Genomic DNA, 269,906 nt, shown 5'->3' on the forward strand with positions numbered 1-269,906 from the left:
AGGGGTGCAGGACCACCACCTGTCTTTATTTGCTCTGCCCTTTTCTTGGTTGCTGTTATAAACAAACAGATTATTCCAGGGTCTCTTGTCATAGACTAAAAGCAATATAAGTGATAAATATTACCATTCTGTAGCATATTCTTATATTTCACTTTTACTTTTTCCCATGTTCTAGTGGGTCCTGTTGTGGCTCTAATGTGAAAGAGGATATGATGTAATATAATATACTGTGGTATAATATAATATCACATGATATAATGTAATATCACGGATCACTTACGAGTTTAATTTGTCAGCAACTTTCTGCCAGCCCTCTCTCCTTGCTTTTGCAGCCTTTGCAGTGTTCCCCTGCGTTTTAATTAAACTCTGAAACTCCTGATATCCCTCAATAAAGAGTTCTTGCTCTGCTGCCGTGAGATACTGCGCGCGCTCCTTCGACATCTTCGCCGACCAATCACAGGGTTGCCGATCAATGTTTCTACTATCGATGCGTAGCCCCTTTTAAGCCACCCAGTGATCTCAGATTACTTCATCCAGCTATACTAATCGTCAACAACAGGTGCGTTCGGAGAACCGGATTAGCGAGCTCAAAGTTAGCGCGATGATTTGATCTTGGATGTGTCATTTGATCTTGGATGTAGTAAGCGAGGTACGAAGAACAGGCCCCAGGGCCCTGTTTCAGAAAGCCGGTTTAGAAAACTCAGAGTTAAAAATGATACTCAGGGTTGAGTAACCCCGAACTGTCCAACTCGGAATATTCGGTTTCAGAAAGGCTGATAACAATTAGTTCAATCAACGCGGAGTTGCTTTAACCCCAAATTAAGCGAGCGCATAAAGCCCTGATTAGTGGAGCACAGATTAAGCGAGTCACCATGGAGACGGAGGGAAAGAAGGCGCGGTCAATGTATTTTACAGCGCTTGAGGCCGAAATTCTGATGGCAGCATATGCCGATAACATGCAAATTTTGCGGAAAAAAAGTAACACAGCCTCAGCTGCAAAAGAAAGGGAGCATGCATGGCAATACATAGCCGACAGAGTCAATGTGAGTGTTAATTTAAACATTGATCTAGGGATTTCCACCCATTTAACACGTTATTTTATTATATTTCATTTTATTTTTATTTTATACATTTTATTTTGTGATGTGATGTGAGCGCAGGTGCAACCCAACAGGCCCCAAACGTTCCTGGCAGCAAGTAAAAATGAAATATTAAAATATAGTCCAAACAGGTAAGGTGTAATTGTATTATGAGCCATAGTGCTTGGTCTGTTTGTCCTATGTAAATCAATTGCAGTTAGAGGCTACATTAATTTTCTTTCTGTAAGCACTTGAAATTATCTGAGCACATTACAAGTACATATTTGCTTACTCTGTATGCTCAAATGTGACCCGTGCCAACAGAAAAAAAGCGGAGGCCCGAAAAACAGGTGGGGGCTGATGTTATTCAAATAAATCTATAATTTATTTGAATAACATCCTCAGGCCTTATATGAGCAATATAAGGCCTGAGGATGTTATTCAAATAAATTATAGATTTATTTGAATAACTGAAAAAAATGGTAACGTTCACACAGAAAATCATCAGGAAATGATAAAATGTCCAAACGCGCTCTAATCACTCTCTCCCGGCGGAGAGCTCTGCGGAGAATTTGGGCTTCAACATCTACTGGCTCTTCAAGGAAGGGGTACGCCATGTCTGACACTTCCTACAGTCAGGTTTCCGACAAAGAGGCGGAGAAAGTCAGGGTTAGTTGAAGTAAACCTGCTAGGGGGCAGGTTAGCTTCACGGAGTGTGTCGTCATAGTAACTCACTCAGAATTAATCTAAACTCGCTTTGTGAAACCGAAAACCCAGAGTTTTCGTTAACTCAGGGTATACTTACTCAGAGTTTGCACTAAACCGGCTTTCTGAAACAGGGCCCAGGTCTCAGACAGTTGGTTGTCTTATCTGAAAACTAAACAGCTGTTTATCGTAATCATGAAAATAACACTGAGATCAGTCTGACTGAACTCTGAAAATCACTGAGCGTTATTTCACAGAACCATAATTACATTAACTCAAACTGAACGACGCAGAGTTAATCAGTAGTATAAATATCATTAACTCCCAGACTAAGTGCGTATTTTGCTTGTTCCCGTTTCCATCAAAAATCTTTTGTAACACAACTAATTATCTTATCTCCCACCGCCCCTGAAGGCAGTCGCTTGTGGGGCTGTTGCCACGGTAACTGTCACATACTTAAACTAGCTAATGTGTGTTTTGGCTAAACGACAAGTTTTATTTGTACCTAAAGATGGCGTCAAGGAACATCGACCCTTTGTCGGTGGAGGAGCCTTCAGAAGGCGGAGAAGAGGAGAGGGAGGAAAAGGAGAGAGGAGCAGGAGGAGAGTTGAGCTGGGAGTCTCAGGTAAACCGAAACGGTTAGCTCAGTGGCTAACGTTAGCGTGATGCGTTCACATGCATGTGAGGTTTGTGCAAAGTTAGTATCAGAATCCTGCATCCTGCCTCTTGGTCTGAAGCACTTCACTAGAATAAAGTTATTTTAGAGCGTCTGATCCCGACAGTCTGACTGAGATGGAGCAGACATATTTATTCTGTAACTTTCAGTAATTCTGTAACAGTTATTACAAAGTTCAGGTAATAGTAAAGCACTATTAGTATTCCTAGAATCTAAGTACAGGGCAATACTGAGGTCGCTGCTTTTATCTTTGATGTAATGACGTTTTTATCGAGCTTAAGATTTCATTTACAAAAAATAATGAGAGCTAATAAAAACATGGGCAGATTAGTGAACAGCCTCAAGGCGCCACTGGATCAACCAAATGAAGAGGGTTGATTTATTAAACACTTTAAAACAAAAGTAGGATTCACCAGCGTGAGCGTCATAATAAAGGGTCTGTAAATATTTTTAAAAAATCTGTGCTGTCACTGTGGAGTGTTATGCGCAGATTAATGTTGTAAGATGAGTCTGAAAACTCTATTTGTAAAAGTGACACTGATGGGCAGAAATGTCTGCATGTGTATTGCAAAACCAGATAAAATGGCTTATCTTGCACTGGCCTGCCTTTATTTCATGTTTGACACTGATGCCTCTAAGCTGGTCAGGAAAGTTTCAGATCCCTTAAAAATCATCTGGGGACATAAGAAAGACCTTCACGGGACAGTAAGACCCAGAAACCCCAACCTAAATGGCTTTTTCACACTTCAGACACCATGTTCGACACTGCGCTGATGCTTAACGTGCTGCTATAGCTTGCTGCAGGTGATAGGGCAGCCACGGGTCATTGAGTGAGTCAGAGGGGAGGGCCAAACATGCCAACTGGCTTTGAACCATTCCGCCCTCATTTTAAACTAGGGAAATGCACCTCATCAACTCTATATTTTTATCTGCAGCACCAAATTTTACTGCAGCTTCTCTGTCTGGGTCTTGTGTGCGGTAAGATCCCACTTTCTCCTTCTGCTGCTCTTTCAGCTATTGCAAACCAAGCATTCATTTAAAAATGAAAAAACCTTAGACTTTGATCTCCTGTAGGCCAAAATGTAATGCTATCTGAAGCTGGTCCATAATTATACTGGGCTTCCACTGCATGGATATTCTTTGTACAGTAAATGTCAGTCATCTGTCTTTCTCCTCAATGGTCCTCTGCTGGTTCGCTGTGTAACACGCGGCGCTGTGTCTGCAGGTCCCAGTGAAGGTGTTGCGAGCTCACCGCGATGCTGTGACCACAGCTCGAGTCTGCTGCGACAATCACTGTGTCCTGAGCTGCTCCTCAGACTGCACCGCTGTCCTCTGGGTAAGCTGCTGTCATAGACGGCAGTTTTTATGAGTTTACGTGTTTGTTTTGATTTTAGGGTTGGTCTTCACTCGAGTTAAACTCGAGTACAGTTAAATGATTGTCATGTTCACGAAAACAGTGTGAGACGATTTGAGCTTTGTGGCTGGAAGGAGCCATCAGAAGATGGTACACTGTGGTCATATAGGCATGGAAATAGTCAGCAACAACACTCGGGTATGCTGTGGACTAAATTATGTTTAAATGATGCTAAGTTGACACCAGAGGGCCCAAAGTGTGCCAAAGTGAACATAACTCTACACTCTTAAACTACCAGCAGCCTGAAATGAGGACACGAGGCAGGGTGGCTCAATCCCACCATCTCAATGTCCCAACAAGAAATACAAAAGATCACAAAGTTCCAGTTTTTTTATTGTCTTATTTTGGTGAGCATGTGTGAACTGTAGCCTCAGCTTCCTGTTCTTAGCGGACAGGCGTGGCTCCCCGTTTGGTCTTCTGCTGCTTTAACCCATCTTCTTCAAGGTTGTGTGCTGAGAGATGCTCTTCTGCAAACCCTGATTTGAACTTTAGCAGGTCGTCTCGACCGCGTCTACATACCGAAATGCGTCAGCTGCTGCCATGTGATTGGCTGATTGTTTTCGATATTTGCACTAACAAGCCATTGAACAGGTGTACCTAACATAGTGGCCAGTGAGTGTTCAAAGTCAAAAACACTTCCTCAAAGGATACAGCTGTGACGTGTTGATTACAGTCCTCTGGTGAGCCTCCTCTCCCCTCCGTCCTCCAGACTGGAAGACTTCCTTCAACATGACGTACTGAGGCTGATTTAAGGCAGGAGACATGAGAAAAGCCTCGTATTTGTTTCCTTCCTCTGTGTTTTTTGTGTCCACATTAGTCTGTAGAAACTCAGAATCTGTGTTTGACTGAACAGCCTCTCTGTAGATCAGTTTTCTGATTAACTCATTCCACAGAAATTTTAGGAATAAATCATCAGAAGGTTGTTCCATATTCACGCTTCCTGGTTGACCTCTGACCTGTGTAGGATGTGGAGAGCTGTCAGCCTCTGAGGACGTTTGATGGAGTTCACAGTAAAGCCATCACTGAGTGTGCTCTGATCCCACACAGCAACAGGTGGGTTCCACATTAGCTTTAAAGTCAGCTAGATTATTATCCTGCAGCAGAGAGGAGATGATTTCTCTTTTGAATTTTGCAAACATTATGTCCTTGAAGCCAAAATCTTTCCACCTCTATTCCGTTTGTCTTGGTTAAAGCTGAGTTGTCGGGTCTTTTCGAGCAAGGCAGAAGTGATTCGGTGTAAAAGAAAGGGTGACACGAACTTCTGCCGACATTTACAGAAGTAGCGTTAGAAGTTGGCGGTGTATAGGTCAACATTAAAACATTTTTTTTCAGTTATTTGTGCAGCTGGCCTTTCAGTAGATTACTGTGATGTCTGAATATTTGGAACAATGAGTTCACGTGAACTCCCCGTCACTGTGGAACTGTAAGCTCCACCAGCTGGTGAAGTTTCGCCGCTACCAAGACTGTAAAGTCAAGTAGACTTGTAAAGTTGACTTTCTGAGATTTGCAAATCAAAAAGTAGCCATTCTTCACCTTTGCATAATCCCAGTGAGCAGCAAAAAACAATTTATATGATGATAAAGTCATTCAAATAAAATAAAAGCCCAGTCAACTATGAACCTGCAGGAACAGCACGCCACCAAGCACAGCACCAGGAAAAGGTTGTTGTTAAGAAAAGTTTTTCTTCATTTCTTTGAGGAAAAAACATCTTTGTGAATTAATTGATGACTTATTCATTGTCCATGGACCCGAAGGCTTCATGAAATCTCTCACGCTGATGACATAAACATGAAAAACATAAAGTTCACAAAAAACAACAATGCAGAAACTTCTATGTAGTAACCTGAGCGCACCTGTGAGTGAAACGTTTGCTCTGTGTGTGTCAGGATGGTCACAGTGTCCTGGGATAAGAAGATGGTGGCCTGGGACCTCGAGACCGGACTCACTCTGGTAACGTCTGCTATCATTCTACTGGGGTTTCAAACCAGCAACCTTCCTGTGATTCACAGCACGCATTTCTCTGCGCTGGGTTCAGAGCACATGTTTTTGCTCTTTCACACACGTGGAATAAATTTGGTCTTTTTGCTTTTCTGAGTTTGACTCATTTTTTATGATCTTTGTCACAGTGGAAATCGAGGCAGCCCGGCCTGCTGACCTCCTGCAGCTCCTCGTCTGACGGCCGGCTGGTCGTTTGCGCTGTAAATCCTCAGAATGGCGTTTCCATCTGCGACGCCGCCAGCGGACAGATGCTGCACCACGTCAGCGGTAGGACAGGTCACACGTTGCCCGGTCAGCAATAATACTCCTGTGAGCGTCAGTGAGGGTGTGTTTGCTTTGCCCATCAGATCTTCACCGCTCCTTCATCACTCGATGTCGGTTCGACCCTCAGAGCCAGCGAGTGGCCACCGTCTCTGTAGACCGCAGCATCAAACTGTGGGACCTGCGGGCGCAGAAAACCACCGTGTCCATTGACAGGTGAAGAATTTCAGTGAACTGTAAATGCTCTGAGCTCCTCTCACGCTGTGTGGCTTTTGTCTTCAGTGTGAGATGGTACAAAATTATTCTGGGGCCAAAACACTCTGAAGTCTCAGATATTTATCAGATTCACAAAAGTTTGATGACAATTTTCAGACCCTCAGAGGAGCCCCTGTGCACTTGTTCTTGTTTACATTCTCGCAATCAGTAACCATGGAAACGTCGTCTCAGCCTGCTGCTTCACCAGCAACGGGCACTTCCTGTGCACAGCGTCGTGGGACAAGACGTTGAAGCTGTGGGACCTGCAGGCGGGGGGGTTCCGATCTCACGGCGGGACGCCGCTGCAGGGAGGCCACGAAGGCAGCGTGAGTGCCTGCTGCCTCGCCGCTGCTGACGGTGAGACCTCTGAGCAAGGCACATTCCTGTTCAGGTGTCCGCTTCCTGTCTGCAGCTTCAGCTGACGTCCTCAGATTCTCCAGTAACATTTGTGCTGAACTATGAGCAAGAGGTGGAGTTTGATTTTTTTGAACACTTGCTAGATCCACGTATGGACAAAAGAGTTCTTTTAATATGTATTTTTAACTATTTAGTTATTTATGCATTAGGATGTTAGCTAATTTTTACGAATGAAAATGAACAAAGCTCATCGTGTCGTGTGCTGTAAGTATGTAAGTATTTTTTCTGCCCTCTAAAGGATCAGAGGTCAGGTGGTTTAGACCTCTGGTGGTTGCACGGCTTAAGATTTGTAAGAAATGTCAGCACCTTAGAGTCCGTCATGCTGTTTACTATGTTTAGAAAGCAAGCACTGCTCACTGACGAGCTGATGTGTTTTTCTGCACGTACTGGAACATTCTCAGTTCTTCCTCGTAATGTTTGCCTAATAAAATCACTTCCTGTTGTGTTTCCTCAGCGGACCTCCTGGTGTCCGCCTCCTACGACAGGACTGTTGCTCTCTGGGATTTGTCGTCTCTCTGTCAGACTCTCGTGCTGAAGGTGATTAAACTCAGCTGTGTGAAGACATCCTGATGTTTCTGGTTGTGTTCTTTTAGACACTTAACTCCTGATTTTGCTTTTTTCCCCATCAGGGCCACAGTGATTGGGTGACAGATGTGTCAGTGAGTGCTGACAGGAAGTTGGTGGCTTCTTCCTCCAAGGTTCACAAGTATTTTGACTCACAGTCCCGGCCAGAAGTTTTTAGGAAGTTTTTGCTCCTTGAGCTTTTCTTTCTTTCTTTTTTTGTCCTGTCTTTCTCCCCTCACCCTCACCGTGCTCACCATCTCTGAGCCTGGGTCTGCTGGAGGTTTCTTCCTGTGAAAATTGAGTTTTTCCTTCCCACTGTCACCAAAGTGCTTGTTCACAGGGGGGTTTCTCTGTTTTATTGTAGGGCCTGGATCTTACAATATCATCGGTACCCTGGATGTTTAATCTGTTTTCTGATAATTCACCAGAGAAATTTTAAAAAATCATTTTATGGAAATTTGGAAAGCAAACAGTGTTTAGTCTCCTGGAAGACCTGCACCTCACCTAAGACATCCTGTAACCAGGTACAGGACAAACAGACGTAGCCAGGATGCCAAGGCTGATAGTCTCAACATCAGTACTGAGAAAAGGCAGCAAATCAACATAACGCCACACAGGTCTGACTAATAGTGATGAACAGCTGGAACGTGCTGAAGGCTTCATTTATTTTGGCAGCCCAATCAGAGCAGATTTTGACGTCCACACGGATATTTAGCAGAGACGGACCATAGCGCGTCATCTGAAAACAACACAGATCATGCAGAAGACTTTCTGATGCCGGCACATTTCACAGAAAGACGTCAGAACAAGAAGACAAAGGTCTTTGGTGTCTTCAGTGGGTGAAGACATCAAAGGGTGTGTTTGTTTTGTATCCTGAGCTGGTCAGGTGTAAGCAGCATCATGGGCCCAGGACGGGTGGAGTCAAAGTTCCTTCCTATCTATCATGATGAAGAAGACTAGCTGCAGGGTCACATCACCATGTGGGACTGATGGAAAGATCTCCCGTTCACCTGCATTTGGACACCAGGACCATCTTCAAGCTGTGATTCCTTCTGTGTCAGTAATTATATAACAGAGTCACATTTGAATCCTCGTGACTGCAGCTCATGGCTGCAAAATTCAGTGCAATTCAACCCTCTGTCAGGATCAGAGGATGCTCTCCACTCAGTTTGTTGCTTCATTCCCTGTTCAGCTTTTTTTTGGCTTAAGATGAAGGTGTTTTTGGGTTTGAGGTTGAATTTGAAACTCTGTTAGACGATGACAACAATTTCACTGCGTCTGTCTCTGCAGGACGGGACTGTTCGACTGTGGGACATAGAGAACATGGAAGAAATCCCAGAGGTCATGAAGAAGAGGAACGCTCAGGGAGCGGGAATTCACATCCTCAAGGTCCGAGTCGTTCATGGATCCTGTGTCCTTATTTCTGTAACTGATTTAAATGTTTTAGACTCCCCACAGCTGCTGGTGGTCTGTGATGATGACACCGTGTGTGTTTGCAGTGTGAAGAGTGTGGAAAGCCGTTCCCATTGTCCAGACTGCTGACCTCAGAGCTGCTCACGCAGTGCGTCTTCTGTCGCCTCAAATCGCCACCCAGATACCGACCGCAGCCGCCACCACTTACATGACTTCCTGTGCGGGAGGAAATGTTGTACTAAGTTTTGCAAGGTCTATTTTTTAAACTGAAAATCTAATCTGATATTAAAATGATTTTGTGTATGAAACTCTGTAATCCTGGTTCTGATAATGCTGCTGTATAAATAAATGTGATGGCGCTTATGCATAAATTCTGTGAGAAGGTTCTGGAGTCACACATCTGTCTGCTTCCCAGGTGTTTGGTGGCTCATATAAGCTTTACATCACTTCCACTTTCCCACGCTGCCAAGCTCATGAATCCAGTCTGAGGTGTTTCTGTGTGGACTTCATATGTTCTGCTGCGTCTGTGGGTCCTTCCTAGTCTAAAGACATGCGTGTGATGATTCGAAGTTGCCCGTCTGTGTAAGCTCTCCAGGATGTACCCAGCTGACCCACGTAGGTGATTACACAGCATATCAATAAAGAGAGATCATTAGAAGGAAGCAAGTATGATTTATTGAAGTACAGAATTCATTTTGAGATATTTGTCAGTTAGACTCTGATGGCATTGAATCCCGGCGGGGATGGGGATTAGTGCAGGGACGCCAGAGTCTAGACACTGGTGGTGGAGATGAAGATGGAGGCTTGAATGGAGGAGGTGGGTTGCACAAAGGCATCTGCAAGTGAAATGGCAGATGTGCACTGAGATTTAAAGTACGTGTAAAGGTTGATTGGCCTGAAACATGATTGGACCAGACCAGTGATGTCACAATCAGCTTGACAGCATGGGAAAGTGGAAGTGATGTGATGCGTAGATTAGCCACCAAACACCTGGGTGTGTCGAACTCACCTGAAGTGACGCCTGAAATGCGTCTTTGAATTTCAGTAACTTGTAGGTTTTTTTAGATAAAAGCTGAGCATAGTGGTTTATGATGTCATCGAGCTTTAGTTACATGCACACGCACGCACGCACGCACGCACGCACACTACAGGCTGTTATGTGAACAGTGACCTTTGTATTGCAGACGTCTGTTTTAAACTGGATGCTGGAGAAAAGGACACGACTGATTCAGATTTCATGCACAAACATACTTTATAACATTTGAAACTATTCAATCTTTAAGTTTCTACAGAAATCCGTCAGGGTCTGCGATGACGTCTGCAGTGAGGCAGAGCTGCTGCCAGTCTTCGCCGCATCATTCGTTTCTGAGCGCGACTCCTCCGCTGTGTTACAAAGCACCAAAGGTGAGGTCACATCAATGACTTGATTTGCCACAAAAATGTGATTTTAGTCGAGTTGTGTGTTTCATAATTTGCGTTCGACGAGTCTGTTTTCTTTGCACTTTTTTCCACGTAGAAACTTTTCCACCTTTGACAAGCAGAAAAACTTATTTAGACTTTTTTCTTTACATTTGTTTGATGCGCAAACTGAAAGTTTGCCTGCTGTCACAAAGTTGTAAACATGATATTAAACATCAGTGTGTTTTCACTTGTGCTAATAAATCATAAATGTAACACTTTGCGATCTCTCCTGGACTCTGTGAATTTCCTTTTTGCGGTACGCTGAATGTGTCCGGTAGATTTGATGCTGAGATCTCGCTCTGGAGCGAAGTGTTGGACGGACTGATGTCGCCTCCACCAGAGCAGCTGCTGATCTTCCATCATGTGATCACAGAGGAGGTTTTTAATATGGCGATCCCATCACGTGGAGCGTCCATGCTGCGTCAGAAGGTGCTCTGCAGCAGACAGTGGCAGCCGCAGCCGGCCGGACACTCGTCCTGCCGCCGAAACCAGTCCATCATGTGACTGGTGTGTCCTCCGTGGCCGCAGCTCAGGCAGAAGTTGGAGGAGCCGCGGACGGCGACGTGACAGATGGCGCACTGGAAGGTGAGGCGCTTGCAGACAGCGCACTGCGTCCCACGAGCCTGACTGCGGCAGTGACAGCAGTACACGCCAAACTCTGCAGAGAGACGACAGAAGAAGAGCGTCAGCAACACCTGCGGACACAGAGCGGCATCACCTGTGTGAGGTTTGTCTTCCCAAACTGAAAGACTTCTAATCAAGTCTCAGAGCATTAAATACTTAGCTGTGTCTATTCTTTGTTTACTCTCTTCACATTCTTCTAATATTAAAGTTTTCATTTATAGAAAGAAACCTGAACACGTTTCTGATTGGTCAGATGCTGCAAACCCCGCCTCTTTCATGTGTTAGCTAGATAAACCCTGGGTTTACTCTTTGTGTGACTCCTTAGCTTGAATGATGATGTTAGGGTAACTGAAGCTGGGTAACAGAGACATGCTGGATAGTGCACAGCTAAGTGAATTCGAGGTGCAGTGTAAGTTAGTTTAGTCACACGAGTTATTTCATCGTTCTAACACATCAGCGACTTCTTCCCCAGAAGACGCACCGATGCCTTTGTGAGGTTCGGGCGGGCAGGAGGCGAACTTGAGCACTTCGGCTCTCTTGTCTCGCAGACCCCAGCGGTACAAGATTTCACCGTAGCACTTCTTAAAGTCATCAAACTGCAGCGTGTTGGCCGGGTCCAGAAGCCTGCACAGGGAGAGGAAGTGACATCAGACTGACAGCTGGGCAGATATGTTCAGGCGCAGCTGGAGGCGGAGCTACGTCACCTCTTGTTCATCTCGTGCTGCTCTCGCTCGCGTTCCCGCGGGTCTGTGTAGCCCTGGTTGACATAGCGGTAGTCGTCGGGAGAGGATTCGCCCCACGGGTTGGCGTGCTCAGAGTCTCGACCTGGAAGTTAAACAAAAACAGGAGACCGTGTTGGCGGAGATGAATCCAAACATTCCCAGAGGCGCCGTGTGTGAGGAGCCGAGGAGCTTCACCTGGGTTCCAGGTGGTCGTGGTGATGGAGTCAGAGGTGCTGGAGCAGGAGCCCGAGGTGACGGAGCTGGACGTGTAGCTGGGCTGAGATAGCCAAACACACACATTACATCACTTCCTGTAGCTGATTTTACTGAGTCTGCTGGTGTGGAACAGGTTCACTCAAACTAAGGTCAGGACGTCAAAGAGCTGAGTGGGCGCTTAAAGTTTTTATTTAAAAAATAAACTCTCATCCAAAACTAAAGCTAAAATAAATTCTTCTAAACAGGATTTCCCAAACCATCACAGTACCTTTGTCCATCTTTTATATACAGTAAACTCAGTTTAGCTCACTCTTTTCTAAACAGCAGCTCAGCTGTTTCCATTTCTGTCAATAAGCAGCCTTTAATCTGACTCACATAACGAGCGTGGTGCGGGGGAAACACGGCGGACCGTGACGTATGGTGCCCGAATAGGGTGTAAGAGTCTGGAGGCGGAGCCTGAGCTTTGAACACGCTGCACAGCATGGCCAGAGTCTGAACGTCACTTATCTGACTGTAGTGATCCAAGCTGAAACACAGAGAATCAACATGTGAGTTTATTTATTTTGAATTCAACGTTTTTATTCTTTTTTATTCTGTGAAAACTAAATTTCCTCAGCTGCTCTGTCACCCAAACCAAGAGCTCAACATGGCACAGGCGTGGCAATCAGGAGCCTCGGCTTTACTCTCAGTAACTCACAGAGTCTCCAGCAGGTGGCGTCCAAACGGGTGTCTGGCCCAGGGAGTCTCCATGTCCGGGTCGGAGTCTGGGCTCAGGTCCTGATTGGTCGCTGCAGACGCCAGAGCCCAAACCTGCACAGAGAGGCGGGTTTAGAGGAGGCGGACAGCACCTCTGGTTCTACTTCAGTACTTTCTCCTCTCTTTATGTGGGGAACCCTTCAGTCACAAACTAAACTCAGTTTTAAGTAAACTCAGTTTGCTTCCCCGTGCTGTTATTTTGTTACCTCGTCTCTAAAACCTTCCTGGCTCATTTTGTTTAGTTTTTACTTCTGCAGCATCAACGAAAGCATTTAAAATCTGATTCAAATGTAAGTTAGTTATAAAAAGGATGGAAGCGCCAACCTTCGCCACGTCTCTGCGTCCGACAGCAAGCGCCGCTGCTGCGTTCTTCTGACAGGTTTCCTGGATGTCGTTCATGTTCAGGCTGAAGAGAGAAAACAAACCTGTAACGATCAGCACGAAACACGAACGTGAAGAATGTATTTACATCACAAAAGCCGTCATCTCGATGTTGTGAAGGCTTCTGGTGAGAGTGGGTAAATCCATCTTTGGTATACAGTCTATGCTTTGGCTGCTCACAGGCTCTGCTGGTTTAAAGTTGGTTTTGACCCTTAGAAAATGTCTGTGTAATAGTCGGGCGATCTAAACCTCTGACAGTAAATTCCTGCAAAGGCTCATTTGATTGATTGTTGATTAGTTAATCTGACATTTTCAATAAATAAAATAACAGAAATAACTCAGAGATACAGTTTTCTATCATATGCAACTGAAAGGTATCAAATGCTCCTGTTTCAGAGGATTATTTTGGCGTTTACGCTCGGCTAAATCTGTTTAAATGAGTTTTCTGTGAATCAGCTGTGATGTGACTCGAGTGGGTGAGTGTTTGTTTTACAGCCTCGTGTCTCACATGTAGTTCTCTCCCAGAGTTTTGTGGACGGGCAGCAGGCAGGAGATCTCCTGGATGATGACTTTTCCGGCCAGTTTGATTGGACGGTTGCCGTAGTCCGTCCCCTCTCGCTTCGTCTTAAAGCGGCGGGATTTCTGACGGACAGAGAGAGACAGACAGACAGATAGCCAGCCGAGAAGACACAACAGAGCACCACCTGATTAAAAGTGGGCCGGAGGACAGGGTTCTTTAAGAGCCTGTTCACACTGCGAGACACTGACTGACCAAAGACTCCGAGCTTTGATTTTTCAGAGCTTTTGAGATAAAGTGATTGTTTGTTTTTAAAGGTACTTTTTTAACTTTGTCCAGGGAGCTCTTCTACCAGATCTGGATGAGGGCATCAATAAGCTCCTGTCTGTAGCTCTGTTAGGCAGCGTCAGATACACCGATCCACAACCCCTACCAAAGTTCTCGGTGGGATTTATGTCTGAGGAACATGAGAGCCGGTCGATGGCATCACTGCCGTCATCACAGAGGATCTCTGGCCACATGAGGTCAGGCACCAGGAGGAAATCAGGGTGCACGGGACCATCATGAGGTCTGACAATTTCAACCAAAGTACCAAGTCATGATGTCTCAAGCAGCATAACGCATAATCATCAGACTCACTGCTCCGTGTGACGCTGATGTTTGCTCGTCTGCACCTGGAGGATTTCTAGAGCTCCGTGTGCTCATCAAACAAAGCAGCAGATACTGGTCCTACAGCCCTGTGCAGCTCTCCTCCACCAGGCGACCCGTCTCCTGGTAGCTCCTCCACACTCTTTGCTGGGAGACATAGCAAACCTGTGCTATCTCATGCTACGAGCAGTGACGAGGATGGTTGTAAAAAGCTAAAGTAAAGAGAAATCGGTGAGGAGAGAGCGACAGTCTCATTGTGGTCTCGCCGGTGCACCTGTGGTCACTGTGATTTGAACCAAAGCAGGTCAAACGGATTCACAGTCGTATATTCTTCCTAACTGAAGTGTCCTCACTTTGTTATACTGCGATACCCGAGTCCTCCTTTGACTGTTTTGGATCACAGGAGACTTCAGAGGGGAATTCTTACACACCAGACTGTCAGGAGATCTTTTGGTGACCTCTAAAAAAGTCAGAAAACCAGAATCGAACTCGGGCCCCTGCACTCATCTTTCAGCACCTGTGTCACCTGTGACCTACACCAGCGCCCTTTTTCCTCTCTTAAACCAGGAAGTGAAACTCTTGACATTAAAAATCTCACCTGGAAGGTCAAAGACAGGCCGGATTAACCCAACAACATTCTTCTACCACCACGAAGATAAAGTGATGTCATAAACTTCACCTCGGCAGTTTTCCGAGCCTTTCCCTCAAAGATCCGCAGAGATGCAGGCGGTGTGTGTTTATGTGTTCACTCTGTTATTGATAAGAAGGCGATTAGTGCTGATTGATTGATCTCCATTTGATTGTCGTCCTCGGCAGCTCGCAGTGTGAACACGGTTAGCTTCCAGTTTAGTGACACACGATTATGCGGCCAAATTATTTTCAATAATAAGTTACAGCTCTGCGCTGAGACTTACCTGGACGTGTTAAATGTTAGTGAACATTCAAAGCTTCACACTTTGATGAGCAGACAGGAAGTCGGGCAGCAGGGTTATTGTAGCACGTTACATGATTTAAGTTCAGTTATGTGCTCAGAATTATCGGTCATGCTAACGCTGCAAATGAACCTAAAATCACTGCGCTACCTGAGTGAAGTTGCCCCCCCACCTTCTTCAAATCAAACAAAATTGATGTGCAAAACACTTTTTTCAATTTTGTTTGATCTGAAGAAGGTGGGGGGGGCAACTTCAATCACATTTCCAACCTTTGCTGTGAACCTTTGGAGTCGCTGCTCAGTACAAGAAGCAAGAGGAAGTCTGTCTTTTACTTTGAAATATAAAACAACTTAAATTCTTCGAGCACCAAAGCCATGCAGCATCCAATCCAAGTGCAGCAAAGTAACCCCAGCTGCTCAAACGCCACCGTTCCATCCTGATGTTAGCGCCTTTACATCAGCTTTGCCCAGAGAGCTTCTACCTCTGTGAGCCGCTGCTGAGGCCTGTGTCCAGAAACACATCTGCGTCCATGCCACAGTTTCACGGGTTCTTTCTTCACCCACGCTCCACCTCTGCACCGCCTTTATCAAACCCTCGCTGACAGACGAACAGCACTCTACTGCAAACTTACTATGACAGACATGTTTTGTTTTGTTTTTATTTAGCACTTTTAAAATGTACAAAACACTTTTTTCAAACCTTTGATTTCAAAACTTCTTCAGATTGTGACACTTGCAGTAAAATTCATTTCATTTTTTCACAGAGCGTAAATCATGACCATTTCAAAAACACACTTAAATCCGGAACACATAATTTAAGGTTGTTAAGGAAGCAGAATCAGGATGTGTTAGTCGAGGCGGCTGCAGCCAATCAGTGACATGCAAAAAAACCAAAGTTAAACCCGAACGCTGAAGAAAAGCCCAGAGCGAAGAGAGGAGAGGACGGAGGCGGAGATCAGAAAACAGGGATGGGTGCTCGGATGGAGGAGCTCAATACCGGCCAATCGTGGAGGGTTTGGACAGACCAGCGGCGGGAGGCAGAGATTGGGAGCTTCGGATTGGAGGAGAGTAAGGAGGAGGAGTGGCCCACAGCGGCACGGGGGAGGGGGGACGGGTGATTGGCCGGAGAGAAACAGGAACACAGAAATAAAAAAACAAAACAAACAGAAACTGATCAGAGAGGACGGGACAGGAAACAGCAGCAGCGTTCAGCTCGACAGAGGCGAGCGGCGAGGGTTCTACTTCCTGTCAGGGTCCAGACTCAGGAGTGTTTCAGCCTTCACACCTCACTTACACAGGAGTGTGTTTGGCAACACTTTATAACACAGCCCGTGACTGAGGCCGTGATTGTTTTAAAAACTAATTCTTTTAGAAATGACAACATCAACATTCCCTTCCATATCGAAGCCTATCAGATGTCACGCCCTGATTCGTCACATGACCTTTTCCCAGAAGAAAACAAATACACAGGCTTTGACTGCCAGTGGTTAATTCAGCACGGATAAACAGCTGCCGCTAAGCTAGCCAGAGCTTCCACCAGTTCACTGCAAGCCCCGCGGCCCCCGCTCAGCCCAAGCGCCAAAGATCTGTATGTTTATTTTAGCTCACTTAGCTTTTCAGCCATTTTTACACAAAGAAACAATTAAAAACACCAGTCGGATGTTATGGCTTACTGTTCAGCTGATAGCCACCAGCTTATTTTCCACTAATTAAGTTCTGAAGTGACCAGCACCGATTTTAATGGCCAACAGGGGGCGCTACTCTGGATGTAAAAAGACTTCAAAGCCATACAGACAACAGGAAACAGCCTTCGACTCCTCCGTGCTCTGATGATGATTTTATTGTCTGTAATACTGAGTAAAACATAAATTATTCATCAGGAGAGAGGATTACACAGGCCGTCAGCCAATCAGTGTGCACGGTGCGATCAATCACGAGCTGTTACCCAATCAGTGTGCGGTGTTCTTGGGTTGTCACTCAGATCCACCCGTCCTTCGTCAAACGCTCAGCTCGAGCCATCCAGAACAGGATTCACCAAACAACTGATGACATCACAGCGGGCGCGTCCATCTTTTATACGATGAACTCACCAATGTTCTTAATCGTGTGTGCAAAGCTGCACATGTGCAGTTTCACTTTTATAAGTGGTGCATATAAAAGGCTAAAGCAGGTCAGGTCTAAGAGGTCCTCTGGCAGAAACCCTGCTAGAAGCTGCTGCACAGTTAAACTCTGCAGGTCATGCGCCGACCGCCTATAAACAACAACGCCCAGCGTACGGGAAAGGTCATGTGATATTTGTTTCCATGCACGTTAGCTCATTCTTTATTCTGGGCTCATCTAAAAGTGAACTCTTTTCTGGATCCCTAAACTCAACATCTGCAACCTTAAAAATAAATCAGTATTTGATTTGTTGACTGTAGCAGCCAGAACAAAACCCCAGCTCAACCCAGAAGGCTCAACGTTAGAGGACTGGTATGATATTTCTGTAATGCAAACAATCCTCTATCTCAAAACAAACAACACATGTTCTGTTTTCTGTAATCAGCCTGCAGAGACAGGAATGCTGAGGTCACTGTAAACACATCAAAGCAGTGACAGCTGTGAAACTAACGGTGCTGAGACCGTTTTCAGAGTGGACGAATCCCGAATCTTAACACAGTTTTATGACTGAGATCCGGAGAGATTCCCGGGAAAACTAGAGGCTAAACTAAAGGAACCTGTGTGTGTGTGTGTGTGTGTGTGTGTGTGTGTGTGTGTGTGTGTGAGTGAGAGAGAGAGAGTGTCTCACCCGTTCTTTGTAGTAGAAGGAGGAGATGGAGACGGTGTCTTTATCCGAGCGAGTCGGGCTGCCGCTGTAAAGCCGCAGAGTGCTCTGAGACTCTGAACGCATCTTCATCGGAGTCAGGACCCCGCTGTGATAGGCCGACAGAGCAGACAGGGACCTGAACACACACACACACACACACACACACACACGCAGGTTCGTGTACTTTATCCGAGCTCCATCAAACAGAACCGCAACAGTTTATATACCACAGCTAGCATCCGCAGAACCCGCCGCTGTCAGTGTGTGGATGTTTCATTATCAGACTGATACAACGTAACAAAACACATAAATTTAAAAGGAAAATGTTTGGGTTATGTTAATTTAATGCACTTTTCCTTAATACATCATAAATACCTGGATAAAAACCAAACTGAGCACATCCGTGTCGGGTAAAAATCAAAAGTCACTGCTCAAAGCCTTCAGGATTAGGGGTGCAGGGACACTTTAAAGTTTGTCTCCATCTTTAGAACAAAACCTGAACACATCGCCATGAAAACAGGCGCTTACACAGGAGGAGATCTGACACCACTTTACACAAAGAATTTTCAAGATAAGTTGTAAACTTTGCGTCATCTGTTTCCTACAAATCTGATGTTTGTTTGTAAAATTTAAAGAAACTTTGACATGATGGTAAAAAAAAGGTGTGGTATCTTACCTGGGAGTGGGCTCTGTGGGCGGGACAGAGCGGTGCATTGTTGTCGGTCGGGTGAAGTAAACGAGACAGCCGGTGCCACAAAAGCGAGCTCCGGATGTCCGAGGAAACGGGATGTTGGCGTCCTGGAAGAAAGCAGAAATCTCCTGTGACTCCTGTGAGAGCGTCAGGCAGAAACGTCCTCCTCAAGGATTTATCAGAAGAGTTCAAACCCTTCAGCTGTCACATGAAGAGGACAACGTATCTGATCTATGCAGAAGAAAACTATCCTGCACAGAGTAGGTCCTACCTGGTGCAGGTGTTACCTGATAGGAGCCGTAGGTGTTGGTGACTCGAGGAAACGCCTGCAGGGACGGAGTGACGGGGTTGGATAGGACGAAGGGGCCGGAGGCCGGACTGTCCTCCTGCGTCTGAGACAGGAAACAGACAGAGCAGTGATTGGCTGAAATTTTGTTACAGTCACATGACTGTTTTCATATACCAACATAAACTTAAGTAAAAAATAAACAAAAACAAAACTAATTTGTACATAAAATTCAACAGAATATGCCTTATCCTTCTCAGTGTCACGAGGGGCAGCTGGAATCTATCCCAGCTACTGCAGGGCGAGAGGCGGGGTACAACCCGGACAGGTCGCCAGCCTGACGCAGGGCTAACACAGAGACAGACAACCATTCACATCACAGTCACACCTACAATCAATTCAGATTCACCAATTAACCAATCCCACTAACTGCAAGTCTTTGGACTGTGGGAGGAAGCCGGAGTACCAGAGAGAACCCACGCACACACAGGGAGACCCCGGAGTCAAACTAAGGACCTTCTTGCTGTGAGGCAACAGTGCTAACCACCGCATCGCCCTCACCAGAATACAGCAAACAAAGTGTCCCCACAAAACAGAGCCTACACCTGTGACTGGTTTATGCCTCCAACTAGGAGGCACAAACCAGAGCGAGGCAGGTGGTGGTGGAGCAGTGCCCCCAGGTGTGGACCATTTAAAGGTTCTGGTGTTGCTGGTGGAGGACTTCAGGGCGCAGTTTTAGACACAGACACGTGACGTTATTCTCACCATATCAGACTCCAGGCAGGAAACGAGCTGTCGGACACACGGCTCCAGGCAGTTCTGGTTCCTCTTCACCTTCTGCAGAGACGTGTCTCTGAGGATCTGAGCACAGGGAGACGCCTCAAACACAGACCTCACTGTCCTACAGCTTCAATCTTCAATCACAGTCAGTTTGATTTAAAAAATACAGAAGAAATCAGAGTGTGAGCTGTGTGCAGCCTCCATACACAGGTCTGGTTTACTGACAGTCTGCTGTGATGCGTTTGGGTACCTTCTGGATCTTGGTCTTCATGGCAGAGGGGATGGTCGTCGGGGAGACGAACTGGAAGGTGGGCGCGGCGTTGTTTGGATACTGAGCCGGAAACTTTACCACCAGGTGAACCTGATGGCTCCCGAAATGAGCCGACACCACGCAGCTGTGGTTCAACGCATCCATCTGCACAGAACAAACATCACCAATCAGTCTGATTTCAATGATCGTCCATCAGTGAGCTCAGCGTTGTGTTTAAAGTCACCACATTAAATCCAAACACCTGGTGTAAAGTAAGTAAACTCAGGAGCACTGCTCGCCCTCCTTTGAAACTTTTCCTCACTATCATTGGGCACCAGCTCACCTCCACGTTGACATTTCTAATCTGCAGGTTGACCAGAGAGAACTCCTGCTGCAGAGTCTGAGCGAGACCCGAACCTGCCGCCGAGTCCTGAAGACCTCCAGCAGACAGAGAGCTGTCCTGATCTGAGAGATGCATACAGGAAGGTCAGAGGTCAGACTCAGACTGGACCTGGATCAATGTTACACCTGTTTATAGTCAGAGTTTTCTAACATCCTCTGCTGCAGCCTTGCGTGTTCCTCTGAAACATTTCTTTTTGCATGCTTTCATATACTTTCACATAGAGACGTGGCCCACAGAGAACCATGTCCCGTCTGTGTTAGCAGTCAGTTAGTATGCTGTTCCCTCCAGGGTCAAAAGAAATCTTTTTCAGACTTTATTTAGAGTCAGTGAAACGTGTGAAGTCAGCTGGTTGTCTCACCCTGCAGGCTCTCCGAGGCGGGGCCCCCGCTCTGCTGGCCCTCCGACTCCTGAGACGACAGAGGCTTCTCCGACTCCGTGGTGAGGGACATCCCATCCATCAGGTCCTCCTGCACGTCACTGACACACAGCTACACAACAAAAAAACAGCACAAATATCAGCCAATCAAGTCTATGTGTGAGCTCGTCCTCATGACGCCGCGTGCTGACCTTCTGCAGCTGAGGATCCACCCTCCATATCCTCAGAGTCTGATCTCTGGACCAGGTGACCAGCTGGTAGTCCTTGGAGCCTGCACAGGAAACACCGACACAGCGTCACCGAAGAGGAGAGAAAACAGCCACAAACCTCCGCTCTGCTTTTCCACATCTCCGCGGCGAGTTTCACCTTCTTTTTGCGGCCGCCACTGGAACTCCAGCACCACGTCGTCGTGTCCCACGAAGGCGTGGACGGGGCTGTTGAGGTCGAGCGTGCTCCACAGTAAAAGGCTGTTCTCCCTCCTCAGCTGAGGAACCATCACCGTGACCAGACCATTGGAGAACGGCTGACAAGGCAAAAACACACTGAGCTGCTTTTTCCTCAGTTTTATAACTGAACGCAAATCCAGCGAGTCTGCATGTGACTGAAGGCTTCACAGCAAACTGCACAAATCCAGATTTGACCGTGGTTATAACCTGCTCGGGGCAGTTACTGAGGCGCTGCGCTTGTTAGCAGGGTGCTAAAAGTTCGCTTGGATCTGAGTGATGTAAATTTCCTCAGCACGTGAAGGCGCCGTGCCCCCCAATTTGTTGTGATCTGATGCTAAGGCAGCAGAAACTGTGACCCCAGGCGAACCAGGAAATATAAGCTGTCTGTGCATTTCCACATGAGCAGCACCCTGCTGGAGGGTGGAGGCCATGACATCATCATAAAAGTGGACACAGATCAGAGGATCTGAGAGTTTTTCCCCTCACACACGTCTACACATCCTGAAGTATTTTTAGAACCAGAGTGGCGCCCCCTGCTGACCATTAACATGAATGCAGGGTTAAGGCACTTCCATGTTTGCTTCACCTCTCAGACCCTAAAGCTTCATCCTTTTTATCCCACTACAGAAGCACAAACACGAGGCCCATCCCTGCTGTTGATCTGTGTTACTAAGGCTATGTTCACACTGCAGGCGAAAGCGCATCAAATCCGACTTTTTGACCCTATGCGACCCGTATCCGATCTTGGTATGACAGTGTGAACGGCACAAATCCGATATTTTCAAATCCGATCTGGGTCACTTTCGTATGTGGTACTGAATCCGATACATATCTGATGTTTTAGAAAGCGACTGCTGTTTGAACGGTCATGTCGCATTAAATCCGTCTTTTACGTCACTGACACAAGACAGACGCCAATCATCAGCGCCCGAGAAGACATCGCGAACGCTTCCTGGCCATCCAGTGTAGATGTTAGTGAAAGTGTTGGGAAGACAACGTGAACATTTTATTTGTACTGTATAATCTGCAGATTCTGACAGAAATCTGCAGATTATCCTTTGAAGCACCGCTCCTCTAAAACAGCAAAAAGGATCATTATTAGGTTATTTACATTATTATGTAAATAACAACATAACTTAAAGCAAAAATTGGGAAACGTAAAGTCCGAAGTCTTTATATTAAGGGCCATCAGTCAAACAATACTGTTTGCTCTGGGTCTAAACAGAGCGCGTTGTGTGTGACATCTTCTTTTGCGCATGCGGGCCGCTTTGAGCGTTCACACTAGAGCGCGTTTGCTGTCGCATTTTATTTGTAGTGTGAACAAGCAGACAAAAAAATCGGATTTGATCAAAAAATCGGAATTGAGCATTAAGACCTGCAGTGTGAACGTAGCCTAAGGTCTGAGTCCGACACTCACCGTGTACCTGGCCTTCCACACCGGGACCTGACACGATAGGATGTTCAGGTACTTCCTGGGCTGCCGGTAATCCCAAAACTGCACAAAACAGGAAAAGTTTTTGTTTCAGATGTTTTTCTGCTCATGTGCATTTAAAGAATTATTTAAACATGTCTGCGGTGGTTTTGTGTCTCTTTTTGGTGATTTGGGATCTTTCTGTGGTGGTTTTTTCATCCCTCTGTTTTGGTTTTAGGCCGATCATCTGGTTGGTTTTGCTTTTTCTGCCTCATGAGCCTGTCAGTAACACAATACTCTACCTGAGAGCTTTGAGTGCTCAGGTAGAATAGCGGTCACACTAACAGACGCGGTTCTGAATTCTGTTTTTCCAGCTAGGACGTGCGTGTGACAGAAACGTGAATCTGCTGTTTCTCGAGTGTTTCACATGCTTATTTGTGGCCTCTGGGTTTTCTCTGCTCTCACCCTCACTGAGTTGTCCTGGCTGGACGTGGCGAAGATGAACTCGCTGTCCGGATGCCAGTCGAGGCCGTGGATCTTGGACAGGTGAGCGGCCACGTATTCTGCCGCCGTGTTCGGCTTCTGCTCAGAGGAAACACACACCGTGAGACGACAGAGTGCGTTCACATGCACACGTCAGCCTGAAGCCAGTGAGTCAGGACGGGAGTGCTCACCCTTTTGTCCCAGATCCGAACGTCACCGTCGTGACTGGACGCCAGCAGATTCTGGTTCTTCTTGTTCCACTTCACCTGAGACGCCCCAGCTGGCAGGAGGGAGAACTAGTATGTAGTTAGAGAGTTAACCAAGCAAAGTTCATCCATCACTACAGCTGACTTTAACATTCAGTTGCTTTTTTTCCCACATGATATTGCACTTAAGAACAGTTATGGTGCATTCAAAGACACTCAGACATCTGGATGTCTCAAGTTTGCTGTCGTTCATCCAAAAGACAAAAAAAAGAAAGAGAGAGAGAAACAAAACAAAAGTAATAAAAATGTGTTTTCTGATTGGATTAAACTCAGTTAAACCAGCCTCTGCTCACAGCTGCATCAGCACATGACAATAATAACCAATGAAAGGCCGGAGATCAGTAAGAACAGCCGGTCGGTACAAAAGCACCAAAATGTAACAACAAAATGTGACAACTTAGTGATTAGTTTTTAATTACAAATGCTATCAGGATTGCATTATAGTATTATGTATTGCTCCTAGTGGTGGGGAGGTTGGTATACTCTATAATAAAGTCCGTACTACTCATAATACTTTATCATTCCAATGTAAAACCTCTAAAATACTTCAGACGTTGTTACTGTTTAAAATCATGTATGGTATAATGTCATGTAAGACTGTTCGGTGTGACTACCTTGGCTCGCAGTTTGTAAATGTTATCAGTCATTATGAACTGATATAAAAATGATATTTTCAAGGATCAGCACCGCCTCAGAAGTTGACGTGAAATCCTTCCAATATAAATGATAATAAAGCTGAGATGTTTTGCTGATGCAAAACTGAAAATGTTGGAGAACAGGCAGTGAGGATGGTAAAGAGAAAAACACGAATGAATTAATGAGCAAACAAAAACCTTGTTTGGTGTTTACATCGGTAAAGCCTGCGCTCTCTGCTGTGCCCTCTAGTTTGATCCTAATTATTTACCAGAGGTCATATCAGTATTTGTCCCACGCTTCACCAAGCTGACAGTGACGAGAACAGCCTTTAACCAGAAGACAAACATTTTTCAGCCCTCCCATTTCAAGCACTGTGTAAACAGGCTGAATACACCGTAAACAGCTTAAAAAGCCCGACTCCATCAGGAGATCAGGCTTCTGTGGACGCGTCCCCTTATAGCACATAAACCAGCCTAACGCTGACTGACTGTGAGGAGGTCAGTTAAACTCAAACTGAATGTGACAGCTGTGTGAGGTTCATGTGGACACTGATGGAGGACTTTGGAAACAGTCCGGCCCTTTAAATACTCACCGACCGCGGACAGCGCCAGCGTGGGTTTCCGAGTGTCTCTGTAGAGACAAAGAATCCAAAAATCACTCAGAAACACTGTCGGGATTTTTCAGACGATCACCACCTTCCTGTGAGCTCTTAGTCTAACTGATGATGTCAGGCTAAGAGAAGCCAGATAACAGCGAGATATCCTGGGTTTGTTAAACCAGCTTCGTAGTCCAGGTGACGAATCAGGATAAAGATAATAAGGATATAATTTTACCAGCGAACGTCGTCGTAATCACACCTGTTATATCAGGTTACATGATGTTAAAGTGGGAACGTGTGAATATTTTGTCTTAGGCAGATAATAATAAATAATAAACATGATACTGGAAGGTCTTCCTTTGCTCTGACCTGGTGTCCCAGATGTAGATGTAGGTGTCCACGGAGCTGGTGACCAGGAACTCGGGTTCAAACCAGGACCAGTCGAGATCGCTGCGGACACGAACACATCAGTGAGGCTGCGTTTACCCGCTGATGGGTGCGTTTGATTTGATCTGCTGTTACCTGATGACCCGGGTGTGCCCCTGCAGGGAGGTGTGAGCTTCCCCGCAGCCGTCCCTCCACGAGTACAGATCCACCCGCTGGTTACTCTGAGGACAACACGCACACACAGAAATACACAAACCCTCCACTTTCTTTACCTACACGACATTATTTCTGTTGCGATGATTTTATGATGAATTATTCTGGAGGTTTCACTCACAGAGGCGGCGAAAACGTGGGCCTCTGATCTGTGCGGGTTCCACTGGACCGTCCCCACGTCCCACTTACTCTGTCGCCCAATTTTCCGCGACTGTTCGGACGGCGACTCCAGGTTCACCAGGTACAGGAAGCGACGCCTGCGGCACGATTACGACGACAGAAGGTAAAATCATGTGAATTTAAAATCTTCAATCACAATAAAGATTTTTTTTTTTTTTTTTTTTTCTTAATTACAAAAATATGCTGCAAGAGAAATGAAGCATTTGTCACTGGCCGGGTAACATTGGACGATATCTTTACTTTGCTTTAAAGTTTTTTAAATGAAAGAAACAGGAACAACAGAAAAATATTATTTATTATTATCTTGTATCTCGTAATCTTAGATCATTTAAAATTAAATCTTTTATAACAGCTGACTTTGTCTCAGCATTAACTTCTTATTAATAATAATTTTTCATTATAATTAATTTTTGTAATTCTAACACAGGTTTTCCACATTTCTGACGCTTTAACCAAAGTTTGACTTTCTTGAAATTCTAAATAATGACATAAAAAAAAATTCATAGCTGCAAATTTCAATTTTTTCAGGTCATAAATCATAATAAAGTAGTTTTTTTTATATAAATATAGACCATTTTCACTTTTTTATCTTTATTAACTTGTCAATAATATAAGTATCCCGTCATTCTGATACTTACATATTATTAATATATTAATACTACACTTATGTTCCTTCCCTCAAACATTTATTCTAGCTCAGCGGACAGAGCTGCTCTGAAACTGAATAATGAATAATTACGAGCCTCTGATGTGACATTAAACACATTTCATCATTTGCTGTTTGAGGAAAAGGACTGTGGCGCCTTCGGGTGACCCAAACTTACCCGGACAGCACTGCGTGGGAGCCCAGGCAGTCCACGGACATGGCGGTGGCCTGAAAACACGAGACAAAAGCAGCAGTGACAGTTTTTTAGTGTAGCTACCGTCATGTAATTTTCACTGTGTCTATTTTACTGACAATCAAAATTCAAACACAATTAAAATCATCGAACTTCAGTTCAGAGAGATTTCCTCTCAGGCAGAGCAGATGTGCTGTTTCCTGTGTTAAATGTGAGATTAAAGAGAAGTCAGTAACCTTTGCTGCTGACACAACGAAGCTTTGAAGCTTTAAATTACCCGATGTGATCATTTATTATCAACTTCGTATCAGGTTCCGCCGATTCACAAAAAATGTATCGTTTCTGTTTATTTTACTTTTACATATACAGATATTCAAAAATCATCAAAACTATGAGGAGTCTGCGCTTTTAAAAGTGACCAGAACAACTATTCAATCACCAACTTAATTTTCATTCTAACTGATCCACATTCATTAATGTGGAGTTACTGCTTGTTTGTTGGATTGTATATATTTTTTGGCGAGTAATTCATTATTAAATTTAAAATCCTCCACACATTCGGTGCCACATACACAACTCCAACGATTAATCGATTAACAACATTGAACTGAATTGAGCTACAAACAAACACTAAGAAGAAGTCCGGGTGATTAAACCTGGACTGAGCTGCAGTTTTCTCTTTTACGAGACTTTAAACGCTCCTTGACCTGCGCGCGCAGGCGCTTCGTACAAACATGAAATTAAAAACATAAAAATAAATACAACTTTAAAAAAGAAAAACTTACCTGGGCGTCCCGAAACTCCACCACAACATTCTCACTGCTCCAGCGGGCCGCCATCTTTCTCCGTCTCCTACCGTCAACAAACACCACGTGACGCTAAAGTGACTTAACGCTGCGTTCAGGACAGTGGGAACAACAAACGCCGTTGAACAAGTAATAAAAGACGCGATCTTCAGACTGTTCTGTTAATTATAAAAAGTAAAGTTTTATTACGATTTTTTCCTTTATTTGCCTTTTATTTTATACTTTTGACATTTTTGTCTCTTAATAAACATGTACTATTGTTTTTTAAATATCTTGAAGTCTGATTGGACTGTTAAAGGACATAAAATATATATTTACTGTATATCAAATATGAGTTACATAAATATATCGATTAAAAATAATACATCAATTAAATAAGAAAACAAACTTTATTTCACTTTTTAAAAAACAACTTTAATGGTTAAGTTCAACTTTCCCACATGAGTGACGTGTTTTCGGCTTTACGTGTCACGAGTGTTTCCCCTCTCTTCTGATTGGTCGCTCCCGCTGCTGGTCATCAAACCAAGATGGCGACCACCCTGGTAGAGCATGTTGTCGCAGATGCTGGAGCGTTTTTAAAGAAAGCTCCTCTCCAGGTGAGTCTGTCCCTCCTGATCCAGGTGGACGGGGTTGTGAGGGTGTGGGTGACCCGGGAGAGGGGCTTCAGAGACCGGGAGGTGTCAGCGAGGCGAGCCGGGGGGAGAGGACTCAGCGTGGAGCTGGAGGCCAACAGGTCCCCGACAACAAACCGAGAAACAGGATCTTCTTCTGCTTTCATAGGGACAATAAATGATCCAGGGCCATAAAACTGAGTTTAATGTGCTAATCTGGTCCCGGGTCTGTAATGTAGTCCAGAGAAAGGAGAACTGGATCAACGGTGTTCAAAGCATCACCTGATGCTGTAGTTCAGGTGTAAACGTAGACGGAACGTGGACGGGTTTTTGGTCCGGATCTGGTCTCTGTTCTCAGATCATTAAAGGGAAAAAAAACCTTGTTTAGTAAAATAAATATTCACTGGAGCTTTAATAAAGATTTTAGCCTCAAGCGGATTAAAAAACTGAATTCTGGCTGCTGCCACGATAAAGATCAGGCTGAAGCTTCCTGATGTTCTCTCACTCTGTTGGTTTTATTTGGCAGGAAATCGGCAGGAACATCTACACCCTGAAAGATGTGGTGGAGGAGATCCGAGACAAACCCACCAGGAGGAGCCTGGCCTTCCTGCCGTACCAGCTCCACTTTAAGGAACCACATCCAGAGCACATCAGACACGGTGAGCGGGCGTCTGAATCCCATCCCTTTCCGAACCTCCGTAAAGGTGTGATTTAACGTCCTGGTGTCTGTTTTCAGTGACAGAGTTCTCCAAGAAGACCGGGGACTATCCGAGTCTCTCAGCCACTGACATCAAAGTCCTGGCTCTGACCTACCAGCTGGAGCTGGAGAACGTCGGCTCGCAGCACCTGAGGAAGGAGCCGGAGGTTAAGGTACCTGCAGCACACAGACTCGCTCCCCTGGCTCTCTGAATAAGAGAGCGCTCTTATTGTGAAAGGCTGAGACCAACAAAGTTTATGTGTGATTTTTGTGTGAACTCTCTCTGGACTGTACGTCTCTTCTGTTTGCTGTTTATTCCTAATGTGCTTAATATTTATGTATATTTTTACTCCTGTGCAGTTAGTGTCGCATATTCATTGCACCCATACCTTTGTTGTACAATGCCAATAAAGCGTTGTTCTATTCTATTCTTGACTCTGTACAGCAGACATGTAGAAGTTTAACTCCACACTGTGATAAACGCAGACTCCTCTGGTTATTTTCTGATCCAGGTGAACATTCAGAACACACAGCGCCACCCCGAGACTCCGATGAACGTCGCCGGGTTCCACTTTCCTTCCAAGGTGAGAGTCGGACACTCGTGTCAGCCGTCAGGCCGGCGTGCAGTCAGGAACATTTTCTCACTTTGTGTTTGTGTCTTCAGAAACCTGCAGACAGTCCGAATGTCCAACAGACGGAGACGGAAAAGAAGACGTCGAACGAGACTGACGGCGACGAGTTCAACAGCTTCCAGTTCTGGAGGGAGCCGCTGCCGGCCATCGACGACGAGCTGCTGGGTTTACTGGTGAGGAAAAAACAGAGCTCTCTTCGGTTCGATCGTAGATTGTTTTGAGACAGTAGCTTTAAAATAAGAAGTTTCTGTCGTTTAATTTTTGCATCTTTTGCTCATAATGTGAAATTATTTGAATCAGGAAACCGAATTTGCGAGATTTAAGAGAATCTGAATGTCACAGACAGTGTGACCAGAAATACCAGACTCCATTCAAAGTGTTTAAAAATGGTGTTTCCTTTCTTGTAAATCTCGAATTTCTTTATGCTGCCAGTTAAAATGTGTGAAAATCGGACGATCTACCTTCTGCTGACATTCGTCTGTGCTTATTTTTTAAAATACAGAATTTTTAGCTTTGTTCTGATGTTGTTTCGGAGCTCGTGTTCATTTCCTCAGACTTTTTCTATTCTTTTGTATTTTTGATGCGACAAACGTTAAAAGCGCGATTAGCTGAGATTTCATGCTGTGGTGAGAGGACGAGGAGCACCTGGACCTCACAGTCTCTCGCTGTAACAACTTCCTCAGAGGGTTTTAAATCCCTCTGCTGACTCTCACACAGACGTCTGTTTGCACAGATAGTTTCAATGCTCAGAACCTTTCCTCTGTGAATATGTGTTAAAGCGATCGTAGAAAACAGGCTTCTTGATTCTTGAAGTCAATAATCTTTAGAAACCGAGATGAGCTGAGCTGCCTTTGTTACAAACACATACACATTCACACATTCTCTCTGCCACCGATGAAACCAGCTCTATTATTCTGACTGTTGTAAGACCAAAGATTGCAAAGCAGAGTTTAAAGTAACATCCACAGAATAAAATCATGGAGGACGGACTTTGTGAGCTGTGCGAATGTCTGTCCCCTCCCACAGCCAGTGGCGTGGTTCCACCTCCGAGCACAGAAGTTTTGTGTCTTTACTGGCTTTTTTTTTCCTATGAAAAGATGTGGAACTGGTTTGGAACATCCGTGCAGTGGTTGTTAGTCCTCCACACTGAAGGGAGCCAGCTAAGGTGCTTTGGGGATCCGACCAGAATACCTCCTGCACCGCTGCAGGTTAACTGTTTCACAGGAAACCCAGGACAGAACCAGGACAGACTGGAGAGGTTGTAGCTTGCAGCTGGGTTGGAAATGCCTGAGAAAATGTCTGGAGAGAAGAACATCTGTTTTTCCCCGGCCATTAAGGATGGATGGACGGATGGATGGACGGACGGATGGATGGACGGATGATTGGAGGCCTGGACGGATGGATGGATGGATGGACGGACGGATGGATGGATGGACGGATGATTGGAGGGCTGGATGGACGGATGATTGGAGGCCTGGACGGACGGATGGATGGATGGATGATTGGAGGCCTGGACGGATGGATGGGTGGAGGGCTGGATGGATGGATGGACGGATGATTGGAGGCCTGGACGGACGGATGGATGGACAGATGATTGGAGGGCTGGACGGACGGATGGATGGACGGATGATTGGAGGGCTGGATGGATGGATGGACAGATGATTGAGGCCTGGGCGGATGGATGGACAGGCGACGGGCGGATGGATGGATGGATGATTGAGGCCTGGGCGGATGGATGGATGGATGGACAGATGATTGGAGGCCTGGGCGGATGGATGGGCAGACGGGCAGATGGATGGATGGATGATTGGAGGCCTGGACGGATGGATGGATGGATGATTGGAGGCCTGGACGGATGGATGGATGGATGATTGGAGGCCTGGACGGACGGATGGATGGAGGGCTGGATGGATGGATGGACGGATGATTGGAGGCCTGGACGGACGGATGGATGGACGGATGATTGGAGGGCTGGATGGATGGATGGACGGATGATTGGAGGCCTGGACGGATGGATGGATGGATGGACGGATGATTGGAGGCCTGGACGGATGGATGGATGGATGGATGGACAGATGATTGGAGGCCTGGACGGATGATTGGAGGCCTGGAAGGATGGATGGATGGACGGATGATTGGAGGCCTGGACGGATGGATGGATGGACGGATGATTGGAGGCCTGGACGGATGGATGGATGGACGGATGATTGGAGGCCTGGACGGATGGATGGAGTTGGGTGCCGTGCTGTTAGAAAAGAGCTTGTATCTCCAGGTTGTGCACGTAAACACAGCATGTCTGCTATCGCTGCTGCTCTGTCAGGGTCCAACGGAGGGTTTAAAATCAAGCGGCGGACAAAAACAAACGGACACGCGGACGACTTCGGACGGCAACCAGTTCAGCAGCTTCCTGTTCTGGAGGGATCCGCTCCTGACCTTCAACGATGAGCTGCTGGGTTTACTGGTGAGTTTAAAGGGAAGAATGTTTTCATGCTGGGAGTTTCGTAGAGCAGCTTTGCATGATTCACAGTTCAAAATAATCCTTTGTGTTACTCTGAGCCTCGGTTCAGCCCCTCAGTGAGCGCTCGTAGCAGACTGTGACAGGCTCGTGTCACCAGCTGCAGTTTGCAGGAGACCTCATTCATATTTAAATATTTGAAGGAGCCTCCATGAGGCTTTGTGAGGGCTGCAGGTGTCTTTGTGTTTGCATGGTTTCACACACCGGTCAGACTCCAGTGCATCAGTGCATTACCCTTTTATTTCTGTTGTTTTGTGTTGCAGCCTCTGAACATCATGTGCATGCCCACCACCTCCTGCATCCTGCAGCACATTTCAAGAGAAAAAGTAGTGCAAGTGTGATCTGATGTCTTATTCTTGTAATGTGTAAATAGTGAATCGTGTGGAAAACGCTGCTGATGTTGACGATAAACGGGGTTTCCTCCTAAACATCAGTGATTTAAAGGTCTCTCTCTGTAGGAAAGGATGCATGTGAGAGGAAGCAAGGAGACAAAGGAGGAATTTTACCTCTCTCATTGAGTCATAACTTCTGTCACCTGTCACACTGCAGTGATGATGATGATGATGTTTGTTTACAGAAAGAGGGCAACGAATCACCACAGACAGAGAAGAGGGCGGAGCAAAGGGCGTCGGGGGGCCAATCGGACGAGGAGGACAAAGAGAACGAGCCTGATGACGAAGATGACGAGGAGAACGATGACGACGATGACGATGGAGGAGGATGGATCACTCCCGGTAACATCAAACAAGTGAAGATGGATTCTGCTGATTGGACGGCTCCAGCTGACATCAGAGTCGGCTGTCTGACCACCGACTTCGCCATGCAGGTAACGGATGCAGGAGATGGTGCATTCGCTGTTTTTCACCTTCTGTCTAAAACTTTCTGTGAATCGTTTCAGTAAACCGCTGCGTGAATAAATGTTCTCCTGCTTTCCGCTGAACTTCAAAAACCTTTCCCTGTTTTTCCCAGAACGTTCTCATTCAGATCGGACTTCACGTTCTCTCTGTGAACGGGATGCTGATCAAACAGGCGAGGAACTACATCCTGAGATGTCACGCTTGCTTCAAGTGAGTCCGAACAAATTTAACAGCTTGAATACGTTCCAATGAAAAATACAAAAGAATATGAAATTGAAAAGATTTACATTTATATCAAGAATAGAATAAATGTGCTGAATAACTTAAAATGTTAGGGCTGCTTAATTCAATGAGTATAAAAGTACAATAAAAATAAATTAATACATAAATAAATAAAATGGACAAAAGTCAATGAAAGAAATAAAAAAAATAAATTAAATGTATTAAATTACAGAAGCTCCTTGAATAAAAATCCCTAGAGCTGCTTGAGTAGATTAAAATAAAAATAATAAAACACAATAAAAATGATGCTTACATAGATTGGTAAGAAAATAAATATGAAAAAAAGGTTAAAAAATTATAGAAAAAATACAGTAAAGGTGCTCCAGAGATACAGATGTAAATAAGCTTTAGTAAGGGTAAAAATCTGAATATAATCCATTAAAGTGGCTCTACACCAGGGGTGGGGATGTCCAGGCCTCGCGGGCCGGTGTCCTGCAGGTTTTAGATCTCACCCTGGGTCAACACACCTGAATCAAATGACTAGTTCATTACCAGGTTTCTGGAGAACTGCAAGACATGTTGAGGAGGTCATTTAGCCATTTGAATCAGCTGTGTTGGATCAAGGACACATCTAAAACCTGCAGGACACCGGCCCTCAAGGCCTGGAGTTCGCCCACGCCTGCTTTAAAGAGAAGCACAGATGTTAAAGTGGATCAGAATGATGGAGCGTGGAGTGCAGGGTTGGAACAAACTTAACATGAGAGGACAGATGTTCCTCAGCTGGACAGATGTGTTCTTTAGATCTTTAGTTTTCAGAATGTTAGTGACCTGTCCTGTTCTTAGAGGCTGTATAAAGTGAGGGGCTTTCACAGTTGGGCCGCCCGTGCAGGAGCATTGACCTGTTAAATGTTTCGATTCCAGGACGACGAGCGACATGAACAAAGCTTTCTGTCCTCACTGCGGGAACAGAACCCTGAAGAAGCTGGCGGTGACGGTGAACGAGGACGGCAGCATGCAGATGCATTTCTCCAAAAATCCCAAAGTGTTGAATCCCAGAGGGCTCCGGGTGAGACGCAGCGTTTTATCACGTCTAAAATGACTCTGTGTTCGCACTGCAGCGCAAATCATTTTTCAGACCTTTGACCACTTCAGTTCTGCCTGAGTCGGGTCTTAAAATGTTCTAAACCTGACCACTGCCGTCTTGTGTTTCAGCACACGCTGCCTCTGCCTCAGGGGGGGAAACACTCCACCAACCCCCACCTGGTGGAGGACCAGCGCTTCCCCCAGCAGAGGCTCTCCCAGAAGGCTCGCCAGAAGACCGACGTCTTCAACCCGGACTACGTGGCCGGAACATCGCCGTTCTGCGAGAACGACATCTACAGCCGAGCCGCCAACCTGCAGATCAGAGACAGCCAGTGTGGCGGCGGCAGGAGGCGGGCCAACCCCAACGCCACCCGCAGGAAGTTTGTCAAGAAGAAGTAAAGATGGCGAGCACGCGTTGTGTTTAAATTAAAGGACCGTACCGTCATTTCCCAAATTGTCCATCAGCTCGCGTGCGACAGATTAACTCATCAGGTCTTCTGGTGCGTTCATGGACAGTCAGACATCTAAGGCACAAGGATTAACTACAGCTCTAAACACGGCGTTCACAGCAGAAGAGACGGGCGTGACAGCCAGAGGAAGTCGATAACACTCGGCGACACACAGGCGAATTAACTAAGAATACCAGCTCCAGATTATTACAGATTACATATCATCCCTTATGGAACGAGCCAGAATAATAAATACATTAAAAGTGTGTGAAATTTCACATCAGTGTCTGTTTCTGCTCATTATCTCCACCATGGAGGCAGGAGCGTTGCTATTTCTCGGTCTGCAGGGCGACGATGTGATACAGAGATTCTGCTACAGATCAGGATTTCTGTGAGTGAAGAAGGAAAAAATATTCCTGCAAAGGCAAAAAAAAAAATCAGACCTGGAAGCTGAGCTCTGCTCTTAAACACTCGCCGCTGGAGAGGTTTCTCCTCCAGTCGATTGGATAAATGGCGGCAGAGGTGGCTGAACATCTGTAAGAGCAAACGGCAGTAGTGAACGGACCAATCACGGTCCCTCTGGGTTACGCAGATACAGCGTGCACATACATTTCTGTGCAGGTGCACATCAGGTTCAGAAGGGTTTAAACAACGACGAAGGTGTAAATCCTACTTCCTTCAAATTTTACCAGATGTAATATTCTTACTAAAATATTTCTTTTTAGTTTAGAGAGCAGTGAAGCCTCTCACAGCGAGTCTGCTTTAACTACGTTACAGTTTACAGGTCAGTTTTTATGGCTGAACTTCAGTATTTTACATCTTTATGATAAAAACATCATCATCAGTATCTAGAAACATTTTTAACTGTCCTGTAACGTCGAGGTCCCGTACTAAAAAACACAAACTGACTTCTCTGCAGTTTTCACACTTTGTAAAGCCGGGCCGAACGTGACCCTTCACTGGGCTGCCTCTGGGCCCGAGGGCCACATGTTTGACATAAACTTTATTGATTACCATTTCGTGCTTTGACCTGTGGTTAAACAGTGAGTAACATCACCGTGTGCCGCATAGTGCTGGAACTTTTACGTCTATCTTCTTGGTGCACCTTGCGAGTCATTGAAGTTGTGCCAGAAATGCTGTGTTTCTATGGTAACAGACAGCATTACATCATTGAATTGTCCCGTCGCTGTCTGACAGTAAAATTACAGAAAAAACACCGATTCAAACACGACGCAGAGGGAGAACATATATGATCACTGGAAGGTTTAAATTTTTTAAACCTTTATTTAAACAGGAAAATAAGACCTGAGGTCTCCGGTCCAAACACTAGTCCTACTCGGGTGGCTGTTAGTTGGTAGAAGTAGCGGCCTACAAGGTGCTCACCTGTAGATCTTTGAAGGTGGAAGATCCTTGAGTTTATCTTCAGATATTCCAGACAGGTGGAGATGAGCTCAGAGACTCACCGTGACTGTGCAGAAACTGCAGTACGCTCCTTTAAACATGAGACTGACTCGTCAATATAATTGATCTTTATTGATTTCCAATAAATCTTTGAATCAAGGTGAAAGATTTAAGTGTCCAGACAGTTTTTAACAAACCCACCATGTAAATCAGACACAGCTGATGGACTACAACTCCCAGCTGCCTCAGCAGAAAAAGCTCAAAGATGAGGCCGGAGTGGAAGTGCAGAGTCCGTTTCTGCCCTTCACGACTTTCCTATCAATAAACCAAACTTATGCTTTTCTCAGATTTCTGACACGGTAACAGGAAAACACAAACACTCAGTTTTTCCTTCTTAAAGAACGAGCATGAGCTGAAGATCTCCCAGAGACGGGTTAAAATCAGGTGGACTCCTTTATCGATGGAAAAAGAAGCAAATTAAGAACATTTGCTTGTTTTCCTTCTATGTTAGTGAGTAAACCTTTAAATAAGAGAAGAAATGTCCCCATTAAAGCCCTTTTCTCACATATATAAAAATATTTTAATGCTTTAGTTGTGGCAGACGTCCGTCACAGGATACAGTTTACATAGTGAGCGTTTCCTCGCTTTCACTCCAAAGAAAACTCCTCGTCCTGCTTTGGCTCTTTGGATTTTGTCTTCGTTAGTTCGGATCCGGATTTTGAGTCTCTGACATCGGATGGGGTCAGCGCCGAGTCTGGATCTGCTGTCGGTTCTTTGGGCTCCGTGTCAAAGGTCAGGCTGCTCAATTCAGCCGTAATGTCGACCTCTGGCAACGGTGGCACCGGCGTCTCCCTCTGAGGAAGCAGGAAGTCCAGAGGCTCGAGGACTGCGGCGAGGTCGATGGAGCCCAGACGGCCGTACTTATGCAGCTGGGTGGGAGGAACACCTGCGGAGAGACAACCGATTCGATTCAGACCAAACTCTGCTGCTCAGCACTTCTTAAGCTATTTTAGCCATTACAGTGAATAACTTTGAGATAAGAGCCCAGGGCAAAAAAAGAAAAAAAGAGTCTAAAGATTTTTTTCTCTTTTAAATTAATTTTGTGTTTTTCTTTTCATTGACTAATTGGACCAAAAGTTTAACTTTACTACACAAAAAAAGCTTGTGTGGTGATTTTGTGGTTTTATTAGTGCCTCCTACAGGCTGCAGCCGTCATTACTCCGAATTCAGACCATGATTTCACGCCCATCTTTTATATACAGTCTACAATGTACGTTCATGCAGTTTCCAGCCAGAGACCGAATGTGGGCAACAAGAACAACAACGTAAGGACAACAGTTTAAACCGAGTCCACATTATTGGAATAACGACTTCACTTCCAGGCCCGTCGTTAAACTTCTTCAGCATTACCGCGTCAATTTTAAACCGAAGAATCGAACAAAGTGGAACCCAGATGTTGCTGCGAGTCCTCACCCAGGATGAGAGCGAGCTGAGCCGGTGGAAACAGGACCTGCAGGCAGCGGTTCAGGAAGGGCAGCAGGTCTTCCGCGTACGCACAGCAGAACTGAACAAACAGCTCCTTCTCCCGGCTGCTGAAGGCCGTCTCCTCCGCCCGGTGAAACACCAGAATCTGACGGGTCACCTGACAAAAAACAAGACCGTCAGCAGCTGTTAATCCAGCGTCAGTCTGACTTTAACCCAGATTACACCAAAGATCCAGCTGCTCACCATCTTTAGAGCTTCCTCCAGGCATTTGGTGACATCCTCCACCACTCCGATGGGGCAGCAGAGGCGGAGGTCGTTGAAGGCCATCAGGATGCTGTTGAGGAAGCAGGCGAGCGGCTGGAAGTCGAGCAGGGACATGGGGGGCTGCAGGGTGCCGGGCTGCGGGGTGGGCGCTACAACGGGGATGGTCCCTGCCAGCACTGAGGGCAGGGCGATGAGCGTGTACAGGTTCATGTCCTCCTGGAATTTTTCCACCGCCTCCTGCACGGCTCCGCGGAACGTGTCCGCCGCCACCCGCTGGAACATGGGCGCCAGCTGCCCACGGAAGTCCGCCCCCACCCTGCTGAAGGACAAACCGAAGTACATGCACTGACCCAGCAGGGAGTCCAGGCGGCTGCCCACACCCCGCTGCAGGTCCCTCTCTAAGGTCTCCAGGAACTCCGCCACCTTGTGCACCACCCAGCCGTGGAAGATGGCGCCCTCGTTCACTGCCATGAGCCCTCCTGCGGGGGGCACCAGCGGGTCCTCGTCAGAGAAGATGGCTCTGTACTGGGTGATGATGTCAAACAGGTGCACCCTGCAGGCCTCGATGGTCTTGGTGATGTGGAAGTAAGCGTCGTTTTCAGGGATGGCGGCGAGGATGGAGTGCAGCCACGTGCTGCGAGCCTGCAGGAACTTCACCCGCAGCTCCGCCTCCGTGAACACGTCCATACGCCGCAGGTAACCAATGACGCGGAGGCACACAGGAAGCTGGGAGTTGCTGCGGAGCTGCTGCAACAGCTGGTTGAGCATCAGCTGAGCCGACTGACGCACTTCACGCACAATACTCTGAAGATGGAGAAGGTCAAAGGTTAGAGGAGCCGAAACAGACGTTCTCCACAGTGACCTTTTCTGTTTTATATCTCAGCAAAGAGAAAGTTTCTCAACTGTTTTTCTCCAGTTTTTGTCAATTGAGAGTTTAAACTAGCGATTTCCAGCCTGTACCTGAACCTGAGCCCCATCAACACACCTCCCATAGTCACATTTTAGCCTTTTCACCTTCTTTGAAATCCTGCTTAATTCCACCTGGCCAACACCTGGAAGCCTGCTGAGGGGCAACACCCAGAGCTTGTTAGCTGTGCACGTAACAAAGAAAAGAAAACTGAGTATTCAGAGAGGTCTGAAGCTTGAGCTGTTTATTTCTCTGATTTCCACACGTTTAATTCTTTATTTGAACATTTTTTCTCCAACATCACATGACAGAAAATCAAAGCCATAACAGTTCATTTTCACTCAGGCAGCGTGACTAACAGGCTGAAATGAAAAAAACAAACAGACACAACCGCTTTTTGGTCTCTGTCAGCCCGGTCTGGACTCACCTGGATGACGGGCAGCGACGAGTGTTTCTTCTCCAGCCTCTTCACGTACGCCGCCAGCTCCAGAGCCTCTTCGTAGTAGCCGTTGCGGACGCAGGTGTCCATGAGCTGAGGGATCTCCAGAATCTCCAGGATCTCCGTGTGGCGGTTCAGAGTGAGGCTGTTCATCCGGCGGCTCGCTCCGATCTCCTCCGCCTCCTTCATGAAGCGCCTGAAAACAAGATCAGCCCCCAAAGCTCAGAGAGACGGCACAACAGCAAAAACTCAACTATGTGTAACACGTTTGTGTTGTGTGTAACACACAATTTATAGCTTTAAGAAGCTTTTATTATCTTTCATTAATGTTCCCAGTCTTTAGTTTTGTTCTGGTTGTGACTAAAGTCTGACTGACTGTTTTTTATTCTGAAAATAGGCTGACGAGCCAGCTCCAAGGAAATTAATCTGCTGCTGATTCATTCGCAGTTAATTCACCTTCTGTGAAATATTCCTAAGAAAATAACAAAGTTATTCATTTTGATTCTTTTTATTTTTCTGTATTTAAATATTTTGAATTTAAATGGAAGTTGTGATCCTACAGTGTGCTACAATAATCTATCGATTAATCAGTTGACATTAAATTAATCTGCATCTCTCTCCGTGATCGGTTCATCCTGTGTGCTTTTTAAAAACATCTGATGTTTTTATTAACCTAACAGTAAATGATGACACTTCAGGTGTTTTATAGATCCCGTGTTAATCGATTAAACCAGTAACAGGTTGCTCCTGCTGACATGCCCTCCACAGGGAGCCACCGACCTGCACTTCTCTCCGAAGCGGGGCAGCTTGTCCAGCAGCCGGGACACGCTGCTCTCCACCCGGCCGAAGTCCCGGTAGATGTGCTCGGTGCAGTCGGCGGTGCGGATGAAGGTCTGGTAGTTGGAGAAGGCCAGCTCCCGGGTCTGCTGCAGGATCTGAGCCCGCTCCTCCGCCAGCCTCTCCGGCTCCCGGCCCAGCTTCTCCACCCCGAAGGAGCTGAGCTCCGACAGATAGGCCGCGAAGTCCGGGTTGTCCCTCCGGCTGTCCGGGAAGCTGTCCTTAAAGATGGACGCCAGGATGCTCTCATCCTCCACGTCCACCGCCGCCATGTTTACCGCTGCAGGTTCACGGAGTCCCGGTTCATAAACTGACAGATTTTCTGGTTGTAAACAACCGGAACATCCAGCGCTGACGAACACTTCCCGGTTCTTCTTCTTCTTCTTCTTCTTCTTCTTCTGACACGTGGCAAAAAAGCTTAAAGGTGAAATACTGCCACCTGCCGGTGTTGTGCCAAAAATGATTTCCGAAGTTTCTTTGATTTTGTTTTGTTTTGAATGTATACTATAATGGGTATATATGAAATACATAGAATATCTGTGTGACTCTGATTTATTGAGTTATTATATCTATTTTGTCCTTTTTGGTCACTTAAATAATGTTTCTATAACTGTGACGTTACATTTGTTAAAATGTGTCTTGGCCACATCTCTCTGAAAAAAGACATTTCTATTGCTAAAATCTGATAACTCAGCTATTATCAAGGCAGCTTCTGGATTGAGATAGGATTTCTTTTTCTTTTCTTTTTTTTTTTGAGGAAAGTGAATGACTCAATCATGAGAGATGTCTGACACATTTTTCACAGATTACAGGCCAACAAATAATATATGACTGTTTAAATGTTTTGTCAAATATCACCAACACCAATATGAATATTTACTAGGATATTGATTTACCTGTACAATAATATGATAGTAGTATTCTAAGTACATTACAGTACAGTAAATATATATGATACTATATAGAATAGAATAGAATAGAATAGAATAGAATAGAATAGAATAGAATAGCCTTTATTGTCATTGTACAGGGTACAACGAAATTGGAGTGCCACTCCCTTGGTGCAAAAATACAATAATAAATATAAATGTAGAATATAAAAGGTACATTAAAACAAACAATAGTAAGTACAATATATACAGGATAGCACAATATATACAGGATAGCAGCATTAATATAATGACAGTAAGAATAGCAGCATAATAATAATTGACGGTGACAGTATGGTGTAGCTAAGCAGTTTCAATTGTTTTTATGCTTATTTACTACGGTGATAGCTCTGGGAAAGAAGCTATCCCTGAATCTGTTTGTTCTGGTTTTATGTGACCTGTACCGTCGGCCTGACGGTAATAGTTCAAACACTTGATTGCTGGGGTGAGAATGGTCCTTGATGATATTGCCAGCTCTGCTGAGGTACCGAGAGTTTGCAATGACCTCCAGGCTGGGCAGAGAGCAGTCAGTGATCTTCTGGGCTGTGTTGATGACCCTCTGCAGTGCTTTCCTGTCTGCAACTGAGCACCCTGCATACCATGTTGTTATGCTGTACGTTAGGATGCTCTCTATGGTGGCTCTGTAGAATGTCACCAGCAGCCTCTCCTCCAGGTTGTTCCTCCTGAGCACTCTCAGAAAGTGGAGACGCTGCTGGGCCTTTTTTACCACCGCCGTGGTATTTGCAGTCCAGGAGAGATCATCAGAGATCTGCACGCCCAGAAACCTCATGGAGTGCACCCTAATAATAGAAAAATTACACAGACTCGTTAACCTCTCAGTGAACCTCTGCACCAAAGCCTACTGAGGCTAAAAATAACGTAAATTAATTTAAACGAATTACGTTATTACAAGTAATGAATTCATTTCCTGATTCATTTTGTTTTATTTTAGTTTTTTAAATACACAATGTCATTTTAGCTTTCATTTTCTTACAAAGACTGGTTTTTACTTTTCTTTCAGTGAGCTTAAAAGAAAATTCACATTTTGCGTGTAGTTGGTTTTACTCATCTTGCCCCTTTTAGTTTTATTATTAAAAATGATTTAGATCTGCTGTAAGATTTCTAAAACTCTCTCATTTATAAGAACATAAGAGGCAAATTTATAGGGGGCGGGTAACCAGCTTTATAAGAAACTAAAAACCAAATTTACAATAGAAAACGCACAGATATGTGAGGGGAAAAATACTTAATCACAAGAATATAAAAGATGCATTTAGGGGAAAAATTATGAGGAAAAACAAATCTAAATTTAGCAGAAAACATTTGAGAAAAATGGAAAAGTTTGGCAAACGTAACAAAAATAAAAACAATTATCAGAGAAACCTCTCAAATCTGGAGAAATGGAAATGCTAATTTAAGATAAATACCGTTAAGTTAACGGCGCTACTGAAAAGTTCAACCTAGTCTAGTGATTGTTTTCTACAGTCATTGGTTCGAAGCGTATTTGTTAATAAAGTTGTTTGGGAAAAAAAGGGTAATGACCCCTACAGGTGGAGATGGGAGAAATGCCCCTAGATCTTAGGAGGAAGCAAGTATCGGTGAATTACTGGGTTCATCTTGGTGGTCATGGTGACGCACATCCCACAAAGGAGGTACTTTTGGAATGCTGGGAGTATGGAAGGAGTCAGAAGGATCATTTTGGAAAGGTGGGGAATCAGTGGGCTAAGGAGTGTCATGTGTATGACCTTAAAATCTGTCCTGCAGTAGTGTTCCCTGTGGTTCCTCCATGGTTATTGGAGACCCCTCCTGTGGACTGGTATTTGCTGGATCTGAAGAGAAAATTGAAAGGAAGAGTCGATCTTGTTTCAGCATTTCATTTTCACAGCTTGACTGAATACCCTGAGTGTATTCATGTGTTCACGGATGGTGCTAAAAGTCCAGATACTGGAATTACAGGGTTTGGGATTCTGGGAGTAAGGGCAGGCACTTGTATCATTTTAAGAAGGAGGTGGCAGGGTGTAGGTTGTATAGGGGTAATAGGAGAGAAGAGGTGGTCATTACCAGGCTTAGACTGGGACATTGTGCATTAAATAAAACACTACAGGTGATAGGAGAACATGAGACGGAGCTTTGTGGAGTGTGCCAGGAGGAGGAGGAGACGGTAGAGCATGTAATACTGCGGTGCAAGGGTTATGATGTGGAGAGGGAAGTTCTGCAGAATAGATTGAAGGAGTGGGGAATTGGGGAATTTAATCTGAAGAGTGTGTTGGAGGGTAGTAGGGCACAGGTGAGGGAACTGGTGGGGCTTCTGAAGGTTATAGGTGTTTATGGAAGAGTGTAAGGGTTTTTTTGTTTGTTTGTTTGTTTTTGAATACAGATTGTAAGCTCACTGTCGGACCCATACTCCGGAACAGTAGGAGGCGGTAATGCTCCTTTACGTTGGTTGCCAACCGCCGTTAAACACAAAGAAGAAGAAGAAGAAATGTAATGACGTCAGCGGAAGTGAGGTGTGTGATTCAGTTGCTAAGCTGCAGCCGAGCAGTAAACGGACCGTCAACAAGTTGCTGTCGCCGTCTCACTGGATCAACTTTAAGCCGTCCGCCGGTGACCGACAGACGGAGGTAAGCTGCCCAACGCCAGACTGCGTGTGCTCGGTCAAAGTTCCGGCGGGGAGCCGCTGCTCCTGACGTCGATGCTCTGCCTCAGTGTTCGGCTAACGTTAGCCTGGAGCTCGGTACGGCAGGTGTTTAGGTCAGCACCTGCCACAGAGTCAGAGTTAACGGGTTAAAGTGGGGAGCAGACAGACCTCCTCTGGTGTTTTAGTCTGAACATGAGCTCGTCTGTGGATTAATGAGCTTAATGAAGAACCTTAATGAGATTACCTGAAGTTAGCTGAAGCTCCAGGAGAGCAGAGCAAACATTTGAGCTCATCAGACCTCCTGACCACAACAGCACTGCTCAGTTTGTTTACCAGTGTTTTCATATACGTTATGATCTGAGAAAAATGCGCCAGTTTTCTTAAAGCAGAACAGAAATGTTCGTTTCAGTCTGCAGACAGTAACAGATGAAGGTTCTTACAGATTTTAAATATTATTTTTGTGTTAGAAAAATAGATATTGTCTGAGCAAAGCTTACAGAGATACAGACAGGAATACACGTTTGGATGAAGATGACAAATATCGTATTTATCCCATATTTGGGAGACTTCTGTTATAGCAGGAAATGAATATCAGACACCAACCGATATCACCTGATAACACCAAACAAGATTTATTCTGTTTGTTTGTTCATTTGTAAAATCTTGTGTTTGCGGGTGAAGAGTTATGTTATTAAAGTGCATGTTATTAAAAAGAAAAAGCTTGAAGGAGTTTTTTTTATTAGACTGAAAGAAAATAGTTTATTGAGGTAAAACTGAGCATTTCTGTTACGTTTGACCTAAAGCTGTCATTTTGTTAGCATGCACAGATCTATCAGCTGATCACTGTTATTAGCTGATATCTGCATCTGATCCTCTACAAACAAACTAGCTCTCTGTGTGTGAGATTTCAGTTTCATACATCTGTCCGGTTCTGATTGAACTTAAAATCGTTCAGAGATGGAGATGAAGACAGTTTAGTTAAACGGTCATAAAATACTTTCAGCCAGAGATACCAGTGTAACCAGTTTAATGGAGACACATGTCTGGCACATCATACAAACAGCTTCAGTTTTACTGCTAAAATGCCGCACAGTTCAGTACTGACTTAAAAGGAAATTAAAGTGTCTGTGCAGTTAGCCAGCACTTTTGAGTTTTGAGAACAAAAACTAGAAAATGATGCATTAGCTTATAATGCGCCTTTGGAAGCAAAATCTCTGATTAGATCTGTGAAAAATGGCTGATTAACCGACTCCAACACCAGCTGTAGTTTCCCAGGAAGACAACAAAGACAGTGGACAACACTGAGTCCTGACAGCTGGACATCAGCTGTTATTGTTTGATAAAGATGGATGTTGTGAGGAAGTAAAACTGTATAAGAAGAAGGTAAAAATTGTGCGGTTTGCTTTGAGGTTGTTGATGATGTATCTGCACCGTGGCTTTATGGATCTAGAGAAAGCAGATGATAGAGTGCCACGAGATGAACTGTGGTACTGCATGAGGAAGTCGGGAGTAGCAGAGAAGGATGTGAGGGCGGTGCAGGACGTGTATGAGGACGGAGAGAGACAGTGGTGAGGTGTGTGGTAGGAATGACAGATGGGTTCCTTCTTGTTTGCTGTGGTGATGGGGACAGGCTGATAGACGAGGCCAGGCAGGAGTCTCTGTGGATCGTGATGTTTGCAGATGACACTGTGAGCTGCAGTGGGAGCAGGTGGAGGGAATGCTCTGAAGACAAGAGGAATGAAAGTCAGTAGGAGGAAAATAGCTGAACCGAAGAGGATAACGTGCCACTCATCTCTCTCTCATTCACACAATGAGAGAGGGACGAGTGGAAAGGTTAACATGCAAGGACCAGAGGTAGTGCCGAATTAATAATTGTTTCTGAGACGTGAGATGTGGGAATTTATGGATTTAAAATTTATTGCTCAGGCAGTCTCAGAAAAGGCAGAAGTGTGGCAGTTTTTTTATAAAGCTAGGTCTTTAACTGTTGTTGACTTCTACCCTGACTTCCTCTTTGGCTCAGCCATTATAATGAAATCATTCTGGTAGTTGATTTTAATTGGGATCGGTTTTCTCCTGTGTCTGATTATTTTAAGGCACACTGTTTTTAAATCTAACACAAATTATTAAAGCCCCACACACCTTATTCCCCAGATAAGCCGTCTTTGATTAATGTGCCACATAATTTCTCCACAGCAGTTTTACCAGCGACTTGACTGATTGCTGCGTGGTTGGTGCTGCGAGGAACAGTTTCATGCTCTGAGCATCATCACAAACAGGAAATTAAAGCTTTTACGTGAGCAAGCCTTTCTTCACGACTTAATGAATTTTAATTGGGTCCGTATTACATTGATGGACGGTGTTAACTTAGCTTGTAAATATTACTCTGAGAGTTTTATCTACCTTGTGGACAAACATGCTGCTTTTTGCCAGGTCAGAGTGAAAGGGGGCAGGACAGGAAACAGCCCTGGGCAGCTTCGAGAAAGTCCGACTCTGATGCCAATGGTTAAGGTTTGGCAGCTGCGTAATAGCTTCACTGCCTCCATTAGGAAATCCAAATGTGATTACTTTCTGATCTTAACCACTGACAGTCTCAGAGACCCTGGGACGTTTTGGCGGAGTATAAATTCTCTCTCTGACAGCTTTGAAGAGCATTAACATTAAAAAGTCACCGGTGCAGACAATCTGTCTCTGTTCTTCTTGTGTCTGCTTGCAAACATCGTAGATGAGCCAGCGTCTTATATTTTTAATCTTTCCATACAACTGAACACCAGAGATGTGGAAGTGTGCCTTTGTACTGCCCTCCTGAAAGGTGATGATTCTTGGATGGTAATAATATAAACCAATCTGCAAACTCTGTATTTTAGCTGAGATTCTTTAATGGCTAAGGAATAATCAACCTTAGAGCTATCAGAATGAAAACAATATTTTATCTCTCCAGTACTGTAACTTAAAGGTTTGGTAAATGGACTGGTTCTTATATGCGCTTTTCTACTCTGTCTGAGCACTCAAAGTGCTTTATACAACTAATTCATTCACCCAATCACACAAACACTTCTTCTAAGCTCTTAAGTGCTCTATCTAACATTCATACACATTCACACTCTGATGAATGCATAGGAGAGCAACATGGGGTTAGTATCTTGCCCAAGGATATTTGGCATGCAGACTGGAGCAGCCTGGGATCGAACCACCGACCTTCTGGTTAGTGGCTGACCTGCTCTGCCACCTGGCTGTAGCTCAGGAACTTAAAGTTCTCAATGATATCTACGAGGCCCTGGAAGCAAAGAAATACTGCGCCCCTCTTTTTATTGATCTATTGAAAGCCTCCGGCACTGTTGACCATGGGGTTTTATGTCAGAGGTTATTGGAAATGGGCCTTTCAGACCAAGCTAAGTACCTTTCTCAGCATAAGCAGTGTGTGCAGTTTAATGGTCTCTCTTCCACTTTTTAAAATGTGACTGATGGAGTGCAACAGGGTTCTGTCTTGCGACCTGCATTATTTACTATTTATGTCAGTGATGTGGGACAAAATCTAAATGCAACTGCCCATTTTTACGCAGATGATTATTTATGGTAATAATCTGGTACCCTGGTATCTACATGGTTTTCGAACATTTGCAGTTAGCTTTTGATCGTACACAGTCACAGCTGTTTCCGCTAAGGCTGTCTTTGAAATGTATTAAAAAAAAACACGGTTGTGTTCTTCTCAGAGGGTTCAGACTCTTACAGACATCGAGTACCTGTTGAAGCTAGGCTGAAGCTGGAGTTTTGTTTTTCTTAGAAATGGATCGTTGGACTTTGTTTATCACGGCATTAAGATTTATCACCGGCTGTAAACCTTTAGCACACCACTGTACTTTATATTCACTGGTTGATTAGTCCTCATTTGCCTCACGCAGGATCGTTCATTGATAGCATTTTGTCTGTAAATTCATTTCTGGTTTACTCGTCTCCTATTTGTCAGATTACATGTAATCTGACAAATAGTTTAGTCATAGTCTGTGGTCTCAGGGCTTCTTTACATTCACTGTTCAGACCTCGGAGAGAAGGTATTCTCCTTTTCTGTCCCGTCCTCGTGGATTACATGACAGAAGGATTTCAGGCTCTGTTGATTTTGCTCGTAGACGCATAAATGGGTTTGTGAAATCATCACTGGGAATCTTGTTTTTATATTTTGACTGTGTAGACACTTGGTAAAATATTCAATATTTTATTGTTTAAATTTTATTGTTGTTATTTTATTGTGCCTGTTTGGAACGGGTCTCTGTTGTAAATGAGGCATTGAGTCTCAGGACTTTTTGTATAAATAAAGGTAAAATGAACAAGCACTTGGTGACAGTGGTGAGGAAAAACTTATTGTCACAGGAAGGAACCTCGGGAAGAACCACGCTCGGGGAGGGGCAGCTATCTGCCGTGTCCGGTTGGGAGTGAGGGGAGGAAAAGAAAACACTCAGTGCATCATGGGAATCCACTACCCTGTCAGGACTCTTGCTGCAGCATTTTGGATTAACTGAAGGCTTTTCAGGCAGTTTTTAGGACATCCTGATAATAAAGAATTACAGTAGTCCAGCCTGGAAGTAATACATGCATGAACTAGTTTTTCAGCATCACTCTGAGACAGGATATTTCTAATTTTAGAGATGTTGCACAAATGGAAGAAAGCAGTCTTACATATTTGTTTAAACTGACTCCAAGCTTCCTCACAGTGTTACTGGAGGCCAAGGTAATGCCATCCAGAGTAAGAATCTGGTTAGATACCATATTTCTAGGAAATTAAAGGTCATCCAGGTTTTCCAGTTTAAATACTTGGGGTCAACCATCCAAAACAAAGGACGGTGCACAAGAGACATGATGAAGAGTGCAGGCTTGGTGGAGTGGGTGGACACTAGTTTCAGGGTGATTTGTGACAGAAGAATGGCAGCCAGCGTAAAAGGGAAGGTTTACAGGGTGGTAGTGAGACCTGTGTAATGTGTGGTTTGGAGGCCGAGCTGAAGACGTTGGTATCTACACTGGGAGTAGAAATGAGTCCATCAGAGTGAGAGCTCAGCGTCAGAGAGCCGAGGCTGAGACGGTTTTATATATCTTATCTCTTCTATGACTTATTTATCACTGTGTTGTGTTCCTGCGGGTGTTTGACGCTCAGTGCAAACACTAAATGAGGAGCTGATGTCCGTCTCATGAATTAACCTCAGCCGGGGTCCAGTCATCAAACACAGCAGCCAATCTCCCAGTATGACCAGTATGGCTGCCTCCAGCACCACCAAGATCGCATGGCGCCTTCGTGAGTATTAAAGCTACTCAGACAGTCATCACACCCTTCCTGTCCAGCAGCCCAGCCTGACCTGAATTTGTCCCTCCTTTGTTGCCGTACAGAGGAGTTCGAGGCTCACTCCAGCTCCATTTCCTGTCTGGCTCTGGGGAAAAGCTCGGGCCGCCTGCTGGCCACAGGAGGAGAGGACTGCAGGGTCAACATCTGGGCCGTCAGCAAGGCCAACTGCATCATGGTGAGACCTCCTCAATGCAAAATGCTTATTGAATAAAAGATGAAGCTCATTTAGGAAATTATTGTTTCCATTAGTGTTCAGGGGGACAATAAAGCAGGAGATGAAGGTGGGCTTATTTTGTGATTGACAGGTGGCGTGTTGTCCCTCAGCAGCTTCACTAACATCCTTCTTTAATATACAGTCTGTGTTTTGAGTCCTGTGTGTGAGAAAGGAGGTGCAGTTTTTAGGTGATGATGTCTGTTTTGACTGTGTTTCCTCTCAGAGTCTGACTGGTCACAAGAACCCAGTGGAGTGTATCCATTTCAACGTGTCGGAGGAGCAGGTCGTCGCCGGGTCGCAGTCTGGTTCAATACGAGTCTGGGACCTGGAGGCTGCCAAGAGTGAGACTCTGTTTGTTCTGTGGCTACGAGGCTTTAGTCAAAGCATCACCGCCTCTAAACTGTCTGTGTGTGGCATAATTTATCTGCACAGGTGCTTTAGATCAGCAGTGGACAGCATGCAAGGTTCACACTGACTAAGAGAGAAGTGAAGTAAGAGAAGGCTCGAACCAGTCGATTAGAAATATGACACACAAAGAACTGAAATGTGTTAAAATCAACGACTTTGCTTTTTTTATGAGTGTGGTGAGTTTTTTATAAATTTCTGAGTGTAAAGTTTGAGCTCTGCTGCCTGAAGGACAGAGACAGGACATCCGTCATACCACATAAGTACACCTGTCTGATTGAGTATATGTTGTTATTATTAGTATTTTTCCATCTACTCTTATTTTGTATAAATTGATACAGCTTTAGTGTTCGGTCTCAGGCTCTAACAGAGGATGTTGTACCCCGCAGTCAGAATAATCGTCCGTCCGGTCATGCAGAGGCGTTTTAATGCACCTGAAGCCGGTTCTTTTAGAAAACATGGCACAGTTAGAAAGAGATGCAAAGAGGTGACCCTGCTGCTTCCTGTGCTCAGTTTTAAGGACTCTGATGGGACACAAAGCCAACATCACCAGCCTGGGCTTCCATCCCTTTGGAGACTTCCTGGCCTCCAGCTCCATGGACACAAACATTAAGGTAGGCGTGTTTTCCTGTGTGAGAACATCTTTGAAGTCATAATCCACTTTAATGAAATGTCTCTTCTTTTCTGTTGCTGCTGTCAGCTGTGGGACGTGCGGAGGAAAGGATACGTGTTCAGGTATAAGGTAAGTTTGTGCTCAGGATAACAGGCCGGCTTCTGATATCCTGCTCGAATCCAGGTGCACATTTCTAACAGGTGGACAGTGGCTGCAGGTGGATTTGGGTAAACACACCTGTGGTGACCTAATAAAGTGTCATCTGGACGTTTGCTTCAGTGGAATCTGATCTTTTATGCAAACGAGTTAACCTCATCTGACCTGGAAACAGCACCGTGTGAAAAGTTAAATCCTGATTATTTTCAGGTTTATGACAGATTTTTGATGTTTTCCAGACTTTTAAGCCCCGCTCTACATTCTGATGTTTGATTTCCACAGTTGTACCATCAAATACAAAACAAACACACACACAGAAACTTGGTCAGTGTGAGCCAAAGCCGAGGACGCCCAGAATGATTCGGATTAAACTGTGTCAGTCGGAGCTTTTATGGAGCGTCTTACAGTAGACGGCTTATTGCATTTAAAAGAACTGAGAGACTTCAGTTCAATCTTATTTATACAGCGCCAAATCACAACATCAGTCACCTCAATGCACTTTATATTGTAAGTTAAAGACCCTACAATAATACATACCAACAATCATATGACCCCCTATGAGCAAGCACTTTGGCGACAGTGGGAAGGAAAAACTCCAGAGCCAGGCTCAGGGCTTCTACTTTCCTTCAAAATAAGTTTCACATGAGTCTTGATAGCAAAAATCTGACCTCTGCTGGTGTTCGTCTTACAGGGTCACACTCAAGCCGTGAGGAGTTTGGCCTTCAGTCCTGATGGGAAGTGGTTAGCTTCAGCGAGTGACGACTGCACCGTCAAGGTACCACCTGATCTGACCTACAGGCTTCTTTTTTTTTTTTGTTCTGCGTTTCACCTTTAATGTAATAAAATATATTTTAAGGATTGTTTAGGATTGTTTTTCCTGGTACTTACATGTTGTGGGAACTCTGACTCTTTAACAGTAGATGCTGAGAAACCTTCAGAGTAACTATAACCTGCAGGAGTTACAAGATGCTGTGAATATAAACTGTGAAGCAGAACATCAGCAGCAGGATATTGTTATGTAAATTGGTTGGATGACGTTAACATGTTCCAGCTGGTCCTGTAGTCACGTGTGTCACTCTCTGTCCTAACTCATCACCACAAACACCTGAGGCGCTGCTCAGAGATCAGACTTTCATTAGTTAAATGTCTAATAATGAGACAGGCCAGGAAAAAAGAAGAAAAAAATCTTCCCATAAAATAAAACGAGCGATGGAATTTTTTAAAAATAAAGTAATAAGCCGTACGTGTGACGACTCGTTAGGCTAACATTTCATCGATGGTTAGAATGAAATTTCATTTCATTTGCAGCGGTCTGATGTTCGGGTGATTGAGAGCATCTTGGGAATTTAAAAGTGTGAACATGATGTGTTTATTCTGTAAATGCTGTGAAAGCATCAAACTGGCAGCATCCTGTAATAAAATGGCTGATTCTGATTGGCTGAAGGAGGTGAGCTCTGCTCTCTTCCTGTTCGATGTCCTTAGCTCTGTCCTCTTGTCTCCATCAGCTGTGGGACCTGGCTCAGGGGAAAACCATCACGGAATTCAAATCTCACACCGCCCCCGTCAACATCATCCAGTTTCACCCCAACGAGTACCTGCTGGCCTCCGGAAGCTCCGACAGGTACACCGCCGCAGGCCGAGCGCTTACAGACGCAGCAGCTTGGAGCTGAAGGAGCGACTCATGAGTGAAATCAGTGTTAGTGACAGTTTGTGGCTTGTCAGGTTTTTCTGTTTGTGCATCAGCAAAATGACACAATCCCCTCGTGTCATGAAGCTCAGAGGCTGAGCGAGGATGTCCGCTCTCTGTGCCGCCAATATTTTATTTTGGTGCTGAGTTTGATTGTTTGTCGTATTTTTTTTTTTTTTTAAATTTAACATTTCTTTTAAATTCTTAAATTCTTTTACTTTTTTTCACATACATGTCCTGTGTCCTCTACAGTTCCTCTACATCTGCCACTAAATCATACATTTATAACTAAAAGTAAATAGGAAATATAATATAAATATAATAAAATGGAAATATTAACTCATCTTTTCTCCAACACGACCAGCAAGAAAACTCGTCCAAGTCCAATCAGTATTTAATCATTTCTTTATTTTTGCATATGAAGTATAAATAAGTATTCCAACATTAATCGCTTAAATTGATTATTATGTTTAATTTAAGGACACCGACCTGGTGTTAGAGACACAGTTTATAAGTTACACCAGCAAGCAAAACTCCAAACATCGGGATCTTTGTTTGTGGCCTGATTGTCTGATTGTCATGTGATTGTGATGGATCCACGGTTAACGCTTTGAATATGTCACTTCAAAGAAATGAGACATTTTGTAGGTTTTGGGCCTGTTTTAGGGACAGAACAGGGAGCAGCGTCATTTTTATCTCAAACAGTTTATTAATCGGATAAATCTTACTCTCATTTATGAGAATAAGAAGTGACTCAAACACATATTTTTATAATGAATTGAAGAAAGCATCTTTATATTTAATGGTTTTAAATATATTGTTTTCTTTGTCTTTTTCTATAAAGCTTGTAGTTAGAGCTCGGTTAGGTGACCATAACCATCCCTCAGGTAGGGCTGCTCAATTAATCGAATTTTAATCATGATTACGATCTGGGCTTTCAACGATAATTAAAAATGACTGAGCCGATTATTAGCTCCTCCTCTCGCGCTGCTCCGTGTGGCAAATCGAGCGCACCTCTCTGCGTTTCGAACACCGTCACAACAATTAAGAGGACCCAAGGGAAGCTCGGAAAGCTAAGCAGAAGTTATTTGGAGAGGAGAGGATAATGGCTGCTGAAGAAAGAATGCCGCTGGTTGAAAAGAGAGGTAAAAGGACTTCAGTGGTGTGGAAACATTACGGGTTTGCAGAGTCAGACGTGGATCAAGTAGATATAGTGTGTAAACTTTGTAGCTGCACCACAGAGCAACACTACAAATTTATTCAATCATTTAAAGACCGCTCACAAAGTGACATACGATCAAACAATGAAGGAACATAGAGAAAAACTCTCGACAACATCTGCTTCATCCTCACAGACCTCCATTCACGCTACCCTGTACAACGCGACTAAATATCCCAGCAGCTCCCAGAGACACAAGGAGATAACAAACGCGGTAACGTTTTCCTCGCCAAAGACCACTGCTCAATTAACACAGTGAACAACCAGTATTGTGCAGGATTTTGAAGTTCACTAAACATAGATGTTTACATTTTTCATTTATTTTTTATATTGCAAACATTTCCACTGTAATCAGTATTTGCACACTATTTTATATTATTTTTTGACATCTTTAAAGCCATTATTCAATACATTGTTATTGTTAAATAAATATCATCAAATAATCGAGATCTCAATTTCAGTGAAAATAATCGTGATTATCATTTTTGCCATAATCGAGCAGCCCTACCCTCAGGTTCCTGGGGACTTCCCATGATGCACTGAGAGGGGCACTTTTCCCCTCTGTTGTTTGTGTTTTGCCCCGCCTCCCTTCGTTCCTCTTTTCCCTTTCCCCTCATTTACTGACTTGTCACGGCTGATCTTGGATCTGTTGGATGTCTCTTCCTGTTTCTTAGCCGTGTTGTAGCGTCTTCACCTGACAGTATAAAACACCTACAGGTGTCTCTAATGAACTGCAGCTGTATGAACCCTGCGTGTGTTTGCAGGACCATCAAACTGTGGGATTTGGAGAAGTTTACGATGATTGGCTCGTTGGAGGGCGACACGACTCCAGTCAGGTGAGTTTTTCCCGTTGTAGCAGGGTGTTACTGGAATGTGACTTCCAACGTCTGACCCCTGTCCCTGTGGTTTCAGGTGTATATGTTTCAGCCCAGATGGCTCCTGCCTGTACAGCGGCGCCACGGACTCGCTGCGGGTCTTCGGCTGGGAGCCGGACCGCTGCTTCGACGCGGTGTCGGTGGGCTGGGGGAAGGTTTCTGACGTCGCCATCTGCAACCAGCAGCTGGTGTGTAGCTCCACCCACCACTCAGTAACAGTACTGTGCAGAAGTTTTAGGTAATCTTAATCTTCCTCCTTTTCCACATGTCAGATCGGCGTGTCTCACCAGCTGTCGAACGTGTCGTCCTACGTGGTCGATCTGAAGAGGGTAAAGAAGAGCGGTGGCGCCGTGATCCAGGGGATCATCCAAGACAACCAGCCACTCACAGAGCCGAAGGACGCCAAAGGAGCGGCACTGCGAAAGAACTACGAGAGACCCACGACCACCTGCAGATCGCAGAGGTACAACACGCTGAGAGAGAGAGAGAGAGAGACAGACAGACAGACTCTATTTTGTTTTAATTTTGTTTTTTATTTGTGCTTACGCTCGGCCTCTGGACGGCGACTGTGAGCACGACTGCTCTGAGTACAGTCAAAGCAAAGAGTCTTTGTGAGCTTACACAACAAAACCTGCAAAGGTTAAAATCGTATTTGACTTCAGCGGAAAGTTTCACTTCCAGATTCTTTATTAAAAGTAAATAAAGTAAAAAATGTGCAGTTTTTCTTCTAAGAAAAAACAAACAAATGTTTGTGATGTCATCAGGTTGAAGCACCGTTCAGAGTCTGACAGGCGGAGCCCCGAAGGCGAGAGGCGGAGCCCTAGCGAGGACGAGGCGGATGAGAAGCTGTCGTCTGCTGAGATCCACAACGCTGAGGACTACAAGGCCATCTTCCAGCCAAAGAACGCCATCTGTAGGTGGACCCGGAGCATCGCAGCTCAGATGTTGAATAAAGAATACAGTTATACACACATATAACAAGATCTGTAAATTATTGCTATTAAAAAGGACCCTGAGTTCATCTTTAATCAACACTGCACCAACAAACTCTGTGTTTAGTTTCCCTCAAAGCTTCCATTTCCTCACCTGTTGATCCACCTGCAGCATCGCCATCAGTTCTGCTCTGGCTGATTTTGAGAATCAGGCCATATTTGAAAAGTCAGAGGAGTGAACATTACTCGCTGTAAGAGCCAAACAGCACAGGTCCTCCACAGGATGGGAGGATCTGATTGGTTCTTTGTGCCTTTTTCAAATATTCATACTAACGAGGACAAAGACACGAAGCACCTCTCGTCATTTCTTTTAATGCCTTTTGTTTTCATGTCGGTCACATTTTATTTTACAGACTGAGCTCCTTGTTCTCCTCTCTTCCAGCTCGCACTCCTCCTAAGATGTCGGAGCCTTTTCCCGCTCCTCTAGAGGACGGTGAGTCCAGCACAGCTTCATGTTTCTGTGAGACATCAGGAGACGACGTGCCTGCGCTCCAACTCTCTGACATTTCAGTTTATAGATGAAACACGAACAATAAGTCATGTGTTCAACAGTGAGCACTAGTCAAGTGAAAAACACATGACAGAGGTGTTGTTTCAGCTCCTGTTTTTTTGGTTACTGTGTCGTTTCCTGATGATCTCTTCTTCTCCTCAGAGTCCATTTTGGCGATCAGCCGGCAGCTGAAGGACATGAAGTCTCCTTTTCCTGATAAACAGCAGGTCAGTGAACGCAGCAGCTGCAGCCGTGTGTCTGTGTGGAAACATGGACGCATTAGGACAGAGGACTATAAATGGAACGAACCTATCAGAACTCAAATACCTGCTGTTTACATCAAAGTAGTCCTCCAACTGCTCTTACTGCACAGCAAGATGTTTTCTCTTTTTTTTAGTTAAAGATTTTTCTTTGTCTTCAGAAAACCAGTTTAATTCAAAACCATGTAAAACCTTTAAAAACAGTGTGACTTTAGACTGAGTAGCTGTGAGAAAGACGCCGTCTGTGCCGGCAGGTGAGGAGAGGAAGCTTCAGTAACGTTGGCTCTGTTTCTGTTACCTCTCTTCTAAACTAATTCTAGAGATTTTAAGTCGCTCTGCACTAAACAACTAAAACGATGTGAGAGAAATAATTTTGTAATAATTTATTATTTCTGTCATTATTAACAGTTTTTCCAAAAATCAAATGCCCATAAAAACAGCTGAGATCAGAGAATAAAGGCTGTGACTCCTTGTGTCTGTTGTTTTAAAGGGTCCTCCGCTGGCCGCCTCCACTCCCGTGGTGAGGGTGGAGCCTACGGTCATTTCCGCTGTGAAGCGTCCGTCTCCTCCAGCTGCGGGCACGGCATCCTCCAGTCACCCCGCCTCCACCCACGCTCCCACCCAGCCCCCCGTCACCACGGCCAAATCCAAACCGCAGCTTAAAATCATCTCGAGCGCCAGGAACGAGCCCATCGGGCTGAACGTGGCCGACTTCCTGCCCGTGAGTGCACGCGTCAGTGTTTTTAGATTCTTGCGACAGCTTTGCTGAGCTTTAATGATGCAAATAAATCTGAACGTGTGTGGTCGGTCAGTCTTCACCCAACCACAGATCTGGAGCCCTGAGTGACGAGGAGGCCCTGACCCAGATGAAGAAGGGTCACGAGACTATGTGCGTGATGCTGAGCAGCCGACTGAAGAACCTGCAGACTGTCCGAGGGGTGTGGACCCGAGACGGCATCAAGGTGAGACCGACACACCGGTACCAGCAGCGTGTGTGTGTGTGAAGGTCATGACCTTTTGGCGGTCTTCCGCCCGGATACAGCTGCGCAGCTCATTCATGCAGGACGTTCTTTTATTGTTTTGTTTTCAGTTCGTTTGTGTCAATAAAATTATTTCCAAACTGCTTTTTGTTTGTGTGCAGATCGCTCTTGACACCGCCGTCTCCATGAGTGATCCGTCCATAGTCGTGGACATCCTGAACATCATCAACCCCCAGCCGTGAGTCTCACACACACGCACTCTCACACATACACACAAACCTGTTTTTACATCTTTGTGAGAACCCTTAGCCACACCTTGACTTGGCCGCTCCTCAGGGATGAGAATTTCACACATCTATCCAGTCAAGTTAAATGACTAATTACTGTAGAGTTATGTGCCGCTTGTTTAATTAAAGACACAAAAAAGATCCGCTTATTCTGGAACAATAGGCCATTTTGTCCCCACAAGTATAGTAGCATGCCAATTTTCTGTCCTCACAAAGATGTCTAAACATGTACACACACATGTACATACACACACTTCTCATTTTATACACAAGTACAAACCTTTATTTACACTGGAATTCAAAAACAAAACCTTTCTTTGTTAGTTTATCCCAACAAATCTAAAAACCGTGAAATAAGCTGAAGATTGGTGACGTTCTACTCATCGTTCGCTCATTAAAATCTAGTTTGACCTTTTTTTCAGTCTGTTCTGTTTCTAATAACTGAAAACTTATCGGATGAAGGTTTTATTGTGTATTTTATTTGGATCTGTCTTCTAAGTTTCATTTTGAAGATTTGGACCTGCAGTTGTTTGGGGGTTGCTGACCTTTATGAACGTATAAAACCAGATGTTGTGCTGCTGTTCCAGATCTCTGTGGAAGCTGGACGTGTGCATGACCGTCCTTCCTCAGCTCGACAAACTGCTGCAGAGCAAGTACGAGAGGTGAGCGGCGCCGATGTAAAGTTTCTGTTGTTCAGAGACGGCGTGCGAGCGTTCAGCAGCAGAGGGTTCATTTTAAAACAACGTCAGCATCTTTGCGGGCATTTTTATCCAAGTGTGACGGGTGACTTCGTACATGTGGTTTCACCGTTACAATGAGAGAACTGAGTTCTGATGATGCCTCAGATGAACTGCCGGGAGGCATTTTAAGATGGCAGCTTGGGTTGCATCAGAGATGATTTCGTCTTCTCAAAGTGAATTTATTGCCAACCTGAGGTCACCCAGAGTACTTTGATTGTCAGGAGGTGGAGCAGATCTCCGCTTCCTCCCGTCCTGAACCTGAATCTGCCCCGATGCTTCCGTCAGTGTGTCGGTATGTTGTGTAATTCGATCATCCAATCAGCTTCCTTCTCTGTGCGTTTCCTCAGCTACATACAGACCGGCTGCACGTCTCTGAAACTCGTCATGAAGCACTTCTGGACGCTGATCTCGGACACTCTGAAGGCCACGCCGTCCGTCGGGGTCGACATCACACGAGAGGAGCGGTGAGTCTCACATCTGTCCAACAGCTGCTTGACTGATTTACCAGCACCATCAATCAATCAATCTGCTGATTACTCAGATTACTCTGAGGAGGAAATGCCCCAAACCTCGGCTGACTCCACCTCTTGTTCTGTGTGGGACGTTTTTAACACACCTGTTCGAACCCAGAAACTTGATTCCTGCAGTAATCGCTCCTCAGCCGGCTGCTTTTCCCTTCCATGTCTAATCTTTGCAGTCTGTGCATCTGTAGGAGTCACAGCTGTATTTTAGTGACTGTAGTAGGTTTGTTTGTCCAGCAGGTGTCACCTGTGTGCTGTGGGCGAGGACGCAGACCCTCGCCCACAGCACACAGGCTGCTGAGGTTAAATGACCTGAGATGAGCTTCAGAGGTGGGGCAGCACTCATTCTGTGTGCCTCACTGCATTTGTTGTGAATAAAGGATGCTTCAGTGTCTCCTCCTCCAAAGGAGGTACAAAAAGGAAACATTAAACCACCTTTGATTTAGTATTCAGACGACAGGAACCTTTGATAACGACTGTGTTGAGACTGTTCTTCCCATTCTATGCAAGGCCACCTGGGTTGGCTGGAAGACTGTTTACTTAGCCTGGCAGGGCGAAGGACACTGTCTCAGCTGAACTCTGGACACACACACACACGCACACAGACATATATACACATGCAGATGTACACTCATCCCCCCTCCAAACGCCTTCGACGCTTATTCCCTTCCGATGCTGACGGTGGATCATGGAGACCAGCGCTTATGCTGCAGACCCGGATGTACTGTCTACATTGGATGTCTCTCACCCTTTACCCACCCCTGTTGCTTGTCATGTGTTTCTTTGGTGTATTAAGAGTTTTTTTTCATGTGCAGAGGTGTTTTTTTCTGTTCTCAAACTGATCTCCCTGTTGGAGCTCAGTCTGGCGGGAGTTATTTTTTTCTCCTTATCTTTCCTCATGTTGTGCTTTTCCATGTTGTACCCCTCTGACCTGTCTTCCCCATGTGATGTTTGTGTAATGTATGTATGGTCGGACGGCGCTGGCACGGCTGGCAGCCTTAACCCAATTTCCCTCGGGATGAATAATGTATGATCAATCAATCAATTCATAAAAAATGAATTTAACTGTAACCAGCGACAGTCAGTTTTTCTTATAAAGGTTTGTACAGAGATAATGCATGTAAATCAGACCAGACACTGGAGCAAAGATGTCCCATAATTCATAGCAACACATCATCATCATCGATGGTGGTTCATTGGATCACTGAAAGTAAACTGTTTTAATTCGACAGACTCGCCGACGTCTTTGTCCTCTGCATTTGAGCCTCTGATGTTTTTGTGCTTCCAGACACCAGAAGTGCCGAGTGTGCTGCAAGCAGCTGAAGAACCTGAGCAACATCGTGAAGAACAAGGCGACGCAGGTCGGTCGTCATGGCAGCACCTTCAAAGAGCTGCAGCTGCTCATGGCGCCGCTCGACGACTCGCCCTGAGGGCGGCGCCATGGATCAGCTGACTCGCAAGACCCCGCACTTTGTGTGTCCTTCTTTTGTCACGACTCTCTCCTGAGGCCTCCGTCACAGAAGAAGAAATGTTTTAATGCTGAAGACGTTAAGTGACACTCAGAGGAAGACGAGAAATTAAACCGCCGCTACTGTACGAGCGGGTCGGGACTCGAATCAGGGAGGAGTCTCGTTCTCGTATCGGAGGCGCTGGCGGGAATGTGCCTTCAGAGGTTTGGATGTTTAAAGAGTGCTCACAGGTTCGCACCACGCGAGAAAGGCGGAGTAAAGATCAGCCGACAGAGACTAACCGCTCTGAAGCTCGAACGTTTGAATCTGCCATGTTCAATCCCGTAAACCAGCGACGCTTTTAAAAACGCCTGAGGGCCAAAACCAAACTCCAGCTCGGACTCTGTGCACACGTTTTCACTTTTCTACCGTTCACTCTCTCCACTGTGTTCATGTACAGCTCTGTTTATTTAAATAAAGACAAAATAAAGTTAGAATAAAGTCGACTTTGCTTTTGTGTGAATATCACTTCAGAGGATCAGCCAGCAGGAAACGGCTCGTTTAAACTACTCTTCACATTACTGTACTCTTCAGAGTGACTCATGAATGCACCAGAAGCTCTGATGTCTCACATTTTCTGCAGACCTCAAATGCAACGTGCATTTCTACATCAGTTTAGAGCCAAGCGTGTGAAAGTCGCGTCAGGCGATCTGCTCACAGATTTAAGTCTGTAAAGAATTAGACATTTGCACAGGAAGCTTGTGGAAAGACATGATCGAGCATTATGTGCATTTCTAAAACATAAGACCATTTTATGACTCATTTTTTCTCCACATTTGAAGATCTTTTCCAGAGTGTGAAGTCAAGTAATGAGTGTTTGGACAGTTTTTGTTCTTTTGCTTATTGTATTCGACTACAATTTATTCAAAATAGTAAATATGTGACTGAAACATTACAGCATGGCACAGGGTTGAAAACACAAACACTGTGTGCTTCACAATCTGAAGCACACAGCCGAGGCAGTGTGACGTGTGGGCGGTGTCACTGGTGTTTATTACTGGGACAGAAACAGCCAGATTTACATGATCATTGACTGGACAACCCAAAACGTTCTGTGAAAGTAACCCAAGACCCAGAATATTCGACAGTCGAGTCGATCAGCTGACCCTAAATCAGCTGAGCATGCTTTTCACTTCCTGAACACAAGCTGAGGGTTGGTGATAGACCCAGAGTCAGCTGAAGCAAAGGAGGGAAGGTTCGCATGGTTGAGTTCAGTTATCTCTGGCTCTCTTCCAATGAGAGGACCATTGTTGTGATTTGGTGCTATATAAATAAAACTGAATTGAATTATTAAAACGAGTCTGTAGGTTCCCGATCACTCAGGGTTTTCCTGTCTCACGTCTAAAAAACTTTTTCAGATCTAAAAGCTGGACGATGGCGTCTCTATAAATAAAGCAGCTGACACTAGAGATTAAACACCTGGGTCTCATGTCCGCCTGAAATAATTTCCAAGCGCCAGCTATCAGCCACCAGATCCCTCAAACCAGACCCGCACCTTAGTCCAAGTGTCTCTAATGAGTCACATGACAACTCTCAGGACCACCTCCAAGGGGACAACCCCAGTAGAGCTCAAACATGTGGGACTCCCAGTTAGCTGTTAGGAGTGAAAAAGTCTTTTGGGTGAGAGCCGAAACGTCCTGAAGCACCTCAAAGTTCATTAGCCAAACTCTGACAGCCCTGGCAAATCTACACATCCTAAACAAATCTCTGTACCTGCAAGCCGCTTTGCAGCCCACCTTCTCCTATTCAGCCGGCCTGAGGAACTGTGCAGGTGTCACCAACAGGTGACATCAAGTTGGAGCCAATTACTGCAGGTAGAAACGATCATTCACCTTTTGTCTAAAGCCATCCTGACTGATGCGATCCTTAAATGTGATTGGTTCTTCTCTCAAGTCAGTGTTGCCTTTAAGCTGTGTGGGAACATTGGAGACAAAGACAGGAAATGAGGTGCAATCCACTCACTCAGCTCAGTTTGTCCAGTTACTTTTGACTCTGTGAAAGTGGCGCTAGGAAAAAAAAAAAAAAGTGGTTAATTCAGTCATTTTATCAACGCCCTTTAGATTAAATCCACTCACATCTTGATCGTGTCGTTTTCAAATCTACAGTGATGGCGTGTCAAATATTTGTGTCCACACGACGCCAACGTGTGCGTTTGTTCTGGAGCGTTTATTAAAAAGTAAATACAAAAAAACCCCAAAACAAAACAGCAAGCAGAGAGTTTGATCATCAGGTCAACAACACACAGCAGCTCATCGCGTTTCTAAGCATTCCTGTTTACTACAGCTACAGCTAACAGTTCACTTCGCCTCAGCAACAGCACCAAGTCAACAGCTACACGTGTCCTATCTCAGGTCAAAGGTCACCAGTGGTTTCCTGGAGGTTTTTGTTTTCTCCAAACGGGTGAAGAGATGACAGCAGAAGCGCACAGAGAAGAAAGGAGTTTAGATACGATTCGAGTCTTTTTGTTCTTCTAGCTGAAGGAAGTTTGAAATAAACGGAACGTCCACAGGAGCAGAAGACTGAGAATCAACCTACAGATTTCCTCGTATTGCTCACGTCCTATTGGACAGCTTAGGATCAGTGGAGTACCCTGATTGGATAAAGGAGGAAAGCCTTCAGAAACTACAGATGGGAACACAACACACGTGAAAAAAAACTTAAATTTATCCCAACTTTATGAAAAAAAAATGTACACTTTAAGGTTTCAGCCTCAAAATCCTCCATCGAACACGGTGCAGAGAAAAAAGATTAAAAACAGATGGAGACAAAATAATATTTAAAAAAAAAAAAATTTAAATTTGGATCACAAAAAAACAAAAACGGAAAAATTCATGTGCCCGCATTCTCCAAAAGAAAAACAATTAAAGCATGTCAAACATAAATATACAAACACATTATGCATTTATGCATCATCAACCACTTTTGGGTTAGAAAATAATTAAAAGTTTAAAGTGCAACAAAGAAACAATGAGAAATACTGATTGGAGAGCAGATACTGATTTCAGGGTTAATAAGGATTTTAGTTGAGTCCCGACGGAGGAGCGCGAGTCCCGTCAGCTCATATCAGACGTCACTGCAGTCCAGACGTTTGGCCATCGTCTCATGAGAGTCTGTTCAGATTTAAGACCGTCCTGTCCTATAAAGTTCCCATCGGTCTTTGCTCGTTTTTGCCGCTCCTGTCGTTGGCTGAGGAGGAAATAAATCCAGGAAGAGCAGCAGGGAGGCGGCAGAGGCCTCGGGGTGCTGGCTGACACCCCGCCGCCCGTCCTGCAGCGACATCGTGGCGTCCGTCAGGCTGTCAGCTTCAGTCGTCCTGCAGAGAAACAAGAGCGTCAGCCAGCAGTCATGTGACCCTTTAACTCACCATGTCCACACTACTGACAATAAATGTGAAAACATGTCATTTCTCTTCATTTCGCTCCTTTCTAGAGCTGATCTTTTACACAAAGTTCTTAAACTTTGATATGAAGCGATTTCGTCTGACCTCTGAGCCAGCAGTTTACAAAGCATCCCGACAGCTCCTACAGACTGTCCACTAACGCCTCTGCATGGACCACAAATCAAACCGACACCTGTGCTGCCCTTACTAACCTCTGCTCAGAAGAAAACAAACTGCACTGGGTTTAAATATTTCTTTTCTTGTGCACTGCTGACATTTTTTAAACCGCTTCCTTGTGAGCTCCCAGTTTTTACCCCTGAATTTAGTCTGGAAACTTTCTAGATGAGAATTATAACTGGTGCTCGGAGCAGAGTCTCCATCTATGCCAGACAGGTCTTCAAGTCAAAGAGTGCAACAGCTAAGAAGCATTCAGGTGTGTTTTTTAAAGATGCGTTGTGCGTCCTGAAGCTGTCACTAAAGGCTGTGACGTCCTGACGCATTTGAACACCGTCAGACGTGATGTTTGCTCAGCACCCACACCACTTCCCAGATTTGGCTTCCTCCAACTTCTACATAAAACATACAATTAAAGTTAAAGAGTTAAATCTGGCCAATTTCATGCTTTTTACAGCCATGGTTCAAGAACGTCATGATAACAGTTCCCGTTCTAACCAAAAACACAGAAACATGGAGGATTTTACCCAACAGTCATCGGGTCGCTGCTAATACAGGAAACAGCAGCACCTTTGCTATCGTTACCTGAAAATAAACTCTGAGGCCATGTCTTCATAAACATTTGTTCAATTAGCTTCTGGTAATCAATACGACCTCTCACCGAGCATTTCTGTCAAAAGTGGTCCCAGAAAAACCAGCAGGAGCCAGTCTAGATGATCTACAGAGGCTGAAACCTCAGACTGTGAGCCTGACTGCAGTGTGAACGAGCAACAACCAGAAGTGTTCCTATCAAACTGACACAAACAGTGTTTTCAGATTTATCAGTGCAGACATGGAAGTAAGTAAGCAATCCCACAATCCTCTGCTCATCAGCGAGGACGCTCAGCCAGGCCACAGAGCAGCAAGGGGGGAGGGACGGGATTTATCCGGACACCAGCGCACTCAAACACCCACCAACAGTCGGAAGTCACGACACCGTAACAGAGACAGAGAGGCGGCTCGTTTGGTTTTAGCTGCTGCAGATTCAGAAATATGAGTAAATAAAAAAAGCTTCAGGTGTTTTTATCAGTTTCATCTGAGAGCAGCACAGAGAGGAGCAGGATTAGAGACTGGATCACACTGCTGGCCTCGCTCCATTAAGGACTAAATGGTTTATAAAAATAACCTTCCAGCTGTTTCCGAAGCCTCTGAGTGCTTTTACGTCTCCATAATGGCTTTTTGTAACCAGACCTGACTGAAACTGGAGATCATCACATGGGCTTTATCATCCATCCTTCTGGACACTAAAGACAACTTTATTTTAAAAAGTAAACAGCTGATAAGACCTGAAAGGAGCAACTGAGGCCATAAACTCACCAGGAAAGTATTAACTGGGACATAAATCATACATTTTAAAATAACTGCACTTCTTTTTCAAACTGAGCAGTCGCCCCCTGCAGGTCATCAGAAAGGATGCAGGTTTAAGCTGCTTTTGCACTCAGTGCCTTCATCGTTTATCTTCTTTATTATTCCCAGATGTTAATATAAGAATCATTTCTCATCTTTAATTTATCCAACTCGTCCTGCACCTCTCTGTCCTGGGATGAGATGAAACCTCAAACGTGTAAATTTCTGGTGGCTTGAACTCCAAAGAAGCCGATGATTGATAATACAAGACTCCAGCAGCCGAACACACACACACACACACACACACACACACACACACACACACACACACACACACACACACACACACACACACACACACACACACACACACACACACACACACACACACACACACACACACACACACACACACACACACACACACACACACACAGAGAGAAGCTCTGTGGTTAGAGGTGAGGAGCATTAGATGGATGGTGGAGGAGACGGGGAGGGGGTACCATGCCATGCTGAGAGCTTCCATGCCAAGCTGTCCACCAATCAATCAGAATACACCCCCACCTACCTGCCCACCGTCCCCCACCAATGGGCTGGCTCTGTCTACCTGTCTGTCTGCAAACCAACCAATCAGACCACAGAATGAGGACACAGAAGAAGAAGGAGGAGGACAGACTGACAGCGGGCGTTCCTGGAAAATTCCTCCTCCACTCTTACAGCTCAGACCTGCGATGTTCAGGAGTCATCATCATTATTATTATTTACGCTGCCGCTGTTCCCACGCTCAGGCACCAGCGCCCTACATTTCCCACAATGCACTGCAGAAAAATGGCATGAAGGTTGCTGAGTGTTACAACAAAACATTTTTTCTACTCTTGGCACTGTGTGATGTCATAAAGAAGATATCCTCATATGGTCATCTCAGACAGAAGCCCCACCCACTTGCTTTTCAAACCATCAGTTACAAAAAAAAAAAAAAAAAAAAAAAAAATATATGGATCCAATCAGTAGAAAGTTGGCTCAAAAAGGGAGGGGCTAAACAGCCTTCTTCAGGCCAAGGGGATGAGAGCTGCACCAAGGCTCAGTGTAAGACAAATAAGGATTATTTTGAACTGTGAATCATGCAAAGCTGCTCTGGGGGACTTCAGGAAGAAGCAGGGTTCAGTTTAATCAGGTGACAGGATGCAGCCGTCCTCACAGAGCCGAGCTGCTGCTAAAACTACAACACTGAGCTAAGAGCTGAAATAATTTTAATAGCAACAATCCCAATTAATCATGTGACCTCTGAGCACCGTGTACCTGTGGAGAGCTGCGACTGGGACCTCCTGCGGGAGCTGCTGGGAGTTCTGGAGGCGGAGGAGAGGGTGGAGCCGGCGCTGCTGGCCCGAGAGATGGGGAGAGGGACCGGGGTCACCGGGGGGGAGTCCAGCTAGAGAGAGGTCAAAGGTAACTTTTGTTAATTGTCTCATAAAACCAATTATTTCTACTCCACATCACAACATTAACCCTGCTTTTATTCAACAGCTGATCATGAATAAACCAAAGAAGAAGAAACACGTCTTTACCTCAACGCTGTCGTGGGTGGGCGAGGATGACGTGGATGAGTTCTCGTGTTTCCTGGAGGACGAGGAGCTCAGCTCGACGCTGCGAACCCTCTGAGCGAACTTCAGCGAGCAGACTGACTCGCTCATGTTGCTGGGCAACGGAGAGACCTGACGAGGATAAACAGGAAACCGTCATCTTTATCAAAGCCGTGTGGGGTTGTTCAGGTTGCTGCTGTTATTGGCCAGCTCCTGGACTCACCTGCACCATCATCAGGGTCTTGCTGTCTCCGCTCAGCGAGTCCTGCAGCAGGTACGTGAGGCGGGAGTTTCTGAACGGGACGTGGGAGTGTTTGCTCCGCAGCGCGTTGATGACATCGCCGAGCGCCGACAGGGATTTGTTGATGCACTGAGCTTCTCTGAGCCGACTGCCCTCCGCCCCCGACTTACCGATCCGCTCCGAGCCCGCCAGGTCCACGAGGTTCAGCTTCCCTAAACCGGAGCACAGCAGAGTGAGCATCGCACAGAATCTAACCTGGATGTTTGTCCAGAGGGCAAACGGATGAAATCTGGACCCTTTATTGAAAGTTTTTGGGAATACAGCTGACTTGTAAAGATAATCTTTGAAATGAGATGACATTTTTGGGAGAGGAAGAGTAAAGTTTATGTGGAAATGATTTTTTTTTTTTTTTTTTTTTTTAAAGATGAAATATTTGGTAAATCAGGTTTTTCTTCTTAGAAAGAGGAGACTTTGATTTAGAAATTGTTATTAAAGGTGGTGACGGCTGATCTGATCCACACTCTGGTACCTTCTAAGGGCTGTTTGAGGGTTTGGTGTCCTGGTAATACCATGCATCAACACATGTCCTCACACAGATGCCTTAACAAACGTGTGTGTGTGTGTGTGTGTGTGTGTGTGTGTGTGTGTGTGTGTGTGTGTGTGTGTGTGTGTGTGTGTGTGTGTACCTTGCGTGCGGTTGCCAGTGGCTGTGTTGAATCCAGAGACCGTGATGATGAGCAGAGCATGTGACCGCGAGCTGTGCTCGTTCAGGTTGGTGCAGGCTGTCGCTCTGTTGACGTGACCCAACTCAAACACCTGCAGACAGGTAAACAGACTAACCATGAGCCGCTGGGAGCTCAACATGTCATTCCTGCTCAAGATGAATTTTAGATCCACATGTTTGGAAACAGTAAGAAAAACAAAAATCCACAAAAGTTCATTATTGTTTTTTGTTTTTTTACATTTGGTTTTGCTGTAAAACAAACACAAGCTGTCATCCATCGTCACAGGAGGGCAAATGATCATCAGGCATTTTACACAAGGACAAGCAGGAAGTCCTCACCTTGTTGATGTCCTCGGGACTCTGCACGGTGATCTCGGTCAGTCCGGGGACGTAGAGTTGGCCGCTGCCATCGGGATTCATCTTTATGTCGAGCTTGTCAGACGGATTCTCCCCGAGCAGGTCCCTGAAGGCAACACAGTCGTTTGAGTGCCTGCAAGCTTCGACTCAGGGCCGCAGTGCAACAACGAAGGATTAAAACAGAACTTAGGGGTCCTCAGAGGTCTGAAGAGCATGAAACAAATCTTTAACCTTTCACCAACTGCAGCTCGTGAAGCCTTTCTTCCATTTCTGCGTTTTTCTATCGATCTGTTTCGTGTTGTTCAGTCTGATAATCTGAGTTTAATCTGACCTTCAGAGCTCTGAATGTTTCTGCCAAGAAAACTTTTCGCCAGATGTCGAGCTCTGACTCTCTGCACAGATGTTTTGTTACACAACAGCTGGACAGATGGAGACGAACAGATTTTACATGATCCAGCTTTACATAACTGCTCTGCAGCTGCTCCCATACGAGGAGACGGGAGTAAAACCTGCGACAGACCTCCACACTTCAAACCCTGAAACACATCCTCGCGTTTCCTCATCGCTGTAAACACAAACACTGTAGTTTACATTTAAATAAAGTCATCATCAGTCTTCAGGGTCAGAGGCCCTCAGACAGCTCTCTTCGTTTCCTCACCGCAGCGTCTCGTTGTAGATTTCCACCATGCTGACGGTGATTTTGTAGTCCCAGTCTGGAGCTTTTTCCGTCACCTCGGAGAACAGCAGCCGCAGAGCACGCTGGTTGATGCCGGGATTATCAGCGACACCCTGAAGGCCCACAGGCAGAGGAGGCGGAGTTTACAGGTGTATTCAGTGACATCTCGTTTAAATTTTACTGACATTTGAATTTGTGTCTTGTTATTGGACCAAAAACTGAGCTTTTCTGAGCGGATAAATGTAAAAAGCCCCGTCCTACCTCCATGGTGTAGGTTTTCCCGGAGCCGGTCTGCCCGTAGGCGAAGATGCAGACGTTATAGCCATCAATACAGGAAGTGATCAGAGCCTGAACCTCCTGAAACACCTGATGAGCCAATCAGAGAGGTAACTGGCAGGTTAGACGCACAAGCTACTGGTTTTAGACACCTTTATTCACAATGACCACAAAAATCATGACCGATGGGGTATCTGCTCACAAGCTGGCACTTTTAAGACGAGCCTCTGACCTGGAGGTCGTTTTGGGCTTCAAAATAATGAAGTTCAACAATCTAAACATCATGCAACTTCCTGTTCCGAGGACGCTCACCTCTTCCTGCGTGGCGTGAGGGGGGAAGACTTTATCCAGCTCAAAGGTCATGACCTTGCCCTTGTTAGAGAGGTAGAGGATGGCGTCGTCGTCCGAGTCGAAGCTCAGCATGGTTTTGGCATCGGCGGAGTCCTGCTCCTCCTGACTGACCGGCCGGACGCGACAGAACACACGGATGTTACCTTGGAGACCAAACACAGCAGCACGTGGGATTTAGAACATTTTGTTCTGACCAAACAGATGAGATCATTTCCTGCATCTGCACAGGTGCTCAAACATCAGCCAGGTGAGATTATCGGTCTCTACCAGAGCAGCTTTCCATGAATCATGGCTCAAAGTAATCCTTTATCCTCCGTGGAGTTCATTCTGCGTCTGAAACAAGCCGATTTAGAGCTCTGCCCTCTTTATGCCAACTTTATTCTGATTGGCTGCCCCTCCTGTACCTGTGTTTGATGTTTGGAGTAGCCTGATGCTTAAGTTTTTGGTATGAGCTCATCAATAAGACATGACAGGAAACGAGAAAAAACTGGTTCTCACCTCCTTCAAAATAAAATGCAGCTATATGGTCCATGTTGCAGATTAATATGTGCTTCTTTAAAGCTCTTTAATATGCATTTTTGTTTTACTAAAGTAATAAAATCTGTGATCAGGTGTGTGAGCGAGCAGATGAGAACGGGAGCTTTGAAACGTTTTAAATGCACAAAGACGTCGGACAGAAAACACGAAGCTTGTTTCAGACCTTTGAGTCGAACCAGCTCGTTGTGGCATTTCTTCCTCAGGTTCATCTCTCGCTTGTATTTACGCAGCAGCTCCTGGTTGGTGCTGCTCACCTCACTGATCACCTGGCAGATCTGACACACACACACACACACACACACACACACACACACACACACACACACACACACTTTATATTTTCACAATCGCATAAAAAAGTGAAAATGAAATGACTGCAAAATCATTTGCATGAATTAACACAGTTTTTTTTCCCCCATTTAAAGGGCATCTTGACTCCACCCATCTCTGAGCGTAACCATGACGGCGGGGCTCTGACTCACCTCCTGTTTGGCCTCCGTGATTGCTTTGTCCAGCATGAAGGGGAAGTCCTGTACCTGCCTCTTCAGACAGTTGTAGTCCGAGGTGAGAGTCCTGAGGGCCGGCTGCAGGCTCAGCAGGTTCATACGCACACCTGTAAACAACAACAACGACGACGACAAATGAAGCTAACGAGGAAGCGTCAAGACCTGCAGTTCCTCCAACATCCAGCAGAGGCAGCAGTGAGTCAGTCCCCATAGACTCCCATGTTAAAACTTTACAGCAGAAAGAAACGTGTTTACAGCCTGATACACAAACTGTCTGATCTCTGCAGATGATTTCCTCCTTTATAACACTTGGTCACTCGCCTGCATGAAAGTTTGCATTATTAGGGGCGTGGCCTCTGTGACTGACAGGTGGATGCTAACACAGGCGACTGTAGCGGCTAGCTTTCTGCTAGATTTCACCTCAGCTGAACTGGACCTCTGCACCGTGTTTGTGCTGTTGGAGCATTTTTAACGTCATCAGGTGACCAATAACATGGCTGCTGTGAGGTCACTGCACTAACAGACTCTCCAAAATGTCTGTGTGATTTTATTTGGATGTTACCAAGAACAGAGGGTACCTGCGTCTCTGTGATGGATACATACAACATGGGAATGGTCACCGAGTCATATACACAGTCTGCGGTTCAGACCAACAGGAAACTGCATCTGACCTGCGAGGTTCTCGTGGACGGCCTTCATCTCGCTCTCGGCTCGGATGAACGCCTCCTCGATGACACGGTTCTTCTCCTCCTCCAGGTTCTGCATCTCTGCCTCCAGCTGACCCTGAGCTCGCTCCATCTCTCCTTCATAAACCAGGATCTGGAGGGCGGATGCACACAGGTGGAGGCCGGTGTCAGAATACACACCCCAGCACATCGTCAAGTTTCTGCCTGTGCGTTCATCTGTATGACGAGCCTCACAGAAAACGTTTAAATATCCCCGATTCAAGTTTGACTTGTATCCATAACGTTAAACATTATGTGAAATGTTGATACTAATTAATGACATTTTGACCAATGAGAATAAAGCTGCAGATAATATCAACTCAAAACTCAAATCTACAGTGGACATTTTCACTAATAACAAATTCATTTTTACTAGTGAAAAATAAACTGTAGGCATCTTTAATTAGGATTGGACTAAACTGAGTTGTTGATGTTACTTAGAAACTCAAATTTTAAATATAATTTCACATTTACAAATATCTTTAAGTACAGCTAAAATTATTGGATTCACAAGAACTCAGAATTTAATTTTACATTTCAAACAGTGAATTTCTTGGAGGATAACTTTCATTAGCAGACTGTTTTCATGTTTAATTAAAGTTATATTCAGAATAACATTACATCAGCTATACCGGATACACCTGATCACAAAGCTAACAAGACCAAGGAAACACTTCAGACTTTGGTGACGCTTCAAATGCAGCGAGGAGAAAAAACCTTCAGGATTACCAGCAAATATCAGTTAGCCAAGCAGCAGTTAGTAAATATTTTTACACACTGTCAAAGCGAACAGCTAATACAAAAGCTAGTGTCACATCACACAGGTGTACCACACAGGTGTATCAGGAACATACAGGAAGGCTTCTTCACACTGCTGACTAACGGGGTTTAACGTGTTTCCACGATTTGAAAAACTAAATTAAACACCCAGCAGCTCATCGCCAGGTTAGTTGTTACCTGTAGCTGGGCTAACAGTTTCTTTATGCTAAACTAGAACAACCAAAATAAAAAAAACTTTAAATCTTAGTGTGAACACGGTCTGCAATAACCAGGGGAGACGACAGGGAGCACTGGGACAGTTACTGGGACTGTTTAAATATCACACACTGGATGATCACACAGGGTCTGAGGCTCTGAAGCGTCCCAGTTAAACCAGTTCAAACCACTGATTTTAGAAACTCTCATAAGCTGCCACACACCCGTTCCCTTTGTCTTCATATTCAAATTTTTATGCAATTAAACGAGATCTTTATGTTTCCATCACATCGTTGCACAGCTGTTTTGCCCTCTTGTACTTCATGAAAAGGCCTCATGTAATCATTTTTTAATAAAACTTATCGTGTCTTTGCAACAAATGATGGCGTCAGTGGCCGACGTGTCTGGTTTATCTGGCAGCTTCAGAGCCGGCGCTCTCAGTCAGGGGCGGTCGCTCGCTGTGACCTCTGTTCTCTGAATATTAACAATGTCACGGGGTAGGCGGGGAAAAGGACTGGGTGGCCAACCTTCGATAACCTGCGGACCACCTCGCTGTTGCGCCGGCCGACGGCCTTGGACAGGAGGCCGCACAGACGGCCTCGATCAGCAAGCAGCTGCAAACGGATGCATGCGGAGAGGAAAAGGTGAAGCGTAGGGGTTAACGTGGAAACTGGCTGATGTGAGGTCTGCTCACAGGAGAACCTCATCACCTGCCTCACCACACCACAGGTGAAGAAAACGTCTGGTTCACATCAAAATGATTTATTCTGACCCAACATCGTGTATTTTGGGGAATTTCGTAGTTTAAAAAAAAAGCACTGAACAAACTTCAGCTCGTCTCCTCCTTCACGTTCATAGAGCTGCTGGTGACAGCAAAGAGGAAGACGAGGAGGAAAAGCTGGCTTCTGCAGGTTGGGTCATGCAGCACTTCTGGAGCCTCACTGAGGTTCTTAGGTGTCTGTGACTCTGACGGTAACCGGACGAGCTGACGTTCGACTGCAGGTGAACTTACCTGCGTCCTGAGCTGAGCGCAGGTCCTCTGCGACTCATGCAGCTGCGTCTCGAGCTCTCGCAGCAGCTGCCTCTGTGCAGAAAGCTGCTCCTGCAGGGCGTTGTTCTTCACCTGCATTTCAGCCACAGCTTTCTGAGAGTCTGCCGACTCCACCTCCACCGTCTGCGTCACATACTGAGGATCACACCAAACAATTAGAGCCGATTAGATTTAGTTTCCACCCGAGACGATGCTTCATTCTCATGGTACAGTTACTCAGTTACTTCAGATCTAATGGAACTCATGAAAAACTGAAAGCATGAATCTAATGCATTCTCATTTAACCTGACCGGCATCCTCACTTTGACTCTGGGGGGCGTGGCTGCCTGTCTGGCGAGCTCCTCCTCGCACTCCTGCAGCCGGAGGGTGAGTTTCTGTTCAGCCTCCCCCTGCCTCCGCCTCGACTCCTCCAGCTGCCTGCGGCTGTCGTCCAGCTGCCGGGTGGAGTCGTCCAGCTGCCGTTGGAGGGCCTCCGTCCTGGAGCTTTTCTCCAGCAGCTCTCTCTCCAACTCAGCCAGCCGCCGCTCCCTCTGACGGGCCTGGGTCTCCCAGCGGGACACCTCCCTCCGCAGGGCCTCCACATCCTGCAGCACACAGCAAGGAGTTTAAACTCGTCAGCACACCTGGAGCAGGCTGCTGAGTGAGCCTGCGCACATGCACGTTACCTGGCTGTGGGGGCAGTGGCTGCAGCTGCAGGTCTCTGCGGCAGCGTCGAGCTTCTGAAGCTTTGAGCTCCTGCATGACTTCAGCTCCTGCTTCAGACGCTCATTCTCCACCACCAGCAGCTCCAGCTGCTTCTCCAGGTCTGTCGCCCCCTAAAGGACACAAAGACACACAAACCCCTTAATGTCTGTTAATCAGAGTGTAACAACATTTAACACACCTGCACATTAGGGTCCTCACAAAAGCCGGCCCAGCAAAATTTGAAATGATGTAAAATGTGAAAAAGAAAGCTGTGTGTTTGTGTTTGTTGCCACTGTTTTTGGGCAAAATCAAACTGGTGCTGTTTAGTAGGAAGTTGGTTTGATGTTTGCATGTCTGCAGCACTGTAGAGTCTTCAGGAGGGATGCATTAACCTGGCAATCAATAAAACTGATTTAAAACAAGTGAAAAACATTTTTTCCTGTACGTGATACCGACCTTCCTCTAAAGCTGACCACTTATGGAGTTGTTTTATTAGGAAAGTGTTTCTCTCATTAAGCTTCACGTCTGTTTACTGAGACGTATGAAGTAAATATTCTCCTGAATCTTAGAGAGCTTTAAAATAAATAAATCAGGAGGGGAAATTTCCCAAATATCGATAACATCATGACCACACGACCGAGTGCTGTCTCACTTTACCTGGCTGGACAATGAGGACATTTGTTCTGCAAAGCAGGAACATTTTTTCCAAAGTTACGATGTTGTTGCATAAAGTCGAACATTTTTGTTGCAAAACTGGGACATTTTTATTGAAAATGAAGTCAGTTTTTGTCAAACAGGAGCAACAGGAAAACTGCCTCCAGTCCTCCTTTTGGAACAACCTTCAGACAAGCTTCAGGATTTTAGTCAGGTTAAAGTTTAAGATATGGGTCCTAGGACTATAGCATGCAAGTGTCCCCACAAAAACACAAAGACGTGTGTGTGTGTGTGTGTGTGTGTGTGTGTGTGTGTGTGTGTGTGTGTGTGTGTGTGTGTGTGTGTGTGTGTGTGTGTGTGTTTGAGGGATGTGGTCCAGCAGGGTCTCACCAGTTCAGAGCGAAGTCTCTCCACCTCCTGGGTCTGATCCAACAGCTTCTCCTCCAGCTCCTCCACCTGCAAATGCCAAAGAACATCATTAAAAAGTAAAAATCTAACTTTTAACACAGTTTTTATATTTTGCACGTTAAACATGTCCATTTCAAAATGCACAGGCTCAGCTGCAGATCGGATTCGGATTAGCCTTCAGTCTCTGCTGAATGTCACGACACGGATTCGATCGTCGGGATCTTTCTGTAACGTGTCGCTGAGCATGAAGCTGCAGATCGGACCGGCAGCTTCGTTTTGTTGATGTAATAAATCTGTCAACGTTTCTGACTCACTTTACGTTTGATGCCAACATGCAGACGTCAGCCGGACAGCTAAGAAAAGACCTGGAAATATTCAGTTACACACCTTCGAGTGTTCAGAGTCTGAACACACAGAAACACACAGCTTTGGATTTACTGTCCTGAGGATAATCTCATCTCTGATCGGAATAAACTCGAACTTAAAGATCCTTCACCTGAATATTCATGTTGTTACGTTTTGTTCAGTATTGCAGCAGATTCAGTAACAGCTGTCTGTAAATCCACTAAATGCTGCAAACAGGAGCTTCTAAACAAATATCGGAGCTCAGCCTGCAGACCGTCGTGTTACTCACCGACTACAAGCTAGCTGATATCGTATGTTTGTGTCCCCCTAAAGCATTGTGGGAAGTGTCAGGCGGGTTTCCTGCAGACGTACCTGTGTGCGCAGCCGAGTAACGAGCTGCTCTTCCTCTGGACAGCTGAGACGATCCGCACCGGGCTGCACCACCCTCACACCTACAAACACACAGACGTGTTTACATCACTGCAGAGGACTGCAGGCCCTGCCATCTTGGAATAAAATTAAAGATCAGTCGCATCGAATGGAATTGTCCCTTTACAAAGACTGACCCTTGGGCGTCTCTGACGTCTGCTCTTCCTGTAGCGTCTCAGCGCCTCCACCCGTCTTCTCTTTGACACTCTGCTGCAGCTGCTGCACCAGCAGGTGGCGGGCTACTTCTTCAGAGTGAAGTCGAGCCTGAAACTCGCAAACTTTGTCCTGTAGGGTCTGAAAACACATGAGAAGCACAAATCAATCAGTGGCATCAGTTTTCCAGGCTGTGCAACTCATTCTTAACTTTAACACGTTTCTAGAAGCTCGCAACAATGTCTACATGGTCACTACAACCTCTTCCTGTCAGAGACGAAAAGGGAAACGCTACAGAAAAGTACAAAAGAAGAAGAATCTACAGTGAGCAACAAAGACAGTGAAGGTTTTTACGTTGGCAGGAGTCCACCAGCACGACCAGGTGACCCTCTGCAGATGAAGACAGCATGAAAAACAAAAATGGAGGGAATGATGGACGGACAATAAACGAGGAAAACCAGGAATCTGACAGGTGGAAGAGAAAGAATGAAAGTGAACATCTTTTATATAGTCTAGGCCTCCAAGCTTCATTCGTCAGTCTGTTGCAAACGTTGGTGTGAACGTGTCGCCAACGTCACCTGACGGAGCGACAACATTCAGAGAGCGTCAGCAGTCGTGTCACAGATGTGACGAGCAGGACGACAGAAAGCGTCCCCGAGGCGTAAACAGACAGAGGCTCCGTCAGCTGATCATTGTCACTTTATGCTGATGTCAGCTGAGAGTCAGCGCCGTTGCTGCAGACATGCCGCCGTGCAGCATGAAGTGAGCGTGCTCAGTCGTACCTCAGTTTGTAATTTTAAGGTCGTTTTACGTCTCCTGATTAGTCGATCGTCTGTGCTGGTCGTTTACCTGGATAATCAGCTGCTGGCTGGTCGTGCTCGTTTCGCTGAGCTCGGCGGTCAGAGAGGGGCGCTGCGAGAAGGCGGTACTGGGCAGAGAAAGGAAGGAGCCGTCGTCTTCACCATCACTCATCAGGAAGTCCACTGAGCTCGCTACGGAGACACGGGAGACACAGCCTAGTTATATGACGTCACGTGTTACTCAGCATCATTTCCATTTAGTAATGGACTGTTTTTAAAGTTAAAATTAAAAGTGCATCGTCCAAAAGAAGAAGACATCGATCCTCCGACTGAACTTGGAAAAATTTGACAATGGCTCGATTGTTAAAGTTCACGTGTTAAAACTTAAACCTCGTTGTGAAATTAAACTATGGTCCCACCTTAATAAGCTCAGAAGAAAGCACCTTCTGAGTGGGTGTAAGGTAATCTATAAGCAGATTGTAAGTGATCAGTGATTATTGAGGTCACAGCGAGAAACAAGCTGAGCTCCTCTCCCTCAGCTCCCGTTCTCCTCCCGAGTAAACCTGCAGCTCCATGGAAACCAGTCCAACCAGATAACTACTGATAACAGCCGCTGACACATTAACCTGCTCATACAGGTGTGTGTGTGTGAGTGTGCGCAAGTTTGTCTAAGTGTGTGAGGCCTCAAATCTTATCAACCTGAGAACAATCCGCTCTCTGTCGAGCAAATCTGAGCGCACACACACACACACACACACACACACACGTTTTCATATGTTAGTGAGGACATCTGATTGACAGAATGCTTTCCTAACCTTAACCATCAAAAACAAATGCCTAACGCTAACCCTCAGCCTAAACCTAACCATAACCTAGTTGTAGCCCTGACGCTAAAACCACATTTTGAGTCTCAAAAATGCCTTCAAACTTGTGAGGACAGGCACTTCGTCCTCACGAGTGACTGTTGGTCCCCACAAAGATGTTTAAACAGGTACACACACACACACACACACACACACACACACACACACACACACACACACACACACACACACACACACACACACACACACACACACACACACACACACACACACACACACACACACACACACACACACACACACACACACACACACACACAAACCTGTTTTTACATCTTTGTGAGAACCCTTCATCACACCTTGGCTTGGCTGCTCTAGCTGGTCAAGTTAAATGACTAATTACAGTAGCTCCTAAAGTTATGTGCCGCTTATTTTTATGAAAGACACAAAAGAGATCCACTTATTCTGCAACACCTCGAACAATAGGCCCGTGGTGTGTTAACCAAATGTTTGCGAGGAAGTAAAGCCGAATACCTCTAAAAGAAAAAAAAAAAAAAGCCTGTCAGGTGAAACTATTGTTCTAAGCTACAGGAGCTCACTGCAAAGCAAAGCAACGTTTAAAAGCACCTTCATCTGACAATATAATGGCACTCATCACTCACATGACTCCTGTTGGCAGACATGAAAACAAGTGTGCCATGAAACTGTATTACTGTATTATAATATTGGGCACTGACGGTCAGTGTGACGCCCAATATTACAATAGAAACTAAAGTCTCGAGCTATTCGTCTCTTTTTCCCCTCATTTTGTTTGAATTGTTTTTCTTATTTGTGCTTTTGCTCCAGGTGAACAAAAGGCCCATAAAACGGTTTGAATCTTATTTTCTGTAAGTGATAGTCAGCTATTCACCGACCTTCAGACATCGTTCGAGTGTTTTCTTGTGCGAGTTTCACATTCAGAGCTGCATCGTGGACTCAAATTGAGCAGAAAACCTGCTTTAAACCAAATAATGATGGATTAGAAAACAGGATTATACTTGGCTCACACAGAAGTACTGCGCGTTTGCTTTTCCTGCATCACTGTAAGTGTTTACACATGGAAAGGGAAAAAAAAAAAAAATGCTGAAACCTCAGCTCACAGGTCCAACACGCTGCTGACGTGTTAGAAATTACAGGTCTGACGGTCCACATTCCTCCGGCCTCCAGTTACACTTTCATATTTCATCACCTGGTTGCAATTTTGAGTATGACCCAGTTTGACAGGGAAATACTGCAGCGTCACCGCCTTCACCTGCATTTCACCTCAATATCCCGACCTCAACCTCTATAAAGCCTTTAAGCAAAGAAGATCCCACAGACCAGTTTTGTTCTGGCTAAATGTTCAAAAGAAAATTTTAATGAAGACCATGAAGAGGACATTGCACAATAACCATATCCACGTCAGTATCCACCCTGAATTTCACAGACGGTGGCTCATCACCACTTTGTTTAAAGCCTTTGTTGTTTGGCAACAGACAACCTGCATTTCCACCACAGGAGGAACCCACAGTCTACATGAAACTCCAGGGAGAGAGTTTCACCACCGGAGATTCCTTTCCTTGGGTGGGACTTCCAGAGAGAAAAACTGCAGGTTTATCCTTTAATAGATGACAAACTGTGAAGTTCATGACTCGTTAAAGTAAAAATGCACAAAAAAACCCCAAAGTATGATGTGCTTTACATGATATCTCCCATGTCTTCATAGCCAGCCTTAAAAACTAACAACAGAAATCCATCCATCCACTTTTACACTTCCAGGGGCAGAGATGCCCAGACCTCCCTCCCCTCTGCCACCTCCTCCTCCAGCTTTTCCAGCAGGGACACTGAAGCGTTCCCAGAACAGCCAAGATATGGATCTGCCCCGAGGTCTCCTGCCAGTTAAACACCCCATCTGGGAGGCACTCAGGAAACATCCCGTCAGAAGAACCAACTGAACTGTAGGAGTAACATTTCTAAGGGAGAACCCAGACACCGAAGTAATTTATGAAGAGTCTCAAAGATAGTTCAAAGTTTTAAAAGTGAAAGCACTGCACAAACCATGAAACACCCAGGAGAAAACTCTAGAAGCCACTTGTGTTGCTGCTCGTTTGCCAATTAACCTTCAGTAAATGCTACCTGAGCTCCTGGTTCTCAGTCTCAATGAGCTCAGATGTACACGTCCTCAAATATGTGATGTATTCTGTGGGCGGAATATTTCTTCATTTAAGCTTCCCCAAGCAAAAGACCCCAATATCAAATGATCAACTCATTACACTCAAGTCTGAAGTCAGGAAATCACAAAGCGAACAGACGCATGAAGCGCCTGGATGTGTCGACTCAGCAGGGATACAAATCAAAAGGGTGCAGAAAAATTCAGCAGAATGCAGGAAATCAAGAGTTTGATGCTTGAAATTTCCTGCAGACGAACTTCCAGCAAAAGAAAACCCTAAAAGAGAGTGGCTCCTTTTGTTATTCTGCAAGTTAATTTTTCACCTAAAACATTCAAACCATGTGAATATTCTCTTCTCTCTATAATAATATATATATAAAATTATGAGGCAAAAAAGCCGATCACGTCTCTGGTTTCTTTAAACATTTTTCAAACATCCTTTCTAACATTTCAAAATCTGGTGAACTTTTATTTTAAGCAGTTCAGTAATGAGTTAAAAGTCATTCACCAAACTTTCCTGCAGCAGCGTGAAAGACGTGATGAAACTTGCGAGCAGGTAGAATGAAAAGTTTTAAGCTGATATTAATTTTAATCCAGAGGACATTTAAGTTTTTATGCAGCAGGAATGTGAAGCAGCTTACCTCAGCTTTTTCCACCTGCTCGTCCGGTTTCACTCACAATAAACTGAAACTTGAAGTTTCAGACACAAGTTTTACCGACATTATGAAAATAACTGCAGGTTTGCCCTTTACTGTAATCGCCTAAACCCTCGCGCAAACACACTTAAAGCCCTGAGCCTCTTTAAACACACGGCTGTGGCTGAGAGGCCAGAATGAAAGTCTGACGAGTGAACAGGAGAAACAATAGCTGCAGTGTTTGTTAACCTGATCCGGCTCTCCGGGGACTCGCGCTGAGAAATGAGCAGCTGAGAAAAACACAGCGAGCCGCAGTCAGTAAAGCAAACGTGATGGTTTCAGCTCACCTGTCCGTCCCCACTGACAGTCCCAGGTTTCCTCTGACCGCCGAGCTTCATTCATACACACAGGTATGACTCACCTCTCCTCCACACACACACAGAAAATATGCAGCCACGCTGGTGTTTCTTTCCTGAGGTAGGCGGCTGACTCACCATCCAATGAGAGGTCTTTCTTCCAGAGATCCTGCAGGCAGGGGGCGTGGCCGAGGTCCCAGGTCTTTCGTGTGCCGAACATGACCGCCGGGTTGACCAGAGCGCTGGACCGCTGGACCGGCTGGAAGCACAGAGGGACAAACAGAAAGGTTAAAAACAAGAAGACGTGAAGATACAAAGAACTGCTTCTGCTGATGAAGTTTATTCTTTATGGATGGAGTACACTACAGCGCCCTTTGGTGGCTGGTTGCGATAAGCCCCACCCCCTTTTCTTTGACCCAACAGGTTATGAGCCAAACACTTTCACATAACGTTTAGTTGCCACTTGAGCCATCAGAGCCTCTCCATCAAACACTCCATCGTTCCTGCTTTAGTAGATACGAACGATTGTGTGAAACAGCTTCACAAATATTTGCTGATATCAAATATTATTTAATATTACACACATTAAAACGAGACGTCTTGATGCAGGAGCAATCATGCAGGCAAGGAAGTCACAAAACTGTGAAACTGAAACTGAAGAAGTCGTTTGGATGAGTGACGAAACGTTTCTATGTCCAGATGAACAGAATCAACGTTTTGGGATTAAAACCAGACGTTTCAAGAAACAGCAGCAGGTAGGCGGACTTCATCCGTCTGTTTATGTGTGAGAGCCAAACAGACAGCAGCTGCAGGTTGGCTGTAGTACCTGGTTGCAACAACAGGTGGAGACTCTCACTGTGTCACCAATCACCACCCACCTGAGTCTTCACCAGCGTGGTGTAACTCAGGCCTTTGATCCACAGATGCAGTGGGAATCACACATGGACATATTTGGGCTCACAAGTGGCACCAACCACTGAAAAGTTGTGGAAAACTCCAAAGTAACCAAACTAACCCAATACTGAAACCTGCCGCCATCGCACAGCCACCTCCATGTATGCTTGCTGTTACCACACAGGTAGCTGCTGCAGTATTCTCCTGAACAGTAGGTGCCGCCACTCAGAGAAACCTCTATATCAGTGCTGATATAGGACGGGGATTCATCAGGAACAGGAAGTAAAGAAATTGCAGGGAGTTTTTTCCACAAAGTCTCATCTTTTCAAGCTGTTGCAACACTGATCTGTGAGTCTCTGAACTATAACAATCATTAAATTGCAGTTAAAACCAACAATCGTGCACTCGTGTCTTCAATCCAGCCACAGCGACAAGAATCAAGAATCTGCACGACGAGCAGAAAAGGCAGATGTGACGTCAGCTTACTTCAGCTTTGCCGGATAGCAGCGGATCCGGACGTCAGTACAGGATGAACACCAGAAAAGACTAATGAACACGTGCAGTGGGTCATGACCACTAAAGCAGAAACAAACCTGGGAGCTCAAAACACAACCGGCAACTTTCAGGGAGCCGAGCAGGAAACGTCTTTGAGTGAATCCTTCCTGGAAATATCAGCGATGCCGACAGGCGGCAACACCTCTGCAGACGAGCACACACCTGGCTGACTCGTTTAGGTAACATCCTGAGGCCTTAAGCTAAGTTGCTTACATTAGCATTCTCAGTTCAGACCTCGACATCACAGCCCGTCGGTCTCCCGTCCCGTCTCACCTGCAGCACTCCACCAATCAGCCGACAGCCTCCCTCTCTAACAGCCTCCGGTCCACAGCGAGCTCTTCTCTCTGACGGCTGGACGTAGCGCTGTCGGTCCAGCCAGCTCTTGTTGATCAGCATTCCCACCCAGCCCAGCATGCTGCCGCTCCGCACAGCTGGTCCCACTCACCCATTCACTCTGCACCAGCGACCGGCCGCAGACTCGGGTGGGACAGGTGGTCAGAGCTTCCTGCTGCACGGCAGTCAGTTAACCCACCTACAGCCTCACCGCCACATCACCTGCAGGATTACGAGCAGCTGATCCCAGAACAGCTGATCGGGAGTCTCTGTGGTCAGGATGAGCCGAGTGTGAGCGTAATCTGTTAATCCTGAGAGCAGATGGCTTCGTTAACCCTCGAGTGACCGCAACTCACACACCGTTAGCACCAATCACACCTCAGCTCGTTTACGTGAAACTTCTTCACCCCTTCACCTCATAAACCGGTTCTGTGATCATTACCTGATTATATTTAACTGCAGGATTCTCAAAGTTCTACATGAACATTTTAGCAGAGCTTTAGAGATTCTTTTTCATCCTGAGATCATCACAAATGCATATGAAAGGAAAAGTTTAAAGGTACTGACGTCCAAGAAAACAAACTAAGCCAGATTCAGCATCGAGCGGAGGACATTATCTGCTGGTGGGTGATTTACAACGAATGAAGAGATGACGAACATTTAACAGGAGAAACTTCATCCACTCAATGGACTCGAGTCCACTTAAACTACAAATTACCTGCCGTCTCCGGCACAGACTGTACAGGACCCCTTGCTGTAGTCTCGAGTCCACAGGTCCTCTAACCCTGCTCAGTAATCCGTTCATAGCCCAAGGTCACCGTGATGGATTAATTCTACCACGGGGAAGGTTAGATGCACCTGGGTATCACTAACAGATACATATTACAAATATGTACAATATTAAAAAATAATATTTTGGCAGCGGCTAACATACTTTCTTGGAAAGCAAAAGGGTGCTGGATCGATTCCAACCTGACACAAATCCCATCTCCGGAAGATCATCAGAGTAAAACTGCTAAAAATATTTTTAAGTTACAGATACAGATATGCGGGCTTACAGTGGAGATTATCCGCTTTAATTTGAGGGGATTGAACAAAGGAAAGCTGGGCAGCACTCCCTAAAACCTGCACAGGTGGGCTTCATTGCTTTTGTTATTTCTTCATCATTTGAGCAGGTAAACAGTATGAAGGGGATTTGAATTGTGGCATTTAGAATTGTAATGGTTCTCTGAACCCACAACATGCAATCAAAGGAGACGTGAACGTTAGCAGGGCCACAGCTGATTGTCACAGAGAGGCTCAGCAACATGAAGAGGCCTGAAAGTCCAGAGAAAACAGAGGCTGATGACCACAGGATCCTTTCTAAGGTAAATCGAGCCAAGTGAAGACAGAGGAGAGAGAGGTGATCACAAACCAGAAATCAACGTCAAGAATAGAAAAGCTACAAAACGCTGGAAAAGAACATGGAAACCATCTGGGCGGGAGCATGTTTTTGGACACATGAAGTTAAACTGCAGTGGAGAACACTGTGACCGTACACATGAACGCTTCTAATAACATGGCGGAGCGGCCGAGAACCACAAAACACAACAAGGACAGCAGGAGATGCTCGGAGAGGAAATGCGGTCGATAAACGAGCACTTAGCAGGCCGAGAGCGTTTTACTCATCCCGGTGTGCAGCTGACCAATCCCGAGCCGGCCACAGCTCCTGACAGCAGCCAGGCCGACGCTTTCCTGCTCACAGAGAGGAGTGGAGCACGTACAGACAGATGTTCCAGCTGCCTGATGTGCGGAGCCAGAAACCTTTCACACGATCCGGCCTCACGTCGACGTTCCTTTGATATTTCAAACCTACACATTAGGAAGGAATTACATGGCTGGAGCTGCTGACTCATGCAATGTATGGTGAAAGTGCAGATTAGCACACACACACACACACACGCACACACACACACACACACACACACACACACACACACACACACACACACACACACACACACACACACACACACACACACACACACACACACACACACACACACACACACACACACACACACACACACACACACTTTATTAATGCTGACAGCTGCTGACACATTTCTCCCTGCAGAGTGTCCACACAGCAGAGCTCACGTTCACCACGCACGCACGCACCTAATATTAACCTTACTTTAACCACAATGTGCTAATATAACCTTAAGCTAATGCCACTTTAACCCTAACATAAGGTTATTTCAAGCAAGGCACCATCTCCTCTTCTCTTGCTCTTGGCGAAGGCGGTCGCACTTTTCTCCTCCTCCTCTCCCTTAGTTTCCCTGCTTAGCCTCTTGTGTCCTTGTCTAGTCTCGTGTTTTTTGTATTACTTTTCCCTGGAACACTCTCTCACAGTCTGTTCTCTAAAACCTAAAAGAGAATTATGGATTTGATCAACTGGTCTCTGAATGCGATTGACACCCCTTCAACGAGAAGTCTGGGCTCGGGTGAGCCTGAGTGCTAAAGATATCTACCTATTCGGAACCATGATAACAGGGTTCTTGCTGATCGGAGCTGGCTTGGCCCTGGCTTATCGAAGAATTAAGGAAGCGGAACCGGCTGTTCAAACCCCCACAAGGCTGCCCGCTGGGATTGAAACGATGGGACGAGGCGTGAGTTTCTCGAAATGGGTCATTGAGTGCAGCACGGATAAGATCTTGGAGAACCGCACGGCTGCCGTGAACACTCAGAACAAGACCTCTGAGTGTAAACTGATTACATCTGGAGGGGCTCGCTCGGAACACCACCTCTGGGCGCAAATTGATCACATCTTGGGAAGCGCACCGCGGTCGTGAGTTCTCAGAATCGGCTCTTTGACCACAAGAATGACAACATCACGTAAAGTAAGTTTGGATAACATCATGGAGAAGCTCGCGGCTCTCCAACGGGAGATTGAGAGACCAGTGTCGGACTGTTAGAACAGCTTTGAAATTCATATGAGTTGTTCGCACTAAAGTAAAAACCATCATTTCATGGGGAGACCCCTTCGGCGCCAGCTGCGGTCTCAAGGCTGGAGCTGAACAACAACACCCTGATAACGACTGTGTTTAGACTGTTCTTCCCTTTCTATGCAAGGCCACCTGGGTTGGCTGGAAGACTGTTTACTTAGCCTGGCAGGGCGAAGGACACTGTCTCAGCTGAACTCTGGACACACACACGCACACACACGCAGACAGACATATATACACATGCAGATGTACACTCATCCCCCCTCCAAACGCCTTCGACGCTTATTCCCTTCCGATGCTGACGGTGGATCATGGAGACCAGCGCATAGGCTGCAGGCCCGGATGTACTGTCTACATCGGCTGTCTCTCACCCTTTACCCACCCCTGTTGCTTGTCATGTGTTTCTTTGGTGTATTAAGAGTTTTTTTCATGTGCTATGTGCAGAGGTGTTTTTTCTGTTTTCAAACTGATCTCCCTGTTGGAGCTCAGTCTGGGGGGAGTTATTTTTTTCTCCTTATCTTTCCTCATGTTGTGCTTTTCCATGTTGTACCTCTCTGACCTGTCTTCCCCATGTGATGTTTGTAATGTATGTATGGTCGGAAGGGTAAGACGGCGCTGGCATGGCTGGCAGCCTTAACCCAATTTCCCCCGGGATGAATAAAGTACAATCAATCAATCAATCAATCAATCAATCAATCAATCAAAATGTCAATGTTCCCTCATCGTCAGTAAACGAGTACAGACATTTAAACAAACTCTGGGTTCTCTTGTTTTTTGGACAGTCGTGGATTTTAACAAAGCGTGTCGGCTGATAACTCACGTTCACTTTTGGCTCTAAAATACAAATTCACAGTGAACTGAATTAGACTGAAAATAAAAATCCTTAATCTAAGATTCAGACGTGATTTTAAAATTCTTGGATTTTTTTCTCTGAAATAAAGTTTGTAATTAAACTGGACAAAAGCAGAAAGAAAATCTTCACATTTCTCAGCTTTTACACTGATCCTGTCATAACTGTGACAAAAACAAACCTGTAATTTAACTCAAAAAAAAAATCTGAGCAGTTACTTTTTATCCTCTTATTCTGCAAACTTTTACATTCTTAGAAAGAAATGAGCATGAAGGAGAAGGATGGCATCATCGGCTTCTCTTCAGTGTCGCAGTAACAAAATGAGCATCCTGCTCAGTTTACCTCCTGGAGAGACTTTAAGAGCCGCCTCCTCCAAACTGGGTCAAATCTTTGTGTTTCCCTCCCTGTGCTCAGACCTCATCATTATCATTATCGCTACCCCACAAACACACATTCTACACAGGAAGTACATCTTTCATTTTTCAAACCTGAAGCTGAGGCAGCTAAAAGGGAACCCGACATTTAAGGGCACCACGTTAACCCCTGCTGTGTTCACTGTGGTTAGCTGTGTGGTGACTTTTACACTGCTGATGGGGACGTCCTTTCAGTCTGTTCTCCGTCGGCTCCACACACTCATTTTTAGAGCCAGTCTGCCCTACAGAGCAATACTGCAGGGTCAAAGTTCAGACTATAACCTCTCAAATAAACCTATCATTTCCTACAACTGGAAAAAAAACCCAAAACAAAACAAAACGTCTTTGATGCCCTGAAATAATTTTTTATGTCTCACAAAGAGGATGGCACGATAAAGACATCTGTATCCAACCTGCTTTGTTTTGGCATCTAAACGTAGCCCTTTGAGTCCCTGTTCATCTGCATCTGTGAGATCTTGGACAGAAAAGAGCAGAACAAACAATAAGAGCGTTTATCTGTTCCAGGCGCAGCAGGCTGAGGAACAGCAGGAAACATCTGGATGGTTGTTCTCTATAAGCGCAGCTACACTCCGAGGCAGACTCCCTCCACAACCTTACCCTCCGACAAGCTGCTGTTTCAGCTCACAGGTGTCTAAATGTGATTAAATAAAGCTTCATTCAAACAACAGGCAGATAAATCAGTGACACCATCATCAGGACACTCGCTCAGACCTGCTCCGTCCCACAGACGCTTCACGTTTTTGACCCACTTATTTTTACAAACTGCTCAAGTCATTATGAAGAGGCTAAAAATACCTTGCAGTGGCTCCGCCTACACCTGCTGCAAGGACAATGCGTGAAAGCAGACATGCGCTTCAATTAGGACAATCCACGGGTCCCTCGGTATACTCTCCATGGACAGGAAGAGGTTTACGGTGAGATAAAACGGCATGAAAGAGAGGATGAGGAGGAGGAGGAGGAGGAGAGGAACCAGAATGAGGATGAAGCTTTGTGCCACCGACGGCTCGTATTCAGGTCATGAAACATGAGCGTCTGCTCTGCATCAGGTTACAGCCAGACCTCCATGTCTGCTCAACATGTCCGCCTCCCCTGCAGCGCCTCCATCCCTCCCCACCTCCCCCTCTGCACCATCCGCCCGGCTCTTACCTCCCTGCGGCCTCTCCGTCCACATCATCATCGCCGCATCGCCCAGACTGCTGCAGCTTCACGCCGACACACAGCAGCAGGATCAGAGTCAAAGACACCCACCAACCCCCCTAAACACACACACACACACACACTCACTGCTTCCTCCCTCCGTTTCCTTAGCAACAGCACAGCAGCATCACACCTCCTGTAGCCCCTCCTCCTCCTCACTCCATCCCAGCAGCGGATGAATATTTCAGCCTCCACTGAAGCGAGAGCGGCTGCTCCTCCCCCACCTCAAATATTCAGCACTGTGTGTACTCGTATTACTCAGATTGTGGGGACGTGAAGTTTACAGTTAAGATGCGAGGACTCCACAATGCACACGGTTAGCTTTACGTGAGGGGAAGGTGATGGTTTCAGCTAAAGAAAAAAAATCATGCTTTTAAGTTTCTTTTATTAAATGTATTAGATGAAGTTTGTCTAACTGATGTCAAATGAGGGTTGTTTTTTTTTTAAGTCATTCTCATCTTAAACTGTAAAATCTTTAGTTATTTTTTATTCCACTAACACATTACACACCCTGTTTGTGCCTTTCTGCACCTTAATTGTAACCAACTGGCATAAAGTATAATCTTTGGGGAACTTTTTTTATTTTAATTTTTGCAGAATATGTTATACAAACTTCTGGGAAAATGAAGCTTGTCCTGTCCTGCAGGACGAGCTCAGATTATACCATCAAAGGATGATGATGAATGTTTGGTTACATAACTGATGTGACCGACGCGCTCGACCCTGAACGCCGTCTCCCTATAAGGAGCCAGAGGATTTCAGACATTTATATCATGTGATTGAATGTCCTGTGACAAACATCAGATTTAACTGGAACCAGCAAACATGAAGCCTCTGAACATCAAAACCTGCATCAACAGGAGCCGCCGGGACCCGTCAGAGTGTTAGAGTTATGGGAAAAACATTTAAAAAGTGACCATATCTGAACAACACTCGTGCCCGCCTGTCCCCGCACATACAGACTACACAAATATGTCTCCTGGGGTTGATTATTACCTGAAGTAAACCAGGGGGACTAAAATAAACGCACACAGAGGTAAATGCATGTTCACAAGCAGTTCAAATGACATATTTGCTCCATGTTCTCTAGCGCCTCCGGAGGGTGGGACAGTGAAATCTGAGATCATCCTCTGGCTCAGACTCCACATCTGTCCAGCTGTCAGACTGGTACACACGTCCCGAGCTCATCATTCACGTCCATCTACACAAGTGCAATCAGTTTGCATGACCAGCAGGTGGGGCTGTTTCTGACAGCCGACACATAATTGTTAACTCATACAGGAGCACATACAGGTTCATCACCTGTGAAGTATTTCACACCAGCTTACCTGAGTGTAAAACAAGCGCACTTATAGTTTTAATAGCAGCAAACCGCACAACACCACAAATCTGACAATAAGACCCAAACATGCGTCACATCAGTCCATCACAAAATAAACTCAGCAGTAAAAGTTAGCTCTGCTATCATTTTATCGCTATTTCCACAATCAAATAATACCTGTGTTGATATCAGAGCTCCACCAAGTCTGAGTCACTGACCGCGTAAACCCTGCTGAGCTGACCTCTCGTCTCAGACAGGTGATTTTTAAGCCAATCAGAGAGCAGATTTACCTTTGCCTAACAACAGAACTCCCCATAAAGTTTAATATTTACAACATTTAGTGACATTTTACTGCTGCACTCAGATATGATAACATTTACTGTGCAGCTGTAAACATTCCTCAGTCCGTCAGCAAGTTCAGATAAAAACTGCTGAATCACAGCTTTATGATTATTGAACAACAAAGGGTTGCCTTGTCCTCCCCCGAGGACACGGAAAATAAAATTACCCCACTGTAAGTGAAAGTCCTGCTCTTTAAGCGTTACCCCACAGAAATCACGCAAGTCCCGTCTGTGAATACGTGTCAGCGCCTTCAGTTTGTGTCCGCGTGCAACGAGTCGCTCATTAACGAAAACTGAAGTCTTCACCGAGCAGTCGGCCGGGAGTGTAACTCATACTTTAGGAGCGTTAGTGTAAGAGTTGTATAATCCCTCCATGGACGGGTTTGACCCATGTCTGTTTTACTGTTTGCAGGATTAATCAGGAAATGCAAAGATGAGCGAGACCCGACGCTTCAAAGAAAGGACTCAAGCATCCTGTGCTTCACGTTCTCCTCAGTGGGTTTCAAATGTTTAACCTCTAACTGGGCTGACTGGTTAGAAGTGGCTGGCTTTTCAAAAATAAGAGCAGCTTGTTCACTAATAAAATCAGTCACTCATGGAGTCGTTCTGTCAGGCTTCTAAATAAATAAATAAATGAATCAGCAAACCGACTTTGCTCTGTGGAAACTTCTGGACAGCAGCAGGATTCAAAGCAGCTCGATAAAAATCACCAAAGTAGATTTCACAAATACTGAAACGTCGAGAACAAAAACACTCCGAGCTCTCATAACTGCCGCTGTGATTTGGGACCATTATGGTTACAGTTTTAACAACATTTACTTCTTTGATTTAAAAATAATGACAATCATGTTTATGCGCCATCTTCCTGCAGTAGAAATTCAAATTCTGTTTCTACTGTTGGTTCATTTTTTTCCCCTCATTCAGATTATAGACTGATCACATTTTCATGGAAACAAAATCATAATTTTAAAAAGATTTACTTGTTTAAACGCAGTATTATATTCTATTAGATAACTAATTTGACCAAATTAAAGGTGTAAAAGCTTCAGGCTACAAATGGTCCAGTTCACCTGATGGTCCAGCTGAAGTGAGGCCAACGGAAATAAAGTAAAAATATTTCTACATGCAAACAAATCAGTCTATAACTAGATAAAATAAAGTACTTTAGTTCAAAAACTCATCATGTGACAGTTTTGCAAAGGTCTTAATGCTCATTTTTGTGAAGTCTCTCAGGCTGTACGTCACCTGTTTGATAAATGAATAAATGAACTTTACACTCGGAGGTGATTATCAGGGTGAAATCAGGGTGTAAATCCTTAATAAGTGCAAACTCACACTCACCTAAAATGTAACTAAAAGTTCGTATTTCCTTATAAAATTAGAAGTGTGTCCCCGGTTTCCCAAACTTGTTTTTAAAGTTTTTGTGTTTTAATATTTTCAGGAATTAAAACCGCACACCGTCTGAACCCGACCTCTTCCTCACCTGGACTTGCTTCCTGCTGTTAGGGAGGTTGTGTATGGCCCCTCGCCTCCTCTTCCCCTCAGCTCTGCGGATCATTGATCCATCCACTCGATCCCGGGTCCCGGACACCCCCCAGCACCCGTCGCCTGCGCTCCCATCCTTCAGATGACCTTCCCGTCCCGCGGCCTCGGTGGACCGGCTTTGCTCCGGTTTGTTCCGGTTCTTAATCAGGTTGTGGAGCGTCAGAACCGCCAGGGTGCACAGGACATACATGACCCCCTCGCCCCCACCCCTCAGACTCTAGGGTGCTTCGGGTGGGTGCTTGGTTTCATCGCAGGGTTGTTCCAGCCCAGGTGGGAGCTCACAGGTGTCTCGTTTGAGTCCCGCTGAGGTTGACGATCCTCGCTCTAAATGTTTCCTCTAAAAAGGATCAGCTGTTTAAATCCTGCTGTGTTTGTTCACCTCTGTCCCGAACCCCGCCCCGTCAACATCACATCAGATGATAAAAGCTTCTGAACCTTGTCCCGTCCTCCTCACTGCTGTCACGCCAACGGTTATCAAGACGGGTAACCAGAGCCTGCAGCCGCCAGTTTCAGTTTCTCACTGAAACTCAAGACTGTGCAAACGCCTCCTGCTCTGAAGCGAGGCTGCAGAGGCATGCAGCAAAAACAAAAATCCCCACATAAGAGAAAAGTGATTCGAAGTGCAACACGGACACAGAGCAAGATGCAAAGTTTCAGCAGAGTTTTCCCTGGAGTGATATTCTGACCTTGAGGTCGACTGCAAGAAAAAAAACCCAAAGTTTGTTCTGCAGACCTGCAGGAAAAGCACGAATCCAGCTCCTGCGTGGAGTCAGAGAACTTCTCCTCACAGAGTTTGTGGATGAGCAGCAGGTGCAGGAAACTGTTTCCTCTGTGAATGGAACAGTTTAGCACTGTGGCAGGTCGGGTCTTCCCCTCCATCAGACTGAGTGGATCAGAGAAAGAGCTCGAGGGGCCTCCTCTCCTCCCTCCCTCTGTCCCGGGACCATCTGTTGTTATTGCTGCAGGATAAAACTGCAGAGGATCGCCGGTGACGTAACAGCACGACACTAAACGATGGATTTATGTTAATATCTTCAGGATGAGCTACGTGCCGGTTTTCACGTTTAATAACAGTCAGGATTACTTCCAGTTCTTTGATCATTGATCCGTTTGTAGTCACTGCTTAAACTGATCACATCTCTGTAACTTTCACTTTACTGGAGCACTTTTATTCAATAAAGAGACCGTAGAAATACAGTAGAGTACAGTAAACATGACTGCAGCACACTGGTCATAAAAATCTGTAAAGGCTGATTTTTAGAGTGAAGAAAAGCCTTTTATTTTGGAAAGTGCTGTCCCAACTATAATTTTAGATGAGAGAAGACTTTTATTTTGACAGCAGTGATGTTCTAGTTGGTAGAATAGTCCAGAAAAATTTAGACTTCAGTCTTTTCAAAATTTAAGTATAATTTTAGATCAGAACAAGCGTTTATTTTGGTGACAGGGACAATCTGATTGACATTACAGTCTCATTGTGAATGTGCAGATTGGAAAATCATTAAAGGCTTTTATTGTGGAAACAGTGACCTGCTCATTGTGCCTCATCTACTTTCCCAGAGGCTTTTATTTTGGTAAAGTGAAGGGTTTTAGGTCAGAGTGACCTCTTTCTTTCATGTCGTAGGGATCTCGACCACCTCTCCTAAATAGGTGACATATGTGACAGAGCCGGGCATGCTGGGACTTTGACCCAGTGGGAGCTGACGGTCTGAATCACAGCCACTCCATCCTGACGCTCGCCTCTGATTGGTTGCAGACCTTGCTGCATATAGCAGCGATCCGTCCTGCAGCTCACTGTAAACAGAGCTGGGACCGTTTCTGGAAACGTTCCTGCAAGAACAAAAGGGGGACGTTTCCGGTCCACCGACCCCTTTCAGGACGCTAACGAGGTGAGGGCGGGGCTGTGGTCCAAACTCAGGGTCACACGTTAGAAAAATCTCACGAGGAAGGTCCAGGGGTCATCGAAGAGTTTCCAGAGATCTCAGAGATTTTTAACAGTTCCTGCAGAAGTTCAATGAGCCAAGGAAGACTTTAGTTTTAATTTGTAAAGGTCCAAACGTGCTCCTCAGGGACGCAGCGGTTTATTCTACAGCTGATGGTAAACAATAAAGAATGAGGACAGAAGGGGGTCGACTGTTAACGAGGGAGCATGGGAAAACATGCACTCTTAAATTCCGTCCTCACATTTATTTGTAAATTTAGATCAATCCCACTCAGATTTAAGACATTTTTATCGGCTTCGTTACTTTCACGACTGTTTTCTTGTAAATTCAGTTTTTTCCCCGATCAGTAGTTTTATTTTAAACTCACAGCAGCTCCAAAACAATTTTCTAGCAAGTGTTAGTTAGAAAATCAGTGGATTTTCTTCCTTGTACATTTGTAGTTTTAATCTCAGACTTTAAAAAACAAAAACAAAAAACACTGAACTGATTTATTATTTTACCCACAAGGGCTCTAATGCAGAATCTAATATCTGCTCTGTTTTAATTCAATTCAGTTTTATTTACACAGCGCCAAATCACAACAACAGTCGCCTCAAGGTGCTTTATACTGTGAGGTAGACCCTACAATAATACATACAGAGAAAAGCCCAACAATCATATGACCCCCTATGAGCAAGCACTTTGGTGACAGTGGGAAGGAAAAACTCCCTTTTAACAGGAAGAAACCTCCGGCAGAACCAGGCTCAGGGAGGGGCATGGCCATCTGCTGTGATTGGTTGAGGTGAGAGAAGACAGGATAAAGACATGCTGTGGAAGAGAGACAGCCTTTCATAGACTTTGATCGACTACGGCTGCTTCAAAGTGGCACGACGACAGTCATCCATGCTGGCTTCCTGACCTGAGCTGTTTGGCGCCTCCTTCCACCAATCACTGAGCTCCGCAGTAAATCAGAATAAATTGCCACTCCGTCAGCAGACAACTGTAACACCTGCTTGAAAGCCAGTTTTTATTCTCTAGCTTTAAACCAGGCTGACTGCTGTTATTGGTATCTTCTTTTATGTTTTTTTATTGTGATTAAATTGTGCTCAGACTGGGACTGTGTGTTAGAGATGAGCGGATTTTCCTTTAGCCGTTTTCTCTAAACTTCAGTCAGAGCCCGAGGAAGAAAACGATGTGTTGCAGAAACAAGAGAAAACTACAGAACGAGATCCCAGCCTGAAACCACTTCCTGTTCTCGAGGTGACCTGAACGCGGCATCAAATAATAACTGATCAAATCAGAGGTATAAAGGCTTCCAGAGAAAGCGGGCTGTGGCAAGTTAATGACCTCAACACGGAGAGGAGTGTCAGTTATCAGATCAGACTTGCCTTTATTATTAGGAATAAACACACACACACACACACACACACACACACACACACACACACACACACACACACACACACACACACACACACACACACACACACACACACACACACACACACACACACACACACACACACACACACACACACACACACACACACACACACACACACGATGGAAAATGTTTACACACCAAACTGCTGCAACATGATCAGCTGATTAGATAAATGTGGATAAATAACCCGGTGTTTCATTCTCACACCCTCCCTCCACATGAACCTCAGACTTCATGTTTATATCAAGTAAATCACAGAGGAATGTTTACAGATAACAAGGTCAGACTGAGAGGATTCACATGTGTTGTTACTGTGTTTGTCCTGTGGGGGGCAGTGCAGGCATGTGTTCATGTCTCAGGTGTGTTGGTGACTGTAAGAGGCTCAGACCTGCTGCAGATTACCGGAAACCTGCTGCTTTTATTTGAGGAGCTTTTTCCTTTGGAGGGTCATCTGCCCGTCACAGACTTTTAAATTCAGCTTAAAATAATAACGTTTGTTTGGTTTTTGTTTTTGGGGACATTTAGTTTGATATTTTCTTGAAGACATCAGATGAAACCTCACAGTTAGTATTTAAAAGAAGACATTTTTGTGACAACTTTGAAGCACATCTGTCCAGAAATCTCACAGTAGCCCCCACAAACACAGCTGAACCAATCACATCAATCCTTCAGCAAAGTTTTTTTAATAAATGGTTTATGGGCTGCAAACCAGTTCAACACACCCAGGATATTTTTCCTTATCAGGCCGGAGAAGTCTGACCCAGAAATATCAGTTTAGCTCTGAGAGGCGGACTTTCCACAAACAGATTCACTGACGAAGTCTCAGGATTAGAAATTATGAAGAGAATAAACACCCTGCACAGCTGCTGCAGACTGAGAGGACGGAGCTGCATGAAGGAGAAAAAGACGATATAAACAGTTTATTTACAGAAAAGACGGAAAGCAAACCAAAAGAAAACCTGACTCTGAAGATAACGGCCTTCCCGCCATCACAGCTCTGTCATTAAGCAGTGGGAGGATCTGAATGCTGAGCAGTTACATATGGTCTCAAATTAACCTTAGATGTGTGCAGGACGCTCTGCTTTGCTCCTTTTTAAAGATCTTACAGGGAACAAAAGCAGGACCAAAGCGACCTTAAACACAACGTACTCCAGAGCAGGTTGGTCTGCAGCGGCGGTGATCGCGGCAGTAAGAGGGGTTAACCCCGAAGTTACCAGGATGAGCCTCGGTTCAGGATGGAGACCCGGAGCTGGTAACGGTTCTGTTATTGTCACCGAGCGCGTGCGCTCTCATTTATAATTTAGTCATGTATCAGGAACAAAAACAGCACATCAGACACGTTTCAGTAAAACCAGAGAAACCAGCACATGAACTGCACTTGTAGGCCGATTTCTACTCTGTAGTCCTGACTTCCTGTCTCCCTCCACCCTCCGTCTTCTTCCCACCTTTTTACTCTTTTCACCACTGCAGCAGCACTTAGAGGGGGGAGGAGGGCGGCTGGGCTTGGTGGTTTACGCCTTCTTCTGCTCTGAGCTATTTCAGGAGGAAATTACAGAGAGATCAGCCGGGTGGAAACACACTGTTAGAGTCTGAGTAACAGAGCCGTGACATCAACCAGCTGAAAAAAAGGAAAACAGGAGAGGGAAGGAAAGAGCTGACGGAGAAGGAAACAACTCAGCAACGAGGAGGAGGAGTTTCTCCTCAGCTCCAAACCTCAGACTAAACTCCATGTTTCCTGCTTCAAACACTTCAACCCTCAGAGACGCAGAGCAGCAGGTTTTTATGACAGTAAAGGAAACGTTGGTGTGATTTTTGTTCTGCAGTAAGTTCAGCACATTTTAATAAAGCTTCACATTTTCAGACTGTCTTTGGTTTGTTCTTGTCACAATCTCATCTTCATCATCAGTGTGATGGATCCATCAGTCTGAATTAACTGCAGCAGTTCAACATCTGTGACGAAGAGGAGCACAGAGCAGTGCTGGTGTCCCAGATGTTTGATTTGTTTTCTGATTAACTTGTTAAAGTGCATTCTGGGTAAGCTGGAGGCTCTTATCAGCATGTGGGACAGCTGTCAGCTCAGCGCACGCGCCAGGATCGTCCTCCAGCTGAGATTGTGTGTGTAATTTAACTCTCCTGAACGCTGCTGTACACGCTCTGCAGAACGACATGGACGGATCACGCTGATCAAACCACCCTAGGTCCTGGATCAGAGAGAGGGACTCATGAACCTGCACAGTCCCAGCTCCTGGTTTAGTTTCACTTCATTCTTTTCATTCTTTCAGACTCATGAGACATTTTATATTATGTTGAGAGTCCCCACAATGCCTTAAAACGAGTTTGTGTTCATGCACAAACACTCGGGCTGCTTGAACTGATTCTGGTATGTAAACAGTGTGTGTGTGTGTGTGTGTGTGGGGGGCGTCACTGAACTGAACTACTCTTTCTGGATTTGAACCTGTTTTTAAAAACGAGTTGATCTCAGTCATGTTTTCTTCTCCATAGGACAGAAATCAAACAGCACAGACCCTCCTCAGTCCACTCACACCGGCAGACCACCTGAAATATTTAACATGAAACAATAGACTTTGGAACGATGTTCAGACTCGCGGCACAAACGGTTCGTAACAGAATCACAGCTGAAGCAGCTGAAACGACAGCCGGCAGCTCTCGCCTCTGTGAGACTCGTCAGGCCTGCGTTTGACACTTTCTGATTTCTGAGGATGGATGAAGGTAGGCCGGGAACAGGACCAGGATACGTGGCGTCGGCTCCTTTCTCACCGGAGCCCCTATTCCTGATTTTTATTTTGATTATCAGAGAAAGATAAAGCCGGATACAACAGGCAGGAGCATGTAGACCCACGACAGAGAGGTTTCTGTTATTTTGTCCATCACTTTTAGGCTAAATAAGAGAAACTGCTCTGAGACCACTTTAACTAGGACTGGATTTTTAAAAAAAAAAAAAAAAAAAAAATCTATTTTAGCTTGAATAACGCAATATTGATAAATGAAATCCTGAATACAGTTTAAATATAAATGTATTTTGCCAGAAACGCCAGAATCTCAGTTTAAGCTCACAAAACTATTTCAACAGCTGCCAAACAGCTAAAACAGCAAATGAGAGCAGAAAGACGTGAACGCAGTGCGTGGATCGTTCACCCGACGGCACGAACTAGAATATTTCTGACTGAGTAATAACTGAATCAAATCGATTATAGAAACCAGTGACGATGCCCAGCTCCATCTTTAACTGGTCTAAGGGTGGAAACCGATCGTTTCTTATTGCATCGCGTCTGTGATGGTTCAGTTTCATCTCATCAGGCCTGAAACTTAAGCTGCCATTACAAAACAAAACTATTCAAATCTCCCAGTGTAACTAACACACACACCACCTGCTGCCCTTTAAAGTCCGAACACCAGCAAAACAAATCATCACACTTAAAAAATAAAACCATGTCTGTGAAAACATCTGGATCAAATATGTGTGTGTGTGTGTGTGTGTGTGTGTGTGTGTGTGTGTGTGTGTGTGTGTGTGTGTGTGTGTGTGTGTGTGTGTGTGTGTGTGTGTGTGTGTGTGTGTTTCCTGTCATTGTTTTCAGTCAATAAATCCGTGCTGGTTTCAGCAGCTCTGCAGGGCCAACATGAAGCCACTCGCTTTCTGTTTAATTGGAATCCCACTGAGCAGGAAATGAAGTCCCCAGACCCAATCACACACACAGCAGAGATGCCCCGAGGCATTATGGGAGATCTGACTCAGCTGCTCCGCCTGCTGGACTCAGCCCGGCTACAGGCGTCTGGTTTTAATCACACGCGTTACATAACACATAACACAGTCCCAGCTGACACACACACACACACACACACATCTGTATACACATCTTTGTGATGACTGCCACTGACATAATTCTCAGGCCTCGTGGCCAAATTAATCTCCTTAGGGGGACCCGGTGTCCAAAAACACCCAAAGTACTGCAGAGTGAAGCCATGACTTCATTTACTGAGCGAGACGTTAGCAACATTTTCAACTGTGAATAACAAACAACTACAAACTCAAAGACTGAAAGAAAGCACAAATAAATGTCTTTCAAATTCTCAGTTTTTCAAAATAAACTGTTTAAACTTTGCAGTATAAAAACTCAGTGTGCACTTTGCAAACCACCAGTAGAGCGGCTGTGGCTCAGGATGTCAAACAGATCATCGACCAATCAGAAGGCTGGTGGATGATCCAGTCTGCATGTTAAAGCATTGACGGGCAGGACATAGGGCTGTTCGATATGACGATATATATCGGATGACGATATGAAAACATCTATCGTTTCATTTTATACACTATCGTTTGTTTCATGGTGTCGCAAAATAAACTGTTTACAGAACATTGTTTCGTGGTTGTGATGGTCACTGTAGCGGCTATGTTCATTTCTTAAAGTTCGCTCTTTCTCTTAGATTTAAAATAACCACACTACAGATGGACGCGACTGTTTTTATGCGTTGTCGTTAGCAACAACGACGGTAAAACCATCGTGTGGCTCCGGAGTCCGCTTGTTTATTTTCCACATAAACCTTTCACAATAAAGCTCAAGATCCTGTTGAGACTTTTCAAAATAAACTGAAATGATAGAAAAATACATTATTCTCAAACATCAAATATCAGAATATGCATCAAATAAATGACCTCAAATAAAAACATGACGCAACTATAAATGGCGCTTACAGTCAACATCACCACAGTCACCACCATGCAGGCACAGAGAATCCCAGCATGGCCAGTGAAGACAAGGCAGAACCAGTTAGCTCCAAACAGAAGGACCAGTCAAAGCAGAACGAGGACCTCATTCCTAAACGTGGGCTGCCTCTGTAGCATGGACATGGTTTGGTTATTAAACGTCTGACACGGAGCAGAAAACTGTACTCTGTAAATTATGCCGCAAACCGGCCCCCACCTCAGACTCAAACACGACAAACCTCTGCTACCACCAACCCAAAAGTCACGTGACAGAGTAAGGAGAGAGTTTACTGATGAGAAGCAACAAAGAGCCGTCAGGTGCTCCAAATAAACCTTAGACTCAAACGTTAAAACGGGCTTTTCCCTGCAGCACGCCGTGTAATAAATACTCAAAGAAAATGGTGGCTATTACAACTCATGTCTAAAAATGCATCGCTTCATGCATCGGTCAAAACACTCGACTCCAGGTACATGACGCCCAGCTGAAAACACTTCACACAAGTCGAGCTGCCCGAGATTCACGGAATTTACCAAAAATCTAAAACTTGTGCGATATCAGGATAAGAAATGTTTATATCGGGATATGAGATTTTGGTCATATCGCACAGCAAGACACCCCAACGCATACATCAGAGTATGAAGGTATGTGCACCCGCAAGTACCATAGGTAAAAAGTACTATACAAGAACCACTTCATTTACCTGTTAGCCTCAGAAGCTCAAATGAATTATAATAATTGCATTAAATTAAGAAAAATTCAAGTTTAACCTTCTCCATTTCGATCCAAGTTATGAAAGTTTTAATGATGGAGTCACATAAAGTTTGAAATGACAAGAAAAAAAAAAAAACCCCAACAACAACTAAAATCTTTGAATCTGGGCTCCATCTTGCCCCCCAAAAAAGTCCTCAAAATGTCTTAAATTTATTAAAGTACCCACTACGACACACAAACAAGAGCGCTCACACACACACACACACACACACACACACACACACACACACACACACACACACACACACACACACACACCCCATCTCTCATGCTGGGTTCAGTCTCTCAGTGTGAAGTCAAGATGACATAATAACCATCATCATCGTCATTGTTATCTTCATCATGCTTGAAAAGACGTTACACGTTAAGCACCACACCCTCCCTGGAGGCCCGCGGCCGTCTCACAGCAGCGTCACGTCTGACGAGTAAATCGACTCCATGAACAAGTCAAACAGCAGTAAATTAAATTTCCTCACACAACAGAAAAGATCGTGCTGCCTTCACGACTCCTCTATGATCTCCGGCATCAGAAATTAGATTTAGAATCAAACCGAAGCAGTGACAGCAGAAACCAACTGAAAGAGACCAAACAGGAACAAACGTGAGCTGTCATTGAAGTCATCTTCCTGATAAAGCAGATGTGCTAACAGCTGCTGAGATGAGGCGTTCGCTGGTATCCGGTTTAACTGAGCATCACGCCATCTCTGACTCCAGCTGTTCAGCTTTACAGAAACCAGCTTCAGCCGCTCGGCTCATTAAAGGTTAACCGGCTGTTTGCTGAGTTCAGAGTCTGAAGTGTAAAATCACTGCTGACCTGCCAACATGTTCACTGATACATCCGCAGCTCTCGCCTTTATCGCACTACCCCAAAAAGACGACATCCTGCCACCTCCTCTGTGCCCTCAATGACGAGTTTTGACACCTCTGTGTATATCAATAAAGTTGTGGTTTGATGATCAGAATAGTTTCCAGGTTTTTTGATGGGTAGCCCCACGTTCACAGCTCACCGTCCCCAACTTCTGATGCACGCCCAATCATTTCGTCCTATAAGCAGCCTGAAACATGACAGACACCACCGAGATAAGAAAAGAGCTTCAACTTCTAGTACACTTTCAAGGGGTAAAGAGTTCATATAACCACAAGCTGTGAGACTGGGCGAGTTCAGGTTGAAAACATAGTAACAAAGTAAAACATAAAAACAGATTTAAGAAGGAAAATGAAGCGCTCTTTTTTTTTGGCTGTGACGGGCGCTGTTAAAGGATCCACGCAGAGACGGTCGCTCTGAAACGTGGAAGTTGGGCTGATGCAGGAAGTCGGTGTAAACACACGTGAGCCTGCACAGGCCGTCCTGGGAACAGTGCAGTAAATAAGGTGTAACTCCCTGTTACCTGGAAGGTACAAAACACAACAAAGCTTTGTGGTCATTCTTGCCTGAATTGTGGCAGCGCAGTGACGCAGCACACCTGGCGAAGCTTTCACAATTTACCTTTTGTAGGCCACGCTTCGGTCGTAGCCAGCTGGATAAAAGCGGTGCTGTGTTCACGCCGCGGCCTACGAACGAGTCACGTCAGACGTGACAGGAATGGAACACAAAGAAAAGAAAAACAGTTTTCAGAAGAACGCGTGCTGAAAGACGGCCAACAACAAAAGCGTTTTATTTTTGTTCCTTTTCCTGCTTTTATGTGAAATATTTGGGGCTGTTGGTGAAATTAAAAGAGACCAGTCGGTGCCGAGCTCCTGCGGTGACACTGTGTGGGTTTCCTGCTTCTCCTGCTCTCATGTTAAAGGACATTTCCTCAGTTATCACAGGAGAAACTGGCTGAGCTCCATCAAAGAGAGAAAGAAGCTCCAAACTCTGGAAACCTGGAAGTTTAAGGGTTAAAGAGAGACTCTGTCCACGTCAGTGAAGTGTGATGAGGCTTCCTCGGAGAGGAGACTGTATTTATAGAAAGTTTTGTGCTGTGGCGGTCAGCGTGTGCAGACACACCCTGCAGGCCGACCTCCTCCATCACTGCTGCAGGAACAGGAAGCGTCTGAGTCCAGAGGGAAAACTTCAGCAGCTCCTCGTGCAGCTCTCTTCAGGCCTCACATGCTCGCCATCTGCTCGCTCAGTCGCCGTTTCACACACTTTTAGACACACACACACACACACACACACACACACACACACACACACACACACACACACACACACACACACACACACACACACACACACACACACACACACACACACACACACACACACACTTTCCTTTTTTCTTCCTCTCAGCTGAAAAGTTTCCATCATCTTTCCTGAGCCGAGCCTCTCGGCCCGATTCAAACCGTCGCGACGGCAAATGTTTGACTTCAGGTTTAAACAGTTTATTCAGCTGAAAGAAACCCACAAAAGACAAGGCAGCAAGACCAACACGCTGCAGCGACTCCTGCAACCAATGCAACCACGGCAACCAAAGCAACAACAGCAACGACTGCGGAGAGCGGTAACAGTCAGCTGACTCAGTGTTTACAGGTGCTCAGATGTGAAAACGTGACACATTTATTGGTTCCGCTTTCTAAGATTTAACTGTGAACATCAATGATGAAGATCCAGAATATTTTTCATTGATGCGTCTCAGCAGAATCAATAATCGATCATTTTTAACCGAAGTCAGAAGATTCATGCTCTCCAAAAACAAATGTAAATAAATCACCGTCCCACCCCAGGCTGACGTGATGATCCTAAACGTGAGGACTTACAGTCTGCTGTTCTCCTCAGAAGTTCTTTAAACGTGTCACTATATTTAAAAATTGACTAAAGGATGTTGTTGTTCTGAATTTTGACCATTTTGCTCGTTCTTGCTCCAGTTATTGATGGATATCAGATAAAAGGAGGCTAATTTATTCCCTCTGTCTGTAAACTGGCTGTTTCTCCTGCTGCTGTTTAAATGCTACTTTCAGTAAATGAACTCCTGGCTGTTCCTCCTCCTCTCTGCAGAGCTGCTGCTCAAGGACAAATATTCATTTTTATTTTTCTGCTCCGATTATCGTTTCAACTGAGTTCAGGTATTAAGTTTGAAAATAAGTTTAAGATCTTTGAAGCAGAAAATCCAGATATTTGTTCTCCTGCATCTCTCAGGCTTCAGCGTTTGTACACTCAGACTAAACCTGCGATCTGCTCGCTGATCAAAGCTAACAGCAGCGGCAGACGATTAATCGATGAGTCGGAAATCGTCTGTGTCGTTTCCACGAGCATGTATCTGCTGCCACTCTGAGAATAAACTCTAAAAACAAACCGGACGTGAAGCACAAGTTTTCTCTGATGTGGACAAAGTGTCTGAGAACACGTGCGTGAAAATATTTCACTTTTCTGACTTTTTACTGAAACTCCGATGAGCTGAAAACTTGTTCTTCCAGCAGTAAAGCAGCGATCTGCTGCTTTCTGCTCCTGTGAGGTAAAGAAGCTGCTGCTGAGAGAAACTTGATCATCTGTTGTTTGTGTCAGCTGATGGTGAAGCTGAGCTCTGAGGACTTTCAGTAAATGATCAGCGGGATTGCGTAAACGCAGATTTCGGACCTCTGTGCTGCAGGTCAAACTGAACCCCTGCCATCGATCAGGGCATGAACTGATGGCGCGGTATTGACAGCCGGCGGGCCTGTCGTCATCATCACCATGGAAACAAACACGTGGAGAGCCGGCCAGGTGAGGCCGCGGGGCTTTTGTCCGCGTAAAAACCGCTGAGAAAGAAAAGAGCTTTGAAGCGGTGGAAACTGCTGGACGGCCGCATGAAAAGAGGCAGAGAGCCGCGGGGAGGCGGGCCAGAGCCGGGCCGAGCCGGGCCAGACCCGTGTCATGTGGAGGACAGCACCCAGAACCCAGACTATGAAGAGCTGACAGCCCGACGGAAGGAAAAGTTTAGAGGAAGCAGACTTCTCCTTACCTCCCGGTCCCGAGCAGCGTCTCCTCTCCCTCCTTCTCCTCCCCCACCTCTTCCTCGCAGTGAAGTCCTCCGCAGACTCGGGCAGACTCTCCAGCAGCCAGACGCGGATTCAAAGTGAAACCTGCGGATCTCCGAGGCCCCGAATCCGTGTGCGCCTCCTGCTCTGCGCCGCTGGAAACTCCGGACTGCCTGCTTGACGCTGCTGCCTTCACGGACTGTGGGATATGCGGTGACTCTGTGGTTGTGTGTGAGACTGAGCGCGCATGGGCGGAGTGGAAAAAAATGGCACTTTTATAGACGGAGGGCGGGTCTGACTGTGAGACTGTCAGTGAAAAACATCAGGCTAAGATCTGGCACACACACGTCATCAGCTCAGATTAGCTCTTTAAAATTAAAATAGATTTTTCTTTATTTCATGATTATTATTTTTTGGCTTCTCAGCTGAGGTTCATTATCACACTGTGAGGGTGATGTTTGACACAGCTGAGAGGTTTTCTAAAACATCAGCATAACCTGCACATATAACTGTATTATGTCAGTATGCATCACTGCAAAGAGTCAAATAGGTGACATTATGTCAGTAATATGACTGATACAGACAAACAAAGTGGCCAGTCACGTTAACCCGCTACAGCTGAAACTATTTACATAACAGAAGATTTCATCTTGGTGTTTTTGGGCAAATGTGACATATTTTTACATAAAACCTACAAAGAGAGCGCGAGACATGTTTTCACTTCTTCAGACTTGATTGTGAGATAAAACCACAACAATAAGACTTCACACTTTATATAAATGCATCCATTTATGCGCTATTTGCAGATGCAGGTGGGCGGCACAGAAGAAAATACAGGTGTTTCCACACAGGTGTAGGGGTGTGGCTTAAGGCGGACTTTGGACCTCTTTTCCGGTAAAACAGTGCCACCTTCCTGAATACATCACGGTAAATGTACACACCAGCATAATGTTTGGACACACCTTCTCATTGAATGGTTTTTCCTTATTTTTACTTCCCTCAAAATGTAGACACAAACTGAAGACATCAAATACACGAAGCAAGATATATGGATCATGTAGCAGAGAAAAAAATGATAACTAACTCTAAATGTGTTTTAGATTTTAGATTCCTTTAAGTAGCTGCCCTTTGCTTTGTTGACAGCGCCGCAAACCCTCGGCCTTCTCTCAGTGAGCGTCACCTGACATGGTTCCACTTCACAGGTGTGCCTGTCAGGGTTCATCTGTGGAGTTTCTTGCAGAAAGTTTAATGGCTCTGTGCTTTTAACATGTTTTAGTTGATATGCATTTTATGCTATTCCTGTGTATTAGTGACACTGACCTGTTAGCATACTTGGTACTTTGTTATGGTCCTATAATATTTAATACTATTTAATTTTTATAATATTTTTGTCTTATTTTCTGTCTTTTATGTGAAGCACTTTGGCATACCGTTGGTTTTTAAACGTGCTCTATAAATAAAGTTGTATTGTGTTCTTAATGGGGTTGGGACCATCAGTTGTGTTGTGCAGCAGTCAGGTTGATTCACAGCTGACAGACCTATTTGACAACTGTTAAAATTCATATTATGGCAAGAACCAATCAGCTAAGTAAAGAGAAACAACAGTCCATCATTACTAGAAGAACTGAAGGTCAGTCAGTCAGTCCAGAAAATTGCTAAAACTTTGAATGTGTTCCCAAAAACCATCAAGCGTTACGAGGAAACTTGTTCACATGAGGACCGCGCCAGGAAGGGAAAACCAGGAGTCACCTCTGCTGCTGAGGATAAATATGATTTAATATATAATTCTAAATGCAAAAAAGTCAAATTTAGAAAGTGTTCCTAACTTCTTCCTCTGAAAAAAGTGTGTGTGAGACAGTGATCTTCATCCTTCATCTTGGTGAAAGAAACAGATTTACAGATTCTCGAGGGGGTTTTTCCTTCCCACGGTCGCCAACTGCTTGCTCATAGGAGGATGTTTGAGTTTGGGAGTTTTCTCTGTATTATTGTAGCATCTTAACCTTACAATATAAAGCACCTTGAGGTGATTGTTGTTGTGATGTGATGATGTGTAAATAAAATCGAACTGAACTGAACTGAACTGGCACCATGTTACCCATTAAAAAAAAGATGCAGGAACCTGCCCTGCAATGGTGCGCTGCATAGTGCTGCTCCTCTGGCTCAGTGCTGCCATGGGGTTTATGAGGAGGCCAGGTTTACCTTCATGCAGAAATCCCCAAATCAATATGAAGGAGAGCAGGTGAACATTTATTCTGAATATCTGGATGTGTCACTTCCTGTTCATGCAGGTAAAAAGAAAGGACCTGAGGTCACGCAGAGCTTCATTTTTAAGCCTCGGAGAAAGAAACGCATCGTGTGTGTGCACTGAAACAAGCAGCTGGTCCTCAGACTGTCAGCACAGCAGAAACCTGTCATTACCAAGGTAAGCCACAGCTATCCATGAGGCAGAGCGAGCAGCAAACTGACCCACGTGTTCTCTTGATCCAGCAGCAGTTTATCTAACAGCCCAAACAGGCACAGGGAGAAGATGCAAACAGCAGTGTGACGCCTCCTCCTGAATATTCTGTTTTATCAGACTAACCTTTAAAATGTTGTCAGCGGCTATTTCAGTCGCCGCTTTGTGTAAAAAATCTTTCAGCTCAGTGGAGAAGCATCTGTCAGCAGGCACATCTGTTCCTGAGCTGCAGGTTTCTTCAAGATTCACAGGAAAACTGATGAACACATGAAAATGCTCTCCAATGCACCTCCCACCAGTTTCATCCAGTAACTGGAAGCTGCCCAGTCTGTTCTGCTGCTGCTGCATTTCATTTTACTGGTGGTGGAAGTTTCATCATATCCCACAGACGTCTGTGTGGCTTCAGACTTTCTGGTGATTTTCCACCTCAGGCTTCGTGGAAGAAGATGGCGACGTGGAAGCTGGAGGCCTGTGGGTCTGTTATAGGGCTGAGTCTCAAACACTGCAGCCAATCAGAATGTGCGAGGATGACCCGCAGGTCTCTGCTGTGAGAAAAATTCTCTGAGGTTATGAAACCATTAGTCAGTTAGAGCTGAACATGTGAAGCGCATGTGTTTGGGCTGAGAGTCATTTCCACTTCCTGTCATCGTCTCCTCACTGATATCCATCAGGAAGCTTCAAAAATCACTTAGAAATAATTGCAGAGATCCAGCAAGTGGTCTAAAATCTTTGGATTTCTGACTTTAAAAGTGTCACACGTGTAAAAAGGTTGATCGTTTTATTTTAATCAAAGCACAATTAAACCTTTGAACTCAGAGTTTTCTGCCTAAAGAAGCCAAAAGACCTGCACACAGGAAGCTTTTTAATGTTTTTATTGTTCTTGCATTTTGTTCACTTTGGTTTGAGGACGCTTCTAGAGCGTGTTTGTTTGCTTCAGTTTAATTTTTGAGTTTCAGCTTCAGCTTCTTCATGTTTGATCAAACTAACAGAAACTAAAACTAACATGTTAGATTTTACTTTAAGTTTATTTTTCAAGTGTAGTTTATATTTTATTCAGTTAAGAGAGTTTATGTTTACCCAGGGACCCTGAAGGCAGCAATTCTTACACTCACACGAACACGTGAAACACATCAAGGCCTCAAATAGCTAAGCAGTTTAAAGACAGCAGCCTGTTTCAAAGGTAAACTGAAGGGTTTCATTGTTTTTCCGTCAGTGCTGAAAACGAGGAAACGCAGAGATCGTTAACTGACTCAAGATCACAAACCGAAAACCCCAAAATACCTTCCTGTTTTCCAAAAGAACAGTTTGCATCCATACAGTGTTTATAAGAGACAGACAGCCTCTAACTGACGACCTAGACCTGTACTGTTTGCAACAGCCAGCAGGGGGCGGCACCACTGGCTGTAAAAACAAATCTAACTGTGCAGAAGTTCAATTGTTTTATTTATTTAGCTCCAAATCACAACAGCACTCGCCTCAAGGTGCCTAAATGTAAGGTGAGGTAAAGATCCTACAATAACACAGAAAACCCCAACAATCACATGACCCCTCTATGAGCAAGCACTTGGTGACAGTGGGAAGCAAAAACTCCCCTTTAACAGGAAGAATCCTGGTAATCATCTGCTGTGGCTGGTCAGGAGTGAGAGGAGGACGTCTATGAGACAAGGAGCCTCCTGCTCACCTGAGCTCAGTGAACACTTGTTGCACAGTAGCATCCTATCACGGTACCACAGTGGAATGCACTGAGCTCCTGAGAGCGACTCTTTCTTTCTCAAATGTTTGTAGAAGCTATCTGCATTTCTACGCCTGTGGCCATGGAAGTGATGGAACACGTCCGGATGGTTGAGTGACAGATAAAGAGTGAGAGCTTTAAAGGACCAACACTTGGAAGCAAAGTCCATGCTGATATTAAGCAGTCCGACTTGGTGTTGTGAGGTTCATTTCCAGTCTTTGTAATGACCATTTTCAGAGGAATGCTTTTGTTTGCTTAAACCTCTTAATCCCAATCTATGAATCATTCAAGCATAAAAAGGCTCCTAACTGAAGGGCAATGAACCTGTTTAAGCTTCAGGCTCTTTGTTACGAGCCGCCTGTCACAGAAACACATCACTGATAGCTGAGTCTATGAAAAATACCAAAGACAACAGATTCTGATCTACCATGCAAAATCATCTGGGAAGCCTCTGATTGGCAGCAGCTTCATTTTCAGCATAACAATGCAGTAAAAGTACACCTGGTCTATCAGTCATGGATCGGCCTCCCCAGAGTCGGACCTCAGTGTTACTGAAGCAGTGTGGGATCATCCTGACAGAGAACAGAACGAAAGGCTGAAACATCCAAAGAAGAGCTTTGAACATCCTTCAAGAAGCCTTGAGAATAAGGAGCTACACCAAATATTCACTTTCAAGCTCACTGGAGTCGTGCGATTTTGCCTTTATTCCCATGTGTGTTTGCACGTTTTCCTACAAAATATGAAGAAATGAAATGTGCAGCAATCAGCTCAGCTGAAACACAGACACTCCTTAAAATCATTTTATTTACAAACTGGTTTTTACTTCTTACAGTGATGTCGTTGCTTCAGTAGAAATACAATAAAACCTGAATTCTGAGCCAAAGCAGCAGTGTCACGTTTCTTCTTCTACTCTCGGTAATCAGCAGTAATCACGAAGCTTCCTGTGCTGCATTGTTTCTGTTTTCCCGCCTTTTTCACGGCTCGGGCCGACACAGTTTCCTGCACTTCCTGAAGCTTTTCCTGTCCTGTATAAACACTGCAGCATCTCTGTGGCCGGGAGCTTGTGCCCCCCGGCTCTTTACTTTATCAGAAAGCTCAGCAGCGCCCTCTAGCAGCTACAGCTAAAATGACTGTAGGCTTATTGTATTAAAGCTTGCCTCACGATTTCATTTTTTAATTGCTTATTTTATATTTTTTATGTGCGGTTTTTGTTATGAACAGAAGCTTGTTTCAGTACATTTTTGACATCCATAAATTCAAAATTTCAGGTTCGGTATCCCCAAATATTGTCTTACCTAGTCAAACTTTTTGGTCAAATTTTGGTTCATGCATGGCAAAAAATCTTTTTTTCTGTGATAGAAACAAGCTTCCAGAGTTAAAATCAAATAGTGAAACATTTGTTCTAACTATGATATTTTTACTGTGTTATAGGGAAAGCAACATGTTCAGACATTAAAATACATGCTGCACTTTTGTGCTCCAAACTGACCCGCTAACCCTGAACCGTCATCCTGGTGACCCTGAATGACCTGGAAGCTGCCGGCTAAAATCATTGGATGTCCTCAGAGCTCAGCTGATGTCAGACGGCATTATCGAGCAGCTCTCGGTGGAAAATCAATCAGCGGCTGTCAGATCTCTCACACGCCACAAATGCATGTTCAGTCTGTTTTTACATAAAGAAGACGCAGCTCACATCTTTCTTCTTCTTCTTCCGGCTGCTCCCTGTAGTTCCCAACACATGCCTCTAAAATCAGCTGAGGGAGGGCCCCAGAAAGTCAGTGGTTAAGAATCTGCAGGACAGAAACCGGGGATTCTGGGAAAATGAGTTTCTTTAATCATTTCTGTTACAGACACGCTCCTTGACCACGTTTACGTGGTGAAACAGCGCCTCTCTGGGTTCTAATGGGTGGTACATGTAAGTCAGTTCGTGTGGCCAAAGACGGTACTGCAGCCAGACAGTAACCTCCGTGAGATCAAAGTTCTCTGAAACTCTGAGACCTGAAAAAAAAAACTGGATTAAGGTGGGAGGAAGGAAGAAAAGAAGAAAGTATCCTTTCCGTCCTTGCTTTATTTCCTGCTTCCTCTCCTTTACATCATTCTTCTCCTTCCTTCCTGTCATGTGACAGAAGAAGAAGCATGTCCTACACCTGAGAGTGTCCTGTTTCCTCCTTGGAGCAGGTGAAGGGCAGCAGCTTCCTGTCAGCTCACTCCTTTGATGGCTCCTCTTCCTTCTCCTTCATCTCCTCCTTCTCCTCTGCCTCCTCCTCCACCTCTCCCTCTCCTGCCTTCATCTCCACGGTGAGAAGCTCCTCCCCTTTGTGCCGCGGCGTCATCCTGATGACGACTGAGCTGTCAGCCGTCTCTGCCACCGTTTCCTCTCCGTCTTCCGGAGCCGGACTCAGGGGTACCGGAGAACGGCGGTGCATTGGAGAAGGGGGCGGGATCGGAGAAATGGAGGGAGGAGCCTGAAGAACAAAGAAGGAAAGGACAGGAAGAAAGATGGAGGGCAAAATGACTTTCCTTTGCTGCTGGTCTCTAAGGGCGTCTCCAAAACACACAGGAAAAATCCAAATCCTGAAAAACCCACGATTTATTTTTGATCCCTTTTATCTTCCTTTCCTTCTTTCCTTTCCAACTTCCATTCTCCTGTCCTTCCACCCTTCCTCCCTTCTGTTCTTCCTTCCATCTTTTCTTTCTTCCTACTCACTCTTACTTTCTTCTTTTTGCCTTCCATCCTTCCTCACTTTCTTCCTTCCTAACCACTCCTTCCTCCTTTCCTTTCACCCTTTCTCTCCTTCTCCCTCAATTCCTTCATTCCTTTATTTCCCCTTTCCTTCTTTCCTTCACAAACGTCCTTCCTCCCTCAATTCCTTCCTTCCTTCTTTTCTTCAAAAACACCCTTCCTCCCTTGTTGCCTTCCACCCTTCTTCTCTTCCTTCTTTCCTTCCTTTCTTTTCTTTCCACCTTTCCTCTCTTCATGTCTTTCTTCTTTCCTTTCTTCCTTGCAGTGTTACTTCCTTCCTCACCTCCTCCTTGCTTTCTTCTATCATTTCTTTTTTTTTTCTTAACTTCCTTACCTCCCCCCACTCTTCCTTCCGTCCCTCCTAGTTTGTCCTCTCTCCCAGGTGCTTTGATCCTCTACGGCACTCCATGGCTAACATTAGTTAACATTAGCTGACATGAGCTAATGTTAGCTACCTCTACCTAAGAAATGGAGTCTGCTAATTTCAGAAAACTCTATGTGGGCACAAAAATAAAAGCTGATCCAGGTTCTGAAAGCATTTAACGTTATCAAGTAACTTAAGGTCAAGCAGTTTTAGTGATTGAGGTGAATGTTTCCTGAAAACAAACGAGCAAATTAGCTTTTATATGAACATTTCTATCAAGGGATGATGTTCTAAACCCGTTTCTCACCAATCAGCACGCATTAGGACATGAATCGTTTCATTTCAGTTTAGACACATTACTGATATTCCTAATATGGCAGTGGACGCAATAGCCCCTCCCACCTGCTGATCAAACCTTCTGTCAGTGAAGAAGACCCAATGAGAATAAAGCTGGTTTAAAGGGGAGGAGTTAAACAGCTCATTTCAGACAGAGGATAACGTGAGGGCCTCCACAACAGCGCAGCATCAGATGAAGGTGGCTGATTATAAACTGTGAATCATTCAAAGCTGCTCTGGTGGAGTCACTGAATAAAGCACTGAAAAGAACCTTTCAGTCTCCTCACTTTATTTTTTTATCTATCTATCCTTTTCCTTCCTTCCTTCCCTGCAGCTGCACAGAGGTTATGTGGTGATGCTGGCGTACCTGTGCCTCTCCCACCTCAGACGGTCTGTATGCTTTCTTCAGCTTGGTGAAGGTTCCCTCGATGCCCGCCTGCTCCGTCACCTTCAGGGCGGCCTTGAACATTTCTGGCGTGTCCGGTCGCGGCGGGATGACTGTCTTTGCACCTTTAGTCCCCTCCTTCTCCTCCGGCTTCTTGTCCTTTGTCAGCATCTTCCTGCACAAAGACAAACACAGGGCGGTAGTCCAGACAAGCTCAGAAACTGAAAACCTCGCTCCTACATCTCCAAACCTCCACAATCCGACCTCCAGCAGCTCTGCCGGCTGCCGCGGCTCCGGACGGTCTGCTTCAGCGCCGTGGCCTGACTGAGCAGATAAAGGAAGGTGGATCACGGCAATGAGCTGACCCGATTCTCAAACACAAACTAGAGCGAGCGCTGTGAGCTGATTAGAGGTGAGTCTAATCCTGTCCTGGACAGAGAGATCAGACAAACGAGAGGACGGCGAGCTGAGGAAGCAGCAGAAACAATCAGCCTCCTATTAACTGATGGTTGTTATTAGCAAGTGGGGCTGCTTTGCTGACATCCTGGATCCGCCTCCAGCCGGACTCTGGCTGGTTAAAGTACAAATCTGTGCTCAGATATTCATCTGTAAACTGTGGTAACATAAGTGTGTCGCTACAGACTCTGCAAGGTCATGAATGCAGTGAATCAATATTTATTAATAATAATGTTCCTACTGTGACAGGACAACAGGACCTAATCCTTCCAGCTCAGTGTGAGAGTCTTTACTGCTGTTTATAAAACAGAGATGGTGGGACGCAAACACCAACCTTGCTGTCTCTCCACCCGACGGCTGTGGTGTGGACAACGTGTTCCAGGTTAGCAGGTTCTGTAATAGTTCTCCACCTTAACTTCCCAATAAACCCTGACAATATACTTTAAAAAATGCCAAGAAGGTTTCTTGGGGTTACGATGGCAGCCATAAACCAGAAGGTTCTAGCTGAAGTCTGCTGCCGCGAGAGTAAAGATGCTGACTCAAAGACGAGCTGGTTGTGTTTAAATGTCGTAATTCGGTGTGAAAGGACTCGGATCCGGATTAAAATAATTAAACCGTGTTCCGCTCTAACCGGGTCTCTGTCTTACTTGGCCTTCTTGCGCAGCAGTTTTTCGGACTCGGGGTAATGCACCAGGATCTCTGCCAGGTCCTTCTTATCCAGGATGAACAGGTTGGCGAATCCGTGGGCCTTCACGTTGGCTGTGCGCCGGTTTCCTCCGCCTCCTGCCAGCAGACTGACCAATCAGAGACCACAGAGAATTTTTCAAAACATCCTTTATTATGATTATTGCTCATAAAAAACTAAACTACTGACATGATTTCACTTTTTTGAAACGTTTAACACCCTATTGGGTAAATTTAATTCTCCCTCTGCGGTATGAAAGCTTGTCTGTATTTTCATCATTTTAATTTTAAGTTTAACAAAACATAATCACAGTATGATGATATATCTATAATATATTTCAGTCTGGAGCGCTGCCCAGGCTCACATCCTGAGAACGATTGAGCGTCTTTATTTGCAGCCGCCACATGCAGCTTTTTAATTGTTTAACAGGATGACGGGAAGCAGCTCTGACCTGATCTCTCCAAACACCGAGCCGGCTCTGATGGTGACGAACACCGTCTGCAGGTCGGGACCGCCCACCACCTGAACCTCGCCCTGCTTGATGATGTACATCTCCCTGCCGATCTCCCCCTGAAACACACACACACACACTGTCTGTATCACCATCAGCTCAGTAACACCTCCGCCGGCTCGACAGGTGTGTTCTTACCTTTTTACAAACAAAGTCTCCGGGCAGGTACACGACAGACTTGAGCCTCGTTAGCATGTCAAACACCATCTGCCTGTCACAGCCCTGAGACACACACACACACACCCACACATATTTATGCATTCATGTGTATAAAAAAATGTTTTTTATGTAAACGGTAAATTTATTTTTTCTTCGCCGTTTCTGACCTGAAACAGGGCGACTTTACTGACGATGGCGTAGTTAACGTCCACGGCGATGTCCAACCTCATCTTAGTAGGAAGCTGGATCAGAAGCTCCTGCTCATCTGCACACGGGACACCACAATGCTCAGTGCTACTTTGAACTCAACACGAGGCGTTCAGGGACCAGGTCCCTGAACTGGGACCAGGTCTCAGACAGCTTCTCTCAGACATTTCTTACCCAGCATGCCCTGGCTCTTCCAGGTGTAGTCGTACCAGGTCTTGATGCGGTTCTGGACCTCGCGAGGGATGTTGTAGGAGGTCATGTACTTAACTGTGCTGTCCATACAGGCACGGTAGTAGTTCTCCCCAGCAGTCGCCGCTCCAACTACATCCCTCATCTGACACATCGCACCAAAAACCAAAGGGGGCGGAACCACGTCAGGTCATGGATGGCCAAAAAGAAGCAGAGCTGTAAACGGGGGTTTTACCGACCTGACCGATCATGATGGAGAAAGCAAAGACGCCAACAAAGTAATTAATGAGCTGGAAGCAGATTTCAAAGACGGTGGTGGGGTCGGGCAGTCCTCCAATGGTGATCAGCGTCTTCACGGCAAAGTAGTAACAGCGGATGTACCTGCGGGAGTGAAAACAGTCCATCGATTCATGAAGAGCTTCAGCTTTAGTTTAGCGGAAATGCAGTTTTAGGATATTTTGATCTGATTTGAAGGCGTCACCCAGAATTTCAAACTTCTACTGGGTTTTCTTTCCTTCAAGGATTTCAGGAAAATGCAACATAAAGCTGACGAATCTGTGATATTTAACATTTAATTATATGGGTAAATGCAATCAATAACCCAGCCACAGCTGTGAGGCCAAACTAACCGTCACCTGTGGATCAGAGACACAGTATAACATTTACATCAGAAACTGTCATTTCCTGTGTTGGGTCTGTTCCCACAAACCCCGCTAGTTCTAGAGACTTATTCATCATGAAAGAAAACAAGACAGTCGATCGATCGATTACTTGCGCAAGGGAGGCCTCATCTGTGTCCAGCACGAAAATGACCCCAAATCCGGCCTCCTCTCGCTGCCTTTTATTGAGAGACAGTTCACACAAAACACAGCAAAGCAACGCCCACATGGTTCTAAGGCATTGTATGTATATGTGTGAACCTAAAATCAGCCACAATCATCCCAGTGCCGAAGAAGTCTCCCATCTCCAGCCTGAATGATTACCGCCCTGTGGCCCTCACACCGGTAATCATGAAATGCTTTGAGAGACTAGTCCTTCAGCACATCAAGGATTACCTCCCCCCAGAATTCGACCCCCACCAGTTTGCATACCGTGCAAACAGATCCACAGAAGACGCCATCGCCACAGCCCTCCACGCTGTGCTGAGTCACCTAGAGCAGCGGCAGAGCTACGTCCGAATGCTCTTTGTGGACTACAGCTCAGCCTTTAATACAATCATCCCGGACATCCTCATCAACAAACTGGTCACTCTTGGCCTCCCTCCTCTCACATGTGCCTGGATAAAGGATTTCCTCACAAACCGGCCCCAGACTGTGAGACTCGGCCGTCATCTCTCCTCCACTCGCACACTGAGCACCGGCTCCCCACAGGGCTGTGTGCTGAGCCCCCTCCTGTATTCTCTCTACACCCACGACTGCAGTCCGACCCACAACAACACTCTCATCATCAAGTTTGCTGATGACACCACGGTAGTCGGACTCATCTCGAAGGGAGACGAGGCAGACTACAGAGAGGAAGTCCTGAAGTTGGCAGCATGGTGTTCAGAAAACAACCTGGCACTGAACACCAAGAAAACCAAAGAGCTCATTGTTGACTTCAGGAGACACAAGACCGACTTGGCCCCCCTTTACATCAACGGGGAGTGTGTGGAGAGGGTCCACACTTTCCGGTTCCTTGGTGTCCTCATCTCTGCTGACATCTCCTGGACGGAAAACATCTCAGCGGTCATCAAGAAGGCCCAACAGCGGCTGCACTTCCTGAGGGTCCTCAGGAAGTACAAGCTGAACTCCAACCTGCTGCTGACCTTCTACCGCTCGTCCATTGAGAGCCTGCTAACCTACTGCATCACGGTATGGTACGGCAGCTGCACCAAGGCAGATAGAGTGAGGCTTCAGAGTGTGGTCAAGACAGCACAAAAGATCATCGGCTGCCCTCTCCCCTCCCTGATGGACATTTATTCCTCCCGCTGCCTCAGCAGAGCAGCAAACATTATCAAGGACAGCTCCCACCCTGGCTTCAACATGTTCAGCCTGCTTCCCTCAGGGAAGCGCTACAGGTGCATCAGCACAAAAACCCACAGACTCAAAAACAGTTTCTTCCCCAAAGCCATAACCACCCTGAACTCACACATGCACCGATAACACAGCCCCCCACTTCCCACTTCCTCTATGGACCACCACTATTTATACCAATTCCATGTGCAATAACTCAACTGTACATACATAACACTATTTATTACATATTACTTACGGCTTGTAAATTGTACATTTTATATATATATACACATCTTCTTCCCTATGTTAATACTGTCCATATGTATATAGCGCTGCAGAACTGTACCCCCCCCAGCATGTTTACACTGAGTAGGAGATGCTCTGTATCTCATTGTACAACTGTATAGTGACAATAAAGGCATTCTATTCTATTCTATTCTATTCTAATCTTTATATGTAAGTAGGAATGTGTGTGTGTGTGTGTGTGTGTGTGTGTGAGAGACCTCCTGCTGACCAAAGGGTCATAAAAGCAGGAAGCTTACAACACAAGAAACAGATCTTTCAGATAGGATGTATCTACAATAAAACCTCCCCCAACACAAAGTGGTTAGAGGTGCTCAGGATCAAAGGAATGGCTTTGATAATACTGCTTGAACTAAGACTGTACAAATTTAAGAAACACAATGGCAACATTCAACAATTAGACCTAACATCCTGTCAATTACAGAGTGAATAAAAGGTTTTGTTACAACAAGTCGGTGACCCTGATGTTAGTAAACCTGTCCACTGATGTCTGAGCTACAACTAAAACCAAACCAGATACAGTCGAAATGAAGCACGATCACACTGCAGCAGTTTCACAGATGACGTAACTGCCATACGGTCTCTTAATTTTGCCCTGTTGAAGAGCAAACAGTTATGGCTCTTTTATATTCAGATTTCTTCTTTCTTCCTCATTCTGACATCCAGAAACAGACCGAATCAATCTCACATCGTTAAGATTGAATCCTTCTTATTGCAAAAATATAAATCTGAATTCTTACGCGTTGCCTTTTCCGTTATAGACCCACTTGGTGGATCCCAGTCCTTCATAATCGGAGCCCCAGTAGAAGAGGCAGGCGTTGATGTGCAGGGAGTACAGCAGGTACATTGAGGTTCGGATCACCCTGACGTACAGAAACAAAAATAACATCAAAAATACAAGGACAGCAACAGGACAGAGATCTCCTGAAATCAATTATTATTTAACCTGGGCGTTCCTCAAGGATCGAATCTGGAGCCACTACGAATGCATTTAGCCTTTTTGCAAATGGTACACTGTTTTTGTTCCTCTGGGTAAAAACCTTTTTGGACTTTTTTGGTGCCTAAATGACAAAACTTTCTCCCATCAGAATAAAACTAAAATGATGAGCATTCTTATCAGCTGAAAAAAACTGCACCATGTCCCTGAACCTACTTCTGTCCCTGCTACTGGAAACTTTCATAATTTATGATTCTTTCTAAAGTAAAAGAATAAAATTGTTTTTTGGTTGTGTATTTTATATTTTTATGCTGTTAAATGTAATATTTTGCTGTTTTTATGTTGCTGTTTTCATATTTTTACATTTTCTATTATCTCTGAGGCAAATATTTCTTGAGGAAGTAAAAAAAAAACATTTTTCATGATCGGAGAAAAGACGTTTAATGAGGTTTGTGACATTAACTCATCACTTGTCATTTTGGATGTGTGAAGCTGTGTGAAGAGTCATATAGATCTAGAGACAAGACTGGCAACCGGTAATGAATATAGAATGTGTTTCCCTGACTGGTTTGTGAATAGTGTTTCCTGGTTATTGCTCACAGTAGGACTGCATGTGTCTGATTGTACACATCGATAGATACACTTAGCATTATGGGCTTAGAGGAAAACCTTCTCCATTTCTTGCACTTTTTCAAGTTTCACTGCAGCTAAGTATTCAGTTAGTGAGTGTTTGCAGACAATTCAGAGTCTTCCATCAAATAACAGACGACCACAGCAATCCTATGGATGGTTTTGGTGCATCGCACTCTTTGGGACCGATGACATCCAGCAACACCCAGCAACCGCTCACCAGCCACTCAGGGAATATGCTTTTCGGTAACCACCACAGACTGCTGAATGGACAGCCTGTGTGACTGAGACCTAAATGACTGATAAACCTGCTGAAGGTAAACGAGACAAACTACACTCTCAGCAATGAAGTGAAACACTTCCAGGGCGACCGTCGTGCCTGTTACATGGAGAAATTGAGGGCTTATGTTTACTTACTGCCTCCGGGTTTGTTTGATGCTGTGATGACGATTTCATTATGTCATCAACAACGCCTCAAATTACACGGGACAAGATATGAAGACCTACAAATTTTGGGTGCGTCTAAGTGTTTTGTGCCAGGATGGGTTCAAACATCAAACACAGGAACGATAACAGGTGGACACCGGTCACTGCTGAGGTCTTTAAAACATTTTCTTTACATTTTCACCTTCACTCCAACCTGAACAGTGATCCTGAGTGATGTTATGTCCAGACAGTGTGGAGTGTGGCTGGAGACCTTCTCACCTGTAGATGTACGCTTTCTTCATCACAGATTCCATTCTGTCGTTGAACTCGGAGAAAACCATGTACTGAGAGAGGAAAACAGAGGTCAGCTGTTCATCCTGACCACACAGATCAGCTGTGAACGAAGCACAAAAAGCTTCTGACCTTTAGCAGGCGAGGGAACCTCAGCAGAGAGTTGACTCCAGTGAAATAGTAAAATACCTCCAAAGGAAACAGGCTGATGATGTCCATCTGCAAAGCACACAGCAAACACTCACCGGGGGAAACCAAAGGGTTAAAGCCATTCTAGAGATCTGAATCCAACGAGCTCAGAGGACCTGAATATAAAGTACGGAGACAGCTGAGGCTGTGCTGAGTTTAAAAAACTGTGTGCAGAATGTAAAGACACAAAAATATCAAAGATGCAGACTCGTTTGTTTTGTTAGGATTCATGAATCTACAGGATGTTAACATCTTTTTTCCAGCAGCGTACACATCTTTTAACATCCACATTATGACCATTACCAGATACATCAGCCATCACTAAAGGCCACATTTAATAAACGGGTTTATATTTATACATCTTATAAACCCACCGGTCCTGTTTTTAAGACTTGTCTATTGGCATCTTAGATTTTTGAAGCCAGACCTCATAAATGTGCTTTATCACTTTTTTCCCTTTAATGTGACCATGATTCACAAAATAAAGATCAGGTTTAATGTACTAATATTTAAAACTGGAGACTGAGACTATAAACTGTTTTTAATGAGGTCAGAGTTCAGGTGAGCAGCAGGCTCATTTTCTCAGAGATGTCTTTACATTCAGACTTCTTTCTACAAGCAGAGTAGTCGCCCCCTGCTGGACTTTAGAAAGAATGCAGGCTTCCACACAGAGTTAAGATTTTTATATACAACAGCAGATCCTAAACTTCAGATGACTGCAGCAGTTTTAGAAATATGAAAATCTTTCCTATCCCAGCCAAACCTTTAGTGACAGCCGTGTTTCTTTCTGATTATTTTTGATCCCATCATTTTAGTTTTTCGTGCTATTTGAAAAAGAGAGAGTTCTGGATTGAGAAAAGGTCACAAAGGGAGAATAACGTTTGTTATTTGATGTGATTTGGTTTGTTTTTTAAAAAGGGAATATTCATGTAAAATTTAAACTAAATTACAACATTATTTTTTAAAATTATTCATTGTATTTTCTGACTTCCTGTGGCCCGCCTGCAGTACCTTCACCATCCACCAGGTGGCCCTGCCCCAAAGTTCTCACCTTAAATCTCTCCGTGGTCATGTAGTGCTCCCTCATGTCCTTCTTGTTGCACTGCAGAAAAGAAGTTCCAGGTGAAACATGGTGTTTGTGAAAGTTTACGAGATAAAATCAAAGTTATTTGTCGTTTCATTTCTGCTGACCACGATGTCTCCTCCGCGGACGAACTGCAGCCTGGGCTGGAAGACGAGGATATCAATGATGTAGATGAGGTCGCAGGTGTAGTCGGCCAGCAGCCACAGGTGGATGTTTTCAGAGGTTTGGTAAGGAAACGCCCAGCGGACGGGGATCAACCATACGTTCCAGTTCCACGCCGCCACCACGAAGAACAGCCAGATGACGTAGATCAGGTCTGTGGGGCAGAAATCCACAGTCAAACGTCTCTCTGACCTTCGTACATGACGGAAAAAGACGAACCCAAAAAAACCCCTGCTAGCAGAGCGTTGACTCTCGTTTAACTTCATGTTCTTACTGCAGCGCCACCTGTTTGTGGTGACCTGAACTTCAGATAACCAAGAACCTGATCCTTGTGTAATGCACCGTAAATTCGTCCCCCGAGGTGACAGTCTGACCCGGGGAGATGACCTCACCTGACGTGTTGTGTTTCATCTCAAACCAGCTCAAAAACGTTTTGGCCAGCAGCGTGATCTTTGCTCAGCAGATTTCACTTCCTCTGACTTCGTCCACGTCCCAAAAATAAGAGTCAAGTTCAATCAAGTTTTGATCCAACCTTTTACAGAGGAAGTTCTTCATATTTAACATGAGCAAAGACGTTTAGGTGACTTCAGCTCAGTGACTTTACAGACTGCTAATAAGTGCCGGCTTTATGGAGGATAACCTTAAAACCTTACGGTCAGTGCGTCAAGTGTGACATCATCACATCCCTGTGACCCCTGATACAGGCACTTACTGTGTTCTGGACTCTCTGCACCTTCTGAGAGGTGTCTCAACTCACAAAAACCTCCACAGGATACAGACGAGACTGCACAGCTTATGTTTTACACTTTGCTCCAGAAGATGCCCTGATGCTGCTGCAGCATCGCCCTCTCAGTCGTCTGGGACCCTCTGAGCTCCGCACTGATCTATCTCTGAAAAGATGTTAAAGACTGAGCTGCACCTGCTGGGCCAGAGTTTGAAGATCCAGAGGTGCACGACAAGGCAAAAGGACACCAAAGCAAGGTACGCACTGCCGTCCACAGGGGAAACAATCTACTTCTTCGTTTCTTGGCTCCTCCCTTTAGGGGTCACCACACCAGCTCTGTCACACCAACCCCCTGCAGTCTTCCTTCACTAAATCCATGAACCTCCACTGAGGTCTTCCTAGCAGCTCTGTCTTCATCCTCCACCCTCCCTCCTCTGCACATGTCCAAACCATCTGAGCCTCTCTGAGCTGTCCCTCTGATGGACGCTCGCTCCCAATGAACATCTGAACATCTTCAGCTCGGCCTCCCATGTTTGTGTCAGTGCCAACGAATCACAGCAGGTCTCACTACCATCCTGTAAACCTTCCCTTTCACTCTTGCTTCTCTGCTTCTGTCACAAATCATCCCTGAAACTCGTCTCCACCCAACTCAAGAAGCTGAAGCAGTGGGTGAATATGGCTGTCCTGAAAAGTGCGGTGACGGAGAACTCGATTTCTCACCAGTGAACGGGTCGATGCTCGAGGGGAAGCGGAACTCCAGGATGGCTCGGAGCCAGCCAGGCATCGGGGGAAGTTTGGGCAGATTGGGAATTTTGACCTCATATCCCAGAAGCTCAAATTTAAACTCCTTCTCCTCCTCCTTTTCTTCTTCTCCTCCTCCTGCTTCTGCGGTGTCTTTCTTCTCCTCTCCTGGGGGAGGCGGGGGAGGAGGGGGAGGCGGAGCTTTGCTTGGAGCTGTAGGGATCAGAGAGGAAGTGTGAGAACGTCATTTTGATGGTTTTACACTGATGCAGCTGAAAATCATTCAGTATTTAATGCAAACAGTTTAATCTCATCATTTATTCAAACCCTTCATGCACGAATATTGTTAAACTCATATAATCACTGACCAAACCACTGCAGCAGCGTTTTGATGCAGGATTTGGATTTGATTCTATTTTATTAAAGCTTCTGACTCGACCTGACTCGTGAAACCGGTTTCTACGTACAGGCTGCGGGACTTTCTTCCTCCGATTCGTCCGGGTCGATCAGCCGTTCTTTCTGCCGTTCCGTCCGACCTTTGAACAGCCTGACGAGCTCGTTGAGGCGGTCCTGGACCACCACGCTGCCGACGCTGGCCGCCGACAGCGGACGAGTCCTGCAAGAGGAAGAACGGGAAGGTAAACATGGTGGACAGACAGATGGAAGCAGGGAGCTCACTGTGAGTCTGTGGGGTTTCTCTCACTCGTCGTCTGCAGTCAGGTGGTCTCCCTGAGTGGTCCACGCTTTCAAACCAACCCTCAGCAGCTCGGGATCGTCCTCGTCTGCAGACACATCACCTGCAACACTACAGACATCAACACGGACACGTGGAGAGGAAACAATAAGATGTTTCAGCCTCCATTAAGTCCAGATTCAGTATGTCAGAACACATTAAAGCTGTCAGAGACTGATGCTCTTACTGAGGTTAAAGGAAGTCCCTCCATCCAGAACACATCAGCCCAATAAAAAATGCCTCTAAAACGTTAGTCAGCTCAACAAATCAACAACAGCAACAATCACAATACTGAAGCGAGCTCAATCAAATCAAGAAACTGTGAATCATTTTCAACATTTCAGGGAGAGGGTTGGTGTTTCAAGGCCCAAAGAGAACCCAAAGCTTTTGCGGAGTTCAAACACAGACTTCCTTTTATCTTCATCAGACAGGGACCAGATCGGAGTCCTGGACAGAAATTTGTTTAATTTCATTTATAGTGGTTGTCTGCTCTTCCTCCAGAGAGCCAATCGGGATTAACATTTCAAATATTAGTGGGCGTGGCCTCTGCGACTGAGAGGGGGATGGTGAACCCTGAACTGGACCTCTGCACCGTGTTTGTGCTGTTGGAGCCTTTCGCAAAATAAGTGCATGAATTTTACTCCTTAGACTTTATGTCATAGAGTAGGGTGACCATATTTTGATTTACAAATAAGAGGACACTTGGCTCAGTCATGAAGAACTTGCTTAAAGAAACATATTTAACATATTTAAACGATGCCTTCTCTGTGCGGCTAATGAATTGTGAAATAAAATATGTCATATAGGATTTTACAAGTCAACAAGTGCAAAAAAAATAACTTAAAAGCCTCTGGAATTAAATAATGGTAGAGAAATAATGCCTCATCAGCATAAGAAAAATTACCAGTCCTGGGTCGGTATGAGGGAAATTTCTTTTGCAGTTCATCTGAAAAGATGCACTTGCGTTTTGGGATCTTTTAAACATCATTAGGCGCATTGCTGCACGCTGTGAGCCCAGAACAACTTACAAGCACTCACAAAGCAACAGTTCGGGTATGACGTCACACACATGGGTCCTCTGTTGGACTATAGGAAAACCCGGACATTTTTATCAATCTCGAAAATCCCCCTGGACAGAACGTGAAAAGTGGACATGTCCGGGGAAAAGAGGACGGTTGGTCAGCCTATCATAGAGGATTAAAACGGCAACAATTTTTGCCAGTGGGATTAAATGGGTTAATGACATCATGTGACCAATAATATGGCTGCTTTGAGGTCACAGTACTATTGTAGTGAGAGAAATTGACCAAAAGCGCAGGTGTCCATATGATGCTCGCATACCGTCTGTGGAGCGAGACAATCTTAAAGATGTGTTTATCGTGGTACGACAGAACATCACATTGGCCACTGAATCAGCTGATGGTTGTCTAACTTATGTAGTAGAAACAGAAAAAAGCTCTTTAAACTGTTGTTAACTGGTCTCAGTGATCAATGACAATAAAGTCAAGACTCTCCACCGACCCATCCAGATAGTAGCCTTAAAATAACTGCCCAAATAACCACCCAAGACATTACTCACACGGCTGCTGGCGGCGAGACTAGCTTCTAATTTCGACCAGATTGAAATAATTAATGAAGATGACTTGTCAAACACAGTTTCAGATTCACAAAGCTTTTATTCTAGCTCTGTACACACACATAAAGAAACAGCTGATCAGCTCACCTACATTTACACTTTCAGAGTCTCTAAAGCTAATCTTCAGTTGTGGAAACACACGACAAAGTGATTCTAATTTAATTCTTTGAGTTAAAAACTGCTGTGTGTATTGACCAGTAGTGTTTGTCACTACTGGTCAGTTACAAATATCCTTTGCTCCCATTGGTGCCTGCTTTCATTAAAGTTGCGAGAATATTGACTTAGGACCCGCCCACTGCATGTTAATTCCATCTCTTGTTGCTACATGTCGAGGAATTTCATTGATATCTGAAGATTTCTGGTTATCTTTGAGATCAGCAGATACAAAATTACCACCTACTGGCCAATCGGATCTCTGGAAAAGCAGGTCTCCATTCCTGTAAAATTCCTTGGATGTTTGTGTGCTGAAGGTTTCAAAGACCATCTGTTTTTAGACTTAAATACTACGATAGTGTTTCCCCCTCACACACTGTAACATCTGTGTTTAGTTAAATATGTGTTTAATGAGCCTGCTGCTGTCCATGTTTCTGATAGAAGCTCTGCCTCTTTCAGGTGAACATGTTCACAGGTAGATAAACCCTGGGTTAACTTATGGAGCTGAAGACCACCTTCAGGTGACCACTGACCCTGACAATGATAACATGGGTATGTCAAACTTCCTTTGGCATGCAGGCCTCTGAACACGAAGATATGAATCAGTTTAAACAGTTTCAGAAAGGATGGAGTTAAAGAAAGATTTAAGGAAACCATTGATTTTAATTCAGTGCTGTGTTTTTAATCATATTTGGAGCTGTTAGATGTTTTGCTCAGCAACTTTTAGCAGGACAAGAACAACCATGAAAGGATGCAGAGTTGGACATGAAGACAGGATAACACAGACATTAAACATGGATGCTTTCATACATTTACAAGTCTTAGCGTGGTAACAGCGCCCCCTCAAGGCCGTGAGCAGCAGCATACATGTCGTATGTTACCTGAGCTCTGGGGCTGTGAGATTGTTGGGTTCTGGTTCTGGGGTGGTGATAATCTGGGGGATGTTCAGACCTTTCCCTTCCATCACATCCATCGCCCCCACCTTCAGCTCTGAAGCTTCAGCCAAACGTTTACTGCAGTTTTCTGAGGACCAGAAAATAAATGCAGTTGGACCTCAGGCGACGTGTTCCTGTGACACGAATAAACTCGCCCTCAACTGAACCGCATTTTAGGTCGACATGTTAAACTGCTCTTTCCAAAGCACCAGCGCAACTTTAAACTTTTGCTTTCAGTTATTTGTAGATGACAAAATGCTGATTGTTGCCCCTGGAAGTTTAGTTTATGTTAAAACCCAAAGAGCGTCACATGAAAACAGACTGGACACATCCAGAGAACAAAACAAAAAGAACTGATGAGGTTTTACAGTAAGAAAAATGTGTATTTAAATAAATATATACATTTTTATACGTTTACGGGCCAAGTATGTTCTCCAGTTTACAGATGTGTGGTGTTTACAAAAGTTATTCAGCATTAAATATGTAAAACTGTCTGGAAATAACCCCAAATCGACAGAAGCCCCCTTGCATTTAATGTTACCAGCTCGATAAATGGCCTCTCTTACTCTAACAGGTCACAGAAAATATGATGCAGATAAAGTCACATGGTTTCTCTTCAATCTTACATGAGAGTCACAGGGCTGAAGTCCAGTTTTGATTTCCTGTGTCCACATAAATGGAGCAAAAACTGATTCATGCTTGCTTAAATATTTCAGCCTCGACAGGAAATCTGCTTCACGCTGCTTCGTGAAAATCCATCACCAGGGGCAACAACGTGGCAGATAAAGAACTCTCCAGTAACAAATCCCATCACACAGACTATCGCGAGGTAAACATGGAGATTCTGTTGCCCAGTTTTGTTGGCGATTCAGCTCTAAAAGACTGATTAAAACACAGCAAAGGGACAAGCACACAGCCTACAGCAGCTCAGACATCCACCTCCTCCTGATTACCTGCGGCGCGCTTAGCTGGCAGCTGATGGTGAAGCACAGCGGAGCTGCAGAGCATGATGGGAGTGAGGATGAGGAGGAAATGGAACGTTCGGAGGCACTGGAAGTGTGTTTGTTTGGTGTGGCACTTCAAAGGTTTTGGTCTACACAGAATTATATGTCTATGAGGTGTCTCTAAGAGTCTGCTGGAGGGGGGTGGGGGTTACGGCTGCTAAGGATCCTGGGAGTTGGAGTTAAGGCCTCTGAAGCGGCTGTATATGCTCATACAGCACTGCTGCGCCTGCTTGGTGAGCTGCGACAGCTCCTGGGTCAGCTGGGCGAGCTCTGGTGGCGGCGCCGGCACGGACAGCGTGGGAGGGGTGAGGTTATGGTCACGCATCAGCTTTGTGCAACTCTCCAGACACTCGGCAGCATGAGGGAATCGAAGCAGAAAGCTCTTTATCGGAGAGCAAATGTCAGGAACTAGACAGAGAAACAGCAGTGAGAAGGTGAGAACTCCTTAAACTAGACCAGTGAAGGTAACGAAGGGCAAAGAAATCCATGAAGAAAGAAGTCGGAACAAGAGAAACGAGAAGACTGAACAGATAAAACCTGATTTTTCAGTCTCACCTCCACATCCACCTTCTCCTGCTTCTGCTGTGCTGGTCTGAGAAGTAAGAAGAAAACAATCATTAAAAACAAGATATGAATGTCAGTCTGGCCCGCAGTCACAGGAACATGAAATATGGTTGAAATTTCCTTAGAAAGCCAGTAAGTGATTCTCAAGTAGAGATGCTCTTTTCCAACTGTTTCCAAGGAACCACAGGAAGTGGATTTATCACCGAAATCCACACGAGCTAATGACCTTTAACACCAACAGACTGATCTCCACGACAGCTTAGCTACCTCGGTCCTCTGATGAAGACCACTCAATACACTGAAAGCTCAGGATAAAGTCAAGCAGCTGGAACTCCTTTCTGACATTTTGGGTGAAATATCTGAGATAATCAAAAGAAATTAATCAGAGATTAACTCCTTCGAAGTACGTATAATTCAAGTTGTAGATTGCTGGTTTAGGAAGTGAGAACATACCAAAAAATTAAGAACAATAAATAACAGTGCCTGTGGTATCTGGCACCAGGTCAGCAGATCTTTCAAGTCCAGAACTTTTTCTAATATGTCCTCCAATAATAAGTTCTCCAAGTTCCTGGATTGTCTCTTAGACTTTCACCAGGTTCTTCCTCTTGCTCTCCGGAAAGAAGCCACAAAGATTCAGAACCACTCTGACCCGGTCTTCTGTACATTCCTCCTTGTTCTCAGGTCTTGCTAACTACAGGAACCTTCACATTTTTCACCAACTGCAGTCTAAGGAAAGATAACTACACCTCCCTCTGTGCTCTTCCATCTTCAAGCTCATGGAGGGACACCGATTCATTCCCAAACCGGTCGAGAGACAATCTCTCCAGCTTGTGTTGGTTCCACCTCACATGGGGTCTCCTCCTGGTTCGACATGCAGCAGGCGTGCAGGAGACATCCTGGGCAAATGATGAACCACTGCAAGTGGCTCCTTTTCAGTGTGTAGGAGTGGTGGCTCTACTCTAAATGAGTTCCTTCCCTTCCTCTAAAGGACAGTCCAGACACCCTTCAGGAGAAGCTCTTTCCCACAGGCTGTGTCCTCGACCTCATTCTTTGGGTCACTACCTCCCGACCAAAGGTGAGGGTAGGAAACTAGATCAAACAGCCCTTCTGTCAATCTACCGCTCATCCGTCAACATATTTGAACTCCTCCGCTTGGATCACCCAACTACCATCTACTAAAGCAGAATCCAGGAGACCATCACCTGATCCGTGGTAGTGGGTGGAGTTTCTGGAGGCAGTGGCTCAGGTTGTTGGGAGACTGGTTCTGCATCTGTTGAAGGAGTGGCTTCCTCTGGTGCTTCGGATTCGGTGGGTGGAGTTGGGGGCTTGTGGGTTTCGTTTGGAGCAGGCTCCACCTTTTCCACTTGAGTTGTTGCTTTGATGTCATCTTCAGCCGGGCAGACATCTACCATGCACCTGATGAAGAGGAGCAGCCGTCATTAACACCATAGAATAGCGAACCAGACCTCCACAAAAGCTGCAGAGCTGATCCTTCTGCACTGACAAGCAACAATTCACAGCAACGTTCATGTCAGAGTTTACAGTGTGAGGTGAATGTCTCAGTGAGTTTCCTATGAGAAGCATGTGGACACAGGAAAACTTGCAATTGCAATGTAAGTGGCTTCTGTTTGAGGTATAATCTGCTGTGGAAGGATCTCATAGGGAAATACTGACATTTGTACCCTTGGGTCCTGTTTTTCTAAATTATGAGAAAAAATGTGCAACTGGTCCAACATTCAGACATAAGGCTGTACCCTGAACCCCAGGGGGCAAATATCTGAGGTGAGATCTTTTCTCATTTTTGCCGTTCACTGGATAACGTTGTTATTATGGGTGAGCGTGTACTTTTCAGAGGACACAAATCGCATTTAAACACATCAAATTCTTTCTAGAAATGGTGAGCCAGTTTAGTTTGGTTTATTTTGTTAATAGTTGTCGGTTATATTAGAAATAACAGGACGCTGTCAACAATATTTGAGAACATCAATATAATCGATTACAATACCTGCCCTGTTCAAACAGCATTGCTAATGAAGATAACACTGGGCCGTGCCTGGACCTGTTAGTATTTTTTTGTTCTAAGTAATCAAGGTAATTGATTATACAAAAGGAAAAATGTGCCCTCTGGGCTGTGTCTTGGACTGAATCTTTAACTATAGTTCAACCATAATGAAGACACCAGAAGCAGCTGAAACGTAGCTGGCTGACAATTATTCTGTGTGGTTATACCGCCTATAAAAAAATCCAACCTACCTTTTGAGATCAGCCCTGATTCACAGAAGAAAAGTAGGCAAGACGCAGCAGAAAATAAAGATAAATGTAATCACTGGAAAAACTGAAAGAAGCAACAAAGCTTCTACAGAAGTAGCACATAGTAAACGTCTGGGCATAGAAACTATTTGAACCAAAGTCCTGCCCTGATTTCTGGATAACCGTAAACTCTGTATACATACAACAAAGGAAACATCTAACAACAGAAAGTTAGACGGTAACAGCCCATCTACTATTAGTGCCGACTGTTGTTTGAGACCAAAGAGAGCTTTACCAGGAGACTCCATCATGCCAGTTTGCTGAAGTCAGGCCTTTGTCAGGGTAACGAAACAAGCTTTACTGGTCACATACATAATCATACAGAGTACAACATGCAGTGAAATGTATCGTGTCGGAGATACACCCTGGAATGGCATAGCCGCGCCATTCCAGGGGATTCCTTTGGCATGAGGGGCCTAGCCAGGACCCTTACTGGATACTGGGAGGGAATCAAACTTGTAATTTCTGCTCCAAGGGTGTGTGGTCTTACCACTACACTATCCAGCTGCCAAAAAATTGCCCATTGTCCACTTGCCGAAACTCAGGACCCAGGGACCTTGAGATCTTCAGTCTAATGCTCTCCCAACTGAGTTATTTCAGCTGGCTGAGGCTGACTTTCACCGTTAACGACAGGAATCAGCTGATTCTTCTTAGGTTAAATCTGTGGTGTGAAGTTGTGTTGTTCAAAGCCTGGCCTGCTGTGCATTTTAGGGCCGAGCTGTTATGACAGCTGGCTACGCTGGTGCAGATTGGGTTTGAACTTTTTATAAATATGTATTTATGTACAGGTGTCACTAATGAGACACATTTAAAATGTTTTAACAGAAGAACTGTATGGCCAAAACACATGTAGGAAATTAAACAATGTGTAGGCTGGATGTCATCAGTGACCCATCTTAGGCAGTTCTGGATTTTGTTTTAACTATATGGCAAATTTTTAAAAAGTCTCTAACATTTATCTTGGGTATACAGTTTAATTCAATTCAATTTTATTTCTATAGCACCAAATCACAACAACAGTTGCCTCAAGGCGCTTAAAGCTTTAGTTTAACAACCGAATGACTACTTGAAGATTTGAAATAACCATTCCTCTTTAGGAGGGCTTATTCATTGGAGCTAGAAAGGAGCCAAATAAAACCTGGTAGTGAAATAGCCAACCAACTCCTGCAAATACACTGGACTCTTTAGTAGCCAGGCAACATTTGTGTTATGGAAAAATAAACGAGCTGTGAACCAAGTTTGAGGAAGAGGCTATGGGAGAACTGACTGCGGGGCCCTCTGGTTTTATCCATCAGGATATTCTCCAAGTGACAAAACTGATTTCAGCTCCTAGTGGAGCGAGTCAAGTTCGAACAAACACCTTCTGTTAAAAAGAAGAGATACCAGTGAGGAACAGGGCAGGACTTCAGTTTGCTCTAAAAAGCCGTAAAAAGTTTAAAGCTTCATAAATCTGATAATGCCACCAGGTACATCAGCCTCTTAGTGCACGCTTGTGTGCAGGAAATATGTGCAAACTATTTGTGTATCTTTTAGTTTCTTACTCTACAAGCAGACCAAATTCTATGACCAAACTTACTGATCAGATTTAGTCTCTTCCTCAACAGTGGTCTTCATTGTATCTTCCTCTGTCACTTTATTTTCCTCGGGACTCTGATTCTCTGTGCTGTCTTCACTGTCCTCCTGCAGGTTTTGTAACCTGAACAGCGTGCAGCAAATTTTAAATAAGATGAAGAGTCCTGATCAGACACTTGAGACAGCTGAGCTCATCTTTCAACCATTCTGAAGCTAAAGGCGGTAGCGACAGAGCTAAGCAGAGAGCAGCGAAGGTGAACATGAAGCCTGCTGTTAAACTAAAGAGGCTAAAGCTTTACCAGCAGAAACTGTCCACAAACTACACTAATGTTATCCATGGACACATGCATATGCACACAGCAAACCTTTGGAGGCCTCATGTTGAAAATGTTGACAAAATATTTCATAACTCTACAAGAACAGAAACAAGTTGCACAGAGCGACAGCAACGATCTCAAATCAATTTTCTATCAATTTAAAGAAAAACAGGCTGAATCCATCAATAATGCTTCCTATTCCAACAGCCTGTTCTTTGAATGGGACCTGAATGTATAGTATTTTTACGATTTCATGTTCTTCTAATTATTTTATATGCTCTCATAATTACAACATATGGAAGTCTAATTTTTCGAGGTTTTATTTTTTTTTTACATTTAATGACCAGTCGACTGGTTTGAGGAACCTGACTGATGTGGAAGGTCAGTGTTCAGGGATGGATGTTACAGATGGCGTGACATAAAAACAGCTGTTATGAATGACACTTGTGGTGTATAAACCGACATCAGGGGTCTGTAGCTTTCAATCCATGAGCTAGCATGAGATACAAAATGAATGCGATATACACAAAAGATGTTCTGCACTGTTATCTTTCTACATACTGTATGACCTGTATGTCCTGTACAGTGACATTGATGCATGTGTGTATACTGAATGATGATAGCAAAGTGTACTTGGAACTATACACCTTCGCTTTGTGTTGTTACATGACTTACTGTTGGCTAAGGTCAGTACAGTATAACTTTACATGTAGTACTACTTAGTGTTAGCAGTTGTTTTTAACTTAGATGTAGCCAACTAGCCAATAAGCATTTACACTCCAGCGATTTTTTCAAGAAGTAACTTCAGGATACTACGGTTAGCTAGCTAGCTAACTTAGCTATGTAAGCTATCTACAGAAATATGGTGATAGCTTGTGATGTTATTTGATAAAGTAACTTAGAAAAACCTAATTTATCTGCACAAACAGCCCTGGGAGTGAGGTGTGTGAGGTAGCTTACAAATCTTTAAGACTAACAAGTAAGCTAGTGTTTGCTTACATTAGCTTTAGCTTTCAATCAAAGAGCACCCATCAATAAAATGCTCTGCTGACGATAATCCTCATTTCCCCAAACTTCAATTTGGCTGGACAGCATTCATTAGATGAAAAAGATTTTTTTCTAGTTATTGTTAGCTAATGTTACAAGCTAATGTGGCATCCTTTGATTTTAGTGCAATCAAAGATGAGAGAAACCAGCCTGTTGTTAAAGGCAGCAAAGAGAGCTGGGAAATGTCTCTTTTCATGAAAACTTACATGTTGCTGATAGGAGTTCAGCAGTAGCATGTAAGTTATTTAACACCCTGTTCAACCCAACACTTGAAATATAAAGTGCTATGTGGATTGTGTTTGAGATAAGAAAATTGTTTCACCTGTCCCACCACTTTCAGGTGATATAAAAGCTGCAGTAGCCTAAGCTAGGAGCACAACAGCAGCATGTAAGACAGCAGTGTTGTTATTTGGGCTTCACGAAAGGAAACTTACTCTGGATCATCTTCGTTTTCTTCTTCCAGGATATTGGGCAGCCTGTTCAAAGCAAATAGGAGCAACTCGAGGTTTCAGGTCACGTTGGACTGTTTTCTGTTTACCATACTACTGCTCAGATGTTTGCGATACTACAAGGATCTTTTCCTGATAAATCCCAAAAAGCTCATAGGTTAGAGCACTTTGCCATGGCGCTGCTTATGCGTGATGTTTTGAATTGATGTGACTTACTGTTCATTGGACTCTGGTAGCGTTTCTATTACAATCTTAGCTGAATGCTCCACCTCGAGCTGGCGGACTGCCTCCTCTGCTGCCTTCCTGGCCATCTCCTCGGCCACACGAGCCGCCTCCAGACGCTCCTGCTGCAGCCTTTAACAAGATCAATCAATAGTCATGCATGGAAGAAATTATGTGACACTTAAATAACAAAGACATCTTGCTAAAATTGCTCCCCAAGAACGCCCAAGAGACATCATCATCCTTATTGCACATATGAGACAAAAGACTGAGGCTAACCTTTCCTCCATGTGAGCTAGGACTGCCTCTCCAGCCTCCTTTTTGATGCTGTCAATCAGTGGACTCAACTCATCCACCTGCAATTCTGCATCTTCAGTCTGCAACCAGCCATGATTTTAGTTACGTAGCAACAGTTCACTCGAGCAGTCATCAGTCACCTAATGAACTCTGGTAGCACCATCATAACATTTACACAAGGCCTTCGTTAGTATTACCTTATCCTTCCACATGGTACCGAGACTGGACTCTGATTCTGAAAACATTGGCAGACATAAATCGGTCCATGGTGCAAAAAAAGTTGGGGACCGCTGCCATATATCACACTATTTACCACAGTGTTTACAGTTCTACTGCCGTTTCATGTTTGCCATGGTACTGGAATACTGGTATCCTGGCTCTGCAAAACATACTATGGTACAACCAGTACTACAGTGGTATTTGAAGTGCTGTAGTACCTAGAGTGCTTACTAAATAACTTATTCTGGTAGTACCAGTTTCCCATTGAAAGTGTTTATTCAAAAATGACCATGGTAACATTTAGATGGCCACAGTACCAGCACTGGTATTAACACTTATCCTTCCAAATGCCACTGGGGATATTGGACCCTTGTTCTTAAGGACAAAAGTATATACACCATCTACAATCTTTACTGCAGTGGTAATAGAAGTGCTGCCGTTACTTTGGTGCTACCATGGTGGAGTGCCCTGTAGTTACTGTGGAACCATAATACCAAACATGGTACCATATAAATAGACACAGTGCCTACCCTGGTATTACCATGTTGATTTTCCCATGGCACTGGGATACTGATATCCTGAAGGACATCTACTGGTAACTGAAGTGCTGTCATGCCTTTCTGGGACTACGACTGCAGGGCTGCTACCATACCACTCTTCCACATGGGTTAGTACCATGTTAGTACCATGTTACCTGTGGCACTACAGGTAGTTACTGTAGAACTACAATTTGATTTAAAATACTTATATTCATAGTGAGTATATTATGCTCGTGTAGCTCAGAGCTGTGTGTTACAAACATGTGGTCAGGTCAGGCTCACCTCCTTTTTTGATGGCTTCACATCCTCTTTGTTCTCCAGTTGTGGCTCTTCTTTCACTTCCTTCACCTCCGGCTTTGTTTCCTTGACTTCTTCCTGTTCAATGTCCTCCAGCACCAGGTCTGTGTTCTTCTGTATGATACTGACTGAATGGCACATGACAGGAAGTACAGGGCTGAAGACTTTCACTATATTTATGTGTTTAGAAGTCTCCAAGAAGGTGCAGTAAAAGCTGGAGTATTCATTTAAAAGGTTGTAATAAGAAACATACTTCAATCTAGTAATCCTAACAGTTGGCTAGCATGAAATGGACTGTGTTTGGGGTAATTCAGGTAATTCATACTGAGTAACTGCATTTTCATTTGTTTTAGATGTGCGGGTTTAATTATCAGAACGTCTGGATTTTCAAACTGCTCCTTTTGGTCCATATCGTGAAGTATTTAAGCACCTGCTACTCAACTGGCATGTATGAAATAAATATTTTAATTGAAGAATTTAGAAATAAATGTGCTTTGAGTCCTAAAAACAGCTAAAGTTGCTAGAAACGATTAGATTTTTTGAACAGTTGATAACTGATTGATTGGTTGATTGATAGGTCTATTGCCCTTTTCAGGTTTATAACAACAACACAACAGACACTTTTTTTTTCCAAACAACGTCTTTATTGTAATAAATATTAAGCAAAAGGCTTCCTTTGTAGTTGTCTGCAATGATTTAGCAAAAACCTTCAAAGGGGACCAGTTGTGCTTTACCTCACTTTCTGGCTGGTATCATTTTAATACAAATAAACATATTTATGTTTATTTGTATTCAAAATTTCAAAGACTAAGCTGAAGTCACTGGCTACAGGAACAGCACGCTGATGACTTAAGACAGTACAGCTCAAAAACACAAGGTGCTGCCCCTCGGTAGGCTTCCATAAGTCAGGCAATCAGAAGCCAGTGGGCTTTTAGAAATGGGTGCCTTGAAGAGACGGGAGCTAAAGCAGCTTGTTTCACACAGGAAACTACATAAAGGGACAATATACGATAAAGAAGAATTATTTTCAACTGAGAATCTTGCCAAGTTACTTTGGTTAAGTTCCAGGATTAAAATAAAGAGCTGGAAATGAGAACAACTGGTCCCCTTTACCAAGTAAGCAGTCGACGTGGACTACCAGCAATCCAGAGTTCCCAGTATGAAGGAGCACCAATGGCTTGGACTTTAAACAGAGCATAGCAATAAAGACTTCCTAATCATAACTGGTGTTTATTGAAGGGGACATATTCTGCTTTTTGTTTATTTTCCTTCAAATATCTCATGTTCAGATGGTGAAGGTTCATTTTAAACATGGGCAAAGTTTCTAATAAAAAAAGGCTCAGGCATCCGTGAACACTCAATTTCACACAGTTTTTTCTACTCTTTGATCTGAATGATGTCATAGAGTGAGAATAACCCTAATATGGTCATCTCAGACACGGAGACCCCACCCACCTTATAAAGGGCAGCTTATCATAAGAAAGGGGGAGGGGCTAAAATAATATGTTAGACAAAGAATGAACAACGACCCGGTGTGAGACAAAGAATTATTTTGGACTTTGAATCATACAAAGCTACTCTGTTAGAGTCAAACAATTAAAACAGGGAGCAGAAGCAGAATGAGTCCCCTTGAATAAAATCATACAATTGTGCCCCTTTTCTAAGTTTAAGTTACGCATGATGGCTGTGCAAAACCTGAAAGCAGTGCAGCTATGTGAGCACTACAGGACTGAATCTTGCCGTAGCTGTGCGCAAACAGCTCTGAGTGTCCGTCAGTCAGTTAAAGTGTCTGCTGCTGTCAGTGTCAGTGTGAGTGACTCTGTCCCGCTCTTCCTTCTCCTTTTATTTTAAGGGGCTCTGTCCGCCTTTCCCCCCTGAAACAGAAGGAGAAGAGCAGCCCAGTTAGAGTCTGCCTCATCACTGACACCAACCCCTGACCTACAACTAACCAATCAATCAATTCGCCAGTGCACGTGTCACAAAGTAATATAAGTGGGGTCTTCTAAAAAATAGATGTAGTAAGAAAATTACTTTTTAATTGGCTTAAGTCTGTGGCTTGGTTTAGGATGTTTGTCATCGAAAAGTTTGGTTGTAACGATGAAATGCGAGAAATTTCCCACCTCACTTCCTTTAAATCAGCAGATGTTTTTATATACAACTTTAGTATATTTAATGAAGGCATCCAACCAACCAAATTCATTTTACACCCACTCCAAGAGTCACAATGTAAGGACAAAGCAGGTTTTCATTCAGCATGATTTCTATAACCAACTTTCAGCCAATTTCAGAAAGTCTATATTGGGGATCTTCATGTGTGAGAGGTGGCTGCTCAAAACAAGCTACACTATATAAAAAGTCTCCTTTTCACCTGCACTTATATCGGCCTCATCGAGCTGTGTTTCCTGTCGTATTGTTCCCTTTGGGATGGGTGGATGCAAATTATCTCTATCTCAGTATTTTCTGTCCAAGCTGCTCGTCGTAGAATTAGCCACTAATAAACTCACAACTGAGTGTGATGCGACTCTGATGCTGGTTTGTTGTTGTACTTACTGGTCTGCACCTCGTCATTTCCTGCATCCTGTATGAAGGAAACAGATGACATCTTCAGGTCACCTGACCTAACTGGGGTTTTATGGCATGTTTGCGAAAGCTGAGCGACGTATGGCAGCAACTCACCGACTTCTGCACGGGCTGAGGCAACATGCGACCAATCCCATTGACGATCCAGCCCATCATGCTGGAAGAACAACAAGAAGACTTTAGATCGAATCAATCACACAATGCGCCTTAAAGCAGGATTAACGCACACCACAAGCACCAATGTCACATGATGCATTTCAGTGTGCGTTAGGTAACTTTTAGGAAAACTACGGTCAACATCTCCACTGAGTCACGGAGGGATGGTTTGTTTGGTTTTCAGGACCAAACCTGACCCTGAACTGCTTTTCTTCTGTCTGGACTTAGCTAACGCTAGCTTCCCTGCTAACAAGGACAGAATGCTATGCTATTTCAACATAAACATGTTTCCACCTACTTTGGTGGCTCCTCTGCTTCCTTGGTGGACCTGTGAGGACAAAAGTAGAAGAGACCTGAGCTTCCACGTTTGAAAAATCAAGCCGCTGCAAAGCTGCCTTGAACCTGCATTCTTCCTAATGACCAGCAGAGGGCGACTCCTCTGGTATGATTTTATAGAAGGCTGTGAGAAAATGTACTTCCTGCTCACCTGATCGCTGAGCTAAGTAACACCTTCCTGGTGAGTTTATGGTCTCAGTCACTAGTTTTAAATCTTACTGAATCAAACATGATGTTCATTTTGTAAATTATAGTCCAATTTAGAGTAAAATAGATAATTCCGCAGGGCCTGATTCCCATTTAAAGATTCTAAAACAGGATACGATACAGCGACAAAGGTTTGACTCACTTCTCGGTCTCTGGGGCTGGTTTGGGGACAGGTGGAGGAGCTGGAGGCGGAGCTTCAGCTGTTTAAAAGGGGGAGGAACAAATCAGATTAGCATAATTTTACGAAACAGCACCACTGAATCCTAAAGTTTTACATGTCCAAGAAAAGGCATCTGGTAGAAAGAGGCTAAATAGAATTAAAGATGTTGGATGTTTAATGTGATGAGAGGACGTCAGTGTTAGCTTAAGCTGCTGTTAGCAACTGCATTTATATTGAAAAATCAGAAAACTGTCATCAGTTCGTAAAGATTATCTTGCTGAATAATATTGAAACATGTATTTCAAAAAAATGCTCAAAAAAGCCTGCAGTAAAATGATTTTATTGGTTTTTGTGAAGGTTATCTACTACTATGCTGACCTCTGTGTTGGTCTATAACTTTTGAGGGAACTCCAACAATCCCGGCAGACATGATGCTGTCTCTTGCAACAAATAAAGTCCATTCGTATATTTCCTTCTAACTGACAAAAGGGTTATATCAAATTTTAAACACAACCTTTGATTTGTTTGAAAGTCCACCAGGTTAGTCCAGGGAACCTTCAAAAAGTATATAACATCACCAACACTGGCACAACCTTTTCTTTTGGAGCTATTTTTCAACCAGTACTAAATGTCACCAAAGCACAGCCAGTCAATGGTGATTAAATGTCCAAATGTTTGTTTTGGAAAGAATATATATTCCCGATGATTCAGTTGAGCTGAACCAAGCAAAGCGGCTCAAATCAAACATTTACCACCACAACATGAAAGACCATCTCTCTGAGTTAAATAGGTCTATGATGAGGATTTGTGGCTGAATAAGAAGTAAAGATACCTTTAGCTGGAGCTGGAGCTTCAGCTTTCTCGTTTCCTTCTGTTTTTGAGCGAACATGGATCTCTGGCTGAGGAACCACCTTCTCGATGCCGTGTTTGATCCAGTCTATCATGCTGTGAGTAGGAATACAGGCAGATTGAAATATCGCACGAACAGTTGGTTCCTGTGAGATGGCTGAGTTTTGTTTCTTTGTCTTGTTTGTCTCATTTTCTCCTCTATCTCAAGTTTTACTTCTTGTTTTGCTTAATTATCTTCACCTGAGTCTCATTTCCCCACCCATTGCTCACCTCTAACATCTAATGTATAAATAGTCCTGTCCGCCCCTGCGTCTTAATAAAACACAGACGTGCTTCTAAGCAAATTAAGCAGCTTATTTAAGGACAGACGTTGCTGTTGCTGTTCTGGTGTAAGAAATTTCTTTTCTCTGATGGTAAATTATGAATGAAAGATAATGTTGTAAAACAGGACGCTGACCTCGGTGGCTTGTTTTCAGTTTTGTCGTCTCGGTCCGGTTTCACCTCCACCACAGTAACCGGAGGCTCTGCAGCTGAAATACAAGGAAACTGATGATTGACTGAGCAGCAGCTAAAATCCAACCTGTGTCTGCAAACATATTCAGGTCTGTTCTCACCTGGAGCAGGTGCTGCCTGACGGACCTGAGGAGAAACAAACATGTGACCAAGGCAGGAAAATTTTGGTAAAAGCTAAAAATGTAGTCATGGAGAAGGAAACACTGCAGACCTTAATCTGTAATCAATGATTTTTCAATGTTTAAGATTACTTTGAGCTTTCCACACACTTGGGGTTTTCTTGGCTTTCCACGGCTTCACGCTCTGTTCAGGAATTCTTTAAATGATTGTGGTGGATGTTGGACTTTAGCACATGTTTTTTTAAAAAGAACTAATAATGAACTAAACACTCCAGAGTCAGATGTGTTTTGTTTAAAATAAAACTGAAATCAGAGCTGTAAATTAACTTTAATAAGTTTAGCTGACGGTCAATGGCTGGGTTTGGTCAGATACTTAAAACAAACACTATTTACAACAACAGTGAGACCTTCAAAATAAAATGCTTAGGTGCAATTAAGGACTGGCCGGGAGTAACTTGGCCGAGATATGAACAGATCCAGCTTTCCGATGAAGCTGCTGGAGTCCATCAGTCAGTGCTGGCGTACCTCTGCTGGCTGCTCAGCTGCAGGCGGCTCTTTGCTCTTCAACTCAGGCTGAGGAACGACTTTCTCCAAACCCTGAGATATCCAAGCAATCATCCCTTTTCTAAGGAAGAAACATGCATTAATAACTGTGAGTGGGATTTTACAGGACACTAGGGGGCGCTGCGTAAGATCCAGCGAAGCTTAATGAAGGATTAAACAGCAGCTCGCTATCTGGCCTCTCATCTATTGGTGCTTTTCGTAAAGAATCTCGATTTCTGGCATCCAGCCTGTTGATAAGCTGCTCACTATTTGGCATTCTGCTCATTGATAGGCTTTTAAAGCTGTTCACTATTTGGCAATATGCCTGCTGATCGGCTTATGAATCAGATCAGTATTTAGTTTTTATTATGGTGGTTACTCACTCGTCTTCGGGTTTACTGTCAGGGCAGAAAGTACAAAGTCCATTACTTTCAGTCTAACAGGTTCTGACGTTCCCGGCTTCTACACAAATATCACGAGACTGAACACAGAACTGTTTCACACACAGGTGTTTACCTGGCTGGTTCAACTTCCTCCTGTGAGTAGGCAGGTTGAGAGAAAAGAGAAGGAAACACTATCAGAACAATAAAAGAGCTGGACCTGAAAGAGCTGCTAGATCCAGCTGCAGCAGATGTTCAAATCAATCAGACCGAGACTCGTAAAAACATCACCGTTTTCTGAATCACAAACTAACTTCTCAAACTGGCGCCGAGCAGGTATGGGGTTAAGATGAAGCTTTCAGGAAGGACTACAGGTATAATCCTGGGAAACTGTTAAGGTGAGCTTGTTAGCCAATTATAAAGACAGTGAGCATTCAGGGTCAGGTCAGGACTGGACACTAGAAGAGTCGATCATGCCTGGAGAATATAAGTCAGCAGAAGAAACGGGCAAAGAGATCAGTTTCTGACTGTAAGTGGTCTCTTTGTGTCTCTGCTTCTGTTTATTTTTTGTTTTTTCGTGACTCCTATTATTAAAAAAGGAACAGTTAATGTTCTGGAAGGTTCACAGCACAGGCAGCTCAAATCATCACAATACTCAGTATTTGATTTGTTGAATAATAAATCATTAAATTTTTTAGCTGCTGGTTTTGTTTCAGTATCCTCAGTCAAAACAAAACACCAGTGTACGCGTCAGGTCATCCACCCTTCTGAAGTCCCCCTGTTTTATTTTCTCCCATGTGGACCAAAGTGTATTTTAACAGAAAAACTGTAATACATCTATGAATGTATGGTGGTGCGATCAAAACAAACACACAGTCAAATGTTTTAGTGGCATGATTACATATATAGTTGATGCAAGGATACAAATATGCAGACAAATTAGTGTGAGTGAAAAAGACCTTTCTGCTCTAAGTGAAACACTGCCATCACTCTGGGTGCCGACATTTTCCCGTAGTTTCTGGATCCTGACTCCTTCTTGAACAATCCAACCAATTCAAACTTACAGCTGAGTCTAGAGAAACAATACAACTGAGATTTCACACCTACTGAAATTTAGCTACCACGGCAGTAATTAACAGTAATTACATTGTTTTAATTACAATCCTCTTGTCCAACGTACAGAATCAGTCATTTGGATCGGGATGAAGACCTGAAACGGACAGGGTAGAGCTTCGTTCAGTTGAGACGACCAACAAGAGACGGGGAGGAGGCGCGTGCTTCTATGTCAACAAAAGGTAACTGTACCACTGTTGTGGTTCGTGAGAAGATCTCTACTCCTGACATCGAGTTGTTAACAGTCCGTTAACTAGTTATTTTAGACCAGTTGCACTTACACCACTAGTGATGAAAATCCATGAAAAGATTTTAAAAAGTATCATTATGTCCTCCATTAATGGTTAACTTGATCCTTTGCATTTCGCTTATCAGCCAAGTAAAAGTGTGGATGACATTAAACTCTTTATATTAAACACGGTCTGTATGCACCTCGAAAACCCAGTTCTCACGCAAGACTTCTGTTTGCTGATTTCTCCTCTGCTTTTAACAAGATGCAGCCTCATATTTGTGCGAGAGCGAGAGACTGTCGAGGTCCTCGTTAATGGACAAATGTCCAGTAGGATCTTGTCAAGCTCTGGTTCACCTCAGGGCTTTGTTCTGGCACATCTTCTTTTTATTATGTACACCGACATCTGCAGGACGTCTTATGAGAACAGACTTATAGTTACGTTATCTGATAGCACTGTGATCTTGTTTTACCTGAATTTGTGAAGTGGTGTGATGATAACTATGTGGACTTAAATGTGTCAATAACAAAGAAAATGATTATGTGGTTGATGATTTTTAGACATTTCTCCTTGTATTCTAGTTTTTATCTTACTTTTAATGTATTTATTTATTTATTGACCTCATTGTTGTCGATCTCTGCCTTGACATGCAACAGTGTTTGTGACTAGTGGCTGTGTGGGTAAGCTGCGATCAATTTTACGTTATTTGGGGATTAATAAATCTGAAAAACTGACTAAGGGCTAAAATCAGGATTGCCACCTTGTAAACCAACAGAGATTTCATCTGGTGTGTACGAAAACCTAACAGACTTCTTTTTTCAAAAAATGTAGCTTGAGTCTGACTGCGTCAGATCCCGGGGTCGTTATCAGGACCTCACCTTGGCAGTGGAGTTTGCTCGGCTCATTTTGGGTGAGACTGCAGGTTGAGGCAACGCGCCGCTGATCCACGTCAACATGCCGCTCTGAGACCCAGCTGTCGGGCTGAGGATGTAAACGTTTAAAATCAGGCTTTTTATTCATTCTCAGGTAACAAAGCAAAGATTTTTTTCCCTCCTAAAGTAACACTGAACTGAAATATAATCAGGGCTCAAAATCAAAAATGCTACTGAAACTATGCAGCTTGTTTAAAGGCTGAAAAACATAAAGAGATATTTAATCTTTAGTGTGTAAACGGAAAATGTCCCTGGTTACTTCCCTTACCAAAGTCGTACTAAAACATTTCTTTAACAGATTTGTGAGCGCTGTGTACCACATAAAAACTGTTCGAGGTCAGTAAGCATAACCAGAATTCATGCATAAGGTGCACCGGATTACAAGGCACACTGTCGATTTTTGAGAAAATTAAAAATCCTTATAGTGCGAAAAATACGGTAACTCTTAATAAAGTCTGACAGCTGAATGAAACAGGAATTTTAGAGCTTTTAGTACTAATTAGTAAATCGGTATAATATTAGGTTTTAGGATTAATCAAACCTTTAAGTTAGGTTTTTACTGAAAAATAATAATAAAAATAAAAACAATTAAAAAAAACATTTTATAAAATGTCATAAATATCCAGGTATTTTTTCTATAGAAATATTAAGAAAATTCAGAGGAAAATCAGTTTTTCAGTTATCTTTGAAGCACTAGATTAGCATTAGATTTCAGCTAATTTAGCAGCAGTTTAGGCTAATGTAGCTATCAGCCATAGCTTGAACTGGGAGCTCCGAGTTGTATATTCATCAGTTGTACTATAATGTTTGTTATAATACTGTTAATGTGTACTTTTCCAAAACAAATCTCATTTTGAAAAATATTTTTCCTTATAAATAAAACCAATGTGTGTAGGGATTTCTTGGAAATACAGTTGTAACTTGTGTATAAATAACAACTCATTTTTATGGAACCAGGAGGAAAGGTTTCAGGAAATAAGGTGGAAAATATGAGCTGCACTGCTGGCTCCTTTTGTATAGTTTAGGTTCAACATTGTGTTTAAGTTTAAACATTGTGTCTTGTGTGGTATATTTGTAGCTTATAACTTACCCATTCTCCGCTCCTGTCTGAGGTTCCTGCATTGGTTTTTCAGCTTTTGGTGCTGTCAGTCAAACATTGATATATGTTTAATATTTAAAAAAAACAAAGATGCCGACTGAGCTGCACACAGTTAAATGATTTGCATGTGAATGATCTTACTTTCACTTTTGACTTCATCTTGAAACTTCACTTTCTTCTCCTGTTTAACACACAAAAGAAAGTCATCTCATATATATCTAACTAAAATAATGCATAAAAAGTAACAGTGCAAATACTGTTTCTGGATAAAATTATTAGTATCATGATGGACATTTAGCACAGACACTTCAACACCATAGTTTACAGAATCATGATAGTCCATAGCTCCAAGCTGAATCAAGATTATAAAAAAAAATATTTGATTTTGATGATATGATTGATTAAAGTTTCACATTCACAAATCAACTGACGGGTTTCAACATTTCCATAGTAACGGTAACCTCCGTCAATCACCAACATTGTTGTTTCAGTTTAATATTATGGGTAGAGCAGATCCTTTCTGTGACATTGTTAATAACATGTGTTTTTGTTAAAGTGTCGTTGATACCACACAGACTTGTGGTTTCCAAAACAGCACAAAAATTTGAGTTATTAAGGCAGAATTCTGAGATACTCAGTAAGTTGAAATTTTAAGATGCATACCCATTCTGCCTCACAATGCTCCGTAAACATGACACAATAAAACATTTTTTAGTTGGGCAAAGCTTACAGCAGCTGGAGGCGGAGCAGCTGCAGGGGGTGGGGCAGGAGCAGGGGGCGGGGCAGCATCCTTCTGTTCTTCTGGTTTTTTGGGCTCAGGCGGCTGGGGAACAACTTTGACCACCCAGCTCAACATCCTCAAAGAAGAAGAACAGACACTGTCAGCCATTACAGTGTGAACCTATTTCTAAATATTATCGTCTTCTTCCCGTCAGGGCAGGCTCTGTGTTTACAATCACTACGGAAATGCCTGTGGATATGAGGACACATGGAAACCAAACATAATTAGCTGTATCTCTGCTAAGTTTACAACTGACCCGCTTCCCGCTGCACTTAATGGCGTTTAGATCATGTCTGGCTGAGTGTCAGTCTGAATTAGATCAGACCGATGCTGACCCTAATCCTCCACAGGAGGCCTGGCAGCACAAACGGCTCTTCACTGCACCCATACATTCATTTAAACTGGTCTCCAGTTTGGCACTTTCACTTTCTAATTGGGGTATGTGCCAAATAGCCAGTTGTAAAGCTGACTAATTTGTTAGTCAGTGTCCTAGGAATGTGTTTCATTAAAACCCATCAAAAATTAGCAAGCTGGGAAAATGTTCTCTTATCTAAATGTTTCCGGTTCTAAAAAAGGAAAGCCAACATGGAAAAATGTGAACATGTTATATTTATATTCTAAAACACTAAATTTGATAGTGAAATACAACAACATTACCATAAATTTAACACTGAAATATATTGTGTTTAGGTTATTAGAAAGTCTCTGTGTGGCTTGTTTTCAACCACAGAACAAAGTTGACGCATTAGCTGGTAAAGCTGCATGATTTTGTGATAAAATGCAACGTTAGCATTATGCAATGTGTTTTTAGGGTACAGATGTTACCATTTTAGGGCTGTCCCACAAAAACCACCAACTGACTCCTGACGACCTGGCATCAGGATTAAGGTGCAGCAATGTGAAAGTTTGCTGTGTGCATTGAAATAATGAACTCATCTGAAAGTCTGAAGTGTCTTTGTTTTTCTGGACTTTAAAGGTTGGTCGACTAAAAATGTCTTTTTCTGTGTTTAGTTGGACTAAGTCACACTAAAGAATCAGCTGTTTATTTTTTTTTATATTTATATTTAGTTTTAATATATTTAGCTAGGTTAGCTAGCCTGGTTTCATATGCTACAATTAGCATCTTGATTTCCGTTGCAAAGCTAATCAAGCCAGGTTGTATTAGCAGATAACATCACAGACTTACCATGTTTTTTTAAATATAAGCAAGTCTAGCTTTAAAAAGTAAAACTCAAGGATTCATCTGTCCGTGACTTCATGGTGTCTTTGGCTCTCTCGCTTTTTGTTTTCGTTTATAAAATAACTTGAAAAGCTAGTTGGCTCTTTCACCAGGTGAGCGAATCAGCTGGTTTAGGAAAGCAGTGGAGCTTTTCGAATTGACTGGTTGTTCTTTTTAGACTTTCAGATAACTGCCAAAAAAGAGAGCTTCCTAACTGATCGAACCCTCAGGTCAAACCAGAATTATCAAAATAAATCTGGACCATGGTTTACACCAGTAAAGTAACTAAGTATATTTTTTAAGTTACTTTAATTTTATGCTTCTTTATGCATCATCACCTCTTTATTTATGAGGTAAATATTCTGCCTTTTATTGCCGTAAACTACACTCCCTATCTGACAGCTAAAGCAGGTTTAAAGACGTATATTTATGTAATTAATGATGCGTTACACAGAAAACTATAAACTTATCCAACTAACCATATAAAAAGACATTATTATATTTCAGGAGTGTAATATTTAAAAACAGAACACCTACACATTGAATTGATGCATAAATTATATTTTTACTTTTGCACTTTATATTTTTGGTTAATTAATACTTTCACATAAGTATAGTTTTAATATAGGCTGATTTTTTTGTATTTTAAAATTATTGTAGTGCCACTTTTTACTAAAAGATTGGATTTTTGTTTCCACACACTGCAGCTCGTTATTTGTGTTAAGTCAGTTTTAACTCTGTCATCCCAAATTACAAATTGCTCTCAAAGGATTTCGGAGTCACCAACACCCCCTACCTTCAGTTCAGGTAAAGAAAAACTCACAGAAGACCACCTCTGGTGAGTTTACAGCAGACATGACTTAGATCACAGTTTCAAACCATTTTGACTTCATGCGCTCAAAGTTACTTAAATATGCCCTGATTCGTTGGTTCAGGAAGATCAAATTGATCTATAACTATAAACAAATTTAAACAGTAAAAATCACCAGGTACTACCATTCGAAACCAGGGCATGCACCTGAACTGTAAGCGAAACACGGCAACTAATCTACTTTATTTCATTGTTTTCAAAGCTACGCAGCATCCATGGAGGTGTCAGTGGTCAACGTGTTGGGCGTCTCTTGTCTTACCTGAGTTGCTCAGTTGGGGTCCAGCAGCATCCCACAGAGCTGCGGGGAAGAAGCCGTATAGACCTGCAGGGATCTGAACACTGTGGGAGGATTACGTAGGAACTCTGCTAACAAGATTACTAAGCCGATGAAAGGCAGAGCGGGGCGAGACATGGAATCAGGTTACACTTTCAGAAACTGAACCATGAAGGGAACCACAGTCCTCAAACCAAACCACAATGGTTTCTCAATAAAGTTTAGATCTATCCAGCAATCGGACACCAAATAACTAACGAAAAAAAACAATCTTCCGATGGGAAACCTTGGGTACCATCGACATAAACATTATCCCCGACCAAGAACATCCCCTCTGTGCAAATGGCAACAGCCCACCCCCCCAGTCAGTCACTCTTTGCGATCTGCGTCGCCCTCAGTTTCACACACGGAGCAGACCCGGCTCTCGTTTCTCAGCTCTCATATCTCTGACGACATTGAGTTTCTGATTGTGTTATCAGAGCCACATAGACAGTCCTTATTTTCTTTTTCTGCCCCTCAGAGTTCAGCTCGTCCCTTCGAGGGCAGCTTGAACTCAGCTCGCATTCCTCTGGATGTGAACCTCCTCACCTCCCAGCAAGAAAACACCCTTCATCAGGCCTCTTCACTTTTACAGAACAGCTTTCAAAGGAGGAATCACAGAGCAACAAAGCGCCCAAGGTGTTGATTGGACTGGGGATGAGAATTGTAGAATTGGAGGAATTGGAGACTTCACTGACTCAAGCAGTGGACTTCAGGTTTCTCACGGTCTTCTTCTTGAGTAAGGGGAAATACCAGTGTGACACTGACAGATTGTACTGGTCTGTAGTGGTGAAACTGAGCGTAAAGCTTCCTCTGGGCTTAGAGGGCTGAGGAGGGGCAGACCTGCTACTCCTCTATATCGAAAGCTGGCTTGACCATCTGACTGGGACACGTCCTGAATGACTCCTAGTTGAGGTGTTTTGGGCAAAGAACAGACAAGGGGCAGAAAATTAAAAAGCTTTCTTAAAAGAATCTTTTTAGGTTCTGTTTTTAATGATTTATTTCTCTGTTATTAAAATTCCACCTGCTGCATATGACTGAATCTACGTCAGGGAAAAAGCTTCTGGGTCTAATGGTGACTAACACGTCGAGTTCAGTACCATCACTGTCGCTGACTTGTTGTATTAAAGCTGTTAATAACTCTTATTTACAGGTTTGATTCCACAGCTCGGAGGCCTCATTTGTTCTCAGAGCCATGGACGTTTCACAGCCTTTTTTTGTCTCTGGTTTGGATAAAGGTGGTTTGGTAAGGGCCTGGTTTTGGTTCTGGAGCTTGTTTACAGCTCTGGGCTGCAGCACACTGTGGCGACTCCATGTTAAAGCTGTTAATGTGGCCCTGAGGATTAGCTGCTAACGAGGTTAAGTCCAGTGTCAGCAAAACAGAGGATCGGATGAGGCACTGCAGATACCTGAGCGCCATCTCAGAGAGCACCTTAAATAAGGGTCGGACATTTTTCTCTCCTTCCTTCCTCCTTCGCTGCTTCTTTTGCTTTTCCAGTCTCCATTCTGTTTTTAATGTAATCTTCTCTTCTGTCCTTCCCTTGTCTCCTTTCCTGCACCCTGCAGATGTTTGACCTTCAGTTCTGCTGCATCATAAAAATTTCATCCTGTTTGCTTCATTTTTCTTTGTGTTGTGTCATGAAGTGTAATAACAGTCACACAATGAGCCTTTATGCTCTGCAGTGGACTCGGGTGAACTGGCCTTTGCTGCCCTCTTGTGGATGATCTGCGTCGCCCTCAGTTTCACACACGGAGCAGACCCGGCTCTCGTTTCTCAGCTCTCATATCTCTGACGACATTGAGTTTCTGATTGTGTTATCAGAGCCACACAGACAGTCCTTATTTTCTTTTTCTGCCCCTCAGAGTTCAGCTCGTCCCTTCGAGGGCAGCTTGAACTCAGCTCGCATTCCTCTGGATTACACCACTGTGTAAACCTCCTCACCTCCCAGCAAGAAAACACCCTTCATCAGGCCTCTTCACTTTTACAGAACAGCTTTCAAAGGAGGAATCACATATTTACATTTTTCTAGAACAAGTAATAGTCAGAGACGTTGTTTACCCAAACAAAATATAGCTGCAGCCAAAAAAGGGAGTTTTACACCAGCACAGATTACTGTAGATAAAACACATGCAGCCGTATGAAACCTTTAAAGAAAGAAATCTTCTGCACAACTTATTCAGAGAAGCTAATCTCACTCATGACCCCATACTGCACACCTCGTTTTTATAGCCCCAATACACAGAAGCCAAACCCTGTACCATGAATCCAGTCCAGCATTCCCAGGATATCTTTTTCTTATCTGACTTGTCACATCCCAACAACTTTGTCAGGATCATCAGGGTGGTTCAGTAAATCATCCCAGGGTTTCCCAATCGAGCACTGACTCATGGCTATGAGTCTGGATTTTATCCAGCAGCTATGGAGAAAGCCGAGGATGGTGTCATCACGGTGCAGGTTAACCTGTCGGTGTTTTTTCTGCCTGTGCTGTGCACTAAATTACAAGCCATACAGATTTCAACAGAATGGGATAAGCTAAAAGGATCGACCACAGACTGTGAAACTCCTTACAGCATGAAGCTCTCTGCGGGCAGTTCTTTGTGTTTGTTTTCTCTTTTATTAACTTTTCTCACATAAATGCTTTTTATAAAAGAGAAGCGGATAAAAAGATAAAACTTTAGCTTCTTTTTCAGGTTTTACTGTAGTGTCATTATCAAAGTCTACAATCAAGAGTTTACAAGGTGCAAGCCACTGATTACACTCAAGAACAGGAAGTCGAAAAAATCCGACACAGCTCTGAAAAAACCCATTTGTTTGTTGGAGGAAACCAAGATGAACTTTTACCAGGATGATGAGAAGAGAAAAGTACGCAGAAGGAGAGAAACACCTCATGATCTAGAAGCATCCATATCATGTGTCTAACATGGTGGAGGTACTGTTATGGCATGAGCGTGTATGGCTGCAGTGGAAGTGGGTCACTGAAGAGCTGTGAAGTCCACGGGCCTGTAGTCTCTGCTCAGACTCAGACAAATGCTGCAGAGATGATCAGACAGAGCTTCATATGCAAACTGACAGTGACCCAAAGAAAACTGCAAAAACAACCCAAGAATTTCTCAAAGGAAAGAAATGCAGGGCAAAAAAAAATGATGTTAGTTTGTCCAATTAGATTTGAGACTCTGAGGGATAAAAATGTAATTTCTCAACAATAATTCCTTTTATTTTGTCTGCACTCCTGCATCAGATATTTTCAATTTCAATTTTATTTACACAGCGCCAAATCACAACAACAGTCTCCTCAAGGTGCTTTATACTGTAAGGTAGACCCTACAATAATACATACAGAGAAAAACCCAACAATCATATGACCCCCTATGAGCAAGCACTTTGGCGACAGTGGGAAGGAAAAACTCCCTTTTAACAGGAAGAAACCTCTGACAGAACCAGGCTCAGGGAGGGGCGGGGCCATCTGCTGTGACCGGATAAAGTCATGCTGTGGAAAAGAGACAGAGATTAATAACAAGTACGATTCAGCAGAGAGGTCTATTAACACATATTGAGTGAAGAAGAAACACCCAGTGCATCATGGGAATCCCCCAGCACCTTAGATCTATTGCAGCATAATTCAGGTGACCCTGAATCCTCCCTGAATCCTGGTCACCTTTTCCAGCTGTTAACTGTTCTTCAGGAGGGTTTCCTGCTGATCCTGCTCCAGCTGTGACCGTCTGTGGTAACAGTGAATGTGCCTGTTTCTGTTCATGCAGGGAGGATTAAAACTGTTGGCATCAGAAAGGCTGACTCATGGATGACTGCTGAATGAGTGTGATGGCTCGCTCAGCATCACCATAGCAGCTCGTTTAGACAATCTAACCTGTCAATGTCTCAACTTTAATTTCTCCGGCCACCATCACCCCCTCCCTCCACAGGGAGGTCACTTCCTGCTGGGACACACCTGAGACCACGTGGGGATTCTCCACCTGAAATTCCTTTAACATAATGACCCTGTTACGATCAATAAAACCCCGTCACTGTCCCGCTCCACCCCGCCGCACCTGCTTTATCACATACTGTCTGGATAAATATTAGCAGGGCTAAACCACGCTGTGTCTCACTCGGGCCGTAGAAACTGTCAGTGAACCTGTCGCTAAACTTCAGAAGAGGACAGAAAGCCGGGAAGTGTCACTGCTGAAGACTGATCATCACAAACAGACACACAGCAGTCTCTTAATTCTGTTCTGACACCACACTGTAAAAATTACTCATAATTAAAAGTGTGCAAGTATAAATTGATTTTGTTTTTTTTTTTAAGGCAACCCATTCTGCTCAGTTTGAGTTCAGTATTTTTATTGTGGGACTGCATCAGAGCAGCTTTGCATAATAAAACAATTTAAAAAAAAAGATTTTTAAAAAATCTTAAGTTCCTTAATTCATCATCTCCATGAAACAAGCTGTTTTAGCTCCTGTCTCTCCAAGGTCCATCAATCAGAAGATAGATGGACCCTGGAGGTTTTAGAAGCATGCACATGAGTTGGAGGTCACTACTGGACCTTGAGCTGTGCTCTTCTTGTTCCTCCTTGCACAAAGAAGAAGATACCTGTGCTGCTGGGCTGAGGACTTTCTGCCCAGAGACACAGCAAACCTACTTCTGATGACACTTGGATGTGGATGTACCATCACAGAGGAGCAGGACTACCTGCACAGCCTGAGTGGGCTGGCTGGTAGCCCTCTGCCTCCTAGCAGATGCACCTTCGGTATGAATTTCAAAATCCTATGTCACCTTGTTCTCAAGTTATTGCATTCAGAAGATTTTTAGAAAACCTGACCTCCGACCTTGAGGTCAAGGTCACTGAAATTCAAACTCGTCTGAGATTTTTAGCAGATGCATCTATGGTATCAATTTGAAAATCCTAGGCGACATCCTTCTCGAGTTATCACATTCTCAAACTTGGGTCCACATCTTCTGCCCACCAGCCCGACAGGGTGACGACAGAGATAAAAAGCTAAAGTCGGTGACCTCGTGGGGACCCCGCTCTGCCACGACTCTTAAAAAAGCCTGAAAAAGACCGACTGACTCTGTGGTTATATAACCAGCTTTCCTGTTTGGACCATCGGTTGATATAAAACTAGCAGCCTAACTTCACCTGGCTGATCACGGAGCAGAAACCTTTCTGTATCGGCCTCTTTCACTTTACTTTGTTTCATGAACTTCACTCACAGCCGATGCAGGAAGGAGTTAAATCATGAGCTCAGATTGAATTAAGAAAAAATTCATATCCAACTTTTAAAGCCTCCCACCAGCCAGCCAGCCAATCAAAATCAAGTGTTTTCTCGGCCCCTCGAGAGGCGATTCGAGCCTCGCTGAGGAATTTCTGCCCATGTGTTCAGCCTGATGTGTAAAACTCAGTGAGTCATGCAGGCAGTCAGAAGGCAGAGTGTGTGTGTGTGTGTGTGTGTGCGTGTGAGTCAGCCTGTATTTAAACGCCACACCCAGCCTCGTCCTGGCTCATAACGGAGCTGCTGCTGTGTCTCTAAAGGTAAGAACTCATCAGAGTGAGCGGAGATATCGGAGAGCTTTAGCAGCAGGAAGGATTTACGACTTTTCTTCTTTTTTCTACTTCAAAGAGTCAAAAAAGGACGAATCAGGTTTGTTTCCTTACTTAGCAATGACTGGAGGCTTTTATTTTGAAGGCTGGAGGATGGAGAAGTAGTTTCACTTACTTTTAAAGTATTTTTTAACCAAACATTCAGAAACAAAACCATCAATTCAAGTGTGTGTTTATATGTTTTTAAGCAGCATGAGCAGTTTTTACAAACGCTTCCTCTAAAATTTGCCAAAATAAGAGTCAAAATGAGTGAAATGAGCAAACCTAAAGCCACCGGTGAACATGCTGCACAGAGAAGCTGCAAACAACAGTGATTTTAAAAAGCTGAAGTGCTTTGTTGATGTAAAATGTCTACGGGGTTATAAAGCTCAAAGTCCGCTGCAGAAGGCGGCGTTCTGTCGTACAGGGAGCCGAGCTGCCGCCTCACAGCGATAAACGAGGACTGGCTGCAGTTTGCTGCAGTTTTCATGTCGCCTTTCATGCTTCAAGCTGCTCAACTTATGTTAGCAACTAAAGCGACTGTGTGGGCTCATTTCTTCAACAGGTAGTTTTAGGTTTTTCCAGATGTTTGGAGGTAAAAACAGCTTCACAGGGAAACATCAGGAGCTCATCCCCACACTGCTCTGTATCTATGACAGATATACCCCCAGGCTCAGGGAGGCTGCCCCTCTCTGGTTCTGCCAGAGGTTTCTTCCCTTTAAAAGGAAGTTCTTCCTTCCCGCTGTCACCAAGAGCTTGCTCAAAGGGGATCGTCTGATTGTTGGAGTTTCTTTGTATTATTTTAGGGTTATTACCTTAAAGCTCCTTGAGCTGCTCAGAGAAAGATATTTTACAACAATATAGACCTGTGAAATATTTAAAAATCGGAGCTGTATCTGTTGTATCTAAGGTGAAAACAGCATTTCTCCCAGGACATTTACTTTTTCTACAGCCCCAAAGAGCCCCAATCATTTTGGACCAGCTCAAGAGCAGCCCCTATGGGACAGGCTTTCCAGACAGTGGGAGCTCCTGAAGACTAAATTAAGCTGGCCAATCAGCACAGACTTGACTTTTCAGGCCGGGTAACCTCAAAGACGCAGGAGTGAAAAATGTGTAAAATGAGATGGACTTTAAACATGACAGCAGTCCTTCATACAGTACAGTAAAGATACTACAGCATCAGAGAGAAACCCCCACCAATCAGAGAGGAAGAAACCTCCAACATAACCAGGCTGATGAAAAGGTAACCATCTTCAACGACTGACTGGGGGTGAGGGGGGGGGAAGAGGAAACCATGAATAACAAACAAGAAAAAGCTAACTGAGGGACAGAAAAGACCAAAATCTAGAGAAGACAAATAAGGAGACGTGCCCAGTGCATCACTGGAAGTCCCCCTGAGCCTATAGCACCACTAAGCAGAGGTTCAGGGTCATCAGGGTCAGCTGATCCAGCTCTAACTATAAACTTTATCAAAAAGGAAAGCTTAAAACTAGAGGCATTGTCTTCTCTATCCAAACTGGGAGCTGGTTTCCAGTTGAAGGCTCTCCCAGTCTGAGAGCAAAGTGCTCTGTTGGGGTGATAGGTCACTATGAGGTCATTAAGATAAAATGGGGCCTGATTATTTAAGACCTTGTATGTGAGGAGCAGGATTTTGAATTCTGGATTTAACAGGAAGCCAATGAAGGGAAGCCAATACAGGAGAAATCTGCTCTCTCTTTCTAGTCCCTGTCAGGACTCTTGCTGCAGCATTTTGGATCAGCTGAAGGCTTTTCAGGGAGTTTTTAGGACATCCTGATAATAATGATTTATCAACTATTTTTGGATGTTGAGTTGAAGGAGACCCTGGAAATATAATTATGAATCTGTAAACAACCATAATATTGTTTCTTCATGTAAAGATGCTTTTGCCATGTTTGAAAAATAGTTTAAAAGCATCACAAATAAACGACAGACTGTGAAAGAAACTTTACACCCACACCAGAGCCTGGGCCATTAGACACCAGCAGAAACAGAAAACACTACGAGTATTACAAATAATACAAAAACCCCCAAATTTCAATGCACTGATGGGTAAAACACTGCCCCCTGGTGGTGAAGGGTTTAGTTACATACGGCGACGATATCTACAAAAAGTACCTTTAATAAATACATTTTTGTGTGAAGTGATCAAAAAACAACTTTGAAGTTTATACATTCGGATTATTTTTGGTGTCTTTTAGACACTGCTACAGAAAACTGGGAAAGTAGAAATTAGTGGAATAGCTGTTAGAGCTTAAAACTTTATTATACAATCATTTATCAAATTGTTGTAAATTAATTTCTCTTCAACTATTAATCTGCTCTGTTTCCTGAGGAGGTTAATCGGGACGTGTTCTCTCTGTGCTCCGTGGTATATTTCGATATGTGGAATTCCTTTTTGAACGGCAGCAAACAGACGACGGGACGAGCCGAGACTTCAGGACTGTTTGTAGCAGTTGCAGGATGAGATGCTGGCAGAGTTTGTAAGAGAGTCAAAGGTGGAGGAAACTCTGCAGTAATCACTTTACAGCTTCAGCTTCACCGTGTTACACAACACACTTGACATTCCTGCAGATCTGTTTGATTCATGCTCCTTATCTGCACACACGCCCTCCGCTGGCACGTCCCGCTCAATAAATCAAACACCCCTCCAGCGTATGAGCGTTTACAGCCTGCTGGAGTCTGAAGGCCATTGTTGGTCTGTTTTTAGACAGTCAGAGGAGGAAACCCAGCGTTTCCACTCAAAGGTTAAAGAGGACATATCACAGCTCCAGAGACTCCACCAGAGAAGCTCGACATTATTCACACTTCAGAAATAATCATTTATATCAAAACTGGATTTTTAAGCTGCCAGCAGTCTGCAGACTTTCTGATAATGGACCTGCTCTCAATGCCTTTTTCTTAACTATCAATTAACCGATAATTAACCGATAACAGAAACTGTACGACTGTAGAAAATGATGTAAACTCACCTTTAAGCTGCTTGAACTGTGTGTTGCAGGTGAATCCATCATGGCGCTGGTGTCTGAGTTTCTGGGTCAGCTGACGCTGTCGTACAGCGGGGTGAGTCACCTGCTGATAACACAGCAATCACCATAAATGGCTTTATCAGGTTATTCCTCCTATTACTGATGAACCCAACTGTGCCCTAATTAGAGCAGCATTACATCACACTACTGGTACTGTACCATAACACAGGTCACAGGTACTGGAGGCATTTCTGTTAGTCAATGTTTTCTGCACACCTGAAAAAATCCAAACAATAACAAAGCAGTGAAGTGACATATTTCCACCAGCTCAGATTTGTTAAATTAACGCAAGAACAATGAAGTCAACAATAAACAGTGAACAAGAGTCGTTCTCCACCCAGAGTTCATCTCTACAATCAGAAAGCAGATAAACTGATGACTGATCAGTGCTTCATTCAGATGCTGACAGACGAATTACTCCATCCTCAGAAAGCTCAGAAAGCTGCCTGATGGAGAACTCCTGCCGTACCCCTGCGTGGGTCTCTAACGGTCTGATGGGCATTACGAGGATAAATCACAGCAGATGTTTTTGGCACCTCGTCCGGTGCTTTCTGTTCAGCAGCTAACAGGAGCTAAAGGTCGGTCTCTGTCCTCTGTAGGAACCAGAGCCCAAATACCCCACCGTGGTGCCGGCCCGAGACTTCGACCCGGCCCGTGATGCTGCCAGGATTGACACGGCCATTAAAACCAAAGGTGAGCGAGTCCAGGAAAACTCCCTCCCCGATATTTCCCTCCCAGGCCCACCGGTCAGGAAGTTTCCACTGAGTTATGTAACTGTGATCCCACCGCTCCTCTCTGCGAGTTTAACTGTGTGAACAGGAAACACAGTGTCCACAACTCGGCAGCAACAGAGTTTTCTGATGATGTTTCAGCATCTTTACCGGTTTTTAGCAATTAACGGTTTACAAAAAGGGGAAAAGATATCGGTATAGCCAACAGTCAGGGGTTCAGGGCTTTCCTCAAGCGGATACTAGCTACTGTTTTACTGGTATTGTAGTGGGCCTAATGGAGAGTTCACGATAACCAACCATGAGAAGAAAAAAAGTAGGCACTTTAAAGCATGACTTTAAAGTTGCACATTTTATATAACTTTTTATTTAAAAGCTTTTTAAAAAAGTGTTTTGTTTTTTTTAAAAAAAAGTTATTTAAATAAAAAACTTTCTTTTCAAACGTTTTTTTTTTTTTTTTTTAGCTAGCTTAATGCTAGCTTTCCTGCTAAAATAAATCAACTTAAAGCTATCTCAGGAAAATGGTGTCTAGAATAGATCAGCGACTAATTCAACCACACTGATCTGGTAACTTAGCTGCTCATTTTCAAATTAGTTTATCAGCTAACGTTAGCTAGCTTGCCAAATTTATTCAGCAGCTAACATGACCCATAAATGCTAATTTGTGCAAATTCGTGCACAATGTGAAACAGTAGTGATTTCAGCGATCAGTAAATGTGTACAGGTAGAAAGCAAGATGCATAATGCATAACATTTAGCTTCTACAGTAAAATCCAACATGCCTATAGCTATAACTGAGCCATACATCATGTATCAGACACAGGTAGCCTCATCACGTCCAAGTCAGCTTCGGAGTCATTACACTGTCAGACACAGTCTCATTAACAGGTCTCGTTAATAACAAATGTGTTCTGAGGTTAATCAAAGATTCTTTATTGTGATATTTACAAAACCAGCAAAAAGGTTGAGCAACAACAACAAAAAAAACCTGATGGAAAGAGGAAGTAAGAACACAAGGACATAAAGTCTGAACAAATAAAAGCTCAGAGCACTGTAAGACTGAACAGCACCAAGCACTCTGAATCACAGGGTTTCACATCTGTTCACATCTGTCCTCTTCAAACCACAACAACATAATTTCATCTGCCTGGAAAGTGACTCACTCAGACCGCTGCAGAGGACTTGCTGAGCGAGGCTCGGCCTCAATTTTCCAGCTTCCTTTGTGAGAGCTGCTGGAAAAGCAGGATGTCCCTCAGCAGAGAGATTTCCACCATCAGAACAAAAGAAACTGCTGCAGATAATCAGAGGAACAGTTTCTCAGGGTCAAAGTCACTGGTAATGATGAAGGATACCTGAACCCCTGGCCCCGTCAGAATATGTGATGTCTAATTCTTTAAAAAATAAAAGACATGTATGCAATCAACAGGTGAAAGTTGTTTTGATGTCTGTATATGGTATTTGGTAGTTGAGTGTGAAAACAGTAACTTAATTTGTTTGATAAATTTTCAGGTGTGGACGAACAGACCATCATCGACATCCTGACGAGACGGAGCTGCGAGCAGCGCAGAGAGATCGCCTTTGAATACGAACGATTCGCCAAGAAGGTCAGAGATGTTTCTCTGTTAACGAACAAAAGTGAACTTTTAACGTATACGTTACTTTCATTATTTCAATCAATATACAGAAACTAATCAGGGCCATCAGTTAATCACGTTTTAATTTAAATTTTGGCTTCCAGTGATTATTAAAACCCAGATAATTGAAGTCAAATGATTCCTGCGTTGCATTTTGTTCTTTGTGAGTGAAAATTTTACATAATCATTGACCAAATAACTTTTGGTCAATGTTTTCAAGGGTAGTCTTATAGAACAATTAAGAGAGGAGGCATCCCCCCCCTCTGTCCCCTTCTGGCTGCCTCTGCCTCAATTTTATCCCACAACTTATGCTGGGCATACGCTGTGCGATTTTTTCAGTTGCGTTATTCAGCTTCTGCTCAAACTGTACGATTGACTCGCAGGGGTTAGAAGTTCGCAGGTCACGATGCAGGTCTCACACTATACGGCCCGATGCTCTGATGCGACCTGAGTACTCACACTGTGCCTCCATAAAATGAAGGTTATAACAGAAAATCTGTCACTCGCTCTCCCTCTCTGTCTTTCACTCACACAGACACCACCACCATCAACTTTGCTAAATTGCTAATGAAAAACATTGATCAGGCAGCTGTGATTGAGCAGTGGTGTAGATCCAACTATTTTCACGGTTGTTGTGGTCGTGATAATTTTGTGAGGCCACATCGAAAAGGCTCGGATGAGCTTTCCAAAGTTCTACAAGTGCCTCCATCGCTTGTGTCCAGATCACACGCTGCACCGCCGTGCTGCTCCGTCTTTTTCACCGACGTTTATGTGTTTGCACGTGCGCGGTGTGAGCGGCTGCGGTGACACCCTCACGATGGTCGTGAGGAAATCCTCACGACCAAGCGATTGATGATCGGGAGCTGGTCGTGAGGTGTTAATCGCTTCTCGTTACCCCACGTATACTACACGATGAACGACGCACGATGAAGGCCAAACTCAGGCCGTTCACCAAAACGGTCGCACGACTCAAAAATCAGCTCAAAATGGGCCAAAAATCGCACAGTGTAAGCCCAGCATTTAGACATTCACATTACTCACACTCTCATTACACATACATATAGGACCTTGGGGGTGGGCACGCTACACGGAATCCAAAAGACCATCAGGGTGTACACCTCACCCCTGGCGTCTTTGCCCACCTATCAATTTTAAATACACGTAGACATTGAGGGCTAGCAGGAGGGGCTATGCGCTTACCTGCTGCTCTCTGGCAGGTAGCTCCATGCCCTCCTGGGTTTTAAATGCACCTTAGAACACACATGCATCAACACTACATATGAGCGGGTGGAGGGAGGTTTGGAGTCTTCTCACACCCCCGTTCTCTGCGGCCTGCTGGAGTGGGGGGGCTGGGAGGAGGAGTTGGCCGTCCAACTGGGGTCTGGAATGTGGGGCCTCCCTGCTGCTGCGGAGTCAGGGCGGTCTGCTTCTCCCCACCGCAGGGAAAAGGGTAACACCACCTGGGTCTGGGTGCAGCTTCCCCCTCCAGGGGCAAGGGTACCTAGACCCGGTTCTTAGAGTACGCTTGGGGAGTGTGATTGTGTGTACAGCGTCTCTTTATGTCTGTCTCCACGTTGGTTGAGTGTTGAGTAATTGCTTATGAGAGCATGAGGGTGGGAATGGATGTTTGTATCTGTGTGTGCCTGTTTGTCTGTGTCTATATGTCAGGTTGGGTATCAGACGCCACCTCTCTGGGGACATCTCAGGCCCTCCAAGGTTTGGAGGCCTATCTCCCCCCACCACTTCCCCTGCTGGCCATTCTGCTTTTACAACGTCCTGATACCTGTACAGACTGTCTCTCAACATGAGAAAAGATACCTGCAGCCCATCTTTTTTCCACTTACGCTCAGCCTTCCTGCACTCTCGTTTGGCTGAGCGAGTGGCCTTATTTATCCATGATTGTGGTTTCGAGCTCATAGTTTTAAAAGGAGCAACCTCATCAAGGACAGTTTTGCATTTATCATAAAAATTAAATGTCATTTCCTCAATACCAAAGCCACAGGGAGATCTTAAAACTTTTTTTAAAAGCAATAGAAAATTGTTCTGTTGCAGATGGGTTAAAAACACGACAATGGCGTGTTGGAATAAGAGGTGTAAAATGGCAGAGAGATAAAAGTATATTAAACACAACAGGACAGTGATCAGAAAAAACAGCGTCACATATTTTCATGTTTAGGACCGGTGTCGTGTCAAATTATGTATCCCCGACAGAATTTGTTTCCCCTGCGTTGGGACCTGGGCACAGCATCGGACGGGATTACTTAAATAAACAAATGACATTTTCAGTGGTCATTATTTGTATCCCTCTGTAACTGTACAGAACTGTACTGAGCTATAACCTCCAAAATTTCAGGAGCAATAAGTCTTTGGACAGGAGGAACAAACTGTGGCAGGATCAGTCTGATATTATTTGTATCCCACTGTAACTTTACTGTATAAAGAGCTAACATCTCCAAAATTTCTGGAGTAGTTAGTCGTTATAAGAAGTGTTTATGAACTAAAAATCACGAATGTGGGACACTGTTTGTCCATGATTTCAAAAGGCCAGTGCAAAAAAAAGAAGAAGAAAAAAAAAGAATAATTTAAAAATAATCACCAAAACGTTTCTGGTAATTTCCCTAAATATGAAAAATAAATGTAAAAACGTGTTGTTTTTTTCCCCACGGTAACTTTTAAATGTAAATTAAACAATAAATCATTCAAAATAAATTGAAGCCTGATTGATTGATAATAACAACAATCTTGGATAATAACTTATAGAAAGAAAAATAAAGAAATAAAAGAAACATCAAAAAGAAATTTGCTAAACATGATCTAGACATTATCGCACAGATCCATCAGCTGGATGATGTAATTAACATTCATCTTAATGTAAAAACAAATCACAAATTTATAATTACGTAAATTATCTTCAGGGTTTTTCATGAACTGACAAACTTTTGGTGGACAACAAAAGTCACCAACACAGAGATCATTTTTTAAATCTTGTTTTAATAAATGGGATATTGTTACTATCGTAAATAAAATGGAGATTTCTGTAATGACAGGAAAATAACTGTACACAGACCAAACATGCATAAATCTGAAGTCCACAGAGAACGGTCCATTTTGAGCCTGATGTAAACCCAAAGGATGTGAAGCAGTCATGGTGGTAATCCAGCCAACAGCTAACATCATACTGCTTCAAATCATGAGTCAAAAACAGAACTTTTACTCTGAAGGTCGATGGAAAAATGAGGGAAACTGACAAACAGAAAAGGCAGTGAGAAATACAACAGATCCTGAACTTTTTGCTTTTGTACAAATGATCATTTCTAAAGTGATTTTTAACCCTGTGTCTGTGGTTGTGTCAGGATCTGGTCAGTGCCCTGAAGGGGGCGCTATCCGGTTCTCTGGAGGCTCTGATTTTGGGTCTGATGAAGAGCACCGCTCAGTATGACGCCTCGGAGCTCAAAGCCTCCATGAAGGTCAGTGTCACGCTAAAGACCAAATAAACATGGCTCGCCGGGTATCTGAACGTTCCAGAAAAGACTCACTCTGATAGCTGAGAGCTACTGTTGGATGAACATACAGAACAACATGTTTCACCCAGTTTGGGTTTTTTTCATGCAGGGACTGGGGACCGACGAGGAGACCTTAATCGAGATCGTCTGCTCCAGGAACAATGAAGAACTAGCTGACATCAAGAGGGTTTACAAAGAAAGTGAGTCACGTTTCAGGAACAAATCAACCTGAAAATACTGAAAATACTAAATAAATATATAACAGAGGTTTTCATGAGCTAAAGGCACAACAGCATTTCAAAAGTTTGAAAATGTGATTTTGGCTTTTTCTGCAGTGTTTAAGAAGGACTTAGAGAAAGACGTAGCAGGAGACACGTCGGGAAACTTCGCTAAACTGCTGCTGGCTCTGGTTCAGGTAGGAGCGCAACTCACCGCGAGCTTCAACCATGTTTCATTTATCGTCACAAAGCAGGAAATATAAGAACTCTGACAGGTTCACATAAACTCCTAAAAATGATGTTTCACTGAAAATCTATTAAGAAATAAAAATGAAACATTGGGTAGAAATCTGTGTTTAACTGCAACATTTTTGACTTTAGTGGATTTGGTAAAAATATTTCAGAGAACTAAATATTTTCTAAGAAGAGTTACGAAAAATATTCAGACAGATACGAAAAAAACCTACAAAAATTACTTTCACGATATTTAATAATAAGTTGTTAGACTTTGTCATACAGTGTCAGTTACACTGGTTTCTCACCAACACTCTGAAAACACGAACACTTTTCTAGGATATTTAAGATAAGATAAGATGGCCTTTATTAGTCCCACAGGTGGGAAATTTGTTTTGTTATAGCAAAAGTGCAAAGTTATGTAGCAGAAATTAGAAAACACTGGAATGCAATAAAATAAAATAAAATAAAATAAAATAAAATACTATATACAATAGAATAAAATAGAAATACTATTTTATTCTATACTATACTATACTATACTATACTACTATATACAACTGAGTAGGAAAATACAAAAACACAACTTCGTCAGAAGAAGAATTGCACATATAGCAGTCTTATTGCACATGTGTGGGTTTGTGTGTTTGATCAGCTGCAAAAGTCTTTATTGTGGAGTCTGACAGCAGTGGGGAGGAAAGACCTGCGAAATCTCTCCATCCCACACCGTGGGTGCCGCAGTCTCCCACTGAAGGAGCTGCTCAGTGCCTTCACAGTCTCATGCATGGGGTGGGAGATGTTGTCCATCAGGGATGACAGCTTAGCCACCATTCTCCTGTCACTCACCACCTCCACTGGGTCCAGAGGGCATCCTAGAACAGAGCTGGCCCTTCGGATCAGCCTGTTCAGTCTCTTCCTGTCCCCAGCAGAGATGCTGCCTCCCCAGCAGACCACACCATAAAAAATGGCTGAGGCCACCACAGAGTCATAGAAGGTCTTCAGGAGTGGGCCCTCCACTCCAAACGACCTGAGTCTCCGCAGCAGGTACAGTCTGCTCTGCCCTTTCCTGTAGAGGGCGTCTGAGTTATGAGTCCAGTCCAGTTTGTTGTTCAGATGAACACCAAGGTACCTGTAGCTGTCCACAGCCTTGATGTCCATACCTTGGATGTTCAGTGGTTGCAGTGGAGGATGTTTCAGTGATGAGGCTGACTATTGCAGAGTCATCAGAGAACTTCTGCAGGAAGCACTGGGTGGAGTTGTGGGAGAAGTCTGCAGTGTAGATGGTGAAGAGGAACGGAGCCAGAACCGTTCCCTGTGGGGCCCCCGTACTGCAGACGACCCTGTCCGACACACAGCCCTGAGTCCTCACATACTGTGGTCGGTCGGTGAGGTAGTCCAAAATCCAGGTAGTGAGGTGATGGTCCACTCCAGAGTTCTCCAGCTTGTCCTTCAGAACCGAGGAAAGAATGGTGTTAAAGGCACTGGAGAAATCAAAGAACGTGATTCTCACAGTGCTCCCAGCGGTCTCCAGGTGAGCGAGGGAACGATGTAGGAGATGAATGACGGCATCATCCGCTCCAATGCCAGGCTGGTAGGCAAACTGAAGTGGGTCCAGTGATGAGCTCACAAGGCGCGAAGCTGAGCCAGGACCAGCCGCTCAGGGTCTTCATCAGGTGGGATGTCAGAGCCACCGGCCTGTAGCTGTTGAGGTCCTTGGGGCGTGAAGTCTTTGGCACTGGAACAACACAGGAAGTTTTCCAGAGCTGTGGGACTCTTCCCAGCCTCAGGCTCAGGTTGAAGAGGTGCTCCATCACCCCACACAGTTGGTCCGCGCAGGACCTGACGACCCTCGAGCTGATGCCATCTGGACCCGCTGCCTTCTTGGCTTTAATCCTCCTCAGTTCCCTCCGAACCTGGGTGGTTGAGAGAGACAGGCTGGAGCCTTGTGTTGAGTGTGTATTGGATGCTGTTGTTGGGGGTGGGGAGGAGTGAGCAGGGTGAATAGAGGAGGTGTGAAGTGGTTTATTTATAGTTTTGATGTTTGGATAAGAAAATTAGCTTTGATTTATTTTAGTCTACACAAAAATCTGTTTTTATTTAATCTGTTTTTTTCACAGACAAGACGAGATGAACCTTCGAATGTCGTCGACTATGAGAAGATTGATGAGGATGCCAGAGTAGGTCAAAATATACTTTTTTTTTGTCTTTAAAGGTACTTTTTGTAAATTCACGTGACTTTAAGTGCAAAAGAAAGTGACCGTTATTGAACAGTAGAAGAGTAATCATTGTTACAGCGAGGCCGTGAAATAAGCAGGGGTGGAAATGGGAAAGGACCAAAAATAATAATGAAACGTTAAAGCAACGTGTCTGAAAACATGTCAGTGCCCCCTGGTGGTGAAAGTTAAAGCTTGCAGCACATGATTACAAAAAGTACCTTTAAAAACTTGAAACGAGGTTTGGTGTCCTCTGAGGGGATAATCTATCCAGAGGTATAACTGTTAGTTTTCTACATGTGTTTTTGCCATTTTTTTATGTAAACCTGACCATTTTTTTCACAATTTCTTCATTTAACCGTCCTCCTGTGTGAACCTCTCAGGCTCTGTATGAAGCCGGAGTGAAGAGGAAGGGAACCGACGTGGTGACCTGGATCGAAATCATGTCTCAGAGGAGCGTCCCCCACCTGCAGAAAGGTGAACTGCATACTCAAAACTGACGCAACAAAGCTTTATTTATACAGACAGCACATTACAGTGCTAATGTAAAACTAACTCAGTGATTAACTGAGAGCAATAAAAACAAAACTAAGAGGCAAACGAGACCAACAATAGGCCAGAAAACACGAGAACTATAAATATAAGCAGAACAGATCAAATGAAATACCAAACAACAGGAAATGTAATAAAACCTACAAAATAAGATCCATGAAACAAGCAAATGTAAAAACAATAGGGAATTATATTCGTATACTTAAAAGAAACCAGCACTGTGAAAAAGCATAGCTTGTGTTTGAAGGAAAGTCTTACGTATTGTCCCTTTAATGTGTGTGTTGTGTGTCAGTGTTTGAGCGGTATAAGAGCTACAGCCCCTACGACATGAAGGAGAGCATCAGGAAGGAGGTGAAGGGAGATCTGGAGAAGTCGTTCCTCACTCTGGGTACGTCGAAGAAACATCTTCATTGAATATTCAAGTCACAGATTTAGACCCGGTTTAACGGGGAAACCGAGGACGAGCGCAAGTGTCTGTTTCATTTTCAGCCACACATTAAAAGAAATAGACGCCATCAGAACAAAGTAAGACTGAAATTCTACTTCACGGTAACAGGATGCATTAAGCAGGTGTGTATCGTTTGTCCACAGTGGAGTGCTTTGAAAACAGGCAGCTGTACTTCGCCAACAGACTCAATGAAGCCATGAAGGTGAGTTTTCCATGTTTTTGTCCAACGTTTCCACCTGGAACGAAACATAACACCTCCTCCTTCTCCGTCTGTTTTCTCTCAGAGTAAAGGAGCGAAGGAGAAGGTGGTGACCAGGATCATCGTTTCTCGCTGTGAAGTCGACCTGATCAAGATCAGAACAGAGTTCAAGAAGCACTTCAAGAGGTCGCTGTACCAGACCATCACTGTGAGTCCTGCAATATCCCACACACAAGGAGGACATCGAACACACCATAGAGAGGGCATTTTGTTTATTACCTTTGAAATGGATAATTTTGTGTGTGCGTTTGTGTTTAGGAGCACACTAAAGGAGACTACCAGAAAGCTCTGCTCAGTCTGTGCGGAGGAGACGACTGAAACTACATTTCCCAGAGGGCTGCAGGGGCTTAAACCGTCAGATGAAATCCTTCACTGTTCTGAGATTAAACATGTTTGTCTCCGTGATCGACATCAGTTTGTGGAATAAAAAAAACGAGAAAAGAAATAATTTGTCTTTTTGTTGTTTGAGTGAAAGAACACCAGGGGGCAGCAGAGGCATGTTTAACACTGAGCAGGCCTGCAGTACAGGAAACCACGAAAAACTGTGTTTGTAGGTTCAAAGTCAGATTTAAACACACACAGATGGCCTCGTTTACAAGAATCACATTAAGAATAAAATCTAAAGAAATCAAAGTTTAAATAAAAATGCCAAAAATAAAACACCATACCGTGTACATTGTAACATACCTATAATAGATCCATATTTTGTAATATATCTATATTATGGCTAAAGCACTTTCTGGATGGATGCAAACTGCATTTCATTGCCTTGTACTTGTGACATGTGCAATGACAATAAAGTTGAATTCTATTCTATTCTAAATAAAAAACAAAAAATTCATTTTTCTAATAAAAATGAGAAAAAAATCATTTCGTTTTAAATCCATCTCTCAGTTCTCATATCAATTTATGGATTAAACAGTTCTTATACTCTGACATGCAGCCTCTCTGATTTTTTAACACTGAAATAAAGACATCAGAAAATTAGTATGTCATTTAAATTTTTTTAAATATTCCATTTTACTCTTTTTCTGGAAAAGGGACCAAAGTGTATGACCTTTATTCTGGAGCCACATTTATCAGATCTGATTTATGCAGTTATTCATATTCAGGTTTTATAGACAATAAAATTACAGTCACTGCTTTTCGTCTTCATGTAAATCAGCGCCGGCTCGTTCGTGGTTGTCTGCCGTGTGGAGAGACTTGATGTGCAGCAGGTTTAAGTTAACCAGTGAGCCATAAACATCCTGAATGATCCTTTAACTCACAGTGAAGGATAACTCTGAGCTGTTTTCACTGTTATTTTGCGGTTTTGTCCACGAACACGTTGGTTTGGATTCTGTCAGACTGCCGCTCTGAAAATGAAATCTGAAGCCGGCTCTCCTGACGATTGATCAGTGTTTGTAGGATCAAAGTCGGTATTTGATGTCAAAATATTGGTTATTAATTAGTCCCCGGCAGACTGACGTAGACACATATTTGTGGTGTGTGTTTGTACGGCTCTGCTGCTCCTGCGGCTTGTTTTTCCTTTAATCGTTCGTAGGTTTTCTGTTGTTTGTTTGCTGCTAATTTTTTAATTAAAGATGCTGATTTTACCTCAAGCAACACTTGCCGATTTGCATTTGTAGAGCTGAGGAAAAAAAGCTTTTGCTGTGTAGAGAGAGGAAGAAGAGGTGGAAGATAGAGAGAGCAGAGAGCTGAGATAAAGATTTGAATCTCAATGTTCACTGTGATTAAATGTGACCTGAACTAAGAAGTCAAACAGTTCAACTTCAAACTTCTTTAAGGAATATAATTTACCATCTAAGCAAGAATGATATTCTTTTTTGTTTTTGCACCTATGGCTGCAGTTCCTCTAATGTCCACTGGAAGCTCCAGCAGTGAGTCAGTGTCCATAGACCCCAATGTTAAAATGTCATGTCGGACATTTTTTCAGAGCCTCTGGCGTCTCACGTTCATGCACATGGAGTCACTTTCTTTAATAGTTGCATGACCTTTTTCTAACCAGCAGGTGACGCTGGTGTGAGAATGATCAAATTTAAGTGAATAGGAAACTGCTTGCAGAGGCTACGCTTGAAGCCACTGAGGTGTTCGATGGCGGCGTTGACGCGATGCCACCGTTATGAATGAAACTATTGAGAAAGTCCAATAACTCCAGCCGTACTTATCTGGTCTGTTTAAGGCATTTATTGCTCACCATCAGTTGCATTTGTTGTTCGACAGTTTCTCTTAGCGCCCAACATCATCTAACACACAGGTGTCGAACTCCAGGCCTCGAGGGCCGGTGTCCTGCAGGTTTTGGATGTGACCTTGATCCAACACAGCTGATTCAAATGGCTAAATTACCTCCTCAACATGTCTTGTAGTTCTCCAGAGGCCTGGTAATGAACTACTCATTTGATTCAGGTGTGTTCAGCCAGGGTGTTATCTAAAACCTGCAGGACACCGGCCCTCGAGGCCTGGACTTCGACACCCCTGATCTAACATGACTCACAACTGTCACAAACTGTTGGCTCCTTCTAACCAACAACACTTGACACTAATGAAATCTGCCTACCTTAAATATCAGTGTTTACAAACACTAAAAGTGACCCCTAGTGCCACGCATAAGGTAATAAATGCAAAAATGACTCTTAGGCTGCTTTTAATTAAGGCACACCTTTCCCTCCCACAGGTAAATGTGGAGGAAAAGGTGGTTTATGGATTCTTGGGCAGCACCTGGCTGAGAATCTTAAGGTTTTAACGCTTCAGTACCACAGTGGGAGTTGTTGAACGCTCACTGGTTCGTCACAGTCAGGAGTTGCTAACACAGATTCTCCAACCTGTGAACAGCCACGAGCTACAGTAACAGTTCACAGGTGTCGACTTCCACTCTTAGATCGCCTCTTCGTTCAAACGTGGATGAAAGTCGTGGGGAGATTTTGTGATAATGAAGTCGGCAGCAGCTCTCCAGACTGAGTGTCGCTCTGCTGACCTCTGCAAGCATTATTTGTTTAAAGCCCGGCTAATCCTCGATTGTCACGCTCCTCTAATCCCATCGCTGGCCTTCCTTCTGAATCCCACCGCCTCCCCCCTTTTTCCTCACACGCAGACTTCAGAAATCACCACGACCGCCACTCCAACATGAACCAAATGTCAGCCTCAAATTATAGCTGCCGCTCTACCATAGGTCACAGCTCCTCAAATGTATGTGGAGGACTGAGGAGGGGAAACTTGCAGAGGAGGCGGGGTTAATAAAAAACAAACAGCCTGTGCTGAGATTAAAGAAAGATGGTGACCATGTTTAACCACTTCTCTTTCTACCTCTGACCTTTAATTTTGGTCCAGAGTGAAAAATTAAAAGTAAAAACTCTTAGACCAACCCACCTTCTACCTCTACTGTCCAACAGCGGCTTTCCTGTGGCAATGGTTGGGTTAACGGGTAAACTAGAAACAGGAGGCAGAACTGAAGGATCAGCAAACAGGAAAACAAGGAAACTAAAAGTAAAAATCAGTGTAAGGGAACTCTGGCTAAAATCATGGATATTCTGTCCACTTTCACTCTCCTTCTCTTAAACAAGAAGTGGTTATTCATTGTTGGTAACCTAAACTGCAACAGGAAAAGTTAGCCTTAATGTGCAGATTTGTAGTGAATGAGTGCGATGTGGAGGACAACCTGTTTGTGACAAGATCATCAGACAAGATCAAATATACAAAGCAGAGACAGAGAGTGAAAGTGGACATCTTTGGTCTTTCAACATGAAACTCAAAACTCTATCTATTATCTGTTTATAACCCAGTGATGTCATGTTCTGTACTGACACTAGATGGCGTTAAACATCTCGAGTCAGTACAGTGGACGCTATCCTTACACATGTGGCGTTTCATGTGCAAAACTTTGACGACATTTTACTGGTGAGTGTTTTCGATGTGTGCAGCTGGTTTTAATCTTTAATGTTTCTTTTACTCATCTTTCCCTTTTAACAGGAAACTGTACTCAGTGTTTTGCCGGGTTAACTCACTGCACCATCTTGCGGTACAAATTGGTATTACATGAAAGTACAGCCCCCGCTTTGATTCAAGCCGATATCTCGTAAACACATTCAAAGATGATGTGAAGTCATGAGGTCATAGTCACTGTTCCTTCATGTTCTAATTATATAATTAGATAATTGTTCAGATGACTTTCTTCAGATAATTCAGAAAGAAAAACGTATTTTTTAAAAAGTGAGTTTAATTTTCTATTTGAATTTATTTTGTTTAAATATTTATTTTTGATATTTTTCTTGTATGTCTGTGGAAGCAGCTGAATGAATAACGTTTGAATGACTGATGATTTGAGGTGTTTCCAATCATCTGTTTTTCAGTCATAACCTTGATTCATGAGGAGGCGCTCTCTGATGGGGGGGGGTTTACCTCTGACCCCCCTCGGTCGTGGTCCCGCCGCAGGTTTGGTTTTAATGGTGGCGTTGCTCTCGGCTGTTTCGTCTCAGACCGGTCTCTCCTGGATTTTTTTTTAATGTCACTGAGCAACCAAAATGTTCCCAGATTAGAAAAAAAAGGTGGACACCTGAGTCGTTCTTCCAGCTGTGAACGTGGAAAATTTACAGGAAGAAGCAATTACAGAAGATTTGAGAGATAAAAAGACAAACGATTCATGCATAATGCAGAGCAGCAGATTTCACTAAAACCATTTAGTGTCTTTTCAGCTCGAATCAAAGCTTCAAGTCCTGAATTCTGATGAGCGCACCAGGCGGCCGCGATCTGGAAAATGAACAATTAAGAAGCGCGTCGCTAATTAAGCGCAGAGATCAAGCGCCTTTCTCTCCCCGCCCTCAAGGAGCTTCTTCCACCGGGCCCCCTTTGATCAAAGCGAGGCCCCGAGCGGCGATCGAGCCCCGCGACGGCGCGTTTGTCCCGCCGGCTAAACGCGGATTAACACTCAGAAGAGAGAGGAGCAAAAACCGACAGAGGCAGAAAACACAACAAATATTTCCTGCTGAAGGATCCATGAAAGCCGCGGCTTGTTGAATCATCATGAGTGAAAACAAAGAGGCCCGCTGCTCTCTGCAACTCTGCTCTCCGAAGCCAAATGCAAATGGAGCAGCTGTAAAAGTTTGATTCGCGCATGTTTAATGTTCCTCATTCCTTTTCTTCTGCTCTTGTTCTTGGGGAACATGCAAAGTTTATCAGCAGGGCCTGCGTCCCGGCTTTCATGTCGGGCCTCGGCACGTCGACGGCGCCGCTGACAGAGATTGAGGAGTCAGGTAGGAGCAGAGTTCGCCTGCAGGGCCGCGTGACGCCCGTGTCTGCTAATCGGCGCTGACGTGCTCCTGATGGCAGCCCTTCATTAGAAGCTCCTTTAAAGGAGCTCCGACCTTCTGCGGGACCCGGCGCCCGCCTGTGTCGGCCTTTGATTCCCGCGCCTCCGCCGCTTTCAGCTCGTCATAATGACAGCGCCGCTGACAGCTCCTCGTCACGCGCCTCTTGTCGTCTTTTGTGGGAAGTTTTGCAACAATTAGCATAAATATTTGATCTCCTTCCGCCCTGATGCTGCTGTTGCCGCTGCTGAAATGGGATCCGGCTGAAAGGCTGCCGGAAAACGGCAAACCTTTGTAAAGTGTACTTTTCTCCCCGTTAACATACAAAGATGAAGCGAGGGAGGCAAACAGCCAAACATATGTACCCTTTGTGGAATCTTTTATTGAACATATTTGGGAGCAAAGAGAGCAGAGTTTGATTACGAGGCAAATGCAAATCTCCCCACACTTGTACGCGTTATGTATTTCACACCAACTTATTTACATTCTAGATGGAAAGCAATCGGCTGGAAGTTTACCGAGGGAATCGCGGCTCCCCTGCCGACAGAGAGTCAAGAAACTTTCAGGTAAGTAGTGCAGAAAACTCACAGAGCAACTTTTCTGTCAGTCGTTGGCGGCGAGATAACGAAGGCAGGAACGTGATAAGGCCACATTATGTTGTGCCAATTAATTTCTATGTCTGCGAGCGCCCGCAGCCACCAGCAGCAAAATTAAATATATACTCACATGTGATTTCAAAGGGGGTGGAAACCCGGTGCCCACTGTGGAAGACTTTACTTAAGCTGGAGGAAGAGCATCATTAAAATTAAAGGCAGGCACAGAATTTCACCAGTCGCCGCCGCCGGCTACCGCTCAGCACTTCAAAACAAACCGCGCGGCCCGCCGACTCCAGTCAAACGCTCTTCGTTCACTATTTGATGCCGTCTGTTGGATCGGAGCTGATTATCTCCCCAGTGAAACATTCACAGAAAGAAAACGAGAAGAAAAAGGCGAAAACTCGACAGAAACACGCAGCCTGAGATACGACCGGAGGCCTCGATTTGTTCGGACTAATCCAGTTTATCGAGGCTCATCGTGTGACCCAGAGAAATCCCACGAGTACAGAAACCAGAACGTCGGGTCCGCCATGAGGCAGGACCAATACTCCAAAATCATAGACTGGATATAAAAGATGGCTGTAGCCTCTAGGAATTGGCATTTCAACCAAATACACAGAGTGATATACACTGTGAGCGCTTCTGTGTATTTTGAAAGATTACCTCACTATTAGCAGGGCTTTGTTAGCAGCTACAGCCACCTGTCAGTCACAGGCCATGCCCCTAAACATGCCTAAAACAATATGCCTTAAAATAGTTTAAACTGCTGTGTTATTAACTGCCCCCTACACGTAAACATGTTCATGATATAACGTTATAACATGAGAGTCTATGGGGACTGACTCACTGCTGGAGCCTCTGGTGGGCATTAGAGGAACTGCAGATTTTACAAACTATTTTGATCTAACAAATAGATCTATTTATATTTCTAAATCATGACCATCCCTAGTAGCCACTGTGACATAAACCAATGGTTTGAGACATCCTGCTTTAAGAACCCAGCACGAGCATTTTTCCATCTTGGCTTTTTGATGTGATGAGTGATTATTGGTGATTACAACCAGAGACACCGCCCCCTACTGGACATTAAAAGAATGCAGGTTTACGACACTTATACATTGGAAATCACACAGTAACTTCAGCACTGTTGATTGTTTCTGGTCTTCTTTAATGTTTCATTATTAAAACCTTTGAACAGAAGCGGTGGTAACGATCAGTCCCGAAGGCCTCCGTGTGTCTGTGGGCCTTCTTCTTCATGGATTATGAAACACGGTGTTGCCATTAGTTTCTGCAATGTGTGTCTATCTGACAAATGCAGAATGTAAAGTCAAACAAAGGCATCATCATCACAGCATGATGGCCGACAGGAGTGTCACCATGCGGCCACTTTAAAGAAGAAACAGGTAATGATGTGATTCAGAGCTGAGGTTTGATCTGACTCACTGACGCAGTTTTCCTCATCTATCATCACAGTTCTCACTTTTTTTGTATATACTTTGTATGTCCAGCCCATCTCCACAGAAGATGGCGATTCTCTCCCACGTGCTCGCTCTTCGTCTTCCGTCTCTGTGAAACAGCTTTTCACTCCAAGAACCTCATCGTCATCTGTCACCGAACTTCCTAACAAAGCCGTCATGTAAATGGACTCAGTCAGCTGTGTCCTCCATCTCTGATCCTCCTCTCCAATATATATATATCATCAGCATAATAACCCTCATCCACCCTCACCCGCCCCTGGGTGACCACAGGACTCCACCCACCTTCAGGCACTGGCAGCACCACTGGGATTTATTACCAAAGGCACGGAGGGGATCCAGCACAGGCTTCATTACAGGATGTCACTAACCCACGTCAACGACGTAAGATTCTGACATCTCGACCAGCTCTGCTTCTTTGATTTAAGATGAGTTTATTTGGTGTTGAGGAAAAAGGTCAGAGGACTCGCAGCAGCACCTCCGTGATTTCTTACCAAATTTAAATTTCACAGTACAAAGAAAAAAAAAACAGGGTATACTAAACTATTCCGTTAAAAAACAGCATGTAAATAACGGAACTAACCACAGTGTTTACCAGACTTTATTTCGGGGTGCTTTTAGCTCTATAATCTTGATGGTTTATGAGACTCTCCTGGTCTCGTCGCCTGCTGGGACTCCATCTCGTCCCTGGCGCTCTTCAGGCTGAGCCAGGCCCCAATGAGTTATTATTACATCCTGAGAATATGCAAATTGAGGCAGAGCGACGGTGTGTATTTTTGATGGAAGAATACAAATCACTGCAGACATGACACTTTTTTAATTTTCCTGATGAATGTAATGCTTCAGAAAGAGGAAGGATTGATGACGGGGCGTAATGAACTCTTTAGCACGTGGAAGCTCGCAGGCTTTTCATTACAGCGTCCTGAGCGAAGCCGCTCGGGATCCACGGATCTGTCCTGACCGGCTCAACGATGAACCTCGGGTCCAGGTCCTGGTCCGCACGGGGAGAAGAGTCTGCTTATACACACACGTGATCGGGTTTTTACGAGCTCCATCAGTACGCGGGGACAGAAAAGGCGATGTATGTATCTTTGTGTAAACTGTTGCCTCTTCTTCCTTATCTCCCTCCCTCTCACTCTATCCCAGCATCCTCCTCTGTCACGCCAACCCTCTGCATGTCCTCCTTCACTACATCCATGAATCTTCTCAGAGGTCTTCTTCTTTTTCTCCTGCCTGGCAGCTCCATCTTCATCATCCTTTTTTTTTTAATCTACTCTCCCTCCTCTGCACATGCCCAAACCATCTCAGCCTCGCCTCCATAACTTTGACTCCCAAACCGACTGTGTGACACTCAGAAAAGCAAAGATTATAAACTGTATTTGAATCAGAGAAATTGTAGTTCACCTAAATAGGAATAATATCTTGGGTTTTAATATGAATATTTTAACAACAAATATCCTTTTACAGCTCATAAAAACACAAACAGACAAATAAATATTCTCTAAAGCATTTAACACTTAAATACTGACAAATGAGACCCACACAGCATTTTCCACATCCTGACATAACGATCAGAATAATTAGTGAAGTTGATATTTGTCTACTTTTTCTTTAAAGGTATAGTGTGCACATTCTTTGCTACTAGATGTCAGTAGATTACAGTAACTGAGCTCTGTTTTCTATCCCTCCCAATTCAAGCATAATCCTACAGTGGCGCCTGTAGTACAAACATGTTTCAGTCAGCCAAGAGACATCGAAAACATTTAGACTGCACCCCAAAATGGCCGCGGCCAGTCAGTGTGTTTCTGCTACTGTTTAGACCCCAGAGTTTTTCCCCATCTATGTCAGTCTGCTGTTGACCTCAGCTGCCAATGCCGGTGAGGAGTATTCACTTGGCTGTAAAACTGTGTGAAAGGAGTGCGATATGAGTCGATGTGTCAGTGAAGCTTGTTGAGGATATGCTGAACTGCTGGTAAGCTCTGCTGTTAGCCTCTGTTAGTGAAACTTTCTTTTTATTGGATGTAACTTTGTTGGACTCTGATGCTTGTATGTAATCAAACTGCTGTTTATGAGAGGCAAAGTTAGCCTAACGTTAGCTAGGATAAGGTTAATTTACTTTTTTGGGGGGGGCATAACAGTAATAATAATGATGTGCAATAAACATTCACTCATTCTTTTATTTTTGCTCATATCTTTCTTGCACTTTAAAAAAATAGAATTACTGTGTTTTGTTGTGTTTAGCTGTGCCCACGTGGGACAGTTCCCAATTCTGTTGTACTACTGTAGCAGGCATCACTGTGCAATGACAATAAACAGTTATCTTATCTTTATAAACAGCTTTTGTTGTTGTTTATTTAGCTCTTGTAGGCTGTTCAGAGACTCGAGGGTCACATATCTGTAAAAAATAAGTAATTGTGATATTATTGGGAATAAATGATCATGTTTATGCATCTTTCCATGTATTAGAGTCCTGACTGCAGTTTATGAGATGCGGCTTGAGGTGAGGAGGAATAGGATTATATTTTATCAAGGTCATTTTCGTTTCTTTGGTGAAGGGGACCACTTCTTCAACAATAAAATATAGGTATGAACTTTCGTATCTTGAGTCTGAAGGTGCCGCCATGAATTTAAATGTCACGCTGCGTGAAACCGTGTGATTTCTCTTCTGCTCAGCCTCTGTCATACATATGTGGCTGTTCTCTAGGTACATACGTAAACTGCGATTAGTTGGAAGACCGAACATGAGGGCTACCACAAACTGCAATCCCGCTCTTATGTACTTTAAATAGTTTCATTATTAGTTAACTGGAATTCAGTTAATTTTAAGATGTAATTACACACTAACAAGTGCATATTTATGAGTACAGTATCCTCTTTTTCTGTTAAGTAACCTCAAAAATGAATGACTGTACCTTTTAGTTTTGTGTTACCTTTCTACCATTGGCTCTTCAGCAACAGAATTGGTACCCGCCCACCGCTATACTCCAACCAGTCGGCGAGTGGAGCTTGATTGCTGTTGCTAGGTGAAATCAGTCATCCTCTTTATGACTAATTTCCTAAAACAGCTGGTCTCTGGTTCCGTGTTCCTGCTTTTGGTACAGGATCTGATGCAAACACTTGGTGAATCATGGGAGTTGTAGTCTCTAGAGTTTGGCTTCATTTTCATATTTCAGTCATCTCGACCACTCGGTGTAACGTTACAGGTTTCACCAACAACTCTGTGTTTAATGTTTTCTTGGATCTCAGACTGAAAACCTTCCATTGTCTTTGTGCTGCTGCTCTGTGTGTGTGTGTGTGTGTGTGTGTGTGTGTGTGTGTGTGGTTTCAGCAGAGTAATGGCCTCTATTCATTATGAGGCCAGTTGATTTTCATTTGCTCTCTGGGCTTCAACAATTAAAAGGAGCAGCTGAGGAGGTGATGGAGGGACCGGGACACCCAGAGGTCGACCACCACTTTAAGTGATAAATTAAATACTATTATCAGGACCCCTCCCCCACCTTTTTCTCCTCACTCATTTCAGCTTCATCGCTACACAGGACAACTGAACACACCAGCACTTATCACGACCACAAGGCAGGCGAGCATTTCACATGTGGGGCTGATTTCTACTTAACTGCAGAGTTTTGACTTTGTTCTCCACAAGTAACGTTTTTAAAGATCTGGCCTGAAAAATCTCAACAACTTCTTGTCACAGACTCAAGGTCCTAGTCATGCAGTCTGTCTCGAACCACGTGTTCTAAATAGCTCACTGGATTTGAGCATTGTGCTGTAACAGGACAAGTCACAAGTCTGTTTCTGAAATGTTTTCCTTCCAAGATGTTACACGATCAGCTGTAAGTGGGAACCACAGCCACGAAGTGTCAGCTCACAGAAAGTTATTGACTGGAGTGGCCAAGTGCACTAACCTCACTGCTGACTGGATAACTGTAGCGGTCCAAACCTCCTCTGACATTAACATCAGCACAAAACCTGTGTGCTGCCAGCTTCATGGGATGGATTTTCAAGGCTGAGCAGCGCTTGCAGGTGTAACATGTGCTTTTGTTTATGCACTGTAGCTTCCTAGTCTTCAAAGTCCTGCCCACATGGAAGTGCCTTAAACCTGCATTCTTTCTAATGGCCCCCAGGGGGAGACTCTTGTAGTTGCAAAAAGACTTCTAATTGCATAGACAGGGCTCAGAAACAAGCCCTAAGCCTCCTCTGTAACCTGCGTAGATACTTTCCTGATGGACTCAGTGACTTGTTTCCAATCATAATCAATAGAAAACATTCATAAATTATTCTATAAATATAAGGATTATCTAGGATATTGGCTCATGGACAAGCGTGTTATTTTTTCAGCCAGCTCTGTCCTGGCTCCTAAAATCTGGTTTCAAAACTATGAAAATTTTGATCTTGAGGATTAATAATTGGACTAAGAAACTGGTAATCACACAGTGGTTACATCCATTTTATGTACTATCCGCACTAAACAGTAAGTATCCAATCACGATCCTCTTTAAACCACACCCAAACCAACCGAGTTAACATTAAGGTCCTGTAAACCTAATTTAAATGACCTTGGTATAATCTTTGATTTCGCTCTGAAATTAAATTTGCAGATTAAATTCATCATCATCTTTTTTTCAATTATGACTAGTTAAGACACTTAGTTAATGTCAAACACTTTCAGTTTACAGTAAAGCCTCTTTGCTGTAAACCAGCAAGTGGACTTAGTTTTCCTAAAAACTCTCTCTCCCCAACCAATCACAGCAGACGGCTCCGCCCCTCCCTGAGCCTGGTTCTGCTGGAGGTTTCTTCCTCTTAAAAGGGAGTTTTTCCTTCCCACTGTCACCAAAGTGCTTGCTCATAGAGGGTCATATGATTGTTGGGTTTTTCTCTGTATGTATTATTGTGCTTTCTACCTTACAATATAAAGCGCCTTGAGGCGACTGTTGTTAAGTGTGCCTATGCCAAGAGGCACACTTATTACTATTCGTCAGCAGTGTTGGTCAAGTTACTTGAAAAAAGTAATCAGTTACTAATTACTGATTACTTCCCCCAAAAAGTAATCCCGTTACTTTACTGATTATTTATTTTCAAAAGTAATTAATTACTTAGTTACTTAGTTACTTTTTAAAAACACGATTTACAACCTGAATAGGTGTTAAAGCGATAGATCTTTCAGCCCAATTCTACTTTTTCTGCATAATTCATCATACAAAATGTAATCAAATGGAAAAGTCTCTTTTAAAAACTTGTTTTATTAGTTTTAATCTTTTAACTTTATGCATCAAGCAAAAATTAAATTATATGCAACATTCTCTGACTGGAAGAAATTTGTTTAACATTTAAACCTATTTTCTGCACATTCCAGCACATAAAATAAAATATTTTTTGTGTTTACACTCACTCTTTCAAATAGATGCAAGTAAAACACAGCAGAAAATAAATAAAATCAAAGACTAGCGGTCCTGTTGCTCTATTTTCACCTGTAAAGCAGGACTGGGGTAGGCGGAGGTTTACCCTGGTGCAGGTGTGCTGCAGCGGTCAGTGGAAGAATCCATGAGTTTCTCTGTGAATTTCCCATTACAGTCATAGCGCACTCGGTGCTTGCTTGGAAGTTTAGGGTTTTTTCGCTGTAAAAGAAGTTTTCTTCCCACGCACAACGGACACTAATGTTTTGTCACTTTTATGGAATCAAACTCAAAAATAAGGTCAGTACTTCCACGCTTTAAACACTGCATGCTACACTCTGTCCCGCACTCGATATATTATGATCTGCAGACAGCTGTTGTCACGAACGTCGCACTCACTTACGTCACTGTCATGAGACGTTCTCGCAAAAAATCATGGTTTTAGTAACGCAGTAACGCAGCGTTCCTACGTGAAAGTAACGGTATTCTAATTACCGTTTTTGCAATAGTAATCCCTTACATTACTCGTTACTTGAAAAAAGTAATCAGATTACAGTAACGCGTTACAAGTAACGCGTTACTGCCCATCTCTGTTCGTCAGATTTATCCTACTTATTATTATTCTCCATCTTCCGCCTAAATTTCGGCGCGTAACTCGCCCCACAGTTTTGAGACAAGGTTCACATATGTTACCTCATTTTGTGCGGCTGGATCTGGAATGGTGTGCTATGACTTTTGGTGTTTATGACTTTTATAGTTTTTTAAATATTAATATTTTAGTGAAAATTTTCCCGCGCTTATCTGCTGCACAGTTTTGAGACAAGGGTTACATATGTTATATCATTTTCTGCGGTTGGAGCTGGACTAGTATGGTATGACTTTTGGTGTTCATGACTTTTATAGTTTTTTAAATATTTAGATTTTAGTGGAAATTTTGGCCAATTCATCTTTTGGCGCCATAGAAACAGACTTCATTTGTGGTGTGTTGGCTCTCTCTAGTGGTATACCGGGAGTAGTACGGCCGAAAAGGTGTATGCTTGGTGGAAAACTCCATATCCCACAATTCATAGCATGCCTCTACAGGAATCAAACAATGGCGGACACCACTTGGATTCTATAATGCTTTTATTCGTGTTTCTAGGTCACAAAATAAACTTTTAAGATATTTTCAGGCGAACTGAAACTTCAAATATCTGCTCGTTTTATCAAGACATCCCATATTAGCAACAGTTCTCTTACGTGTTGCTGATAGCCGGCTAGCTAGCGCCGCTAGCGACCCTTCATGAAAAAGCACCCAGGCTTGGCTTACAGTGAGGCAGCTGACTCTCGTTTCATCACCCGATTGCTCGCCAAGGGTCTGTGTTTTAGCTGGACTTATTTTTCGTTTACATGGGCCGATGATGCTGGTTGATGTGGAAAAAATAACTGAGTTGTTTGGTGGTGGAGCTACAACAGAGGGCAGCTATCCACCGGTGTGTGACAGAAAGGACATGCCGCGAACGAGACATACGAGGCGGCGAGGCAACCGCCGATCGACCGGTGGTTGCTAACGCGGAGCTCAATCGTGGATCAGGGAAACCGAAGGCAGGAGTGTGAGGTGAACTGAATTTCAGGTAAGAAGTTATGAACTGCACTCTATTTGGGTCAGATATAAACCGAGTTTAGGTGTAGTTTATTTTCGTTGTGCTGACCTTTTACAATTGTACTGCGTGCTAGCTAGCACGACGGGAGTTTCTATACAGCTGTGTGCGCGCTAAGTTACTGACGTTGACCTTTATTTTATTCATAAGGGTTAGTTCGTAGAGTTGCCGTACAAACGGAATCGTCTCACATTCAGAGAAAATATTACGATTTATTCTGTCGTTACGAAGCCTCCCCTGTCATTCTCTCGCCTGTTGCAACTTCAATCGTGAAACTGTTCAATGATCGGCTTTTCTCTCTTGTTTAGCACTAAACAACAGCAGCACGTTTAAGCTTGATCAGCTGTTGTTAGAATTCATTTGATTTTAATTTCTAGTATCAGCTGATGTTTGCTGGAGCCACAGCTGAAAAAAGGGCTGGTCCAAACCAGGAGATGTCCTTACTGAATCATCAGAGCTGAACAGGTGATGGAGAAACAGGTTTACTCTTTAGGTGACATGAATGAGTTGAAGGGAAGTTATGAACTGTTTCTGAGAGACAAATAAACACCAAGCTCCTTTTTTGTGTAGCTGACAGCTGGTAACTGTGCAGGGGCGGATCTAGCAAAGCTTTTGCCAGGGGGCCAGGTAGGGCATTAACAGGGAAAGGGGGACACAAAGAAATACTTTTCTTTCTTACTCTCATATAAAATATTTAGCTTTTTATTAAATAGTTATCTGCATCTTACAACCAAAGTTTGTATAATAATTCACAAGATTGGCTGTAGACCATTGTTCATCTTTCAGAACACTGTGTAAAAATAAAAAAACAAACAAAAAGTGAATGCAAAAGTGCATAAATATTTATTTTACGTGTTTGATGTGTGTGGCGGGGCGTGGTCTGCAGTGCCGCTGCATGGGAGGTGCTCTTTCGGCTGTTTTTTGGGTGTGTGTCGGGCTGTGAGTTGAAAAGCTACAGCCGGCTGTGTGGGTACACCAACCATGTGTGAAAAGTGGTCCATAACGTAATGCTTCAAAGCGTGTTCATGCAAACATTGTCGGGTCTGCCGTGGTACAATGGGACTTCTGCTCATGAACCTCTGTGCACAGCGTCTGCAAATCGGGGCTGTACGAAGTCACCTCATCTTTACACAAAACTGTAAGCTGTCATCTGTGAGGCGCGAGCGGTGTTTGTTTTTACCATAGTTCATGGTGGAGAATGGCTGCTCTGCTGAGTTTCGCTCTCTGTAGCCGTATGAATGGCAAACTACACTGATTAGCAGCGGCATAGGCACACTTAAAATTTCTTCTGAAATTTTCGCTTTCTAGTTGTCATTTGGTGCTGTATAAATAAAATTGAATTGATTTGAGTGACAGGACCTGGTACAAAGTCATTTTTAGCACCTACTCTACTGGGCTTCCAGTGAATGCTGAGAATGTGACGTCAACAGACTGCATGCCATTGATTGGTCAGGGAGTGATGTCACTGGATGAATCATGAGAGCGACTCCTTCACAAGAGTCCAACCCGACATTCCTTAAACCCACAATGAGATCAAAAGCTACACACAAACCAACGCCATGGTCCAATATCAAAGTGCAGAGCTTCCATCGGTTTGACAGCAGGTACACCGTTGTCTCGATGTCCTCCATTGTTGTGTTGTGTTTATTTTGCATACAAATGACATTACAAGACTTTCGTCCCACGTTGCTATAATAACCCCACGCACATTGAGCTGGAACATCACTGTAATGGAAAACAACCAAAACTGAGTCGAGTCGAGACAAATATGTGTATACGAGACATAAAACCATCTTTTTAAACCATATTTAAAAGCCATGGAGACAATAGTTGATTTAGTTTATTGTGTTAATAATAAGTAGACTTAAAAAGTGGCTACTCCAGTATTTGTCTATTTTGTTGTTTCCTTAAGTACTTAAAATTAGCTCTTTTTTGTTACCGTCTCAGGACTGAGAGATGTCACTATCTGCACATAGAGCTGATGAGGAACATAAAACCCCCGTAGCGCTACGTTCTGCGTTTTTCTCCCGATCCCTCTTGTGGCTCGTTATGTCTTTTGTGTGTCCATCCTCTGGTTTGGTGTTTTTCTCTGAAACTTTTCCTTCTCACTTTCCTTCCCGTCCTGTCGTGGAAACCGAAGCCTCGGATGGCGCTTGGAGTCCGGCAGCGCCCCGTCCACAACAAAACACATATTAGCATTAGAGAGCAAACTAACACATTAGTGTGTGGCTCATCTGATGGGACGGGCCGCTCGGAGCGATCAGTCATCCGGCGGGGGGACAAACACAATTACAGCGAAGCAATAAGAGAGAGGAAAAAAACCCAGTGAGAAACTCCTGACCTCTGCATCTCAGCTCCATTTAAATGTTTGATGTCTCATTGAATTAGTATCACAGTGTGAAAGACAAAGCTAATGGAAATGAGCCACAGACAGGCCATACTGCTGATTGGGCCGGATATAATTAGAATAATATCACGTCCGGCGTTAATAACAAGGAAAGGAAATAAATAACGGGCAGATCAGTTAATAGCTGCCGCGCTAAACTGGCTGCGTTTAAATATGCCGAGGCCAGCGCTTCTTCCTGTTTACTCATGGGCCGCTGATCGTCTGAATATTGATGTGGCGGAGCGATCGGCAGTGAAGGATCCTCCGCTCTCAGCTCCTGGGCTCGGGAGGTGGTGGGGGGGTGTTTCATCCTGATTATTCATCTTGATAAATACATAAGGACGGTCAAAATTATTGCTGTTTTTCAGCCAGCACTGCTTCATCCTGGGTGTGAATTAGCTCTGCTGATAGATGGGAGACGCAGCCCGGCCGCTAAACTCCTCGCCGGATCCTTGGGTTTATTTTCTGCCTCCACAAATATTAATTTACCGACTGACAGGAGTGAAGATGTGGTTTTGTTTTGAAGCTTTAATTGTTTTCCTTCCCTGGGGAAATTATTATTTGTCATTTTTAGGAAATTATCAGGAAACAGCAGCAGCAGAAAAGAAACTAATAAAAGCGTCTGGATGGATTAGAAGGAACTCTCATTTCTTAAAGTTTAAAACCATCGATATAAATCGACTGGTTATAGAGTTAGATGTTATTTGACAGTCAAAGACTGTCAAATAACAGGACGCAAAACTAACCAAAACGTAACCGTTTGTACCCAGAAACACGAGTTCGTGATTCTTCGCTGTGTTGTATTAGCGGCACAGTCTCTGCTCCTCTCAACATATAAGTTCAATAAAAATTTCCTAAACACCAACCGTTCTGGTTTATGGCTTTTCACCTTCTTTGAGTTTGCACGCAGAAGATGATGAATCCTGACGTGGTTAATCTTAACATCAGACTCGTCTACGGCTGGGTTTTGATTCAGCCAGGAAATCAGTGCCACAGAGTGTATATAAAAAGACAATTGGAGTTAATCTGACGTCAAACAACATCGCTCTGAAGCCTGAACCTCGGCCTCTGTGATCGTTCTTATTAATGCACGAAAAAAATACTAGCATTTCTCAGAAACGTAGATTAGATTACAGCTAATGCTAACCTGGTGACTGGACAGACGTCAGGCTGTTAAACATAAAAACATGTGTTGTTGCTGTTTGGGGATTTCCTCTATCTTTCAACTCGACACTCGAGGTGGAGAGATTGAGCCTAATATCGATAATATCAATACTGGCTCGAGCGGATGTAGCCCACTGGGTTAAATATGTTTTGGGGTTTTTTTTAAATGAAACATTGCTATGAAAAGCGTCTGAACCTTTTTGTGTTGACTGTCACATCTGTTTTGTTTATAGCACATTTGACCCAGAGTGCTTCAGAGACAGGCACAATTATATTCCAGCTCTCCTAAAAAACTAAATACATAAAAAGCTGAAAGGCGTGTTTTATTATATTAACTATAGGGCTGGGTATCGTCACTGATTTCCCGAATCAATTCGATTCCATTTGATTTGAATCGGGGAAATTTTGCCTCAGACAATCAGAAATATTATAATTCTGATCACTAATCAGTACATATGCATATTTTATATCTATAAAGAGAAAGCTGACACTTGTGAAACTTTATCAGAGGTGTGAGCATCACAGCAGATGTGTTTGTGTCAAAGTAACTGAGGATAAAACAGAAAAACATGAAGGAGATTTTCCTGGTCTGGCTTTTTCTAACAGATAACCTTAAAAATATTCTGCAGTCGATCAAAAACTACAGAAAACCATGAATCAACATCTGAACATTACCTGATGCTGCTGAAGTGAAGCAGAGCAAAGTTACAGAGGTTTGATTAGAGACACTGCTAAGCATTTTGCAATTTTGCATAATTTAAAAAGTTTACATTTCATCAGCATTGAACAGCAGAAATGCAGCTTTCTTGTCGGAAGTCATTTAAGTAAAAAAGAAAAAAAGAAAGGCCGACAGCGCTGTAAACAACGGTGTACTGGTAGGTAATAAGCAAGCGAATGGGAAACTGTTCTTGAAGTACACTGAGAGAGAGACAGCTGTGTATGAAGTGTGATTTTATCGTGGAGACAAAACAGCAAGTAAGAGGGAATTCGTGATGATGTTTATGTGAAGCGTAGTTTAGATCTTCTTTTGCTGCTCATTCAATCAATTTTGCAGGTTTTGAGAGACAAAACCTGCAGTTTCAGAATCTAGCGCGGACCAGGCGCATCAGAATCAGTGAGCTGTCGGCTTTCAGACCTGACGGCGTGTCCGTGTACGTGCCGTCGGGGCTGAAAGCGTCGGATCCGCGCTCTGTGTTTAGGGCTTTGTGCAGAATCCGTGTACCTGCTCTCATTTACTGTTTTAGCTGTTTGCTGGTTGTTGAAATTATGTGAGATTTATCCTGAGATTCTAGCGTTTCAGGCAAAATACATTTACATTTAATGAATCAATATCGTGTTACTCAAGCTAGAATCGATTTTAAATCGGAAAATCGATTATCAGACCCCACCCCTAATGAACTAATTACTGTGGAAAATAAAAATCTCAGCCATTTAGTGGACAATAAAGGACACAAGACACTGCTCTCCCCAACATAAGCTGCCTTTACAGGTTAAAAGCGTCAGTATTGGTTTCAGTATCAGCAATACCGCCCCGTATTTACTTGGTAGTGGATCAACACCAAATGTACATTTTCGCACATCGGTACTTGAGACACAAAGTGCTTTATTTTGACTGTGGACCTCAAACTATGCTTCCTCTGCAGCGCTGCGAGTTAACATAAGATGCACTGAGCGTGTACTGATGTGAGAAGCCATTACTGTCATATCCTGCAGCGATTCAGCAACAACGCGGCCTGCTGACATCACCCGTAGAAGCGGGGGGGTAAAAATAAAGGTGGTGAGGGGAAACGCAGAGCGGTGGACGTGAACATCCATTGCACTTCAAATATTATCTCACAGCATCGGGACTGATGGAGCACTGATGCTGCCGTCATCCATCTGCTGAGTGAACGAGGTCTCAGACTCCATTACTCTAAATCTACCTCCGCTCCCCTGATCTAATACACATTTGAATCAATCAACACAGCGCGCATTCTGATCACAGCATAATGGATTATGAAGAGCGAAGGTTGACGAGCAGAGAGGCAGAGACGACGGGCGGAGATGACGCTGCTGAGATAATAACGCCTCTCAGACTCTGTGGGATTAATCCAGACCTCAACGCCACACAGAGGAGGAGACGCCACTGCTCCAGCACTTCCTGTTAATGATGTGACTCCTGGGCAGCGAGAGCGGCGATCTCGAATTGTTCCGCTCAGCGCCGCCTGAATTATCCCTCCTACCACCGAAGAAGCAACTTGACAGGATTAAAGAAGCACTCATTACGTGAAGTACTGTGTGTGTGTGACCATAGGTGCAGGTTACAATTCACACATGAAAGAAAAAAAGAAATCACAATGGCACTGGTGTTTGTGCTTGAAATAATACGCATAGTGTAACTGAATGCGGAGATTAGGAGATGTGGAGGGCCGCTGTGAGTGACCAGTTTGTGCTTGTTAAGGAATACTGTCTTCATTTAAGTGACTTAAGAACTGTAAAAATACACAACTGTGAAAAAAAAAACGTGTCACTTTGTACAAAACTACTGAAAAGTGACACAAACCAACTTCGAGGAAACACAAAAACTTCAGAGATGCACAAAAATACAAACTACAAAAATGACAAACCAACTACAAAGTGACAAAACTTCAAAAAGAAAAAACATGAAACTATAAAGATACAAAGACACAAACTGCACAGAGAGAAAAATTGCAAAGATACAAAAAACTGCACCAAAAAGATAAATTTACTACATAGAGAGAAACCAACTACAAAGTGACGAGTGTTACAAAAAACAACTGTTCAACTACAAGAGAAATCGACTGCAAACGTACTTCAACGCTGAGGCGTAACACAACTGCAGAGACACCAAGACATCGTGAAGCTTTGCATGGTGGGAGCTTCTGGACTAACCACAGTGTGAGACGACTCGTACAGAAGTACAAATGTTGTGATGTGCATAACGTTGTACTAACATCTACCAGCTAATCTAAACATTTTTAAACGTATTAAACTGTAACACACATTCAGGATTAAAGGTCTGTAAACCTGCATGGAAACCAAAAACAAGTCTTGAGCTTTTAATTTGCTTGAGAATGTTTTCACATTTTCTTCAGTATCACAGTAATCCATTTGCCACACTACAAAAACACATCAGCTACAGCAGATAATAAAGGCGTTTTTAACAGAAGAGATTTGAGCGAATGTGAATAAATTTAAGGTAAATAAACTACCAGTGGCTGACATTACAACCAACCATTATGGAGCTGTTTTTGTAATTTAAACAACTAAATAAGAACTTACTGTTATTAACAGCAGAACAAGGCAAACATAGAACCTCTGATAAGGAGATGTTTTAAAAAAGGTTTCCATCAAATAATAAAAAATACTGAGGTGGATGGACTTGGCTATCATCTAAGCTACTGACTAAACTGAACTACAAGGGAATAAGAGATGAAACATATCTGGGAAGATATGAAGAAGAGATGCACTGGTCTGCTGGACTTACACACTGATCTGTCGATTTACCGGTCATGTCACCTATGGCCATGAGCTGTGGGTACCACCTGAAGGAATAAGATCACGGGTGCCTAACCTTTTAGTATTTCTGCGAGGAAACCTTCCATGCAGAGAGGATAAGTGGAAGAAAACTTATTGGTGGATGGATGGGCTCCCCAAGCTCCAACCTCAACCCTATTAACAATTTGTGGACTGTGCTTAAAACTGTTGTCCGTGTCAGGGACACAGCTTTGTAAGACACACCAGTCACCAAAACAAATGTCAGACATCCACAGAGATAGTAAAATAATTATCAATTAAGTTCTTGTACCTGGAAACAGATCCACATTATAACGTCTTTTATAATGTGTGCAGACTTATTAGGCACTCTGAAGTCATGCACTGGTGTATTAATGATGCTGTTTTTAAATGGGAACGAATGCTTTGTGATGGTCAATATGATTTGAAAAGGTGAAAAAAGCAGTATTGGAATGTGTAATAACGCATTCAAGTTCATTGCTAAGCGATCGGGACTTACAGCAACTCAACCATGAATTCATTTCTATTAAGTTCAATTACTTTATTTATATAATACCAAATCACAACACCAGTTGCCTCACTGCACTTTATATTTCAAGGTAAAGCCCCCACAATGATAGAGAGAAAACCTCAACAATCAGATGACCTCCTGTGAGCAAGCACTTGGCAACAGTGGGAAAGAAAATCTCCCTTTTAACAGAAAGAAACCTCTGTCTGTCAATCTGATGGATGAGTCTGGGTTTGGTGGTTGCCAGGGGAACCGTACCTATCTGACCTCACTGTGCCAAGTGTAAAGTTTGGTGGAGGGGTGTGTGGGGGTGTTCTTCAGGAGTTGGGCTCAGCTCTTAGCTCCAGTGAAGGGAACTCTTCATGTTTCAGCAGACAGACTTTTTGGACAATTTCCACATCCTGTTCCAACATGGCTGCACACCAGGGCACAAAGCAGGTCCATAAAGACATGGATGAGCCAGACTGGTGTGGAAGAACTTGACTGGCCTGCACAGAGTCCTGACCTCAACCCGACAGAACACCTTTGGGATGGAACCAGGCCTTCTCGTCCAACATCAGTGTCTGACCTCACAAATGTGCTCCTGGAAGAATGGTCAATGATTCCCATAAACACTCCTAAACCTGAACTTCCAGAAGAGCTGAAGCTGTTATAGCTGCAAAGGCTGGACTGACACCACAACATTACGTTTTCTGAGCTAATATTATGTACAGAACGTTCTGTGACACATAGCATAATACAGAACGTGTCGTGGATAAAAAGTGGTCTGAGCACGATATCCTGTGATCAGGTTTTATCGCAGTGTTTTCTCTGCTCTTCATCCTCCCGCTAACAGCACGCCGCACTCGGCTGTAACACAGCAGAAGAAGAGCAGCAGCACATGTTTAATTCATCGGCCCCGCGCGTCCCTCAAGTTAATTCCACCGCGGGCCGTGTTTATTTCTGCTTTGTACTTTTGTTTAAAGCCAGTTGTTGACAACTCTTGAACATGTCAAACTATCACCGCTAATAATTGCTTAAGGAGCTGGAACTTTCTGCAAATGTTGGTTCCAGCATGAAAAACTCCTCCTCCTCCTCTTCTCTCTTTTTCGCTCGTGAAAGTCTCTCAGATGAATTTTTGATTTTTTCCTCTTCACCGTCTGACTCTCAGCAAAAAGATTCTCTCTGTAATTCAAAGCGATGGCTGCGAGAGAAAGAATAAAAAAGAATAATGTAGTGCCGCCGCCTGCTGCTACTGCTTCCTCTTTTTTTGTTTTTGGTGGTAAAAAAAAAATCAAGAGCTGCTCTTTTTCTTTCTTTTTTGATTAGTTCAGTTTCTTTTCTCCCACTCTGGCTTTTTGTTCTTGACCCAGGAATGCTAAAGAGGCTCCTTCTTCTTCTGTGGTGGAGTTGAGAATAATAATGTTATGCTGAGGAAGATGAATCGGTACAAGCGCCGGCCCCGGGGCGGTATACACCTCTCTCTTTGGGTCAATGCCATTTCTCTTCAGATCGTGACGCCGCCACTCAACTGGAGCTGCCAGTTGATTAATCCCAATTAGACGGGCTGTCACTTTCCTGCAGAGAGAGGAGGAGGAAGAGGAGGAGGAGGGATGTTTCCTCATTTCCACAGTTTGGAGGGAAAGAGAATTTTTCCATGTCTGTCAGTGATGCGCAGACGGACAGACGGAGGAATAACGAGTCTCTGCAACAAAATCAGATCTGAGCTGAAGACGTCTTTTTTTAGTCTCAGTCCTCACTGAGGAAAAGAAGATGTGCGTACAGGAAGCTGACATCACAATGTCGCATTTCCAACCAGAGCTGAGAGCCCGGCTTCAGAGCAAAATTTAAATAGTCACAAGTGAGTAGTTAAACTGGAAAGTAGTTTTTAGTTAAACATATTCGAGCTCCTGTCAAACCATTAGAAGAGCTGAACTCACCACACCTGCTAAGTCATATCATCCAGACCAAGAACAACAAACTACTAAATCATTTTTTATTCCACTGAGGCGTCCTCTAACACGGTCACATGGGTGTGACACAAGTGCTCAGGGTCTGCTTACAAGGTTCAGCAACACAACAACATAATGCATAATTATTGATTATACAGCGGTCCCTCGTTTATCGCGGGAGTTACGTTCTAAAAATAACCCGCGATAGGTGAAATCTGCTTAGTAGCCAGCTTTATTTTTTACAATTATTATAGATGTTTTAGGGCTGTAAAACCCCTCACTACACACTTTCACACTTTTCTCTCTTGTTAAACTCTCTCAAAGTTCAAACCTTCATAGAAAAACAAGTCCAGTATTATAGAATGAAACCAAAGCAGCCGCTGCTGCCTCTGACGGTACAAAACGTTTCGTTGACATTGTCAGAGATACAGTACAGCACTTCAGAGTCACACAGCTAGCGGTCGAAGATTTATGTAAATTTGACGAGCTGAACGCATTCTGTACTGAACAGGAGACACGGCACAAGATTGATTGACAATGGTCTACAGCCAATCAGAACGCAGAACACAATGCGCTGTAAAGAAAAAAAACAACATGCAAAATTGCACAAAAAAAAAATCGGCGAAACAGCGAGGCTGCGATATAGCGAGGGACCACTGTATTCAAAAGAAAATATCCATGCTGGTGCCTTTACCCTGTACAGTGTTGTGATCAACGGGAAACCCCAGCAAACCTTTTTTAATCTCTGACCAATAAAATTCTAGAACGCAGGTCAGAGGCAGCCAGCATGCAAAAAATGTTAAATAAGAGACTGAGCCGTCAGTCGAAGAAGCCAGTGAGCTTTAAGAAATACTATTTATTATCTATAGAGAGAAAAACAGTATTAAATGTGTCTTTATCAGGGTGCTGGCCTGTAAAGTTGGACATGGGAGTCTATGGGGACTGACTCAGTGCCGGAGCCTCCGGTGGACGTTAGAGGAACTGCAGAGTTTGGTTCTTCATTGTTGGCTTCACTTTTTCTTTTGGTTACATTTTACACAAGATAAATATCATAATTAAAGTGAAGCTGCTGTCTTACTTACAATTATACTTAGTAATAAAGAGCTGAGGCTGTGCTGCATGACCTCCAGTCGTGACTTTGGACACTGATCACAAAAGCATTAAAAAGCCTGAAAGCTTGAAAAACCAGCCAGCTGCACATCACTAAAGGACTGACTTTAATAAAGTGAAGAACATATGAAACATTTTGCATATTTGAGCATTTCCTCTATATTATAATAACCACACTGCCTTTACAGAGTCGAGGGCGACTGTGTGAACAGCGCACGGTTACAAAGTGCTGTTTCCTTAAATCACCTTTGAACCTGCCATGTTGGAAGACTCACTGTTGTTCTGTTTATTTGCTCTGTTGTCTCTCGCTTCGTCTGCTTGTAATGAACTGACTGAGGGCCCAGAGGTTAGCTTTAATGCTCCCTGTTGTTTTTCTGTTTTCCACAGGCTGTAAACAGCCGACACACGAGTGCTCGCAGTCTTTATATTACAGCCGATTAAATATTCATGCAGCTTCCTGCGTGAGTAAAGTGTCAACAGGGTGTTTGCATTCTAACGACAGCGACATGGCAAATATTGAAAGCTGCAGTCAGACAGATGTTTATGAGGGAAAATGTAAAAACATGTTCCTTTTCAGGAGGATTTCAGACGCTTCGATCCGGTAAACGTCTCCGTGTGGCCATCAGATCAAAGTCGACCAGCTTCATTAGCTCTTCGGGCTCTAATTGACAGCATACAGAGCTCCTGTACGATCTGAAGCCGATACCCAGCAAAAAAACAACAGAAACAACAAAAAGATGTTAGAGAAGCTCAAGCCTCAGTTTCGACTGTTTGAACATCATGAAGATTCATATAATTTTTACTTATCAGCCAAGTTTATTTAATATATAAACTGAAGGGACTACAAAACTAAAATCAGCTAAATAACTGTTGAAATTACAACAGTTAAAACGGAGCTACTGTGTTTTTTCTGTATGCCGTGTAATGCAGACGATCTCTGGTTTTAGAGGATGATATGAGAAGCTCTACAAAGAGCTAGAAAAAAAAAAGACTTGTGGAAACTGGATATGTCCTCGCTAGAAGAGAAACTTTTCCAGCATAATCTTAAGCTTTACTGGCCAAGTTCTGGAAGCCTACTGAGGAGCACCACATCCTGCTAAAATAAATAATAATTTAAACAAATCCCTGACCCTCAAAAAAGAAAAGTTCAGAGAATCTGACAGTAGAAAAATAGTTGAAAACAGTATTTAGAATAACTTGAACAGTGATCTTTTGGCTAACAGGGATTGTTTTTGTAATATTTAATATAAATATATTAAAATGACATAATACAAATAGGTCCCCATTGAACTTTCTAGCCAAACATGAAAATCTGGACGAGTCAGTAAAAAAGAAATAGCTATCACACACAGTTATTTCTCACTTTAAGGGTTTATTAAGAATTCGGGGTGTAAAGGCAAGCAATTAAAAGACATCTAATCCAAGTAAGTGAACAGCTTTAATTATGAAATCAGTGAGGGGTCATTTAACGTGTCTTTCAGCATCAATAACCATTACTAACCCTGTAAACCAGCACAAAACACCTCAAAAAGTTCCCTTAATGACTGCAGCCTTCAGAAATAAATCCCTTAGAAACTGTGGATGCTAACCCTTTACCGCTGTGGCTGATTCATGGAGAATCCGCCTGGATTTAATGAACAAATTAAGGACATTTAACGTATGAAAGAACATGTTTTGGTTCATTCAGAGGCCATGTGGGGGATGAAGAGAATTCTGTCAGAATAGGAGCGCAGATCTGAGTCTGAGAAGGGAAGAAGGCACATTAGAGAGGAAACAGTCGAGGCGAGGCGAGAGTGAACTCCGTTTGTCTCTGAGCTCCAAAACAGCAGCCAGCATGGTGCCAATTAGCACGGAGCACGCTAACACGCGCCCTCCCACCGCTTCTGATTAAACTGCATACTGATGGTATAAATTATCTCCAGCTACAACAGATAGCCGGGCATCTATATGTAAATGTTTAATTAACCCGTGGCTGAATCACCGCACCGGTCCACTGTGGAGGTTATTAATCTGACGATGGCGGCCATAACGCTGGGCTAACCTCGCCAAAATGAGTCGTCTGGACGACGTGGCAGATTCATCAGAGACGCCGGCTCATTTCCTAAAGAGCTGTTTGTTCTCAGTGATGAAGTCAGCAGCACATCGCTCTTTAAGGTGGACTCAAATCTGCTTAATGGTTGTTCTGGTGGGATGAAGTTAGAAGTTATATTTGATTATGAGCTAACAGGTAAACTTCCCCCTTTGGGGCCTGTGTGGATCTGAGGCTGAGATAAACCAAGTCATATCTTTATACAAAAAATGTTTATGTTCTCCACTTTTTGACTGGACCCTGTACTGCAGGATTATCCCGAGTTTCCCAGTTCTAGACCTAGACTACTTTAACCAAGAGGACCCCTGGCCTGGGGGTCCTCGGGTGAGCTGTTAGCTGCTGGCATTGCTGCTTAATCTAGAAACAGGATCAGAGACATGGATGGGGTGCCATGATTGAGACCGTGGTTTTTCTTTTCTGGTTGGCTAACAGAGTATCCTACAGGGCAGCTTTAAGAGTGTTTTGTAAGCTTTGTTCCGCTACATCGTCCATAGACCCACAGAGGAGGTGGTGGCCATTTGCCACCAGGTAATCCACCTCCCAAAGAACCCAGAGGACCTAAAGGTGTCCTGTGGGTTTGCAGGGATGGCGTTGGTGCAATTGACAGCTGTTGCATCCGCATTGAGCCTCTGAGCAGTTCTTATAGTCCGTGCTACAGAAGCAGGAAACTGTTCCCATCCTGCATCAGGTTTGTGACCATCAGGGTGGCTTTACTGACAGGTAGGTGGACTGATCTGGGTCAGTACATTACTCTAGTACCACAGGAGACTATTAGAAGGTGTGGGAGCCCAGCACTTAAACAGTCATCATTCCAGAGCACACCTCTAACGATGAAGACCAGGCTCCAGGCTATCTTTGGAAAGCACTGAAGGTGCACCACACCTCTGTACCTCACGCAAGTGGCATTTGATTTCAGCTATTTTGGGTCAACAGCATCCGCCATCTTTGATAACATCTGCATCACTGCTCCTTGGGATGAGCCTGAGGAGGACGTGATGAGGAGGAGCGGCAGGTTTGGAGGCAGTCGGTGGTGCTCACTGCAAGGACCAACTTTCTGCCCTGGAGGACGAGGTGCCACCAGCCCATGACTACTGATAACAGGCGAGTAAAAAATATAAATCCAGAATTTCCGTTTTTGCTTGGTTCAACTATTTGTCTGCTGAAATATGATTAGTATTATAGTGTTAATATTTTGTATGCACCATTTGCTATGGCCTGCTGTTTAAAGAAAGGTTCACTCGGGTTAAACATGCAGTGGCCACTTTAAATAACTATGCAGTCTTTTATCCCTGTGAATATTGTTGATTTCTTATAAATATTCTTGTTTTATTAATATCTTTTAATTTTTTCTCACTCATCAATCAGCCACTTAAATTATTTTAATTATTATAAACTAGTTTTATGTTAATAATGTTAAAAAAAATACTATAAATAAAATACTTTGATGACAGTTACCTTTTGTTTAGATCATTTTATTCACATTGACATTTTATTGGTGGGCAGCATCTGTGTCTGTGATGGTGGAGGGATCACCAGGATGCAGCTTTCCTGATCCTGGGGAACACCTGCCTTGTCCGTGCCACAAAGCTGACCACCTGACAAATATTCATCCATATTTTTTGGTGAGAACATTTGCCCTCCCTCTGGGGCATCCCTCTCCATGTAGGTACCACATGCTCCAGAATTCATGCTGGTCGGGTCCAGGATGAGTTCAGGACTGGTATAAAAAGTGTCCATGTAAACATGCTATCCAGGACCCAGACAGGGTGGCTGAATAAGGATCATATGCTGAACCTGATGGTGTAACCACTTCTAGATTCAGTTAATATAAAAAATTTCACCCTCTCTGTAGTCAGCTGGCCTTTCATACACTGTGTCGTGCCAGTCTTTGCCTTTTGCCAGCTCCCTCGTCGGGTGGTAATATGCCCGGCAGGCACTGAGGATGTCATCATAGAGAGGCCTGACCATAAAGGGTTTGTCATGACCTGGTTTTTCCTCCTCAGGATCACAGAGGTGGCTGAACCTGTCTCCTGTCATCACTCTGTGTGGACGGAGCACAGATGAGATGTGATTCTGTCTCCAGTCTTGAGTGTTTTGCAGCGTTTTCTTCATGTTGCTGTAGATTGTCCTGACTGTGTCACTGGTCTAAAACAACAGAAAACGTTGTTTAGGACTCTGACGGGCGAACGTGTTTCTACCTGGACTCTGTTCTTCGTGGTTGGAACCTGCAGTGTCACCATCCTCCTCCTCCTTCCTGGGCTCAGAGCTGTAGTGATGTGTCGATCGCGAACGAAACGGCTCTTAGAGCCGGATCTTTGAAGTGAACAACGCCAGCCGACTCCTTATTGGGAGTCGTGTTTTTTTTTTTTTTTTTTCTTTCTCTCACCCTCTCTCTCGCACTTTTTTTCCCCACTTCACTCCGCACTAGAGCCTTTTGCTTTGCGCTGGGCAGAGGGGGGAGGGGCGGTAGTTACACACGCAGTAGCACAGGAACAGAGCGGGCGGGGGGGAGAGAGAGAGAAAGAGAGCCAGGAACAACAATGACACATTAGAAAGGTATAGTAATCATCCACAACTGTTTTCAGTTGCAGATGATAAAGGATTCAGAAAGTTTATTCATGCAGGCCCATATGACAGAGAATGTGCATCTTCTTTTTGTTTTCATATCTTAATTTATATTTAATTGTGTTGTGGTTTGCAGTATTTTGTGTTGTTTCACTTTAAATTTGCTTAAAAGGAAAAAGCTGAAAATTTAAATAGCTAAAAGTGGAAATGTAAATAGTTGTTTTTTGTATTATATGATTTATTTATTACATTTTATGTGGAGTGAATAAATAAAAGTATATTTATGCATAAAAACTCTGGCCCAAAAGAGAAAAAAAGCACGACGCTCCAAAAACTCTGAAGCACGCAAAACTCTGAAGCACATAAAAGCTCTGAAGCACATAAAACTCTGCACGCATAAAAACTCCAAAACACGCAAAAACTCCAAAACACGAAAACTCCAAAACACGTAAAACAAAAACTCACGCAAAACTCTGAAGCAAAACTCCAAAACACGTAAAAACTCCGAAGCACGCAAAAACTCCAAAACACGCAAAAACTCCAAAACACGTAAAAACTCCAAAACACGTAAAAACTCCGAAGCACGTACAAAACACAACAGAAGTGCTCCAGGATGCTAGGGGCAGTGTTGAGCTTTTGTTACCTAGTGGCTACACAAGCCAGGAAGTACCAATGACCGGATTTGGTGTGTGGTAGTAACAGGTAAATGAACATTTTTTTTTAAATTATTTGAATATATATGAGTGTTTGTGTATAAATACACAAACAATACACATATGCTTTCAATTGTGTAATTTAAGTGATCTAGGTAGCTCTGTTTTGGAAGTTCAGTTAACGCTAGAAATGTGTTTTGGAGTTTGTATGTGCTTTGTCTCTAGGGGCCACCGTATATATTTATATATAAACATATATAAATAAAACCATGTTTTTTTTACATTATTAATTCTTTTTGTGCATAATTTTATATTGTTGTTAATAATAAATTAATTAAAGCAACAAAACAACCTGAAGAGCCGGTTGGGAGCCGAAAGATCCAGCTCTTTTTAGTGAGTCGAGTCGAAAGAGCCAGTTCTCTAAAGAGAGCCGGAATTCCCATCACTACAGAGCTGAGCCTTCCTCTGTGTCCATGTCAGGGGCTCTTCTTCCTCTTCTCCTCTTCCATAACAAAATTTCCTGGTTAAAGTCGTCACTGCATGGCTCGGACTCTGCTTAGCTTATTCCAGCTCAAAGAAGAGCTTCGCTGATTGCACCACATTCAGTAATCGTCTCATTGGTTTAACAAACAAAACAAAACAGAAGTGCAGAACTAACCAACCATACACGCTTCACGCTAAACCTCACAAATCTAAATCTTTTCTCGCGTTCACCGCCATCACTCGCACAGGTTACCCATCTTACTCGGCAACCAAATGTTGCGTGTCACTATATAGTTTGATTGGTTGAAGTGGTGCCGTTTTCCACCAATAGAATTGGGGCAGGTTTTTTGTGCACTTTCCCTGGAAAATTCAGTTTTTACCTTTTCTTCCAGGACCAAACACGACAACATTATTCAGGAAAAAGCACGAGGTAAATATTATATTTACTTTCCCTATTAACACAATTTAAAATGTGGTATATAGTTTGAAGTCTGCACTTTCAACACTGGTTGAATGGCGACTCAGCGAAGCTGCGTCTTAAAGCAGCTTTCTGCAGATAAAGGTGTCTATTTTTTTAAAGATTAAAATAAAAGCATCATTCTTTTATCAATTTAGTCACAACAACATTTTCTCTACAATTACGTAATCTGACTGATTGTTAAAACCATTAAATCATTGTAGTCATGATAATGCCTGCAGCGTAACCTCAATTTTTGGCACCGTTTGGCTTCCGCACGGTTCAGGATCATCTGCAGGAAAGAGTCCAAGTTTGTTCCTCCGGTAAACAACCTCAATGAGACAAAGTGCTTAAGAAGCTGCTTGGTGTTAATTTATGGAGCCCAATAGATATTTAATGTAGCATGTTATGGTACTTGGACTTTTACTGCCCGACTTAATTGCTTTTTTGTCCTTTGTTTTCTTTACAGAGCAGTCAGCAGAGAGTCTGCAGGGCTGCGCCTTTTAGACTTAAAGACGTGAAAAATGTGACAGCCTGACTTCCTGTTTCCTTTTTACATCAAAAATTAAGATACAAAGACGCACTGATAAAACATGGGGATGCCATCAACTGAGAGTTTATGAAAACTTAAACTGGCTCATCAGCAGAAGACCAGCACTCATTTTCTGAACTAGCGTTTTCTTGTAATGGAGCATTTACTGTAGTGGTTTCAGCAGGCCATTCCAAACGTCCATTTTCCTAGCAACGTTTTCCCGTTCTTCCTCAAGATGCTGAGGTGTTTTCATGCCAGAAGAAGATAAATAATTTCTCCAGAAAGTTCTGGGTCTAAATGCCAGAAGTAAAATGCACAACATGTTTGTGTTTTCAGACTTGCGTCTGTGGTGATCTATAGGGCAGCACTTCATGACATTTCACGTGTTTCCTTGGAGGAGACACCACATTAAAGTCCGACCCCAACAAAACTTAAGTAATGTAAAAGACTGATTTAAAAATCTGTGCTTCGGTTTTAGCTATCGAGGCACTTTTGCTTGGATCTACGCCCGAGACTGAATAGTTCAAATGCATTTTTTATTGTTTTATTCTATTAAAGTTAATTACTGTTGTTATTCTGCATATTTTGTGCTTTTCTGTTTTAACAAAGCTTTGACACACCATCTCAGAGCTATGTATATTTTAATTTGCAGCTTTGATGGAGACTGAAGGCAGAACAAAGGCTTGTGTGGGATGCCTTTGTCACACTCTGCTTTAATTAAGATTAATTGCGTACCTGGGAAGAGTCCTCTGGCAGTGTTTAGCCCGGACGCCGGCAGCTAAACGCTGTCACACGGTGACGTTCAGCGGCCGGAGGAGGAGGGGGAGGACGCGAACACTGACGGCTCTTTTTGTTTTGACTTGCAGAGCTGAGACAGCAGTAAATACAACTGTTTATTGATGTCGTGTTTAATCTGGCAGCAAGTCCGAGGCTCCGGGAACGCGCAGCACGCATCAGTATTTTGACGCAATCGCACATCTGATGAAAAAACCTGCGGAATCTGCCTGAGAAACATCCTGTTTTTATGATTTACTGCACACTGTGCATCATTTTTAAAAGACATACAAAAAACCAACAACACACGATGACAGCAGTTCCTTAAATACTCAGAATATTTAGCCACTGTGACATTTTCATTTGTACTTCTGGACACCAGTTTTTATATAAAAATACATCTTTTAGTTGGTTTGAATTTATGGAAAGAAAAATTCCCACTTATATTATTTTATATGATTTCTATCAGACTGCTCTGATTTCTACAGTTTCTACTTTTAGTTCAAATTTTGAACCTGGAATGGGTGACAGTGGTATTTGACTAGGCAGGCATAAAGACTACTTGGTATGGGTTACGATCAATAATAATAATAATGATAATAATAACAACAACAACAACAACAACAACTCAGGGTCACCTTACAACTCAAACCAACAAGAACAACATTAAAAGACATTTACAATTCAGGAATAATAAAAATGTAAACATAAAGCTTTTGGCTGATACGACTGTGACAAAGAGTCAAGCTGACGAAGGTGTAGTGGTAATAAATTACTGATGCGGGCGCTAAAGGAGAGAGTATTGTTCAAGTTGAAGACTTTTGACACTGTGAGAAGTGTGGAACTGACAAATATCTATAGAGACAACAGAAGGATGCATTTTAGAAAATGAGTCCTCTGAACTAATGAGGATGATGTGAGTTTTTTTGCCATTGAGATTGAGCTGACTGTCATCAAAGTGATGATTGCCTGTAGGCAGGAGGCGAGAATAGGACCGGAAGAGAAGGTCTGGATTGTGTAGAAAATAGAGTTGTGTGTCATCTGCATAAAATATAATAGAAGAAATAAATTCAAAAATTAAGATATTTCCTAGAAGAAGAAAATAAATTATAAATAGCAGTAATGCCTGAAGGACACCGCTGATGGGACGTGGACAGTATAGCCCTGAACAAACGGTTTCCTGTACGATGTGAAGTGCTAAAGTGCTGTGTGCTCAATTCCAGTGTTAGCCAACCAAAAGGTTTACCTCCTAAACACTCTTGTTTTGAGTACTATAAAATACTGGTTAAAGTCACATATTAAAAACTACTTGGTAATGTTAAGAGATGTTGTGTTATACAGTTGCATTTGTTGTCATATTTAACATACGTCACCCACATGTAAGTCATTGGTAACAAAAATACAACAAAATATAGAATGAATGTCTTTGAGACCGTACTGAGACTCGCCTCGAGTCCACTCGTGTGCACACATTCACTCTGTTAACAAGTCTTAAATTCCTTAAAGCTTCATGCAAACGTAAACCAACTTAAAAATAGCAAGTGCAGGAAATGAAAAATGTTTTTTGACTGCTTTTGTTGCTTTTCTTTTCCACTTTAAGGAAAGTTGTGTTTCCGCCGGGCGAGCGCCGTCTCTGCAGCTCATTTCCCACTGAGAATAAACGGGCCGGCGATGGAACATTTCCCATGAGTCCGTCTGTCTGTCACGGATGAAGAGGGGCTCTAAGCAGCCCCGTCCCATCTTAATCTGTTCTGCATGCTAAGCAGAGCCCCCCGCCCTCCCTCTTCAGATTGTTATAAATGCTGTTTATGGTCTTGCTATGACAACTGTGAAGGGCACGGCGAGGATTTATCACGGGATTATCTCCTCAACCAATGAATAGACGGGACGGGTTGTAAATGACCCTGCAGGGTAATAAAAGAAGACGCTGCTCCTCTGGGACAATAAGAGGAGGAGGTGATGTTATTATTAATATTAATAATAACATCATGCACAGACAGATCGGCTCACTTTAATTCAGCCATGTTTGTTTTAGTTTGTTGTTTACCTTTTAGTTTTTATTGATTTTAAAGAAAGCGTCCATTCATCTGTACGTTATTTCAGGGTCACACGTTTAAACTCTGGGCTGCATTTAGAGCAACTTCTTTAGAGCATGCTCACGTGTACGGAAGACAAGGACTCCAAAATACGATTTTGTTAATAAAGATGCCAAATTAGGAAAGTGCTTCAACAGACAAGAAAAGTAGAACATTCAGTTTAAAAGAAAACAAACCAAGAGCCAATGCAAACGGCCAACATAGTTATTGAATACCAATAAAACCAATACAGCAGTTGTAACAGAGATAAACATAAAATCATGTCTGAAAAATATTATTTTTAAAAATAAATAATATATGAGTTAGTGCCTCGCATTGTGTTTGGCTCATTATATGATCGTATTCTTAATGAATCCTGCTGACAAGAGTTAAATGAATAAAAATTTACTAAAGCAGTGATAATGTGACTGAAGTGTCAAAGTTTCTGTCATCATTTGTGCTTCTGTGATTCGTTTGTTTTGTGGCTGCTGGATTCTTGTGAGTTTTTTAGTTTTCCTTCAGTCAGAGTGAAAATCTTTCCTGATTAATTTTGCACTTTGAGGCAGGTATAATATGTAACACACATCTTTAGTTCACGTCCAAGAGCAGATTTCTTGATAGTTTTTCCTGTAGTTTTACGCTTTGACTCTAGTAGAGTAGCTTTGCGTGATTAACAGTTTAAAATAATCCTTATTTATCTGATACTGAGCCTGGAGCTCAGTTTGAACTGTCTGAAACAAACTTTTTTAGCTCCTCCCCTTTTAAGATCAATATTAGCCATCTCTGTGACATCATACAGATCCAAGAATAAGAAAAAGTGATAAACTGAATATTTGGAGCTCACAGGGATTACTGAACGTACACTGAACTCTGACCAGGTTTGACAAGAAAATTTTAAAAAGCAGAATAAATCCACTTTAAAGACAACATCTTACAATTAAAAAATAAACATGCTCTAAGGTTGAAACTAGCGGCCCTGTTTCGAAGAGACAACATTATAATCAAGCTGCTAACAGAGGGTAAAGGACCGTGAAGTCTGCAGGCCTCTGAAGAGCAGAGGATGAGGAATCTTGGAGTCTGGTGGAATAAATGACAGCATCAGTCTCTCAAACTGAAACAGTGAAACGTTCACAGCTCCGCATATGAAAATAGGTCAGGAAGACAGGGAGCCGTCTCCTGCCAAATGTCGAACATTTTAATGAGCCAAGAAAAGAGTCCCATGTTTGACTTGGTATCTGGAGCATATGGTGGCTGAAAGGCGTGGCCCAGCAGTCCCCCTATACCAACGTCCCCGAGGCCCCCGGGGTGTCAGTTTTTAGAGCTCTGCCACTACAAAGACAGCAGGACTGCCGCTCACATGTGAGCCACTCAGCTAAACTGGGTTCAAGTCCACACAAGTAAACACCGAGCGGTGCCAGCGCAGAGGACACGGCGACTTCATCGTCTGATGATGATCTTTGTTTACTTTAATACTGTTTTTTAGCTAAAGTTACAATATTGTAGCGTTAGCTCTTTAGGATTTTATGGGTGTAGATAAAGCCCGCTCGTGGTCCCCTTTAGACTCCGCCCCCTGCACGCTGCAGGTACCTCTGCTTGAGAGAGGTCAACCAAAATTAAGTTTCACTGTAACCTTCAACCACCTCAACGTCCTGCTGGAAACTGATGCAGCTCATACATGTGACTCCCCACATTAAAGAAAGAGCTGAAGCTGTGTATGAGAATCACTGTGAAACTCGGAGCTCTGCCTAAATGATTTTAATTGGCACGCTCATCCAAACACCACCCGCCGCGTGTCCATCACCATTCACACTGTATCCTCTCTTTAAACTGAGACTCTTATCGGCTTATTATTCACTGTCAGCATCAACAAAACAACTAAACTGTGAGATGTAAACGGCAGATTAAACAGACAGACTAAACCTGCAGCCGTGGAGAGAAACAATGCAGCCCACTCCCCCGGAGACTGAAGCTAATCCCGCCGACCGCTTAAACCCCCCATTAAATATTTAATGAGCACAAAGAGGGAACCAGCGGTGGGAAGCGAATGAAACGGAGACGATCCCACACGGCTGCTCAGAGTTTAAAGAAGACGCTGCTGGTGACGGCGAGTCTCGTGAGACCGAAACCACCGGCCAAACATTCACCGCCTGATGGGAGGCCGGCACTTCAGGAAGTCCATTATGTGAAGGAGCGCCGGGCGCGATGTCAGTTTACCAGCTCAGTTATTGCAAAGCTGCTTTTTAAACCTGAACCCACAGTCGGACTCGGCCTAATGCAGTCTGTCTCCACAAAGACTGAGATGATGCAGATTTAGAGACATTTTGTGTAAGAAGACAAAAGCTGTAAAAAACACTTTAAAGGAACAGTCGGTCTTTTTAGAGCTTATTTTAAAAATATACACAGTTTAGTGTGTGATTACGTCTTCCAACAAATCTAAACTTAGAATTAAGCTGTTAGAAATACACAGGAGCAGGCACCGGCTTATGGAGGTCACCATGTTGCCCCGCCATCCCGAATACAGTGGCCGAGATAGACGTGACCATTCTGACTGATCGTGTGTTATGAATGCGCCACGACAAACACAGACGAGAAGTCGCAGGTGTTCAGGTGCTGACGAGTCAAATTTTAATCTGTCAACACACTCAGCGTACGAAGGATCAGTGGAAAGTAGTGGTGTGCGATACTGCATATTTTGGTATTGATCCAACACCAAGTAAATACGGCCCGTATCGCCGATACAGATACTTTTCAATAAATAAAGTGGATCTCAATTCATTTTCATGACATCAAGGTTTTTTGTGAGGTTTCCTTTTTTATTAGTAAATAGTTAAAATCCATAAAATAATTAGGACAAAGTTTATAATTAAATAGAAAATACTTTATCATTGTGGCGAGGCATCGTCTGGTCACCAATGAGTCCACCAGGTGAGATGGACTCACCTGCATGGCATCTACAATCACGCCTCGCGGCCTAAAACCTGTGCTCTGCTTGTGTTGTTTTTGTTGGTGGCGATGTGTTCGGCTGGCAGCGTGAGAGCTGCAGCCGTTGAATGTACTGTTACAGCAACCGTGTGATTATTGTAAGAATCAATGATGCTGCGAAGCATGAAAATGCCATCGGGTCTGCTGTGGTGGTTTAGTTATCAATTTTTTTTAAAGTTTTTCAGAAGAATCTTAAATAAAAAGTGCACGCAAACCAGTAAACAAATTAGAACAAACAAGTACTGTTGAGAAACTATAACACAAAAATTACAATTCAAATTCTCAACAACAAAAATGTAAACAGAAGAGGGCCTGCTCTGCGCCGACACAGGAGTGGCGAGTCCGGCGACCTGGCCATTTCGTCTTTGCCGAAACCACAGCCTTGCAAACAAGAGCAGAACTTTAAGTAAAGAATCAGTCTCACCAGGCTCGTATCGATCCCATACCGATTTGGTATCGATATAATCGATATTTGGATCGATCCGCCCACCACTAGTGGAAAGAAACAACATCCACAGAAAAGAGTATTAAGAGTCACTTTAAGGAGGAAAAATATTGTTTTTAATTTTGCATTCTCAGGCAAGTAAAGAACAAACAAGTTACATTTTATTTGGGGATTTAAGCAGGAGGGGGCCGGTACCCTTACAACATTGTGACTATTAATCTCCAGCTTTGGTTTAACGTACCAGTTGATATCCAACATGTTAGAAACTTACCGTAGTCTGAAAAAAGGACAGACAGTAAGGTCTCATCCACCAGTTTACCCAACTCCGCATGAAGCCTCCAGCTGAGTGTTTTCAGCTGTGTGAGAAAGATAATCTACAAATTAAACTGGTTTTATTCGCCAAGTTTTAAAACCAACGACTGAGACCATAAACTCATCAGGAAGTGTTTACTGAGGTTAGAGCGAGGGCGCCAGTACATCTGCATATGTCTGTACAGGCTATTGGTGCACTTTTTCCTTAATCCTAATAACTACACTGCATTTATGCCTAAACATGAATCAGTGCATCCTTGTTACTAAACCTGGCTTTGAAGTAAAGTTTTGTAGAGGCAGCAACACTAAAAGTCTTATTTTGATCCAAAGTTTCCACTAAATTCTCAAAATAAAATCTTACTTTTCTTATTGTATAAAACCTGTGGTCATTTTTACATGGCTGTATATCTTACATGTTAAACTCTCAGAGCCATTCAAAGAGAAAATTGTGTTTTATTTATCTGCTAAATTTGACCTGAAGCCCCTGATCTGAGTTTCGTGGACTGACAGAGAGATCTTGTAAAAGTCTCTCTTCCAAACATGACACCCTGACTGACTGACGGAGGTGAAGATGAATCGCCTCAGCCGCCACCTCGCAATCCTTCTTAAAAGTTAAACAGCCATAAAAGGCTGCAGGAACTCTGACCTTCACAATCTAACCGAGCAGGAAAAGCCAATGATGTGTACAAGGCTCCGCTCGGCAGATTATGATAAAATATGTCTCGGCGTCACCAAAAGATAACTGTACGTCTCCCCGTGACAGATACGAGCCCGCTATTTTAATAACAGCCCAATTTCTGCGGCACTAAAATGTTTTACTGTCGGCAATAAAGCACACAGCGTCTGACACAGGAAGCGTGGAGTGCCTCCCGACCCTTCAAAATAAGACGGACCATGTGGTGGTTTAGAGGGTTTAATTGTCACAACATGGAAACACACCGGAGCGCCTGATGTTCAGCAGTTTAATTTATATGTTTGTCGAAGAGAGATGTTGTGCTTTTCATTTAAACAGAGAAAATTATAAAATATGTATAAAGAATATTTACATTTTATTTTTATAATTACATAAATTAGGATTAAGTTACCATTTCTAATATGTCTTTTAAATTATATACGCTGTTTATGTACAAAGAGTTTACCTGATTGGAGGAATAGTGATAGTGCCATTTCATAATTATCACAATCAAGGATGAAATTTTACTCTAACTCTAGAATCTGTCACACAGTCTTATTTTGATGGGAAGAAACAGGAAATAGCCATTTTTTGCACATGAGCAGAACAAAATAGGTTTCTGGAGCAGACTGGGTACAACTTTGGTGGCACAGTTATTCTAACAGGATCACCAACCAGGCTAAAGCTAACCAGGTTTCATTAGCACTTAGCATGAGCTAAGCTATACAACAACGTGGCGAGTTACCGCAGTGATCAAATTCTGTTTTGGTCCACCGTCGAAAAACCTCGCTTTACACCGCAGTTTGATTGTTGCACGCATTTCTGACGCTGCCCCCTGGTGACAGTGAACATGTACGGCATGTAGCCAGCAAAGCTTTTCATACGATCAATGAACAATCAGACCGAGAGAAACTGCAAGCTTATTGGCTAACAATTAGTTATTTTATACCTAAACAATTATTCCAGTCCAAACTCACTTGACTCCTTCAAAATAAAAGCATCACAAATGCATATCGGAACATTTACAATCTCATCCCCATTTCCCTAAAACGGTTTCTTTATTTTGGCTACTGTGATTAAGAATTCATGACTAACTGTCGCGGGTGCCTTTGGTTTCATTCTCTAATACTGGACTTATTTTTCTACAAAGGTTTGAACCAGGTTTCAACTATAATAATTGTAAAAAATAAAGTTGGCTACTTTGCGGATTTCACGTATCGCGGGTTATTTTTAGAACGCAACTCCTGCGATAAATGAGGGACTGCTGTACACCAACGTACAGCTCAGCACTAGTTCAGCTTTAGTTGGCGTCTCTTCAACACAACACAGATAATTTTGGAAGCAAGTTGAGAGCGCCTGTTTCTTCCCTTTTTCCTAATTGGGTTGATTTGGGCAATTTCAATGTAACATGTAACCATGTAGAATCCTTTCTTTAAAGCATGTGTTATCCATTACATTCAACTTATTCAATCACTTATAAATTACTTTATTTTGATGTACCAGCAGGCATTTAAAGAAGCAAACCTCCAAGCTAGTATAGCTTTAGTTAACTGTAGAAGGCTTTAAACCAACTGAGCCTCCACAAAATAAGTAAACTAAAACAAAAAAACATGAATTTGCATGTACTACTGTTAAAATATATTACTTAGAAATGCTGACATCAGACATTTTTCTTTCGTATATATGCTGTATGTACCACACTGTGACAGTGTAGTTTACGATAAAGATTTCTCTCGTTGATAGTTTCTTTTTTATTTCAGTATGAATTTATTGGACGCTTCGTTTGTTTACTGTACGTCCAGAGGAAATTTCCCTCTGGGATAATAAAGTCTTGCATGTGTGGTCCTGGCAAAATATGACTTGTCACTGCTCTGCTGTGGATGCTGAATGACTAACACAGATCTGAGTGCTGTAAAGTTTCGACCTGGAACAAACGGGGGGGGACATTTCTTTTGTCCAATAACACTCGACAGCTTTTACACTCATGCTTGAAATTTGTTTGGAAGTGCTTGAGGGTGAAAAGCTGCCAGAAAGAAAAGACCTGTGGCTGAAAACAGTCTCGCCCTCCAGAAAAGCCAAGAAGAAGAATTAGCCGGGCACAGAGGACGAGGAGTGTGTGTGGTCCCTTTAGTCGCCAGGTGATGTGGTGGGGAAGCTGTCAGCCGGCTGGACGGCGGCTGAATCCTGGCGAGCGGAGCGGGAGGAGGAGGAGGGCGAAGCATTCTTCAGTGCTGACATTCCCATTGAGGCCCGGGGCAGCCGTGAAATAAAAGCTGCGAGGAGGCTGAAAGAAAGAAAAAGACGGCTCCGGTAGTTTATTTTGTCGAAACAAAACGCGAGTCCCACTTGTGGAAAAACGTGATTGAACTGCGCTTTGTGTGCGGCTGAATGGCTGTGAGCAAATACGGCTGGAAGTGACTGTTAGTTTTACCGATTTTAACAGTGAACAGGAAAAAAGAGCTTAGCTCCAGACAAAGAGGCCATTGAGATAATTTTCCAACAATTAATATTTACTCACTGACACACTTAGAGGACAGACTGCTTGCTTTATAATGCTGGGAAAATGTTGTAAAACTTCATGTGTGGCTCAAAAATTTGTTTTTACCGCAATTCTTTTAAAAAAAAATAGACTGAAAATAAATTTTGCAAAAATATCTGTTCTTCTGGGAATATCACCGATAAGAGTGTACAAAATATACAAATATCAGAGCTAGTGTAAAACACAACTTTCAATTAATTTGAACTATATAAATCACCTTAAACCAAAAAGTTTCAAGAAAAACTTAAATAAACCGTTAGCCTTATCTGCTAACAAAACTTTTAGACAATTCAAACCTTTAGTAGAGACATTAAATTATTGCTTAAACATGAAATAAACAGTTTTTGCTTCTAAAGTTAACTGTTAACTAACCCGGACTTATATTTATTAAATCGCTTCAGAGTTTTACCTGCCAACTATTTTCTTAGCGCTCGGTATGAACTTTTAGCTAACACAAATCAAACTACAGCTAAACTAACTAATGCTTAAGCTAGGCTAACATTTCTATTCTAAAAATGTACTTTTCTCCCATATTTCTATTTATGAAATCTGAGTTTAAGCTACCCAGACTTTTAATAATTAAATCAGTTATACATTTTGAACTAAGCTATGGCTAAGGTCGTTAGCTAGTCAGCTATCTATAGTGAAATTGCTCCTTTAACTGAACTAACCCAAACTTCTATTTTTTACATGATTAACCAACAATACAATTAACCAACCTAAACAGCCTACCTGAAGTAAGTATATATGTGGGAAATACAGAATGTTTTAACTAAATACATAAAGAACTACAAAAAAAATATCTATCTGGATCTTCATCTCGCTCACGTGTTGACAAGCAAAATCTATTTATGCTAGCTGAACATACTTCATGAATACTATGCATTTCTTGAACATCACTGAATATATAGTGTTTCTGCAAAATTAAAATAAACCCTTGGATTTCATAACTGTTCTATCCTCATTTGGTAAAACAGCTTCTACGTAATATGTAGTTATAAATCTGTCTGAGTTTCTCTAAAATATACATTTACCGTGCTGTGTTGGTCATTTTGCAACTTCAGCTGGTCTTCAGTTTTAAAAATAGCTCGACAAACTTGGAAATTTGTTTTTATGGGCTGCTGAGGTCCAGAGGAAGAAAAGCAGCAAACCATGACACTGGCACCGCCTTGCTTTGCCTTTAAGCTTACCCTTTTATATTAAAATTAACAATTCAACCTGGTGGTTTTATACAGTGTAAAAGTGCTGGAGCCCATTTTTCTACCAACAGCAAATATCAAGTGAAAAAAATGTGTCACTCAGCAGTGATTTTTCAATGTCAACAGCATCCTGCACCGGTTAGAGTTCCTGAAGTGTTTAAACTGATCTTGTTTCAATTTTAAAAAAAGACTAATTATAAAGCTACAAATACACCATTTGAATGCAAACTCAGACCATTAACAGAGCCTCACGAGTGCATTAAGAGGAATCCGTTGTGAATTAGCACTTGAGAGAAACACAAAGGGCTCTGTCTCCTTGCCTCCTCTTTCTTTTCTCTCCCCCCTCTGCCTTTCACCCTCCAGCAGATAAAAAAACACCAGAGGAGTCCTCTCAGCTCGTCTGTCCCTCCCCTCGTCATGTCTTTCAAGCTGTGGAGGAAGAAAGGAGGTTGAATTGGGCCTAATCTTGTACATGTGAATATGTGCGGCCTCGGTTCGTCCTCTCCGCCTGATAAAAAGGATGCAGGTGCAGGACGGCAGGTCATAAAAATAAAATCCAGAGGAAACAGGCTCAGCCTTTAAGGGCGAGAGGCTGCTTTTTGGTCACCAGGAGTAATTTACAACGTCTCAAACTAATATGTCAAAAATGAAAGCTAGTATATAGAAATGATTACTTCTAATGGATTCTCCCATACATGTCAATTCAAGATTCCTCCAGCAAGCCTGGTCTTTAGAGCCTGAAGACTAACCAAGTAGCTTTTAGGTCCTAATGCTGCATTCTGGGAAGTCGGTAATTCCAACTTTTTGAGTTGGAATTTTGAACTGGAACTTCCCTGAAGTCAGACTTCCAATTGGAGTGTAGCAGAAGCCCCACAGACCCTGACTTCACAATCAAAGATGGTGGTGAACCTCTCTTATAGTATGTAAGGCTCTAGGTCCATGCTGAATATTTACTTGAGTCTTCATCACCTGCAGACGTGACAATGAGCTGGAACATCGGCCAGGAGAAGACTGGACGTGCTCTCTGAATATGCCTCTTTTACACGCCGTGCTTTGTTTCAGACACAAACTGAAATCTGTCAGAGGAGCGAGCGCTCTCCGAGCTCCCGGTTTCTGAGCGCGGCGAACCTCCGTCTCCATGTCTCTGCAGAGCCTCCTCTGATGGCTTCCCTTTGGCGCCTTCAGGCAGATCACCAAGAACACAATCTGCCGCCGTGCTGAGCGGCTGCCAGCTTCTGAATAAATCATCCGTCTCAGCTAGAGGTGAAGCTGTTTGATTTCATGTGTGACCCAAATAAGACGGCTTCCCCTGAGTGACGGTGTAAATGATGCAGCGATGGGGAGAAACGGGTCCGTCTCAACGGGTCAGCGCGCCATCGCTGACCCCTTTCACGCATTTTTGTTGGTTTTTCTTTTGCACAATGTAACATTTTATTTACTTTATACCTTCCAAGTAATTACCTTTATTCATATTTCACCGGCATTTCTTGCTAAGAGTTAGGTAAAACTGGCGAGAACGAGATTATGAGCCTAAAAGATTTATAGCAGTTTAACAGAAAATAAAATGTATTTTCAGGGTTTGAAAGCAGCTGGTTGAAAAAGTAACTGCCGTAAACCCAGAGTTAATATTTAAACTGAAATGTTAAGTTTATTTACTTTTTATTGAGTCAATGCAGTGAAAATGAAACTTTATGGCTCTTTATCGCAGTGACATCACTGGGCTTACTTTTTATAAAAACAGCCAAAATAACTTGAGCTCCAATAAGTGATCGGTGTGGCTGTTTGCCCAGCTGTTAAAATAAAATCCAACATCCATGAAAAAGAGGATTTAAGAGGTTTAGGGGAGTTAGACGTTAGCAACCTAGCTACCTTCCATCTAAAGATGATCCACTGATGATGGATCTATTCAATACAAAAATTTAAATATGAAACATTTAGCTCTGGAGTAACTTTGGGGATAAACAAAGGTACAACACTAAACATCAGCGCAGCTTCATAGCAGTGGTTAGGCTAATAAGCACACATTAGCACAGGGAAGATGGAGGATGGAGGGTAAATTGTTCCTGATAAAAGTTCATGTTGAGGTCCTTGATGGACAGAAACACACCATCATTTGGGAAGAAGACGCCAAAAATGAAGTAAACTCCATCCACAACACAAGCTTTCCGTCTCCTGGTGAATTTTCCTGTAAATGCATTTGCCAAGAAAAGACTTTAGCATATAAATAAAAAAGTATATTTGAAATTGTTAAGCTAATTCTAAGCTATTATGGACTTCATTTAGTTGTCATGAAGTATACTGGGTGCGATGTTCTTTTACTATCGTTTCAGTTAGTCTTTGGTTTGGTTAAAGGAAGCTGCTTGATTAAGTTTATCAACCAGATAACTCAGTTAAGGGCTGGAAAGGTTTGGAAATGAACCTGATCCACATTTGAAACCAACATCAGAAACAGGTTTCATTCAGGTTCCCGCCCCCCTGAGATCTTTGTTTTTAGACTTCCTTTTACTGTCAGTTGCTATTTGTCAATGCTAAGACCCGAAACCCCGCGACTTCCTGTGTGCGGCGTCCGGCTCTTGCTGCTTGTTTGTTTGTGATGATGCTGATGAGCTGTGTTGGTCGCGGGCACAGTGGTGGGTTCCTCCCCCACATGTCTTACGATTAGTCATAGAAGTTGGAGGAGGATGGAGGGGATGAAGGTGGGGGCTGCTGAGCACGGCGTTGCCTGGGAACAGACGGGGGAGGAGGTGGCGCTTTTATTACCAATGAATTAGTGTCGTTTTCTTTTCACACGCCCACTAACTAACCTCCCCCTGGCCTCCCCTCTCTACACCCTAAATGGTTTGTGGCAGGTGGCTCCGCCCTCCCGTAACCCACCTGTGCGCGGCACTGACGGGGGTGTCGCTCCCTGCAGCCATCAGGTGCTTCAACTTAGCCATAAACTGTCAGTGAACTTCTGAACTCTGAGACCCCAAACTGATCCTGAACCAGGATCGCCAACGCGAGGACAGATCCCAATTTTAATTTACTCTTCCTACAAGAATAACGGCAACAATCTAAAAATATGAAACTCGTGATCATGTAAACTTCAAGTAAGCAAAACATGATGTCATGAAAGTTCACAATATGAAGCAAAACAGTAACACAGAGGATATCAAACTAGTGAAAATTTCAGCTTTTTATAAAATATAAAAACTTTCCAGTTCAGTAATATGACAATTCAATTTTTTAATAACTTCTAAAATAACAAAAACAACCTACAAACAGTCATTTATTTTATTTTAACTATTTTCTTTTCTGGAAAAGAATTGTTTGTGTGTTGTTAATCTTTCATAATTATTTTCTTAAAGGGTATGTGTCAGATTTTTTAAGGTAATTATGTAAATATTTACAAATTCCGGCATATCACATTTTTACTACATGATTATAGTAGCTCAAAGAATTCCCAATAATGAGAAAATTCATCACCAAAACTCATTTTTAATTGGTTTCATTTTTCACTTTATTTTTGGCAAATTAAATACTCTAAAACTGAACTATACAAAACATTTTATTAACCTTATAAACACAATCTACATATTTCATCACTGAATGTGTATTGAATATTTCACTGATTTCTTTGGCTGTAAATATAAGTCTGATTGTACTGAAGTCTGTGAGAAAGTGAGCCTGCTGGTAGCCTGATCTGAGCTCATCGCTGTTCTGATGAGTTTGGGTTCTGTCGCTAGTTTCAAGTCCCACTGAATAAAACACAAAGTTTAAAACTAAAGTTCCATTTTGGGTTAAAAAAAATCAACCCAGCTATGCTAACAGATTAAATTATCCGCCATTCAGAAGTCGTTAGCTAACGTGTCAGCTGCTCAGAGTCTCGCTCATTACTTTGAGTTTCAAGCCAACAAAACGGCAAAAATGAAAACATTAAACCCGATGTGTCACGATGCATGCAGCTTCATAAAAGGACTTTACGGACCCTGGTGTGACATCACAGTGGCTAAGTCCATCATTTATATACAGTCTATACAACTGCTGCAGCTGTACACACTGTAGCCTGTGGTTGGCAGGCTGTGTCTTCATTCAGCGACTCGTGAGCAACACCCACATAAAATCCTCAAATTTCACTCAGCTAAATGTGACTTCTGTAAATAAGCAGACTGCAGATAACAGACAAATCATTTTCAGAATTATCTGTCAGATAACTGCATTTTAATTAGTGTCAGTTTAGCTTTTGCTTGAAAAATGACTCATCGTTTATTTTATATGAAGTCTTTTTGCAGTTTCTGTTCTCACTGCCCCAGGACATGAAATGACATGAAGATAATAAATGTGAACAGCTCACACACTGGAGGTCATGAGTAAAAACTCAAACAGACGTAAAGCTTCGGGTCAGGCTGTTAAAGAGCTTCTCTTGTATTTGGAGAATGTTTGAGTTGATAACAGACTGTCAGGTTTAATGACCTCGGTGTGTTTTTGCCTCCAGCCTTTTTTTTAAACCTCTGTAGTGATGGGTTTAATTTACGACCCATTCAGGAATCTTATCTCCACCTTCAACCCGTAAACTAACACCTCAGAGCCGCACTTCAAAGCTGCCGAGGTGCCAAAAACCTGCCCAGCGCTTAAAGGGGAAAGATGTGCAGATGGATGAGGTCTCATAGATTATGATAGGGAGGGTAGAAACTTTAGCTGAAAGGAGCTAAACGTTCCTGCAACTGGGAAAAAGGCCATGTCAGCCCTGGAGGAGTTTGGAGCAGTTTCCACATCAGGACAGAGGGGGGGGGGGTGTCACAGCAGCAGGCTCAGGGATACAAATATGATCCCCACATCACATCTTTAACACCTTTAGGTAGTTTATGGTTCTCTTGTTTTAACTTTAACTTCAAATTCAAGGGCTGAAAAATAAAAAGTGGGGTTGGATCTGAAACTTTGAGGCCTTCACACACCAAGAGAGATGCGGTAAATGTTTTAACACATGAAATATTTGGAGAGATTTTACACGTCCGGGTCGGTAATTGAACCAGAAGCTTAAGACAAATATTTCTTGCTACCTTCTTACATGTGGAAATGGTAGACTGAATATTTAGATAATCTGTTGCTGTTGGTTGGCTTCAAAGAGCTTTAAGTTTTATTTGTTTCTAATGTCTAATGTTAAGAAAATAAAACCAGAAACCATCTAATTTAAATACCTCTGTGGAAAAATTTTGCAAGAGCAAACATGACCGAGCAACTTAAAGAGGGAAAAATTAAATTTCCCAATTTGAAGGAAAGGACCTGAAAAACCTATGAGCTTCCTGTTGATCCAGTTTTTATTATTGGGGACCATTAAAATTGACCATATTTAACTTAACATCATAATAACAGCCTGGAGGTGTTTCAATATGGCTGCCAATTGTTGAGACTGTCTCATAGAAGGACATGACGGCTAATGTAGGGAAAAACATTTGTGTGTTTAGGATTATTGGCTGGATGGAATTTTGTGTTATTTATGTTATTAACATTAATCAGAACGATATCTTACATGACTTTAAATATTTGTTCAACCAAACTGGAGATGACTCGATGATGAAAGCAACGGCGAGTCCTGTGTTTTCATGTCGTGTTTCAGGACCAAAAATCTTTCACAGCCTTTCATCATCTGACGAGTTCATCAGTGTAAATAAGCCATGTGTTGTTTGGCTGACAGCAGACGGCACGCTCTGTCATCATCATCATCATCATCGCCACGTTCTTCTTCTTCTCTCTCTGAGTCTTTCTCCACAGATCGTCTGTACAGTTTGCTAATTAACGCTGTCACGCCTCTTCCTGAAGTCTCTAATTAACGAACAGCAGCGAGGGGCTCATGATTAATTGCACTTCAGTGAGCGGTGAGTTTAGCAGCTGATGTTGGACATCCAGCAGATCTTCGCCTTAAATTGTGTTCCTGATATTTTCCAGCTTCACTCGCCTGAAACCGAAATCGGGGCATTAAAAAGCTTCTCAGCTGCTTATTAAAATGTTTGCGAGGGTTAAACGTGGGACTGCAGGATTGAAAACAGCTCACATTTTCATCCTTACTCAATAACTCAGCTTCCAGCCTCCGTTAGGACTGACCATGAAAACAAACGCACTGAATTCCCATGTAGGAATGACATACAAGCCACAAATAATCAAACCTGCTATGAACGCCTGTAATTAAATTCAAATACCAAAAAAACTTTAGATATTGTTAACTGTTCTGTTCTTGTGTGTTTGTTGTGCCTCATTAAAATAAAAATGTGTTTATTGGTTCGGATTTTACATTGTGAATCATTTTTATTTCTTGCATTAGTTTCAGATTGTTTATTTACATCAAACTGCGCATTGTCACCTATAACAAATGTTAGCACTAAACTGCAGAAGATAGGCTGTACTAATAGTTTTATTGATTTTAAAGTTTAGTCCCTGTGGAATCAATAGAAATCAATAAACGTGGAGTAATTGTTTGTCCTGTTCCTTCAGTCCCGTGGAGGTCCATCTTTCCCAGCACCTCCTCCTCCTGTACTCGTGTGATTATTTTAACCTCGTCTTTCACGTCTGGAGGTTTTCCCCTTTAAAGTCGGTTTGTTTTACTTGTGTGTGGTCAGACAGCTCAGGAGGATGGAGGTGGTGGTGGCAGGGGTGTTCAGAAACTGACATTTTTATGGTAACAGTCGCCGTCTCTTGGCAACACACTCAAAGACCCGTACGCATTGACGGAGCACAATTGTGTTTGGCACCAGGAAAGTGTTAACTGGCTAATCCCTTACGGCCGCCCAGACGTCGCCCGCTGCTAATTCACCGCTCCGCACAAACCGGCCAGTGTTTACACACCAGAGCTCGGTCACTGCGGGGGGAGGAAAAGCTCTTCACACGAGCTGCTGGCCGCCGCTGGCTCTCAGCGCTCAGAGGAACAGAGTCCATTAAACAGAAACCACCTGCAGGATCTACGCTGAGCTACTCCCAGGATTTAACAATAAATTACACCTTAAACTTTAACTGCAGAATTAATGCAGCCATAGGTGTCTGCACATTAATTTACTACAAAATTTACACTCAGAACAATGGGAAACTCCAAGGAAGTCAATGAACATCTAAGAAAGATGATTGTAGATTTACACAAGATGTGAAGGTCTCGTGGAGTCGTTGCTAAACAGCTGCAGATTCCAAGATCATCAGTTCAAACAAATATACTTAAGTAGAAGTTATTTTAATGTGTCACCACTTTGCCAAGGGTCTGGAAGAAGACCCAAACTGTGACCCTCATGACCGGCCAGTGGTTAGGATGTTAATAACAGAGTAACCACCAAGGCTCTGCCATGAACTGTAAACTGCTGGAACACCAGCATCACTGTCCACAGTGAAGCCAGCTCTACATCACCATGGACACGTGCTGAACAGGAAAGAATTCATTTTTGCCTCCAAAAATAACACCTTCAAGTTTGAATGAAACCTGCAGCTGCCCACACGGACAAATCAGACGCCTCCTCGAGAAAATTTTATGATCAGACGAGACAAATATTGAGCTGTAAGACAACAATGACAAGAGGTGTGTTTGGAAGAGTAAAGGTAAGAGCAGCGTACCAGCTGTCAGGCCTGGTGGTGGTAGCAGTTTTGCTATGCTGCACGAAGTGGATGGAACAATGTTGGAGGAGAACTACATCCAAATTCTTCAACTTCACCTCAAAAGAAAAGCAGCTAGCAGGACGCACGCATGGATCCCATACACATCAAAACTGGGTTTGGAAGGCATAAATATCAATTCAAACTTATGCACACAATAAAGACGTTTCTGATGTAGAACTGCTGTGGGAATCATCTGACATCAGAGACCATAGTTTGACTCAAACGTGAGATTGTTGCAGTTTAACTTTGAATAGGCCAATCATTTTAAATTAATAGCTGACTAAAATAAATACAAATAAACTTGATTATGATTACATTATTGAAGTGACATGGGTAGTTTCAGTATCCGGTTTAGGTTTAGGAAGAGGGCTCGGTTTGTGTTAAAACACTTCCTACTTCCTGTAAAGCTCTGGGTTCTTGGTTGCCATGGTGACATCTCTGCTTTTTCTGGACAAAACTGACACTGCAGACTTTACTCCTGGTCTCTACTAGAGTAGCTTTGCATAAATCACAGTTCAAAGTAAATCTTGCCTTACGCTGGACCTCGGTGCAGCTTAGTTCAACAAGAGGAGGAAGTGCCAAGTTCAGCTAACGGTCTCTTGGACGCTCTAACCGCACAGGAGCCACATTATTGGTCAGATATTTACATAAGAAAATGCCCCAACAGTACAAACGTGTTATCATTGTCAGACTACATGCATGAAAGCTGAAGTATCCAACTTTATTCGTCCCTTTTCTTCAGGTTGCCAGTAATTTTAAATGTAAAGGATAATGGGAAGCTAAAGGCGCTGAATTAAAAGGTTAAATGCTGTAGTTGTGTCACAGTAATGACAACAAGATAAAAGTTACAAAAGCTGAAAATAATGGATCACATGATTGGAACGCTTAATTCCTGCTAAATCTGATATGGAAATGCTTGTAGTGCCATGACTGCTCGACATAACAGGTTAATGTTATCTGAAGGGAAGTCATCATCCATGGTTCATGTTTTAAGGCTTTGGAAGATTATCAAACTAAAATCATATAACATGCATGTTTGTGGAGACATGTTGAGGATCCTCACAAGTGTGAAATATTTAGTAAATAAATTTGGTATGAAGAGAATTTTTCTCTTGACATCAGTGCATGCTGCATTTATATTTTATTTACATCTGAGTTGATGGATAAAGGAGTCACATTTATGTTAATTTACTGTGAATGTTCGTGAGGTTTTCCATTTCCATCTTTTTCTTTAATGCAATAAATCAAAGATGCGCCACTTCCTGTTTCTCAGCATCTTTTATCCTGTCACACATCTGGAAATTCTTCTAATGTAAAGAAAACAAAACCTTACTCAAAGAAACTGACTTTGTTCTGTAGTCTCACAAAAAAATCTTAGTTATTAATTGAAAGGATTGATATTAGTTCGTTAGTGTTCACACTCTGTTAGTTTCACATTTTGTTTGTTTTCACATTTAGATTTTAAAACTGAGTCAAAGTTTATCAAAGACGTTTTCTTACAGCGTAATATTAAATGAAACATGCCGGGTCAGCTCAACATGACGTTTTATGCTTAGTCAAAAACCTGTGATTCAGATATTAGCTCACTGCACGAACATCAGTGAAATATGACTAAAACAAATCTGCAGTCACAGGGTGACTGAAAAATATTCAAACCTTTATTTAAACTTATATTCATGTTATTGTTGTCTCACTCAACAGATTTGCCAACTGTGAACAGGTTAACCATAATTTCAAATTTATTGTAAATGTTTTTTTGTGTATATAAAAAAAGACATTTGAGTCAACATAAAGAAACGTGAGAAAAATTAAGCTTCACTCATTTTCATTTTTTTACTTACCAAAGTATAAAGAATTTTTAGTGTGCATTAAATATTTTTTCAAATGTGCATGTAGGTCGAGATTTTTTTATTATACTAAACTAAAAATTTGTTAAGGTTATTCGCGCCCATTAGTTCAGTGTAAATTTTTATGTTGCTGTCTTATTAAATAAATGATTTAGCATTAAAATGGAGCGCAGCCTTGATGAACTGTGTGTGAGACGGTGCGTTGGTCCAGTTTTAATATCTGAGCACGTTAATGTGTTCCAATAGAAACAGTCTGAGGCTTCATTTAATCCTGATTTAATAACACTGAGCCTGAAATGTGAACCTCAGCTTCCAGAAATGAACTCTGATTTTATATTTGGCTGCACTGAAATGATCACCTATAAATCACTGACAGAAGTTCAGTTTCTCAGCTGCTGCTTTGTGGAAATGACAAAGAAATTTTTAACATTTTAAAATGGGCGTGACAGAGAAACCGTAAAATCTCATTTTAAAACTCGAACACATTGATTTTTCTGGTTTGTTGTCTCAGGCTTCCGGCTTCAAATCTCAGGAATACCGACGTACTCGTACTTTATGATAGAAGGCCTACACTTTGATAAAACCTGGTTTGAATTTAAGGTACCTCAGATCTTTGGTTTATATATAACAGAAGGGAAACAAGAAGTAGAGTCAGGCTGTTAAAATACCTGAACAGGTGACATTTCACAGAGTGAGGAGTTAAAAAAAAATACAGCTGTTACCAGGTAAACTGCTGGGTTTATGTAACACCTGGTAAAGCAGATTTTTTTAAACCACATTTCAGGTTACAAGTTAAATCTAAAAAGAATTCTGCAGCTACAAGAAAGTCAGCTTTAAGAGCCACGTTTACTGAGATTAAAGGTGCAAATCAAAATTATTCTTAATTTAAATTAATGTGATTTAACAAAGATTGTGAAATAGCCATAACTTTTTCTACTTTCATTTGTTTTTTGTGACTATTTCACAATCTGCTGTGATATTGGGCTGAAATAGAATAAATATCCCACTGAAATAAAAATTTCACTTTGTGATTTTGAGAAAGGGAGAAAACAGCAGGTTAGAGATTAAATGTACAAACTTAGAGGACTGAATTTTACCTGCACAAATCCATAAAAGCTGAAAATGTTAAAGAGATTTTAAAGTGTAAAAATGCACTCGGACTGGATTTATTTTGTGTATTTTTGCCCATGAAGGTTTCTTTAATGGATTTGGATGAGCAGACACAGCGAAGGGAATAAAAAGCCCATTAGTCATGTTCATGCTTTTCAATGCCCCCCAAAATGAAAAGAATCATTAAAAAAAAACATACAAACACTGGATTATTCTCTGCTTTTCAGACGGAGGAGCATGCAGCAGTACAAATACACAGACAGCGGCTCATTGTAACACCAAACCTTTAAATCAAACCAACACGGCCTCGCTACTCAATAAAAAACATCTAAAGTTGGTCTTTAAAAAGTGCATCAGAGACATAGATCCTTGCATTCAAACCTCTCCGGTGGGTTTTTAGACTGAGACATAAATATATGCTTTTAAGTTTCATCTTCTCTGCGATTGTTCATATCGATTATTACAAAATAAACTCGATTGAGAAAGGAAACAGCGGGGACATATTTGGTTCTTCACACGCCTGCCTGCTTCTTTAGGCAGATTTTCCTCTTGAGATTCAATCAAAGGGAGAAAGAGTTTTACAAATGGGATCAAATTAACCTCCTTTTAGGTTTAACTTTTGTTTTGGGGGCAGAAAAGAAACGGAGAGGCTCAAGAGGGAGAAAAATCTTCTGGAGTCATTAATCTGAGGGTTTCTTTGAGTCCGAGAAGAAAAGCCTGCAAACACAAAAGATCCGGATAATTTGTCTGTGCGGGATCCACCGAGCCGTTAAACTCAGTCACGGTGAAGCGAAGGAATGTGGAGCAAATTTGTTTCTGACCTCGGTGGAAATAAAAGCCAGTCGATCATTTTGATTATTTCTGTGGAGGTCAGAGGTCAGCCTGCGGTTTCCTAAACTCTCTGCGTTTTTTTTTTTGTTTGTTTGTTTGTTTGTTTTTTTCAATATAGAAAAAGCGGAGCAGCCCCCGTCAGTGCACCGCCACCGCGGACTGCAGCGCTTCTCCGGGGCCGGCCGGGCTGCTCTGGCCGGTGGCTGTCTGCGGGGAGGTCGGGCTCAGAGACTGGGGCGAGTTCGCGAGGAAGGCCGGAATGTGCGCAGGCAGCCCCGGCAGGCCGGGCACCGAGGCTGGGGAGGGTTTGATCGGCACTGGGATGGCGGGCAGCGTCTGCCCGCCGTGACAGATGGACTTGAGCGGCATGCCGTAGGCCGAGTAGTCGCTGGCGGCCATGGAGATGGGGGCCGCAGTGTCCATCATCCCGGAGCCGTACATGTGCGGCCAGGCCGGGGTCAGCTGGTTGTGCAGCGGGTATCCGGCGGTGGAGAAGGCCGCCAGCCCGCCGGGCATCTTGTACTCTCTGGCGATGATGTTCTCGATAGCGAACGGGTGCTTGAAGCCGGACGGCTGCGAGACGGAGCTCAGGTTGTATCCGGCCGGCATCTGCGGGAGGTGCGCGGCTGCGTGCAGCGCGCTCAGCCGCAGCTTGGCCTGCTGCTGCAGGTAGTGTGCCGCGTCCTGCGGCTTGCTGGCGGCCAACGGGTCCGCGGCCTGCATGCTGCCCACCTTGAAGCGTTTCCGGCGCCGCAGGAAGCTCCCATTCTCGAACATGTCGCCGCAGCTGGGGTGCAGAGCCCAGAAGCTGCCCTTGCCGGGCTGGTCCGGCCTGCGGGGGATCTTGATGAAGCAGTCGTTGAAAGAGAGGTTGTGGCGCAGCGAGTTCTGCCAGCGCTGCGTGTTCTCCCGGTAGTACGGGAACCGGTCCATGATGAACTTGTAAATCTCGCTGAGTGGGAGCATCTTCTCCGGGCAGCTCTGGATGGCCATGGCCGTCAGGGAGATGTACGAGTACGGAGGCTTCTGGTCGCTATACGTGTTCCTCCCGGGGCGCGGCATTTTCTCCTGCGGAGCCGAGCCGGACCGGGATCCCGTCAGAAGAGCTTCTCTTCGCTTTGTTTTCGGAAACTTTCTCCAAACTCTTCACTGCGCCTTTACGCACGAGACGGAAGCCGCCGGGTGTTCTGCACGCATGCTCCCAGTTTTTACGCACAGCTGGAAGCCAAACTTTGGGAGAAGTTGAAGCGGTGGGTGCTGCTCCTCTCCTGCGCTTGGGTGGCAGGTGCAGCGCGGTGTCCGTCCTCCTGCTGCCCGCTGCTGAGCTGCGCTAAGCGGCTGCTGCTGCCTCTTCCATGTCGCTCTCAGATCTGTCCCGTGCGCGGTGACAGGAGCAGAAAAGACCCCCGGAGAGGAGCTTCATTAATGGGCCACTTCTGCGCCATCACATGATCACAGCCAAGAGGAGGAGGAGGAGGGAGGCGGGGGCGTAGGGAAGAAGCGGGGGCACACCGTGCTGTCATTTACACGGTGAACCGACACGAGTCTCTCATTTGAAGCTGCGGCGGAGAAAGCGCCGAAGAGAGGAGCACGACTGTCGGGAAACGTGTGCGCCGAGCGGAGGTGTGTTGGCACCGTTTTACGCGCAGTGTGTGTCTGTGTGTGTGTGTCGGGGGGTTGTTTGGGGCCTCTCTCACAAATTTGCATTGACTAATAGAGCCGCTGAGAGCTGCTGTGTGAGCGCTTTAATTTGTTTTGTCTTCTTGTCGTTTGTCTCTGTTCACAGAACCGTTACGAAGCTTCTCTCCAAACGTCCAGGTATCACTCACAGAGTCTGAGTTGATGAAGACGAGACTTCACTCATTGTGGGAAAGAAACTCCTTCAATAAGCTCCTGTTTTTCCACCTTCCTTAAACTGCGGAATTAAAGTGAATTTCCTCAAAATTTCAACATGTTATTGTGCGAATCCACCGCTCTGTGTGGAAACAACAACCCTGAACTTTAAACAATTAGCTTCTAATTTCTGCATAAATCATACGATTAACCCTTTTTTCCCCTCCCGTTTTTGCCCAAATGCCACATTTATCTTTTTTTTCCCCCCTAAAATAATACGCAGGTAACTTTTTAAGGAGCCTGTAAAGCTTTGAGTTTTTTTTTCCTCAGCAGATGGATCTGAAGGTTCCGCCTTAAAGTTCTTAATCATTTTTATTTTACTCAGCGAACTGATCTGTCAATATAATTCTACTATAATGCAATTTAATTAACGTAATATAATCTTAATATCTGATATTTGTAGCACATACATTTATGCTTTGTATATATCTAGATATATCCGGTAATTTTATACACTTAAAATCTTATTGATAGTTACTCAGGATGATTTTATCATCGTGGAAAAAAAAGAGTTGTTAGTTTTAAAATAAAAGGAAATAATCTAGCAGGTATAGCCATATATTATTATTATCATTATTATTATTATTATTATTATTATTATTATTATTATTATTGTTGTTGTTGTTGTTGTTGTTAATATATTTACGCTGAAAAATGTTTAACGTATTTATTTGTTTTGCAGAACTTATTTCTGAGACTTGATATATTCTCAAGTCATTTTTGTGCAAGAGTCATCTGATGATGAGTTAATTTGTTGACTGATTTTATGACAATACGATCAATTATCAGTAAACAGTAAAGTTGCTTCTTCAAAACAAAACCAATGAGTCATTTTAAAAAGCTGCAGCATTAAATCTGATTTTCTTCTTCATAATTTGGTCATTAATTATTGACGTAACGGCTGCTTTTATGTCCATTATTTTCTTTTTGTTCTTCATCGTTTCACCGTGTGAGTTAAAGTGCAACAGAGGGAGGATTAAACTGGAGGAGCCCCGGGCTTTAACAGTCCCAGAGGAGGAGGGGGGGAGGGGGTGACACCAAACAGCTACTTTCACACGTCTGACCTTTGACCTGTGAGCTGATAATGTGACATGAGAGGGTTTCATAGCGAATTATATTGTGTTTTTTATTGTTTCCACTTGTTTCCTGTTTGTTTTTGATTTTGGTCATTTCATTTCCTAGTTTGTTTCCTGTTATCATTTATTCCAGTTACTCTTATTGTTGGTGCTCATCACTTTAATTATTCTGTTTTTTAATTTTTTTTTATTTTATTTATTCAGTGCATTTTAGGTATTTTTGTTTTGTATTTTTTTAATCGATGACAATTTATTTCAGTGTTATTTAATTCTTGTATCATCATTTATGATTTCATTAATTAGTGTTGTATTAGGCTGTGAGTTTAATTTTTCTGGTGACTCAAATACAAATAAAATAAATTTAGTTTTCAAAAACTGATTAAAAGAATTTAAATGATAAAATCAGTTTTTTATGATGTGATTTTATTTTGGTGTTAAATGTAATAAGTCCTGTGATTTATGAATTATTGATAATATTCAGCATGTAGCTGCAGATTTTATGGTCAGTGTGATAGTTTTATGTAAATTAGGTCACTGCTTCCTCTTTAGGTTTTTTTTAAAACTCTTTGAGCGCAGTTTTTTTTTAACGAAATAAAAACTCAGTTTTAATGTATATTTAGTTTAAAATGTTTGACAAAACAATTTGTTCTTATTAAAAAAAAAAATCAGTGTTAACTTAAAAATAATGTCCAACATAAAATTAGATATTAAATATTAAATACAATAAATACAACTCATTCTTATAAAAATTATCCATAATATTATTGAGTGAGCCAGTTTATGTTTTTTTTCTGCAGCAGTGATTTTGTAATTTTTTTTTATTATTACTATTTAATGTGAGCCAATGAAAACATTTTTAAAGGTTCTCCTAACCTGCTGAAGCGTTCTGATTGGTTGCTCAGCAGCGGATCAGGCCTGTAATCCCAATTATCATAATTAATCCTCGTTACGTAATATGCTTAATTAAATATATTTACACTGAAAACATACAAATAATATCAGAATTATAACTAAAGGGAATAACAGCCTTTTTACTTTTAATACTATTAATTAATCAATGTATTGATCATTATTGGCAGCCACAGAGCTTTTGAAGCTGTGTTGGTCTCACCTCTGACTGAGATAAAGCTGAACTGAATTAAACACCGCCTCTACTATTATTATTATCATTTACAGGTTTGTGTTGGAAACATTAATAGCGACTGCAATGACGATAACAATCATCAGCAGGTATAAATATTGAGCCGGCTGTCAGTTAATTAGCAGCAGGAGGATTCTCATTAACGGCTCTGTTAACGGACTAAAGAGGAGCTCAAAGCAGCCGACAGCAGAGGAAGAAGAGGAGGAACACCTAACCCTGTTCAGGTTTTATCACCACGGTCCACTGAAATGTTCCCCAACATGTTCCCTGACATGTGTGAGGTTTTCTGTCTCAGCTCTGAACAAAGATGGCATGCTACCAAACATTTATCAGAACAAATCTTCTAACATCTGCTTTCAAATCAGTTCATGTAAAATTTTATGATGGCGTTCATACTCAGAGTTTTCAGTATGAAAAGGTTTGATGTTATTCAGCTATAATGCTCTACTGTTGTAGCACACCGCTCTCCAGGGGTGTTCCCAGGATTTATTTTTAATGGGGGGGGGGCTTGAAAATGAGGGACTACATATTCCCCATCATTTTTACATGTGGGGGTGCGTTGTCATTTATCTGACTTTGTGGATAAATGACAACGCAAGTTTCAAACTTTGCGGGGACATTTGTAGAACCCGAGGAGATCTTCACTCTGTGATAGAGCATCAAAGGTCTGGTTTTAAGGTTCAGGTTCAGGCTGAGGGTTGGCGTCCCAGGAAAGCATTATGTTACTGAGGCTCTCACAAAGGCAGAAAAACATACGTGTGTGTGTGTGTGTGTGTGTAAGGGGATTCAAAATGCAGAGCAGCAGTGGCGGTGGTACTTGAGCACGCTTCTCATCATCTACCGACACTTCAGCTGCACTCAGGAAATAAGCACGACCTCACACACACAGACACACACACACACACACACACACACACACACACACACACACACACAGGATCTTCATTAACATAATGCATTCCTGGGACGTTAACCCTAAAATTGGAATATGATCCTAAACTGAATCCAACATCTTTGTGATGTTGTCCAAACTTCCCCAAATACACGTCCATACTTTTAAAACTAGTCCTGCATTGCAAACAAATACCCCCCATTTTCCAAATAATCATCCTCTTTTTGCCCAACTGTTGTTATTTTCCAAATATATATTTCAAAGTGTTCGTAGTGATGTGATGGTGTAGGGAAACAAAAACCCGGAAGCTCAGAGGAAATTTCTGTTTTGGACTTTTATCGCCAAACAGGAAAAAAGTAAAAATCTGTTTGTTGTTTTTCCGTCACGTTGACACAAACTCATTAACCTGAACCCGTGTTTCTCCTCTAAATGTTCCTCATCCAGGCACCAATTTGTGACGGATTAATGACGACCCTCCCACCGCCGCAGATTTGCCAGGCCCTTATTATGAAATGAATGAATGGGTGCCACCGAACGTGTTATAGCTGTTACCGCCCAGCACGTCGCCCACCGTCCCCCCACCATCCTCCAACCCCCAGTCGGAGCTGCTGGCCTCCATTAGAGCTGCTGATTTATCAGGAGGAGGACACAATTCAAAACAATGTAAATCATTCAATTACAGTGTTTGGACACAGCGGCATGGGCGGGGCTAAACAGACACTCCGCTATCCCACTGTTACTACAGACACTCAACTCACCACAAAGAACATGAAAATTAAAGGAGTGATCAAAAATCTAAAAAAATAATCAATATAGCTGTTAAAATGTGAAGGTCAAAGGCCATTGAGCCTGGGTGTTGCTGGTTCGATTCCCAACTCTCTCATGCTCGAGTGGTTCTTTGCCTCTGGGAGGCGATCGCTTCAATTAAATCGCTGATTAAGCAGATTGGAGGCTGATTAGTAAACGAGCAGCGGCCTTCAGGAGAGCTGCTGCTAATTAGTGAGGCGATTAGCGTGTGAAGAGCAGCGAATGAGGTGTCAGCACTCGTTAAGAGCCACACTGACAGATTATTACTCCGTCGGGCTGCCAAAACGCTGCTGCGTCACAGCGAGATGCCGCAGACGACGTCCACGAAGGCTCCTCCTTTCAATCTTGAGGTGTTATCCTGGACTTTTTATTATCATCAAATTCTCGTGTTTCATCTTCAGCTCCTTCCTGCAGCGGCTGGTTTGGACCTTTTTACCCTGATGGAAAACATCTGTTTAATACTGAGAAGCACCGTCAATGAGGATATCAAGTTTGGTTTGAACGTTCTTGAAGTTTACCTGAGCTTTAGCGATTTGGTGCTATGTAAATAAAATTGAATTGAATTGAGAGGTGTTGTCTTGGTGCGATTTGTAACTTTTTCTTTCATGGTAGTATTTTTTTTTTTTAAAGCAAAGAGAGGACAGCAAATTGCTTCAGACCCATGGCTGGGTAACTTAGAAACCTATTAAGTCTATATAAAAATGCTAAAGTTCACTGATTTGATTAGTTTGTTTGTGTTTCTCAAATCTCCTCCAAAGTGAACCCAGTATTCCCGCTTTGGATCCCGGAAGTGCCAAACTAGTCCTGATGGTCAGGTTCCTGTGGGGAAATGTGACAAGTGGAAGATGAAGGAGGGGGAGTTCCCCGATGTTTGATTTCATTGTATTGTGGATTCATCAAATTTAATAAAGATATTTAAAAAACAGCAGATAAAATGCAAACAACAAAACAACCCTCCCACAGAGAAACTACACAGAACGGCGCCAAAATCAACCCAAAACACACAAAACACCCCTGAGAGGAGTAAAACAACTACAAAAAGGCCAAAACGACTACAAAAATGTTCGGGAGCAACATGAGGTCAGTTTCTGCAACGGTCTCACCAGATCAGCTGATATTCTCTCCTACAGGGGCCAGTATTAAAGTTGCTGTATCCTGCCCACATCTGCAAGCCGGTCTGAAACCCACCTCCGATCCAGTGCTGGTTTATGACAGCCATGCTTCCGTGGAAGCATGGCGGGTTCCCAAGATGGAGTGTTACAGCCTGAGCACTGCAGGTGGGAAACATTCGTGATTAGTGAGGTCATGTCAGAAATCACTGCTAACAAATGCAAGCTAATAAACAGAACATGGGAAAAGACAAATGATTTCATGCTTTCTGATAAATCATGAGATATACTGGAGGGCAGACATGATATGTGTCTGAACGCAGTAATTCCTCCTCTTTTGATTTCGAGGAGTAGTTTACAAGAAATTTCTTTTCCTTTCCTTCCAGCAGCAGAGAGGAGCTTCAGTGTGTACTCCCACCCGATGCTCCAACGTACACATTTAAAAATTTTCCACCATCTGCTGAAGATCATGTGACAGAAGTGAAATCTCCACAGACATCATGACATAAATGAAATGTCTAAATGCGGCTGTGGTATTTGTGAAGCTGGAGGATTAGTGTGGATCGTTATTTTCAGCGTCTTCCTCCTCTGAACTCGTGAAGTGCTCCCTGCACAGCCCTGTTACCTGATTAGCTTCTTCATAAATGCAGCCAATCGCGTTAACATGCATGAATATCGGCAGCCGCCTCGTCGCTCGGGATAGCGCTCCCTAACATTTTGTCCGGCGCCTAATTATTCCATTTGCTTGGACTTGGGTGCCATTTAGATGCAAGGTAATTCGGCGTGGTATAACTCAATTAAATTTCTCCTGACTGGGATTTATGGAACATCAATAGCTCCTCTGTGGGACCAATGGGAACGCTCCCTATTTATCCCCAAGTCCTCCTGATGCTGCATTTCTGCAGCTCAATTAAATAGAGGAGCGATGAGGATGTTTCTGCTGCCTGTAATGAGGAAAGACGGGCTCGGCCTCCTCGTGCTGGATTTCAGAGCGGCGGTGTATTAGCGGGAGCTCAGCAGTCATTACCTCTAAAATTAACTTTCAAACATGGCAGAAACTCTCGGCTCTGATTAGACCAACGAGCTTACGACTCGGTCCCGCAAACAGCGACACATTTACATTTGAACCGTCACTCAGTTTAAAATCTGCCGGTTGTTTCCAGACGCTAACGCTCCTTCAACATCTGACAAAAACCAACAGTGCTGAGCACTCAAACCTGCACTCTCTCTAATGTCCAGCAGAGGGCGACTCTACGAGAAAATGAGTATCTGTTGGTTCAGTTCCTAGTTCCAGCTGACTGACTCTAAAAGTCAGTAACTCTCATGTATTTTTTTTCTTTCCTTCATCTAAACACAACGACACACCTTAGTTTGCAGTAAGTTTATTGATTGGTTAAATACATTTGTTCTGTTTTCAAGCACGCACATTTAGTTTACCTATGATTTTATAACAATTCATTTCTTATTTGTGGTTTGTGATTGTGACTGCTCTTTGTTTCTTACCTGCCATGATCCCTGGGAGTTGCCAGACAAAAGATGGCGGCCGGGGTTTAGAACACTCAAATACAAAGAGGGGATGATTGGACTGCACCACTACGTCTTGCTGAATGGGGGAGAATGTGTATTTTCTTTAGTTAAACAAGCTTTTGTATTTTACTAGATATTTGAATTCAGACTTTAGTGTTTTTGATTTTGTTCTTTGGTGTTGAGTTTGTTAACAAACTGGATTGTACTGCATCGTTTTTGAGGTTTGTGATTGTGTTGTGTTTAGTGACCCCTGCTGTGTCATAGTGGTCTGAGCAGCCATTATATATACACACCCTTGTTGGTCAACTTCACAGTTCTTTGCCTGAGTTTTGGTTCTTTGACCTCGTTTATGAGCGCAACATTTATTGTTTTGTAAAGATAACCTTTTGGTTTAAATAAATGAAAAACCCTCCTTTTCTAATAATTCCTGCTTTTTTGACTTGGTCCATCACAACTCCACACTTACGTCAAAGAAAAGTTGAGCTGAAGATGGCTCAGCAGAACACAGGCAGAACAGCAACAGGGCAAAGGTCACATGTATGACCTCAGATCGGACAAGATGACCTGCTGAATTACTAGAAACTAGCGAGGTTGACGCCTGTAGCTTAGTGGTGACCAAAGATGGACGAACCCTGAGTCTGACAGGTGGGTGTGGGAAACACAGCATCTGGTTGCCCTCGCAGGACCTCCACCTGCTGCCAGCTGGCCCTCCACCATGTGCTTCTCCTGGTGTCATGACCAGCTCCTGTTCAGTCAGGGAGGGTCAGCGCCTCTTGCCTGTGTTTCCCTTCCTGCCATTGGTTAGTGAAATCTGTTTCACAGTCTAGCATTTTATGCCACTGTCATCTTGGTGTTTTGAAACTAGACATAACAAGTGATGGGTGGATCACAGGTCTTTAGCCAATCAGCATATCCTGGATAACCCTCCTGTCTGACACTAAAGCTGCACCTGTACATCACCATGAGACCAAAGAAAGCCGAAAGCAGTCACTAAAGGGGGAAACAAAAAGCATTTAGAGGTCACGACTGACTCCACATAGACTTCTACTAGACCAGAAGTCTTTCTCCAACCACAGGTATCGTCTGCTGGTGGCCATTAAATAGAACAGGACTTCCACACTGGCCGGACTTTATCTCCATATTTTATCATCTCAGGTTAAAGTTAGAAAAGCTAATGGTTTGGGTTGAGGTTCATGATTTTCCATGAACATTTTAGTTATGAGATTGGGCTGCTCATTGGGAATTATTGGGTTTCAGTCTTTAAAAGTAAAATTTCACCACTAGATGTCACTGAGTGCAGTAAACTGAATTTTGCAGTCTTACAGTCTTGCGTCCATGTGTATTTACTCTGGAGGAGGCTGTAAAACCTGCGAGTGGACGAGTCCGTGAAGCTCACGTCTGTCCGAGGACGGCGATACTCACCGATAACTTTTCTATCGGTGAGCACTGCTGTTTCACCTGTCTCCAGCAACACGTGGCGAGGTACCTGCCACTGCATTTAAGATGGCGGGGCAACATGGTGGCTAACATCTGTATTTTTAATCTAATAATTTAGAGTTTATGACAATTCATTAATTTATTGGAAAATGGTCAAAAAGTACAATAATCTAGTAATGTAGTGCTATGTAACAGTGAACTGAATGAAAACCATTTGAGTCCATTCAGGCGCTGGGACGAGCTGCAGATCACAAACCAGAGAGAAAGCCTCCCACACAGATCCGTGGACGTGGCAGACGCCCACCAATTACAGCCTGTTTTTGTTGTAGGGTCATTATAATTAATGGCAGTCTGGAGCGCCGTTATGATCCACTCAGGTCCTCCACAGATAAAAGCCGTTTGGCATCTGGGCTCCGGCGGCGTGCTGTAAGGAGCCACCGCCCTCACCGCCGCCACCGCTGCTGCATGATACTATGAATATTTAATTAATAATTAGTCATGTAATTCCTCCTCAGGAGTTATTATCCCTCAAACTGGTTTGTGAATTTAATTATTAGCAGCCTTTTTGTTTCCACGTCTCCCTCATTACTGTCAGGATTGATGTAACATAAACTTCATTAAAAATTAAAGTGAGATTCTTTAATTACGGGGCCGCCCTCGCCGAAGCCAGAATTAGCCAACTCAGTGATGTGCAAATGAGAGCATTATTTAAGAAACATGCTGGAAGTAGTTATGCTAATTCGCCGGGGTTCACAGTGGCAGACCTTTCCAGTCGCGGCTGCATATTCATTAAATGCACTATGCAAATTTAATGTAGCAGCCTTAGTAATGCCTTGTTAATTTATTCAGATTTATTGAGTAAGACTTGTAAAAAGTACCAATTTAATTAGCTCATCTCCTCAGACGGCGGCGGTGATCGCTGAGCTTTCTAAAAAGACGCGTCAGAGAGAGAAAAAAAGACCTCAGAGTGAGATGTTTTACAGGTCTCGGGCTTTAAAGGCGATATTTGCTGCACTTATGGGGCCGCTCAGAGAGAAATCACTTAAACTGCCGCTCGTTTCTCCCCGAGGAGGCGTCCGTGTTGACTCTAAAGGCTTAAAACAGGCCGTTTCCTCAACAATTGGATCGAACCAGAGGCGTTTAATGACTGGCAGATCACAGGAGGCCAAAAAACAGACCCAAAACATACAGAGAGATGAAAGAAAAGAGGATGTGACATCTTTTATCTCTGCACGAGAGGTCACGAGGTCAAAAGCTGATGTTTTAATCCTGGAATTAAACTATAAATATCCTCCAGTTGACAGGATCACTGCAACGCCATCTTTCCTGGACTTCCTAAAAGACTATCAGCAGGTTGGAGCTTTTTCAAAACTTCACCTAAACAGCAGAGAGCACACCTTCAGTTTTACACTTTATCATGAAACTGTCGTGATTACTGACAGTCTGTCACTTCGGCCGGGCAGATGTTTTTCTCGAAGTCATGCAAATCAGAGGAAGTATATTTTGTGTTTGGAGCGAGTATTGTTCAGACAAATGGGGCCCAAACAAGAGGCGCTTAATCCTGCCTCAGCTTAACCAAGTCAAGCTTCACCAAGTCATGTGTGTTTTGTTAACCCCGTATGAAGTGTGAAAATCTGCAAAGTGTAGGATCCACACAGTTAAAAGTCCACACTAGACTTTTCTGCCCTTTAAAAGAAAACAAATGTACAAGTGGAAATTTTAATTTCATGTACATCCACACTAATGAGCACATGTGAAAGCAGACTCATATGAACTCGGAGACGAAGGTGGCAAATTTCCATCCAAAATCAAAAACATGGAATATTCATGTCCTGAAACACGAGTCGGTACATTCAAGGTTGTCACTATTTCACAAACTGCAACGAGACGTTTTACGTCCAGTTTACCAACCGCACAGTGTTAGAGAAGAAACTTCCTCCTGTTCTTGAATTAAATATCAATAATAGCTGGACTCAGTCTGAGCGTGGGGTTTCCACAGCACCTGTGGGTTCAGCCATGTTTAACCCCCACAAACACGGCTGTGCCCTTTGACCTTTCAACCACAGCTGAGCAATGTTTTTTTTTAAATACTCCTTTGTGTGTGTTTGTCTGCTTTTTTTGTTGTTTGCAGGCTTCTGATTGGCCAACATTTCCACACAGAATGGTTTTAGTTTCCAGTGCTTAGTGACATTTTTATGTTTTTATGATCCTTGTTTTAAAAAATACGTGTCTGTGTGGATGTAGGCTTACTTACTGGTTTAATAAATGATGCATATCTATACTGTGTGACGGTAAATGCTGCTGGCTGTGGTTGGGAGAGTCTCGTGATTAATGACTGCTTCTCACCCAGGTAACGTCAGTGTGTGGGAAATTTACGGTGGTGTTAATGTTTGGAAGTTATTCGGCCACTGATGTGTTTGTTCACCAGATCAACACCACGAAGTCAAAACTTCTTGTTTTCAAGCTCATTTTAAAACCATCCGTCATATTTACCAACAATCATGGATGTGAATGTATTTCAGCACTTTCTGAGTCTTTGCTCGGCGCATTAAGCTGCTCCACCCTTAAAGTAAACCTGCTCATGGTTTTAGGTAACACTCATTTGTACAGACAGGCGCTGGTAAAGCTGGAGGGTCCGGCGCAGTTAGATTTACATCGGAGCCTCTTCCTGATCTTAGAGACGTAGTTTGCTCCCCTCACAGCGGCTCCAACCAAACAACTGCGCTGTGTAAAGACCATCATTTCCTTTCGTCCTGCACCACACTCTGTCTTTATTATTGCATAACAGAGGAGTAAATACAACAGATTCATCCTCTCTAATGACTTCCTTGTTGGCCAACGCTCCCTCGGTGTGTAGTTCCGGTTTGATGGATGCTCCGCGGCCCAGCGAGCGCGAGCCAAAACGCCTCTGGGAGGCCGGAGCAAAGTGACAAAAACAACAGCAGGACGAAAACAAAAAGGTTGTGCAGAGATGGTGGGGGGATTGTGCGAGGAGCGCCTCGTGTTTTAGATGCATTAAGAATGTAATGTGCTATTACTCTGTGAGATATTCCTCTGGGCTCAGCCGATAATAGAGCGGGGCTTCAGGACTCACCTGCCGCCAACAAGGGCCCTCGATGCGCCGCCACCTTAATACCGAGCGCTCCTTGGCCAAAAATTGACATCGTCTAGAGAGCAAAGCAATCAGCCGAGCCGGTGTTACCGAGCGTTTACGCCTGAGCTGAGCCCGCCACAGCAAATCTTGACCTTAAAGAAGCCTGTTATTTCATTTTTCTTCCAGACAACTCTGTAAAGCTCTGAAAGAGCGGCAGGCGGCAGGGATTTCCTGCAGGTGATCTGTGGGTTTAATCCACTGATTCTCCAATCTGTTTTCTCCTGATGGCGCCCGAGGAGGCGGCGAAAAACACGTGTTGATATACGATCTGACAGAGCCCACAGCCTCTGTTTTTCAGAGTAAAAGCTCTGGAGATCAGCGGAGGTAAATGTAAAGGTGGCTCAGCTGCGAACTGAGGATCGGCTGCGGCACGGAGCAGAAACACTCGTTAACTTGCGAGGCTTAGGAGAAGCCTTCAGCCCGGCCTCTCTGAGGAGGAAACATTTTACTGAGGAGCGGTGCACAGCACAAACACAGACACAAACCCTTTTTTAAAAAAGCTATTATTGTTTTGAAAGGGAGGCCTTTCATTTCTATCATTCGAACACAATGATGTCTTGACTTAGAGACACATGAGTTCAGCGTATCGGTGGGAACTCTGAATTAGAAATATGTGAATACTTTTTTAACTGAAGAGACACAAGAAATGGGAGGAGGACATTTATGACACGCTCCAAACGTGCTTTTGTTTCCTAGAAAATCTTGTGATGTAGCTGCAGCCCATGGCCTCATGGTGGCGCCACACCAAGTACGTACAAGTGGAAGAATCACTCTCGGGCGACTAAGCTGTCATATCAAGCTATCAACACATTAATGATTAACCTGGTCCGCCGCCTTCTTCCTGTCATGACAGCGTTTGACTTTCCCACAGCACGGGAACTTTTATTTCACCCTCGTCCTGCAGCTTGCCTGTGCTGATGTGTTTGTGTTAGCCTAACCACAGCTTTGTGGCTCATTGTGCATGTTTCTATCCAGCCATGCTTTTACTGCACTCACAGTGACTTTAGGATCAATATCATGCTGAAAAATGAAGCTGCTGTTAATCAGATGTTTCCAGATGTTACTGCATGATGGCTCAAACTTCTCATAATTCATCTTTTTTTTTTTAATTTTTAAGATTTTAAGTTCAAAACAGAACTTAAAAGCGCTGGAGCCTATCCCAGCTGTCTCAGGGTGAGAGGTGGGGTACACCCTGGACACGTCACCAGTCTGTCGCAGGGCTAACACACAGAGCGCATTCATTCTCACATTCACACCTATAGGCAATTTAGATTAATCAATGAACCTAACCCCACTAACTGCATGTCTTTGGACGGTGGGAGGAAGCCCCCGGAGGGAACATGCAAACTCCACACAGAAAGACCCCGGCCTGATGGTGGAATTGAACTCAGGACCTTCTTGCTGTGAAGCAACAGTGCTAGCAACAGTGCTAACCACCGTGCCACCAAAAACACAAAGCAAAACACAACACAACACAACAAAAAAACACAGGTTAGTGAGTTAAAATCAAAAGTTCAAGGGAAATGCTGGAGACCGAAGAAAATGATCTTCTGTGTGAAGTTAGACAGGGCAGCAGAGAGTTCACTGAGTCCAAAAGATGTGGGGAACAAGTCCAGGAAGGAATCAGGGTCCGGCAGAAGTTGTCACAGTGTGCCGATGCAGCCTGTATGAATTGTTAATAGTAGACCCAAACGCAGACATTTACAAGGTGGAACAAAAGGCGAGCCATTTAATAAGGCTGATAAAAAGGTGCAAACAAAAGGCAAGACAAACTGATGCAAAACTAAACTTTACCCAAAACTAGGAGAACTAAAAAAAGAATATGAAGAGCCTTGACACAAACCTGGACATGAAACTTGGAAACATGGCAAGAAATAACAGACAACCTAACAACGAATGACAGAAAACACACAGACTAAATACACACATGAGGCGATCAGGGGAAGTGGAAACACACGGGGAAACAGCTGAGGCTAATCTGACATAACAAAACAGACTGGTATTAACAGACAGAAACATTCCTCTGAAAATGTTCAGGTACCAGGACAGGATTGAAAATGGGTGAAAAATCAGAAAAACTTTGAAACACCTTCAGAAAGTTGGAGAACTTTGGCCCAACACCAACATTTAAAACACTACATCAAAGCCTGCACAGCACTTTTCTGTTGTTCTGCCCTTTCGAGGATGTGAAGTCGATCAAACCGATGTTGGGTTTTTAAGGAATAACCTGACCACTGACATTCCGCGCATTTTGGAAACCCCAGAAAACGATTTTTGTTTTTGCCAGCGTGGTCGTCTCTCCGTCTCAATCAGAGCAGAAACTGTAAAGCTGCGCAGGACTGATAACTGATTTTAGTCTTTCTGCCTTTGTCCTTTATTTTGTCCCTATTACTTTATTTCACATTAAAAGTCCTTCTTAAACCCAAAGGAAGAAGATGTGTTGTTCAAATACTTCCGGTACATTCACGTCCCCGATCGTCTTATAAGCAACGATGATGATAAAAATGAATTCTGTCCCCTTGTATAGTTTCTGTTAACAGTTCACTTTGTTCACAGCGGTGCGATCGGAGGTTTTATTTTGCCTGTCTGTGCATATATTTGCTGCAGAACTTCATCTCCCCTCGCTGGCGATTAAACAAAAGCTGCCTAATAAATAAAGATTTAATTATCAGAAGATTAGTGTGTGATTTTGTGGTAAAATTAAGAGCGGCACAGCGCTGCCCCGCTCCTGGATGTGTGCGGTAAATTAAATCAAAATCCTCCTCAAACACATCGCGCACAGATTTGGGAACCGACCGGTGAAAACTGCGTGTTTTTCCAGGGCTTAGGCAGCACACGCTTTCAATTAATTCACAGGAAACTTCAATGAAACTGCAGCAGGAAAACAATCTGAGCCTCTAATCCGTCCATCAGAGGCGAGAGTCCGAGACGATCCACTCATTAAAACTTACACTCTTCTTCTTCTGGTGTTGCAGGAACTGCAGGACGATGGTTGCGGATGCATTGTGGGTCTGAAAAAACTAAAAATCAAGCAGTTCTCTCTGCTGATGCTGTAGTGAAGTGAAAGTATATTTAAAAATGTGAGATTTCTGTCTGTAACATTAAATCATGTCCCACACTTTGGTGGATTTCATGTTTTATCCCAAATAGTTGATTCTGTTCATCTGGACGTTTTCAGTGGGAGAAACATTTCATCACCATCATCCAGGTGACTACTTCAGTCTCAGCTGACTGCAGGTTTCCAACCTTATAAACAGGACATTTGCACGATAACTGAAACCAGCACCACTGAATGAACAATGGGCTGTGAGGTCAGTTCCTAGATCCCACTGAAAACATCACGTCCAGATGAACAGAATCAACCGTTTGGGATTTACTTATAATTAAAAATGAATAATAATAATAATAATAATGATAATTTATTAGTCTAGCGTGTATTGTCTTATTTTAAACCTTGGGCTCTAGCAATGCTTTAAGGCTGTATGCGTGTAATGATGGCTGTTCGATGCTCATTTCGTTCCCTGATTCTCTGTTGGCTCCAAAGAGCGCACGTTCAAAGGATGTGGTGTTCGTGGTCACACCTCTTGGTGCCCTTTCAGCTTCAGTTATCTGCTTATTAAGTCACGAAATATCAACCCTGCTTCCTGGTCCGAGCGCCTGCCGAGTTCATTAAGGCTGTTATCTTTTTAACATGTTGTAAAGCTCGAGTAGCCACAATGAGCACAGCGCAAAGCCCCAAATAGAGGTTTCTCACATTGATCGAGAGCGGTCCACCATATTGGACGTGATACAACCTCCACCGGTCGGTGAGTGCTTTTAGGATGTTTCTGGCTGTTGCTCGCCCAAAAACTTTCATGAAAAATAACATAGAAAAACAGAAATGGAGACTGTTTGCCTTCAAAGTAAAAGCCTCAGCTGGAGCCAACATTTTTGAAAAGGTAGAACTTTTATTTTGAAGGAGAATGGCCTCCATTTGTGCTTTGTGTTGCACTGTCACTCTGGGAGTAGCTGGAGAGTGTTTGCAGACTGTGTGTTGGATATATATCAGGTGGAGAGTCTTCAGGGTGAGACAGCCAGATGTTCAGTCCATTTATCTCTAATTTAAAAAAAATTTATGGTTTATTTTGACCCAAAATTGGTGAGATTTATTTGTTGTCTTTGTATTTATTCTGTGTTGAGACTGTTTGATTGAACTTTATCTGTCGTTCCTGTCAGCCTGTCCGCGCCTGGTACCCAAACAGGCAGCAGCAGCCTCCTCATTTACAGAGCAGTGGCATCGTGCAGAAATAAAGACGCTTTTATCATCATTATTCATTTGCAGATTCGTCCGTTTATAATCCATGCAGCTCTGGGCGTTTGATGCATTTTTGCAGGTGTAAAGCAAAATAAGTGCAAGCGGATGCAGAATCAAGATGAATGCTGAGCGCAGACAGACGCCGGCTGATGAAAACTCGCTGGGAGGCCACTCCATCTTAACATGGCCGTCCTGTGTCTTATGATATCTTATCATTAGTTTCCCTGACAGTGATGGAGCGGCCGGCGGCACCCCCCTCACCCGGCACCACGAGCCGTGTATAAAAGTAACCTTCTTTCCATAATAATGGCCATCCGTCACTTCTTTAACTGTCAGAGGACGAGGGACGCAAACAAAGTGGGATTTAACAAGGTGTGGGGGGGTCGGAGCATTCAAATGGTCCTGACCTGTTAGGAGACGATCTGCCAACATTACTGCTCTGATGTGTTCAGGGACCGTGGGACCCAGGAGCAGCGGTGGAACCAAATCGACCCTGTGGTTATTAAATAGAGCCAGGGAGGAAGTCCTCCATTACTCTGCTGCCCCTGGCCCCCGGAGATGAATTTGGCCCTCGGCATGTTCTGGCAGGAGTTACCATGATTTAAGTCAACATTAATATGAAGAGGACGACGCACACTTTTCTTCAAGTATATTCAGTTTGCCCTTTGCCTTTTAAAGATATATATGAGACTGTATTAAATAATATAAAATTACATTAAAAACATGACATCATAACGGCCTTTACATTTCAAACATTGGGATTTTGGCCACGCCATTTTGTTGGTTTTCTGGAGTCAATTACCTCCTTTAAAAAGCAGTTACCTTGTAATATGTACTTCCTCCTAATTGGCCAACTTTATCACATACCCAGAATTTCACCCTGCACCAGAACTGCAGCTCAGCCGTCCTGGACGGTCTGTTATGACAGTAACCTCCCAGCAGCCATATTATTGGTCACATGATCTCATTAAAACAAACAAATGCAGTCCAGAGGTCCAGTTCAGGGACTCCAATTAGCTGAGGTGAAGCCTAGCAGCCACCTGTGTCACCATCCACCTGTCAATCAAAGAGGCCACGCCCCTACAAAGACATTAACCTTCCCTCCAACTTTCCATACTTCATAAGGGAGGAAAATATCCGTAAAGACCAACAGTTTGTGTATCAGACTGTAAACATGTTTATTTCTGCTGTAAAGTTTTAACATGTGAGTCTGTGGGGACTGACTCACTGCTGGATCCCCTGCTGGACGTCAGAGGAACTGCAGCTTTCAGCTTCACCTTTCAGTCCTGTAGCAGTTTTTCTTGCAGTTCCACAGAACACCACTAGAGGCATACAGCTGTGTATTTAGCTCATTAGTGACAGGTTAAAGCAGCAGATGTAATGAGAGCAGCCTAACAAGATAAACATGGTGACAGTCGTGTGTGTGTGTGTGTGTGTGTGTGTGTGTGTGTGTGTGTGTGTGTGTGTGTGTGTGTGTGTGTGTGTGTGTGGGGGGGCATGTGTTGATAAATGGACAGACAGCGATCTGATCGATCGGTTCACTAACAGGAGTCGACACAATAATCTGCTCGTTTGTCGGCTTAACTGGGACGTCAATACTGTATCGACTGAAGTGTCAGCCACACGAGGCCTTTATTAACCCGCCATCTGTCACACACACACAGAGTCATGTTTCCATCTCTTCAGAGGACATCACACTCACTTCCTGCAGAATAATCTCACACCAAGAAAAATGTAATGACTATTTATTTAAAGAACTGCATGTCCACGTCCAGTCCCCACACTGAGGGTGTTTAAACACACTTCTGTCCCCACATCAGCAGTAAGACCAGCACACGTGTCTCAGCACAGCACACACGGATCTGTGCGGATATTTGTTGATTTTTCAGATTTATGTACTCGAGGAACCTGATCGCTCTCCTGATCTTTAAGCTCAAAACATGGCAGCTCAGACAGAAAGTGTCATAACTACATGTCAGTGAGTGACAGTGTTGGGACTAACGCGTTATTAAGTAACGCGTTACAGTAACTACGTTATTATTGTGGTAACGAGCACGGTAACTAGTTATTATGCCAAAACCAGGAATGCGTTACTCGTTACTGGGATTTAGATAGGCTCGTTACTCGTTACTTCGTGTGGTGGATATCGCGGAGCTTCCACAGATTCAATAACATTAGCAAGTGGTGGAGGCCAGCAGGTGGATGAAGGAAAAGGGAGGCAAGAGGAGAGACCCGAAGCGGCCGCCGGTCTGCGTGTCAGGTGAACTGAACTTCAGGTAAGAAGTTATGACCTGCAGTCTATCTGGGTCAGATATAAACCAAGTTTAGGTGGAGTTTATTTTCGTTATGCTGACTTTTTCGTACTGCGTGCTAGCTAGCATGACGGAGTTTCTATACAGCTGGGTGGGTGCTATGTTACTGATGTTGAACTTTATTTTGTTCATACGGTTAATTATTAGAGTTGCCAACCGTCCCGTAAAAAAACAGAATCGTCTCGTATTCAGAGCAAATATTACGCGTTTCGTACTGAGGTGAAAAGGAACAGTTTGTCCCGGACTGCAGCTACAATGAAACAGACACAAAGCTGAAGCTGCACAGCTGCCTCTTCTTCTCTCATTCTCTCCTCTCCTGTTTCTACTTCAATCATGAAACTGATCAATGATCAGCTGATCGGCTTTTCTCTCTTGTTTATTTATCGCCCACTTTGTGCCAGAAAGAGGAAACCAGCGGATGTCGCGTTAAACAACAGCAGCACGTTTAAGCTTGATCAGCTGTTGTTAGAATTTATTTAATATTAATTTCTAGTATCAGCTGATGTTTGCTGGAGCCACAGCTGTAAAGCTGCTGGTCATGATATCAGTTTGGTTATCTGGTGAGAGGAAACATGCAGATGAAACCAGGAGATGTCCTTACTGAATCATCAGAGCTGAACAGGTGATGGAGAAACAGGTTTACCTTTTAGGTGACATGAATGAGTTAAAGTTATGAACTGTTTCTGAGAGACAAATAACACCAGGATCCTTTTCTACGTAGCTGACAGCTGGTAACTGTGCAGGGGCGGGTCTAGCAAAGTGTTGCCAGGGGCCAGGTAGGGCATTAACAGGAAAGGGGGCACAAGGAAATACTTTTCTTTATTATTCTCATTTAAAATGTCTCGCTTTTAAAAAATAATTATCTGAGTCTTACAACAAACAATTGATAGATTGATACATATATACCATCAGAACAGTGTACATCACTGTCACAACAGTGTTTATTTTCATTCAAAGGCTTTATGATTTTTCCTATAATGGTGGGCCGGTCTCTAGTCAAAATGCCCGGGACGATTGTTTTGTCCCAGTCCAGCTCTGTATGCAGCTCATCTGCAGTCTGGTGTTACCTACATCTTCCTATTCAGAAGGAGAATTTCCAAGTTCTGAGTACAATCAAAAGCACCACGACTGCAGTTTTTGTGTTGGATGTAAAAAGCAGGCTAGAATCATGGCGGCGGTCAACGACGGTCCAGGCGCGGATTTCTCTCGTGGAAATGTGCACATTATTTTTCCTTTCTGTTGGTAGGTGGCACAGTGCACTTGTGGCAAGTAAGCAAGCTAGAAGACTGGCAGTCTGGCTGGGTATCCAGTTACGGAAGCAACACATTAACAAGAGAATTTTGAGTAAAACCAAAGTTACTTTCCCTAGTAACTAGTTACTCTGCAAGTAACGAGTAACTTTAAGTAACTGAGTTACTTTTGATAGAACTAGTAATGTAACTAAGTTACTAATTTAAAGTAACTTACCCAACACTGGTGAGTGACGACCTCTGACCTTTTCTTACACTCTCAGAGGTGAGGTTGCCTGCAGTAATGAAACAGTGGCTTTTGCACAATATCGCCACATTATCAGCACAGGTTTTAGCTAAAAAAAGAAAATAAAGTGATAAATTTGAGTTTGAAATAAGAACATATTCAATGAGCTGTTTGTCTAAATGAGGAAAAATTCCACAGTATATTATTTTTTTATAGTACTGGCAAAATTAAACTATAAAAAAGGGGAAATTCAGCAAAATAACAAGACAGAAAAACTAAAAAGCTTCAACTGAAAGAAATCAGAGGCAGTTATGATTTAAGATTAGCTGTTTGTGTTTGTATGTTTGATTCCTCGGTTGTATTAGTCTAGTCTTGTAGGTCGTGACAGTTCGACACAATGAAATTATTAATTTGATTTCATTAACAGCTAACACATGACATATTTAGTGCTTGGCCTCATAGTTCAGTAGGTTTGTACTGTGTTGTGTATTGTGTTGTAACAGACTGGTCCACCTCGGTTAGGTTTCTGTTTTCATCTTTTTGTTTGACGTCATCATAACTAAATCCAAAGATGAATCCAAACAACGGAATCGTGGGTGTTACGTGCTGCACAGGAACGAGTCACGTGACACACTAGGTACTTTGTTTGAAGGGACGATGGGAACACGGGAAGTATTAACAGAACTCAGAAACAAAGAAATGAACCGACGCAGGTAAGATTACGTCAGTTTGTTATCGATGAACTGCCCCGTGCTAAGCTGAGCCCTCAGTGCAGCCTGGCAGGAACAAACCTTTCACAGATGTGGAGAAAGTGCGTTTCCTACTGAACACCTTCAACATGGAAAACCCAAAAGAAACAGCTAAACTTTGTAAATGATGTTGTACTGCTTCTGTTTTTGTTGGATTTTTAATATGTTGCTTTCAGAGCAGCTGCAGGGGTCAGTCTTCATGGTAAAAAAAACAAACTGCGCAGGACCCTCAAACTTGAGATAGAGAGAGATAGAGAGAGATAGTATCTGAACCCACCTCCTTCGGACCGCTCGGGCGTTTCTCCTGCCTCTGCTGAGGCCGAGTCCTCCTGGATCCGAGCAGCTCCTCTCGGGGTTTTCCTTCAGTCTGCTGAACGATGAGCCGAGCCTCAGATAAAGACGGATCGTCTCTGATCACACGTCTGCTGCAGTTCAATGAAAGCACTCGTTCGAAGCGACAGGCGTGACCAAGGCGGCCGTCTCAGCCATCATCACGACCTGACTGCCGATGATATTTACCTGGGAGCCGTTTGAATGCAGGTCGGAGCTAAAGCCAGACGTCTCCAACTGTTTGACAGGAGCAGAGATTCTTAGAGTAGTAAGAAAAACATTTAAAGAATGTGAGCAGTAGGTTTGAGCTGCCATCTCACAGATTTAAACAGATCTCTGTGCTCATTAACAGACAGTCCTTTTTATCTCAGACTTAATTAGAGCAGCTTTGTATGAATTGCACTTCAAAATAATCCCTATTTACCCTAAAATGGTTGGATATATCTGAAACCAGCCGTTTATCACTTTAATATCCTCTTCACTCTCTGAGTTTGAGCTCTTGGCTCAGCGTCTTCCAAAACACCGTCCAAAAACCAGTGGGTGGCTATGTCGCTTTAAAATCTAATATATGGTGATGCGCCTCGACAAGCAGTCAGAAGTTGGCCAATCTAAAGACTCTACAGGGTACAGTTAGCAGGTTCAAGGTTAAGGAGCTGCTGCAGTGGTCCAAAGTGCAGACCTCAGCCTAACTGAGAGGCTGTGTGGGAACTTCAGAGAGCTGTGCATGAATGAATGCTGCGAACCTGAATGAGCTGAAGCATCACTGTGAAGAAGAGAGGACCAAAACACAGTTATCAGGAAATGTTGTTAAATGTCATCTTTATGTGGGGAAGAGTTAAAGCCATCTCTCATGACTACAGAAAGTAATGAATTGTTTTTCTTTGTGTATCTTTTGACAACGCCATCTCCATCAGCTGAACTTACAACTCTTTGACTCTCTCATCGTCTATGCCAGGGGTCCCCATCTAAAATAGCAGGAGGTCTACTGCCTCCATCATCCAATCAATCTGGAGTTCAACCCCTTTAAATGAACCAACAAAAATATTTTATTTCACTGCTATTTAACATTTAATTAACAATATAGATATGCCCATTAAATCATCTGCTGAACATAAAAGTGTAATTCAGTTCAAGTACGAATATTGAACAAAAAACTATTTAACAATTATGCAATAATCTTTACCACATCTATTGCACATAAACCAATGTTAAGGTGTCTTGATGCATGCTCAATCATCCAGGTCAGTAAATCCAAATCAAAAAGTTGATTCTGTTCATCTGGACAACATGTTCAGTGGGAGAAACGTTTCGTCACTTCTGAAGAAGTACGTGAAAAGGGAAAGACCATCTCTGAATCGAGGAGGGGGCCTAAGGGTACATCTGTCACCATCTTACAATGCTGTGATTGCAGCCATTCCCCACATCTCTGTGAATGGGACTCATGGCCACTGAGCAATGGTCTTTGATCAATGGTCACGACTGCATTTCGTTGCCCTGTACCAGTGCATGTGCAATGACAAAGTTGAATTCTATTCTATTCTATTCTAATTTGCATATTAGTGATGAAGGAACTGACCTTCCAGCCCATTGTTCATTCACTGGTTCTAGTTTCAGTCATTATGCATATGTACTGTTTATAAGGTTGGAAACCTGCAGTCAGCTGAGACTGAAGAAGTCACTTGGATGAAAAACCCTCAATATTCAGGAAAATTAAGAAGTGCTTTAAACCGTGCAGTAAATATGTTTGACAAACTCAACACAATGTAACTTAAAACATACTGCAAAGCAGTCCTGGCTCTCACTTCAGTGGGAGAAATTTTCATGGACATTTGCAGCTAGCATTTTAAACTTTAGGTGAAATGGGGTCAATGCAATTCTTAAGCATGAATGCAGCATGTTCATTAGTCAGCTGTAAGCGAATTTTGTCCATTCATCTTTAAATGTCCGATTTTCATAGTCCACTTTACATATTTTTGACAAAGACATCTTCTTTTACTCACTCATCTTTGCACCACCAAGTCATCACTGTACTGTCAGCAAGCGCAACCTCCCAAGCTAGTAACTTAGCAACCCGCATTGAAGGGCCCACATAGATTCTTCTTCTTTGCTACTTTTATGGTGGTTGGTGGTGCAATACCACCACCAGCTGGCTTGGAGTCTGGACCAGAAACTCACTGACCCACATAGCTCCCTGTCGCGCCTGTTCAAAAGTCAGCCACGGCAGCTGGCAGGAATAAAATATCTAACTACATAGTGAATGAGAAAATGCTTTCCGGCTCTGGACCGGAGTCCGGGGGTTGGGGACCCCTGGACTATGCAAAGGAAGCCTTTGAATCAGTGCATGAAGAACCAGGAGAAATCATTTGCTGCCATCTGTTGCTGTAGAGAACAAAGCGAGTAACCAATGGGGTAGTACTGAAGAACCAGACAGACACGCCTTACAGATGTACTGACCACCAGAAAGCTTCGCACTCTTGGCCACTGGCCTCAAAAACCCCTGAGAATCATCATTCATCAATAAGCACTGTATGCTATGACCCGGGGGCATGAAAGGAGTGGTAGACCGCACGTTACCTGTTGAAGGTAAGACCAGGAGAGAAAGATTCAAGAACTGTAGGAGCAGGTAGCAGGCAGCAGGCAGCTGTATTCAGGAGCTACATGTCAACTGAAGAAGAAAAAGCAGCAGCTTCTGTTTGGTTGTTCAATTTGTTTTGCTTTCTGTCTCGAAGACGAGAGATATTGCTGTGAACAGCATTCGGTGATGTGTGGAGGAAGAATTCCCTTTTAACAGGAAGAGAGCTAACAGACTGTGAACCCTAAATCTAAGCTTCCTTCCTGTGTGGATTTCCTGTTTAAACTGGAGAAGTCGCTGCCCTCAGCCTGGGAACTTCACAGGAAAATGTGTTTCAGCTGAAACAGTGATTGAATTTTAGCTGAATAATGGCTCTATCTGCTGAACTCTGACTGAGCAGTGACAGAGGAGATTAATTCATCCAACTTTAGGAGGAACACTCGACCCGCTCTCTCATTAGTCTTTAGGACCATTTAACTCCAAACGCACTGCCTCGCTGTGATCGATGGGTCCGATTACATTCACGAAGCCCCCGAGAGGAGGTCGGTCGCGTCATGTTTGAAAAGATGACTTACAGTGGCCGAGTCGATGAGACAAAGCCAGAGAGCAGCGGAAAAGAAAGTTAATATGTAATTTGCTGCGGTTTGTTAGGCGACCAAACTCAAAGAAGACACTGAGGGATAGCTAAAGGGCATTTCATCATGTCAGAATAATGAAAAAGCTGTTTTTCAAAGAAAAAACTGATTCCAGTTAGAAAATGGGTTTAAACCTCAGAGCAAAGGAAAAAAATGGTGGAGATGAAACCTTTAAAAAGGTAAAAAAGCAGCATGTCATCGTCATTTTTATGACCATATTTAAGTTCTGATGCTTCAACAGGAAACTTCTCTCCTATTAAACTGTAACGTTTGTTCTTTTGGTTCTTGAAGAAAGTAAAATTTAGGGCCTTTCAAGATCTCGTCAGTGACCTTTGACCTCTCCACTGTGTCTCTTTTTACATGGGCCGCTCAGTTGGAATGTAAATATAAAGGAGATATTTTAATTTGGGCATTTTTATAATTTCATACAATATTTTCTGTGTGTGTGTGTGTGTGTGTGTGTGTGTGTGTGTGTGTGTCTCTCGTCTACCCATCCATCATGTTTTTATGTTTTAACTCTCAAGGTCGCTCGACTGCAAATTTAATTATGTCTCAGCTCTTATTAAGCGACACTTTTTATAAAAAGTTGGATCACGGTAATTAATTTTTTGGGGACAGCTGTGGCACAGGAAACACACATGCTTGTATTACCATCTCTTTGGGGACCATCGCCGATGGAGACCTCCAGCATTGAACCCTCAGATCCCGTGAGACCCTGTCTGTGTGAGAAACGCACAAAAACGTCCTCACTTTGCACAAAGAGGTAAATCGTTAGGTCTTCACATTTTGTTTTAGTTCACTCAGACATCAGTAAGCGTGCTGATTGGTCGGTTTGGTCGATTGGTTTTCTGCTTCCGGAAACCGGCCAATCAGACAACACAGGCTTTAAAGGGGGGATGACCTTAAAGAGACGTGATAAAACAGTTTGTTTCAGACAGAGATGAACTGTGTGACCCAGTGTCAGATAAAGAAAGCTTATTTTGAACTGTGAATCATGCAAAGCTGCTCTGGAAGAGTCGAAGGATTTCTGATGCGTTCACTGCTCTTGGTCTGTTCTGATTTTCCTGACGTAAATCGCTCTATCGCAGCGTTTACTCGGTCATTAAATATTATGTGAATGAAATCAGCGTGTGGATGAATCTCATGAACAAACCAAACACAGACACAGTTCAGTGTGTTTGACTTCAGATTACCAGGAGCTAATTAACACTAATGCTGTTAATTAGAGCAGCCATGTTTGCTCTGCCAGATCAGAGTGCCGTCTGATTAAAGGAGTAAGCCACCAAAATGACACAGACCACAAAGTGTTTGCCTTCGTCTGAGGAAATATTGGACCAGTAACACACACACACACACACACACACACACACACACACACACACGCCCTGGGATACTGAATATTACATTCATAATCAGATTTAGCAACAACCAGCTTCCCTTTGAAGCGAGAGCTCTTTATGTGGATCCTTATTAACCTGCAAATCTTTATTTGATCGCCACACAACTTTTTTTTCTAGAAAAGTTGTTAGAAATCTGTCGATACGGTCTTTGTTCGTGATCTGATTTTAAACACAATTAAGGTTTTTTTCCCCTTTTAATTCTAAACTGAGTCCGAATTGTTTTTGATGCACTTCAGTTGGGAACTTGAACCTTTGTGGATCATTTCACCTGCTTTAGTGGAAATTGAAGTGACCACAGGTGCACCAGAGACATCGACTCTCCGATTCAACTGAAGCTTCTACTTTTGCTTTTCGCTGGTGTCGTCACAGCTGGCAGTGTGTAACTGTGTCACAGGTAGTCCAGCTCATGCAGAATGAAACATCTGTATGTGCCCCCACAATAAGGCTGCTGTGGCTCCAAGCACAGGCTCACTGTGGAGGAGATACCTGTCCTGCTAACAGCCCCTCTCCTGGTATCTGCCCGTTTGTGTGAGGAGGAAGAGGAGAAGCACTGCATGTGTCTGATCGAGCTATCAGGGACATCATGAGGGTAGCACTGGGGCCTGATGACCTTTAATAGGACCTGTGCTCACAGACCAGTGCCATGCAGCTTAACTAGCACTCACCTGAGAACACCTGATCTGGCAGGACCAATCATGGCGCCCTGTCCTTTTCCCAGATGAAAGCAGGTTCACACTGAGCATGTGGAGCCTGGAGATGCTGTGGTATTTCCTCCCGTTCAGGCTTATCTTCCAGATAAGAGGTGTAATTCTTCAGAGGGCATGTATGAGATCACTGCCTACTGACCAATCAGGTCTGAGAACAAGACGCACTCAGAGGGTCGAGCCTCCGCCAGCGCAGCTCTCGCTCTCTGGGCAGGATTTACTTTTCAGGTTATAGTGTTGTAGTGTAAATGTACAAAGTGCAGTTTTTAAAACCCATTTTAATATACTTAACATCAATTAATACAATTATTATTTGTTAATGTTTATTTTTGTGGATATAGCAAGTGTAGCATTTATTTCATTATTTACTTAAATTTCTTTAAGTGTTTAACAATAAATATCAAGTGAAAATATTTTTATCACTAGTTTATTTTGTTTTCCTAAAGAAATATATGTATTCATGATTTTCATATTTATAATCCATCAGATTCTCCCATGTCTGATATTCAGCCTTTCCTTCAAATAAACTCTTAGCAAAGCAGCTCAGCTCTCTCACTCACACACACACACAGAGCTGCTTTCAGTCTGTATGTGTGTTTAAATTCTTTTATTTATTTTAATCATAGTTTATCTTTCTCAGCTGCAGGTCCATGTTTCTGATTGGTCAAACTAAATAAACCCCGCCTCTTTCATGTGACAGCACTCCTAGATAGATGAACCCTGGGGTCACTTATGGAGTTAATAACCACCTTCATGTGACGGCTTATCCTTGTACAGACTCCTGACCAAAAACACAGCACACATGATCACACAAACACTGACACGCCAAACAAACCAGTGAATATTCAGATATTTTGAAAATATGCGACTGAACCAGGGATTTTGTTTGATTTGTTAATTAGTGGGAAAGTAAAAAAAGCGGTATATAAAACAACTTTTTTTGATATATTCATAAACAGCCACTCGCCATCATCCATCAGAGGTAAAAACAAACAAAAGCAAATTAAGTGTTTCCTTCGTTCGAGTTGTTCCTCCCTCTTCTGTCATTAGTTCCAGCTGCGCCCCCACCTGTTTCCTCTCCCTCATTACCTGGTGTATATAAAAGCAGAACGCAGCATGGAAATACTTTTAGTACAAGAACATTAAACCTAAGAGAAGGACTTGAGTAAATGTACTCAGTTACTTTGTAAGATTAACAGTACCCGAGTCTGATGGCTTGGCTGGTGCCACCCCCTGCCCCCCTTGTAGACACGCCCCTGCTTTGTGACATGTTATCCAAAGTTCAGGTGAGGCTATAACTGTGGAACAAAAAGCACTGCGCACTTTAAAGCAGGAACAGGTGGATAATCGGGGTGACCGTTATTTGAGGCTTAACATGATGTCACAGATCAGCTGCCGCTCATTACATCACGTTCAGCTGGCGCTCGTCACGTGACACTTTCTAAATCTCCAAATTAAACCTGCAAACAAACAATTACTCGAGTCAACAAGAACAATTAATTGTGCGAGGCCTCCAGGGATCAAATCTGCATATCGAATGAGCTCATTATCACAGCGGCGAGAGACGGAGGAGCCACCGCAGGAGCCGCTCGCTGTTAGCCTCGCATTAATCAGCTGTTTAACCTCCTCGCACCCACAGCAAACACTCCACAATTAAACTATCAGCTGTTAAATCTCCTTGTGAACCATCTGTCAAAGGCTGAGTCTCCGTCCATGTGTCATGTGCGGGGTCAGACAGAGCGAAGGCTGATTTGCTTCAGTGAAGGTGACACCACAGAGGAGACAGAAACTATGAAAAACACAAAAACGCAACACTAGCTCAAAGGATTAAATGACCAATAAACTCCAGTATTCATTATTGTAATTGTATTTTTTACCAGTTTAGAGTTTTACAAAGTGCTACAGTTCTCTGTTGTCCTAAAGGCGATAAAGCAAATATTCAGTTCAGATTTCCAATGTCAAGAGACAACTTAGAAACCAGAAAATCCCACGGGGGTCCACGCATCTGAAATCTTCACCCTAACTGAAATAAAAAACATAAACCAAACAGGCTGTTGGCTTTAAATAACTACTACTGCTGTAAAAGTCAGTGTGTGACCCATCTGCCACTGGGACACAAGAGTAATGAGTAATATCTAATATATATCAAACTAACTCCTCCAACCAAAGCCCCGGCAGGCTAAACATGAGGACACAGATGACACGCAACAGTAAAGACATAAAATACACTCCTGTACCATTTGCTCCTTTTATTCCACATGCAACTGTCCAATACACAAATCAGCACATGGGATTAACTATTAAACAAATGCACAGACTGCACAAACAAATACCTGCAACTCACAAAGAACTGCACCAATTACTATGCCAAATTACAACATTGGCCTATGGCATCAATTAGTGCATAAATATACATAAACCATCAAGTTACAGTCAAAATACATCAAAAATAATTCAAGCTGCGGTCAACAGAGGGTTTTGCCTCATGCTCACCCTACCTTTCTGCTCATCAACATCAGGTGCAGTGAACAGGTGAATGCAACCACATTTATCACCTAACACACCCATGAGACACGCCCCACACCCGTGCACCAATACAGTGAGTCCATTTAAACCAACCCACTTAATCAAAAAAGAGCAACTCATATGACTCCTACACTAACCATCTCCTATTTATATGAACATGTATCTGTACATAGTTTCGACCTGCAGTACCTCTATGGCCCACTAGGGGGACCCAAAGGGAATCATTGCTGTAATGGAAACAATTAAGACACAGGAGTGACTACAGTCAGACTTGTTTCCTCTGTGGAAGAGTCTTCTGTCCTGTGTCTGACTTCAGTTTTATTCCTGCTCACACGAGTGCTGTGTAAGGAGACGACTGTGATGTCAGAGAGAGAAAGTCCCAACAACGAAGGGATTTTGGTTCGTGAAGATGTTTCACCTTCACCATTCAGTCCCAGGTTTTACACCTGAGACAAAATACCCGAGTCTTTTTAAAACTGAACACCTGAGTGAGAGGTGGAACATCTTCAGGAACCAGGAAGGAGTCCTGCTGCCTTCAGTTCAGGTGTTTTAGGAAAAGGTGGAGGCTGATCATTCAGGACGTTGTATGTGAGGAGTAAGATTTTGAACTTTATTTCATTTAACAGGAGTATGGGAGAAGTATGCAAAATAAATGAAAATAAATAAAATGCAAAATTACAATAATACCAAAAATATGCAAAATGATATTAAGAGGTTCCCAAAATTCTACCTAAATTCTACTAAAAAATTCACACCTGCAATTCAAATAAAATTTGTCAAAATACTGAAAAATAAACCACAAAAGTATTAAAATAAAACTAAAGAAAAATATAAAAATATAAACATCACAAAATAAACACACACAGACACAATCATTATGAAAATATGCATATATACATATACAGTGGGGCAAAAAAGTATTTAGTCAGCCACCGATTGTGCAAGTGCCCCCACCTAAAATGATGACAGAGGCCAGTAATTTGCACCAGAGGTACACGTCAACTGTGAGAGACAGAATGTGAAAAAAAAATCCATGAATACACATGGTAGGATTTGTAAAGAATTTATTCGTAAATCAGGGTGGCAAATAAGTATTTGGTCAATAACAAAAATACAACTCAATACTTTGTAACATAACCTTTGTTGGCAATAACAGAGGCCAAACGTTTACTATAGGTCTTTACCAGGTTTGCACACACAGTAGCTGGTATTTTGGCCCATTCCTCCATGCAGATCTTCTCCAGAGCAGTGATGTTTTGGGGCTGTCGCCGAGCAACACGGACTTTCAACTCCCGCCACAGATTTTCTATGGGGTTGAGGTCTGGAGACTGGCTAGGCCACTCCAGGACTTTCAAATGCTTCTTACGGAGCCACTCCTTTGTTGCCCGGGCGGTGTGTTTTGGATCATTGTCATGTTGGAAGACCCAGCCGCGTTTCATCTTCAAAGTTCCCACTGATGGAAGGAGGTTTTGGCTCAAAATCTCACGATACATGGCCCCATTCATTCTGTCCTTAACACGGATCAGTCGTCCTGTCCCCTTGGCAGAAAAACAGCCCCATAGCATGATGTTTCCACCCCATGCTTCACAGTAGGTATGGTGTTCTTGGGATGCAACTCAGTATTCTTCGTCCTCCAAACACGACGAGTTGAGTTTATACCAAAAAGTTCTACTTTGGTTTCATCTGACCACATGACATTCTCCCAATCCTCAGCTGTATCATCCATGTGCTCTCTGGCAAACTTCAGACGGGCCTGGACATGCACTGGCTTCAGCAGCGGAACACGTCTGGCACTGCGGGATCTGATTCCCTGCCGTTTTAGTGTGTTACTGATGGTGACCTTTGTTACTTTGGTCCCAGCTCTCTCCAGGTCATTCACCAGGTCCCCCCGTGTGGTTCTGGGATCTTTGCTCACCGTTCTCATGATCATTTTGACCCCACGGGATGAGATCTTGCGTGGAGCCCCAGATCGTGGGAGATTATCAGTGGTCTTGTAAGTCTTCCGTTTCCTGATGATTGCTCCCACAGTTGATTTTTTCACACCAAACTGCTTGCCTATTGTAGATTCACTCTTCCCAGCCTGGTGCAGGTCTACAATACTTTTCCTGGTGTCCTTCGAGAGCTCTTTGGCCTTGGCCATGGCGGAGTTTGGAGTCTGACTGTTTGAGGCTGTGGACAGGTGTCTTTTATACAGATGATGAGTTCGCACAGGTGCCATTCATACAGGTAACAGTGGGGGACAGAAAAGCGTCTTACAGAAGACGTTACAGGTCTGTGGGAGCCAGGGATTGTCCATGTTTGAGGTGACCAAATACTTATTTGCCACCCTGATTTACTGAATAAATTCTTTACAAATCCTACCATGTGTATTCATGGATTTTTTTTTCACATTCTGTCTCTCACAGTTGACGTGTACCTCTGGTGCAAATTACTGGCCTCTGTCATCATTTTAGGTGGGGGCACTTGCACAATCGGTGGCTGACTAAATACTTTTTGCCCCACTGTATATATATATATATATATATATATATATATATATATATATATATATATATATATATATATATATATATATATATATATATATATACAATATGCATGCATACATATATATATATATATATATATATATATATATACATATATGCATGCATGCATATATATATATATATATATATATATATATATATATATATATATATATATATATATATATATATATATATATATATATATATACACACATATATGCATGCATATATACATAAACACCAGCACGCCCCTGCGGTGGTTTATCCTTCAAGCTCGGGTCCTCTACCAGAGGCCTGGGAGCTTGAGGGTCTCTCTGCAGTATCTTAGTTGTTCCCAGGACTGCGCTCTTCTGGACAGAGATCTCCGATGTTGTTCCGGGATCTGCTGGAGCCACTCGCCTAGCTTGGGAGTCACCGCACCTAGTGCTCCGATTACCACGGGACCACCGTTACCTTCACCCTCCACATCCTCTCGAGCTCTTCTCTGAGCCCTTGGTATTTCTCCAGCTTCTCGTGTTCCTTCTTCCTGATATTGCTGTCATTCGGAACCGCTACATCGATCACTACGGCCGTCTTCTCCTGTTTGTCTACCACCACTATGTCCAGTTGGTTAGCCACCACCATTTTGTCCGTCTGTATCTGGAAGTCCCACAGGATCTTAGCTCGGTCATTCTCCACCACCCTTGGGGCATCTCCCATTTTGACCTCGGGACTTCCAGGTTATACTCGGCACAGATGTTCCTGTACACTATGGCGGCCACTTGGTTATGGCGCTCCATGTATGCCTTGCCTGCTAGCATCTTGCACCCTGCTGTTATGTGCTGGATTGTCTCTGGGGCATCTTTACACAGCCTGCACCTGGGGTCTTGCCTGGTGTGATAGACCCCAGCCTCTATGGATCTTGTACTCAGAGCTTGTTCTTGTGCTGCCATGATTAGTGCCTCTGTGCTGTCTTTCAGTCCAGCTTTGTCCAGCCACTGGTAGGATTTCTGGATATCAGCCACCTCCTCTATCTGCCGGTGGTACATACCGTGCAGGGCCTGTCCTTCCATGATGGTTCCTCGTCTCCCTCCTCTTTCTTGGGTTTCTGCTGCCCGAGGTATTCACTGAGCACGCTGTCAGTTGGGGCCATCTTCGTGATGTATTCGTGGATGTTTCTTGTCTCATCCTGGACTGTGGTGCTGACACTCACCAGTCCCCGGCCCCTTCCTTCCGCTTAGCATACAGCCTCAGGGTGCTGGACTTGGGGTGAAACCCTCCATGCATGGTAAGGAGCTCTCTTGTCTTTATGTCAGTGGCTTCTATCTCCTCCTTTGGCCAGCCTATTACCCCAGCAGGGTACCTGATCACGGGCAGGGCGTGGGTGTTGATGGCCCGGATCTTGTTCTTACCGTTCAGCTGACTCCTCAGGACTTGCCTGACCCTCTGCAGGTACTTGGTGGTTGCAGCTTTCCTAGCGCCCTCTTCATGGTTCCCATTCGCCATGGGATCCCCAGGTACTTGTAACTGTCCTCTATGTCTGCAATGTTGCCTTCTGGTAGTTCAATCCCCTCAGTTCTGACTACCTCTTTTGTTACCATCCGACTACACTTCTCCAGTCCGAACGACATTCCAATGTCATTGCTGTATAGCCTGGTAGTGTGTATCAGTGAATCGATGTCTCGTTCACTCTTGGCATACAGCTTGATGTCATCCATGTACAGGAGGTGGCTGACAACCGCTCCGTTTCGTAGTCGGTATCCGTAGCCAGTCTTGTTAATGATCTCACTGAGGGGGTTCAGGCCTATGCAGAACAGCAGTGGGGACAGAGCATCTCCTTGGTAGATCCCGCACTTGATGGTGACTTGTGCTATGGGCTTGGAGTTGGCCTCTAGTGTTGTACGCCACATCCCCATTGAGTTCCTGATGATCCTGTTGATCTTGTACAATTCTAGGCATTCCAGTATCCAGCTGTGGGGCATTGAGTCATAGGCCTTCTTGTAATCAATCCAGGCAGTGCACAGGTTGGTCAGTCTGGTCTTGCAGTCTCGGCTGACCGTTCTGTCTACCAGTAGCTGGTGTTTTGCGCCTCTGGTATTCTTGCCAATCCCTTTCTGTGCCCCGCTCATGTATTGACCCATGTGCCCGTTCATCTTAGCCGATATGATGCCTGACAGGAGCTTCCATGTAGTACTGAGGCAGGTTATTGGTCGGTAGTTGGATGGGACCGGTCCCTTCTTGGGGTCCTTGGGGATCAGGACCGTCCGACCTTCAGTTAGCCATTCCGGTGTCTCTCGTTAACTAGCAGCTGGTTCATTTGTGCTGCCAGACGCCGTGGAGTGCAGTCAGCTTCTTCAGCCAGTAGGCGTGAACCATGTCGGGCCCTGGTGCTGTCCAACTCTTCATACTGGAGACCCTTTCTTGGATATCTGCCACTGTGATGGTTACTGGACCCTGTTCAGGAGGTTGCTGTGGTCTGCCCTCAGATCCACTAGCCACTGAGCATTGCCGTTATGGGTTGCGTCCTTCTCCCATAGGCTCTTCCAGTATTGCTCCGTCTCCAGCCTTGGTGGTGCTGTTCTCTTATTGTTCCCTTGCCACTGAGAGTACACCTTTGCTGGTTCTGTGGAGAACAGCTGGTTTATTCTCCTGCCTTCTATCTCTCTGGTGTACCTCCTCAAGCGGCTGGCCAAGGCTGTGAGTCTTTGCTTGGCAGTTTCCAAGGCCTCAGGTAAGGACAGCTTGCTGTATTTCTTATGCACCTTCTTTGTCGCGCCTTTCTCCAACTCCGTTAGTTGGCTAACCTCCCTCCGTGCTACTTTGATCTTGCCCCTCTAGCCTCCTTCTCCATGGAGGGTACTGCCCCTTGTGGCTGTTCAACTTGTAGCCAAGCCTGATCTGTAGATCAGCTTGTTAGTGTCGGTAATCGTGGTTGTAGGTATCATCCGTAGTGCTGCATTAACATCATCTAGCAGACCTTCTGAGGGTACTTCACGTAATCTTGGTAACCGCCTACGGGGATCCAGGTTTCAAGCTTGGCCATGATCCTATCTTTCAGGTCAGTTCCTCTCGCACTCAACGATCCTTCTCCTATCGCACTTGGGGCTATGTACCCAATCTCGGGTGGGGTGATGATATCTCCCCTGACCTGGCGTCCTGACTCCTCCTTGCCGTAGCATTTATGTTGTATCTCGTCAATCTCTAGCTGTGATAGCAGTCCCTTCTTTCGAATGTTGGAACACTGAGCTACTAGTTGTTTTTCGCCGTCATTGTGGATGTTGGGTATCGAAGAATCCATAGGCCCCTCATCCTATTCATGTAACCCCTTCCGCCAGGGTTACTTGCGTAGTAGCATTCCAACAACGCCCTGTTTTCATTTTTCATATATATATATATATATATATATATATATATATATATATATATATATATATATATATATATATATATATATATACACACACACACACATATATACATATACACATATATACATATATATATACATATATATATATATATACACATATATATATATATATATACGTATATATACGTGAGACAACGAACATCCAAGAAATACATTGGGAAGATGGCCCCAACTGACAGCGTGCTCAGTGAATACCTCGGGCAGCAGAAACCCAAGAAAGAGGAGGAGACGAGGAACCATCATGGAAGGACAGGCCCCTGCACGGTATGTACCACCGGCAGGCAGAGGAGGTGGCTGATATCCAGAAATCCTACCAGTGGCTGGACAAAGCTGGACTGAAAGACAGCACAGAGGCACTAATCATGGCAGCACAAGAACAAGCTCTGAGTACAAGATCCATAGAGGCTGGGGTCTATCACACCAGGCAAGACCCCAGGTGCAGGCTGTGTAAAGATGCCCCAGAGACAATCCAGCACATAACAGCAGGGTGCAAGATGCTAGCAGGCAAGGCATACATGGAACGCCATAACCAAGTGGCCGGCATAGTGTACAGGAACATCTGTGCCGAGTATAACCTGGAAGTCCCGAGGTGAAAATGGGAGATGCCCCCAAGGGTGGTGGAGAATGACCGAGCTAAGATCCTGTGGGACTTCCAGATGCAGACGGACAAAATGGTGGTGGCTAACCAACCGGACATAGTGGTGGTGGACAAACAGGAGAAGACGGCCGTAGTGATCGATGTAGCGGTTCCGAATGACAGCAATATCAGGAAGAAGGAACATGAGAAGCTGGAGAAATACCAAGGGCTCAGAGAAGAGCTCGAGAGGATGTGGAGGGTGAAGGTAACGGTGGTCCCCGTGGTAATCGGAGCACTAGGTGCGGTGACTCCCAAGCTAGGCGAGTGGCTCCAGCAGATCCCGGGAACAACATTGGACATCTCTGTCCAGAAGAGCGCAGTCCTGGGAACAGCTAAGATACTGCGCAGGACCCTCAAGCTCCCAGGCCTCTGGTAGAGGACCCGAGCTTGAAGGATAAACCGCCCGCAGGGGCATGCTGGGTGTTTTATACGTATATACATATATACACACATATATATACATATATATATTATATATGTATACACATATATAGTGAATGGGCTGATGATGTATTACTGTGGTCCAGAAGTAATAAAGCATGAAGTAGTTCTTCAGCATCACAGAGATGTTTTTTATTTTAATGATTTAAATAATCGGACGACAAAAATCCGTTCTACATATTTGTTTGAAGTGCGAGGTAAAGGATGGCTCAGACTCGGACATCAGGGGCTGTTTGCAGCTCTCACCTGTGCTGACATCATCAGGTACGTCCTCCGCTGGTTCAGACTCACTCTAACTTGTTTATCTTGGTCGTTACCATCCCTGAGACCAGCCTACTCCGCTGTTCTGGGTGGGAGTCACTGAGCATGCTCAGTGAGTGGTACATGAAACCTGATGTGTTATCATCTGGAACACCGACAGTCGGCTCCAGATTAACACGCCATTTTTTATCATTTACCTGCAGCAAGGTCAGAGGTCACTGGAGTGGCTGGCCAAACAGATCTGTTCAGTGATGACATCCCATCATAACCTCCTCTGTGACAGTGTGTGGGCGTCACTCACACTGGTGTCCTCAGCCGTGATTGGACCACATAAAGAGCGAGCTAAAGGAGATACCAGACGCCTCTGGAGTCGCTGGAAAGGCACAAAAGTCAATAAAGGTCATAACTCGACACCACTGAGGCATCTGTGAGAAATTATTTCAGAACAGTTTGATGCACTGTCTCCAGATCACACACTCTTTGGTGTTGGTCCCATGATGCACTGCAGCAGTGCTGTGTGCCTCCTCCCTCGGAGGCAGGAGGGGCAGTGATGGAGTAAGTCACACTGCTTTTTCCACACTTTTCACAAAGTTTTTTACTTTGGTTGCAATTTGACACCAAGAGATGGGGTCAGTGTCTCTGGGCATACGCTCTCAACATAACAGAGAAACTCATAAATGAAGGAGCTGCAGAGGAAGGTTGGTGTTTCTACAGTTTGAAGCTTTGCTGCCATCTAGTGCTTCCTATTACAATCACAGCTGCGATATCTCATCGGCTTCACTTTAAACACAAGACGAACAAAGAAGCGAGAAAAAAAAAGAAAAATAACTAGAAAACCCCATAAAACTGGTACAAACAAATGAAATCGAATGTGGATGAAATCATTTTTAAAAAAAGAAGAAAACTCGAAGGCAAACGAATGACAGACTTTTGCTGCATCAAGTAAGCAATACACCAATACAAGGGGCCACCTCCAAAATAAAACAAGTCCTTTCTGAGCAAACATGAGTATTGAAAAAATACTAGTAAGTCTAAAGGAAAGGAAATTTGTTGACATATTTAAAAGACCTTTTTGAACTAAATTAATAAAATTAATGTAAAATATTAAATTAAAATGTCAAAGAATAACAACTCGCTACTTTAAAAGTATAAATTATTTATTTTATTACAAAATTATCCCGATAACGTCAGTACGTAGTCAGAAAGACAATTATTTTGAAAAATCTTAGCGGAAGTGTGTTGTTAGCCTGTTAGCTTGTGGTCGTTCAGGCTGTTGTTGTGGAGGGAAGCAGTTAGCTCCGTTAGCTCGTCGTGTGTTTGGAGGATAGTTCGCTGCTGGTTTTTGCTCTTTCGGAGTTTCCATAATGGCGTATCAGCTGTACAGGAACACGACGCTGGGAAACAGCCTGCAGGAGAGTCTGGACGAGCTTATACAGGTAACACTGCCCGCGGACACGGAGCCAGTGCTGCCAGTTGGTGGTATTCAGCTCCCCGCTAGCCTGTTAGCTGGATGAGCTAACAGTAGCCTGCTAGCTGTACCATGTTTTAGACTCCAGAAAACAAGCAAAAAATCTAGTTTTTACCAGAGAGGGGGGTTACAGTTTTGCAGGTGTGAGCTTTAGGGGATGAATAAAGGCGAGGAGGTCAAAGTTCAGAGTTCACAGACAGACAGGTTACTCTTCTGTAATAGTGATGAAGGTTCTGTTTACCTGGTTCAGAGGTGAGAAAGTCTTTTAATTAAACGAACTGACGCTTCTTTTTCACGTCTGAACCTCACATCATGCATCGACACTCACCTTCTCAGGTGTGCAGGTGAGAGTATCGGGTCAGAGTTTCAGCACAATATTAGTTTGTTCGTCAGGTGGTGAGAAAAACATCTCAGACTCTTTAACTACACGTAGACCAATCACTGCTCCCTCCAGAGTCAGAGGAAAGTCCTCTGTGCTCAAGACCAAACCACTTTAGTACAAAGTGGCAGATGACCTGAGTACAGCACATCTGTTTAAATCACTTCAGAAAAAAATAGTGTTGAAAATGTAAATTGTGCTTCTGGTTTTTCTGTAAAGTCTTGTTTCAAAATAGTCTTAAACCTTTTAGAACTTTGAACAAAGTGTTAAGACTTTAGTTCAAAAACAATTAGTGTTGGCGAAGATACCCATATGGAAAACAAATAGTAAAAGCTTATAAAAGACTTGCATAAGATGTGGCCTACTTCATTTAGTGAATCATATAAGGCTTATATGATTTACTCATGAAAGTGGCCACTTTCTCATTACTTTCATATATTGTTTTAGTAAGTATCCAAAAGTTTCATTTATATAATTTTTCAAGGGATCTTATATCTGTTTTCACTCTTGTATACAAGTTTCACACAAGACAGATAAAAACTTTATAAGATTTATATATCTTTTCCATATGGGTACCAACACAAGTTTGAATGGGCCCTGGCTGCACTTCACTGTTGTACCGAGTTCTACCAGACGGTGGCAGCACACCCACCGGTCTGCTGGGCTATAATTTTAGGAAGTGGGTGTAAAATTAGGAGAGTAACTACACAAACAAAAGTAATTCTCAGGTTTTTGTGGTGTGTGCCATCAGCTGCTACAACATTCCTGTTTGTGGGTGCTGTCTTGTTGTTGCCCTCGAGTTCATCTCATTTCATTTGCACCTGTGCAGGTGAAATGGATTCAGTGGTTTCTTCTTCCAATGTTCACCTGACTTTGTGTTTTACTACGATGATTGAGTGTTCCCATCATTTCTTTGAGCTGTTTATTATGTAAAAATCTTACATTTAAATGAATAAATGTGTGTGTGTGTGTGTGTTCAGACTCAGCAGATAACTCCTCAGCTCGCTCTTCAGGTCCTCCTCCAGTTCGATAAAGCCATCAACACAGCGCTCGCCAACCGAGTCCGCAACAGGGTCAATTTCAGGGTGAGTCCATCTGTACTTTCTCAAGTCTAGCCTTCTAAAAAAAAATTAAAATCATCCAACCCGCCTCTGTCTCTGTCTCCGCCTCTCAGGGATCTCTGAACACGTACAGGTTCTGCGACAACGTGTGGACGTTCGTTCTGAACGACGTTGAGTTCAGAGAGGTCACCGAGCTCGTGAAGGTCGACAAGGTCAAGATTGTCGCCTGTGATGGAAAGAGCGAGTCGACCCACAACAAAACTGATAAATGGCAAGTACAACCCACACACACACGCGCGGATGTCCATCAGAATCGGTCCTCCTTGTTTACCTTATTTGAGTGCAGCTCTTAAAAACAGAAATGATAAAAATCACTTGTACCAAAATCGTTTTTGTTCATTAAAACATTTTTTTCTGGTGACACGACGCAGCAGCAGGGACGAGCTCCTCCCGTTCTCTGTGGCAGACGTTTTGCTGTGTTTCTGTGTTTCAGCTTTACTCACTTTATTTCGTTTTTTTAATGCTTGGACTCTGAGAGGAGCTTTGCATGATTGTTCAGAATAATCCTTTATCTCAGCGTGCGTGTTTTAACGTTAGAAAACACTTTACTGTCTCTTCATTTACACACGTGCAGAAGTACAGCTACTTCCTACCTTGACCTTTGACAATAAAATCCACAGATAAATATGCTGTTTAATAAGTAAACAAGGCTTTAAGATCTGATTTGTGAAAGCAGATGCTGATACCACAGCATAAAGACACAGTCAACATAAAGTTGCTCAAGCAGATTCTCAAGTTTTCTTCTTCTGCGCCGGTGTTATTTGTCGTTAATGTCGTCTTTTCTTCTCTTCAGATTTGGGCGGCCGGCTCTCTGGGAGTTCCTCTGTGGGACAAAGTCCCGGATGGACCTGGACTGTACATATAATTTATTACAGCGGTCACCTGTGTGGGTGTGTGCGGCAGTTTGCTTTGTTTTTTATTGTTTACGGAAGTTTTTGTTCAGTTTGTTGTGATTACTGAGCTGAATCATGAATAAAAACTTTATTTAAAACACAAACAACCTCTGAGCACTCAAGCTCGTCTGTTCCATCAGGTATCACAACGGACAATTAAAGGTTTAAAAAAAAAAGAGGCGGGGTGGGGGTTGATATTGAGCTTTAAAGTCAAAAGAAAAAAAATCCCTCTCAAATTTACAAGAAGAAATTTCAGATTTGTGAGAATTAAAAACCTTAAACCAAGAGACAAAAACTGAGATTCATGAAAAGCTTTGAATCTGTGAAAATAAGATTGTGAGAAACACAAAATGAAATCAGTCTTAAACAGCGATTTCTTCAGATTATAAAAGCACTGAAGATGTTTCCAGAGTTTTTTCTGCTTTATTTATTTAATACAACATCAGGACTGACATGTAGAAAAGAAATCACGGTAAAAACGACACGATTTCACTCCTCAGCTTCCTGGTTTGCTTCATAAACAAGCAGAATATCAATACATCTTTGTCTCGTATTCGCTGCAGTGAGACTGATTATTGACGTCAGATATTTGGACCCATAATACATCATCTGTGTGTACATCTCAGAAAAGAGCAGATATAAAATATAGATATTATAACTCTGTGTAAACGGATCAATACTGCACGTGTTTTCCACAGAGATGGAAATGGCTTCAGCTTCCAAACATTACAAAAAAAAACAGACAATCCAGACGAGATGTTGAGAAACGGGACGTTAGCGGCCGTGTTTCAGCAGAACTTGCTCGAGAAAAGTCTTTTAAGTTTTAAGTGTTTTCAGCCTTTCAGAAAGTTGCCGACGTCTCTCAGCGATCAGAAGCTGCTGACGGTCAGTTCTGCTCTAATTACAACATATCAAAAAAAAAAATACAGGTGCCAGGTGTTAGCTCCAAGAGGAACTCTTTCATTATATTTCTATATGTATATATACACGCAAATGTCACCAGTTTATTAGGAGCAGCAAGTTTAAAAAATAGAAACAGCACTGAATTTGAAAACTGAATATTCTCTTCACCCTCTCACAGCGAGACGCTGGACTTTAGAGAGATTTCAAACTGAAATCAGACTTCCAGAGTCACATTTGCTGCTTTTCTTTTAAATTTGGGTTTTTAGCACCAAACCAAGACTTGGACAGTCTGTCGATCTTTGACCTCAGGCTGTAAATCTGAATCATTAAAAACTTAACCTTTAATTTTTGCTTAACTTCAGGCGTCCATTTCTGTTATTTTGTCCACATCGCTGAGCAGGATACGTGTGAAGCAGCTCTGACGTGTTGAAACCTCCATGATGGCAGATTTGCTGCTGTGTTCCTAATAAACTGACCTCCAAGTGTTTGTAGTTACTTCAGATCAGTAGAGTCAAAGTGTTTTGTTTACAGAGAGATAAGAGCAGCTCCTGTGAGCGGAAGAAACCGTGAAATGCTCCTTTAGTTGCAGAGCACTCAGCTGGAAGTGATGCGGACATGAAACGCTGCTTCAGAGCTGCCAAATGTTCATCGCACAGGTTCGGGACCGTTTCTGGTTCCAGATGTAAAAACATTAAAAAAAAAAACATCCACCAGTAAAGTCCAGCCTCCGTTCTTCCTCCCAGTCTTCCCATCGCCTCAATCGAGGAAGCGCTGGCAGGCTTTCTTCCAGCGGCAGGCTGTGCACCACTGGTCTCTGTGCTCGATGCCGTAAACCTTACGACACTTTTTGGCCTCGCCGCGAATCCTCCTGCAAAAACACGGACACAAAAGGGTCAGCGAATGACTTTAACATTAAAGCTTCACACACATGAAAGGAAGCTGTGAGCTCGAGCCAACATAGGACAGCAGCTGGCCAATCAGACGCCACTGTGTCATTGAGTTTTCCTCCCGTGGGTTCGTTATCAGGGACGTGTTCACTGAGCTCAGCAATCAGCTGAACGGGAGGATCTCGTAGACTACAGCCATCTCATATATACAGTCTTTGTTCAACAAAAGAGAAGCACTGACCTGGAGGGGGCGCTCTGATGCTGCAGCCACTGCTCTCCCACGCTGACCGAACGCACCCGGAACGACAGACCCTGAAGAAGAGAGGGCAAGAGGAGGTCAGATTGGAGCTTTTGATCGTTTCTCTGTTGCTTTCTGAAGCAAGAACAAAAAAACTGAAGCACGGCGCCGTGACCCGTTCTCAGGGACGGAGCGTCGATTAAAGTGTTCATATTCCACGTTGGAAAGTCAAAGAGAAGCACGATAATTCAAAAAACAAACATAACATGACCAGAGACACAGAGTTGAAGACGAGATAAAATCGCCACAGAAGGATGAAAAAGACAAAGCGCCTCCACACGTTCATGTTTTCGTGTGTCTGGCTTGTCGTCAGAAGGTGTTTTGTTTTTATTTTCAGGCCCAGCTGCCTGTTTTCAGTCATGCAGTCGTGCATGAAGCAGCTGTTTACAGCCGTCACTGCTGAGCAGTGTCCTCTGCCGGCCTGCAGGTGGCAGTGCTGCTCTGCAGTGCACAGCTCATGGACAGTTAACCACAAACGATCTGAGGGGATTTTCCTGCCTGAATGAAACCATGAGGGAGGAGTGCGCACCCTCCTTTCTCCAGAATGAAACCAGTTTGAACAGGCTGCGGTGGCAGGAAGCAAACAATCGGCTGCTGTGCACGCTCACCGAGAAAACACAACCGAATTGGAGAAGTGAGGGCAGAGAGCCGGCTGTGGGGGGGATGCACCGTAATTAGCTTTAAAAACTTGGATAGAACCTAAAATTCTCAGGGAAAGTCCTCCGTGCTGCTTCCTCTGCAGAGCGGGGACAGAGAAGTCTGTTTTTAATGAAGACAGAGCCTCACTGTGCGCACACACACACACACACACACACACACACACTGTTAGGACACAAACTTCACTCTTCTTTAAGAATAACTTTGGGTTAATCGTGGACTTTCCGCCGTAAAGACCCGTCCGAGGGCAGCAGCTTCATCAGAGCGCTGTCATTCCGAGTTTTTGTGCCCAAAGCACAAGTGAGCCAAAATTTCACCTTACACCTCTGACACCCTACTGCGGGAGGCCTTTAATTTTTATGTCCGTTCCACCTCAGACCGAAAGACGTTGGGTGTCCGGCTGCCGCCACGTTAGCAGCAGCAAACTTTTTCTGCTTTAATCGAAGCTTTTTTCTCTGATGGATCCTGAAATACCAACGAACGCTCCAGTGGTGCACCACAACATCTGTGGTGCAGTAATAATGAGTCCCAGTAGGGACTCGGATTTGACTCATTCTGTCGGATTAAAGGAATGAAACAGACTTCGGATGAAGTTTGCTTCACAATCCTTTTTCTGATTTTCCTTCCGCTACAAAGAGAAGGCGGGACAGGTGAGACAGGTGAGCTGGACCAAGAATCTGGTCTCATCGTGGACCCAGCCAAAACTGTGGGTGTCACTGAAGGGTACATCTGGTGTCAGTGAATGCCGACGTCATGGTAACCGGATACTTTTTTTTAGCCCACTTGACAGAGCTGTTGTGTCTAACCGTCCACGCTGCACCTCTGTAGCTTTGAGGACACAAAGTGTGAGTTCAGCACACCTTCAATATAAAACCTGATTATTAAAAGACTGAAGTCTGAATTTTGGGGAAACTTTCTGATCAAACTGTTTTTTGTTTTTCGACCTTTAAGCTCACACCTCCCCCAGCAGCAGCTGCATCCTGCTTCAACTACAGCGACACTTTACAGACACCTACTGCAGAGCCGTGTGATTAAAAACAGCCTTCTTCTATAATTAACTCAGCTTATCAACGACCGCTCTGACTTTACATCCAGGTATCCGTGTCGTGTTGGGGGCGATATCAGCTGAGCCTGCAGACCGGCAGCACCCACGCCTGCTGAGCTCCGCTACTTATCCTCTGTGGGCGTGCTGAGCCCGCAGCAGATGGCTGCATCGAGACTTTTAAGATAGTTCTGTGTTTAAGTTTTCACAGATAACAAAGGTTCAGATCCCCAATCGCAAGCTAGCATGTTCCTCGTGGCATCCTGAGCCGGGATAAATGTACCCGTGATGGCGTAAAAACGTGAAAACCAAATCAAATCAAACATGGAGATCCCAGATGTGCGGGGGGGACCTGTTAATAACGAGTTCTCTCAGGTTCCTATAAATACAGATTTTAGTTGCTCTGAAGATTTACCTGTTTGTGGCAGGCGGTGGGCGGGGCTGTCCAACGGCAGGATGGTGTGGCTGCTGCCGCTGACACCACGTGTTGACTCGGAGGAGGAGCCTGAAAACGAAAAAATATGAGTTAGCTATAACAATAAAAGTAATCACTAATATTTTACAGCCGAAAAAACATCAACACACCTGATAGGAGTGCTCTGATTGGACCTGCCAGAAGCTGCCAGAAGATGAGGGGGCGGAGCAACTCAGGGTGGCACAGGAGGGAGAAGAGGGAGACGGTGGAGACGGTGGTGGCGGGCTGGGAGGCGAGGACGGGGAGGAAGCCGGTGAGGCGGGGGAGGAGCTGCTGTGTCCAGAATGGGGAGGAGACCATTGCTGCGGATGCTCCCATTGGTTGATCTCAGTGTAGTAAAAATCCTCCTCACTGCGGGAACAGCGCTCATGTTCGCCACCGCGGCTGTAAGAGGTCAGAGGTTATTATTAAACAAATTCCTGCCTTACTGTCAGAAAAACTTTCTGAAGAACAATTTTATATAAATACTTTTTTTAACATATATGGAAGCCCATTAATGTCAGAAAACTCATAAAAATGCTGAAATTTCAGGATTTAAAAAATAAATGTAAACATGAACACATTATATATCTGTGTGGGAGCAGCTGCGGTCAGACTTGATATAAAAATGTAAAGATATAAATCTGAAGTTTTCAAATGTTTCTGGCAGTAACGAGCTTCCATATTTAGCTCGTCCTGAGGTCGAGCAACGACAGAGAAAGGAGCCACCGTCAGGTGAGGCTTACCACAGGTGTGTCGTCCTGATGTGGCGTTTAATTCCCACCACAGACGTCAGCACTTTCCCGCAACTCGGCCACAGACACCTGTACGCCACCTTCACCGAGTTCTGCAGGAGGAAACGCATTATCACCACCGGCAGCTTTCGCGGTCTCTGACACTTCAATCAATTAATCGTTTTTCCGTGACTGCTGTAAACGGCCACTTACCCTGCGTTTACGTGGTGCCGGCTCATCAAACAGCACCTGGTCCAGCTCCATGTCAACCCCCTCGTCGGGAGGCGTGGCCGGGCTGGCGTCGGACTCTTTGATTGGCGGGGAAGGAGCCGGGCTTCGGTGAGCGTGGCCGACGCTCCAGTAGCCGCTGTCGGAGAGCTCGCCGCCACCACATTCCATCGAAGCTGCTGAAACAGCAAAAACAACAAAATCCATCAGAGAGAGAAACACCTCCAGCCTCGCTTCGTTTGTTTGTTTGTTTGATGTTGTGTACCTGTGAGGTCAGGCTGGGCGGGGCTGTGCAGCAGTGGGCTGCAGGACAAACTGCTGAGAACCATCGCTGCCATCAGCTCGTTCATGTCCACCTCATGAGGACTCCTCTGACTGCGGGACGACAGGAACAGGCGTTTAAACACGTTTACAGGTAAACACAGAGTAAACGATAAATAACCACCAGAGGCGGGACGCGTCTGACCTTTTTGGGACATCAATGCTGGAGGACACGGATCTGCCGCAGGGTGAAGGCGAGCTGTCGAGATGATCGACTGAAGATTCACCTGCTCTTCCACACTGGAAATACACCTGAGAGCAGACAGGCACGGCTCACTGTGATTGGCTCAGAAAGCTGCCAGTCAACACAAACCTCCCTGGACAGAAATACTCTTAATTTGGACAGAAGATGCGTTTTCCCGACACTTTTGCTTAGCTCAGCATCCAGGACCAGCACTCACCTTTAATCCAAGATGGCCGTCTGCTCTGCTTGTCGCTTGCTGTCCCGCCACCGCCATCGTCACCACAGTCTCACCCGTCTCCAGGTTGATCCCCGGAGAGGTGGAGGTCACAAGTGCCCCGAGAGGAGAACGCTTCCCCAGACGAGCCTTTGGTATCATGTCTGCAAGAAACAAAGGAGTCTCTGTAAGCACAGCCGGGATATGCAAGTGAAGGAAACCACCATGTGGCTGGAAGTGAGACACCTGCCGGACTGCAGCTGGGGGTGGAGGTCCTGGTTCTGTCCTGGAGAGGAACTGCTGCAGAACCAGGACCTCCACCAGCAGCTCATCAGCAGGACGGAGACATCACTGTCTGTTTCTGTCACAGATATTAGCAGAGGAGAAATTTATAAACGGCGCTTAATGATTCAGATAAGAAAACCTGAAGGGATCGGTGCATGCACCGCCCACACCGTGTTGGATAAGGACCAACGCCACACCTCCGCCTTTGTGTAAACACTGCATCTGTGCACAAACTCACGGCTAAGATTTATCTGCTGACCCTCTGAGGTGCCCATCCCACAGGTTGGGCACCAGTGGACTCCGAGTACACAAACAAGTTGTGTACTTATAGTTTTTTTCAGTTTACTGGAGGATCTGAATCGTTCTGCTGGGAAAACTTTGGCTGTGGATTAAAATCTGAGTGAGTCACAGGCTGCAGAGTCATTTACAGTCAGGCTGTGTGTGTGTGTGTGTGTGTGTGTGTGTGTGTGTGTGTGTGTGTGTGTGTGTGTGTCATTACCAGCTCATTACCACTGTCACTAACAGGGTAGAGGATTAACAAGAACAGAGCAAATGGGTGTAACTGTCGATCAGCCTCTTTTTATCAGTTTACACCTGTTAACATGTGTGACCAAAAGTATGTGGACGTGTCCCTCTGTGCATTTCTTTCCTCACGGGTGGGATGGGGTGGAGGTGGGGGGTGATTGTCATCTTGAATGAGCAGAGAAAAACAGCTGGTAGAAAGCTGGAAGGCCATGGCTGATGATCATTACAAGCTGCAGCATAAACAATTTCTCCATTTCCCGTCATTCAGAGCGAGCAGTCAGGGAAGCACTGTCAGGGGTGGCGTCCACATACTTTAGCTTCACTTCAGGCTTTCAGATGTTGGAGTTTTAGGCAATCCTGAACTCTTCCCTGCACACTTTTCTGATGCTGACTTCTTTAAATGGTGTCCTATTTGGTGATGTCAGTGACCAAAGCACCAGAGTGTCCCTTAAAGTTCAAACAGACACACACACACACACACACACACACACACACACACACACACTCTTCTGCACAGTATTATAGGTTAAAGGCGCTTTTCGTAAACTCTCCAATGGAAACTTTCCCCAGAACGCAGCAGCACTTTGCAACAATGTTTCAGTGCAGCGGTCAAACACAGAGATCAAGCATGGCGTAAACACGAATCATGCACACATGTTGAGCTAACACGCGGATAAATATTGTTGGCGCGTTCTTGTCTTGCGCCACCTTGTGGTTCACAGTGGTATTACACGAGAGCGCAGGCTGCCCGTAGCTTCAGGCGACCTCTTTGCAGCACAAACACGTTTCATCAACTTTAGAAGGTTTGAAAGTGGTTTTGGGTGCACAGCTGTTTCACATGAAGTACCTTTAATGACTTAGGACAGGATGTCAGCTGTTTCCAAACAATGTCTCCAGCAGAGGTCAGGAGTGTCATTAACACCCAGCTGGAGGTTATTCTACATGTACAATCACAATAAAGGGCTATTCTTTTTTTATCCTAGTTTAAATCAGTAAATTTTTATCTGTTGTCTCAGAAACACGACACGCATGAATGTGGTATTTAGATTTTTGTCCTGCATCTCCATAGAGCCCCAGTCATTCATTCTGGACTGGCTCAGGGGGCCTCCCATGGGACAGGAAGTCCACTGTGTGTTAGTTACTGATCATATTAGAAGTTGTCTGCCTATATTCACCGAGTTTTACCGTGAGAACGCCCTCCGTTTCTCCCCTGGCTGAACTGCAGCCAGTTTCTGTAAAATGGAATTAACAGGAAGTGCAAACAACTCCTAAAAAATCAGCCTCACGGAGCCCACTTTGGGAATCACTCCTGTAGGAGTGTAGCCTTTCCTGTAGCCTTTCAACATAAAGTACTTCAGAGTGCCAGTGCGCACACACCGACAAACACCGACACACACCCACGCAGACACAACCAATCGGATTCCTTCGCCCCTCCACAATAAGAGCCCCGCATGAACAGGAAAATAGCAACTCTGCAGCGGATCATTAACTCCAGAAAAGTCAAAGTGAGGCTCCTCAAACTCCTCACGCTGTGTTTGATCGGAAGGACGACGCAGAGGAGGAGGACACAAAAATATCAACCTTTTCACAAAACACACAAAAAAATCCTTCACTTAAAAAACTGATTATCAAACAGAAGAAGTGAGAAAAAGAGACGCAGTCGGCCCGACTCAGTAACTCCCAGCAGCCCCATCCTCACAGCACTACACACAGTCCGAGACAAACAAACAAACAAACAAACAAACAAATAAACAAACACACGCGCACTGCGCATGCTTCAGCAGTAAAACTCTGAGAGCAGTAAAAGTGCTTTAAAGCGAGCAGCTGTCACCTACCTGCAGACTGAGAAAAGCACCAAAAACAAGACTCGGAGGATTCCTGAGTGTGTGTCTGCTGCCGTTCAATGAGAGCTCAGAGTGTGTGTGAGGGAGAGTGTGTGTGGCTGCAGTTCAACACCTTCAGTGCGGGACAAGAGACCTGCAAGAGCCGGACTGGATCCGGCTGGACGGGAGCTCCCTGAAACTCTCAGAGCTGCACGCAGGCAAAGCAGCCTGCTGTGGGAACTTTCCACTCAAACCAAAGGAGGGGCGGAGGGGGGGAGGGGGCATCACTTAAGCGTCTTTCAGCTGAGAGGGAGGTGGTGCAGGCAGGGTGGAGGCAGGGCTGATATTCAAACCGGCACATTTTCCCCTGCAGGTCTCGCGACCCTGACCCCGCAGCCTGCTTTCTGTAAAGGCCACAAGTGAAGGCTCAAAATAACAGAGGGGCAGCTCAGCGGGTCACACAGGGGTCAGCGCAGAGCCCCCACCCACCTCCACAGTGAGTTTAATTTGAAAGGCCGTGGACAGCACTTGGTTCAGGTTTGGTTTCTCTGTGAAGCTGGAAAGAAACTGTCACCCGTCTTTTTATTCTATTTTATGTGGTTTCTACTGTGCAGAGCTCTTCTACTGGGTTATTTTCTGGATTTTATTCTATCCTACTCTGATGTTGTAACTTTCATGGAGCTATTTTGTGTCATGTTATGTGGCGAGCCTACTGATTCAGATCATCTTGGCTTGTCTGTCCTTCCACAGGCTCGACCTTTGACCTTTCTCGCTCTGTTCTCACTGACTGACCTACATCCTGTAAAAAGGTGCAGGAAGTTCTCTCCTTCGGTCTGTCTGTCGCTGGATGAATCCAAAGGCAGCCCTCTTCATGGTTTTTTTTGGCTTACACGGCCTTCAAACGCGACCTGCCAGCATTTAGTCAGGACAAAGCAGCTTCCTTGATATGCTCTTTGTTGTTTTTGGCTAAATGTATGCTGATCACAGCTGTGATGACATGACTGTTTTTGCTCTCCAGAGCATTTTTTCCTCCTGGTTAAATAAAAGTGAAATACATAAACTCAAACGTTGCTGTTATTAAAACGCAGTTTTCTGTTGTCAGCGTGGTCATGTGATTGCTTCAGTTTGCTTACATGGTTATTAAAAAAGTTCAGATTTGTCAAGAAAATGTTTTCAAAAGTGGAGCCAAACTTTGAACCTGAAACACAGACTGAGCTTTTTACTCATATCATTTATGTTTGTGTTTGCTGCTGTAACAGGAATTTTCTGTTTTTTGGATAAAGAATCTGTCATCCTAATTTTGAGGTGAGAGGAATACCTGCTGCTTCCACTTTTATGTTATTTGTGTTTTTGTACAGTCATTCAAACTTCACCGTCCTGACTTGCAGATGTCAGATTTCTTTTTCTTTCTTTGTGCCACTAAACTGTGAATCACCAGTTTGGACTAGAGTGGCCCCTCAGGACAAAACACATACCAGAGTGAAAGCACAAGCATGAAGGGAAAACTCTCCGAGTGTGGAGAAGAAACAGACGTGAGACGAGACAATTCTCCAAATAACGATGATTTTAAATACAGGGAATAATGAGCTCAGTGTTGATGGGTATCTGAGATAGACGTACCCTGAGTCCTGCTGGGTGACAAACTTTGGCTTCAAAGTTGAAATTTGATCTTCAGTTTGACATTTCTTACAGTTAATACACTCATACTGTTATTATCACAAACTCAGGATTTCAGATACTGTTTGCTCTTTCTGAACATTTTTCTAGAAGCTTCCTGTACTTTTTATGCTCTCACTGTGTCAGGAGAAAACAAGGTGCTTTAGAGAAAACCCCCCAAATCATACAATCCCCTGTGGGCAGCACATGGTGACAGTGAGAAGGAAGAACCCCCTTTTAACAGGAAGAGACCTCCAACAGAGCCAGAATGAGGGAGGGGAGGAGACAGGAGCCTCCAGCAGCCTGAGACTATTGCATCATATCTAAGGGAGGATTCAGGGTCACCTGGTCCAGCCCTAACTATATGCTTTAGCAAAAAGGAAAGTTTTAAGCCTAATCTTGAAAGTAGAGATAGTGTCTGTCTCCTGAATCCAAACTGGAAGCTGGTTCCACAGAAGAGGGGCCTGAAAACTGAAGGCTCTGCCTCCCATTCTACTTTTAAATACTCTAGGAACAACAAGTAGGCCTGCAGTGTGAGAGCGAAGTGCTCTAATAGGGTGATATGGTACTACAAGGTCATTAAGATAAGATGGGGCCTGATTATTTAAGACCTTGTATGTGAGGAGCAGGATTTTGAATTCTGGATTTAACAGGAAGCCAATGAAGGGAAGCCAAAACAGGAGAAATCTGCTCTCTCTTCCTAGTCCCTGTCAGG

At 43.6% G+C, this 269,906-nt stretch overlaps 12 protein-coding genes and 3 long non-coding RNA genes across 28 annotated transcripts; 7 read left to right on the forward strand and 8 right to left on the reverse strand.

Moving 5' to 3' along the window:
• Positions 1–2,224: 2,224 nt before the first annotated feature.
• Positions 2,225–9,399, forward strand: LOC116328981 (WD repeat-containing protein 88). Of its 3 annotated transcripts, XM_031750880.2 has the most exons (12): positions 2,225–2,409; positions 3,686–3,796; positions 4,839–4,927; positions 5,761–5,824; positions 6,001–6,139; positions 6,220–6,349; positions 6,558–6,745; positions 7,260–7,342; positions 7,435–7,503; positions 8,660–8,758; positions 8,869–9,034; positions 9,198–9,399. In XM_031750880.2, exons 1-11 carry the CDS (start codon positions 2,296–2,298, stop codon positions 8,992–8,994), a joined length of 1,212 nt encoding a protein of 403 aa, XP_031606740.1. In that variant the 5' UTR covers positions 2,225–2,295; the 3' UTR covers positions 8,995–9,034; positions 9,198–9,399. The 3 variants fall into 3 exon arrangements, 2 of the variants coding, with proteins under 2 accessions (XP_031606740.1, XP_031606739.1); XR_005613461.1 differs by lacking the exon at positions 9,198–9,399 and having other exon boundaries at positions 7,435–7,511; positions 8,869–9,004; XM_031750879.2 differs by lacking the exon at positions 9,198–9,399 and having other exon boundaries at positions 8,869–9,090.
• A 610-nt stretch (positions 9,400–10,009) lies between these two features.
• wdr59 (WD repeat domain 59) lies at positions 10,010–26,972 on the reverse strand. 2 transcript variants are annotated; one of them, XM_031750887.2, is made up of 27 exons: positions 26,875–26,972; positions 26,075–26,124; positions 25,192–25,327; positions 24,993–25,078; positions 24,840–24,920; positions 24,465–24,502; positions 23,162–23,250; positions 22,953–23,069; positions 22,494–22,571; positions 20,997–21,153; positions 20,822–20,901; positions 20,613–20,742; positions 20,195–20,316; positions 19,852–20,016; positions 19,587–19,682; positions 18,823–18,927; positions 18,521–18,642; positions 17,827–17,980; positions 16,036–16,089; positions 13,451–13,584; positions 12,886–12,967; positions 12,503–12,615; positions 12,181–12,331; positions 11,785–11,866; positions 11,572–11,692; positions 11,349–11,491; positions 10,010–10,901 (listed from the first exon to the last, which is right to left on the reverse strand). In XM_031750887.2, the coding sequence occupies exons 1-27, from the start codon at positions 26,926–26,928 to the stop codon at positions 10,666–10,668; spliced, it is 2,976 nt and encodes a 991-aa protein (XP_031606747.1). In that variant the 5' UTR covers positions 26,929–26,972; the 3' UTR covers positions 10,010–10,665. The 2 variants fall into 2 exon arrangements, with proteins under 2 accessions (XP_031606747.1, XP_031606748.1); XM_031750888.2 differs by lacking the exon at positions 16,036–16,089 and having other exon boundaries at positions 26,875–26,971.
• A 409-nt stretch (positions 26,973–27,381) lies between these two features.
• On the forward strand, positions 27,382–34,240 carry nob1 (NIN1 (RPN12) binding protein 1 homolog). 2 transcript variants are annotated; one of them, XM_031750906.2, is made up of 10 exons: positions 27,382–27,491; positions 28,033–28,165; positions 28,243–28,376; positions 28,716–28,787; positions 28,868–29,008; positions 31,156–31,296; positions 31,928–32,176; positions 32,320–32,417; positions 33,351–33,495; positions 33,642–34,240. In XM_031750906.2, exons 1-10 carry the CDS (start codon positions 27,423–27,425, stop codon positions 33,909–33,911), a joined length of 1,452 nt encoding a protein of 483 aa, XP_031606766.1. In that variant the 5' UTR covers positions 27,382–27,422; the 3' UTR covers positions 33,912–34,240. The 2 variants fall into 2 exon arrangements, with proteins under 2 accessions (XP_031606766.1, XP_031606767.1); XM_031750907.2 differs by lacking the exon at positions 31,156–31,296.
• Positions 34,241–35,475: 1,235 nt separating this feature from the next.
• On the reverse strand, positions 35,476–39,699 carry cog8 (component of oligomeric golgi complex 8). The gene is made up of 5 exons (XM_031750908.2): positions 39,238–39,699; positions 38,446–38,653; positions 37,091–37,915; positions 36,836–37,004; positions 35,476–36,308 (listed from the first exon to the last, which is right to left on the reverse strand). The coding sequence occupies exons 1-5, from the start codon at positions 39,564–39,566 to the stop codon at positions 36,010–36,012; spliced, it is 1,830 nt and encodes a 609-aa protein (XP_031606768.1). The 5' UTR covers positions 39,567–39,699; the 3' UTR covers positions 35,476–36,009.
• A 3,003-nt stretch (positions 39,700–42,702) lies between these two features.
• katnb1 (katanin p80 (WD repeat containing) subunit B 1) lies at positions 42,703–59,583 on the forward strand. Of its 2 annotated transcripts, none has more exons than XM_031750897.2 (20): positions 42,703–42,844; positions 48,054–48,142; positions 48,235–48,365; positions 48,628–48,745; positions 49,323–49,423; positions 49,510–49,551; positions 50,270–50,353; positions 51,084–51,199; positions 53,249–53,320; positions 53,397–53,547; positions 53,632–53,822; positions 54,124–54,272; positions 54,734–54,784; positions 55,004–55,068; positions 55,592–55,822; positions 55,914–56,063; positions 56,243–56,319; positions 56,956–57,030; positions 57,456–57,572; positions 58,918–59,583. In XM_031750897.2, the coding sequence occupies exons 1-20, from the start codon at positions 42,711–42,713 to the stop codon at positions 59,057–59,059; spliced, it is 2,286 nt and encodes a 761-aa protein (XP_031606757.2). In that variant the 5' UTR covers positions 42,703–42,710; the 3' UTR covers positions 59,060–59,583. The 2 variants fall into 2 exon arrangements, with proteins under 2 accessions (XP_031606757.2, XP_031606756.1); XM_031750896.2 differs by having other exon boundaries at positions 42,733–42,844; positions 48,005–48,142.
• Positions 59,584–61,284: 1,701 nt separating this feature from the next.
• On the reverse strand, positions 61,285–103,310 carry kifc3 (kinesin family member C3). Of its 5 annotated transcripts, none has more exons than XM_039613849.1 (21): positions 102,784–103,310; positions 79,690–79,810; positions 75,598–75,740; positions 74,733–74,889; positions 74,539–74,618; positions 73,804–73,869; positions 72,741–72,890; positions 72,366–72,659; positions 72,037–72,210; positions 69,996–70,143; positions 69,301–69,431; positions 68,982–69,093; positions 68,243–68,424; positions 67,916–68,020; positions 67,637–67,767; positions 66,961–67,084; positions 66,584–66,713; positions 65,880–66,109; positions 65,642–65,788; positions 65,376–65,505; positions 61,285–62,450 (listed from the first exon to the last, which is right to left on the reverse strand). In XM_039613849.1, the coding sequence occupies exons 2-21, from the start codon at positions 79,769–79,771 to the stop codon at positions 62,428–62,430; spliced, it is 2,739 nt and encodes a 912-aa protein (XP_039469783.1). In that variant the 5' UTR covers positions 79,772–79,810; positions 102,784–103,310; the 3' UTR covers positions 61,285–62,427. The 5 variants fall into 5 exon arrangements, with proteins under 5 accessions (XP_039469783.1, XP_039469767.1, XP_039469770.1 ...); XM_039613833.1 differs by lacking the exon at positions 102,784–103,310 and adding an exon at positions 89,947–90,303; XM_039613836.1 differs by lacking the exon at positions 102,784–103,310 and adding an exon at positions 89,947–90,302 and having other exon boundaries at positions 72,378–72,659.
• A 4,443-nt stretch (positions 103,311–107,753) lies between these two features.
• On the reverse strand, positions 107,754–124,995 carry cngb1a (cyclic nucleotide gated channel subunit beta 1a). Its single transcript, XM_031750898.2, has 18 exons — positions 124,913–124,995; positions 123,906–124,047; positions 121,206–121,307; positions 120,970–121,118; positions 120,482–120,715; positions 118,983–119,191; positions 118,843–118,893; positions 117,735–117,821; positions 117,591–117,655; positions 116,059–116,181; positions 113,261–113,402; positions 113,007–113,166; positions 112,793–112,890; positions 112,605–112,688; positions 112,407–112,525; positions 111,918–112,064; positions 110,797–110,989; positions 107,754–109,451 (listed from the first exon to the last, which is right to left on the reverse strand). Exons 1-18 carry the CDS (start codon positions 124,965–124,967, stop codon positions 109,191–109,193), a joined length of 2,421 nt encoding a protein of 806 aa, XP_031606758.2. The 5' UTR covers positions 124,968–124,995; the 3' UTR covers positions 107,754–109,190.
• On the reverse strand, positions 124,047–145,243 carry LOC116328992 (cyclic nucleotide-gated cation channel beta-1-like). 2 transcript variants are annotated; one of them, XM_039613862.1, is made up of 23 exons: positions 145,144–145,243; positions 142,744–142,870; positions 142,155–142,194; positions 142,005–142,056; positions 140,861–140,963; positions 138,776–138,795; positions 138,643–138,657; positions 138,242–138,341; positions 137,699–137,723; positions 137,542–137,614; positions 137,068–137,180; positions 136,218–136,275; positions 135,831–135,860; positions 135,473–135,533; positions 135,347–135,374; positions 132,782–132,924; positions 131,724–131,821; positions 131,439–131,576; positions 131,208–131,249; positions 129,414–129,533; positions 126,730–126,943; positions 125,519–125,555; positions 124,047–125,371 (listed from the first exon to the last, which is right to left on the reverse strand). In XM_039613862.1, exons 2-23 carry the CDS (start codon positions 142,867–142,869, stop codon positions 125,121–125,123), a joined length of 1,887 nt encoding a protein of 628 aa, XP_039469796.1. In that variant the 5' UTR covers position 142,870; positions 145,144–145,243; the 3' UTR covers positions 124,047–125,120. The 2 variants fall into 2 exon arrangements, with proteins under 2 accessions (XP_039469796.1, XP_039469797.1); XM_039613863.1 differs by lacking the exons at positions 138,643–138,657; positions 138,776–138,795; positions 142,005–142,056; ... (1 more) ...; positions 142,744–142,870; positions 145,144–145,243 and having other exon boundaries at positions 140,861–140,945.
• Positions 135,837–145,162, forward strand: LOC120440722. 2 transcript variants are annotated; one of them, XR_005613476.1, is made up of 4 exons: positions 135,837–136,049; positions 139,822–139,934; positions 140,814–141,008; positions 145,087–145,162. It is a non-coding gene; the product is annotated as an uncharacterized LOC120440722 (long non-coding RNA). The 2 variants fall into 2 exon arrangements; XR_005613475.1 differs by lacking the exon at positions 135,837–136,049 and having other exon boundaries at positions 139,125–139,934.
• A 5,353-nt stretch (positions 145,244–150,596) lies between the features above and the next one.
• On the forward strand, positions 150,597–164,058 carry LOC116329004 (annexin A2-B-like). 2 transcript variants are annotated; one of them, XM_031750905.2, is made up of 13 exons: positions 150,597–150,726; positions 153,794–153,855; positions 154,421–154,514; positions 156,059–156,153; positions 159,537–159,650; positions 159,796–159,886; positions 160,022–160,101; positions 162,256–162,315; positions 162,735–162,828; positions 163,196–163,291; positions 163,495–163,553; positions 163,636–163,758; positions 163,869–164,058. In XM_031750905.2, the coding sequence occupies exons 2-13, from the start codon at positions 153,805–153,807 to the stop codon at positions 163,926–163,928; spliced, it is 1,017 nt and encodes a 338-aa protein (XP_031606765.1). In that variant the 5' UTR covers positions 150,597–150,726; positions 153,794–153,804; the 3' UTR covers positions 163,929–164,058. The 2 variants fall into 2 exon arrangements, with proteins under 2 accessions (XP_031606765.1, XP_039469808.1); XM_039613874.1 differs by having other exon boundaries at positions 150,692–150,835.
• Positions 164,059–168,168: 4,110 nt separating this feature from the next.
• Positions 168,169–173,264, forward strand: LOC120440724. The gene is made up of 3 exons (XR_005613479.1): positions 168,169–169,476; positions 170,705–170,909; positions 171,015–173,264. It is a non-coding gene; the product is annotated as an uncharacterized LOC120440724 (long non-coding RNA).
• Positions 173,265–217,063: 43,799 nt separating this feature from the next.
• Positions 217,064–219,233, reverse strand: LOC116328991 (forkhead box protein B1-like). The gene has a single exon (XM_031750890.2). The coding sequence runs from the start codon at positions 218,866–218,868 to the stop codon at positions 217,945–217,947; it is 924 nt and encodes a 307-aa protein (XP_031606750.1). The 5' UTR covers positions 218,869–219,233; the 3' UTR covers positions 217,064–217,944.
• Positions 219,234–246,221: 26,988 nt separating this feature from the next.
• Positions 246,222–247,837, reverse strand: LOC120440260. Its single transcript, XR_005613122.1, has 4 exons — positions 247,813–247,837; positions 247,192–247,337; positions 246,517–247,103; positions 246,222–246,403 (listed from the first exon to the last, which is right to left on the reverse strand). It is a non-coding gene; the product is annotated as an uncharacterized LOC120440260 (long non-coding RNA).
• An 8,520-nt stretch (positions 247,838–256,357) lies between these two features.
• Positions 256,358–259,904, forward strand: gtf2a2 (general transcription factor IIA, 2). Its single transcript, XM_031750884.2, has 4 exons — positions 256,358–256,555; positions 257,947–258,051; positions 258,141–258,298; positions 258,881–259,904. Coding segments are annotated over exons 1-4 (336 nt in total). The 5' UTR covers positions 256,358–256,483; the 3' UTR covers positions 258,882–259,904.
• On the reverse strand, positions 259,384–267,690 carry znf395a (zinc finger protein 395a). 2 transcript variants are annotated; one of them, XM_039613915.1, is made up of 10 exons: positions 267,548–267,690; positions 264,906–265,066; positions 264,650–264,756; positions 264,449–264,558; positions 264,169–264,359; positions 263,968–264,068; positions 263,353–263,626; positions 263,183–263,272; positions 261,012–261,082; positions 259,384–260,751 (listed from the first exon to the last, which is right to left on the reverse strand). In XM_039613915.1, exons 2-10 carry the CDS (start codon positions 265,062–265,064, stop codon positions 260,640–260,642), a joined length of 1,215 nt encoding a protein of 404 aa, XP_039469849.1. In that variant the 5' UTR covers positions 265,065–265,066; positions 267,548–267,690; the 3' UTR covers positions 259,384–260,639. The 2 variants fall into 2 exon arrangements, with proteins under 2 accessions (XP_039469849.1, XP_031606743.1); XM_031750883.2 differs by having other exon boundaries at positions 264,169–264,362; positions 267,548–267,689.
• Positions 267,691–269,906: the final 2,216 nt, after the last annotated feature.

This window comes from Oreochromis aureus, linkage group 1 (genome assembly GCF_013358895.1).
Source record: "Oreochromis aureus strain Israel breed Guangdong linkage group 1, ZZ_aureus, whole genome shotgun sequence".
NCBI classification, from domain to species: domain Eukaryota; kingdom Metazoa; phylum Chordata; class Actinopteri; order Cichliformes; family Cichlidae; genus Oreochromis; species Oreochromis aureus.

Bases quoted from the DNA above. Each gene is read 5' to 3' on its own strand.
- cngb1a (XM_031750898.2), bottom strand. From the start codon at position 124,967: ATGCTCTGCAGCTCCGCTGTGCTTCACCATCAGCTGCCAGCTAAGCGC. The intron at 118,894-118,982 runs GTCAGCAGAAAT...TCTTTTCTGCAG, and splicing joins TCCGCGGAGGAGACATCGTG to TGCAACAAGAAGGACATGAG. The intron at 117,656-117,734 runs GTCAGAAGCTTT...TTCCTCTCTCAG, and splicing joins GGTTCCCTCGCCTGCTAAAG to TACATGGTTTTCTCCGAGTT.
- gtf2a2 (XM_031750884.2), top strand. From the start codon at position 256,484: ATGGCGTATCAGCTGTACAGGAACACGACGCTGGGAAACAGCCTGCAG. The intron at 256,556-257,946 runs GTAACACTGCCC...GTGTGTGTTCAG, and splicing joins GTCTGGACGAGCTTATACAG to ACTCAGCAGATAACTCCTCA. The intron at 258,052-258,140 runs GTGAGTCCATCT...TCCGCCTCTCAG, and splicing joins GCAACAGGGTCAATTTCAGG to GGATCTCTGAACACGTACAG.
- LOC116328991 (XM_031750890.2), bottom strand. From the start codon at position 218,868: ATGCCGCGCCCCGGGAGGAACACGTATAGCGACCAGAAGCCTCCGTAC.
- cog8 (XM_031750908.2), bottom strand. From the start codon at position 39,566: ATGGCGGCGGTGGACGTGGAGGATGAGAGCATCCTGGCGTCCATCTTT. The intron at 38,654-39,237 runs GTCGGTGGCTCC...TCTTGTTTTCAG, and splicing joins CGCTTCGGAGAGAAGTGCAG to GCGCTTCATGAAGGAGGCGG. The intron at 37,916-38,445 runs GTGAGTCCAGAC...CTCCATCTTCAG, and splicing joins CGTCGCTGCCCGTCATCCAG to AGTATTGTGCGTGAAGTGCG.
- kifc3 (XM_039613833.1), bottom strand. From the start codon at position 90,198: ATGTATGTCCTGTGCACCCTGGCGGTTCTGACGCTCCACAACCTGATT. The intron at 73,870-74,538 runs GTACGTCTGCAG...TGGCATTTGCAG, and splicing joins TTACTCGGCTGCGCACACAG to GTGGAGGAGCTGGAGGAGAA. The intron at 68,425-68,981 runs GTCTGAAACAAG...TTGGTCTCCAAG, and splicing joins CGAGCTGGTTCGACTCAAAG to GTAACATCCGTGTGTTCTGT.
- LOC116328992 (XM_039613862.1), bottom strand. From the start codon at position 142,869: ATGTTGAGCTGGGTGGTCAAAGTTGTTCCCCAGCCGCCTGAGCCCAAA. The intron at 142,195-142,743 runs GTAAGCTTTGCC...TGTGTTAAACAG, and splicing joins CTGCTCCGCCTCCAGCTGCT to GAGAAGAAAGTGAAGTTTCA. The intron at 129,534-131,207 runs GTAAGTTTCCTT...CACGCTGTTCAG, and splicing joins GAAAACGAAGATGATCCAGA to GTTACAAAACCTGCAGGAGG.
- LOC116328981 (XM_031750880.2), top strand. From the start codon at position 2,296: ATGGCGTCAAGGAACATCGACCCTTTGTCGGTGGAGGAGCCTTCAGAA. The intron at 4,928-5,760 runs GTGGGTTCCACA...TGTGTGTGTCAG, and splicing joins CTGATCCCACACAGCAACAG to GATGGTCACAGTGTCCTGGG. The intron at 7,343-7,434 runs GTGATTAAACTC...TTTCCCCATCAG, and splicing joins GTCAGACTCTCGTGCTGAAG to GGCCACAGTGATTGGGTGAC.
- wdr59 (XM_031750887.2), bottom strand. From the start codon at position 26,928: ATGGCGGCCCGCTGGAGCAGTGAGAATGTTGTGGTGGAGTTTCGGGAC. The intron at 25,328-26,074 runs GTAAGTTTGGGT...ATCGTGCCGCAG, and splicing joins TCCCACGCAGTGCTGTCCGG to GCGTCGCTTCCTGTACCTGG. The intron at 11,867-12,180 runs GTGAGTCAGATT...TGGCTATCTCAG, and splicing joins CCCCGCACCACGCTCGTTAT to CCCAGCTACACGTCCAGCTC.
- nob1 (XM_031750906.2), top strand. From the start codon at position 27,423: ATGGCGACCACCCTGGTAGAGCATGTTGTCGCAGATGCTGGAGCGTTT. The intron at 28,166-28,242 runs GTGAGCGGGCGT...GTCTGTTTTCAG, and splicing joins TCCAGAGCACATCAGACACG to TGACAGAGTTCTCCAAGAAG. The intron at 28,377-28,715 runs GTACCTGCAGCA...TTTCTGATCCAG, and splicing joins GGAAGGAGCCGGAGGTTAAG to GTGAACATTCAGAACACACA.
- LOC116329004 (XM_031750905.2), top strand. From the start codon at position 153,805: ATGGCGCTGGTGTCTGAGTTTCTGGGTCAGCTGACGCTGTCGTACAGC. The intron at 153,856-154,420 runs GTGAGTCACCTG...TGTCCTCTGTAG, and splicing joins TGACGCTGTCGTACAGCGGG to GAACCAGAGCCCAAATACCC. The intron at 160,102-162,255 runs GTAGGAGCGCAA...TTTTTTTCACAG, and splicing joins TGCTGCTGGCTCTGGTTCAG to ACAAGACGAGATGAACCTTC.
- katnb1 (XM_031750897.2), top strand. From the start codon at position 42,711: ATGACGTCAGCGGAAGTGAGGTGTGTGATTCAGTTGCTAAGCTGCAGC. The intron at 55,823-55,913 runs GTGAGTGCACGC...GTGGTCGGTCAG, and splicing joins ACGTGGCCGACTTCCTGCCC to TCTTCACCCAACCACAGATC. The intron at 57,031-57,455 runs GTGAGCGGCGCC...GCGTTTCCTCAG, and splicing joins CTGCAGAGCAAGTACGAGAG to CTACATACAGACCGGCTGCA.
- znf395a (XM_031750883.2), bottom strand. From the start codon at position 265,064: ATGATACCAAAGGCTCGTCTGGGGAAGCGTTCTCCTCTCGGGGCACTT. The intron at 264,559-264,649 runs GTCAGACGCGTC...GTCGTCCCGCAG, and splicing joins AGCATTGATGTCCCAAAAAG to TCAGAGGAGTCCTCATGAGG. The intron at 261,083-263,182 runs GTAAATCTTCAG...TCTCTTCTTCAG, and splicing joins CCACCGCCTGCCACAAACAG to GGTCTGTCGTTCCGGGTGCG.